Below are 264260 nucleotides of genomic sequence, written 5' to 3'. Positions count from 1 at the left end.
GCTGTCCCATGACACAGTAGTTTGCCTTTGTACAAATACTATGCATGTGCAATTCTTAAGGACTGTACAGTAATCTTATCATATAATTAAAATTAATGTATAATTTCAGAAAGATCATCTCATTTCATTTCAGTGTGAGTCACTGACCATAACCCGCTGTATTGTGCTTCCAGAGGCAGCAGAAAGGCCAAACGGAAATTAACGTTGGGCTATATATGAATCTTTGCACACACAGAGACAAAAGCCCAGCTTAAACCAGACTTTCACTGCACAGCTGTGAATGTAACTAATTTAGAGTTGTGACAAAGAGATAAACTGTAGGTTAAAGCACCATGCAGCCTTTTGCAGACTCAGTGCTGGACTTAGTGAACAAGTCAAAAGCACACAGACTATTTCTCCTTAAGTGCTGTTTCTATATTGTGCTTAGTTGCTGTTTTGTCCTGTCTGTGTTTTTAAATAATAATCAGTCTTCTGCTGAGGCACAGGAAATATAGGAGTTTGTCAGCTAAGGTCAATGTGTAGGCAATCACTCGAGGTATTCAGGTGTAAAGTTACAAGCTTTTAAATTTAATCAAATCAGATGGAGCAGCAGGATGCTGATTTACCGTAACAGAGGAAAGTGAAATAGAGCGGATGTCCTGCTTGAAACAATGATTTTATTACTTTGCTGGTACAGAGGAAACTTGTGCGGAAACTTGAATATTATGTGGGCATGAATCCAATGAAAGGTTCTGAAGACAAAAAAACAAAATGAAAGAACATTGCGTCCATGGCAAAAAAAAAAAAAAAACAGATCCGAAAAAGTGTTTTTGTTTAATTTTGAGTCAGAATGTGTCATTGCATGAATTTCAGTCACATGGAGCTGGCAGATACGGATTAGGTTTCATTGAAAGACCTCAAAACACATCTAAACTTTTCTGGGTGAGTTTCTGAAAACAAGATAAAACACTTGTTTTATAAAAATGTATCTCTTTGTTCCTGCTCATTGGCACATTTTTCAATCATAACAAAAATGCCAGCCTTGTTTTTTATGAATCACTAAAGGTCTGCAAGACGGCTGATAAAAAACAAAAACAGTTGCTATAGAAGTTCTACAAAACTAAACTTTTAATATATTTTCTTTTGATCAATACTTAGTGTCAGCTTGTTTCTATATTTAATCATGGCAATGAATGATGATGTATATTGAGCTGCCAATTTTGTCAAATATAATCCTGACAGGGTGAAATAAGTTAGCTCACAAGGAATTCATTTTGACCACTACTACCTTAGGCATTTTAAGTGATGTATCCATCCATGTATATGCTATTTCTCCAAATGTGCTTAATAATACTCTGTATTTAGGAAGCAGGTGTTCATAGGACCCACAGTAGGACAATAAATCAAACCCTTTGCATTCTGAAGCTTTTGTTTTGCACACTTCATTCCTCTCTCAGTGTAGCTGCACTTTATTGCACACAAAATCGATAAAAAAAAGAACAACAAAATGTAAAACTGTTGAGGTGAGACAAAGAAACCCAAGGATGCGTCCAAGTACATGTCACACCAGAGGAAAAGGACAAAAGAGGAATTTGAAATTCAAAACACAGGCATGGTTGTCTATCAAAAACAAAGGAATGAGACCTGAATACAAAGTCAAAAGTTACGAAAGAGCAGAAAGCAGACGTATACATTAAACTTAAGCAGATAAAAAGGAATTTTCTTGATTTATTGTAGTTGTGCAGAGAGGATTATTAAGTTTTACTTCAGGTTCATTCAGCTTAACCCCACATTAGTGTTTTACATTAGAGTCAAAATAACAGGATGTGTCATTGGATTAAACTGATCTTTAAACAGAGTCTCATTAACATGGATTAAAAACAACAAAAGTTTTCTGTGTGAGGGAGCAGGCTAACTATGATTTTTATGTCCTTATATACCTCTGTGTCCAACACTTAGAAACTCTGGTGCTTCTTTGCTCGTTGGCATCTCTATAGACGTGTTTGTCTTTTGTTTACCGAAGGAGATAAACATTCAGAAGACACTTCACTATCAGCCTGCAGCTCCCCTCACTATCTGTCAGTGCCAGAAACCTTTTCGTCTCGCGGTATAAAGCCATTACATTCCCATCAGATCAGGTTCTACACACGGTGTGAAAGTGCAGGGAGGAGGCTTCTGAATTCAACACACTCATAGAGACATCTGTAAAATAAATGTGGCATTTATTTATTCATAATTATTAAACTTTAAATATATATCCTAGAATTTATAGATATGGCCTTGAAATCATGCTTAAAAATGAAACTTTAGAAAAACAGACCATTCCTACTCTGTTCTTCTCACAAATCAAGCAATAGAAAAATCGAACCTCTACTTGCCTTTTTTGTGGTTTGGGGAAAGTAGAAGACTTTATAACCCACCTTGGTAACACTTAGGTGCTGTGGTATTCACAAACAGAATGTCTAACACTGTGTCCTAACAGCATGCCAGCATCTGATATATCTGCAGACACTCACTGTCCACACTGCATCAGTCATACATACATACTTCTGTTGCGCTGTGTAAAAAAACACAGTTAAGACACAGTGTAAAAATAATACTGAATATCTGAACAGTGTGTTTAATAACACTGGGGAGTTACCTACAAGCAGATATATGCAGAATGAATGAATACATAGTTATCTATTAAGTGTGAGCTTCATTTGGTTGTAGCTGAACAATGCTGCACAAAGAAAACAATATTTGTGGCATTGTCCAAAATGCAACCCCAGAATCCATCAGCTACCATCAGATTCCAGTTTAATTATTATTTATCAGCCTCGATGAACAGATGTCTGCAGTGAATACGCAGCACATTCCCATTCCTGAGTGGTAGAGATGCTCGAAATGACCTTCAGTGTCTTATATCTGTCCTACAAGGTGCCCTCTATCAGCCACGTGAGACACACTGGGGACAAACTTACTCATCTGCAGCAAAATTAGACATTTGGAACGACTGCTCCAACAAACCTAGTTGTGAGAGCCACAGACATAGAAAGACGTAATGATTCCTGTCAACATTACTGTGTAGTTCCCTGGACAAAACAAAAACAGACTATTTCACTGTGACAGTGTTTTAGAGAGGCAGAAAGCACCCTGTATCTTGTGCAGCCTAGAAACACACAAAGAAGTAACTTGTGCATCTTTATGAGGCGCTATAGGCAGTGTTTAAAAATTGGGATGGAAGATTTAGAGTGTAAATAAAAATATTTCCTTGCAGCTGCTGTTCAGTCCAAATCATCCTGCATGAATGATGTTGCTAGTCTACTCATTAATATGTATGATGTGTATTTTATGTGGAGCTGAGAAAAAATGTGACCATCAGAGCAAAGTTTAACCTGAGAACATGAAAACGTACTAACACTTTACTTTAGAGGTCTGCAAATTTCATCACACATAGGTAATAATTAGACAAAGTTTTTACTTATTTCTTTGAAATTACCCTGAAATTTCATGAGAATTTGGTGAAAATTAGCACATAACTTCTAGCCAGATTCTGTTTTGCAGTGCGCCTGTACTCACAGTGTCTATCACAATCAGGTAAGGCCAATTTACAACCCCACTCTTGGTGAATATCACATCTGAAGCCTTCAGTTGTATCATGTAAAACATTATAGACCTAATCATAAAGGTTTATCATTTTACATGTGATCTCAATTATGCATATCAACAAACTGGGTACTAAAGAACTTGGTGAAATTAAATAACAAATAGGTAACTATCAACTGTTTATTGGGAAATTGAATTATTCACTGAACATTTGAAAGGTAATTATCAGAGGAAACAATGAACCTAACTTCTGTTTTCAAGAACTAAGCAGCTATTTATCACCTGCTTCTCTGGAAATAGCAGAAACACTGGGATACTTCCGAAAACGTTTTATGGTGCGTTGTGATTTAATTTCAAATAAATTATTTGCTAATCATCACCTTCTTACCGTGCAATTTGGAGTTAATTTCTAAGAAACTGGAAAAAACAGTAACCTACCAATTGTGACTTGCGGCAATACATTTGGACATTATCTTAAAGAAGTTATGTGCTAATTTCAAAGAAATAAGAAAAAAATTTGTCTAATTATTGCCTAAGTGTGATGAAATTTGCGGACCTCTAAAGTAAAGTGTTACCAAAAACTTTTCCCCCAAAATTTGAGTGTGTTGATTTCTCAGAAACCAGTGCAGAGAAACATCAATGACCTAAGAACAGTTTGTAGGGTGTTACATCGTCAAGACACTATAAATGGAGCGAATCCAGTGAGCTAGTTCAGGATGATGACCAAACTTTTACCCCACCGCCTCCTGAGCATCCACCTGCAGGCTCAACCAGAGCCTGTTATCTCATGTTATCTCATCACAGTTCCTGTGAGTTTAAATAAAACCATGCAGAGTTATGAGGCTGGACACTGAACACAGTGTTCAAGCCATCAAAGCGCGAGCTTCCTGACTAAATTACACCATATGGATCCTATAAAAGGGAGGAATGGTAAGAAAATCTGAACCAGGTCTCTCTTTGAGTCTCCATGTCGTGTTCTGTGTTGTTATAAATGGGTAAAAATCCCACCCTCTGTGTTTCCATGAAGGTGACAGCCTGAGTTACACAGCTCAATGTCGAGATGGAGAGGTGCAGATGGATATTTTCTCTGTTGGCCTTTGACCTTATAAAGAATTTATATTCCCACTGGGATCAATGATAGATAATTAATCTCATTCCTTGGTGGGTAACCTTCTGATAACCTGGGGCAAGAGCACAGACTGTGACTTCTGTAGTTTCTTTGAAAAATAGGTAACAAGAGAAAAATGGTCAGACAGTCCTTTTTCTTCCTTCCTTTCTTTCTTTCTTGCTTTTTTTTTTTTTACAATATATGTCAGGAAGTCTTTGTGTCAGTGTTCTTTGTGTTAAAGAAAGAGTCTAGATCATTCCAGCCAGCCAAGGAGGAAGAAAGAGTCCCACAGATCCCAGTATACACACCAGTACAAACATCCAGAGGAATATCCTGTCAATGACCATGGCCACATACTTCCAGTCCTCCTTTACCTAGACGAGAGGAGACACAGCAGAGGGACATTGTAAATTTCTCACCACACCACCTTTCTTTTTACCAGCTGTCACTTTTTTACACTTGATTGATTTCTTTCGAATGGCTGATTTTTTCATTATGAGGCTGCTAGCCCTCTAAATGTCAGTCAATCCTCACTTGTCTCTCGTATAAAAAATTCAAGGTCAAATTACAGCAGTCCTGTTGTCTCAAGACCAAAAAGACCTTTTCTGACCGATGAGGGAAAGTGCATCGTGCTGCTGTAGTGAATGCAAAACTTTCACCAATTTTCTCATTCAGATCAATTTGGATAACATGCTCACGTCCTTGTTACCGGGCTGTGTTAAATACTCTATCCTGATTGGACAAAATGCCTTGATTAGATGGTGATTCAAGGGCTGTGTCCATCAGTGCCATTTTTTTCTGCTTGGGTAGTATTTGTTTTCTGTTTCAACAAAATGCAGCACAGCATCCTCTGCACAAAGGTATCCATAGCATCAGCTGATCTTAATCATTGATGCTTGATTACTAACCAATCAGAATCAAGACTGGTAGAGACCTCTGGTATCAGAAACAATGGCAGAGGTCTTTATAGAGGAGAAAAGAGCGCTGCAAATGCTTCAACACAATGTTTTTGCACTGTTAAATGGAATGAAAAAACTGAAAAAAAAATATGAGGCAGACAGAGCATTTTAAACAGATGTGAGAGTGGATACTACTGTAAGATGAAATACTGCGAGATAATTTTATAAGCTCAAAAACTACTGTTAAGAAATGCTCTAAAAAAGGTCACGTGTGCTGTCACACATGATGGATATTCAAAGTGATCCTGTTGACAATGTTGTACTTCTTTTCTGATTCTGACTCATTCAGTCTTTCTGCAACTGTTCTTTCCCTGATACAAGAACTTCTCACATCAGATCACATGAGATAACACGAGGTGTGTGCTGCTGACACACAATGTCTAACAGTTTGAAATCCCATGGTGATAAAGTTTAAGTGCAAGAGCGCATATGAATTTCCTCAATGTGTGCCTGTTGTCTGAGTCTGGCAAGATTAAAGTTACAAAAGTAAGTTTTACATTAATTTGTCAAACTGCCAGTTTGTTGCAGTTCATTAAACTTCTCCAGTTTTTAAGTTTGACTTAGAAAGGATGATTATGTATCAATAATTAAAAATGTCCCTGCATATAAACTATGCTCATTAGATGCAAAAACTCTGTCTCCTATGCTCATTGGTGACTCAACAGTAAATAATATTCAAAGTGTTCATGGTAACCCAAACAGATATGAGAATGATGAACTTACTGAGAAATCTGCATCCTCTGCCCTGAGATGATCGGCGATGTACTGAACTCCCTCTATGGCGCGTTGCATTGCTGGAGAAATGGTTGTGACCACAGAGTCCTGTTGGGTGCTTGCATCTTTCCTGGTCTCTGCTGTGAGAGTTTCTGCTAGCTGATCCAAAGGATCCTGTTTCTTCACCTGTCCTATGATCCCGATGACTCCTGACCCTTCGTCATGCAGGCAGCAGTACTGGAAGCTGCGGGAACGGCACCGATGCTCACCTCTCTGTGGAAACTCCCTCTGATGGTCACACATTTGCTCTGCACTGTGGGATCGACCATTTGGGGCAAGCAAACTGAGCTCTTCCCTGGAGAATCTGCGTATGGGACCCATTGGCAGCGTTGGTGGTAGGGACAATTGTGAAGTTGAAGATGCTGCAGAGTTGAGTCCATGTAGGGAAAGTTTCTCTGAGAGAACTGAATACTGACCAGACAGGGTGCGGCAGAACATGTTGGCCTTCACTGAGTTATCCTCCTTGTTGCAGTCTTCAGTTGGGGATGCAGCTGGGGAAGGTGAACAGACCAGGATGCTTGGACTGTCTGATGGAGTCTTCAGGAGAGTAGTCTCAACCTGGTTTATTTGCCTCAAACCTGTCTCTAGGCCAGACCAAAACGCCTGAGAGTTGCCCGTTGCAGATATGGTCGGGGGTCGGTGCATCAGCTCAATGAGCTTCTTGCAGTGCTGCTTGGCCGTGCCTGGAGGACGCTTCATGAACAGAACTCTTGGCACCATGTCCAAGAATACTCTCCGTACCCAGTGAGGCATGCCGTGGGTTTGTGGTGATCTGTGATGAACGTTCAGCACAAAGACGGTAATGATGATGGAGAGCGTAACAAAGACCATAGTAAACAGCAGGTACTCGCCAATTAGGGGAATCACCAGTGATGTTGACGGAATAATCTCTGTGATCAGCAGCAGGAATACAGTTAATGACAGTAACACTGAGATACACAAGGTGATCTTCTCTCCACACTGTGACGGCAAATAAAACACCAGCACTGTCAAACAGGAGATCAGGAGACAGGGGATAATGAGGTTGATGGTGTAGAACAACGGGAGCCTCCGGATGATGAAGTAGTACGTGATGTCTGAGTAGATCTCTACGCAGCACTCATACTTTTTTGTATTGTACTTCCCCACAGCATTAACAATGACCCACTCCCCGCTCTCCCAGTAGTCCATCTGGTCCACATTGCTGGCCATGGTGATCAGATCGATCTTGGCTCGGTCGTAAGTCCACGAGCCAAACTTCATCTTGCAGCTTTGCTGGTCGAAGGGGAAAAAGGTGACGTCTATGCTGCATGAAGACTTGTAAATAGCAGGCGGCATCCACTTTATCCGACCATCATAGAAGAGATGTGCCTTTGTGAGGTGAGTTACTGCAAAGTCACCATCAGCACTGCACAGAGAGAAGTGTAAGAGGACAGAAAGGGTCAGATTGTTTTCCAAGTTTTCTACTTTTTAGACAAAAAAAAAAGAAAGAAAAATAACATTTTATTTCTTCCATAAAGCTATACCGTCAAGATCACAAGAACGAAAACTGAATTCAAAAGGACTAAGATCTGTAACAGAAAAGCATTTTTTACTTTTCAAACAAGTCTGTTGTTGTTGGACTCTATTTAGTCATTGTCAAAAGCCCCAGAAAGAGGTGGTAAGTGAAGCCTCCTGAAGTAAGGTCTAGGTAAAAAGAGTTATTACTTTAACATAACACCATTAAAAAAGAACTTTTAGTTTCTCACTTATAGCTAAAAAGTGGAAGATAAGAGGGTTTTCTTCTACTTGGAGGTTAAGAAGTCAAAGATGCTTCAATCCACCGTGTTCTTAAAGACAATGATAACAGGTTTGAAAAAATTCAGAGTGCTTTCATCTCTTTTTGTCACAGACCTCTGAAGCAAGATAACATTACCACTGATTCTGTAGAGACATGCAATGATAGAATTGGTTAATATAATGGGGAAAATAAGTATTACACATGTCAACTTTTTTCTCATCACATTCATTTCCAAAGATGCAATTCAAACAAAATTTCTACCAGACATTGGTATTAACCCAAATAATCCACACATTAAAAGAAATCACAACATTCAGGTCCATAAATAATGATTATGTGAAATTAAGTACGATAACACAGGAAAAAGTATTGAACACGCTAACTGAGACTCATCTAATACTTAGTGGAGAAGCCTTTGTTTGCAATGACAGCTTCCAGACACTTCTTGTATGTTTTAACTAATGGCCCACACTGCTCAGGTGTGATTTTGGCCTGTTCCTCTGCACAGATTGTCTTTAAATCGTGAATATTCTTTGGTGCCCTCTGGTGAACCCTTTTCTTTACTTCTTTCCACAAATGTTCAACTGGATTTCAGTCAGGTGATTGACTAGACCATTCTAACAGATTGATTTTCTTTTTTTGAAACCGTTTGAGAGTCAACTTTGCTGTGTGCTTTGGATCGTTTTCCTGCTGGAAGGTCCAGCCACATCTCATCTTCATCATACTGGTGGATGGCAGCAGATTCACGTCAAGAATTCTCCCATACATGGCTCCATTCACTGCTCCGTCAATTATCTTAAGTTTGCTTAAACCATGAGATGAGAAACAACCCCATGCCATGATGCTTCCACCTCCAAACTTCACTGTTGGTTTAGTGTTTTTTGGGTAATGTGCAGTGCCATTTCTCCTCCAAACATGGTATGTAGTATGACAGCCCAAAAGTTCAGTTTTGGTCTCATCTGACCAGACAACATTCTCCCAGTATTCTACAGGCTTGTCAAGATGCTGTTAAGCAAACTTAAAACCAGCTTCAACATGCCTTTTCTTGAGGAATGGAGTCTTGCGGGCTGAGCATCCATAGAGGCCATGGCGGTGGAGTGCATTCCCATTGTTTTCTCTGTAACAACTGTACCTGCTGCCTCCAAGTCTTTCTGGAGCACTTTCAGGGTGGTCCTTGGCTTGTTGAGTAATCTTCTGACTATCTTTCTGACTCCCCAGTCAGAAATCTTGCAAGGAGCTCCTGTGCGTGGCCTGTTGATGGTAAGGTGGTGCTTCTTCCACTTGCCAATAATGGCCCCAATGGTGCTGCCTGGAATATTCAGGTGCTTTGATATAAGTCTGTAACCAGTTCCATTCTGATGTTGAGCAACAATCAGGTTGCAAATGTCTTCAGAGAGCTCTTTGCCTTTACCCATCATGAGGTGTGTCATATTTAACTGCTTGATGGAAAAAAACACCTTTTTTCATAGTACCATCAATTTGCTCTAGCCCAGCTGATGTTGGTTTGCACTAATTGGAAGTTAAAGTAATAATTACTGACAGATTTCAGGTGGTATGGTGCATTTCCTTGCCAAAGTATACAGCCTTTCCATGGTGTGTTCAATACTTTTTTCCTGTACTATCGTACTTAATTCCACATAATCATTATTCACGGACTTGAATGTCATGATTTCTTTTTATGTGTGGATTATTTGAGTTGATACCAATGTCTGGTAGAAATTTTGTTTGAATTGCAGCTTTGGAAATAAATGTAATGAGAAAAATGTTGACGCATTCAATACTTGTTTTCCCCACTGTATATGTACACTAATGACACACACATTTAATTGCTGAATGCTAGAGCTAAATGTTAAATGACTTCCAATAGTTAGATATACATAATGCAAATCACTGCTAAAATGAGTAAAATCATGTACAGAGCTGTACAAGAATCAATTACTTGTATCCAAAAAGTGTTTCATGAGAAAGAAAGTAAACACAATCTGAAAGGAATTTGTATGCCCATTAAAAATGTAAGCACTGATACAACTCTTGGCTGTATTTCAGTCACAGGAACTAATGAGAAAATGAAAACCTCCATAACAGTAAAACAAGCTGTAACCAGAGTTCAAAGATTTTATGGGATGTTTGACTGGGGAGAGGATGGAAGAGTCAAACTGGATTGTTTGAGTAGGACAGAGCTCCTGTGAGAACATTTCTATCCTCTCTATTTTGGAGCCCCTGATAAAGCCATACCTCTCACATCTTTGCTGATTTTGTCCTGTACGTGCATGAGTCATGTTTTTGCCAACAAAATAATTTCACTCTGTTATATAACCGGTCAATATTTGGTGAACATTTAGGCAGGAAGCTCCTTCAGCCTAAACTTTACTGAGAACGCATTAGATACTCAGCTTTGTTGTTGGTTCTGACTGTGTGTTATGTTTTCTGTTGCTTTTTATTTATCCTCATTTTGTTTTCCCTGCTTATAGCTAATTACACATGGTCTAAGCAAAATCAATCCAGGTCAGTGATCTAATCTGTCACTGAAGACTGCCGTGGCGACAGCTGTCCTGTCTTTCTCCTTTTCATCGCCCGTCTCTATAATCTGATTAGTCTTTGTTGTAATCCTCTCTTGTCTGTCCGGCCCTATTACACACCTGAGCTCTACTCACTTTGTGCTGCTTCAACCCATCTTCTGACTCTGTCATCTGTCAACCTCATTGCAATTAGCTAGAGTACACATTGAGATTACCCATCAGTCACTAAGTGTCCCATGTGCTCTTTGCCTTCATCGTGTGACTGCTTAAAGCAGCCTGTGTCACGTCAGCTGATGCTTGTTTCCCATTAGACTGACTGGGCATCTCAACTGAGAAAAAGCAAACCCAACCTTCATGAGTATTTATAGATTAAGATATTATTTAAATTGCTTAACCAAACAATATTAACCTCTCAACAACACATTTATTCAGAAAATCTTATTCAAATGGTAAATAATGTATTCAAAGCATATGTAAAGCATATGTACCCCCCGTGTCTCCAGTTGTCCTGTCAGTAACAGCACAAGCCAAAGTATCAAAATGTGACAAAGTGTCAAAAGCCCTGTTAACCACATGAAAATTATTAGTTGCCCCTCCTCCTTTTACACTCATAACACTTTACTTTTTTCATATTAAAGCTGATCTAAGCTGTGACAACTTATTTGATGGTTCATATTTCAGGACCATGGACAGCGAAAAGCGGTTAATTACAATAATTAAGGGTTTTCATAACACAGCCACACGAAGTAGCACTTTCAGAGCAAAACATATATATATATATATATATATATATATATATATATATATATATATATATATATATATATATATATATATATATATATATATATATATATATATATATATATATATATATATATATATATATATATATATATATATATATATATATATATATATATATATATATATATTTGTGGTTTTGAATAACCATACCATTTGATATGAGTCTCTATGAATGCAAACTACTGGTAGATATCCTGAAAGTTTGATTTCTCAAAAATCCAGTGTGCTTATTAACTTATTTACAGATAGATTTGTAGTATATCCAATTAATATAAAGATCTGCACAACAGGAAGCTCCTATTTAGCACAGAGGCAGACAGACACACATTGACAGATTTAGATGCGAGATGACTGAAGTGACTGATTTTTTTTAATGCAAAGTAGAAACAGTCTCAAAAAAGCAGTCGTCTCAAGACAAGAAAAAAGAGCCTTTTCCAATAAGTTGATTACTGTAGGAAATTTAGTCAAATTACTTTATCAAGTTTGGCAAACATTAGCAGATCCAGCACCGACAGACTTTGACTCCTTGCAGTTTATCATCCTGGTGTGGGGCTGGATGCGCAATGCTGGTGTGAACTGACACAGCCCACTCACAATTTTATCTTCATAATCTGGATCAAGATACTGACAAAACTCACCATGCTATGAGATACCATCTATCTGTGTTTGTTTACATCCAGGTAGTAGAACACAATAGCATGGTGGCATAAGCCACCAGCCAGAGTTGCAGTCCCTGCCAGTGGTTTTGCTACAGCTTAAGCCGCGTTTCCACCAAGCAGTCCGGTTCGGTTCAGTACGGTTTGGTACAGTTAAGCCTGATCCTGTTTGCGTTTCCACAGCAAACTGTGGATGCCGAAAGCCACAGCTGTTAAACAATAGCGTGACGCCGAAGCAGCGCGACACAGTTTACCCCACCAATGAATCCAACAAAGAAGAAAAACGTGACACAGTAAACAAAAAGCATAGATGGAAGACATCCAGCATTTCATCCTCTCTGTGATTGGCATATAGCTCTTTGATACAAAGTGCAATCAAGCTTTGTTTTAGAGAAGTCTGTGTGCTGACAGGAGAAATGCAGCCCCTGTCGGGGTAAGTGACCATTCTTTGACCAATCAACTGTCTGCAGTGTGTTGCTCCACCTTCCAAGAGCGGATCGCTTCAGTCTGGCACCCATACAAAAGGGTCCCAAAAAGTGGGACGGATCGTCTCGTTTTTTTTGGGATCTGTCCTGTGATAAGTCAGTGGAAACGCCGTAAAATGCGCGCCGTACCGAGATGAACCAAACTGGACTGCTTGGCGGAAACGTGGCTTTGGATACAAAATATTAACACCGCGCCAAGGCTACAGAGATAAAATTGAAACCATTTAACTAACAGGTAATCTGGTTCTGACGAGTAAGGGTGATATTTTTTTTTATTCTGAAGTTGATGAAAAATGCGTAACCTTACATTTAATATCTTTTTTAACACATAAGCATGTCAAAACTTAATGTTTTTACACAAGAAAAGAACTGTTTCTGAGTTTGCATCTCCAAGGAACGCAACAAATAGTTTTGGCTGTGAATCAGAAACTTACCACTCAGTTAACTCCGTCACAAGTCTTGGCAAAAATAAGAAAGAATTGAATGCTTCTGAATTATATTTAAAAAGATTATTAAATAAATAAAACTCCCACATCTTTCTTTGTCTCTTAAAGTTGTGATGTTTATTTGTTGTTTGACATAGTCAGCTCACTGTGAAAGGGACTTTGAAAAATTCCTGTGGCTGACACTTCTTTTGTAAACAAAGCAATCACCCCAAGCTTTTCCTTATTAGAGCTTTCAGATGACTGATAGAGCCTCTAATACTTCAACGCAGGGAAGCAAAGTGATGTTTGTTAAATTAAATGTGAATTTAACACTTGTATTAAACCAAATAAGTCATAGCTGTTTCTCTCTCCATTGATTCCTTCATTTAGTTAAATAAATACTTTGTCTAAGCGAGGTACTTCCACGCTTTCAAATTTCATCTTCAATTCTCAGTCTAATGTATCGCTCTGAACAATGTACCAAGCTTTGTTTGCAGCCACATCTATTAAGTCTGACCTTGTTCACATTTATTTTAGCTAAATTACTTTATGACATTGGCACAGGACAAGTTGTTTGGCTCTTCTTCATGTTTTCCCTCCAGTCATACCATCTGTTGGAATTAAATCTTCAAAACCGTGACATCAGATGCTACATGATGACTTCTGCCTCAAAGAGGGCCACTTTTGAGATCTGAAACTCAACTTCCTCAACTTCCTCACATGAAATCTTAAAGACTGCTGGTGCTGGTGCTTACTTGTTGTAGAGGACAATGTCAGGCCTCCAAATGATCTCTGAGGGGATACGGATGGAGGTGACGTTTTCATATTCCTCTGGGTTCCACCGGAGTTTGTAATCATTCCATTCCTGTAGGGAATCACAACAACACAGTCATTAAATGCAGTTTTTAACCGCGCTGTATCTCTATACATGCTGTATTTTGTCTCTTATCCTCACATACTTGCTTGACCCAGACGTTTGTTGTCATCATCTGGTTCTTTTCATCCTTGTTTAATGAGAAACAGAAGCAAAGGACATTTTTAATCCGTCAAATTCCTTCAGGGCTTTAAAATCACAAGGGAAAGATCTCTCGAAACATTTCCTTTTCTAGCACGTTATTTAAAACTGATACTTGCTCTCATGAAGAACAAATCAACACACAGAACCTCTATTTATAAGACAGATTAGTTGTGCAACACTGCAGGAGAGAAAAAGGCAGTGCTTCATGCAAACCACCCTCACTGTACTTTTTGCATTCCTGCCTCTGCTGGCAAGCTGCTTTCTCCTGCTCTTCCTCAGCTACATCTAAGACGCAGCAGTCAGGGAAAACAGGAGAAGACAACCTCACCCAGAGCTGACTCTCACTGTAGCAGGCATGTGGAGCAGGCACTGTCACCTAATTGTGTGTCCAAAGCCCTGGAGAATCATCCCTACAGTAAAACAGGCTGCCATATGCAATCTCAAAGCTGCCCCAAGTCTGCACACCTCTAAATGGCTTAGTTAGAGGTGTTTTAGAGCTATTTTCCCTTAAGTCAACAAAAACCCTGCTTTATAATTTGTCTGAAAATGAATAAGTATTTCAAAGTGTGGAATGTAGGTTTACCTCAGGGACAAGAGAGGATGGGAATAGATTTTGGGGGACAGTTAGCTGTGTCCTGTTTGCTGTTTTTGGAGACAGTTTTGAATATTTACTGCCTCTGTTAGCGTACCTGAAGAGGCATTTCAGTTAATTTGGGAAAACACTTCAATCTCTTCTGTTGTGGTTTCATTTCCGCTGATAAGTGATCTGAATATTAAAAATTGTCTCTCATGCCAAGCAAAGCTTTCAGTTAGTTGCAATTATGATCATTATGAACACAACACAGTAAATGGAAACACAATTGTGTATCAATGTAAAAAACATTATAGACAGTACATCTACCTGGGAACCAACTTTCACATCAAATTCATTCAAAAGAGCTTCACAAGATTCCTCTTTTTTAGCTTTGAGGACAAAAAAAATTAGCTTCCTGGCAGTCTGCTCATATTAAACGTGCTGTGGTAAAAACTAGCGCCAAAAGTAAAACAAGGCTTTTCAAAGAGGTTTGAGGTATCACAGGCTGCACACAAACAAAGCTGTTCCATCATTATGAACAGGTGGTCCGACAGCAAGGTCTGAATATTTTACATGATCACAGCTGCCCAGTAAACTTCAACTTACAGCTCCTCAACACAACATGTGGTGTACTTTGTATATGTCTTATAAATAAATAAATATATATATATATATATATATATATATATATATATATATATATATATATATACATACATACATACAAGGACATGGATAAACACACAACAAGACAACAGTACTGTTGTTACAGTCATTACAAAATACTGTGTTGTGCTTGTGCTGCTTAATCTACTCTTCCAGTGTTTTCGACCCTGAAGCCCCTGCTGCTTTAGGTAACCCTGCAGCTGTTGGCAGATGACACTTTCAACACTAACAGAACAGACACTAGAGAGAAGGTCCAAGCCATACTGATACTATAACAGTAGTAGTGCTTGTGCTTGTGCTGCTTAATCTGCTGACTGTCTTTCAACAAAATGTGCATCTGTTGCTCCACTTTTGCACTTAGTATTACCTGATACACCAGATGATCAGCTAAACTCTATCTCGGTTGAAGTCTACCAAAAGGGGCTTCCGGACAAGACAGTTATAGCGGACTACAGGCCTGCCATGCTCACTTTAGCATTTTCAGTACCTCAGCGTTTCTGTGTAAACCCAGATTGTTTTCCCCGTGTTTGAGCGTTTTCAGATGAAACATTATTGTGTAAACGGGGCCTAAATCTAAAAAATTAGATCTTGGCAAGTGCACTTAGTGCTGTTGACTACAAACTGAAAACTTTTTAACTAAATGGACCTTGGACAAACAGTACAAAGCAAACAACACAGCTGCTTGGCAATGCAGTCATTTTTCTGCCTTGACATGTAGTGTTGAAAGTTAAGAATTAGCTAGGATTAATTACTACAGAAAATATGACACCCATAACAAACTCTTCCAGTGTTATTGACCCCAAAGCCTCTGCTAATTTAGGTAACCCTGCAGCTGTTGGCAGATGACACTTACAACACTAACATAACAGACACTAGAGAGAAGGTCCAAGCCATACTGAACACTGTAACAGTAGTATAGTAAATTTGATCAAGAACTTAGAAGAGAGGAGATACTGGTGTGTGTGTCTGTCTCCTACTGTAACACATAACCTCTTATATGCATAACAGTTGCCATAAAATACCTCGACCAGTAATGTTCTCTAAAGCCAGCCTGCTTACTCTGCGCACAGCCCTTAAAACTGTTCCTTTAACAACCTGCTGCTCTCCTTTACTGTCTCTATACTGTGTCTCTTTTTATACACAACATGCTGTGTTTAAAGTGCAGTTATTGGTTTGTTTGGGAAACTTTGTGTCATTTCAACCTTGAAGTCTCATGTTTCATTTGCTCTGGCAGACACATCTGGTCTCCCTTCAGATGGATCAATAAATCAATCATCTCTCATTTATATTGCACCGTCATAACCAAAGTTGTCTGAAGTCACAAGTCGGGACTGAACTCTCTTTTTTTTTTAGATTCTTAGCACATATCAGACAGATATACACCCAGCCTGATTAAGACCAGTCCAATTACAACAGTTTGTTTGTGGAATGAGACAGATTTAATGTGATGCTTGACAGAAATGTGCAGCCTGGTTGAGAAATTTAGTAAACAACAAAGACGACTCCAGCTGATGTGGGCGAAATGCTTGTGGCATAGTCATTGATTTCATATTGAACAAACTACAGTTCACTACAGTTCAAAATCTCGTGTTTAAACTTAATGTGTTTATCAGTTTATTTCAAAAGTAGACCAAACATAATCCATATCCATGTGAAAAGTCCATAAAAAATACCTTATAAGGCAAAATATAGCGCCTGAATTACTTGTAATGCTTAAAATTCTGTGGCAGTGCAGTAAACAAAATATTCTTGCTGGGGTGTTTGAAATAATAAATTATTCTGTTTTCATGGAACTTATGCAAGTACACTTTACCTTCTGTGTAGACAGGCTACCTCACTTATTCACAGACATCCCTAGCCTCATATATATATCTTCAGTATTTTGAAATGAGATGTTACGTGTTGACTTGTCACATGAATTTAGTGTATGAGTCTAATGGAATACAAACAAGACTACAAAATTATTAGTTACATTAAAGTTAGCAAAGATACAGTATATCATTGATTTTTTAAATTATTATGAAGGATATCTATGTATTGAGTTAAACCAGAAGTCTCCTCAGTGGACAGAAATTGACCTATGCTAAGTCCCACCCACAAATGCCATGAGCCAATCACAGTGCGTGTACACTTGAACATTCCCTTCCCATATGTCCATTGAAATTTGTTGCAGACACTTGGTTTTCATTCAGTGTTATAAGGTTTTTCTGAGAAAATCCTAAGAGGCTGGGCGACAGGATGTACTTTTTACCCCTTTATAAGCCACATCAACAACAACAGAGAAAAGTGTGTTCTGTGGATAGAGTTGTGCTGTAGACCACATCAGCTCAACGTAAATGAAATGAACATGGACGTCTCCATCTGTTCTAAGGTAAGATGACATTGTATTTGAGGTAACATGTTATCACTTTACTGTAAAGAAATATAAAGTTATCTTAAAGGCTTAAACCTCCACTGCAGTCTGACAAACTGTTTGGGATTGTCTCTAGCGTTCAGCTAGCTAACGTTAGCCTACTGTTAGCATCTATCTGTGTTGTATCTGTGTCTCTTTGTTTGTTGGGAGGTCATCAGCCTATTTTCTTCTAGTTTTTGTTCATTGGTGATTGTACATCATTGTTAGCGGTTTTCCAACAGGCTCTAGTTAAACTAACGTTAGCCTCTGGAGCTTAGCTTCATAAACTTATCTGTAACAGCCAAGATAACAAAGGCTGGCAAACATTATGCTGAATCATTCACTGTAAATTCCACAGCACCAAACTGACAGAGACACATGAAGATCATAAAAAAAGCTGTTTTTTTTTCTCATGACCAATGCTGATCCTCTGTCTTGTTGCCTGAGATGGTGATGGCAACGAGATGCTGTTTATCACGTTTGGTAACATCGGGATGGAAATTTCTTTTTATTGACCCTCTGAACAATAAAATGATTAATACATACCACCATTGTCTAGTTTCCATGACTTCTAGATATTATGTGATCTTTCTGTCTCCAAAAATCATCAATACCATCCTGTGAAATGTCTCCCACCGTGTTGCCTGCCATAGCGCCTGTCACCGAATGTTCATTGTTTGTCTGAGTGAGTGGAGGGGGCGTGTCTTAGCCTCTGTGATACATTACATTACTCCAATTCTTCTGAGCATTTGTAGCAGTCAGAGCTGAATCTGGGTTAAATGAAATTGCCTTTTGTAAAAGTAACAAAAGTAACTGAAATACCCCCGGTGATTCCAGGCCAAAAAGTGTCATCATGCAACCAAACAAACTTCAAATTCACATTTTTAAGCCACCAGCATGTACAGAATGAGAAGAATGTGTAGTTTACAGAGCTGACATGGTGTTAAATACTGTTAAAATGACCGTTTGTGCTTGTTAAGGTTGTAAGGGGGTACTCACCACATCAATAAGCTGGGCAATGGAAAGTCCAAAGTGAACTAGCACGGTGTCCGTCGTGTTTTCAACAGGTCTGGAGAGCTTATTGTAATGTGCAAACAGATTCTGGAGCAGCCTCTCTTCAGCATGAGCCCGAGGTCCAACCTGACAATAAACTGAAGAGAGGAGAAGAGATTAGACACGCAAAGACAGCTGTGACTAATGACGTGACCTTTCAGAGCCCTGCTGTGTCCCCTGATGGTTTCTTTAGTTGTTAAAAACAATGTTCCAATCTTTTTTTGAAGCTTATTTTGATGCATAACCATCACATAAAAACCAACATCTGAGCAAGTGTTTATGTCTTATTGTGAGAAAATATTGTCTTATTAGCAGGGCTGGGACTTCAGTGTGATAATTTGGATTAATCAATAACAAAAGAAAAAAAGTGTTAACAAAAGTAGATGCAATTAAACACATTTTATAGTTTTCCTTCAGACAACTAGGAATGTTTACAGTGGATTGTTTCCTGGCATACCAGTTACAGTCATGCAAAAGTCCCACATACCGCCCTCAGACTAACAACAAACAATTTTCAAACATTCCAATGAGACAACATTTCTCGGCCAGTTGATGAAAAACTTGAGTTAGAAAAGCTGAAACAAGGTTCATGTACAAGCATTGCTTGCATCAGTATTGATTAATACTTGCTTAATAAGATCAGCAGTTAAGTTTCAGTTTCTCCTCTCTCCCTCACTCTATCCATATATATATATATATATATATATATATATATATATATATATATATATATATATATATATATATATATATATATATATATATATTGATATATATATTGATATATATATTGATATATATATATATATATATATATATATATATATATTGATATTTGCCATTATATAGACATTGCCATTAAAATGACATTAATTGAGATTAATTAATTTCAAAGCCTCTAATTTATTTGATTCATTTTTCAATGGAGTCCCACCACAACTTATAAGCCTTGATATGAGCTACAATTACTGGACAAGGCCAGAAAAATGTCTTATTTCAAGAAATTAAAAGACAAAAGTGAACACCTGAATTGCTTGCAAAAATGCCAGTGGGATCAGAAAAAAGAACCTGGAAAGCTTCTTGAAAAAAAAAAAATGTTGTGTTACAAAAATCTGATTTTTTTTTACAAGTAATTCAGGCTTCATTTTATTCTTCTTATGTCTAAAAGAAAAAGTTTTTGTCTGAACCTACTGGTGGAAATTGCTTGTATTAAGACTAATAAAACATTTTCTACAGGAAATAAGTCAGAAACACTGGTTTGGATTTCAGTTTTTGTCATTTGTTACTTCAAATTCAAACACATCTGGTCAGTGGCTTTCTCTATGGAGCTGGTTTGATTTTGTTGCACCTTTATTTATCAAATAGAAACCCAATCTTAGATGCATATCATTAATATAAAGTACATTTTCAAAAGCAAAGCATTCATTTATAATTGATTTAGTTGGGTCATGTCACCATAAAGAACCCAGTGCTGTAGATACAGAGTGTAATCTAAAAGGAGGGTGACCTCTATTATACAGGTGGCGTATGGTTACATGAGACTGTATCTGAGGGATGAGAGAAGCAGAGAGAGTGGAGGGGGGAGGAGGGAGGAGGAAGGGGAGGCAGCTGAGAGAAAGTAAAAAACGGGGAAGGATGAATCTGATTCTGAGGACATCCGCTGTGTCTCTGAACAGACGTGCTGATGGAGCGATCCGTCCAGACGTCTCCTCCCTCCCTCCTTTGCCCTCCCTCTTGCCCCCTTTGGCCTCAGTGTCTCCCTCTGCCATGGACGCTCTAATGGAAGAACTCAATCACACACACTCTCACACACACACACACACACACTCAGTTTACATTCAGCTCACACAGCATTGGGGATGACCCTAACAAGGTCTGGGAACAATTAAAAAGGGGGGTTGTCTTGAGGCTCGTACAGTACAATGTCCTTTGTATTCCAATCCTGATATTCAATTAGGCAGTCTTCCATTTTGGACCTTGTGCATCTGCACCGGTAGTTCAGTGGCACAGCAATACATCATCAGCTTTATATTTCACCAGCCTCCCTGATATTTCATTTTCCTGGCACTGCTATATATTTCACTGTCCGTCTTGTGCGTGGAGTATTGTATTGTATATTGTGTATAATGCAGGAAACATTAATTGTGCAGGAGCTACGGGGTGTTTTTTTATTGCCTTATTAGCACTTCAGACGTGTGATTGCAGAGGAAGGATATATATTACTCTCTTTTATCTGTCCTTCCTATCTTGTATTCTTAAAACGGGGACACAGGTGTTGTCATGCTGCTGGCCTTCCTCTCAGGTCCTCCTACCCACTCAATCAAAGCTGATGGGCTGTCCTTCAGTCGCCTGCAAACTGGCATCCTCGATTCTTAAAGGCATTGGATCAATACCTTATTAAATGGATATGCTCTCCTTTTTTTCTCAACTTTCTCTCCTTTTGATTTGCACTTGAATCTGTTTGACATGTCTTGATGCCCAACAACCTTGAAACGTCTTTCTGTGCTTCATGTTTTCTAACGGAGCGAAACAGACGGGTACCTTTGTTTGATCACATCAGCTCAGAGCGATATCTGTCCAATGCAGCTGATATTAAATAAAGAGGGAGGCTGCGGTAGATTCTGTAGCAGCATCTTGACTAATGGGTTTAGATGGGGGAGCTCGCAGGGTGTCCTGACTTTGAGGATGTGCAGGTCGGAGCAGTTATGTGTGCAGGTAACTGTTGGATGAGTTTACTTCTGTATGGTGTGCTTTACAGGACACTATGAATAGCTTCAGTACAGCTCATGATGTTCCCAGACACTTAGGTGAGGAGAAAAAAACACTTTTCAAGGCAAAACTTTTCAGTTCAGTTGACTTTCATATAATGTCATGTCTCATTTTCCTTTCCTTGTTGACAACACCCTTTTCTGCTTTATCCCTGCTGTTTTCCAGAATACTTTGCATTGCTGCTTATTTGTGTGCCTACTCTTTGTTTTTTTTGCAGACAATTAGTGTGATGCATGATTAATTATGTGAGTTTTTGAGACAATTGATTGCAAACAATGTTTCTCCTGCTGCTCCTCCTAACAGCCTGATGCTCATTAGATCTAGATGTGTCACTGTACTGGACTCATTCTGTCCTCATGTGATCTATGTATTCATGTAGACCAATAATGCATAAGCAGCAGATTTAAATACAAGTGAGTCTTGCTCCTGAAGAATGCAGATGTACAGTAGCTCTTACTAGGTCACTAAGCAACAGGGGGACTCTCTGTAATGCATTCATAAAGGAATGGAAAAAGGTGTTTTTCTATCCTGAAGGATGTGTCACTTATCAGTGATAGTGTAACTAATCCTCACAGACTGATTAGCCTTCAGAAAAGCTCCAAGACACCCTTATAAATAGCAGGACCTGAGCTGTATTAGTGACTGTAGGCCCATGTATCTGGTAAAGACGTGGGCCAAAGTGAACCCAGAGCTGTATTATATTTAAAAGGAGAGAAAAAACGCTCCATGTGTACAATTTTAAAATGTTTTACCTCACCTTAAACGAAACAACCACAGTAATCAACCTTCCAGCAACTCATAATAAAGCTTTTATAGCAGAGATACTCAGTTTTTTCCCCAATACTGAACAAATACCTGATCTTAAGTGTCTGCCACTCAGTGTTCCTCCAGTAAAATTTCTCCATCACACTAAAACACTGAGTGCTGACATTTTACTTGCGTCTTCTCACTTTCTACTCAATCCCAACCCCATAACTGTTACTGTGACATGAACATTTACCTGCTACCTGTTGATTTCCTCAGCGTCTGATCTGTGATGGGATTATTACATGCTTTCTTACTGATACCTGACACCATGTTTGGCAGTGTTAAAGGATTACTGTGAGATCTGAACAGCTGTGGCTCTATGGTGGTAAATATGTATATGGACTAGTAGCGTTTTACACTGTTGGTCTTATTCATCCACACTCACACACTGAGTGTTCAAGCTAACACATTCACATCCATCCACACACTGTTGACCAACAGCGAGAGTGTCAGTGTCTTGGTGTCAAGGACACTTCAGCAGTCTTGGAGATCTTCAGTTTATTGGCTACCTGTTTCTCACTCATGCCAATTTCCAGAAGTGCCAAGATGGCTGCCTTTGTGGCTTCACTTTTTTTTTTTTTTTTTTTTTTAGGCATTATGAAAGAGCTATCAACCTCAGGGATGTGCTACAGCTTGAATGTAAGGAGGAAACCACTCCTGGCCTTTGCCTTTGATGTTACCTGGATTGCTCAGTGGATGGAAACAGTGAAAACAGGACTCAGACCTGTGCTATTAAGTCTCTTAAGTTGCACCTTACAGTTAAAAATTGTATCTGAACATGAATTTGTGGTTTAAGCTCATATATATATATATATATATATATATATATATATATATATATATATATATATATATATATATATATATATATATATATATATATATATATATATATATAATTTCAGTCATTCACCAGTTTCAGTCATTCACCAAAATCCATTTGAATTGTTTTACCACTACCTCTCTCAAATATTAATATGCCATCAAAATGACATTAATTTGGATTAATTACAAAGCCCCTAATTAATTGGATTAGTTTTCTTAATTGAGTCTCACCACTACTTATTTGCCTTGATATGAGCTACAATTACTGGACAAGTCCAGAAAAATGTCTTATTTCAAGAAATTAAAGGACAAAAATGAAAACCTGAATTGCTTACAAAAATGCCAGTGGGGTCAGAAAAAAGTACTTGGCAAGCGTCTTCAAAAGAATAATGTCATGTTACAAAAATCTGATTTTCTTACAAGCACTTAAGGCTTCATTTTATTCTTCTAATTTCTGAAAAAAAAGAGTTTTTTCGTCAGTGGATGGCGACACTGACTTTGGAGCAGTAGACTGGAGTTCAGACCCCGGTTGAGGCAATAGGTGCAAAATCAAGGTGGGCCTCTGGAACAATATATGGTCAACAAGGTGTGTAGAACAACACTTCTACAGCAAGTGGGAGCCAGGGTGAGGGGTCCATTATCACCCCCACCCATCACCATGGGACAACCCAACACAAGAGAAAGAAGAACATATGTGTCCTCCATGGGACTACAGGAGCTGAGATCAAACCCCTGGCTTACTGATTGAAAAATAATTCTAACACTGAGCCACAATCATCCTTAGCACAATGTAGAGGTTTTTGGTTCAATCCCGGCTCCTGTGCTCACAGGTTGAAGTGACCTTGGGTAAGACACTTTAGCAATCCTCGCAGTGCTCCTGGTGGCTTCACCAGTGATGTGTGAATGTTTGTGAATGGGATTTATCAATACTCATGGCCACTAAGCATAGCTACCATATGAATGGGTGAATGTAGTGTGAAAGCACTTTGAGTGGGCAGAACACAAAGTACAAGTTCATTTCCATTTCCATTCAACATCTCTCTAGCATTTATAACTAACTACAGATTGAAGAAGCATACTGTGTTTTAAGTTCCTGCTCAACAAGCCTAACCCTTACTTTTTACAAACATGATAGAAGATGTCACCTTCTTTTTCTTAACATAATATTATAAATTAATAATTATAAAACAGGAAGTTAAACATTCATGTTGTTTAAGTGTAATTTAGCAAAAACAATCAGCGCAGGTTTGTGTCTGTCGCCTTCAAAATGACCAAAAAGATCCTTGACTGCCCATGATACCATGTGATACTTAGAATTAGCATCAATTAAGAATTCAGTTTACATTTCAAACAGTGATAAATTTAAACAAAATTATTAAGCAATGGGCCTTTAATTACTTGGATCCAAACAGCAGTAGCATAATTAAACTACAATTGCCTGACCAATGACAGAAAGTCTTTTTGGATCAAATTGGCTGCCAGATACAAATAAAACTGAATTAACAGAACGAAATACCTCAAAATAAAAATTCACTGTCTTAGTAAATGTGACCAAGAAGCATAAACTTTGAAAAAAGCCCTGAAATAAATGTTAAAATGATACAGATTTTTGCACTTCATCATCTATCCCAATACTTAAAGACCAGAGCTCCCCTTCCTTCATTTCCTGCTCCAGTATATCTGTCTATCTTTTTCATACAGGCTGTTATTTTTTTCAATGAAACAAGAGATGAAGCAGCTGCTACTGCAACAGAGTGTGATTATTTACCTTGTAGAGGAATTGTGAAGAAAACCCAGATGAAACACTTGTATAAATCCATAGTGTCCTTAGTTATGTCCAATTCCAAGACTGAACTTCTTTCAACTTCTGCTGCTTTAGTCCCAGTGCTGGTCATTCATCTGTCCACTGACTGTGAGTCCCCTGGAGTCAGACAGAGAGGTCATGTAGGTCCATGTCAGCCCAGGGCCCCGTCTACCTCCTGCTTCCATCTGTTCATCTCCTCAGCTGCCCTTCAGTCCAGTCCGAGTGTCAGTATGAAGAAGCACAGACCTGAGGTTTCCCTGATCCAACACTTGAAAGTCCCTCCTCGCTCCGCTGGAGTCCTCCATCCAAGTGTGGCTTATCCCTCTCTCTTCTCCTCCCTCCCTGTCTACATTACTCCCTCCCTCACCTCCCATCTCTCCGCCTCCTCATCTCATCACCCTCTCTCTCTTCCTCCCTCCCTCTCTCTCTCTCACACACACACACAACACACACAACTCATTCCTCTCTTTGCATTTCCCTCCCACTTGTTTTCTCTGCTCCATGCATGTTCCATTTTTTTCTCTCTTTACTGTGAGAGGTGAAGTTTTTATATGCATGAGATAGAAAATGTTGTTTTTTTTTACTAGTGCATGAGCAGAGAATGTGTGTGTAAAATCAGTTATCTATATGTGAGAGGTGCTACAGTGTGTGTAGATGCTTGTCAAGTGTCCAGTCTGGTCGAGGTGTCAGTGAGTCATAGCTCCTCTGGATAATCTTCAATCTCCTCACTGCCCAGTCTCCCAGGAGCATATCATCTAAACCCCCATCTTCCTTTATCTTACCACCCTCCTCTGTCTCTTAAACACCCCTGACCCTCACCTGCTGTCAATTTTTCTCCAGCGTAATGCCTCACACACAGACAGACACTTCTCCTTCTCTGCAGCTTCCCTGCCACTCTCCTTTTACTGTTGTTACACTTCGTCACCAATACTCCGTGCCAAGGCTGGCCATTTATTCAGCTGCTACATTTCCTGTGGTGTTTCACTGTTGTCCTTTATCCTTTCATTTTTCCCTTGCAAAGCCAAAATGTTGCGTTTTGTTGAGAAAAAGACAGAGAGAGTAACAAAAGACACTCAAAAGGCCTTGACTTCAGAGTCATGTTTACTTGAGTTTAGCTGTGAAGAATCCAGCCTTTGACTTCCCGGCGATTCTCTCTGACTCTGTTACATGATACGGCGCTACAAAGAAGTCCAGGTTGAGATATATTTTGCTGCTGTAGATGTCTCTGTCAGATATACTTCTTTTCAATACACTACGAGCCCACAGAGAAAAGCCTCCGCAGTGTACACATTGATTTTTTCTAATCAAAGACGCGCTCTCTTGATCCAGTGATGACTAACGGTGACTTGACAGATGAAGAGATTTCTCTCGCCGGTATGCCGCCACAGCACAGATGTACATTCCTAACATTAGAGATTTGATGGCTGATTATGTGGTTGGATTCTTGACAGGAGTCCAACAGGAGTTTCTAAGTGGGACAATGCAGCAACAGGGGGGGGCCGCTGGGAAAGGATATTTCCCTTTCAGTAAAGGGCAGAGTGCACAAACAGGCCAATTAGAGCATGGTGGCTGACACATGCATTAGTTTGTCTCACACCCACATATAGGCACATATAAGCTCCTCTGAGGCCACCTCAGCTGATGAGTACACCATCTGTGTGCTCCTGGAACAGTATGGCAGTAGAAAGAGTGACCGTTTTCACCTCTTCCAGATGCCATTTTAATAATTCAGCCGGCCGTGATACCAGAAAAGATTTGGTGATCCCAAAGCCAGCACTTTGACCCCTTATTCAGAAGGTCATAACTCAAATACACTCTGTGACCCCTGAGTCTATCTCTGAAAGTGGCTGAGGTGAGTGTCTGATATTAAAATGCTGCACACTACAACTTGTTTACAAAGAATAAAATTGTCATGCAGTTGAGTCGTACAATTCGTCTCTAAAAAAGAACAAGCTGCTCACTGTCGAGACATTTGCTAACCAAGTTAGATTGAGGTCAATCGAATAGGACACTTTATGACTCAGCAGAAAAGTTTTCAGTATCACTGACAAAAGTTAAATCTTCAAAGTGAAGAAGAATTTCCTGTAAAAGCAAAATGATGAATGGACAGAGAAGATAGATCTTACACACAATGAGTACAAATCTTTTAAAACATTATTTTTCTACCCTCTTGTAAAAGAGACAAACAAAAACAAATTTTCAATGAAAAACAAACAACAAAATATTTTCACCCTCAATTTTCAAGAGATGTCAAGTTTAGAAGGAATTCAAGTTTTTTTTATGACCAAGAGAAGCTGGATGAGGCATGACTGACAAAATATAAACATACAAAAAATACAAAACCTCAAATGCTGCTCAATCAGAAATGAATTGAAGCATGCAAATGGTCGAAAACCTTTGAATCTTGGTTTGTTATTGATCCTTAAACCTACAGGTTTAACCTGTCATAGATCATCTAATTAACCCACCAAAAAAGAGCCTGACACATTTCCAAAGCCTGCTGACTCTTTGGTGAAAAGGTTAGTGTTAATAATGACAATTATCAGGAGCTACTGGACCCTTTTACCAACTCTGATAGGGAAAATGAAGCAATGTCCTGTCCTGCAATCCAGACACCACTGGATAAAGTAACAAAACTGTAATTAGAAGTGATGACGATGCTGAAGAGATTTAAAGAACTTGCCAAGGACAGAAATGTCAGTATAAATGTTCCTGAAGAAATCTAGTCACCCTTTGCATTACCTTGGTAAAATTTTAGTTTCCTTTAGTGAAAGAAGAAAAACTGCAATTGAACATAAAGAACACATTTTACAGGACAAACTTAAAATTTGAACAATATGAAACATATGCTCAATAATATCTTTGAGTCTCTGTGTCTTACTTTGTTGTGTCTTACTTTTCTTCATCACAAGACAAACTGAAGCAGTGGAGAACGATATTTAGCTGCTCGCATACATTGTATAGTAAAAACAAGGTGTGGCACATTGTTCTACAAAGGCTACCACACAATACTTGCTTTAAATCATGCACACACCGTACAAAAAAAAAGACTTGGTACACTATTCTGAAATAGCACAAAAAAATGTATGTGTCATATTATGTGGTGCAAAAGGAAATGAAATACTCACATATTGTACAAATAAGACTTTGTGCACTGCTCTGAAAAAGTTCCAACACAATACAAGCACAAATTCACACAAACAGCTGCATTTTTTTTTCACGCACAAAGTCACTCCTTCATTCTCAAAATCATGTGAAAACCTTAGTGAAGGATAATATAATACAGCAGGATCTTCTCTTTTGTCATTTTTGGACAAACTTGGTTTCATTTTTCTGTGCACTTCATCCATCTGCTCTGTGTCTGTGTATTCACAGGCTTCCTTAAACGCCCGAGTGAAATTGCTGTGATAACTACATATTACATACACACATAAACAATATCTTAGCCTTCACAAACCACTGGGAGTTTTCTGTTTGTGCAAACTGTAAGGACTAACGATCATTCAGTGCGCTCACACAAATGTGTCAGCGCTGATACATCCTGGAGAAAAGTTAAATTTGATCTGATGTCAATACATCATATTGAGTTTTGAAACCCCGACTAGATGTTTTAATGTTACATCAGTGTCCAACTTCCTGCATTGGCTTTAGTTGAAACATATTAGGAATTGATGTTGTGGAAAGGAAGCAGATCTGGTGTGATTCAGCCATAGTTCATCCAACAAGAAGGCTGATAAGAATCTGCTGCCATCAAATCTTACATAGCAATTTTACTTAGCATAGAGCAGGTAAATACTTTAGGTTTAACACAGACATGGCCAGACCTAAATATGGACATAAAAGATTAGATCTGGGACAAACATGTAAAGAGTATACATGACTGTTCAGTTAATGAATGACACAATCTTATACAGTTTAATATACTTTTCAGACTTGATAACTTTTACGAAAAGCTGTACAGTATTTTACCTGTTGTCTCTCCTCTCTGTCATAGAGGCCAATCTTCAGCAGTCAATTTAACACACTCGTTCTGGTCATGTAATAAAGTATCAATGTAAACTATATCAGTGTAGCTGCAAGCCCCTTATCTTTTGCTGATAGGAAAGAAAGCTGTTTTGTTTGGGATGGTTTTTGAAAAAAAATAAATAAATAAAACAAAATAATCTGCTTTAATTCTAGTTTTCCCTTTATAAAAAAAAAAAAAAAAAATATATATATATATATATATATATATATATATATATATATATATATATATATATATATATATACATATATATATATATATATATATATATATATATATATATATATATATATATATATATATATATAAAATATCAATTTTATTTATATATTTATCTATATTTAATAGATTTTTTTTTATTTTTTAATAAAGAAAAACCTGCTTCCATGAAAGCATTACCTACAATGGAATTGGAGGGACTTTATTTGGCTGTTTGAAAAGAAAAAGATAAGAAAAAGATAAACTTATCTTTAACCAACATTGGGCATCCAGTTGTTCATGTTTACCCTGTTGGAAGCAGAGTAAAAAGTGGTGTGTGAATGATTACTTTCTCCTGTCTGTAAATGAGCTATGTCTGCAATTTAGTCATATGCAAGACTCAGGATTCCTCCAGCTGTGAGCTCCCAATTAATGTTTCTGAAGAACAAAAAATACAATTTGGTATCACAGAAACTTCAGATCCTATCTTTACTGTTTGGTTACCTTACTAATTAGGGTGAAGACCTCATTTAGGAAAGAAATATAGCATATTAACAGTCCTATAACAATGTATGTGTCCAGACTCTAGATAGGAAAAGTCTATCACAAACATCCAAACTGAATTAGCTTTGGTTCCTTTGAAGAATGAGCTGAGCTATTCAAACTTGTCTGTATAACCAAACACCTGTGATATATTATTCATTTATTGTACTTTCCTCTTCATAAGGATCCCTAAACAAGAAAAACCATTTAACACGAGAACTCCTGATGAATTTCAAAATAAAATGGACCATTCTGTAACATACACGTAGACTTAATCTTGAAGACTAAGTAATCCCTGTCACACTAGAATACATTCCAACCCTATTAGGTTATTTTGATACCAGGGAGGACCTGAGAGCAGTGATGCGTACGTGTGTATGACAACGTGCATGGTGGGAGGTAAAGTATAGATTTCATGTTAATCACACAACTGCTGGTGGTCTCGTGGGTTGGGGGTTTGAATCATACGTGAGAACAGTAGCATTATTGATGGGCTCCCAAAACCCTGGGAGGCGTCCGTCATATTGATCAGATCACAGAGCGTGTTCCCACTGAAGCCCGAGTGTAAGGAACAGCCCCGGGATCTGAGATCAACAGGTCAGCTCGCACTCACCAGCGCATGTTTTTGCCTTAGTGATTCACTGGTCTCTCTGTTACACTCACACTGACACACATCTACCTTCACAGGCAGAAACCCACACAGACACAGGGATTCATCCCATGCATGCATAAACACCCAGCATACTATGGCTGCCAAGAGCCCCTGTCAGTCATCGCTACTGCTTCTTTAAAAAAAGATAAAAATCCCATCAGCACTTTTCCTGGATTATCAGTGTAAGATGAAGACTTTTAACATTTACATCTGTCTACAGGAAAGGAATGAAAGGGTAGATCTTAATCGTTACTCTAACACTGCTGCTGTCACTGTCTTCTTCAAAGTTTCCTTTTAAATTAGAGTCAAATCTGGATGAAACTTGCGCCCTGAGGCAGTGGTTGGATGTTGAAGCCATCCTGAAACCTGTGGGCAAATGCAAATATTGACATACTTGTGTGCCAACTGTGAGCCACCTGCAGCCGCCCAGGGGTGAGCACAGATAGCCAGCAAACAGGTACCAACAGAGATGAGGCACCTGCGGCACCTGTGAGGGGAACACCATCTGTTAGCCACCTGCGCACAAAGCTGGAACAAAATCTTTTCATCGCTGATGATTTCAAGAGCTACACTGATGTAACTTTTGTTCTTCTCAGACACAAGAGAGAACCCTCCAGGCTTCAACATGAAGTCATCATGAAAGAGTAAAACAGCAGTTTCTGGAAATTGCTGTCCATATTCATTTGCTAATGCGTCCAGTCTGTAATGATAACATGCTGTTAGCAAGTGCAGAGATGATAATTCCATAATTCCACTCATTAAGAATATCATAATGTCATCTATGAATCATTTAGAAAGGCAGAATTCTAATATTTATAATGCGCTCAATCCTCCTACGAAGAATATCTCTGTCCTCTGTGTGGCCAGCGATTCTACGAGGAAACTCTTCATGACGTTAAAGTTTATGACCTGTTTCAGGAGGTAAGAGGAACTCCACAAGTACTTTGCATTGTTGTCAAAAATAATGTTATATATACAGAAATGGTTTAAATAAAAAAAGGGTTTGTTTTACTAAAAAGTGGATTCAAAGCTTGTTAACCCCCTGTAATTTGTTAGATTGGGCCTGACTTGTGGAAGCCAGGAGTGTTTTTGGCCTTTCCCCAGAAAGAAAACAGAAGTATAAGTAAGGAAAAAGCTTTCCTAAGGAACCCTGTGCATTTTTCCAATCTACCAGATCTTCATGAGATGAGGTCAATACATAAGGAACTTCTTACTTATTCCTAACCATAGACTATATATAGAGTGGACAGTGTGGCTCTTCCATTTATTATTGTACGGTTTTGAAGCTAAAACACCTCCTTCACAGGCGCTACCATTGTAGCAGTTGTGCAGCCAGAGTCTGCGCAGTAGACGATGAGGGTTTCTGGGGGAATCTAAGTGGAGCTGAGTGACAAAAATAATAATTATTTTTTTTCTTTCAAGAGTCTAAACTTTTTTTGACTCTACCTCCCGACATGTTTTACAAAACTTCAGCTGTCAATCATCGTTAAACGTTACATAGGACTTGATATCTTCAAATCACCACAACAATCGGATGTGAGAAACATCTCTACAAGGAGTATCAATTTTTTTTAAGTTTGACTACAGTCCATCTGGAATGACTGGAAAGCCAGATTTTTTTTTACCTATACTGCAGCCAGCCACCAGGGGGAGCAGTTTTTTGTGGAGACCTCACTTCGAGTTGAGCAAGCAGCTAGAATAAGGGCTGCCTTAAACTCCAGTGTGAGATAAACTGTTATTCTTTAACCTGTAAATCATGTAAAGCTACTACAAGGGTATCAGAGGTGAAAAAATAAAGCCAACAAAAATAAATAGATAAATCCTCTTTGAAATTTTCTTAAACTATGCCAGTTTTCCATCTGCCAAACCTCTCACCAATCTCCATTTCTACTTATTAATCATATAATGTATGCTCTCTGCTGAAATAGAAGCTCTGAACATTGGTCAACACACTAATGTGTGTATTCACAGTGTTCATGTCTGCCTCTCGTGTGCAGGTAACAGTAAAAAAAACAAAGATTTTATCCCCATTAGGCACAGTAATGACATGTCCATGCTATCCTTTCACACTTAATGGTATCAGTGATGTTTGAGGCTGATAGAATTTTGATTACACTGAAAATCAATAGGTGCAAACACAACACCATTACACCAGATGATGCCACATCCCGAAACAGGAGCTGTGATACCTGTCTGTGTGATATTCCACATATGGATTAATCACTTTATTACAGAGCCATCAGAACTGCTTTATACTGATCTCCATGGACATCTCGAGTTCGTAAAAGGAGTGATATCGATACAGCTATGACAGGATATTGCAATGTCAATGTTCAGGCACTCTCACATTACAAAGTATTACTCAGGGAAGAGCTTAATAAGTGTCTAGAGGCATAGACCGAAGTTCTGACGTGGAGAGAAAGTAAAAACAGAACTTCTTTATCATCTGCCAAGCGGGGAAGGATAAATAGAAAATTAACGAGACTCTGTAACCTTGAGAGGGAGCAAGTACTGCTTTTCTAACGCTGCTTTTACCTTTGTTACTTCACACAACACTGCACCTTTTGTGGCACTTAGACTACTTTACAGAGAAATACACCCAGGAAATTAAATATATTAAGGCATCACATTGCATTGGTGTTGGCCAAGGCTGACAAGAAAGATCTTCAGTGTTATTTTTTTTCTTTCAGTTCGCCTTGTACATCTGACATTCTTTGAAAAAACATTATTTTTCTATTCATTTACGGAGAGCTTCGTCTGGATGCTTTGCCTTTCAAACATGCTTTAAACTGAAATATTTCAAATATCTTGTTTAGATACTGTCGGTACTCTTTATCTCTGCTCGTAAAGGCAACTGTGCTTTAATCAGTATGCTTATTTATTCTAAAATATTGAATCACAAGACTACCATGGCAAGAACACAAAGATATCCTGATTCAAGACATTTTTATAAATCTAGTCCCACAAATTTAACTAGTTTACCCTTTTTCTACCTGATTAACTAACAACAACGTAACTTCTTCTGATAAACAGTTCCACTTGTCCTTTAACTCTGGATTTACATATTCATTTCCTACTTATTCAAACATGCCTCATGAAAACCAGGACATCTTGTTGTGCTCTATATTGTGCTGAGAGCAGAGGATCTCCTTCAGAATCTCGACTTAACCATCTCAAATGAACCCGGCGAAGGCTGAGAAGAACTCTTTTTCGACCTTGGAAATTGTTTGCTTTCGCTGTCACTGGAACAGTAGCGGTGAAAGCAAACGAACAGTGACGGTGGCCCTGAAAACTTCCCCACAGCAACTGTCCTCATCACACAGTGTTCAAACCTTATAGCAGCTACTTGGTAGACCCTGTTTATTGGTAGTAAGTGTGTGCATGGAATAATACACTTAAAGCTTTACTATTAGTACATTATATATCCCACAAAGAATCTCCAGGCTGGAATAATACGCAAACAGGAAATTAATTATCCATCCATTTTCTCCACTACTTAACCTGTTCAGGGTCGAAGAGGAGCTGGAGCCAATCCCCGCTGCCATTTGGGGAGAGGCCAAACATGGACAGGTCACCAGCCCATCATGGGGGTTGACACATAGAGACAAACAACCAGACACACTCACATTTACAGGCAATTTAGAGTCTCTAATTAACCTCCTGAGGTTGTCTTTGGACTGTGGGAGGAGGGGGGTGGAGGATTGAAGAGAACCCACGCATTCACAGGAACATCAGGAAGGTGTCACACAGGAAGCTGGGAATTGAACCAGAAAACTCGAAAGATAATTAAGCCTTTATGACGTTTTCTTTTTTTGGTTTCCAGGGAGTGCACAATGTCAAGGCACATACAACAGCAACCGCTCGCATGGCCAAAGACGGAAAAAAACACCTTTTGAATTGTCTGAGGTGTCAAGGACAGCCACAGAAAGTAGAGGCACGTTGTTTTCTACAGACACAGATTACTGGATATCCTGGAAGTGCTTCGCCATTAAACTCATATTTATTTCCATGATATAAAAATACTGGGATATATGAGCTGCCACCAAGTTTTAGGATAAATTAGTGCTTCCAGAGCTGTTTCAAATCATGGCTGACCCCCAAGACCCACCAGGACTACAATTACAGAGGCATACAGGCAGCTCTAATTACTCCACATCAGCATTTGTCTTTGAGATTTTATTGTAGTTCCCAGTAAATTGCTAATAAGCACTGGTGTACACGTTAGACAGCAGTGCTCTTGGTGAATTAATGTGGCAGGTTTTCACTGTCAGCAACCCAAGATTGTGGGAGTAAGAGATAAAAATAGGGAATACAGTGTGTTTAAAGTTTCTTTATGAAACATCCTTTGTATAAATGTGAGAAAAGCAAGATACTGAATCAGTGTTTATAGGAGACCTCAGTATAGTGTTTATTCAGTGAGATTTAAATGAAAACCATACAATCAACAAACATTACCTGAGTTGTGTTGTCTCGCATGGTCACAGTACACAGGCTTTTGTTAGTTTTGTTGAGATTGTACAACATACATGTAGTACTTGATTAACTTAACGGTCACCTGAGGTTTAAGTTGATAGAACCGCTGCAGTAAAATTCAATTACAGTTTAATTATTATACACAAAAGATTCAAGCTCTTTGCTGTCACTGCTGACTCAGGTCTTTTTAATGCAAAGGCATGCATGAGTTACCATCTTCTGTTGACTTCCACGCATAGAGACAGCACGTGTAAAAGACAAAGCTACGCCTTTGGTTTGATGTCGGACTAATTCAGCTTTCATCTCTCATCTGGTTCTTAATGAGTGTAATCTTCACAGCATAGACAGGTTTCCTCACACTCCTCTGTGGGCTTTAAATCAAGGTATAGGTGTGATATTGCTTCATATGATACACGATTGCATCACCGTGTATATGTGGCCCCTTGGGGCATGGCACATTTACAAATAGGGAATAAGGGGGCAGCTGTAAGTGTGACACTGTTGTTGGGATCCCAGTGGTATATGATCATCTGCCTGGGTGACATCCCCCCACTACAATGTTCATTTGACCTAAACTGTTTGACTAAAGGATCCATACTGCTTGTTCTCTCTGGAACTCTAAGAGTCATCTGTTACGGAGTAGACTCTGTCGTAAAAATTATGCTGGATATAGTGTACAGTATTTCTTACATCTTATGTTACAAAAGACAAAGTTTTTATTGGAAATATAACAGTAAATATGCAAACGTTAGCCAGATATGGCTAGTTAACTCGGTTATAGGCCTGTTTACATAACGTTTCATCTGAAAATTGAAAAGTTTGCGTTTAAGGTCGGCTGAAAAGCAGTTTCCGTGTAAACGCAGAGCAGAAATGACACAGCAACCAAACTTTTGCGTTTCCCCCTAAAACCATTTTTGTATAAACAGCCCCACAGATACATTTGAGTCTCAGGTAAAAAAAACTCTCTTTTGCCAGCAATAATGCAAAGGTATAATGAATGAATAAGCTGGAAAATCCCACACCAGGTCATTTCTGTTGTTTCAAAAACTTAATGAGATATTAATAAACTACGCAGAATATAATACGATTTTTATCCATTAATTGAGAAAGTAACTGTCAAATAATCCCACAGATAACATTTACTACCTGATTGCATCTTGTGGTATGTGAGACAATATCACAATTTCCATTGATAAGATGAACTAAACTCAACATAGTTTCATAAATACTAAATATGCGAGCATATTTTAATGAATTAAATTGGAAAACTTTGAATTCTGTGTTTTTTTTTTTTTTTTTTTTTGTAGCCAGCAACTGTATATAGAATGGGAAGCATGGCTCTGGCTTACCATCGAACGGTGTATGGTTTTGAAGCTAAAATACCTCCATCCGAGGCACTGCCATCCTGCAGCCAGAGTCAGTGCCATCTATCCAATTATTCCCGGAAAGAACTACCCAGCTTTCAATTTTTGTGAAATGTGAGGTAAAACAACATTTTCAACGTCAAATAGTAAAGGAAAAAGAAAATAGGGGAATTAGACACAATGCAGCGCAATAATATCCTCATACCACCGCAAAATACAGATGTGAGAAACATTTCTGTGTAGTGTATTTGTTTTTTTGTTTTTTTGTTTTTTTACCACAGCTCCATTAGAATGAACGGGGGAGACTAAGTTTCTGACCTATACTGCAACCAATCACCTAACCAGACTTCAAGCTATTTTTCATTTTTATTTATTTATTTATTTAATCTTATTTTATTTTATGTATTTATTTTATTTATTTATTTATTTACTTTGGGGGTGTTATTATATATTTATTATTTATTTATTTATATATTTATTTCGATTTTTAATAGTTTTACAGTTTCTGCTATGGCTAGCAGTTTGTTGTCCCCCATGGCGTAAGCCGCATGTGACATTTTCTGGGATGCTGGTGGTATCTGTTACAAACAAGCTTAAACGTTGCTGATGAGACAAAGCACGTGCAGGATGGGCAGTACTATATTAAGTTTTGATTGTATGCCCTAGATTTCGAGAGAAACTCTGAAATTAGACATGGTTCTAGCTCCAGTTTGTCACATCAATTCTTTTTCCCGTTCACCTGCAGCTCAGAGTGTTGTAAACAAACCAACCATCCAACAAATGTTTGAATTGTTTAGCAGATTATTCTGAGTATGTATGGCTGGATGTAAACAGAACTATCACTGTGAATTTTAAAATTTCAAATAAAACCCTATTTAGAAAAGATAGAGATAAGAAAGATCTTGAGCATTCAGCAGCTATTATTGTGCACAGGTCCATTCTATTCACAGTGATGGAGACATATTGGGACATGTGGGGGTAGCCTTTTGTACGGTTCCTCTGTGAAAGTAGAAAACATGAGCTGGAATAAAGACCATCTGCCATTTATCATTTCACATCTCATTCAAAGTCTCACAAAGAGAGCAGCATTATTATAAAACCCCAGCTCCACTTTAACACAAAGATGAGCCTAATCGAAGGGATTACAAAAGCAGCAGAAATAAAGAATACTCATATGTGGGTGAAGCTCATACATGTTTTGATGTGATGTGAGAACTTGTGCTCTCATATGTTTCTATATTGCCTTATAATGCAATAAAAGCCGACATTAGCCAACAGAATGGCAATAAATCAACTCCCAGTGACGTTTCCACTGGAAATATCTTCATGATAAATATTTGTTCCATGTATCATCCCTCAGTGATGTGGCTGCAGAATGTGATATATCTGGAGGACGTGTTTAGAGGATTGTGTTGTATGAGTGGGAGTATGCTGTGAAGTCCCAGCGTGTCAGCAACATATCAGTGAAACAGCTGAGAAGGCTCCTCTGGGAAACCAGAAAAATCACCTTTTTAAGGCAATTATTTCATCCTCTTTTTTATTTCTTTTCTCTGCAACCCTAAGGTATGATAGTGTGATAGTTTCAGAAACAAAGACACTGAAGCATTAAGTATGAAAATACGCAACATTTAGGCACAATAGAAACGAGTTAAGAGCATGAAACCAACAAACATGGGGAAATATTTAGAGATTTAAAAGATCACATCAACAAAAAACAATTTCAGATAACTAAAATAATTGATTTCACGCCCACAAACAAAAGTTCAAAGTCCAAAACGCACTTAGATTATAAAACAAAGACACAGGGGGAAATTTTGGGGTCAGCCCAATGTTTCCATGCCCTTATGTTCCCATATTTCTAATTCTCCATTTTTTCCATCAACAATTAGGCCTTAAGTTCCCATGAATCATTACAATTTGAACAATCCAAGAAAAAATAAGACAGGCTGATCAAAAAAGGTTTTGGAATGTGGGAACTTAGAGCTGTGGGAAACAGGCATGCCTCCCAAAATCTCAAGACCATAGACTGTGAAAAACATGGATGAAGTCTCCCTGACGTCACCCATCTGTTACTGAAACAGAAAATGAAGCACATTGGCTATAGCCGCCATACTGGTAGTGGCAAGGGCTACTATAGGGTGCCTGTCGGTCACATGACCCTGAGCTGTGCCTCTGAACTCGCGAGCTTGTTATCTTAATATCCTCTGAACTGCTGAGTTAGAAAAATATTTGCCCCCTGTACAGTGGGTGCCACTAGTAAAATTAGCGACTCAGGCAGGAGACATTTTTTGAACCAGGCTGTAAATAGGTTAATTTCTGCTTTAAAAAAGGCTTTTTTTTGGCTTGGTGTGTTTGTGATTTCCGGTACTTCCGGAGCCAGCCTCAAGTGAACACAGCAGCGGAGAAACAGAAGATTTGAGCACTTCAGCATTGTCTCATATTCTTGGACCGGAGGTTGCCACCTGCTTCAGACACATGGAGGAACATAACATAGAGGGAAAAGACTGAACTAACTAACAGACAGAAGAAAACACCAAGACTATTAACACACGAAAAGTAACAGTAGCAAGACACAATTGTAACAAGAACACAATGAAAAACTAACCCTGGTACACAGGGAGTAAGAAACAGGAAACGCTGAAGACTTAGGATGGAAACATACTCACACACAAGGAAGACAAGAACACAGAACATGAGACAAAAGATCATAACAAGACACCAAAAATATAGAAGCAGAAACAACATTTTCTTAACCTTTTAGTCACATGTCAGTAGAACGTTTTTGTGAATGTTTCTAGGTGGATCATTGTCTTGATTTAATTCATATTTGATGTTTTATTGTATTTCACACACCTTTGTGTCTGCTCCATGAAATAGAAAGCCTGTGAGTTTCAAAGAAAGGTTAGAACTCTCTGAAAATTGGCCGTATAATTAATTCAGATACTGATTCCAGGATAGGAATGGAAAACATTTCTCACAGTCATCTGCACAGTGAAGTCTCCTCTTTCTGACCTCTTCGATTTCTTAAAGAAAATGTCCTTCCTAATCAGCTGTAAGACATTTTGTACAACCAATCTGACAAATGGAAAGAATAAACCTGCAAAGACTTGACTTAGGCAGTTTTAAAGGAAACCATCTGTATTGAAACCAATGCATATATAAGAGAAGTGTTTAACATCTCATTTCAGGCGGGCCACAAAGTCAAATTTTTACCCACATTTCATGCTCTTATTAGCGGATCCTATCAGCTGACAGCTCAGCTGATAGGATCTGCCCACATCTATGTAGTTTTTTGGTAGATAGCCAAATGGGCCCTCTTGAACCAGCTTACACCTCTTGCTTCACCTGCAGACCACTCTGCAGCCCACCTCCACCAAAGCCCCTCTGTTTATGCTGTGTCTGGTTTTACCAGTATCATTTATGTTTTTCTCTCATGCTCCTTCTTTTCTGTACTGCGAGGAGTCTTTGCTGCTGCTCTCCCTGCCTTGGCTTTCCAAGTTAACTCTCCAAGAACAAGATATCAGTCTCTGTGTTCAACCATTTTTACTGAGTAATTTTCCCTCCACATTGTTTTCAGCAAACCTACAAAAAGACAGGTAGAACACAAAGCACGTTCCCATGGAAACAACCCTCTCAGACTTGTGGGATAGTTTGGATCATGAATCAGCTCCTCCTGCCAATATTTCCATCAATGTTGCATGCATTCTTTTAGATTTTCTATTTCTTCCAAACCTCGTCTGTTCACAAGCTGCATGCAAGATGTGGAAGAGGAACATCTAACAAACCTGACCAAAAGGTGAGGAACAGCGGTCATGTGATTCTACTCCAACGTCTCACTCTGAAGATCCAAGACCTCCAGCAAATATTTATAAGAGTCTGTGGAGGAAGTTTGGGGATTTCACTGTATTTTTGTTTCTTTTGCCATGGGCCTCCAAATTAAAGTTTAATGAGAAAGAATCAACCATATATTATTGACATTTGTCTTGTACTTTGCCTTATTTCTTGAAAAGACTTTTGATTTGAAAGACTTTCTCAATGCATCATACAACCAGAATGATAAGCAACCAAACAAACCTAGTTTGAAGTTACCTTGAGGGTCACAGTTGGTTCAACCAGGTTTGATTTGCTGTAGTATATTTGAAGAATAATTCCAGATGAATTTACCAGGAGATTGAAATGATATTTAAGCAGCTTAAGAAAGACAGAAGATGCTGCAGTTAAAGGATCATAATGTAGGGATATTGTAGTTGTACTGCTAAAATTATTACCCCTTTAACATTTTATTTGAATACATTTTGCACACTGACATATCCGTACTTTTAGCCTCACTGTATAAAACTCTCCCTCTGCAGTGTTTGTGCTGAACTTTCCTGCTGGGTGTAAATTGGTTCTGCAGGATTGCTGCATATGAATGTAATTCATGGGAGACCAGGTGGAATTAACAAGACGTCTCCAAAATGTCAAGCGAATTAGAGGAAATCTCCAATGCTTATTAGCAGTCATTTGTTTCGGCTGCAGCGAGCCGCCCACATGGTGACATCGGGATCCTGGAGATCCTAGCATGTTGTATTAGGCTTCGTCATCCATCACCAGTCAACCTGACAGCCACCGTGTGCCTGGATGACTTCTATGACTATTAGCCTCTGATCCCGGCTCGCCCATCCCGCTGTTTCCCAGCAGGCTGTCCACGCTCTCCTCTAAATGGTGATCCATCAATGACATCATTACTACAGGTAACATTTCACGATTCAGGCATTCATATTGGCTGCTGTCAGGTGTCCACAGTTGTGTTAACCCTTTGTGGTTTGTCATTTTATCAAATTTAGTTGTGCTGTTTGTTTTTCTGCTCATTCATGGGCATGAAATTATGTAACAGTTCTCAGAGACTGTAACCATCTCTCTGCCCTTCCCCCGAAACGGGAAATCAGCATGCAGTAGTTCAATCAGAGAAAACCAGATGTACAGTCAGAAAGTCTGGTAGGACATGTTTTATTTGTTTGATTCCTTTTGACAAATATTGATCCTGAAAGCACAACAATTTAACCAAGTTATCTGTCATTTTCCTGTCTTGGTTTTTATCCTTGTCTTTCTTAAATGGATGTCTGACAAATCATGATGTAATAACTGTTGGTGTCCAGAATTTGGGGTTTGATTGGTGGATAATTTTCAAGGTGTCAGCAGAGAAATACACAGATCTACCTTTTCACTTCCAGACTTTTTGGTTGGCATGGTCAGTGATTAAAAACTAATTGAAATACCAGGCAGGGTGACACAGTTGTCTTACACGCAGCAGAATGAACATGTCCACACTGACTGTACAGTTGCTGCTAATGGGTCAGACATGTGTTCATTCCCTGCTCAGAAGTTCACAGAGGTGTGCTCTGGTTGAAAGAAGGACAAAATGCTGCAGATGATGTTCCAACAGGAAGCCCATAAGGCCATGTGAAGTCAGACATCAGAGCTGTGTTACGTTTTACAGACCGATTGTGTTTCCTGTTAGCCTTAAATCCTCTGCAATGTCTGTGTGGTCTGCCCTTGTCCATGGTCCTGAGACCCACATCCCAGGTGTGGCTGTCACAGAAAATTAAACGCTACATGTCTTTTCAGTTTGCAGTCAAGATGAATGTTAAACTGTTTGAAAAGTAAAGGGCCAACTGTAAACCTTGAACATAAAAAAATCAATGATTTTAATAATAATACTAGGCCTGTTGAGCAGCTGTTTTTTTCTGATCATAATCTCCCTTCTGTTATTTTGAGAAATTAGGTCCTGGACACAGGGATGGTCATCGGGACTTTTGGTCTGCATGCTGTAACGGATTCATGTTGTCCTGAGAAAGTCCAACCAGACCACAGATACTGAGAAACAGCATTCAGAAATAACCATTATTGGCACTGATAATCTAATTTAAAATTGATTCATTATAAACAAACAAATGAAAATAAGACTTAAGCCCTGTTTTCACCAAGTGGTTCAGTTCGGTTCATCTTGGCACACATTTTATGGCATTTTAACTGACTAATCCTGGGATGGATCCCTAAATGACTGAAACAAGCCATCCCACTTTTTGGGACCCTTCTTTAGGGATACCAGACTAAACTGATCCTATCCTGGAAGGTGGAGCTTCAACACTGCAGACCATTGATTGGTCAAAAGAATCATAACTTACTGTGCAAAAGCAGTTGTATTTCTGCTCGCGGCACACAGCTTTCTCTGAAACAAAACGCTATGTAACAAAGAGCCACATGCCAATCGCAAATAAGATCAATTGCTGGATGTCTTACATAGTATTTCATATGACACTAATGCTACTATTGACATCTGGCTTACACACGGCCCACCTCAAGGGGCACGGTTGGCTGTGGAAAAACAAACCGTGGCCTGGCCAAGCCAAACCGTACCAAACCGTACGATATAAACCAGACAGCTTGGTGGAAACCAGGTTTAAGAGGCCCAATAAGCCTATCCATTTCAATCCATTTGGATGCAGTGATGCTACTCTGGGTAAATATACAATACTTTCCCCTCCATCTGTAAAAGCCAGTCATAATTCAGACAACTGGACAACGCGGCAAACAACACACAGGAGACTGAAAATCCTGTTAAATCTCACAGGGTCAAGAATGACTTTGGGTAACAAACAAACAAACATGACACCTGTGAGAAAAAACTCCCAATACATTTGGACCACCGACTTGAACAGCAGTGTGATACTGAGTCTTTATTGAATGATGACCATGACCTTACAACCATGGTATTACATCACTGTTACTCCATCCTAACCTCCTGCTTTACCACAACATGAAAATGACAATATTCAGCCCTGCTCTTATTACCAAACATGTAGCTCAAGACGGTGCCCAGCAGCTGCAGCAACAATAAACATAATTGAGCCCATCTCATTTTCTCTTCCTCCATAATGAGGGAGGAAGAGGAAGAAGTTGTCTGACTCCAGGCAGCAAGGATCGACAGAGTGACAAGGAAGTCATCAATGCTGCTCAGCTTTTCAGGGTGACTAGAGCCTGGAGGTGTGCTGTCTGCAATTTCCATATCCACTTTCTACAACACCTGAAGACAATGTTACGAGCTCAGCAGCCTCATTGGCTCCAGGCGGTGTGTGCTTCAGAAAAACTGCTCATCATAATGTAAGTGTATAAGCAAGTCTTCCCCCTTGTTCATTTCTTTAAGTGAACGGCGTGACTCTCCTCTGACTAACATGCCTCAAACACTCAGGCCTGGGACAGTAATTAAAGCTAGAAGTCACGTTCACTGTTACTTAAGCGATGGTAGGATTGTGTCCTACTGTTACCTTTTGTCTCCCACTTTTGTCTGAACTTTTTTCTTCGTTTGTCCTTCCCAGACTCTCACTGTCCCTCGGTGGGTCACTATCCGTCTCAATCTGTCTCCCTAAATCCACCGGCTGTCGTCTCTTCAGTGTAAGGACAGTCAGGGGAGTTTTTGTCCGTGTGTGCGTCTGCGTGTGACCTGTTTTTTAAAAGTGTAAGGATGTCCACCTCCTCACTGAGTTGTTGAACCAACTTTGGTCCAAGTTGCACCAAAGAAAAAGCCCTAAAAATATTTAATCTCATACCTTTAACATGTTTTTTCATGGGACATCTTAATTGCCAGATCTTTTGAAAATGGAGAAGAGCAAAGCATGACGCACACCTGAATTTAGAAAAATGACTCACTGTTTTTAAAAGTCTCTTTTAATAAATCCCCTTATGATTAATGACGCCTTGTTGTCTTCAGCTGGTTTGAAGCCCACCCTGAACAACAAGGGACCACAGGCTTTTATGAATCACTCACAGGAGGAGAAATCCGCTGCAGAAAAGCAAAGATAATCTGATCAGCCTCATGTGGCATTAATGAACGTGTTTTGCATATATAAATGTCTCAAAGCATTCTGGGAAATGTAGTCTGTCTCAGAGGAAAAATTTTCTTTGGATAAGGCGGGCCAGTTGAATTTCCTTGGCTTATTACCTTGAGAGTGGAGATTAACACAAAGTGCTATTTACGTGAGACTGTCTGGGATTGGATTAACGGTACAGCTCCTGTGAGGAGTCTGTGACAGGAAATGAAACAGACTTAAAATAACAGTAATGCCTCTTTACCACTTAAAAAGCAAATCAAGATGAGCTCCGAGAATATTGATTATTCCTGTAGGGTTAGTATTAGGGGTATAAATATCTTCTGCTCAATAAAAAACAAAGTTTGTTGACTTTAATTCTTTTTAGGGATAGTTTAACAAATAAAAAAGTATTTAATGTGACCAGATTCAGTTAAATGCTATTTGACTCAGTCTGATTTGATGAAAACTGAATCCCTTTTTTTGCCTATGCCAGAGCAAAATGTTAAAGACAATTTGTTGTTCAGTATAATATTCTTATATTTCTTTTTTTTTTCTTTCTAGAGTCTAGACTCTTCTTGGCTCTCCCTCACATATTTTACAGTCCCTGAAAAAATACACAAGAATGGCAGCTGTCAATCATCATTAAATGTGACGTAGAGCCTTGTTTTTAACCTTGTATAAACAATGAAAACTGAACTTTTTTCAGAAAAAAAAGAGGACTTGAATACAAGACAGCCAAATGATATCTTCAAATCACCACAGCAATCAGATGTGAGAAACATTTCTACAAGGTTTTTTAATGTTTTAAAGTTTAACCACAGCCCATCTGGAATGACTGGAGAGCCAGATTTTTTGACCTATACTGCAGCCAGTCACCAGGGAGGAACAGTTTTTGTGGAGACCTCACTTCAAGCTGAGCAAGATGACCTCCATTGTTTTTACAGTCTGTAGTTCAACCGAGCTTGGTAGGGTTGGAATTTGTTTATTAAATAAACAATGAGCAGTTTGTGAAATCCCAGCGTTTGTGTGGACCTGCCTGCCATATTTCTCTCTTCTCCACAGCCTCAACTGAGGTACACAGACCCAAAACCATTACAACCACAATCTCAGATAACAATAATTAAAAATCTCTGTTACAAAGCAATTCTCAGGTGTCTCACTATAACAGGGTGTTGGTCGGAGAAATATATTTATAATAATTTACAAAAATCTTGGCTTTGAGACATTGAGAGCTCTGCAAGCACTTCACATTGAGTATTTATTTCCCTAAGTGACATAAATGACTAATTAGTCAGTCAAATTCAATAAAAACAAACACTGTAAAACAATGACAGTTTTCCCCACTGCAATCCTCACGTGTGCATTAAACACAACATTAATGCATTTGGTCGTTATTTCTAGTTTTGCTTCATCTTGCTGTTTTTTTCTTTAATGGATTCTTGATTTGAGGGACTTTTTGTCCCTTTTGATTCAATTTTTTCTTCTTGAAATCTTTGGGATTAAATGTTTAAATCATGTCACAAAGCCTTCACTCATCTAACACAGACAGATCTGACTCCTTTATGAAAAAGCTTGGGATATCATTAGAGCTACAGATGTCACCAAGTTGTATTCGGGAAATGTTCAATATTGGAGGTTGCACATGCTGATAGCTAATGCAAGTGTTGTATGCTTCTTCATGGGGTGCAGCCAATGTGCATGAGTGCTTTCCAGCAAAGCAAACAGATGGGGAGCTTTCCTCCCTTCATATCAAGACCTCATGACTTGATTTCAAAGTGGAGGATTGTAAATTGCTTTGCTGATCATCATGATTGTTTTCCAACTACAAAACCTGACCAGCCGTCTTGGCTAATGTTGCAGTTGTGAAAGGAATAAGGTCAACACAAGTCTCAGTGTGCAGAAATAACAGCAAAACATCAGTCAACCGGATCTGAACTTTGAAACCAGGCCCCTGACCAGTTCAGATTACATTTCTACTGAATCAGGGTGCTCCGGACCAGTGCACTTGGATCTTTAATATCAAGATCAGTTACCAATTTGGATCAGTGAATCTTTACACCCCTTAGTTTCTGTAACAGTAGATGCATTTAAGTCCTGCCAGAAGTATCAAACAAGGTCGTTAGGCTGCCAGAACAATCCCATTTTAATTTTTTTAAGTAAGACACTATGAGAATTGCATTTGGCACTCAAATTAAAGGAGATGTAACTAATTCCCAGATCATGTCTGCAAACTCAATGTGACGCATCTCCTAAGCCATATCCAAAGACATGTGGTGAATCTAATCAAACAACTACACCAGGAACTTGTGTCACTTTTTGCCTGTCTGCATTAAACACCCCGTCCTTCATTGCATATGTATTAAAGACAGCGTCCCTTCTGTATAACGTGTATAGGGGAAACAAGTTAATAGAGGTTGATTGCATATTCATCTGGATTTACCGAGGTCATGCTATACGCAAAAGACTTGTCAGGAAAATTCTTCACCTGTGATGAGGAGGCGTGTGGGCAGAGCAGATTGGATTTAAATAAGAAAGATTGAGGTGGGAAAACATGCCTGGATTTAATGAAAAGGCTTATATAACCCAAGCCTGATTAATTAGACACAAGACTAAGCCAATAAAGGCATTATTCATGAGCACAGAACCTGATATCTGTGACAAAAACAGGTAGTGGGTGAATGTTGTAAGAGTTTATCTTGGATGTGAACATTTATAACCCTCTCACTCTTTCTTTCTGTTGAACATTTGCAGAATTTGGCTCCGTTTTCAATGTCATCCCAACAGCTGCTGCCTGCACTACACCACACGCTGACAGGCTGACCAGTCTGGAGTCTTGGGCATTTCTTCCAACAGCCACTGGCGTGAAATGTTAGGGGCTGTCTCTTCTTGCAAGGAAGACTTTTGTGCATCACAGTAATCTTTTATTTATAAGACTGAATCCCTCTGGATGACACTGCAGGTTTGGTCTGTGTGAAACAATTGGTCAGAGAGGAGATGAATAAATGGCACAGTGAGCTGCTTCAGAATAGGACCTCGATACTGTAAGTCCCCTGTGTGGTACCAAGCTGAGGTAAGTCATGGGAATGCAGCTGCTGTTATGTGATAGTCTTTTTGCTGCACTCAGCTCAACTGTGTACAGTAGATAACTGGACTCAAATTAAACTTGACAAGAACAAAGTTTGTTAAGGTCATTACAATAACAAGAGATTCTTCTTTTTTAAAGCATGCAAGAGCTAAAAAATAACTTGACTTACTTCAGTTGTCCTTAGAGACCAATCATTTTCTACAAGAGTAAACGAATATAAGAACTGATGAATGAAAGAAAAACATTACATGAACACTCATAATGCCACAGTATGACACAAACAAACACTTGCTCAGTTGTTTACAGACAGACATGCTGGAGGGGATATTTCTGTCTGGATGTCTCTCACACCAGCATGCTCCCCATCTCCTCATGCAACACACGTGTGTGGGCAGGTGTGGAGTGAATAGTGAACATGGGGAAGCCTCTGTCAAACAACAGGTACACTGAGCACAACTGCACTGGCTTTTTTCCCACAAATCAGGTCAGAACAACAGCAAATCAACATCATGTTGAACCAAAGGCTCCTGTGTGTTTACTCCAGCAATTAATTCAACAAAGTGTGTCTTAATGCTGGGAGATGTTGTACACACTGGTTTGGACAAGCCATCAGGGATAACACCCACTAATTCTCTTAAACTAGTCCTTCTGATTCCACGGGAGTCCTTTCAAGAGATTACAATCAATGGTAAAGCGTGACTGACCTCGACTACACTAGGGGAGAAAAGTAGATTGAAAACTGCCATCTGAATCTCACAATACCAGATTTCAGTGTACACGACAGACAGGAAGTATCACCTCTCCCAGAGCATAAAAATTAGAAATAAATGGTTTTTATAGCCTTGAAAATGGAAGAAATGTGATATATTTTTCTGCAGCACCAAATAGAAGTTTTGATGAACTTTCAACCGCAATCAAACTTTGTCTTGGTTCCCTGACTTTTTAATGCTTCGACTTTTATCTGCCTGTTGTTATGCATGTGTCTTTAATACCTACAGATTGCCTGGTTTAAAGAGCATCCCCTTTTGATAGCTTTAATTAAATTGTGAATACTTAAGTGCATCCTGGCTGACTAATGCTGTTTCCCTGACGTGAAGGTCACCATCTAATGTCCAGAGGGACTGAGCTCATCAATACCTCTACATATTCTCAATTGATAGATTTTTTTTCTTCGCTCTCTTGAGACACAGAAACATCATGTTAATGACTTCATGACACTTGCATTCAATAACTTCAACCCACTTACGCTTTGCCTGGAAAAGATAAGTGTTTAATGCTAATGAGAATTAGCTTTGGCTAATCGGTCTAGTCTTAGTCATGCAAGTTACTTTGCGATATGGTCACAGACTGCTGCTTAGCCAAAGCCTTTGGTATTTCTGTACTGCTTTTAATTTGTTTGATGAGTTTTGGCCACTCATGCCTTTAGGCTCTTATCCACAGGCACTTTTTAATTTAATGGAAGTTCTTTCAACAGTGTCCAAGTTGACGAGCCAGTACTTCTTCTCTCACGAGGCAGCGACTAACCAGATCTGACATTCTAGTTCAGACTCTCAGAACAAAGAATAACCTCTAAGTTGGAATTGATTTTAATGTATCAAGGTACGGTAAAATCAGTGAAATCTCCACAAATTATTTCAAATAACAGAGTGTTAGAAGTCTAAGACACATCACAAAAAGGAGGCAAACTGAAGTAAATCAAGGGTTCTCCATTTGCAGGGTCTTTGTTGCATCCAATAACAGTGACAGAGCTAACAGATGCAATGGTAATGAGTGTTCTCGTCCTTTTCTCTGCATTGGCAAAAAAGCCTCCTCATAAACTCAAGCAGAATTTATGCCTCTCCCTCAAGGTGTTCCAACCTGAGATTCATCCATTTTACGATCCAACTGACTGTCCAGCAGTCAGGGAAATTTATCGTCCTGCATAAGCTGTCGGCTGTTGATTGTTATATTGCGTCACAGCATTGCTGAATGTACTTTCACACGTTATCAGTCTGTGCCAAGTCTTCAGTATATGCTGAAATGATCTGTCAGTGAGAGTGACAGGTGCAGAGAGGACAAAGCTGACTTAGGAGATATTTCTATCACTTTGAAAATTGAAAATATTTTAGTCAGATAAAAATAAATAAGACTACTGTATTAACATTTTTTTAATGTAAGCTTGAAATGCTGGTGTGTAGCACAACCATCTGGCCACTATTCAAAGCTGTAGCTGCCTCACTGCTCTATGACCCAGATGTAAATGCACACAGATGACAGATAGCATCTTGTAGGACAGTGCACTCTGGTAGTATTTGGACCTAAAGAGAAAAGAAGAAGAAGTTTTATGGAGGTTGTGTCCAGTGAACTAACATGAACGCTTGAAAAAAAAAGAAAAAGAAGAAGTAAAAGCTGTTGGTGCTAGCTCTTCTGTCGTGCTTAATTTGTGATCCTGTGTCTAACTCTGTTTGAGGATGCTCAATTTTGGATGTTTTTTTTTTTTTTTAGTTTTGACCTACCTTGACACTAGCTAGCTAGTTAGTTGGTCTTAAGGTTATTTAATAACAAAATCTGGTATTTTGTAAGACCCCTTCTTGATGCATAGTGCAAGAAGCTCAGACATGTAGTTATAGCTCCTGTGGTACCAAAAAATGTGTAAAAACCAAACACAATTTCTTAGAATGCAGTAAGGAGGCGAACAAGCATGTAAGAAAGCAGCAAAATTGTTCAGGTATATGACTAGCAGTTTTCACAGTCAGGAGAGACACATTTTGAAAATTGCAGCTCAATGGTGCCAACAATATTTTTTCATTTGCTGGATTGTTACAAACATGAACAGGGCCTATCCAGCAATTTGCACTGAAAACAGTCTGTTTGCGCTCATTGTGAAAAAAAATGATAAGGGGTATCGTGAGCCCAACAGAGCAATAAATTTAATGGCTGTAAACCCCACCATTACAGGAGCTAATGGCAGGATTATCGCACCTGTTAGGCTTGAAAAAGTATGACAATGTTGAGATACATAGCAAACTCAGATTTAGGAGATACATTTTTTTTCAGTTAACAGATGACCAAACTTCCCCTCTCTCCTTGTTTATAATATTTGAGAATGACAAGCACCTGCCTTACTTTTATGGGGCAGGTAGGTAATATGCTAATCTTTGGCAGTTGTGCATTCAGCTAATGCTACAGCCTAATGGGTTGTTCCAGAACTGAATAGACCAATGGTCTCCCCTGTGTGATGACTGAACGTGCAGACCGGCCCTGGTCTGCCATCTTAAATGGTCTACGATTTGGAAGCTTGGTAATAATTAATAACACAGTTTATGAAGCCATTATGGTCCGATGGGCCAATCTACACAATAAAAAAGCAAAAAGAAAAAAAAATCGATTCAGTACATCAGCTGCAAAACGACATAATAATTGACCAATATGAACCGCTGTTCTCCTCATTTCAGGTTTGTGCGTGAGTCCATCCAATCTCCTGTCTCCCCTGCTCCGCACCGTCCCGCCCATGGTCCCACCTCATCCTTCCCCACTACCCCTCTCACGTCAGCTAGCTGCTCAGCTACTGGAGTGTCATGGAGCCGGAGAAGACCAAAATCAGGAAGCTGTTACTGTTTCCCCCCACAGTGAAGGGAAGAAAAACGAAAAAGTTTTGAGGAAAAGGCTGACGCAAAGAAAAATTATGAGTGACACAGATGCCAACAGAGACTTGATATTGGAGAAATGTACGACGGGTGGAAAAAGCTGCAGAGGGATTTGGGACTGAAGACTGACGCTGAGACAACCGAATTTCTGTTTTTCAAATGTGTCTCATCAGCCAAACTGGGTTTCAGATCATAGATCATAGCTTTAAAAACAAAATAGCCTAAAATCAACACAACTGCATTTTCAGTGCAGAGAACAACCAGAAAGGATAAGGATTAACGAGAGGTTTCTCTGTTAAATACAAACCTGCTTTGTCCTTTAGGGTCCTTGGCCAGCACTCACAAGCACTGTAAGCTGGCTACTAACAGTTCCAGAGAGAATTGGCCTTCCTTATTTGGAGAAATTAAGTTATCTGTCAAAACTCTTGGTGTGTGCTGAACTCGCCTGGCTTCAAATGAGACATCAGTGTATTATAAAAGTACAGTTTGAATTATTTCAACAGCTCATAAACCGTTTGGTATAATGACTAGATGTGGTAAGTTCATTATGTTTACACAGTGTAAACATGATTATTCATATTTTCTAAGTAGTTGCATTCTGGATAATTTAGGGAACCACTCAGAGAGGAACCTGACAGGTATCAAAAGTGAGTTGTTAGCACAGTGACTATAGTCACACACACACACACACACACACACACACACACACACATCACATGACTCACCTGACGCTCAATCAGGCTAATGCATATAATTCATGCAGTAACTCACGACTCATTCCAGCTTTCACCGAAGGAGTGGAAAAACAATCAAAATGCATTTTTCTGCTCTTTTCATGTTAAGTCCACATCGAGGGAGGACTGAAGATCTGATTTCTCTGTTTTGGATGCCAGCTGTGAAAATAATTGGACGGCGAGTGTCTCTCTGTCGGTGGAGATGGAGGAGACAGATAAGATATTAATGATGGATGAGCGATAATTGTGTTGCAGGGCTCGACAAGACGTCCTGGGGTTTCCCATCATGTTGTCCCTCACCACCTACTGTGGTTGGAGGCACGCATCACAGAGCTGCCAGCGTTTGCCTGGTGCAATGTGGTTTGGTTAATTAAGATATGTATTATTTATCTTGGATTAACTGATAGATTGCACGGTATGTGTCTGTTATTTTGATCGTTGAACATTTACAATTCAGCCTCATAGTTGGCTCTTCTTTCCCCTCAGAGAGTGGCTTGTATTGTGCTTATACTGACTGTGCAGTAAAATAAAAAGTGACATTTACTCTTGCGCTTCCTTGATTTCTACCTTTATGACCTGAGCTCAACTATCCATTTGGAAATGTGCCAATAAGAAGTGGTGAGATGCTCTTGCGACGCAGCAATTTCAGAGGACTCCCCAGAAGTGCTTTTTAAGTATTTAGCCTTTCCAGAGAAATGAACAGCCATAAATAAAGGCCCATCTCAAACCTTTTTACATTTTATGTTATAAAGTTACTCACAGCTTCCAAAAACTCTAATGCACCAGGGGTCAGAGTCCATCTACTCTGTTTTCCCTGAGAGGGAATCATAAATCATTGTTATTCCAAAAGCGATGACTTGTGTCTGGAAGTTGCAGAGGAGCCACAAAATTGCTGACTTAAATATTTCCATCTCTAATCGTTTCATAATTTAACCATGCTATATGATTACTTCTCAGTGCCAGCCTTGGTGTGTTGGATTGCTTTGACTGCCAACCAATAACTAGCCAAACCCAGCCAACTCTTTTCCTTGCTCTTTTTTTGATTGTGAGCCAAAACAGGAAGTCTGTTCACACCTTAAAAAAGATGTGGGACACTCTGTTGATGAGCCTACGTCAGCTCATGCTGCTGTGAAATAACAGTCAATATTTTGAATCATGGTTAATAGCTTAATTTCAATGGTGAATCAAATTTTGTTATCTGGTGTTTAAAGTGTTTCAGCGCTTTAAAGTGTTCTCTTTCTCTAGAAATACCATTCAGTAGTGCAATACTGCCCTTATTTTCCACCGTGGCAGCAGATGGAAGCAGGAAGTTGTTAACCAGTGAAGGGAGTAATGATGCCATGAAGACAGAGTATTCTCTTCCTGCTTTTGCTCTTCATACAGACTCTTATTCATTAAGAGTGCTCCAAGACTCTGGGATAGTTTGCCTAATGAAATCCGGTCTGCCGGGTCAGTAACCTCTTTTAAGTCACTTCTTAAACCATACTTTTATGGGTAGCCTCCCTGATTTACTTGTGTTTTTTTTAATTTATAGTATTTTAAGTTTTCTTCTACCTTACCATTTTACCTTGCCTTACCATGTCTTAATTAGCATTTCTTTCTTTTTATCTGGTCTTGTTTGATGATTGTTTTGCTGTTTTTTGCTGCCTGTAAAGCACTGTGTAACTCTGTTTTGAAAAGTGCTATGTAAATAAAGTTGATGGTTGCTGTTATTGGTGGCATTTTCTCCCAGAGGCCAAGGGAAGCCATGCTCCCTCTCTTTTTTCAGACTGTAGCTGTGATTTAATGAAAATACTCCTTTTCACTGTTTCGATAATTCGTTAATGTTTTGTCAGTGTCATTTCTTCCTTATTTGTCTCTACTTATTGAGCATTTTACAATGTGTAAAGCAGCGCCCTCCTAAATGTTATTTGGCAAATGAGTGGCAAAAATACGATATTGCACGCTGTTGTCCACAAGGAGGCCAAGCCGAGTTGGCATCCCTTGGTGAAAAAAACAAAACAAAACAAGAATGATTAATCAATCAGATGAGGCTGCTGTCATGATACTGCTCACCTGTGATTGGCCAAGACTGTGTCAAGGGAAGCCACCCCGTCTTTGGCCTTAAACCAGTCAAATCACAGTATCGTCATTATCAAGCCACTGAATGAAATCAGGGAGATTAGCACATTAGCAGTATGCATGAAGGGGCCGGTTGTGCATTTGAGTGGGCGGTTGAGTAAATTAATAAGGTGTTTAATGTACATGTGTAAATGAGTGATTGAGGGTGGGAGAGTGAAAGAGCATGTGTCGGTGTTCAAAATGTCGGTTACATAACAAGCCTGTGTAAGTAAAATGAGCGCTCTCTGTGCGCTCTTAACAGGTCATTCCTTTACATGAAATAGCGATATACAAGCTGCAACAAAGTCTTTTATGTACCCCACTCCCTAAAAAACATACAGATTAGAGGCTTTGTCTCACTTGGCTTCCTAAAACAATTCCCACGCCACGCCACGCCACGCCACGCCACGCCACGCCACGCCACGCCACGCCACTGATTGTTATTGTTATTTATTGAAACTCACCCATAAATGTTAGGTTAGGTGTTAACACAGTTCTGTTGAAAATCACAATCCACTTCACTGAAGCTTCAAAGATGTCTGAAATTGCAGTATAACTTTGCCTTTAGATCTTTCCCTTTAAAATTACTCGAATGACTCACAGCAGGTTAGAATTTACACGTAGACAGGTCACAGAGGTCACCCATGATTAAGAGATAATAGTGGTGACTTAATGATACCTTTGAGTCGGTCATTAGAAGAAAAGCACAATCAATGCTGTGACCGCCCTGATTGCACTGGGCACCGGAGCTCACTTGATGCCTCATCGCTGTAGCGGTTTCTTGACTCCAGCAGTTTGGTCTCAACAACAGCTTACTGCAGAATAGGTTATCTGACAGTCCAAATAAAGTTGTTAAGTCTACTAAATTGAAAAATCTACAGTTTGGTTTTGGCCAAACCAAGAAATGTGACAGAATGAGTGGGGATGTAGCATCCTCTGATGGGGCCTCGGTGGCTCAGTGCAGCTGGCTGCAAGGTCAAATACGCTCCAGTGAGATGAGACTTTAATCTAGCTTACTTTTATGTGTACAGTATAAGAAGATGTCATTGGAAACTTTTGATGCTCTCCTGCAGTGCTGTGAGGCTTTTTAATCTTGTTTTTTTACAACCAATGACAGGAACTTTTAGATTTGGTCACAGTGCGATACGGCCTTCTCCTCTCTGCTTTCTGCTCTCTGTGTGGAGAGTTTGATGGTGAGACAATAGACTTTGATTCAAGATGTGGTTTAACTCTAAAAGGCTTTCATACAAATTCAATATTTCCTCTCATTCTCTGACTTCTTAAATGTGCATACATACTACCAGAGTTTTGCATGAGTTTGAACACTTGGCATGCTTGATTCTCAGCTTTCACTCTTGTCCTCAATGAAAACATTACATTGACAAGCCTCTATTGACTACAAGCTTTAAAACCTATTGTGTTTATATGCTACAACTTGCTTTTCCTCCTTATCTTTATCTATATTTTCCTTTCTTAAACATAACCAGCATGACCATAACCATTTCAGTTCTTTAGCTCATCTTGTAACTCCATTCAAGAAGCAAACCCTATTGTCCTCCCAAAACACATTTTTACCGACTTGTTCCACTAATTTCAGCCATTCTGCTCAAAAAATTTTTGGACAGAAAATCAAATCTTATTTAACACTGGTGAGCAGCCATGACCACTGTAATCTTTGAGTTGTGTGTTTATTTACCAAAAACAGACCAAACTCACACTGCTAAGCTAGCTTAGCCCCCATCTGAACCCTAAACTCACCAGGAACTCCACTTGTGGTATTTTTGTCCCTCCTTTTCTCCTCTCATCAGCGTGTTTCTTAAATCCTCGGCATGAGCCCAGTTATTTATCACTAGTAAAAACATTTTGTACCCAGTTGCTGCAAATGGTTCCAACTCGTATCTTTCCTTTGACTTTGATTGTGGCTCTGCTGCATCTTAAATCAGCCACATAGCAAAGACCCCAAGAAGCAAACAAATCATGCTACATCTCTGCACCGGCGTCTTGTCACTGTAGGCGGAAATGTTTATGAGCTAGCGAGTGGCTCGCTCATTAGCAAACATCCGGCACATTCTCCAGCACTTTATGTGACTTCGTCCTCGTTGTTTGTATCTGTTGTTCTGGTGGTCAGGGACACAGAAAATAAGGATCCAGGCTGGTTCAGCGGTGACCTTCTCCTGCAAAAACATGTACTTATAGACCGGAAAGATCAGACCTTTTGGCCCAATGTTCTGCTGATCTTTTGTGGACGGTTTAATCACTGTGCTTTGTAAAAGTCAGGAGCAGTTTTCTCCACTGATATATAGTGGGATTTTTTCAGCTATAGACCTGACACTTTTCCCCCTGACCTCTTATTTTTAATCATTCTTGTCCAATTTAATACCTGTGTACAAGTACAGGAATTTATAAAATAATGTATCTCATTTGTCAAATGTGTGTAATCCCTGTAGAATGAATGCATGAACTACAGTTTGCATTGAGAGCAAAAGCAGAGAGAACACAATCTGCAAACTAAAATCTTAAAATCTGCCAGCAAGTAAGTGCAGTTAGCTGTATGTTTAATCAAAAACATAACTTGGATGTGTTGCAGAAGCTTTTCAGAGCTGACATTTCCTGACTTCTTTGAATGCATCACAAATGATCAATCTCCATTTAGCAAAAGATTTTCTTTCTATTGCTCATTAGGACAGACCAAAGACATACTTGTGAATCAGCACCATGGTGTTATCCCAACAAATCTGAGATCTGTTAATTGTGCAAGGAAGTCTATAATCATTTAATGGTTTATTCAGATGAAGTAAGCCTCTGCGTGTCTGATTATTTACCGTGGAAAAGGTGACCAGGGATTGCCAAAAAGATGTAATTGACAAAGGACTGACATATTTTGTTGTTAAAACATTTTTATTAGAAAGAAAATTACAAACCTTGATCTCCTTACCTGTTTCATACTTGTTCTATAAGTCAAGTTGTGCACCATATTTACACTGAAACTGAGACTCACCAAGACAAACGAAGAATGTCATGAAAGTAACTAAAATCGTTGCCTATTTTAGAGGAATGTATGGAGGGAAAGAAGTCACGAACAATGTATTATCATTATTTTCTTTTTAAATCTGGTTTAAATAATCAAGCGAGAGTGAAGCCAAGGTGTAACCAATTGTTTGCAGTAAAACTGAGACTCACCAGAAAGGTAGGTAAAAGGCTTTTTCCTTTGGATAAATATATCTAGGAGAAAGAGTTTATAGTATAATGAGTTTATAAATGCGGTTAATACTGCTGAAATGAACCAAACTTTGGCCACTGTGTAACTTATTGTTGACAGTGAAACTGAGACTCACTGAAAAACAATAAATGGGCGTCATTCTGGGGGATGTAATTAAGAACAGCAGCCTTTATTTAACAGATAAATCCAGAGGAAAGGACATTGTGACACACTCAGTTTCTTTTCTGGTTCATATCTTGCAAAATGACTGACTAAACCCTCTACAGAAGTCACAGTGAAACTGAGACTCATTAAAAAAAAATGATTTTTTTTCTAAGGGATGACACCAAAAAAATATATCTAGAGGGTGAATTTTGCCTCACTTTTGATCCGAACATTCACTTCTCAGGTTGTTAATTGTCCCAGCTGGAATATTCTCATTTCTACCTGCTGGCTGTACTAGAATAGCTGATAAGTTTGCTCTCATTTCCAAATCAAATATTGTCATCAGATGATAACCGAAGGGTTTGACCTTAGACGTCATAACTTACAAGGATTTCCAAGACCAAGAAAAAATGAATAAAAACTGTGTGGTTCCAAATCTGTGCTCAGTGGCTCTTCCTCTGAGTTTTTTTAATAACGAGGCCTTATTAACAGCCTCTGTGTAACCCTGTGAGGTTCAGCCATGCATAACAGCAATCCTCACGTACCTTCTTTGTGCCTGGAAGGAATGAACTGTTCCAAGCCCTTCAATTTGCCTTTTTCATGTCTCTAAATCATTTCTGTCATGAGCTCCATCCCGTATTCCCAGACCTTTTCCCCCTTTGAGCTTCAGTCATTATCTCACCGGGACAATTGTCTCAAAGTGCTGAGTGGCTCTGTCTGACCTTCACTTTCCCATTTTCAGACTCATGTGACTATCAAAGAAAGAATAAAACCTCATCTTCTACCAGAGAGCTTATAACATTCACTTCAGACCTCACTGGTTTCATTCAGCACTAACTCAAACTTTCTGCTTAACAGTCCACATTCTTTGGCTTTGTAAGCCCTGGGGTAGATTTTTAACCTCTTTAATATTACAAAATATTATTCTGAAGACTTGTCAATCAGGCTTCTCTGCAGGATCCTCTTCCAATCACCAGTTCACCACATGCACACTCTCATAACTTCTGACAAGTGAATTAAAAATGGCACAATATGGGTTCCTTTGTAAAAATTAATGCTTTAATAAATCATTGAGTCATTTCCTATCTGAAAGAAGAAAGGAACAGATCAAGCTTTGCCTGAAAGCCTTTCAAGTTTCAATCACACGTCTGCCCAGTTTATGTGTCATAATTTCCTGTCATTGTCCCTTTTTAATCCTGGTTTCTCTCCGTCCCATTGTCCTGTGATGAGCTCTGTCCCCCGAGGCGCGATGACTCAGCTTCCACACACTGAAACATCTTCACAATCTGCTTTTATAATTCAGGAATCAATCATTTTAATTGTTGGGCCATCTCCTGGGATATTTGATGGTTATCAATGTGCCAGAGCTTAACTATTATTTATGGAGAGATAAACCTCCAATGGTGTCCTTCAGTAATTAGCAGAACCAAGAAAAACACAGCACAGGTCTGGTTAAACCAACTGTACTGCTCCTTTGACCTCCAAGACCATCATTAGGATCCCCCAAAGGCTTCATGTGAGTTGTGTTGTGGTTTTAACCTACAGGCTTGCTCCCTTTTATATGTCTACATAAAAAATGGTGTTTATTCAGAGTCAGAGCTCACCTCAGTTTTCTTGAGCCTGGAAACCTTATTTGCTTCTCAGGAAAAAGATACATCTTAAACTATTATTTAAAAGTCTTGCCCTGCCAAAGATCATAAATGCAAACTCCCTGCAAACCCACATCACTCCTCCACTAAAAGCATGTCAGGTTGGTATTGAAAGAAAATCTTCTACAGGCAAGTCAAGGACTATCAGTATTTTTCAACTTCAGCCTCCCTTCTTTGTTTGCTTTACAAATCCCATTAATCCTGGGAAAGAAGCTTAACAAAGTGGTTTCAAAGAAAACTGAAGACAGCTTTACCCAAGGATAACCTCCCAAGTTTGATATAATGTCTAACCTGGCTTCTTCATTGATCCAAGAACTACCCTTTCGAGACATTTGAACTTAATATTTTTACTTTTTCGGATCTGGGATGGGAAAGTGTTCATAAATAGACAGGAAAGTGGAAAAGCATTGGCCATTTCACTGCAGTGTTGTTATGGAAATAGTCTTGGATAATACACATTTGTTTCTGGAAAGACTTTCTAAAAACCAAACGATGGTGGTCTCTATATCCAAAAAGTACAACTCAACCTAACATGTAAAAATTGGCTTTTTTACATGGGTGTAAATGGGAATTTCTAGCCTTTCGGAGCCAGCCCCAAGTGGGCATTCAAGGAACTACAGTTTTATTCTTGTTTTGTTTATTTTCCTTTTTTTACTCATTAGTGACTTTATTAACGCCAGAGGCTGCCACCTGAAAAGTTAATCTTATTGAATTATAAACAGACATACTGGCCGGAAAAAAACAAAAACAAAAAAAAAAAAGAACTCTTAGGGCGCAGGCTTGGCCATGTGGTTTAAGGCGGGTACACACTACAGGAATATTGGACTGATTTTTGTCCCGATCTCCCACGTATGATCAAAGCCAGCAAAGGCCCGATTGTCTGATGACATCATGTGTGATTTTCCTGTGGTGTGGGGTGGGTTAGAGTGATTTCTTCTGGCCGGAGCCGCTCGGAAGGCCCCCGATTCAGAGATTGTAGATAATGAACATGTTTAATATTTGGGACTAAAAATCCTGTAGTGTGTGGGGCACTCCGAGAGGAGCCAAGCAGGTACAGTGTGTAATGTCACATGTACCAAAGCAAAGCCAATCAAGACGCAAGCTGATTCAGCTGACTGACTGAAGAGGAAGTAAGAAATCTATCTGTAATACTTAAAACGACTTTACCCACCTCCAACTCGCATTGTTATTTAAACAGCCCATATCCCCACCGTCTCCACAACCTGTTCTATAATCCTTTTTCATTTGTGTTTTTTTTTACAATTCTAGAGTCCAAAAAAAACATCTTTGCTTTTTCCCGTAGGTCTGTCATGTTTGTTTACATCAAAGTCACGTTTTATTATGCAAGATTTGGAATATCGAGCGTGAAGAAGCTGAAGCTCTGCTGAAGAATCTGTAAGTGTGTTATGTCCTCAGAGTGCAGATCAAACTCTAAAAAAAAAGGAGAGAGAAATCTTGTGTAATCTGTTTTTTGTTATCAAGTGTGTGCTCTCTGAATGTGTGAAGTTTTGGAGAATCTGTAATGTGTACCAGCCCTAAGTAGCACACCCATATAGTGGGTGACCTGGGTTTCATTACCAGTAACAGACCACATGTTGTTCCCCCATGCTGTCTCCCACTTCACTGCCCTGTTTACCAGATATCTCCAAATAATGTTATAGTTACTCCCTTATTCATAGTGTTTTAGTTGTTTCCCTCCCTTGTGTGTTGTTTCTTTACTGTTCTGTCTTTGTCTGTTGGAGTGTGGCTCTTACTAACTCTTCAGCTGCCAATCAACCTCACACCTGAGATCCATCCACTATTTAAGCTCCTGCAGTGTATACACTGCCCTCTTTGCCAGAGTGTTCAGTGAGTCATACAGTGCTTTAATGTGGTCAAGAAATTTTGTCAAGAGAGAGCGTTGGATTTTTATGCTCTGAGCCTGTTGCTGTCAGTTTCATTCTGTGCCTCAGGATCACACCGTAACCTGGATTTCCTGTTGGTTCAGGCTCAACTTGTCCTACTTCACTATGGGCTTTAACTCTGTATCACATCTCTGAAACAGTTCTGTTCTTTTTCTAAATCACGGTCAAATTTTGGTGTCAAGAAACTACCAAACCTGACAAATAAAGGTGTTGAAAAAGCCCCAAAATATAAAAAGAAAGAAAGAAACATAAGTACCTTTGAGGAACTTCTGTTTCTTTTGATTTGGAGGTTAAAGCAGAATGGCAGATCTTTGTTAATCTTGTCTTTTACATTTGTAAGTATTGTTTTCTGATGAAAATCTTCCTCCTCCACCCCTTCAGCTGTCAAACCCATCATTCAATATCCATATTTGCTTTAGAAAACATAACCAGAGGCTCCCACTCTCACCCTGCATCAGATAAAGTTGACTAAAGCTTTAAGAAAGGGAGTCCCACAAACATTTTATTTCTCAGGATCTATGCGTCAGATGGTTATCTGGTGACCAGAATGAAATCTATTTTTATGTCAAAGTCAAACAGTGAAACTTTAGACCTCTCCTGAGAGCTTTACTGGTCCTGTTTGCTCTTGTATGCAGTGTTTGTCTGCAGCAGACTTCCTTCCTCAGGCTGCAGCATGACGATGTGTGCTCAAGATTTCAATTTAAGCTTCTCCCATGAAATTAGCAAAAAAAAAAAAACTTTTTTCTTATATTGTGCTTTGGTTGCATTGTTTCTCTGTTTGCTTGGTTTTCTATTATGGTTTGTTTGCTTGGAGTTCAATTATGCATTGTTCATTTCGCTGAGAGGGATTTATTGAACTGCACTGAGGAACTTTAATGAACTCAGCAACTCTCCACATTGTTAGGTTGATCTCTGTTGTGTCTCCATTTAGTTGAGCTGAGAAAAGTGAGCGTAGGTCTTTTACACACTTTGAGGGAGATGTAGTTTTTTGAGAAGCCATAATATTGGTTTTAGTTCATGTTAAATCCAAACACAGATTCAAATGTACTCACAGCTTCCTGTCTTTGTCCTGATAAGATGTTGGAAGTAAACAAGATGAAGCAGACAGCTTCACAGGAAAGAAGAAGTCCAGCTAATGAGACACAAGAAAACCCCCACGCAGTATTCTGTTTCAGCGTGTCATTCATTATCAGACTCAGCATGCTTGACCGATCTTTCATTTATGTGGAACGTTCTAGAAATTTGAGAGTAATCATGACTGGCATTAAACATCTGCTCCCTTAAACTATGAAATCAAGATCTGTCAACTTTGATTATTTGTTTCAGCGTCGAAGTTTCCTCTCATAAATGCTTCACTCCGTAATTCTTAGATTGACAGGAACTAAAGAGAAAATTAAATCGCAGCAAGTTCAAAAGCGTTGAACTTTGAGGCAACTTTGAACTTAACCAGTTAGAATCAGTTAACAACATGTAAGCATAAAAACTTTTAATGCCATATCCACACATAGCCAGGTATTTGGAAAACTGCATATATTTTTATTAGTTTACGCCTGTCATCCACATGAAACTGCAGCTTTACGTCACTAAAAGCAATGTCTTCTGGAAACTCCAGCCAAACTGAAGATTTTGGAAAACTCCAGGTTCATGGTTTCGTGTGGACAGGTAAACAGAGGCTGGCATGAGTTTTAGGTCTGAAAAACACTGACAAATATGGGTTTGGCAAGCCGCACTTTGCGGTGGATTTTCCCACTGTGTGTCGATGAATGTATTTTCAAAAACTAACAAGGGGGGACACTCGTTTTTGAAAATGCGCTGCTACATGTGGACTTGGCCTTAGAGAGCAGTTTTAAAGAAAGAGGAGCAGGATGCATACAGAGTTTTTGGATCTCAAATGTCACAGCTGAATGACAGGGGTACATTCTGATTGGCTGGCACTGGGTTTCATGTCTGAAAAACACTGCCAAATATGGGCTAGACATGCTTTGAGCCACACTTTTCTGCAGCTTTGCCTGGTGCATGCGTATGAAAGTATATGGGGGGGGGGTGAAAATACCCAGCTACATGTGGACAAGGCCTGCTTGAAACGTAAGTTCTGTTTTGATACTTATAATAATGAAGATCATTGTTACTTCTGAAACTATATGCACCTTTCCTGCTCATATGAAAAAATTGTGAAAATTTCACCAACCTCTTCCAAAAAAAAAAAAAGATAAAACAAAAAAAACTATAATATTCTGCGCTGATTTTAAACATCAATAAAACTTTAATATCATGAAGTCAGTGCTTAGGTGCTGGTTGTAGAAGTCTTTCTAGTACTTGTTAGATTTCTCATACTCTTTAAAATTGTTGTGTGTGTGTCGAGTTTTTTATTTTATTTTTTTTTTTAAGGGTTTTCATATTGTACTGAATCATTCCACACTTGAAAATGAACTCCTCTTCAAACAAAGTACCAAGCTTACCTGAGGTTCCCTTGAACTCAGTAGACTTCAGTCACTTACAGGTATCAGAAATATAAACTGTTACCTTGTCTTAACGTTACATAAATGGTCATGCTCCGGTTTAGATAAGAGATGAGGGATTTGCTAACTTCCTACAAACCCACGTCAATCCTCTACTGAAAAACTGTCAACTCTGAAAGGAAATCTTCTGTAGGCGAGTCAAGGACTATTTATTAACAGAGTCTGCAGTCTTTAACTTTCAGCCTCCCACCTTCCTCTGCTGTTTTTCTCTTTTCAGGCTGATACCACAGAAGCTGCCCTGGTGTTATGAATTCCATTCAAGGCTGGTAAATATCACATTTATACCACAACTACGGAAAAATATATAGGGGTGCCTTCTCACATGTCTTTTTAAAGCTGCTATGGTGAGTTTATCTTCAGAAAATGAAAGTCTACAGGTCACAAGAAGCTTTACTATTTACCCTTGTGGTCTGAATTAACTCTCATTACACCCCATTATGCCGGCATATCCCTGCCAAATCTCACAAGAACAAAGGAGGTTCATGCATAAGATCACATGACTCGTGCAAGAGTCCTGCATTCAAATCACACATAATCTTTGCCACCATTTATAGGAAACTTGCATACAAACCCTCCAACAAACAAATAAAACGTTTTCGATCAGCTATGTTTTAAAGGTGACGACCCTGTCTTATAACTCTGGTATGTATTTTTTTTACGTTGCTAATAGTTGATGTATCACTGATTAATTGCATGCATAGTTACATACAAGCTTCAAATTGCACTCAGAAAAGTGTTACATGTGAAAACTAAGACATGTGCAGGTTGTGTGGTTAGCATTTGAGGCTTTCCTGTGTTTAAGTCTTGCAAATTGAGCATGAATCTTATTTTGGCAGCATAATGCAACACTAGCCTTTAGCAATCCTGGGAAAGTGAGATTCCTGCAATGTTTTTCCTTCTTAAGGTCACTGCTCCAGGAGTACATCCTTGGACCTGACCTTTAACGGGCCAATAACACATTACTGTGATATTGTTTTCACAAACTATCTCCTCTTTCCAGCTCTACACAGAAAAACTGTGGCCTGAGTTTCATAACTGCAAACTGTCCTCTAAGTTTGATAACTTACAGAGGCTGCTGTGCACAGACGGTCACAACTTGAGTGCGAAAGGATTGTCAGCAAGTTGCGTCATAGATAAATGGAGGACAGATGGTTGTTTATCCTCTTGATGCTGTGTTTGATCCCTTCATCATAATGAAGGGTGCTTCATTAAGGTATGGTGTCAGAGTTCACACAGAGTGGAAGTGGAAGAGGGGAGGGACCAGTTTGAGATGTGGCTGAAGAGTACAGGTTAGAGGGAGGCAAACACAGAGCTACAACATCTTTAAACCTACGTTTCATGGATGAGTATAAGAAGATATATATAACCACACTTACCACCATGAAGATTTTTCTTGATTTTAATTTCATATTATTATTTCTAAAATGCTCTGTCCAAAACATTTATTTATTTATTTATTTATTTTTGTTCATTAATTTTAAACAAAGGCAAAAATGCAATTGGGTTGGCAGAGCTACACAAAATTCTGAAATGAAAATTTAAATTAAATCATTTTTTTCCTTTTACATTGTTTTCTGTTCTTTGTTTAACTTCTCTTAATGTTGTAATATGCAAACAGACCATTGTATTTGTAGCCGCCTGTCTGATAACTAGCATATCAAGCTAATTGTCTTGTCAGGTCAAATACATAAATAAAACTGCAGCAGCCTTCCTTCGATCTGATAAATGGTTGACTAGACTTCCTCCCGGCAGAAGCCCTGGGGGAATTAAGATCAATCCAATTCAGTAATTGTCAGATGATAAATGATAAGCTGTGTGCACTCCATTAGGATTAGTCCAACTGACCAATATTATTTAGTAGAAACCTTCAGATAAATATACCAAGGTTTGCTTTGTATCTTTTTGACCAAGAATTGCAATTTGGGGAGAGAAAAAACACATTTTTTTTCCTCTCCTGTCTCTTCACACAAAGTGTACACTTGCTTGCTTTGATTTTCATATCTTTAATCCTCTCCCTATACCTTTTATTGTTTTATCCTGCAGAAAACAATAGTTTGTGTTGTGAACTCAGATATAGACAAGAATAGTGTATAAACATAATAAATTAAGCTAAATCAGGATAAATGTCGAGTGATCTGTTAAAGAAATGGCATGTAATGCTACAAATAAGAGTTCAATGATCAGAGGAGAAAGCTTTAGAAAACTTCAAAAGAGAAAAATAATCAACCGTTTTCAATCTTGTACACTTTGAGACTGCAATCTCTTGGCTTGGTCAAAAGCAAGGTCGCTGTTTTTATAAAAATGTTTCTGTAGACTCTTGTAGTGTGTTAAATCGAATTAACAAAATGAAGAAAATCTTTTATCCAGCCCTCATGGGATGAAAGTCACAGCTGTCTCGCCAGCAGGTTTGAGAACGGCCGCAATGATTGCTTCAGTTTTTGTGAAAGTAGGACCACTGTCTCTTGTATGAACTGAGAGAGTGCTTTCAATACAGCAGCTGCACATTTCTAAAGCCTCTGGACAATTCACCTGAAATAGAGAAAATCCACAAATCTTTAAAGAAAGATACCCTTCAAAAACCTGCTTGCTGTCTTCATTGCCCATGTGCAGATATAACTTCATCTGCACAGTAATGGAGGAGCGTTATACCAGCGTATGCTGTATTGGACAGTTTCACCACTTGATGTCCCTGTTGTTATTTTACATTAGTTGGGGACTTAGTGTAGGCTTCAGTTATCACCTTGTTAAAATGCATTGTCAGATCCCAAACCCCTAAATGTTGCTGTTTGTCAACTATTAGAAGTTAAGAGAAGTTATTTCTAGCCCACAGCCTGTAAAAAGACGCACGTTCAATAGAAAACACAGTAACATCACCCCGTTAAGAAAGATGCTTTTTACTGATTGGCCATATTAAGTAGAGATGTTTTTAAGTGTAAACCCTACTCTTGTTGAGATTAACCTTGTGTTTCTATTGTGCAACCAAATGACATAGCTTGGCACCCCAATTTGAGAAAATGTACACGAATGCTTGCAAGACTAGACACAGTTTTCAAGATGGTAAGAGTATTGCAAAACTTAAGCTGAGGTATCTCTGGTTGCACAAGCGTTAAGTTCTGTTTATTATAGCACAAAAAAAAAGTATTCCTGAAACAGAATCAGAGAAAGAAACACAAGCTTTGATGTCTTTAAGCCAATACAGAATTATGAGACACAAAATATGTCATAATCAGAGTGGAAATTAGGCGTATGATGCCTTGTTAGCCAACATGGCTGTTCTCAAAGCTATAAATGCAATGCTTAAAGATATGTGTGTCGTACTTGCCAGTTCAATATAACTACAATTACTATTTATTACTGATATAAGAAAGGAGGAGAGGATGATAAAGGAGAAGAAATTAGGTTAAGCTAAGCTAGATTCAGCCAAGATAAGATGGGATGAAGGTATGATTGGAAATGACAGACTTGGATAAGGAAGGGTGGTTAGGCTACAATAACAGGATGAGCTAAAGTAGGAAAGTTTTAGTAGGGTGTTGTGTTTTCCCATACTTTGAACATGTAGATAAAGTAACAATACAAATGTTCAAACCATAGACTTGCTCAACTCAAAGTAAAGTTGCTACAAAAACTGCTCCCCCTGGTGGCTGGCTGCAGTATATGGCAAAAAATCTGACTCCCCAGTCATTCAAGATGGGCTGTGGTCAAACTTTAAAAAATTAACACACCTTGTAAAAATGTTTCTCATGTCTGATTGCTGTGGTGATTTGAAGATACCATTTGGCTGCCTTGTATTCAAGTCATCTTTTTTTCTGAAGTTTTGTTTTCATTAGTTATAAAAGGTTAAAATTGAAGTTTTCACATTTAGTGATGATTGACAGCTGCTGTTCTTGTTTATTTTTGAGGAGGATTGAAAAACATGTCAGGAGGTAGAGTCAGGAAGTGATTAGACTCTCGAAAGAAAAAAAAAAAGGTCATTTTCGTCACCCAGCTCCACTCTTATCATCCCAGAGTCCCTCTCAGTCTCCATTGCGCAGACTCTGGCTGCACAACCACTTCAATGGCTGCGCCTGTGACTGGGGAATTTTGGCTTCAATACCGTACAATGGTAAATGGCGGAGCCACACTGTCCACTCTATATACAGTCTACGGTTCAAACTCGCGCAGATTTTCAAACTGCTTTGAAAACATGTTGTTTAAATCACTGAATCTGTCTGTAAATTGATCAAAATAGTCTCTTCCAAAAAAGAAAGAAAGAAAGAAAGAAAGAAAGAAAGAAAGAAAGAAAGAAAGAAAGAAAGAAAGAAAAAAAAGAAAGAAAGAAAGAAAGACAGAAAGGTAAAAAGAAAATAAGAAAAAAATTGAGATCTTCAAGAGACTTGCTGAAAAGATGGGGTAATCACATAAGAATCTCCCAACTGGTTCATGACAATTTGTAAGGGTGGGCCTCAAACACCACTTCTCGACATGCCTCCAGAGAGCTGGCCAGTCAGAAGAACTGGGGTTTGTGTAGCCAGTCTCAAAGAGACAGCAGCTAAAACAAAGTGTTTAAACAAAGGCTGGAAAAGGATTTTTTAGAACCACAGTGTGAAATTTTTTTTTTTATTTATATTTTATTTTTTATACTATTTTTTTAAGCTGTAAATAATTTAGAGCTACTACTCAGGTACCAAAGGGACAGAATAAAGACAAAAACAAAACAATAACAACAACAAAAAAAACCACCCCACTTTCAAGTAGGCTAGTCCCATTTCAGATTCGCATCTTAAAAGAGCAAAAGTTTTCCAGTGGTTTATCAGACTGGTGACCATCTGCACTCATGGAGCATACAAACATTTCTGTTTGCTCGTTTCGTTCAATGAAACACTCACATGCAGCCAGCGTGTGTTTAATTAATCTAAATGGTGATATATGTTCTCCAATATTATGCACGCAACCATTTATTCACACCCCAACATTTACATAAACCTACCTGCTGTATGTGCAGGTAGTGTTACGGACAGAGAAAGGAAGGTCACCTGCGTCTGCCCTTGTGGACATCGACAGCATTTTGCCAATGTGAACTGACACCATATATAAATAAAATGTTTACATGCAGAACACAGGAGCAGACCTATACACAAACACAGCTGCTGCCAAGGACACAGAGTCATTTCATCCTTTAAAGAGTAATGGAGAGAGGCATTCAGCGCAAATGAAGGCTTTACATTTGATCTCATCTCATCTAAAGAAACAGCATGAGGAAACATATACATTCAGAGTTCAATCCATTCAGAGGGCATCAGAGTCATTCATTCTCATAAAGAGATGGAAAGAAACTGCGCAGTGAGGCCGCAACGTGAGCGGCAGTGTATTGCATTCCTGTCAGAGCAATCATTGGTGAAACATGTTAGCACACATACCATTACCAAATGCATAGAGTCCATCTGTTTTTGTCCTCTCTTCTGACAGGTCCCTCGTAACAATCAGATCACTAATGGTTTCATTGATTGTTGGGGTCTTATCATTCATCACCAAAGGGTCAATGTCCTACCTCTTTCTAATGATGCTGCTGTTTAAACACAAATCTTTCTCCCTTGAATGAATGTCAGGGGCAGAAATGCTCTAAAAAGCCCAATGATGCAGAGAAATGATATTACCAAGGACGTCTTTAAATTAAACTTGTTATTTTAGTTATTTTTCTGCACAGTGAAACGAGAATCCAAGCAAAATTGTGAGTCAGGAGCCTTTATGTTTTACTTCAGCTGTTTAATTGCATGCACGTCTTCTCTGGCCCTTAGATTCAAATTCTAAAGCTTGTCTCTGTGGTTGTTTGTCCTGCTGGCTGAGCTTAAGGTGGTAAAGACATCTGCAATTCCCCAGGTGTTAGGGAGAGTAAATAAGCCTTATGTGCTGTGTCGCCATCATCTGACTTTTATTAATGAGCCAATCAATTCCTATTTGTATCACCCCTTCAACTGAAGTCCGGGCCTCCCAACACTTAACAAATTGGCTGACCGTGAGCTAAGCATGTGATATGAAAACGCTCCTTTACTATTTTATTAGCGTTAAGCTCCGGTGGTTTAATAGGTTGTTAAATAAAACGTGTCAGGAAATGGTAATGAATAAATCAGCTGTTTTGCTGACGTTAAGAAATGGTAAACATGACCACGGGTTACCTCATACTTGAAGGATAAATGCACAGGCACATCTCAATACATTAAAATATGGTGGAAAAGTTCATTTATTTCATTACTTCTATTCAAAAAATACAACTCATTGAAGTGCAAATTGAATTATTTCATGCATTTATTTCTTTAAATTGGGATGATTATGGCTCACAGTTCATGAATTCATGAATTCTATCTTACGGCTTTGATATGTCTCATCTTTCTCTCATAGATTCTCTCTGGGGTTCAGGTCCAGTGAGTTTTCTGGTCAATCGAGCACAGTAATGTCATGGTCATTCAACAAGCTTTGACTATACTGACTGTGGAAACTCTGCTCTCAACTTTAAGATGCTTGGATTCTGTGCCTCTCCTCTCTTCCTCTAAACTCTGGGTCTTTGATTCACAAATGAAATGTAAAAATGATTTGATCTGAATGAAAAGAGGACTTCAAGCCACTGAGCTATAGTCCAGTTTTTATCTCCTTAGCTCAGGTAAGACTCCTCTGATATTTGCCTCCAGTTTAGAAGGGGTTGGACACTAGGAATGTGAACATGGTAGTTAAATTATTTGACCTGGCCGTCTGTGTGTGGTGGCTCTTGATGCTCTGACTCCAGCCTGAGTCCGTCCTTTTATGGTTCCTACAAAGCCTTGAATGGATTTTTCTTGACTGCCTTCTCAAGGCTGTGGTACTTCCTCTCAGACGTGAAACTTGTGTCATCCAATCAGAGTGAACCCTTGTCATTCAGCTGTGACATTTGAGAACCAAAGACTCCTGATTTGTTTTGTCAGTACACTGACATGAATTGCACTATGTATACTCTGCACTTACCAGAACACATAACATCCAGGGTAGCGCTGTCCCAAATCAAACACTGCGGCTTTGCACTTACCAGAAACTACAATCACATTTCACAAACGTTCACAGCTGTCCTTCTCATTTACATTGGACGTTTTCTAAACCACCTACTACATACTACATGTCAATACAGTATGTAGTAGGCACTGCATACTACCTACTGCTTTTGCATGTAGTATGACTTTTCTATTGGGTCCGTTTTGTATACTACTCTGGTTTCCAGTCTTGAAAGGCGGAGCTACAGATGACGTGTTTTTTTTTGCCTTAAATATAAATATACAAAACAAGCTATGGGCAGATCTCTGCATTTGGTAATTTTGTTAATCATATTGTAGCAGAATCATCATTCTTCTCTTACACCAAAAGTTATATCATTGACTGAAAATAAATCTGGATTTATTTTTTTTTTACATCTGATGAAAAAAGCACTTCCATATAATCCACATATTGTTAAAAAGGGGTAATTTGTGTTTTATATGGACTTTAATGAATTTGTCGACGTAAACGCCTCTTTTACAACCAGAAGTGACAAGAATTACTGGTGTTTCATTCGCATAACTTCACTTCTATCTCACGGACTATATAACGTTAATGTTGTTGTGTTGTGGTTATAGTGCCGACTCATTCCACTAGATGGCGGTAATTCACCAAAACCTGCCACCTGCGTTGACAAACAGCGTCGGTGCTGTGCATTGTGGGAAACAGTATGCCAGATAGATTGGTCCCTGGCATACTGAGAGATTTTCCTCATTCATCAACCATTGTTTGAGCCGTTCCCGCTTCTTCCTCCACGTAGCCAATATGGTGACCATTGAGTGTGAGAATTGTTCACCATTCACACTCAACCTTTTGACCATTTCGATTGCCCCAGCTGAGACATCAAAGTGCACTGTGTTTTTCCATACTGTCAGTGTGAACGCGCTTACGCACTCGTATGTGCGGTTTGATGGGCACATAGCCCAGATGATGGGCTATGTGTGGACATTGCCTAAGATCCCATTTAAAGGCTCAGGAAATCTTTGCAAGTGTTTTCGCTTAATAATTAGCTGTTTTGTTGATACAATTCTGCTAAAAAAATGATTTAAATATTTTCACCCTGTTCCTACTGAATGTACATAATGTAGAAGTTTCCCCTTTTGAGAATGAATGGCATTTTCTACAGTGCTGTAATTTTTTGAGATGAGCCTGTTTATAAGAAAGTAACATTCTACGTTGATCAGTGATGTTAAAAAAAATGCAGTTCTTCCAGTGTCCACTTGAGGCTGGCTACAAAAAGTGATTGACCCTATTAGAGCTCATATTACAAAACTTTACAGCAGAATTCAACATGTCTGCAGCCTGGCAAACTTGTGTGTGTGTGTGTGTGTGTGTGTGTGTGTGTGTGTGTGTGTGTGTGTGTGTGTGTGTGTGTGTGTGTGTGTGTGTGTGTGTGTGTGTGTGTGTGTGTGTGTGTTATATTTTGGGGCATCCATGCCTTCATTCTAAGATGATAAAACAAACAGTACAACAAGAAAAGCTGGGAGATTCACATCAGTGTTTCTATGGGCATCTATCTCTGTTATATCCAAAGCTTGTTATTGCCATCTAGTGCCACAAGGCTACCATTACACTTCACAGCTAAATAACTTGAGGCTTGTTTCGAAATGGACACGTTTTTTTTGTTTGTTTGTTTGTTTGTTTGTTTTTTAAAGACCACCAGAGAGAGGCTGTTTGTTTTTCAGTGATGTACAAAGTTTTATTATTGAAGAAGAAGAAGAAGAAGAAGAAGAAGAAGAGGGTGCAGTTACATGATGGTGTTGAACTAAGAGCTACTGTGTCATGTAAAACCTTACGGGTCCTTACCTCAGGTTGTAGAAAACATGCCAGCAGGTTTGTCCATTGATTTATGAAAATATGACTCATGTATCTTTAGAGAACAGTCTACTATTTGATGGTTTTTAATCCAGCAACTTTGTTCAAATGTTGTTTTTCTATGACTCAGGGTTAGTTTCAACAACAACTGTTCATGCTTCAGATGCCCCTATGAATCCCATGCTTTTAGTATAACCTGTGGCTAAATTTGAACCCAGACTGCTCTAAGGCCACAGACCAGCCTACACAACACTTGGAAATGTTCTTGCTCTACATTTATGAGACATTTCTAATGTTTTTTATTATTCATTTCACTTTGAAAACAAAATAATTTGGAGTGGGGAAAAAAACAAGGCCATATAATGTTCCTAAAGGATAGTCTTGATTGCCTCGCTTGCTTTTTATTGCATTTCTTCATTTAGTGCAGGACTGACACAACAGCAGGGAGTCTAGATGACTGAACTATGCGTTGCAGGCCAAATACCTTTGTTTCTGATTAACAAGCCTTGTGTGAGTCATCCAATCCAACCTGGACACATATGTTTTATTGAAGTCTGTTTCCTTTTCTGTCTTTGTATTGAAAAGTGTGCATAATCTGTAAACAGAATAAAAACTGACCGTAAAATGAGAAAGCTTCAGCTGCATCAACATGATTGGAATTCAAGCAAAGCCCCATAAATAAACAAACATATTTTAGCTTGAAACCATTCATGCATGCACATTTTCATGTTTTATTCATCGCCTTGTATATCTGTATAGAAGGAAAACACTTGTGGGATTTTTCTGCTGACTTATTTGCAGTTTTTGTTGTTGTCTGGTTTTGCAGCCTGCATCCACACTCCTTAAATCAATGATTTATCATGCCATGCTGCAGGGCCACTGGTTTGTTGACTTGTAGGTATTTGCAAACCTCTGACAGGAGTTATTCTGTAGTATTCAGTGAAGAAAAAGCTATTTTTTTTTAATGCTGGACAGCAAGCATGTCTTTTTTTATCTGCAAGAATTTAATTATTAAAGCTACGGTTTTGGCATCATAAAACCTCATGTCATTCAAAGGTAAAGAAGTTAGCAAGACACTATGCTATCCATGTGACAAGACTTTAACAATTTGGCGCTGCTAACCCCGTCTATATTTTTAAACTTAAAGTGATCAGTGTTAAAGAAGATGTGTCAAAAATGCAGAAGTTATTTCGCCTAGTAGAAATTAACGTCAAGTCAAATGCAAATTTAAGTGTTACAGTTACCTTTCTTTGACAAATTTCACCAAAGATATTTCTTAATAATCAAAAAATTTCCCCCTTCCCAAAGCTTTTTTACTACTAAACAAAGAAACTGATGGATAAAGTGCAAATAAACAGCATGAAAAGCATCTTCTGTGAAGTGTCTCTAACAAAACAAAACAGGTGACAAAGGACGACCCCTTTGTTTTTGAAGGACATTTTTGTACCATCTTGAGTTATAAACAGCTGAGTGTAACCATCCATTTAACCCTAAATGGTCCGTTATACCACTGTGAGCAAAAACAGTCAATTGGCTACGAGGTCTTGTGACAGATCCTTCCTGAACTGAGGTCTTGGCCCCTCTGTAAGGCTCTCCCCCACGCAGAGCAGCTCTCTCCGACCTACTTCAGTCCCGGCCACGCCCTCTCTCCACCTGACAGCTCCCCAGTAAAGGACAGAGGAGAAGGAGCGTACAGGTCAGAGTCTGTGTCTGATTCTCCCTCGGCTATGAAGGGTCTGACCCTGGCACAAAGTGAATGTCCAGCTGCAGCCTCAGTCCCTGCTCCAGCTCCCCCTCCTGAGCCTGCAAAGAAAGAAGGCCCGAAGAAGTCCTCCTTGGCCTGGGAGATGCTGAAGCCACTGAAGGAGCGCTCCAGCTCTTCATGGTCGACAGAAGGGATTGATAGAGATGTGTCGCTCTCCACAGCGGTGGCGTCCTGCTGACATCTCTGCCTCCTGTGTCGCCTCCGGCTCTGGGAGCTATCTCTGCCGCTGCCCTGAGCGGAGGAGGATCGGTCGTGAAGTGGAGCAGGTGGAGGCGGGAGGCGGAACAGAGTCGGTGAATGATCGCCGCTGCCACCGACTGGTGAAGGGGTGTTGGCCACGCTGCTGTTCCAGGCAGGCTGGCTGAGGGGGTGCTGCAGCTGGTGCTGCCAGGAGGTAGAGGGCCGGCTGTGGCTACCAGAAGGCGTACCCACTGATATCACCACAGCCTGACCCAGCAGAGGATCTCTCTTTTCCAAAGACCCATCTGAGCACGGGACATCTGCAGGTGAGCAGCTCTTCACCTCCTTTTCCTCCTTCACCTCCTCTTTATCCTCCTTCTCCACTTTGCTCTCCTCTGGGCTGTGGTAAGGCGGGGCTGGGTACGGCTCTTTGGAGTTGAAAAAGGCCTCTGTTTCTGATCGAGGGATGCCCATACGCTGCACGTACACATTGACTAGGAAGTCAAGTTTCCTGTCCATACAGAGAACCTGGAGGAAGAGAACTACAATAACCATCCTGACTTTGACTTTTTGATTCTACAATATAATCACTTCATCCCTAGATACAGCTAGATGATAAATTAGAAGACATTTCCCCATCAGAGTTCAAAGATAGTGATTGTCAGATTTGTGACACAGACCAAGGAGAACCTTCCTTACCTGTTTCTCGACTTTGACCAGGCGTCCCATCATGCTCGGGTCCTCTGCAGCCTCTCCGTCAGGCTTAGGACCTTTACCAACTATCTGGTCAACTCTGGCATTTGGAAAAATTAATAACTGGGATTAAAAAACATTCCTGGATTTCACAGATTTGTTCAAACTTAGGAAGTCCATGATGCGATAAAATGAACCACTACGAGTTAGGTGAAGAAAGCCTTGGTGTTGATTCTGCAGATATGTTTCGAAGGAATGAATGATGGTGCGGCACTTTCTTCGGTGAGAATTGATTTGAGGTGGACGGTGTGAACACATGCGTTATGAGATCAGGCCGAGTTTAGTTCAACCACAGAGAGGACATCTTATCTGGGGCCAAAATGCATCACTTGGCATGCATTTGAGTGCTTCATGCTTCATTTCCATTGCATCCTACGGGGGGAACTCTCCCTCTGTCTCTCCAGTATGAGAGCAAGCAAATAGCACTTTTAACCCCTGTTGAGTCAGACCACAGGACGAGGCTCATTACCATTCAGTGAGAAAGTCACAGCATGTCTCACTTTCTTTCTTTGTTTCTTTCTTTTGTCTTTTCTTGATTTGTTAGATAAGATGTGATGTAAGACTATCAAAACCCGTGCAACATTTTCAGCAATGTTTCGCATAAAACAGTCATTTGAACTTTTCTTGTCTTGATTTTGTCTCATATAAATTTTTTAACCCTTTCATGCAAAAAAAAAAAAAAGTAGATCTATGTTTGGATTGAAGTCTTGACCTGCTCTTTATTCGAAGTGTACTGAGACAAAATAAGTTATGAATTAGCAAACAACAAAATATAATAGTGAATTTATTGATTGTCAAATCACTAAGTTTTTACTCTTACACATGAAGAAACTGTATCCCTTTAAACAATATTCAAAAAGCTGTCAACATGTCTACTGTAATAGAACTGCCATTAACAGGACAGGTAAGACCCCTTAACAATCTTGTTCTGTGAGACTTTTTAATTCTTTATCTAAGTTGAAGAAACAAAGTAAGGGATGATTTTCAGACACACAGAAAAAAAACAGGTTTGAAAATGATCAAAAGCTGAATTAAAGTATTGGAAACATCCCCTTTATTTTTCTTTCATTTTTATTTCCAAGAGACACAAGACTATTGTAAATACTTCTCTCCACCTTGTGGTTGGGGTGTGGTACTACACCATCAGTAGTTCATAATGGCTTCTCGCAGTGTTTTAAGTGGAAGATAATAAGCGCCAGTGCCCCCTTCATTCACTTTGACAGAGTACTTGTTTCATCAGCCAGCTCTGCTTTAGTTCCTGTCCTTTTTGCACTTTGGTAGCCAGCAAGGACGTGTCCAGACATGTTTTGACTGGGGCACCGACTTTGTGCAGAGGTGCCATTAAGTATGTGCACAGAATCCAAATTAATACTGCTTATTATCCTCTTTCATTTTGCCCTACAAATATACTTTAACACAGAGATTTCAAACCTCTTCTGCTTTACTAAACCAAGTGGCAAAAATTCCAACTTATAAAATTGATCATTGAGGGACTTAATGAGAGGATATCAGCCTATGTCCAAAGTTATGTATTTAAGCACTAACAAAAGTAAATGTCCCACACTGACACTACTGTCAGTGAGTCACATCACTGCCAAATACTCAAGGTCCTGCGTCTAAAAAGGCAAATAATTGTGCTCAACTATACAAACTGAAAGTTAAGATGGCACCATGAGTAGCCAATTAGAATTCATAGGGAGTCCGGACCACCTCTGGCAATCAGTCTGGACACACCCTGAGGAATTTGGCTGCATTGCTGTTGCCCTCCTTTCACTCAGACTTTTAGGATTATCCATCCTTGTGGAGCCTCGAGAAGCCAGGTATATTTGATGTTACTGTCTGTCCAGCATCTCATAATGTGCCACGGGTAATGTTTCTTGGTGCTATGTGAATCACCAAGAAAAGCTGTGCTGTGAACATGACAAGGTAGGGCAGCTGGTAAAAAAAAAACCAAGAATGCAAAAAAAAATCCCACTATACCAAGTGATTGAATGTAGAAGTGGCAGTACCACTTACATCTCTGCTTCTATGTATCTGCCGTGCATGATGTGCATGAAAGGGTTAAGGTGGCTGTTTTTTAGCACTAAATGAGACCGGTCAAGTGGCTTGAGCTCAAAAGGGGTTCCTTCAATCAAAATAATAAGGTAGCATGTTACTACTGTAATACTTCTACTATGGTGTAAGGAGCATAATGCTGATAAAATGACATTCTAGAGGTGCAGTCTATTAACCTAACCTAGGACCTTCAGTGGACTTCTTATGGCGAGGTGTTGAGGGGGGAGGGGGCCCCACAATCATATCTATCCTGGCAAGGCACACAGAGACGATATGAGCGCAATGCAAAATGAAGCAGAGTGGGAGAAACATCAGCTATGGAGAACAAGTTTCAATATATTCCACACACACAAGACATACAGAGTGTCTGACTTGCTTGGCAGATGAAAAGTGCATGTATTTCACAGTTGGAATATATTTATTCTATATGTTAGACCTATGGGGATAAAATGTGGGGGGGCTAGTTTGTGAAAGGTTAAACTTGTTTAAAAGACAAGGTGAGGTTTATATCAGTGTTATATGTGTAATGAATAGTTCAAAGAAATGAATCACAATTGATTTAAAGGAAAAGATCTACAGCTAGACCTTGAATACAACACATGTTAGTGGTACAAATGAAACAGGCAGATCAATGGCTTGTGTGTCACAACATGTGTGTATCCACCTACATTTCCAGCTATAAACACTGTTAAACCCTAAATTCAAACGTATAAAATACTCTATGAATACTAAATCCTGATATTTGGGCTCAAAGTCCAAGTTAGAGTAACACACTCAGCTGGCCTGAAAATGAGTGTGAGTCCAGTGTAAAACTGTGCAGATAAACTTCATAGAGAGCGTGCACTTGCCTGGACTGCAGGTTTTTGATGCGGGACAACATGTCCAGATGACCTGCTGAGTATTGCTCTATCACATCCATGACGTCGTAAGGCCGCAGGCTCTCCTTGAACCTCCTCTTTGACACCAGAAACCTCATGATGCTGAGAGGGGAGAAGTTATTTCTTTACATGTGGGACAAAGACAACATGACACACGAACACAATCCTCTGTTAACAACCGGACAGTGTTTATAAAGTGACAATGGTCAGCTGTGTTTAAAAAAGACGTCAAACTAATGGTCAAAACCATAAACCCAACTTGTAATGCAGCAGTAAGTCCAGCAAGAAGTAAAGCTGTTCTTGCAAGATCTTTGTCTGTTTTAGCATTCATTAGAGCTGCTCTTCCTCAGGGTTAAGGCACTTGAAAATTGGCTATACCTTTGAAACTAACAGTCTGTGACTGATTCTTTCTCACTGTCTCCTGTTTGACCCATTTTAAGCCAATCACAGCACAGTAGAGCCAGACTGGCGAGACAGAATGACTAGAAATAAAAGGTAATGCAGCCATTAAAGAGTGACCTCACATTAACAATGACCTGAGATGAGGTGGCTCAATGGAGCCTGTGCTTTTCTTTCTCTTTGATGTCAAATTTCTGTCTCATTTAAAAGGCCTGTTGTTGCACTTTGCCCCCTTTGATTGTTATTATTTTCACAGCAACTTTATTTATCTGCAAGAGAACAACTTGATAGATATTTACTCCTGATTACAGTCTCTTCAGAAAACGCAGTTGACTTGCTTTTTCTCATAAGTGACCAAACTTTGTCTCTTCATGACAGAGATAAAAGTGAGTGACATAAAAGCTACTTCAAGAGGATTTAGAAAACTTCACCTCAGATTGTTGTATATATTGTGGTGAATCTGTTTAATCTGACAAAGACTGACCTTCCTCTGGTACCAGTTTGTCTTGTGAGACCCTGGTAGTGTCCCTTAAACCAAGTTTACAGCACAGCCTCTTACAGTGTATTTTTCTCATTACAGCTCACTACTATCTGGTTTTCTAATTATGAGCAACAGTCTGACTGTCAAACTTATTTCAAGATTCTTCACCCTGAAAATGAGGACTTAATTGAAAATGGTGGCCAGTGCAGGGAAGCAAAATTTTTTGGTACATTTCTTAGAAAACATATTACTAGTAGGGGTGAGAATTGGCAAGAACCTCACAATACGACACGCATCATGATACTTGGGTGACGATACGATAATACCACGATAACACAATATTGTGATGTATTGCAATATTCTACACAGTTAACTATTTGACTGAAAACAGCTGTTCTATTTTATTGTGTTTGAAATAATAAAAGTCAGATGCAGTTTTTCATACATACACTTAACTTGAAAACATAAAGTGTGTCAAGTTTTTCACTTGAACTACTGTGACATTAAACTAATGTTGCAAAAAAAAATGATTGGGTGAAAGACATAGTCAGCTGGTGAAACTGATATATGTCACTTAGTGTAACCGATGTTTCTCATAAAAAATCTAATATTGCGCAAAACATGACTATGATAATATTTTATCAGTCTACTACACTGTAAAAAATTAACTTAAAATGACTATAAACTAACCTACCAAGAATAGAGAGTAAACACTGATGTTTACAGCATCAAAACCCACATCATCAAGTTTAGAAAAAAACATTTTAAATATACTTAGAGATTCTATTTACTCAAAAGTTTATGGGCAACATACAGCAGAGTAGCTCTTCAGCGCCATCTACTGCAGTGGAGGTGCAGAAGATGTATTGTACTTCCAACTCAGCTAAAATATAAATTTTTATTTGAACAAAAATATCGATATTAGGAGTTGAGATACTGATATTTTATCACGGGTCAAAGATTGCGATGTTATACCTTGGAATTAGATCTACATCAGTCAGTGTCTCTTTTATAATAAGATATAATAGGATATAGATATATAAAGAGTAATGAGACATTCTGACTTGTCATGAAACAAATTCACTCAGTAAGATTTGGGATTCTTCAGTGCACCACATTCATTTCTTTATCTTGTTTACATGTTGAATGAACATCTTCCTGTGTGATCACATCATTGGGAGACAGAATGAACTATAGATGTGAACACTTCAGGACACGGCTCACAATAAATCAGGTCACTTTAACCAGAAGTGCCTGTTAGCAGTGAATTGTTTTACAAAATTTTAAATAAGTCTAGAGTTTACTTTTCTCTAATAAATTTAGATTTGTCAGACTGGCTGACCACCAAAACCTCCTACGTCTAAGTGGTTGTTGCCCCGAGTTCCTTGGTCTCAGCTATCAAAATGGGCAGATTGAGGAGTTAGGAGAGGAAATAAAAACATTGCTCGCACAGTCTGAAGCTGTAGTTTTCAAAAAGTCACAAACAAATCAAAACCGTCTATTTCTCTCCGTAGGAGGAGAATTCACAGCAGAGTCATAAAATAACAGATTTTGAAATAAATCCTTACCAGATCGCCCTTATTGTAACCTTCAAGCCTGGTGGTAATTCTTGAGTGACAAACTCACAGTGGCAGCTCTTATCATCACCAATTTCCTCTCCTGGGAGGCTCGCCTCTACGGATCAAAGACAAGGACACTCTCAAACAATATTTCATCTGTACCACATGACCGGGGTCTACAGCAGAAGCAAAGCAGAGCTCTTGCTTTTAGCTTTAAAAGGTGCAAAGATCAATTACCAGGTTGGTTTCAAGCCAGTTAGCCAGTTTGTGAGCGTAGTGAGCGGGCTTTGTGGAAAAACATGAGAAAAAGGACTTGGTGCAGAATTGAAGGATAGTGTTGATGGGCTACAGCTGTACTTGAACTTTTTATGACAAGTACTCTCTTCCCACCACCAATTACACTCTCAGCTCATGTTGTAACTTGTATGTTTAAATTAGCCAGAAGGCTGCTTTATGGACTTTAATATAAACCCTACAAGAAAGGGTGTCGAGGTGATACCACTGTCAGAATCTGGTAGGGAAAGTGAGGTCTCTTCATGCAACCTAAAGCAGGTCTTTGGTGCATCTCATTTCTCTGGGTCAGTTTTGGATTTTCGTGGCACCACTTGACTTGAACCCCTTATTAACTCATCCTACCCTTTCTGTCAATAAATACTTTGGCATCTTTTAAATCCAAATAGGTAGTTGAACCATTACATGCTCAGCTAGTGTCATGCTTCAGTCCTCAGTCATCGCCAGAGAGGGGAGAACTCAGAGGAGGAGAAATCAAATAAAAAGGGTTCATGTCAAGTGAACAAATCTCAGCAGATTTCAGCATGCAGGTTTCTCAGACCAGGGACTTCTTTTTTGATTTTCCCCCCAAAAAAGTCAACCAACAAAATATCCCAATGTCTTACTTATTAAACCTTCAATTGCTGCAAAAAGAGAGAGAGGAGAGACATGGGAAAAGGTTTGTTATGGATCCTAGCAGGATGGCTATGGCAGACAAATCAATTCCAAACATGGGAAAAGTGGAATCCACTGAATGGTGTCTGGCCTGGTGTCTTTTCTCTTATATCTACACTTAACACACTCTATATATTCTACAAAGCTTTAAATGAGGTGTGTGATAAAATACATAGAACATTACTGTGGCAGAGTCTAAATTGAGTCTAAATTGAGGACATGTCGTGAGGACTCGTCTAACCTGGAGAACTCTTCAGTCCAAAGTCTTCATCCTGCATTTCAATCAGCACTTTAACATGCCATGAAGCGGAGGAAGGAAAACAACTAATGAGAACTGGTTCAAACTGTTGAACGAAAATGCAAAGAGATGGTGAAGGAGAAGAAGTATAGTCGTTGGTAGTGATACAGTGGCCTGGATGACATATGGATGCAGTTGGGCTGTCTAGCAATAAATGAAGGCTGAACACTAACATACAAACCAGCCATCGCCTCCACAGCAGCAGAGTGACACTTTGACTTTAGTGTGTAAGATAATGTCCCTCTTTTCCTTGTATGCTAGTCACTCATTTTGGCTCTATCTATCTGCTAAAACTGAAGTCTAAGTTTTTACGTCTTATTTTTAGTAGAAAAAGTCTTATTAGTCTTTATATGAGCCACATTCACTGACAAGTCCAGGAAAATGTCTTATTTCAATACATTAAAAGACAAAAAAGATTTCTGAACTACTTGTAAAGAGTAAAAAAAAATCTACCAATGGGGCTAAAGAAAAATGGATTTCAAGTTTATTGGACTAAGATGTTATTCTTATTTTGAAGAAACTTGACTTTTTCCTGGGCTTGTCAGGTAAATGTGGCTCATATTAACTCTAATAATACTATTATTCATTGAAAATGAACAAAAACATTTGCTTGAATTTCAGTTTTTGCTGTGTGACCTTAATGCCAAAAGACCATATCAAAGCTCCAGTAAGGAACTTTCAGTTTTTGTTGTTTTTGGTGCACCCTGTAAACAAATTGCATTTTCTGATGGAATATAAACTCATCCTTCTTTATTTGATAATAAATAACTATGTGTTACTGTAGATTCTGCAGTAAAAACTGAAAACTGTTTCAGGACTGTGCTATCTGACTTAGCCTCGTATCTATCTCCAGTAGTGGCTACAAGAACCAGTAACCACAATAGAGAAATAATCACTTGTGTGCCTGCGAGCCTCATTTAGTTCTGTAGGTCATAATAGAGTCATTTACATACCCAGCTATTTACTTTTCACTAAAGAAAATACAATGAGTTAAGAAACCTGCTGATGCTAGCGTAAGAGTAATTTCTATTTGTGTGCAAAAAAAAAAAAAACAGAAGAAAATGCTTCTTTTCAGCGGCTAACCAAAGCTATACTTGGTTCATAGCAAAATGTCTTACATACACACCTGTTCAAAATTTTAAGACCAGTTGATAATTCCCCAATTTTACATTTTGAACCATTGGATCTTCAAACGGTTCCAAGGAGAGTTTCAAAATGCAAAAAGAAGAAATGGGAGTGAGACAAAAAAAAAAGTTGGTAAGCAATGTTTTGGAAACAACAACTAAATTAAAACAGGCTGGTCATCAGCAATCAAAAGTTCAAGACCACAGCTTTTAAATGTAGAAATCTGTGCAACAATGTGGATTCTATGTCATTGTCTGTCAGACGGAGGATCTGATTGGCTGTCTTGAAAATTAAGACCATTACAGGAGCCAACTGCCCAATAACCATCAGATGGTATCTTTTCAAAGGCCTCGTCTCCTACAGCGCCACAAAATTGCTTGTTTTTGACTTTTTTTAGAGTACCAAAGTGAAAGGTGGAAGAAAATTTTATTCTCTGATAAGATAAAATTGAACCTTGGCGGTCCTCATAGCTCCCAGCCTTGCTGGCATGATGAAGAGATCCCACTGAAGATGTTTTCTAAGCGGCACAGTGGAGGAGGCGCCATCATGATCTTGGGACTTTTTTCTTTCAGTGGAACAATGGAGCTTCAGGTTGGTCAGGGGTGTCAAATAGCAGCTTCCTTCATGACTGAGGGCCTTGGTCTGTGTGGTAATGACTGGGTTTTTCAACAGGACAACAGTGCAGCTCACAATGACTGCCTGACAAAGGACTTCTTCCAGAAGAAGAAGAAATAACCTCACTCTTTTTGGGACCATCCTGCATATTCCCCTCATCTAAATCACATTGAGAACATTTGGGAATGGATGGAGAGGGAAGTCTACAAAAATAGACACCAGGTCCAGACAGTGGATGCCCTTCATGAAGCCACCTTCATCACTTGGAGCAACTTTCCCACTAACCTCCTGGAAACACTCACATCAAACATGGGGAAATGAATCTTTGATATGATCAAAAAGAACACTTCTATTCTGTTTTGGGGGTTTAGGTTTTCTTTAGCTATGGTCTCAAACTTCAGATCAACTGATGAACAGCCTTTTGCAGTTCAATTGTTGATTGCATTAAATTGCTCACTCATTTTTTTCTTGTCTCACTCCCATTTCTTCTTTTTGCACTTTGAAACTCTACTTAAGACTTTTTTTAAGATCCAACAGCGCAAAATGTAAATTCTTGCTATTTTTCAGCTGGTCTTGAAACTATGAGGAGGTGTGCATATAAAGCTGGAAAGTGAAGTTTTAATTTTCTCTAATATGCTGAAAACCTACAGAGTGGCTAAAGTTCTATGAGGTGATCATTTTCTGTGCAAATGCAGCAGTTGAAATTAGTCCACTTGTCTTTAATGGCTTTTAGTTGTTATAGAGAGTCATTCATTTTATACAGAATATAAATTACTTTTCGCTTATAAAACATTAACATACAGCAGTTCATGTAAATTCAATTTAAAGCTGAGCTATGCTGTTTCTAGCTGTGCACTAATATTTATCACTAGGAATAAAAACCTTGTGCAGCTCATGGCACGACTTCAAATTATCCTATTGTTTAAAAGTTTTTTCCTAAGGTAAGTGCTTTGTAGTTGTGTTTTTTTAGACACTTTCTACCAGAACAAAGACGCAGTTATAGAAAACCAGATCATTTACAATAGTATGATCAATTAGCAAGTTAGCCCCAAAACAAAAGAATCAGCAGTGGGTGCTCTCCTTCACAAGCCTTCGTACTGTGTGGAGTTCCTCACCCTCTGAGTTTTGGCGAGACGTGCTGCCTCGGACCCTGAAAGCGTGTTTTGGGGTTCTGTTCTTCTCAGTGAAGCTCCAGCTCTTGGTGACCTTGCTGGGACTCTTCTCGGCCCCGTCCTCCGGCCCCGGAGACTGGACCTTCCCCTTCACCACAGGAGCTTTGGAAGGACTGGGGAACACCTTGTCCTTCAGGCTAGCTTTGCGGCTACAGATAGCAAGCAAGGAGATTGAAAATTCAGAAATCAAACTGGTTTGTTGTACGAGCATTCAAGTGACAAATAACTGTATGCAACTTTATCTCCTCTTCCTACTGCTCTGCTGTTTTAAGTCTATACTCATGGGAATTTTTTGAAAGAAAACAGCACCGATATGATGTTGAATCTTACCTCAGCAGCAACGCAAAAAGGGCAATGTCCTACAGCAGAAGGAGCCATGTCCACATACGAACATAGTGGATCATTCAGTGGGTCAGGCAAGCAGCAGGAAGCTACAAGCAAGCATGCACGGGAAGCAAAGTGACACTGCAAATCTCAAAAGGAGGAGCCGTGGTCTCACTCTATGCAAAAAGTGAACACAAATCATGCAAAATAATTCACCATCATACTGTTTGCTCCGCCTGATACACGAGAACCAGTCAAAGGAAACGAATAATTAGGTACTCAGCAATATGCACCTGGCCTGCTGAACAGAAGTCTTTAAGGGCTGAAGAGGCAAAAAAGGCAGCAAGCAAATTAACCGCATAAAGACATTACGACACAGAAACCATAAATCAACTCTGACAGGGTGGAAAACACCAATATATATTTGCATTTCATCAGAGAGACAGGTGAAAGCTGTGGGCAGATGAGCTCCTGTGTTTACATTTAAACTTTTCATTTAGACATCAGAGACAAAGCTGCTTGGAGAGATTTGATGCTGTCTTAAAAAAAGCCCCTTTCCTTTGTGTTTGAAGAGGGAGCAGAGACAGGATAGTAAGGAAACACACAGACTTGCAGTGCATGTTGTTAGTTTCTGTGCGGCAACTATACCTAATAGTTCTCGGACAGCACCCGCAAAGTCTGTCTTTGTGTGCATTTTCATTACTGGAGTGGTGGGCAGGAGAGGAGACACAAAAAGATAAAATAGCAGTGGGTACAGTCACAAAAACAGCAGAGTGTGCCAAACTGTGATGCCAGAAACACTTTAATGCAACTACTTTTAACGTCCTTTGGAGCCAGAATGTTGATCTCATGTTTATCCGTTTTTGTTTGGGTGTATAAACCGCAAATTATGGAAACGTCCTTTAAAGGACGAGGTCACAGTAAAGTGTTACTACATTATCAAACATTTCACTTGTTTCTTGAGTCAAAAACAGTGTGATAAATTTCAAGCAAGGCTTCAAAGTGGTGAGAGTCACTTCTTCAGATGGTGGTGCTGAAAGCTAGAGTATCAAAGAACAGCTAATGAGTGAATATTTAATAAAGCTGTGAGTCGGGAGTGAGGCCAAAGTGAGCTGATCTTTGAGCACCACAAGAGCAAATGCAGCAAGACTGTTCTTGAAGGAGGCACTTAACACACAACCACATCCATATCTAACATACAGGACACACAGGAACCCTTACACACACACACACACACACACACACACACACACACACACACACACACACACACACACACACACACACACACACACACACACACACACACACACACACACACACACAGATATGTTGTGCCACACACTCCCTCAAGAAGAGTGCCTCAGCAGCGGCTAAGAGCAGAATTGAAGAGAAGCCAAAGGGAGGTGACGATGGATAAAAGAGACATTCAGATCACAGACCTGGGGGACGTCTCTGTTTGAGATTCCTTTCTGTGAAGAAAGACAAGAAACAATGAAAGAAAATAAATACCACAGTGAGAAAAAGAAAATTAGATTTTTGATTTATTTATTTATTTTTATAAGGATAACGCAATTTAATAAATAAAGCAGGTTTCACATCAAAATTTTACAGCTCTCCCTCATGTTCAACTCGTGTCCAGTCAATTTTAATGAAGTCAAATCTTAAAAATACTCTGAGTATCTGTTTTTATCGGACTGCCACTTTCTGGCTCAAAGTCTCACCAACACTGTCATAAAGATGTGACTTTTAACCAGGCGTGTGTTTGTTTTGGAACAAATTTTCTTTGTTCAAGTCAATGTTTTACCGGATACAACACGACATGGTCAGGTATTTGTCACCACAGTTACATAGCGCTGTTGTTTGTAATGTGACAAGCAAACTTTGTAAGTTTGTACAGCACGGCAGTAGACGGCTATATGAAGCACTAATAGCAGCCCAGTGCTACAACGTATCCATGGGCTAATGTAGCAACAAGCGAACTGTCAGTCCGCACAGAAGTTAAGTTGCTGTCAATATGTAGCGCGGTGATGTGTAATGTTAGTGAATCCTCCTGCTAGCGCTCGTCTACCAACATAACCTCACTCTTTATTTTATTGATAGAGTCCTAAGTTTGAACAGACCACTGCAGAATAACTGCTGACTGGAATCGACATTACCACAAACGGTTCAACTCCTGTGTTAGCCTTCAGCTCGGGCTGCATCACTCCCTCGTTTATCTTTCTTCTGCTTTTCTGTCCTTTTTCTGTCTGACAGTTAGGCTCCAGTGTCCACAATCACTACAAAATTAATCACAGAAACTGTTTTCAAGTAGAGGAAAACAAAGATGTGGCTTCTCACTTTCTAACTTTGTCAGCCGGCGTGATGTTGTCATAGAGACTTGGATGTGCCGTGAATCAATCCAGTCGGGAGGCTATGTCTGTGCAGTGACATACCTGCAGGTCCTTGTGTTTTTTTGTTTGTTGTTCATGTTATATGCCATGGTGTGTTTTTTCCATAATCTCAAACTTTTCCCTGGTTTTTAAGAGCATTGCTCTCTCTGGGATAGGCTCTTTTTTCCTCCTCTACTGGCCTCTTGTATTGCCTTTTCTCACCTGAGTGGGGGCGCTGCGCACACTGCTGCCCAACAGTTCTCTTGCTTAATATGTTACAAAGTCAACATGGGGGATATGAAGAATGCAGAAAAAGCAATGAATGACAGACTGTTTTGTATTAATTCAAACAAACTACAGACTCACAACCTGGGTGAGATAAACACTACCTATATTGTCAGAGATAATAAATACATTTCTTGAAAGCAATAAGGATCACAGAAAATAAACCTTAAATTAATCTGATATGTCATTTTTAATATCATCTCATTAAAACAAGAATGACCTAAAGGGCATTTGGCCTTAAACAAAAACTTCTTACAAATGAGAAATAAAATGTATGAGGTAGTTTCCCCTTATGACTTTGAATAAAAACAATCACTGGACATTGCTTTGTTAAGATTGTTTTCATTTAAATTTAAAATTCCAACATGTGCTCTGGACCCTGTGATTTCACAGTACATTGTGATGTCATAGAGGGCCTTGGCTGAGGGAGTATAAGTGTATCAGAACCAGAAGCTCAGTATCTTCAGTCAAGCCAGCAGAGCAAGACGCAGAAACGCACTTGGTGAATCCTAGCAAACTTATTACTTTCACAATGGAAGGAAAAGCTCAAGGAACACGGAAGTCTGCCAGAAAAGGCAGAAACAAGACCTTCAAAAGTGTTCCCATGTACCCCCAGGCTCAGGCACCTCAATACGAGGCAAGGCCCATTGAGGTTGTTGAGGAGGAGCTGGACAAATTCTACTTAGAGAGAAGTTACTGCAAGAAAAAGAAGAACAAGAGGCAAGCCCAGGTCAACCTGGCATCGTCTTTTCCTTTCCTGATTAATGATTACACACAGGAGGAACTCGATGCAGAGGGGTGCAGAAAACCAAGAGAGTACTCTGCAGTGCTTCAAACACCACAGCCTGCAGAGTTACAAAAACCTCTGCCCCAAGATGAGCCTGATCCTCAGCCTGATCCACAGCCTGAACCTCAGCCTGATCCTCAGCCTGAACTTCAGCCTGAACCTCAGCCTGAACCTCAGCCTGAACCTCAGCCTGAACCTCAGCCTGGACCTCAACCTGAACCTCAGCCAGCCCAAATGGAAGAAAAAGCTCTGGGACCATGGAAGTCTGCCAGAAAAGGCAGATATCAGACCTCCCAAAAGTTTCCCATGTACCCCCAGGCTCAGGCACCTCGGTTTGAGGCAAGACCCATCGAGGTTGTTGAGGAGGAGCTGGACAACTTCTACTTTGAGAGAAGTTACTGCAAAAAAAGGAAGAACAAGAGGCAAGGCCAGGTGAACTTGGCATCGTCTTTTCCTTTCCTGATTAATGATTACACACAGGAGGAACTCGATGCAGAGGGGTGCAGAAAACCAAGAGAGTACTCTGCAGTGCTTCAAACACCAAAGCCTGCAGAGTTACAAAAACCTCTGCCCCAAGATGAGCCTGAACCTCAGCCTGAACCTCAGCCTGAACCTCAGCCTGAACCTCAGCCTGAACCTCAGCCTGAACCTCAGCCTGAACCTCAGCCTGAACCTCAGCCTGAACCTCAGCCTGAGGGGGGACCTATCGAGCTTGTTGACCAGGAGGTTGTCAACTATTACCTTGGGAAAAAAAAGAAGAAGAGAAAGAACAAAATTCAAGCAGAGGACAACTCTGCATCATCCTCTCCTGTCCTGACATCAGAATTTACTCAGGAGGAGCTGAGTGCAGAGGGCTGCCAAAAAGGGGAAGAGGACTCTGCAGCACCTCCAACACCACAGCCTGCAGAGTGGAAGAAAGAGGAACAAGTCTCAAGACTTGAGGAAGAAAAAAGGGCTTTACTTCATGAGGTAGAGCAGCTAAAGGGTCAGATTAAAACTCATGAGGCCAAAGCCAGGGAAGCAGTCTGTGAGCAGGAGAAAGTGAAAGCCAGCCTTCAGACTGAGAAGCAGAGGCATGAAGAAACAGAAGAAACAAGAAAAGAAACAGAAAAGAGCCTGGCCCTGAGAACAGAAGAGACCTCAAAGCTCAGAGCTTCTCTGTCCCAGGCCCAGGAGGATCTGAAGACCCAGAGGCAGCAGCTGGAGCAGGAAAGATCTAATCATCAATCAGTGATAGAGAAATCCAGCAGATTGAAGGCTGCCCTGAGCCAGGCCCAAGAGGACCTGAAGAGCTATCAACAGAAACTGGAGGAGGAAAGGTCTCTTCGTCTGTCAGAACAAGAAGAGACCTCCAGCCTCAGTGCTTCTCTGTCCCAGGCCAAGGAGGACCTGAAGACCCAGAGGCAGCAGCTGGAGCAGGAAAGATCAAATCATCATTCAGAAAAAGAGACATCCATCAGATTGAAGGCTGCCCTAAACCAGGCCCAGGAGGACCTGAGGAGCTATAGAGAGAAACTGGAGGAGGAAAGATCTCTTCGTCTGTCAGGGCAAGAGGAGACCTCCAGCCTTAAAGCCTCTCTGTCCCAGGCCCGAGAGGAGCTGAGGACTCAGAGGCAGCAAAGGGAGGAGGAAAGGTCCTGTCTCCTGGAACAGCAGAGGGAGACCACCCTGATGATGGAGGCTGTTCAAAATCAAGCCCAAGAAGCCACAAACAACATTAAGGCTGAGTGGCAGAAAGAGAGGTTTCTTCTCCTGGAAAAACAGACACAGGAGAGAAACATCATGCAGGCAGCCCAGAAGCAGGTCCAAGACAACATGGAGAAGCTCCAACACATGTGGGATCAGGAAAGGTCCCACATCCTGGCCCTTCAAGAGAGGGACGCTCACAGGATGGAGGCTGCTTTCTGCCAGGCCAGAGAAGACCTGGAGAACTCCAGACTCCAGTGGGAGGAGGAAAGAGCTCAACTCTTGGAAAAACAGAGACAAGACACCAGCAGGATGGCAGATGACCTGCAACAAGCCAAAATGGAGCTGATGGTCCTCAAATGTCAGCAGGAGGTCAACAGGTCACAGCTCCTCGCAGAGCAGAGAGAAACCTCCAAGGTGAAGGCCTCTCTGAAACTCGCACAGGAAGATCTTGACAAACAACAGGCCCAATGGCAGCAGGAGAGGGCCTCTCTCCTGGAGACCATCAGTAACATCCAGCAGGCTGCTGTGAAAGAGGAGGAGGAAGAGGAGTTGATAATAACCACCTCCGAGGAGGACACTGTGGAGACCCTTGATGGTCCGACAGCTGAGGAGGCAGCAGCAGCAGATGAAACACCAAAAAGACCAAAGGTGTCACTGAGAAAAAGGTTCCTGGGTCTTTTCAGGAGGAACAGAAGAACACCGAGTGATCAGCAGTGACCTCCTCTCTTCAGCCCCTCAGCCCCTCCTCTATTACCCATGAACCTCCAGACTGCTTCAAACCTTTCCCACTCTGACCCTGAAAACATGAAACCCCCCTCTCTTCCCCCTTTAACTGGCCCCTATGTCTGTTGATGTGTCGTCTGTGACTCCTTAAATGTAAACATTTGACGAGACCGACAACACAACACTTCCCATATTTCCATGTCCTTAAAATGTTGTTTAAATTGTGTTCAGCAAATAAAAAAAAACAATACTTGTGCTTTTAAAATATCTTCTTTTTTCACATTACAGGGTGCATAAAGTTAAAAATACTTTTGAACTTGTTGATATTTGAACTGTTTCTATTGTATTTTCTATTTTCCCTGATCTTTGTGGATTGTTTTGTATAAAGATGTGTGTGTATTGTGTATGTGGTTTAGGATGCTTTGCCCACATAAATCTAACTTTGAATCAGGATTACAACATTGAAATAGGATTTCTTGTTTTTAGGAATGCATGGATGAAGAAACTAAATGTAGCTTTTTCATAACCAAGTTCATTATGGAAATTACTAACAGCAAACAAAAATCCACACAAAAATGCAGCAAGTTTTACAAATGACAAACCTTTTTTTTTTTACATTTGTGAATCCTTACAAGTGCATTTGTGGATTTGTTCAAACATTTATAAATATTTTACATGTTTGCAAATCTTTTTAAACATTTGTGGATCAGTTTATGCATTTGCAAATCTGTTTTCACATTAGTATATTGACTCTTTCAGCTAATGTATTTGTGGATACATTTACTCACACATAGGGATGGGAATCAAAAATCAGTTCCTGAGAATCGATAAGAAATGTTGGAGATTTACGTCTCACTTTAAGCCATATTATACCCTCACAGTATATGACCTGCGATAGCCCTGCTGAAAAGTTAATTTACTAAGTGTACTAAAATTTAGCATACGTTTACATACTTAAAGCTACACTTATCATCAATATACTTCAAGTTTGTTTATGATTAGTACACTTAGAGCATGCTATTTTGGAACAACTAATTTTGTACTTAGTATATTTTAAGTGTCATTAAATTGTGATAAAGCTCATCTTAAAGTTTATTTAGTGTACTTTTATGTGCTAAAGTGGAAAAACTTAAAGTATATTTTGTATACTTTAAGTATTCAACTCAAGGCTAATCTGAAGCCAGGTTTTGCATTGGTGATCACTGATAAATAAACGCACACACGTGTGTCTTTGTTCCTGGATGTTTTAAAGAGTTAGTTTAAACAGCTGCATTAGATGAAAGGTTGTCATGGTGACGTGCTTGTTAGGCAACAGCTGCAGAACTTCTCTCTGTTAATCTCAGGACATTTTGTGGCAAAGCAAGAGTCTGAATCCCCTGTCACCAAGGTTATAATAGTTAAGTAAAACAAAACTAAAAAGGAAAACTAAAATTTAAAATACATTGCAGTTAACTCAAACTAATAAAAACTAGAAAACAAAACAAAAACGATAAGTAAACTAAAACTGCATCTTGTGTTCACAAAACTAACTGAAACTAACCAAAATTAAAGACAAAATGTCCTTAGTTATAGTTTTTGACAATATTAATAGCCTTTAGGATTTAAATTCATCGGACACATTTTCCCAACCAATTTTACGACAGTTTTCGGCAGTTGTCAGCGCCGTACGGCACCATCACAGCAACGTACAGGGACGTGCTTGTTTACTGCACTAACTGGCTGTGCTCTGTGCTGCAACAAAACGTAGGGGAGCAGAATCAGAGCATCTGTAATAGTTTAATTTCATGTGAGTCTGACTTTATTGTTACAGAGTCCAAGTTTCTAATTATTAAAGCTCATATTATTTTGTTTTATATAATTTATGTTTTAATTATTTTTATTTAATTCATGTTAACATTATTTTATATAATTTATGTTTATATTTTTATATTAAGTTTATATTATTTTCTTGTGTTTAAGGTAGCAGCCAACAGTTCAGTATCAGCATTGACTGAGCAGTGAGCACTATGTTGAACTGGAAAATAAACTGTATTACAAAATATTTACTCTGACCTTTTTGAATCCTGCACCTGGTTAATAAGGTTTGAAAAAACTAAAACTAAACTAAAACTAAGCCTCGTTGCAAAAATTAAAATTAAATAAAAACTAGAATGCCTGCTCCAAAACTAATTAAAACTAAACTATAATGACAAATCCAAAACTTTTTTAACCTTGCCTGTCATCTTGCCAAAACCGTACGAGCTAGAACAATAAAAGAATACACCTTAAGAACCACAAAACCCGGAGGAAGCTGCTGGTGCTAGTTTCATGTATGAAGACCAAGAAATTAGGTTGTAATGGCAAGAGACAAATGAGTGAAATTTCACTGGTCTCTGAAAAAAATCCATCAGGATTTAACATTGGAGTAAGTGGGTTGCTGGTGCTGACTTTACCTGACAGCTGGCCATTTTGTAATTAAGTGCTCCGTGTTTTTGCTTTAAAAAGCACTTTGTCTGAACCAGGACAAGATTACGTGCATTTTGACATATAATTTGCCTATATGGGGCAAAAATTGTGACCAAGAACGCAGTTTGTCTTGAAAATTTCCAGGTTTTGTTTCCCCCTCTCCCCACTCTGTCGTTCGAATCTCGCACTCTAAGCTGAAACATTCCATGCAATACACACCAATGTTAAAGAGCTGAAAACCACCATGACCTTTAAAGAGTCATTGTGAAGAAATTATAAATGCTAGAAAAAATCTGAAACCCACTGAATGAAGCTAAAAGATAGCTGAATATTTTAAAGTTGGAATGAAGTTTCTAGCTGAATGTATGACTGAATGAGAAGGGTTTGAAGCAGGCTGAAAAATATGCTGAAAGGAGCAAATTTTGAAAATTCTGCATTCATTGTCTATGGGACCAAAATTGCAAAAAAAAAAAAAAAACTAAATATCTCAGAAAGTATTTGTGAAAAGTTTCTGAAAAGTCCTAGCCCCCCTTGTCTTAAATGAGATGCACATTTTGAAGTTTTAACGGTGTAAATCAGTTGAAGTTTGTAGGAGCAGTAGCGGTCGAAAAAACGGGCTGAAGAAGAAGAAAAAGATAAAGAAAGTACCAGAACATATACTGTGAATGCATTACTGCATTCACAGCAACTATCATCATCATCATCAGATTAGAAGTAGCTACAAAGTAATAACCTACATTGGCCTACACTGATCAACTCATTTTAAAGTGTGAATTACAATCAGGCATTTATCTAGAAAGGATACTTTTTCTAGATCACTTTCAAACTCCTCACAACTGCTTTGACATCATTATCAGTGTCCTGACGTCCTTGTCATCATAAAACTGTCAGCAGCAGCATCACCCTGCCTGTCTTGTTTATACCCTGACCACAAACATTCATCAGTGTGTAAATAACACACTCTGAGACTGATACCTGAACGTCCTTCCCTTCAGATTCCTCAGCAGGTCCATCTGGTTCAGTGGTGGGATGAATCTGAGAAAAGACAGAGAGCATCTTGTCATTCTGTCGAGTCACTGAAAGGTTACAGCTCACCGCCGGGTGCTTTCCAGCTGATTCCATTTAATTTGGCAGTTATCTATTCTGCTGGTCATCACCTTTTCACCTCAAATTACCACCGAAGAGACACAGAACATTCTTTACTGCCACTTCCAAACGGACGGACAGTGATCTTCATCCTCCTGACGTGTAATAGAAATCTTTGTTGTGAAAGTCAGCAGCTTTTTCTGCTGATTCATTCAGCTGGACGGCGACGTAGGTGGTTAATTCTACAAAGTAGCTACTGGCATGGATTGTATTTTGAAGAGCATTTCAGAGAGGTTGTGGTGTCATTGCCAAAGTGAGTCCTCATTCACTGTGAAATTAACAGAGTGTGACTGTTTACAACAGTGTGTGATGTTTTATTCAGAGAGGGAGTACAAAGACCAGGACAATCAGTGGGCTCAGTTTTCTAAGCATGATGTTAAAGTTAGTTAAGGTGGATTTTAATAAGGGAGAGAAGCAAGATCATTTCATTAGTCTGACCTTCTGATTAGAGACTTACATGACCACCACATTCTCTTAAACAAAAATGAAAAACCTTGTGTTTCCTTGTTGGTGGGAATGAGACAAAAAAAGTGAGAATAAGTAGGATGATCCACCACAGCTTAAATCTTTTCCACAAATGACAAAGGGAGAAAAATATAAAAGGCTTTAGGATGATTATGCTGTCAGAAACCTTTCTCTGCTAGTTCAGGAGTCATAGAGCAGAGGAGAATATAAATGAGATGAGCCTTTGAAATGAATCAACTCTTCAAGCTTTCACAGAAAATAAAAATGAAGGCACAAAGCATCCAGACCCTCAGCTCACCTGTACATGGGGATGGCAACAGTCTGCTCGTAAAAATCCCAGGTACACACCAGATCCGTACGGGCCAGGTTTGTAGCATAAAACCTCCAAGCAGCCTGAAATAAATAAATAAATAAGCTAAACATTTTTTCAGAAAACAGAGATTAAGTCATCTTTGTTTTTGTTTTTATCCAGCAGTGTTACATGCACGTGTACCTGGATGAGACCTGCCGCAGGGTTACGTCTCTTCTCAAAATGTTTCTGTCTGTGCTGCTCCTGTACTTTGAGAGCAAAGCCAGAACCCAGGATCCCCTAAACAGACACAGAAAGTCCACAGTGATCAGTGCTATTTACTGACCCCTACAGGTGTGGAGGAATAGCCACAGGAGCTGCAGGATGTTTCTCCAAACATGTTGTTGAACCTGTTAACAACAGCGATTAGTGACCTATGTTTACAAAGTAGTCTTATAAATACATAATACCACAGATTTGTGCCTCTCCAAAGCCCAGAGGTAAAGGTGAGAGGAAACGCAGGTTTTCTCCTCATAAATCAGACGTCAGCTGAGCGCTGACGCAGCATCTTCACTGAGCAGGTGTTCGCTGCTTACTCAAAACTTACTGCTGAGTCTCAAATCCCAGAGGACACCAAACATTTAACACAGAAAGATAAATACAACAGTGACTAGAATGACAACAGCATAAAATGAGAGCTTTCTGAATATAAAGTGAGTGAAAAGCAGCATTTTTGTGGATTCACAGAAGCTTACGTCTGTTGTCTGACGATTCAGCTGACTTTCACTAAGCAGTTTTTGTGAAACTAAAGCAGTATCAAAAACGTCCAAGGTGCTTAATACCACATTAAATAAAGCACAGTTTCTACAGGTAAAAAAGCTGTTTACTGAGGTAATTCCAGATCAATAAAAACAATACAATGAGACATTTTGGGTCACTCTAGTGTCCAGATCACTAGCAAGTTTTCTAACACTGCAAAAAACAAAATCCAGGCAAGTGTTTAAGTATTATTTTAATCAAAATTGTCTTATTAGACCTGATTTGAGCCACATTCACCTGACAAGCCCAGGAAATGTCTTGTTTCAAGATATTAAAAGACAAAAATGACGAGCTAAATTCCCTGTTAAAAAAAAAAAAAAAAAAAAAAAAAAAAAAAGATGACAAAACAGGAAAGGCAATTAACTTGTTTAGTTCCATATGTTTAGATACAATTTATCAAAAAACTTGACAAGTACAGTTTTCCTTATCCACTGGCAGAGTTTTTACACTTAACATGAAACTCAGGCGTTATTTGTGTCTTTAAACCTTTAACTTTCATTTTTTAAATGCCAGATATATGTCTATTCAACTTTTAATATCTTGATTTCAGACATTTTTCTGGACTTGTCAGGTGAATGTTGCTCATTTAGATTTTTTTAGTATGTATGTCTGGCTTCTTAAGTATATGCTTTTGCTCATGATACTTCATGACAGGAAATTAATTTCAGAGCCTGTAATAGTAATTATGCAGATCTTAGATTAGACAATTTGCGTAACATTTGAAACAGCATGAATATGATTGCAGACAGGGGCGTTACTTGATATTCTGAACTCCATAAAAAGATCTCACATCAGGCTCACAGTCTAAGTCGGCCTTTCACACTCACTATAACATTTACCTTCTGTCAAAAGCCTAAGTAATTGTTGGTGCTGAAAATTTGTGACTAACTCTCAAAAAACTAGATGTTCCTCAGCAACGTCTGCGGTTATTAATCTTAGAAAGACACGACAATCCACAAATCCTGATGAGAACAGAAAGGTAAAAAGTTGTACACAGATTTATTCCATTCCAAAAGACTGCTGTTGGATGTCTGTTCATATGTCTTGTAAAAAAAAAAAAAGCTCTGAAAAAAAAACAAAAAACTCTGTGAAGTTTTAGAAGTGACTTAAGATGGTCCCTTGACCCATAAAGGGTTTAAAGTGTGGTGAGAGAATATTAACCCTACTGGCGCTTAATTCATACAACTAAGACTAAAGGTAACCGCGTATTACATGCACTGTTTTGCACATTTTAGCAGGGTCAGAGTGGGAGATAGACTCCATTTTTTCTCCAGATAAGAGGTGAAGGACCATGAAGGTATTCATCCAGATTAATTTTTCTTTAAGCCATGTATTAAGAAAAAAATGAAAAAAAAAAAAAAAATAGACAAAAAATTGATTTCAGGCTCATTGAGGGCCCCTTCTGTCATTACTGTCAGTCCCCTCTGTTCCTATTTAAGACAACCGTGTTTGCAGAAACCAGTGAGAAGAACTAGAGCATTAAACTCTATAAAATTTTCCAGCTATGAATTCTTTTATTTAAAGTTTTTTTAGTCTTTTCTGGTAAAATGTGATTTGTTTTGGTGCATGAAAGAAAAACTGGGTGTCATGAGAGGTAATAAAAGAACTAAAACTTCCAACCTGAGGGTGATCACAGGTTGTTTCTTAGAGAGCTGCAGAGCTGTATAACTAAATTAATGAGCTCTTTACACCATGATGGATGGATACAAATTAACACAAACACTACACTTAAAAGTCAGCACTTTGAGCACGCTCTTTTGCTTACAACACCGACTTTAAAGCCCCCCTGATGATCCCTCATACTTACAGCAGGAAGGGCAAAGAAGGCCACTCCGATCATGCTGAACGTGGCTGCTAGCAAGCGCCCATTCCACGTCTTTGGCACCTTATCGCCATAACCAATGGTGGTGAGAGTGATCTAGTGAAGATGAAACACATGTTTTTCATGGCACAAGTTCAGAACAGTTTAACCTGGTGATAACTTTGTAAAGTTATCATCACAGAAATCTATTTTACAAGTTAACTGTGGATTCCTACTGCAGCTGTGTCTTACCAGTCCCCACCACAGAGCATCCGCATAGGTCTCGAACTCATCATTGGACTCCTTCTCCACAGAATAGACCAGAAATGAAGCCAGGATGAGACAGAGGAAACCAATGTACCACGCTGTGATGAGCTCCTGCAGAGAAAACCAATACAATCAGCACTGGGGAATGCAAAGTAATAAAGTGTCATCCAGGATTGTGCAGGAAGCGGTGATATCACCTCTGTACATTTGTAAAGAAAGCCGTTCTGTTATAATATTGGACATGATTGTGTGAGACGAATGGCCTCTGCGGCAAACCGAGTATTTCATAAACATCTTTATTTCCCCTGACTCTACCACTGCTGCACACACCCAACCTCCCCACATCACACACACACACACACACAGACACACACACAGACGCACATTCCCCTGGCTTATTAATGCAATTCTATTTGAAAGAAATATGTTTCCTCCCTATGACCCAGTCGCTTGGAAAGGACATGACTGGAAAGTAGCACAGTGAAAAGAGAGGCCTGGATTGTATCTACATGGGTGAAGTTTTCAACTTTGAGACTTTCATTTAAGCTACTTATATCACTGACTTGAATTTGGTTTAGTTTCCAAGAGTTTAGGGATCTAGGAATTAAAAACTTGACCCTCCTGCCCCCAAATCTGTTAATCTGTTAATACCCAAATCAAATCTGTTGGCAGCTCGGATAGTTATGAAAAAAAGGCTTCAAACAAAGACAATAGATTAGGGTAAACTTTTTAAAGATCCTATGAAGAGAATCTGTTTTAATTGCACTCCCTCGCCACCTCTAGGCCCAGAGTCTCTGCACACTGTCGTAAATTACTTTTAGTGAGGCGTTTGTTTGTTTTGGAATTAAATGGGGATCAGATCAAAACAAATTTTGTTTGTTTAAGACAACTTTTTACTGGATACAATGCACTGAGGTAAGGTATTTATCAGTACAGTTAGGTAGCGCTACGGTTGTGTATGTATGATGTATCTGTAGGCTAATGTGACAACAAGTAAACACTGTCAGTTTGTAAGTAGTTTAGTAGCTGTTTATATTTACCGCAGCTAGCCCCCTGGTGCTCTGAGACATGTCCGTAATGTGTAATGTCAGTAAATCCTGGTTATGTCCTGCCAGTCATCTACCAAGCAGAGCTAACGTAACCTCACTCTTTATTTTATTGATAGACTCTCAAGTTTGAACAGACCACTGCAGAATAACTGCTGACTGTGGGTTGGTATGAACATTATCAAAAACAGTTTAGCTCCTGTGTAGAGTGCGCCATGGTAGACAGCCCCTTTCAGTTTTTGTTCATGTTATTGTCTTTATTGTCTATGTTTACCCTGCATTTCGTCTTCCAGGCTACATGTCAACCATTTTACATAGATTTCTTCCACTGTGGATACCCTTAAAGAAGAAAAGCTAAATATTTTAAGCCTGAAAACGCATTTTCACATCTTCTGAATCTTTGTGAGTGGAAAAGTGATTATATTTGATGGGGTTTTTCAAACTCAGAGTTATTTATTGCTTTTGGAAGATTCCATGAGAAGGCACTTTGTTCATCTGGGATAAGGATGCAGACAGAAGACCTTTTGCGGAGTCTAGCAGATACTAAGTTATATATTTATCAGACTGAGTCTTTGTTGCAATGATGCTTGATGAAAGATTTCTTTAACTTTCTGAATAAAAACTCTGCCTTGATTGGCTGGGGAATTATAGACTTGTTAATTTAACTGCTGTATTTCAGCTATATTTCAAACACATTCATTGCTGGATCATAACACCTGACAACTCATAAAAGAAGCTTCATAAAAAGAGCACTGAGTCAACTTCTACAAATAAAAAAAGAAGGAAACGACTTCAGGATCACCTTGCTGTGGGCATAGACGACAGATCCCAGCAGCTTCCAGGTCCCTCCACGGCGGTCCATACGCAGCATGCGCAGGATCTGCAGGAACCTCAGACTCCTGATGGCTGAGGTGGCAAAAACATTGCCCTGAGATCCAGCAGCCAGAACAGATACTGAGGCAATCAGCACCATGATGTCTGCAGAGAGAGAATCACAATAATAAAATCTACACTTATGCTGCCAGGAAAGCATGAGATAGTGTATCACTGATCTAGTCAGACTGAATCAGCGGCACTTTACAGTGTAAGGTGAGAATCAGTTTTCTTATGATTAAAAAGTTGCCTCAATTACTCAGAGAATGACGTCAGAGGTTATCATGTCCAGATTCAAACCCTGTTGCCTTAAAAAGAGCCAAAAAAAGGAGTAACACTGGATAACACCTAGGTTATAAAGACAACATGCAGCACAGCACAACCATCACTGTTTTTCTCACCTATGACACAAAAAGGCTTTCTGGCGAATTTTAGCCTCCCCCTCCATCCTCTGTAGCGACAGCAGCAGCCGGCGGCCCATATCCTCACAATGTACTCCACTCCAAACACCACGATGGTCACAATTTCCTGTAGAACAAGTCAGAACAGTGGAGTTAAGCCTATGATGAGAATATACACAGCAGGAGGGGTTAACGGTGCACGAAATGATACGTACCAGTATGTACAAGGCACTCTCTGAGCTGTTTTTGAACTCTTTGATGGTGGCAAAGACAGAAAGGATGAGACAGGAGAAAACCAAGAGGAAACTGGAAGAGAAAAAACAGTTAAAGGTTTTTTAAATTTTAAGATATTTCAAAGTTTTTGGTTACGATGATAAAGTTTATCAAATCAGGATACCACGGCTTCACTCCACCAGACTTTATTTTTGAAATATTTTTATACCATATATCATGGCATAGAGTGTTGGACATCAGAGAAATACAGTGAAATTTAAAAAAAAAAAACAAAAAAAAAACAGAACGACCCCATGAGATTTAAAAGAAACGTCTGAAATAAAAGACTTAATTAAAAAAAAAAAAAAAAAAAAAAAAACAGCTGGGCTGAAGAAATGCTATGTTGAGGTTTAAATCGAAACTGGTCTAATGAAATGTAGAAAGAAAAACTAAAAGCGGTAATTAAGGAAAACAAAATGGAGATGTAAAATAAAAATTAAACATCATGAATAATCTAGAAAAACTTGCATTTTGTATGTAAAAAGACAAATGATTAGATAAATAAATTACAATTTATAAAATAGTCCATATAAGGACATTAAATACGACCATAATTGGGTTGTTGAAACATATTACAATTAAAACTTAACAGTTTAATCATTAAATACAGTCAGGTATGATAAGATACAAAAATGTTTGAAAAGGTTCCTATCCTGTGCAGCCCTTAGATCTTTGGGAGGTCTGTTAGTGTACCAAACAGGTTGTGTGTAAAAAAAATAAAGTCTAGGAAGGTCCCAAAGATCTTGAAATTAAATTCTTATTAACCAGCTCATCTGAAGTTCAGAAAACACACTGAAAACAGTCCAAATATAACATAATTTGTTGAAAAAGATAAACAGTGTGAATGAAGATGTTCCACTGATTTGATGAGTGTCAAGGATCAGCAGAGCTAGCAACACCTGTCTTTGGTCGCCTATGTAGGATGACATCATTTACTGGTTACACACAGACTCAGAGGAATGATTACATGTCAGTTTAATCAGAAACAGCAAGCAATCAACTTTATCTCCACTGCGCCATGTTACGAGATGCCGTCAGTCAGCTGTGCCTGTTTACATTCAGGTAGTAGAACCACAGTGCAAAGCATTGTAGCAGTAACAGCTGACACTACTCACAGCTTCAGCTAGTGGTGGGTGGCTGCGCTGCAACTTAACACAACAAATAACAAGCATTTCAGGTCTGCAGTGTTAAAAATATTAATAACTCAACTGATTTATCATTCTGGTGCCGACTTGCTGGAGAGTCATTTCATCATTTTGCCAACTAAACATGCACAGCACTTCTCTGTCAAACCCAAGACAGACTTTTGTCTGAACATTAAATGAAAGAGAGCCAGCTCTTTAAGAGATTTCCATATGAAGATTAATATTCAGCTGCTGTGATGGCTGGGATAGAATAATGAACCATCTGCTGATCTGTATCTAAAGCTTAAGTGGGTACAGTTGGGGACAGAATGGATAATTAGAGCTGCAGATTCAGGGTGTGCCTTTATTAGCAGAAACAAGCCAAACTGCAGCAGTTTAGATGGAACGAGTAAATAAGTGAAGTACTTCATTTGGGACAAAGTGACATTAGAGGAAGGATTACAGATTCACAGATTCAGCCAAGGAAAGTGGAAGTTCATCTGATCACTGATTCTACCTGAGTGAGTACAAAAGACCCTGAATGACTCTAAGTGAAGTCTGGAAATCCAATAACCTGTGAGTGTAGAACATGAGCTAACATCAGCAGACACCTCACATCACTGAATAGAGTGTGTTCACCGTCTTTCTCAGCAGGCTTCACCAATGTAACACCAAAACTCATGAGCCAGCGTCTTTTTCTCACTAGATAATCTGCCTTTTGTAGAAGTGATGAGAAATTTCAGCAGCGCAATACCTCAAAATATCACAGACAAACCACAATCCAGCCGAGAAGAATACCCACACCAGGGCAGCTGCTTCTTTTGAAAAAGGTAAAAAAAAAAAAAAAAAAAAAAGTGACAAGAACTTTTATGATGTTGCAGAAATTATCTGGCCTGCAAAGTTTTTAACTTCAAGTTTTTAACTAAAAACAATTGTTTTTAAACAATCTATGCTACTTATTCTGAGTGGTGATGGGTTTAGACTGTCCCAGCTGCCATTGCAGGAGAGGCAAAATGAGGCCTGATACAGCTGGATGAGGCAGGATGAGGTCAGTTGCCAGCCTCACAGGCATATATATGGACAGACAGACACCTGGTGAAGACATGCAATCTCCACAAGGAGAGGCCCCACTAGGGATTCTAAACAGGAGCTTTCTTTTTAGATGAAACATTGCTAATTATTGGATCCCTTGGCAGGTAATAAAATGAGACTGAAAACACAACATCATAACATCAACAAAAATCAGTATCTTACTTTAATTGTTAACAAAACGGTAAAAGAGTTATGTTTGATCACTGAATTGTGCCATATAATGAAAGTAAATGTCGGGGGTTATTTAACACTCTGGAAACTCTGACAGCTTGGCAACAAAAGCTTTCCGAAATAAGATATATAACATTTTGTCCACTATTGTAGAAATATACATAAATATAAATGTTAAATTTAAAAAAACATTCAAACAGAAAATGTTTGATCTGTTTTACACATTTCTTTGTTGCTACAAGACCCCCGAGGCCAGGACTAAGCCAGGATAACAACGGTATCAGTGGCAGCAGATTAATTTAGGAAACACAGCAATACGTGCCCAGAGGTAGTCTGATTTTACACCCATCAGCTCCATTAAGTATCTTTGGCTATTTTTGCTGGGAGTTGTGTATTCCCACAGCAGGGGTTGTCAGTCTCTGGCTGAAAAGTTTTAGAACTCCTAATCTAACAAGACATTGTCAAAACTGAGTGATGCTGTTGACCAAACTTGTCAAACATGTATATTGATGCTGTCACTGTGCTTCCTCCAGCACTTCTAAACTCAAACCTCTCCCCTCCTACTGTTTGGTTGACATCCCACACTCCTTTCTCTAACAATTTTCCCCTTTATGTTTTCATTCCTCTCATATCTTATGTATGTCATATGTATTTGGTGATATTTTTACTACTTTTTCTCCTGTGTTTGTCCAGAGATCCTACATGTAACCATGGCTGCATTGTTTACATGTGAAATTAGCTGTTAGCGGCCTGTAGCATGTCAATGCTAACTGGTGTAAGGCCTGATGTTTTCCCACAAGGTGAGGAGAAGGAGGTGAGGATGACATGCTGGTTCTCAGGTGCGAGCTAAAAAGTGACGACATCAACCTGTCCTTCCATCCATCATTATTGGGAACGTAAGATCTATCTCCAATAAGATAGACGAGCTAGCTGTGCTAACCCAGCAACAGAGGGAATACCAGAGGGCAGAGTAGCATCATGCTATTCACAGACATGGCTAATGGAGCTAACACCAGACACTAACGCCACATTGGAAGAACTTCACTTGCTGTGAGCAGACAGGATCTAGGAGACAGAGATGGAGCATGACTGAAGAAGCTCAGTCCTGGACCCTGTGGAGGTGGTGGCTGGCTGAACTGGAGAATGATGGACAAGCTGTCATCATCTATTTTCTTATGGACCTTTTTGCACTTTCTATACACTTTCTTACTTTGTTTTCTTGTTTACTGCTGTGACTCCTGAATTCCCGGTGGGGGATAATAAGAGTATTTTCTATTCTATTCTATTCTATTCTATTCTATTCTATTCTATTCTATATGTAGGGCCCTAAAAGATGGTTTGTCATTCCAGGGAGCTTTATATGTCTGCTCTGTTAAGCTTCCCGAATCCAACAATGGAAATACCAAACTCATCATCACTACTCCATTATATTAGTGATTGAATAACATCCTGTTGATGGTAGTAATGTAATGTTAGAGTAAAGTTTGCTTGTGAAAAGACTTTTTAAGAAAATATAAAAGACACTAGATTCAGGTAGACTTGTGAACTTGTGATTTTACAAATCATGTTAAAAAATAGATAAACAGTAAAATATCTGCAGCCACACCCAGAAAAGACTGACTGACACCAAGGGCGTCATTGAAAAAAAGATGGCGTGATGTGATGAGGAAGAGGCACAGCTTGGTCTGACCTCAGAGACTTCCTTAGAAAGATCCACTGGACGGACTCCAATGAAAAGCTAATGGAGAGGCTGGTGAAATCCAATACTGAGGCATGCAGGGTTTCAAAAGACGCAACCAACATTAATCATAAAGAGAGACGGAGAACAGATGGAAATGACTCCTCTGCACAACATAAGGTGTTTCATTACACGGTTTTGCAGTTAAACAAGAATTTGTCTGCAGTTGGTGAATTCATTTAAGCTGATGAGTGAGGAAATCAGATTCAGAGAAGCTCCAGATTTTCTTCACTGAACTAGTCTTAAACCTCTCAGTCTGGACTGAAGCACAACTCAGAGCAACAACAGTATGAGATGTAGTGGTAGCAAGTGAAGCTATGTAGGTGGTTTTAAAATAAAGTCACATTGAAGCAGCAGTGCAGCAGCTGAGTCAAAACAATCCATGTCAGTGGCAGCCATATTTGTTGTTTACAAAACCAGCTCAACATAAAAGCCGAGGTCAGAGCTGATGATCTGTCTCAATGAGAAGCAGAGGAAACAAATCTGATCAACACGAGCAAAACAAGCATGAGGTTGTTAATTCTTCTCCGTAATGCTATTTCCTCTCTGACTGGATAGAGTTGGTCTATAATGCTGTTTACACCCAGCACTCATGTACAGATCATGTGATCCGCACTTAAGTGTTCACACTTGACATTGAATGAATTCCTCCCTTGTGACCACTTGTAATCAGAACTTATTTCCCTGCTTCAGAAACAAACAAACAGCTGTACATCATCTCAGTATCACCTGCGGGAGATGTGAAGTAGTATACGATTTTTTTTTACAATCTGTAAAAGTTCTTACAAGCATTTACTTCCCATTCTGCTTCCCCTAATCAATTCTCATTAAAGCGCCTCATCCATCCTCCTCAGACTCCCTGAATAATGATAACTTGACTTTATTTGAGCTCACTGCAGCTCACCTGATTTCCTTCTTCTGCTGCTGCAGTTTCTGTTTGGCCACATCAAACTCCTGGCAGAGGCTGCTGGACGCCAGCCAATCAGGATAAAGCTGCAGAGATCCAGTTATGCAGCAATGATAGATCCATGGTTAAGGCAATTCTTTATATTTTTAACATTCTACACTACAGGAATAAAGACAGGCTGACAAAAAACAAAAGGAGCCTTTATTATGTTAAATCTGAAGTAAGTCTGTTCATGTGATATTTAAAACTGTAAGATTGGTTTTAGTTCTTAAGTGCAGTATATGTGTTTTCTTGCATCTCATACATCATTGATGGCTACAACACTCAAAGCTTGCATGGTTATAGAAAATTCAGTCTGTACTGAAAAAGCTTTGTCACATTTTCCCAAGTAGTTTAATGAAAACAGTAAAATGTTAAAAGGTTTTCTTCCTACTTTGGAATTAAAGTCACTCTAGATTTTGTCAAATTACAAAAACCCTGCTCATAATGTAAAGCTTTGTTTAAATTAGATTGCTGTTGTCTTGTTTTTCAGCTCCACTCTGAACCTCCATAATTGCCTCCTCCTGTGACAGCGAGATGCACAAACTCTGTCCTTCTGTTGAATTTCATGAATCAAATGGAAAATTGTTGAACAGATTTTGAGCTCTGAGAGAATCAAATGCTTCCAGAGCTTCTCTCATGTCCAGGGAAACATTTTATTATTGGTTTTCTGAGATGTCTGATGTTTCTGTCACTCCCACTGTAGCACTGAGGTCTACTTAGGTCATTCAAGCTGTCAGTTGCTTCACATCCTGTCATTTATAGCACTTATACTTGTCACATTGACTTGGCACTCAGCCATCACAACTAAGACGTACATGTAGACCTCTTCTCCAGAGCCTACAGGTAAAAACTGGAACAAAATAAGTAAGTGGATTTTGTCTTCCAGTAATGAGCCCCATGTAGTTGGAAAATGAAAAAGAGCTCCATTTATTCTTAAAGCTCCCATACTCTGCTCCTTTTCTGCAGTTTAATATGGATCATTGATGTCTTCATGAAATGGTAGTAACATGTTTTGGTCCAAAAAGCCAATAAATCAAGCACAGCAGCATTGTTTCCAGGCTCTCATAGCCCCTCTGTTCAGAACGCTCTGATTTAGTGGGCGTGACCTTCATATGTAAATGAGCCACCGCTGATACCGCCCTGCTCTTCCACATCACTGAGAGCAGTGCCACGAGCTCTGAGTGCACAATGTTTAGAAAACAGCAAAGCTCGTTTACTGTAACATTACAGGCTAAAACAACAGGCTAACTGCAGCTAAAGTTAGCATCTTGAAGCTAACACGGAGACAGGGGGGACTCCGAGGAAAAGCTCTTACATCTGCTCCACAGCACACAGCATTTAAAATACTCACATTTCCAGGGTCCGAGGTTTGTTGGCGAATGGCTGGTAATGCGCCTGGATTCAGGACCAGTCTATTCGCTAGCCCTCTGTTGTACTGACCAAAGTTGGAAAAGCAGTCGGCCGTGAAGTGACCAGCACACACATGCACAGTTTTACTGAGTGTAGCTGGCACATTTCCTTGATAAATGAACTCTAGCCACTTAGTCTTGTCTTCTTCTGAGATGGGAAGCTTGTGCATGGATTTACGTGGCTGTTAACAGCCAAAAACAGAGCAGTGATGGCCCTTCAACTCTCTCCAGCAGCAGGAAGGGGAGTGGGCGGGGAGTGGGTTCGGGGGTATCTGCCCCGGTGGACCAATCCGGTCAGACTTGCTCCTGATTGGCCAAAAAACGGAAGCTGACATCGGCAAATCCCCAGAATCCAAACAGGATTTTACATTCATAAGCACTACTAAGTACAGGTTTTGTCATTAAATATCACATTTTGTGGGCTGGGAGGAAAACCAAAGACCCACAAATTTCACTAAAAGACTTAATAAAGTGATTTTTGCATAATATGGGGCCTTTAAATTACAGCACAGAAGATCTCTTTAATTCTGTAATCTGTAATTACATGTAACCAGTGAAATGAAGTGTGATAGACAAAGAAGCCGGCTGGCTGCAAGTCTAATCAGCATGTGCAACTTCCCTGACTCGACCTCGCCAAGCTCATCAGTACCTACTAATGAGGACACTTGCTGATAAAGGAGAGGGACAGACCCTGCCTCCTAGAGCAGTCAAACAATTAGCTTTTACAGCTACTCGCCTATCCTCTCTGCTTCACCATCAGTAAAGTGAAGCTTTCAGAGATTCATTTATACCCCCCCATCACGCTGTCTGTGGATACACGGAGCAGCTCACTGTTGCGACAGAGTCTGGCTGGGAGGAACGGTCAAATATGCATGAGGTGTTTTTTAATGATAGCACAAAGAAAAGAGGGAAGTGACCGCGCATATTCCTCAAAAATGGATGAATTCAATCCTGTTTGGACACAAGAGCATGTCTCAGTGTTATACAAGGTGTCTGCAATGACTCTGCAACTATACATAACCGTGGAGTTGTGCTAAGGTGCTGGTTTTCTGTGACAGGGCATGTTCAGCATTTTAGAAAACAAGCTTGTTGCCTTTGGATATGGTCGTATTTGTCAGTGGACGCTGCCTCAGGGCCTGAGTCGATGGTTTAAACGGCTAAATTTAATCCTTTTTAAGGAGGTCATGCACAAGTCTCAACCACAGACTCCTGAAAAAATGTTCAGCATCCAATACTGCAAACGACAAAAATAAGTGGCCTAAAAAAATCCTTAACGATCACCAGCCTGAGCTGATAACTTATCACTCTAATGATCTCTGTGATCATAAACACAGGACAGAGCTCCCTTTAATGACATCTCATCTGTGTCATCATCTTTGTTCTCAATAAAAACCCCTCCTACAGTGAAAATCAGATCCACTCCTGCAGTCAACAAACAGCCACTTACAGCAGCACATAAAACATCCACTTGTTGCTCAGACGACACGAGTAGAAACGTGACTGTTGATCAATCAAGTTGAGAGGGGCTGTTGTTGGAAGCAGAGAAGCCTGCATTTCCTCCTGAGCTGCAGATAAAGAAACATTGATTTGTCCGCTCAGCACAACACCGGCTACCCAGACGTACTCATCCCGCTAAATTTAGACTGCTACCAACTCAAGGAGAGCAAAGGAGGATTTTTCTCTAAGCAAATAGTGCCGGAGAAGACCATGTGCCAGCACTGCAGCGGCCCCTCTGAGAACATCCTCAGGGGACGTTTGAGAGTGATGATGACTTTCTGGGGCACTCATCTTGTGTAAATACATACAGGAGTGACCCTGCTACTGTAGTTACCTGCTTTCACTGTGTTCCCTGTGAGCCACAGAGGCACAGTGTGGTGCAGGAAGGATTCACAGCCTACGATTCTGGAGAATACAAAGAGGAAATCTGTTTCTGCAGACAAAATCATATCTAATCCTGATGTGGAAGTCAACAACAAAATTTCATAATAAAAAGAAATGAAGCTGGGAAACAGCAATACACACAGCCTTATAGCTTTAAATCACTCTGCAAAGTCAAACTCTGTCAGCAATCAATTCTATAATCTGATATACATTGGTACAATCTACTGTGCAAGTCAAGTACAGCCCGTTTGAAATAAGATCCTGCTGAATTTTGTGTTAAAAAGATGATAAATAACATAAAGAGGCTGAAGTTAAGGCAAATAAAAAAAAACTAAAGATGGCAGCACAACCTCCCTGTATTAGACTAAAAGTTGATAGTTCTGTCCTCTCTCCAAAATCAGTGTAAGAAGATTATGTCTAAAGACTAAAAGTGACATTTCAAGAATAAAAACAAATGAAGCAGTATAATCCTTTTTAAAATTATTGTGTAGAAAGTCATTGTGTAGAAAGTCATACATTAATTTGTCCAAGCAAAAATGATACGCTGAAGTTTCACTTTCTGCATTTTAAAATAAAAGTCAAGAAGACTCTAAAATTCAGCAAGAACAGGAGATACACATCAAAGTGATGTCCACAAAGTCTCAGTTTCTGATTTGGGAACAAAAAAAAACAGAGCCAAGATCATCATGTTCTTTGATAAAAGAAAGAATTACAGATCATCTAATGGCACCCAGACCAAGAAACCTAACTTGTTTCCACAAATAGGAGCTACATCACTTATTTCTTATCATGCTGCTTACTCTAGATTTTTTTTTCATAACTTTATTTTATTGAATGTTGAAAGTTTCATCTATATGTTCAGAATAAACATAATGTGGGCATTTAAATAAAACTAAAAGAAGATCATCAGTGAAGGCAGGAAATGATAGTGGCTCTAAACAGCTGCCTTGAGGTACTCCATAAGTAACTTGCCTGAGTGCAAACTGCCTTAAAGACTTCTGTAAGCCTCCCCTGTCATTTAACTGCATCCATTTTAGTTTCATAAATGTAGAGTCACACTTTGCACTGATCCACCAACACAGAATAGAAAAAAAAAACATCTTCTCACTATCTTTCAGTCCAGCCCATCCATTGAAAAACAAGTCCTTCTCAAGCTAGTTGAAAATGTCACATTACCACCACTGTAACATCTCAGCTGCAGCATGAGCGCACAGAGTTGTTATGATGGGAAAAGGTCACGTGTCTGAGCCAACATCAGAGGCAGCAACAGAAGCATTGATGTAGAGTAAGCAGGGTGGGACAGCAGTGTATGAGTGTGTACATGTGTACATGTGTACATGTGTACATGTGTACATGTGTACATGTGTGTATGTGGAGCTCCCTCTAAGTGTTTACTTCTTTTACTTTTGCAACACAACCTAGAATTGCACACTGGGACAAAAATATTACAGAGCAGCAGGATCAATGCAAAGCACAACGGCAGAGGAGCTTTGGTACAGAGCTGTTGCAGACTTGCAGTATGAAAAGGGCTGAGGTGAATTTACAACATACAAAGACCTCGTTTTAAGGCAATGTTTTCCTGAAGATCATTCATATAAGCTGATATTTGGCCATCTGAATTACCACCTACTTCTCACATTTTAACGTAGTGCAAAAACATTTTAGCACAGTTTTTAATACACACTTTTCATTATCTCTCACACTAAGTTCATATTCAGTCTGTTAGTCATGTTTGGTACCTACTTTCCAACCTCTACCAATTTTCACCACTTTCTTACTCTAATATCACTATTTCAGCTATAGTTTTTTTTTTTTTTTTTTTTTTTTTTTTTTTTTTTTTTTTTAGGTTATTAGGTTACTTACTCTGGTATCCCAATCACAAAAAAGAGTTCTGCAGGGTTCTGTACTTGAATCTCTCTCTTAAATGATAATATTTTGTCACTGTGCTGTTTTTCATGAGCAAATTCTGTTCATGCCTTCAGTCCTCAGCCATAAATCCTTAATAATGTGATCCTCCTTCAGGCATATATTTTTGAGGGTTTAAACAAATAAATGGTGATGAATATATGTGCAGTATTTGCATTTCATGGAAACTCTTTTGCTACCGTAACATACTCTGACAGCCTTGGTGTTCTTGTCTTTACAAAAATCAGTGGGATGTAATTATTTTCCACAGCCCAGCTAAAGGACCCACTTTCAGACTGGTACTCTACTCTCATCTCTTCTCCTAAAGCAGACCTCTCCATCACGTCTCAACAGCTTGGCAGCCAGCATCTGTCTGCTTCTTTCTCTCCTCATTTTCTCCCCAGTTTGTCTTCAGCCAGCCTGCTCAGCAGAATCCTGAATAACTGGACCATGTCCTCGGTCTGTCTCTGGGAATCACTTTGTGAAATTTAACAGAACATTTATTTTGATTTGACTGACTGATTGATCACTTCGTCAATGCTGTCTTTGCTCTCCTCCCTTTGCTGTCTTTCTCACTCCCAGTTTTTGGTGCAGAACTGGCATATTTCTTCATCTGACATCTGCAGAGGCTTTTCAATTTACTCACACAGCTGGAGCTTCCTGCAAGAGGACACACAGTAATGAGGCTCACGTTGGTGCCAAATGAGGGAAGATTTTAGAGCCTTGATCTGTGTTTTTGTGAGAGAACATCCCATCACTGAGAGGAAATGCTCAGTAGTAATTCAACTCAAGACACAGACATAATAAAACTGCCCTGTTTCAAAGAGAGACTTCACAGCTGCTTAAAGAAGGCTGTCCTCTTAAAGGCTTTCCCTGTCACCACCATGATTTCAGAATGCTCTTCTCCAGTTATGGCATGCTACCTTTCACAAGATGGTGAAGATTTACATGCACATGATGGGGTTAGCCTTGACTCTGGATCAGTGTGTATCTCTTTTTACTGACGTTGGACCTCTGACAGAACAGCAGATGAAGGTGAAGGTTGGCCTGCTTTTTGTAAGACAGACTGAGAGAGAAAGGAGAAAGCTAGAAAGATGGAGCGTACTCTGGATACACAGGATGGACTCATGTTCCACGTATTGATCCTCCGCACATGCATTACAAACAAGACAGAGGAACCAGACACCTGCCAAACATTTCAGGAGCACACAGCCTCCGTGTTGTCTGAGCACGAGCACATTTAGCACCGCTGCGTGTGTCACTTCAAGGCAGCGGTGTCATTTTGTTTGCCAAACTGTGTGTCATCTGGAGCAGAGATAAGTTTAAGAATGAAGGATGAGGGAGGAGATCTGACCAAAGTCAGCACATGATAGTTTTATAAATCTGCTGGCTGGCTGGGAGTGGGGAGAGTTGGGAGATTAAATGAAGTGTGGTGACTATGAATAATGTATAGAGCCGACAAATGGAAGCGAGGCCGAGTTGTGGTTACTCTATGCAGATGTTCTCTTGCAGGATAGAGGCCATGGCTTCAACTCTGTAGGAATTTGCGGTATCTGTAGGTTTCTCTTAACAAATCCTTTACATCACTCAGTTGACCGAGTGCTTTCTTGATTTTTTTTTATTGTTTTAAGCTGCACACATGCTTTGGCCTTGTCCTAAGAAGGCATCTTGGTCTACTTTTGCTCTAGATGCTGTCTGGTCCTTCAGAAACATCACTGATTCCTGCTTGATTCAGCCCTAAGAGCAGCACCACATACAAGGAGCAGCCCTATGAGTGAAGATCTTCTAAAAAGCCAAAGAAATGGTGAAGAAGGAGTTTGAGCTAGCTGCTATAGTATTCAGTTAATGGTTTGAAAACCCACCCAGGGTGTGTGTGTGTGTGTGTGTGTGTTTTAACATTAAAGCAGAGGCATACTTCTGGGCATTCAGCCGTCTCAGGGGAGTCGATATGCTGTGCACAGTGGATTCCTTAATGATGAGGCTGTTTCTGCCCCTAACTACAGAAACATGCATCAATGAATCAGAGGGATTAAGGCGTGATAAGAGGTCAAATTACCCACAATTACCCCGGCTTTTCCTGTGTGTGTGTGTTTTCATACTAATTTACATTTATAGGATGCACAAAACTATATAAATGTATTGTAAAGAAAACCTGCAATGGTTTAACCCTTGCAATTTAGAAAACACACATCAGCCAGGTGGTCCAATCAGTATGACTGTTTTTTTCATGTTGCTCCAATCTAAGAAAATCATGATGTCAACAAAAAGTTAGCATTCCAGACATTTAGTTGTAAATCTTTTGGATGAATGGTTTCATTTAATCCACTAATTTGATTGCATAATTTGAAATAAAGGAACTATAGGTCTAAAAATCTTGGCCTCAGCTCAACAGATTTTTAAATCTCTCTGTTGTAGTGTCCTGCTATATGTGAGCTTTTCTCAAACATGCAAGATTGGCATTGTAAAAAGATTGAAGATGTCTTTCTTAAAAGATTGCTATCATAGGTGGGGTTCCTTTCAGCAAAGGTCACACAATATTTATTATTTATGATGGAATCACTGGAGTCTTTGGAGGAAAACTGTTTTGGCAGACAGTGTTTTGTACTTTTGCACCCAGACAAAGCAAAGCACCATTCCCTCTAATCAAAAAGCTGTAATAGCAGGATACTCCCTTTGCTTGCACATTTACTGAAAGTAGTAGAGTCCACATGACTGTGCGGAGCTGGACTGCAACGTCAATTAGTGAAAGTAGTGATGCGGCGCAGAGCTGTCCACACACCGCGGTGCTGAAACGCAATGCTGTCGCAACACATGGCAAGTCCAGAAACTGTAATGTGTCATATTTTCACATCCCTCACATCAGTGTGAACAGTTAGAACAGATACCTGTCAAATGTCAGTGCATGAGGATGAGTTGCAGAGTTGTAGCAGGACTTCTGCAGGTGAAGTGATACCCCTCCTTTAGCTAAAGCAGCTTGGCAGCATGACAAGGCTGAACTCTACAATGCAGCATCTGATCGTGATCGTTTCTCCTGACAAATAACTCCACAGAATCCCGATTCAGAATCACGACCCAGTAAAAGCAAAGTGAAAAAGGCCAAGATGACAGAATCAACATGCATCACTTACACATAAGCGTGGTAGATGAACGCCCATCCCCGCGGTCTCTCCAGCGCATTGTAGAGGAAATTCTGTAGTTTCCTATAGCTGGCATTTTTCTTCGATGGTCTGGGTCTGCCTCCGGAGATGCTGGACCTCGGTCTGCAGAGGATGCTGCTCCGCTTGGTGCTTTCCGAACCCGCAATGAGCAGCGCCCCATCCCTGCTGGATTCCGGAGCTCCCGGGTCCAATCCAACAAAGCCGACTTTGTGCTTCTTCTCTCCGGCTTGAGTTGGGTAAACCCCGCCGTTGAGAGATTTCTTCACCATTCTAAAGTCGAGACGACTCGGACGAGGAGTTGTCCGTGTCCTTGCCGCGGGGATGCATCACCGGTGCTGAGGGGTGTGTGCTGCTGCTCCTGCTGCTGCTCCTGCTGCTGCTGCTGGAGGATGCAGTCGGTGTCGGTCCCACTAGAAAACCAATTGCAATAGCCACGAGAAACTGCTCACTGTATGCTTTTACCTTAGCCCCTTCCGCCTGTGTGACGGACACAGCAAGGAGAGAAATGCTTCAGATTTTCACTCCACAGTCCAATCACGTTTACCATCAGCAATTTGTCTGCAATCCAGATAATGGCCCAGAAATGACTTCACTGCGAAGTTCATTAAAACATGCAACCAGTCGTTCACCTAAAGCAGTAACATCTGAGCAGAGATGATCACTTTGAAGCAAGCTCTCAAAGCAAGTTATTACTAATTTTTTAAAAAAAGGATGCCCCCTCCTAAAAATCTATCCTGAGATAACCTCCACCCTCTCCTCTCAGGTCCCACCAACTGAGAAGCTGCAGAAATGTCTTCCAGTTGATGCTTCATGCAATATTCACACATGCTGCTTTCTTCAGTCAGGGTAATGGGAACCTAACACTTTGTCAGACTGTGTCTTTAAGGTTTGCAGTCCCTGATGGGGTAGTTGACATATTTCCCTCACATTACATCTCTGCCCTGGGCCAGGCGAAAGTGTTCATTGTTATGCAGCAAACTAAAGATGAGGATGAATACAGATTAATGTGTTCTGATTGAATTTCTCCATGATAAGCATCATGTTAGCTAAGTGCAGGATATGAGCCCATGTACAAGTGATGGATCGATATGTTTGAGAGTGTAACTGATACTGACTCTCCAGGGGAAATATTGACAGATTACCAATGAAGGGGTCGATTCAAAGTGAATTTTCAAGCCGGAACGAAGTGACCTTTTACCGCTCTGGATCGTGCACTAATGTGAGCAGCTGTAAATGGACAGAAAATGGATCCTATGTTTGTTTTGGTCTGCAAAATATTCTGCAGAGAAGACTATGAGTTACAGTAACTAGATTTAAATCATGTGTATTGAAAGGTTCTTATCATCCAATAGATGAGATGCTTTTACTTAATTTTGAAACATCAAAAAGCAAAATTAATGCAGAAAGAATACACCTCTACAGGGCATTTTTTTTCCAAATGCAGCTGCACCTAGTCACAATTGAGTGTTATGGTGCATGCAGGCAGTTGTTGTCTGTCAAATTTTTTGAAGTAGTCAGAAAGCAGCACAAGTCCAGAAAGGACAACTTACAAAGCAAGGAAATCACAAGGTTAGCACTCGAGGAAAGTAGTCCTGACAAAAGACAATCCCCCACAACTGTGTGTCTTTGTGTGTGTGTGTGTGTTCTCATTTCTACACCGGACAACATGTCCTCTGTTAGCTCCCAGCTTGCCAACGCGTCTGTTTCAGTGAAAAACATCATCATACTGTGAACATTTTATTTACTATCTTGTTAAGATTGCATTTACAATGATAATTTTAGAAAGATTCAACAAAGATCCTTTGTACAGTTATTTTCAAGCAACATAAAATTGCAAATAAAGTATATACAGAAACATTAGAATAATGTAAATAATGTGTAATCAGTGACAAGTTTTGTTTGTCCAGCTACACCAACATGCTGCAGTCATTAGCTAATTTAAACCGGTCACAAATATTCAACCAGACGTTTTCAACTAATGCTGCATCCTAGTTTTACACACAGCTCAGATTAAGACTGGGGAAATGAAAATAATCCTCTACCATTGGGCATGCTTGTGCACAGGGATGCATATTTGAGGATGCTTTTCTGGAACCAGACGGCTTTTAAATAAATAAAAAGGTCTAAGTGATCTGCTTAATGAATGCAGCATGTCAAGACTGGCTCTTGAGATACATGTCCGTCCTTATAACAGTCAAAAAAAACAATAAGATGTCAGTGAGGTTACACCAAGCAAAGAAAAACAGCTTCTGCGCAAATGAATAAAAATGCTTTGTTTGCTATATTACGTAAAAATAACCAGATTTAATTTATAGCATTACAACGCAGCTGTGAGACACATCCTATTGTTTCCTCTGATACTGTTACAGTTGTATGTACAAGAAATTAAAATGAGAAAGTAAAGTTGCCGTGTTTCAGTCCCAAAACGATCCCTTTGTTTATGTCATCCACAAACGTTTTACAGTACTTTTTGCTAACACTGTAACTTGAATAGACCAATCATTGTGCTTGTTTTAATAACTACAGTAAATAGACCCATGACGATTTAAAGACAAATTTAAAAATCAAATAACGTCTCCGTTAACAGAAGGCAATCCTTCAACTAGTACATTTGAATTAATATATTAATAATTTAACAATGATTCAATTCACCAACCTGCTGCTGATGGACAAGCAGCCTCGTATAGTTTGCGTCAGCTACCTTTGTCTAGATTCTGATTAGCTAGCTCCTGCCCCTCCCTTGCTCTCCCTGAAGATCAATGTAACACTTCCTGACGTGATAAAAGTCCATACATAAATAAAACACACAAGCAGGTATGTCTAAAAAAACGGCATGCCTTGGTCCTTTAAATACTGTTCAATACTTAGGCTGGAATGCTTTTAGATTCTTTAATACCTGATATAGAATAAGTGAGGGATAAAAACGCTCCTTCCAGACACAATAAATAACTATCCTTCATATAGTGCAGTAATACAGTACTCACACTAAACCTACAGTAATTGCACAGAAACCACATGCAACAGGCTAAAAAAGGGAAACCCCCCGCTTGTATTGTCCATCTTTTCACTCATCCCCCAATCCCTACTTCCATCTCTCTGTCTAAACTTTGACTTTCAGCATCTATTCAGCCGGGTAACTACTTCACTCGGGGACCAAGCATTGAGCCTTGGGGAACTCCCAGAGCCCAAACACAGAATGAGGCAGCTCTCTGGAGTTGCAGTCCAAGGCAGCATGGATAGTATCGGCATTCAGGATGACAGTTTGCTACAGGTAGTTTGGTTAATCCAGTTAATAGTAAGAGCATAGTCACTGTGGATGTCTCCTTTCTGGGGCCTTCCCCGGCACCTCTTTTTTTTTAATGATGATGAGAATATCTTTCACCTCCTTTCAAGTCATTCATGTCAGCTTTGTGTAGACAGACAGCCAAAGCAGTAATACTTCTACCCGGGTTTAATCCCAGTTTAACAGTTCACAAATAGTCTTGAGCCTCGAGCTGCTTCAGTCTCACTGTTGGTCTGTGATGGCTAATATTTGCAGTCTTGTTTAGCTTGCACTGAGGACTCTACTGGCCTCCCTGGTGGAATGATCCCTGTGTGTAACTGGGGCAGTGGGACAAAAGCAGTTCCATTGGCAGTGTCTTTTGTTGCTGTCATCTCTCATCACGTCGTCCTTTTGAACATTTCTCTGACAAGCTCTCTGTCTGATGAAGCGACAGCTTTCTTACAGGTCACCATCAGAGGGTGGCAAACACAGCTTGAAGAGCCTGTCGACAGAGAGCAAGTTTTAATGAGGGGATTCTGCCTTGTCTATAAAGTAATAATGACTGTGTGGGAAGAGATGTCTGGAAGTGGTTTTCAACTCTACCTTGGGAATGATGGAGGCATCTGGTCCATTACCTGGCGGTTTTTGGCAGAGAGGACATCTCTTGCCCCCTGATGGAAGAGAAAACAGACTTTGAGCTTTACAGTAATGGTTGTACTTACATAGATTTATTGCTTTACATAGCCAGATATCCAAACTTTCACAGCTGCTTTCTGATGAGTCATGAACATAATTTCACAAAATTCTAAGAGATATTTCAAATTGTTGCTGCTGCGAAGCAGGGCGCATACTTTATCCCTTTAGCCTAGGGGGTTTGCAATTTTCACTTTCATAGGAGCCATGTAGCCTCAGCTCACCTGGATTAAAGTCATTCAGGAGTCACAAATTCTACTTTATCTTCACAATAAAGACAAATAAAATTCCAATCATAGTTAAAATCTAGTGAATAAGTATTTAAACCAGTATTTTGTGTTTATAAATATGTATGTGTGATTTATTTTTAATAAATTTGCAAATATTTTTTTAAATTGAAAAATGTAATTCAATAAATTCAATAAATTTATTAAATTGTAAAATTTTCAAAAAATTAAATTTGAATAACCTGCAAAATTTGCAGAAATTACAAAAATTTTGAATTTTCAAAAATTGAATAACTTTTTTAAAATAAATTTGCAAAAGAAATACAAAATACTAATTTCAAAAATTTGCAACATTTTCAAATATATTGTATTACATTTAGTTAAAATTGCAGAAATTCCTCAAATTTAGCACATCTTCAAAAATTTTGGATTTTTTTTTCTAAATTTTATAAAATATCAAAAAAAAAAAATTAAAATATTTCGCAAAAAGTAAAACAAATACAGCAAAAAAATTAAATGAAGGGTTTGTTGCCAGAGGTAATGCATATTAAGTTTAAAAAATGTTAATGCATGTTTTTATTTAGTGTCAGTTTCTTTATTCATCAATACCCTTTGTAAGAAAAATAAAAAATCTTTATTTCAGGAATATATTTTCAAAGCTACAAGGAGCCACTGCAAAGGAGTCAAAGAGCCACATGAGGCTCCAGAGTTGCAGGTTAAGGACCCTTGCTTTAGCCTGACTGGGCCACCAAATATCAAACTTTTGAGAATGATTTGTAATGTAGTGATTGACTGATCTGTACTCAGTTGTAATTCTTTCTCATATAGAATAATTCAGATTCTGGGGTCTGCCTGATGGCCTCCTGCAGCATAATTTGTCAACCTTTGCTGATATAGTCCTGACACTGCATAATAACTAAAAACCCTCTGGGTGCAGAATTTCCTTATCATGGTACTGTACTGTGTTATTAATATTCTGAAACAATTCACAAAAGCAAACAAGCAAATACTGTGAAGACATGAAGCAAACTCCTGGAGGAGCAGCAGGCTTATGTATGCATGAACTAGATGTGTTTAATGAGGCTAAAAAGATCTGCATGGATACTTCGCATCCACTTTAAATCAGAACCAACAGAGCAAAAACTAATTTATTACAGTGGCAGTAAATTAATAACTAAACAAGATGCAAAGCCATGGGGAGTCTGGGGAAATACACAGACTAAAGGATGTGGAGGATACACAGGGGACGTGGAGTTTACTCACTAGCTTCTGTCACAAGTAGACAGGATATGCAAAGTTGGTGTACAGCTGTTGACATGCAACTTATGTTTAGGTTTAAACTTTTTATGTTAAACTGCATACACCAAATCTGTCTAGACCAGGGGTCTGCAATGTGTGGCTCTTTGACTCCTTTTCAGTAGTTCCCTGTAGCTTTAAAACAATAGATAGATAGATAGATAGATAGATAGATAGATAGATAGATAGATAGATAGATAGATAGATAGATAGATAGATAGATAGATAGATAGATAGATAGATATGTTTTCATTTTTCTTACTGAATATTGATTATTAACAACATTGACAGTAAATAAAACTATGATTTAATGTTTTTTTTTCTTCAACCAAATATGCATCACATCGTGCAATAAAGCCTGCCATCTCTCTACTCCACTTCCCACAACATCAACAGCCCACCAACTTTCCTTGCACCTGTGGCTAACTTAAGGTTTACCCCCTTGGTAAGATAACTAAATCAACAAAAAGACTAATCTGGAAGAAAATACAGATTTTAATTAAGTGTGGATCAAGTCATTAAATACCAACGTGTTGACTTAGTATATGCTTCTTATGTGGCAAGAAATTAGCAAATAACAAAAAATGAGTGACATTATCAATTATCAAATTCAAGTTTGTATTTTGTAGTTCTATAATTTCATAAATTAGAAAAACTTTTTGTTTGGATAGTTATGTAATATACTTCAACTATAGAATTGTGTACACTGTATTGCCTTTATTGTGAAGGTAAAGTAGATTTTGTGGCTTCAGAATGACTTTCACCCAGGTCAGATGAGGCAAAACGGCTCCCTTGATTGTACAGGTTGCAGACCCTGGTCTAGACAGTGATTTCAAACATACAACTGCTACCACAGAGGATTCTCATCGTACTGATTTTCTTTAAATGTGTCTTTATGTTTTGTGCTGTACCACAAATTGCCTCCCTGAGGACAAAGAAGTTTCTAGGTCCAATAAAATGTTCTCTGAAAAAACTTTGCAGAAATTCAAGTTTTGAAAGGAGGCCACAGAACCCTCTGAGGGATTTTCTCTGAGCCTCAGTCTGAGATCAGCTCAGCTTTACCTGTTTGCGCATTATATCCATAGTTTGCATGATGCAGCGAGGCATGAGGCCGTGGTTTCTCGCTAAGATCATCGCCTGCTCCAGTGTCACGCTGTGGGTACATCTGCAAAGAACAAACAAGGCAAAAGGTGAGGCCTGTGTAGCTTTTGTAACCAACACGCTGACGGGACAGCCCACTTTAACACCCGCTGGACACCTCAAGGTAGGAATTAGTTCTGACAATGAGACACGGCAGCACTTTGGAGGTCCAGTGGAGCATGTCATCCACTCTGTCTGCACTGTGTTAGTCTTAATCCAGCTGACACTCTGATGATATCACACAAGCAGTATAATGCAGTTGGCTCTGCGCCAGGCTGACCTTTGCATGCCTGTAGCACACATGGTGATGTGGCAGGCTCCCAGACGGTTACACAGCTCAGAGGACACGCACAGCACGCTGACACCTGACGGGTGACCCTGGGCGCTCGGGCGCACGTTGACGTAAGATTGCATCAGTCGGCAAAGGTCGTCTAGGGTGTTGAGAGGCCGCAACAGCTGTGACAGGGAGACAGTGAAAGTCAGAGAGGGTCAGGGGTCAATAAGACTGCTGATGTGATAATGCAAAGAGAGGCCGTCTCATCAAGTCAGTTTAGCAGCTATTCCTGGAAAATAGCAACTTTTCTCCCATTATTTTTTTTTAATTTCTGGAAGTTTTGTTTGGACAGCTGCCAGAATAAAAGCAGTAGAAAAGTTTGACATGTTCCCAAAAAAGTCTTTGAATTAAAGCAATAAGATACAAACAAAGCAAAACTAGTCTGACTTGATAAGATGGGCTAACAGAAGGAAATCAACACAACACAAAGAGGTTGAGCTCTTTGCAGCCATTTTTCTTAAAGGGAGTAAAAACTCCAAGACAAACTCTACAAATTAAAGTTACAATGTTTTCTACAATGTTAAATCACCTCAGTCTATTTCAGCTACAGTCATCTCTGGATTCTAGTATTTTCTATCTATTCTATTCATCACAGGGGCTCAAATGGAGGAAGTGCATAATGATTAAATAAGTACACTACAAAATAAATTAAACGTGAGATTAGTCAGAGTTAATACGGGAGTCTTAGTGAGCTAGAGGGAGCGGGGTGGGAGCTTCCAGTGGAGGAACAGGACTCCAGTTTATCTTACTTTTGAAATGCTTGGTCGAAGGTCTCTAACTTCAAGGCCCAGTATCTGTGCTTGCATTTATATTTAGTCACAACATTATATAAAAAATGGACTTATGTCACAAGAACAGGTTACAGGTTACAAATCAAAGACCACATAGGCAGTGCATGGAGAATATATCAGAGTAAATGTATATCTACCTGGTCTATCTTCATTGCTGTGGTGCTGGAGTCTGTAGGGAGATTGGACTTCTCCAAATAGAAAGCTCTGTCAGGACGAGAACATATCTATTTCAGTTTGAAAAACTCTCCATCTTGTTTGGAAATGTAGAGATTTTTCTCCTCTGACTCAGACTGGGTGAGAGCTGAGTCATCCAGAGTACTTCACTTTATGGAATATGCATCTGCTACAGTACATACTGTATTCCATCATTTATTGATGCTGCATGAGTCACGAGATTAAGCAGACCCATATCAGTAATCATGAACAGAATGATGGGCTATCAAAGTCACATAAATAACATTATGACACAATGAAAAAGCAATAAGGTGACATGCTTAAGTAGACACACAAGGATTATTAAAAACACTACCCTATAAGCATTAGGGGTGCACCAATCACAATTTTCCGTCATCTATCTTAAAAAAGCCTGACCTGCCGATACTGATCCTTATTTTTTATTTTTTATTACTGACAGCATATACCTTAAATGTTCCAATCATATCTTTTTGAAAATCACACAAACAATACCTGTGACACAATAAAATCTTAACGTTTAAACTTCAACAACCATTAAAGTGTCTTGAGTTTTAGGCAAAAAGCAACAAAGGCTGACTGTCAGACCTTATATAAGGTATATAAGATCAGTTTCATATGTAAGGATGGGCCGATCACCAATCACCAATACCCCAAAATTAAGGAAAGCTGCACAGATTGGTGCATGTCTAATAAGCATCTTATCTTACAAATTATATCTAAGACAATGATGATATGAACACTCCATAAACTTTCACTGCTATGCAGATGACACTCAGCTTTACTTGTCAATGAAGCCTGAAGAAACCAACCGCTTATCTAAACTTGAAGCATGCCTCAAAGACGTAAGGTCCTGGATGAGCAGAAACTTCTTACTGCTGAACTCAGAGAAGACTGAAGTCATTGTTCTTGGACCTAAACATCTCAGAGAAGCTTTCTTGAACAACATCGCCACCTCTGATGACATCAGCTTGGCTTCCAGCACCACTGTCAGGAACCTGGGAGTTCTTTTGGATCAGGACCTGTCCTTTAACTCTCACATCCAACAGGTCTCAAGGACGGCATTTTTTCATCTTCGCAATATCAAGAGAATTAGACACATCTTGTCTCGGAGCGACGCTGAGAAACTGGTCCATGCTTTCGTTTCTTCTAGGCTGGACTACTGTAACTCTCTTTTATCCGGCTGTCCTAATAAGTCTATTAGGACTCTTCAGCTGGTTCAGAATGCTGCCGCTCGGGTACTGACTTGGACTGGGAGGAGAGAGCACATCTCTCCAGTGTTAGCGTCTCTACACTGGTTACCTATAAAATCTAGGATAGAGTTTAAAATTCTTCTTTTGACTTACAAAGCGCTTAATGGCATCGGGCCATCATTGTTCCGTATAATCCGTCTAGGTCTTTGCGTTCTCAACATGCTGGTCTGCTCGTCGTACCTAGGGTCTCTAAAAGTAGTATGGGAGGTCGAGCCTTTAGTTATCAGGCTCCTCTTCTTTGGAATAACTTACCGGTTGAGGTCCGGGGAGCAGACACGGTCTCAACCTTTAAGAGTAGACTTAAAACTTTCCTTTTTGATAAAGCTCACAGTTAGAGCTGGATCAGATCTGAACCAGCTCTTAGTTATGCTGCTATAGGTTTAGACTGCTGGGGGGAACTGACACACAGGGCTCCTGTTTCCCTCTTTTTCTGTCAGTCTAACTTCTAGTCTTACTGTCCTGTTATAGTTACTGACCATACACCTCTCTGGGAGGGTCTGAGTTTGTCTTGTAGGTTCCTGGGGATCGGTGAAGAAGACGGCCTGCTGCTGTGCTCCTGTCCGACACCAGCTACTACAGCTTTGGATTTGGCCTGCTGGTTTCACCATAACTGTCGCCACAGCGCCAAACTTCAGACTGCGTCTGTTTCTCTCTCTCTCCCTTTCTGTGTGTGTGTGTGTGTGTGTATGTGTGTCTGTGTGTGTGTCTGTGTGCGTGTGTGTGTATCCCTACCCCCCCCCCTCCTTTTTTCTCCCCCCCCCCCCCCCCCTCTCTCTCCCACTCTCTCTCCTCTATCTGTCTCTCTCTAACCCCAACACAGTCGAGACAGATGTCTGTCTAACATGAGTCTGGTTCTGTCCGAGGTTTCTGCCCGTTAAAGGGAAGTTTTTCCTTGCCATTGTAACTTGCTAAATGCTGCAAAGTCCTGTACTCATGGTGGATTAAGATAAGATAAGACTCCTTATCTTGTCTTGATGTTGGGTTTCTGCTAATAAAATTTTATTAACATTTACGGGTCTAGACCTGTAAATGTTTTTGTAAAGTGTCTTGAAATAACATTTGTTATGATTTGGCGCTATATAAATAAAGATTGATTGATTGATTGATTGATTGATTGATTGATTGATTGATTGATTGATTTGATTTGAAACTCAGATCCAACAAAAAATAAAAAAAACTTTCCCTGTATCTTGAAAGCAACTTAATGAATCTGTCCAATATTTCTCAGACCAACAGAATCTTTCAGTGTAACCAAACATGCTCATTTCTTATTCCAAAGAAACCACAAGTTCTCACTGTATCGGCTCCTCTGGGTCAACTACTCCCTGTTGGTAGATTTTGAACTGTTTTAGAGCTCTTCTTGATTAATGACCCACTTTTCACCTTGAAAAGCTCTAAACCTTGAAAATTTCTGAAGTAAAAGTAAAACAGCAGTCGCAGCGTACTTTCTGCTGGCTTATGCAACACCAGAGGGTGAACTCTCCCTTTAAGGTGAAATCTATCCTGAGTGCTCGTGAGTAAGCCGCTGGAGGGCTGTGATGCAGTGTAGCATAGCGGACCTGAGTCTGCGGTAGTAGGCCTTGACCCTCTCCAGTGAGACAGCGTTGGTGCGCTGCTGGAACTCCTCCATGTCGACGTAGTCCTGCGGGGACACTCCCTCTGGACGCTCCAGAGCTGGATGAAACACACGAGAGGCATTAGGATGGACACACACAGGCATACTGTTACACGATCACTTCACACTTTCACCTCCTACCTTTTAAAACATCATTATTTTCCCCTTAATGAATCACATAAATATCTCTAATGTTAAAGCCTTTCTAATCCAGCCCCATCCTTTAATCTAATCCTGACTTTGAGAATTAAATTATATCTTAACGACCTCAGGACTCTCCTGAAATTCAACACTCAAAAGAGTTTTGGTTGATTGTATGAGGACACATATGGTGCACACAGACTTGGCCACCCACTCTCCCACACACAAAAACATGTCCCTCAGTCCTGCAATGAAGACAAATTTTCAGTAGGTGGCACTGTTTCTCCACACATATCCACCGCTGCACATTTCTGAGCCTTTGTTGCAGCACTTTGCTCTAAATGTAAGTCAATGAGAGCAATATAAGCTCTCTTATTGGGTTAGTGTTCCAACTGGCACTTGTCTGTGGAAAATTAGAGGCTATTTGGCAGACAGACACGATGCATAATGCTGTTCATTCATCCCGGGCCAGCTGAGACTGATGGTGGATTAAAGAAGCATGGAAGCATGGGATAGTGTGAAGCAGGGGTGGTTCAAATGGACAATAAAAGGCGTCAGTCTTACTAAGGAAGAGCATTAAAGCTGTCAGCAAATGTGTGTGCATTACAGATATGGGGGCTGAAAGTTTTCGTTTTAAAGATATATCATATAAGGAAGTATGTGAGTTTCCATGTTCTTAGTGATCCATATAACCACCTGCAACACCCCTCACAAAACAAAACCATGTGTCCCCCTTTGTCCAGTCTCACCCCTGGTGAAGAGGACGGTGTGGAGCTTCAGACTGCCTCCATTCTGTAGTCGACTGGGCAGCTCGCTGAAGTGACAGCTGTCCAGGTACAGGGTGACCCTCAGGGCCTGCCGGCTGCCCTCCACCTGGTAGCACACTGGTGTGTCTGCAACACACACAATCACAGAGAATGGAGACTTTAACCTGACTGTGCTTTTGCTCTGTTAGTTGTTTGAGCTGCTGAACAAACGAACATGTCCGAGTAAAAAGAGGAGAAAGAAAGCTTTGAAAGCACCAGCATTTGCTTTGTTTTCTTTGTGCACAGAATGAGCTGGAAAGGATTTTGTTTTTCGAACCTCTGACAAAAAATAAATTACTAAAAGCAGCACATCAGGCAGCTGGAATAGATAAGGGGAACCTATTTGTCTCTGTCTATCACTGTGAATGCTTATTATTAAAATCTCCACTGATAAAATTAAGCTGTTTAACAGCAGGCTTCCCAGAGGTATTAAAAAAGCAGAGTGAGTGAGTAATGAAATGATGTTACATGGCTAAATCACAAAGTAAAGTTTCTGTGATGCATTAAGTTGACAGTGATAATGAAACAGTCGTTCTGAATATAAATTATTGTTGGAAAGCTATAACACTGAATCTTGCTCTGTTGCTTTGCATCTTTTCACTCTGCAGGAATGACTCCGTTGGTATGTTTCCACTGAATGTGGGTCAGCAAAGCCATTGGGACACATTTGAGTAATGTCCCATTAAGGGAAGATTTGCTTACAAGCTGTTTATTAGATCAGTAATTTTGAACTTCTTTGAAGAAGCCCCATCTTTTATCCAAAAATCAGATCAATGCATGTTACAGTAGGCAGCCTGAGCCTGCCATGCCTGAAATCAGCCAATCAGAGAGCCGGCTGATGCCAAACTGTCACGCTATAACATATTTCATATTTTGTAAATTCAAGATTTTGGCTGTATGGCCCAGTTTAGACATTTTTTTTTAGCAAAGAAATAAATATGAAGTCATTACCTCTGTTTAGCTAGCACAGTAATGGAGAAATGACTCAGCTCTTAGATTTGTGAAAATCCTAATTCCATGATACAGGATCATTAAGACTTTTGCATGATGTCAGTGACCACCAAATGTTTTTAATCTGTCCTGAATAAAAAAATGATTAAATAATAAAAAAAAGTTATTACAGCATCAGCTGTGAGCAGTGATGTCACATTTCTGACCCTTCAAACAGGACTAGTAATTATTTATAAGTCTTGTGGCTCATGAGTAGCTCTCAGAAAATGGAAAAGATGACCTTTAATGTGCAACCTGTGGGGTCAGCGCTCTTTTCCAGAAAATCCATCAAACCATAATCTTGTGGAATTGCCTGTGACGCTTCAGGCTGAACTCAGGGGCCTATGGCTCCATGGTGCTTGCGAGACTCTTACCTAACCTTATCTAGTTCAGCTCCCATCACGCTTAAGATGCTATAAGTAAATCAATACAGCTCAGTGGATGCTGCCGCCACAAAGCGTCCACCTGCACTGCAGCTGTCTGAGTTTAAAATGCAACTTCAGCAAATGTGTTTGGTTAAAAACTCATTTCTTAGCATCAAAGGTTTTTGATGTGCACAATATAAGCATGTGTTACACTAAATACTTCTGCTGCAGAGTGTGAACCCATAAACTAAGATCCCCGTTTCATGCAGCGCTTTGCCTCCTAAGATGAGAAGTGCGTGATGTGCTTTTTCTTTGAGCTGCAATCTCTGCCGCCCATATTGAGACGGCTGAAAAGAGAACTGATTCAGGATGCAGTCATCCTTTTGTATCTACCGGCTTTGAGGCTTTAGGTGGCCTGCAGCACTTTCACTGAATACAGATACTGATGTGATTAAAAAGCACCAAAACTTCAGGTCCTAAACTTCATGCACTCAGTCATGTCAGGATTTACACAATGCCCACTGTGGATAACCTGTGTGCATCCTCAGCCCTGCTCACTCTGAAATGAAATGCTTCAACCCTGAGCATCTTCTCCATAATCTGAAAGACATTTATCCACAACAGCACATGCTGCATTTATTCCAAGGAGATTATAAACAAGTATTGAAGAGAGTATTATACAAGTTTGAATGTATGGTGCATGCTTGTGTCGTCCCACACACGGGGATTATGGAAGAGTGGGAGGACAGCAGTTAGAGGGAAAGCATGGTGGTCTAGAAAAGAAAGAATATGATGAATGAGTGAAAGGAAATTCTAAAATTATATAAAAACATCAAGAATAAAGACGCCTCTGTTGCCACTACATATGTGCCAGCATGTTATCTTTTTTAGAGAATCGCAAAGGTTTAGATGGACCCCCCACATCTTGTCAGGAAGCACTCATCACATCTTTAATACTGCAATATTTAACGCTGTAATAAAACGTCATGCTCTGCTCTTGTTTAAGGTGATTTATGGAGCTGGAGTTGTTTCAGCTCCTCTTTCTGTCACTCTGCGCTGAAAAGAAAATCAAATCTGTAACGGTAAAAATGTCAATTTCACCCTCAATAGCAACCACACATGCTCATAATGGAACTTTATTCAGAGTTAGTGAAACCATCCAGCTGCTCATTAGCAGCAGCCTGCTTTGAATGGCTAAAGTCAGTCTTTGTTAAAAGAGTCTCTTACTTGCGACCAGACACTCGTCCTCTAGCTGCCTGAAGAACACAGTGACTTTGTCCAAATCCAACAGGGCTGCCTTGGTGTCCTCCAGCATGGTGCGCTCCTCTTTCTGCAGGAGGAGAAAAAAGACAGCTCAGAGGTTAGATCAGGAAGAGGGGTTAGCTCAGTGTGAGACAGCTGCAGGAAAACAATTAAGTCCCTGAACATGTCGGGACAAAAGGACAGCAAGTATGATTTAGTGAGAGGTTAAAACTGCATCAGGTTAAAACTACCAAATCATTTGGTTGATCTTCTGACTACAAAACATGAGGATGTCTAGATAACCCAGTCTTTGGTGGTAGTCAGCATATCAAAAAAAAAAGCTGACTTAACTGTCTGTTAACCTGGAAACAGGAAAAGAGGAGGAACCATGGGTGGAACACAGAGCTTCATCACACTTCCTGTTGGTCAACTCAGCCACAACCCTAATTTTGCAAATCTATGCATAACTCTCAGCCTTAATACTGTCAACAAAGATGAGTTGTAATAAAATATACTAGGGTGAAAGACATGGTTTACTGGAGAAACTGATAAATGCCAATTGATGTAACCAATGTTTCTCATAAAAAAAATCTGATTTTGCACAAAAAGTTAGTGTGTAAAGTGAGTGTGATTTTATCAGTCTACTACACTGTAAAAAATAACATTTTAAATGATTTTAGACCAACTGACCCCAAAATAGAGCAAAAACAATGACGTCTATGGTAAACTGACTTGCTCAGTAAAACAAAAACCCATATCATCAAGTTGCAATATTTTAAATGTACTTTGGGGCGCAGATGGCCTAGTGGTTAAGGTCGTGCTCCTCAGGTTCGGCTACAGCCTGTGGCCTCTTTCCTGCATGTTATTCCCCACTCTTGCCCTGTTTCCTGCTCTGTCCACTGCTCTCTCTACTATCTAATTAAAGGCGTAAAAGCCCCAAAAATTAACTTAATAAAAAATATCTATATAATATTTTCACACTTTGTATATCAGTACACTTGCATAACTTCTAGGAAGGTGAACTATTTGATACTTCATGTGTTTTATGATTGACTGATTCTTTAAGTGGTTAAAAATGGTGGAAAAGTCATAACAAACACAATAACAACAAAAATGCAAACTACACATTTTAGCAAACATCAAACATGTTGTTTAAACAAGTTCAAAGCATATCTTTGATACCAACCTTTATCTATCACTTTCCCACATACTATGCAGTAAGTACCAAGGAAGTAAATGAGCCTGACTGTAAACACATTTAATTTAGCTTTAGAAAAGCATTTAAACTTAAGTTATAATGGGGCTCTCTGGGATTTTGTAACCTTGCCCCAAGTAGGCACTTGATTAAAGAGTTTTTCATCAGCAATATGAGTCTGAAACTCTTTTTTAAAGAGCAGTTATTAGCTGCTTTTCAGTAGCAACTGATGCTATAGATGCATTAAAAGCTGCGATAATTAATTAAAAGAAAATAAAGAGCAAAGTTTTTAGATAATTAAACATTATTTGGTGATTTTAAAAGCAAAAGTGTCAAACATTCAGCTCTTAATGGATGTGTTTTTTGCAGATGTATACTCTGCAGGTCAGAGGTGCTTGACTGAAAAGCAGTTTGAATCGAGTCCATTACTGGTAGAGGTTTGATTAAAACAAAACCCATCCTCACCAGATGTGGAGCCAGCGTTGACTGAAAATGCAGCAGGACCCCGATGACAGATATCTGCTCCAGCCACTTCCTGCTGGTCTCTTTGCCGTCTTCCTGATACTCGCCGGCGTTGTTGAACCGGGACCGAAGTGCCGCCAACAGCTGTTCCGCCAGCGTGCACAGGGCGCCTGTCGCTGCCTGGCAGAAGATCACATCTCGCCGCAACTGCAGAGAAGTATCTGATGTTGGGGAGAGGTGGGGATGGATGTTAATGTCATAGAGGGATGGCAGCAGCCTAACCTCTCGCTGTAACCTCTCTGCTTACATGTGTATCCACTGGAGTCGCTCCAGAACATGGACTTTATTCCATTAGCTTCACCCTCCTGGGAGGATATCTCCCATTAACCAGCACCATCTGCCACTGTGTTCACTTCAAAGTGACTCAGAGCATCATGTGCTTTGACACCGGCCCTCATTCCTGTACAAACATACAGGACGACCGACCCCAGCCTGAATCTGATCCTGATCTGGTTAATGAAAACCATGCTCAGGACTTTTCAGGGCTTTTAAACTCTATTAGTAACTAAATACAGTGAGACATACGCTCTATCTCTGTGTGATAAATGTTTGGTATGGGCTGTGATATCTTTTATAAAAGTGCATGGACATGGTTTCAACTGTGTTGTGACAAAAACAGAAAGCATGACCTCATAAATGTTGAAAAAAGCCAAACAAACCGTATCAATGACATTTCTTCAGAAATATTTGAGTTTCCATTGAATGGTCTTTGAAGCTGTTTTAAGCTTCAGCAGATGTCCTGGTGAGGATTTTCATGTGATGGATGATCTCATTAGTAAAGAGCTCAGAGACGTTGGAATCATTTAAAATACTCCAGTGTTGAAGATTTTCCTGCCGCTTAAAACTGAATCGTGCAGCTTAATGCGCGTCCTGTCTCATCAATTCCTCTGATAACTCTACGGAAAATTAAAACCCAGACTCACCCCACTTACTACTTTGATTTTGAACTGTTTTACTGTTTTATACTGAGCACAGACACGTCACTCTACCTGTGCACTTCAGCAGAGCCAGGAGCAGCTGGTTCTTCCCATCTGTAGACGAAGAAAGTGAAACAAGATGAGAGGACTGATCTAAACCTCACAGGGCACATGTTCACGACAGCACATGTGCCTCACTAACCGTCCACAAATCTCTGCAGGCTCTCCACCAGGGTTTTGATGGAGGTGGGAAGGTTCCAGGGGTCCTCCTGGATGTTCTTGTGGATGATGTAACGGCATCGAGCGGTCCAATCTTCTGTTTGGCGGAACTCTGTGCACATAAAACCAGGAAAGAGTGAGTGTGCATGTGTGAGTGTTGCGTAACTTTTGTGATTGTGTTAGTAGTTACTGGACAACCCATCACCTTTTGGACAGAACACATACATGCAGCCCAGAATCAGAATCAGAACTTTATTGAACCCAGAAGAGTAATTAAGCTTTCAGCCTACCAACATTCAACATGTCAGTGACAACAGAGCAGTAGAGGGGATAAAAAAAAATAAAAAGAGCTCTCATGATTTATCAGTCTGATATCAGAGGGGAAAAAAGAAATGGTGGATCTGTAAGATCTCCTCAGAGGGGCATGACTGTGCTGTCCAGAGGGCATGAGAGAAGAATCTTCAGTCATAATCTGTCCAGATTGACCCAAAATCCCTTTAGCCTTTTTGACAACCTGCTTCTTCCAGAAATAGCTTAGATCTTCCTGCTGTATTCTGATCATTATGTTGATGTTAATGTTCACACAAGATGCAGCACACTGTTTTACATTTTACTTTGCGCAAACAACCCAGTCTGGACCCCATTTTCTGGATTCTGCAGCAGTCTAACTAATGAACATTATGACCTTTGCCAAGGAGGTTGTGTTTTTGGGTGTTTTGTCTGTGAACAACATAACTCAAAAAGCAACAAACCGATCTCGATGAATTTATCAGGAAATGTCCAAAATGGGATAAGGAATTTTGGAGGTGATCTGGATCATCATCTGGATACAGGATTTTATTAAAGGATTCTGTATCATTGTGAGATTGGGCTGTTTTCACCATATGTGCATAACTCCAAGATAAATGCTCTGAGTGCTTGTCTTGCTATTTTATTATTTTATCTTATTTTTGTGGTACTTTTAGCTAATTTGTGACACTCATATGTTTATATCTTTTCATGTGTGTATTTTTAGTCTAAGTTTTCCAATTTTCAATTTCATTACACCAATTTTTGGCCATTTAATTTGATTACATTTCACTCTTGGCTTGTTTTTCTACATTTTAACTTCCTCCAGTGTAAATAAACTTTCAGTATGGGTGTTGATTCAATCTTACCAATGAAAACTAAAAAGAATAATCCAGTACATATACTTTTATATGACTCCTTGGGCATTCTCACAATGACAAATGGTATATGACTTGTTATCTTTATCCTTCAAGAATTTAAATTGAAATATATACTGAGTGTTTATTGAAAAACTCTATAAAATAGCAAATGTGGTGTTATTGTGGTGATCAAATAAATTACAAACTATGTGCAAACTTCAATGCAGCTTTGCTAAAGTTGGAAATAAACATGTACCTGGTTGGTTGTGGTCAGAGTAAAAGTGCTTTGTCTCCTCACAGGCCTTCAGCATGACAGACCCTTTGAGGAGGCTGTTGATGGAGTCAACCTGTGAGCAGGAAAATACAAAAACACACACAGAAACACACACACACAGATATGCTTTCAGTTAATGAATCAGGATTTTTTTGTGCTTTATCTTTCAAACGCTCCACAATTATTTATTTGTCTTCTTTCAGCTTCTCAGTGAAATTATAACAAACACACACACAAACAAACCACTGCAGCAGCTCCTGGAGGACTTTCAGCGTGAAAAACAACACAGCTTGTTTTTGAGCAAACCTCCTGAGCTGCTGTTTACACGTGGAGATCACTCAAGAAGCCAAAAGAGTGAGTGCCCCCAATGTGAGTCAAAGGTAAGAGGAGACTAAGAGATGGATGGGGTACCAGTGTAACCCAGTGTGTACACACATGTGAGAAAGGGAGGGGGGGGGGCTGAAAGGAGAGAAAGCAAGGACGTCAGAGAAAGATGAGAGAGAAACAAGGACCAGAGGACACAGAGCTCCAAGAGGTAACACAGCCCAGATGTTGACTGATTACTATCAAAATCATCTGCTCCAAAGGGTCTGGCAGCGTGACGTGTGTTTGTGTGTGTGTTCTTGTTTCAGTGTTTGTCAAACCTTTTGGCTGAGCCTAACATTGGGAAATCTTTGTAATTACTCAATTCTTCCAAGGTTTAGTTTCTGAATAAAAATAACTGCAGTGGTTTGTTTTTGGTGAACAAACATCCTGAAACAAATTTAGCAGTAACTTCAAACCGAACCGCAGAACTAACCTGGTTAAAAAGGTGCTCGAGGCAGCCGTGCAGCTTGTCCTGTTTGTCAGAGGGGATCCTCATGTCACATGGCAGCTCGTCCCCTAGCAGCCGAGAAACACCAAACAGAGAAACAGCACGTGTTTTTCAATCTTTATCCTTTCTGTCTGTTTTCATTCAAACTGTAATGCCTGAAAATAAAACAGGTTGATGCTAATGAGTCTTCTTAATTAAACACACTGTTAGCTCTTAAAGACTGGATGTTCAAAACCGCAGTGGACACACACTCTACTTAGAGTGAATGAAACTGTCGGTTGAGTTTATGAAATGTTAATACCTGCTCACAAAATGCTGAATGCATTTCTTACTGACGCTTTTTGTCTTATTTGCATGCATACATGTGGTGTATAACCAATTTCCTATCATGCTTTACCTGATCCCATCTCATCACTCCCGAGGTACGAGCTGTTACTCCTCACACTGGTATAGGACAGGACTGAATCTCTGTTGCTGTTGCATTCACTGTAATGAAACACACACACACACACACACACACACACACACACACACACACACACACGAATGTTGGCTGTTAAAATGCGTTATAGCGCAAAGGGTTCATTCCACTCTTTAACCACAGAGAATTTGGAAATCTGCGTCTTGTAATTATGCTGCCAAATAATCCTTCTGATTGTAAAAGCTGCTCTGATTTACAGTATGTGAGACCAAAGGTAATTAAATGTTTCTCACTGCAACAGAGAGGCATTTAACCAAGAGTCCCAAGCTTCTGACTGATCGTAGATGCATATACTGTGCTGAAACAGCGACCTGAAGCTGTCTTATTTACATAAACACATGTTCTCCTCAGCGCTGCCAGTGTTTTGCAGCTCAGTCGACAATGTTTTCCTCTAATCTTGGGTTTTCAGTGAAGTACAAGTTTGTAAAATTACACAGTCTGGTATTTATAGTCATACGTCTGTGTGATTCAACATGATTACCAGGAGCATGTGGAAGATTTATGTGGCTCAAATTATACATCCCTTCCAGTGAGTACGCTCGCTATCCCCTCAGAGCAACTCTGAATGATTCACGGCTGAATTTCCATGACAAATGGCCTGTGAGCGACGACCAGCTTCAAAACGACAACACTGGCATTGTCCTCTCTTTGCCATTACCCGGCTTGGATGGAGGACAGAGTGGGGGAGAGTAGGGGGAGGATATCACCTGCTGGGTTATTTTGTGGTCTCTAGAGTGTGTGAGTGTGTGAGTGTGTATGTGTGTGTGTGTGTGTGTGTAGGTTTGCGGTGGAAAGGGGGGTTTGGCGAAGTCAGAGCTGCTACAATTATGGCGGGAGACTTAATAGAAGCATCTTTTAGTCGTTTGGCTTGAATCCTCAGCTGGCTCGGATTCACACAAACTCGTGTAACACCAACACTAATGTGTGTGTATACAGCAGTAAACACAGACAGGTTTGTATTTCTGTACCCTTTCCCTTCAGCCGCTCTTTCTAATCATACCTCAGGCCTCCCGTTGCTTCTCTCTGTATGTGCTGCCTGATATAAATACAACCCCCTCTCCAAATGTGGCCTGGATTGTTCCCATTTTGGCTCCTTCTGGAGGAGGGGTTGTGTTTCCAGATTTCAGACCCTCACACACAAACACACACACAAGAGAGGTGATATCCAAATTTAACCACACACCTTCTGCCAAAAGTGTGAATACCACTGTGACAATTATCCTGCCCGTAGTGGAGGAGCTGGCCTAAATCTTTACCACACACACAAATGTGCGCCCACACACACACACACACACAATTGTTTCACGGTTCATGCTCTCTGCCTGGTTGATGTACAGGTGCACAGGTAACACCTACACTGAGCAGACATCCTGTGTGTGTTCACTGAAAACTCATTAACAGCCTCTTCTTGGGTTTCTTTTTAACTTACACTCCTGTCTGATTTGTATACTTTAGCATGCTTAAATAGTTTTCACCAGAGAAAAAAAACACACAAATTAGTGATGCTTAGAATGACCGCATACAGGGTGACATTACTTGAATATTCAGAGCGGTGTCAGTGGTTGAATTAGCTGCACTAAGCATGTAAAACTGGGGAGCTATTATGCCGTTAAAGAAGTTTGAATAGAATAGAATAGAATAGAATAGAATAGAATAGAATAGAATAGAATAGAATAGAATAGAATAGAATATTTCTTTATTGTCCACCAAAGTGGAAAATTGACTTTGGCTCACCAGCAAGAGACAGACCGCACTACAATACAAAAAATGTCATACATAAACCATATATAAGACACAATATAAAAGTAGAGGAAAAACAAAACCTACTTAAATAAGTAAAATAGTATTAAAACAGTTCAGGCCATTTTGGTGGATTTGCCACTTAATCACATTTTAAATGGTGGTAGTGTTTGGTATAGAAGATTTTTTTTTAAACTTCTGGTCAGAGGAACTCTTTAGCGCCTCCCAGACCTCAGAGGCTCAAACTGACAGGACAGAGGATGGGAGCTGTCTGCCAGGATTCTCTGGGCTTTCCTCCTTGTCCTGTCAGTGTAAGTGTACACATTTGTAGTTTATGCAAAAGCTGCAAAAAACATCTCAGACATTAAAAACCAAGAGTTTGATTTGCATTTTGCATTTCCTTTAACTGTATTAGCCTAAAATCCACTGGCTGTGAGTAAAGAATTGATTACATCATGTACAGCTCTGAATTCAGGCGAGTCGCTCTATAATTGGATCACAAGTGAACAGCCTTAGCTACACATGTAAAATTATCTCAGTGCATCCGGATGACGATTTGAGAACCCACAATCGTATCCAAAACGGGGATTACTAAACTTTCTAGTCTGTGACCCCCAAAATGACAACACCAGAAATGGGCACACACACATGATGTATCCTGTGCTGCTGTTAAACAATAGGGACCGATCCAGTTCTGGTAACAGGTCTCAGTCTGATACAGACCCAAAAGTCTGATTAGATATCTGTGAAAAATGGCTGTTCTATAGGACAGATCTGCCCTTCTGTGTTCCTCAACACCAGCAGGTCTTTGCTGAAATACCACAAAAGAAGATGAGTACAGTGTTTCAGCAGTTTGGAGGTATTTCACACTTGTTTTGCCAACAACTCTGACAAAAAAAACTTTAACATTTGCAAGTTTAATTCCTCACTAATCCACTGCTGAGGTTAACAGCTAATCTGTAATTTCCTGTTAGTGTTGAAGATTCAGTCAACCACACAATACACAGTTATAATCCCATAAAGTAATAATACAGTCAGTGAGAAACATTAGAGAAACCTGAAGCTGCAAAGATGTAATTGTCAGTCATATTCTTCTTGAGTGCAACAAGTGTAAAACAGATAAAACAATTTTTATTCTTGTTTTCTAAATTAAAATACTATTTCTGTGTTTCATTTTACAACAAATGCTACAAATGCAATTTTAAATACTTTATATTTTTTGTATGAGCCTCAAAGGAGTCTTGATCCAAACTTTGGAAACCACTGCCTCACACATTTCTCAGTGCAGCCTGTTCAATCACATTTATCCAAATGATCCATGTGTAAATCATAAAGATTATTTAGTCTGATTCTTTAAAGTTTAAAGAGACTCCAGTCTCCAGAGAAGTAGTTGGAAGAATACCAGGCTTCATTATCAATAATTGTTTTTTTTACATCATCTCCTGTATGTGTGATCACCTGCTCCTCCTGGTCTACATATGCGTGTAGCATCTCCTCTTAAAGCCTGCTGAAGGGGAGCATTAACTGAGAGAATTTGCATACAGAGAGAGTTGTGAGTTTAAGTGGTCACTGGAGACACATTTAGGGATGTGTCATAGTCAAAATGTTAACAGCTGTCCACTTGTGATCGACTCACCTATGACACTTAATACCAGGTAGCTCTACACATTTGTCAGTAAATTCACACTACATGGGACACGTGTAATAATTCTTTCAACAGGGTGTGAACACATGTGCCTCAGGCCACAAAGAAGGACGGTCTCATCTCTATAACCAGAGCAGTAAGTGCCAGAATACCTGCTTGATTTATTACATCCCTTCATCTGGGGAAAGTCTCTGAGTTCAGTCTTCACTGTACACGAGGGTAGAAAAATGCAGAGCATTTGTGGAATGTATAAAAGTATGTTTGTGGGTATAAAACTGCAAACAGCTCATATGAAGTAGGACATATGAAAGGTCATACACCTTTCAAAACAGCTGTTAAATCAGCGCTCACATACGAATCAGGACAGATTTTATACCATATCTCAAACATGAGGATGAGCTGTGATGGAAAATACCGGATAAATCACTTTGAAATGTTGCTATGGATTTTCAAAACTGGACTCTTCTGTGTGATTTTAAAGATCTTAAGCAGGATTGTTGAATAAAAGAAGGAACTGGATCTGTGGTGGATCGCTGTTCACATTTTCCAAACAAAAATAAATCAGGATCACTTCAGGAGCTTTTGGGGAGCTGTAATCTGTTCCTGAATCTGGACACACTCTACCTGTATGTAGATTAACGACTTACAAGATGTACCAAGGTTTAGAACAAACACTACTCGACTTGGATTTCCTCACACACTCCTCTCTCCTGAGTTTGTCTTTGACCCCCTCAGTGTGTGTGAGTGTGTAAGTGTGTGTCCGGCTCTTGTTTTTACATCATGTTCCTCACATGCTGTACTCTGCAGTGACCTCCGACTGCTGAGCTCTGCAGAGGTCTGTCACCACCTCCAGCTTAAATGTCTGATTCTCTTTTTCTGTCACCGCCCGCCTCGGCAGCACAGTAGCACTTTTTCTGTTTTGATCCAAAATTTCACTGAGGGATGATTCATCCTCATTCATGGTGCAGCCTTGAAAGGAGAGTTTGTTTTTGTGCAGCGAGCTTTAATACTCTGGGTAAACACCTCTTTGTGTGGGAGTGTGTGTGTGTTTGAGTACAGCACATATATTACAGCCCCCATTTTCCCTTTACATTTTACTGCAGTGAGGTATTAGTCTTTCGCATGGCGTGGCTGAGGCCGTAATGACAGAGTGTGTGAGGAGGCCGCACCCCAAACATTTGGCTCTATTATACACCAGCCCACCACACCAACAACCAATAACTACATCTTAGTGGGTGGTGAAGGGTGGGGATCAGTGGAGAACTGCCCAGTGAACTGTGCTCACACACACACACTCTCCCTCTGACACACACACACAGAAACGTCTGAATGAACTCACAACAAGTAAATGACATAACCAGATCTGACCAAAGCATTTTGAAGTCAATTTTAGAGCTCGATCTCGGGTAAAATACCGACATCTGGAAGGAATTGTAGCCTCCGATGGGGGGAAATGAGCACATTATGGGTTTGTAGAGTAAAGTTTGAGGGTTATTTAGGTTTTACAGATCCAGAGTTACACATCCAGGTGGAAGAAAGAAGGTTTCCATTATGTTTTATGAAGATGCTGTGATACTGGAGGCCTTTATTATGGAGCAAGTTCAATAAACCCAGGATATGTTTATGTTTTCTAAGTTTACTCATACTCACAATTACATAACGCTTGTAACAGGACAAGTCAACACAGGGATTCTTATCAGGCCATGGAGGCCAAAAATAGGCCAGTGTTTGCATCATGTGACCCACTGTTAACAAGGACAAATCTACTGTAAGCAAAGAGGCTTAATAAATAAAAGAAGAGTAAACTATCAAACTAAACAAGTATAAAGAAGTTGAACATATAATCCAAACTTAACAAAACATGACTGTAGCTGCAAACCACAGGACAGACAGACTGTGACGGTGAAGGGTTATAATATTACTGCCCATTCAGAGTTATACTTGTTTACTCTATTAATTACTTTGGTTCCCAGTTGTATTTTTTTTAGAGTCTATGGAAATTTAAGCCTGAGTCTATTTCACCTGCAAACCTGATGGTATCAGTAACAGATTAATAGAGTGATGTATAAAGTGAAAATAATAACAAAGCAATAAGTAAGCATACTTTGCTTGGTTGCTAGGCGCCGCCCTGTTGGCTATGGCTGCCTTTTGCAGCAGCTCTCTCTTCTTTGTCTGTTTCCTGTAATTTTTTCGTCTCTTTTTCGTCATCTTTGTATTTGGAGTGGATCATTATTTTGTATGGTTCATTGTTGGTCATGGACACCAAACTTTTAGTGGCTTCAGTGATATTTTTACTACTTTTGCTCCTGTGTTTGTCTGGAGATCCTACATGTAACCATGGCTGCATTGTTTACATGTGAAATCAGCTGGTAGCAGCCTGTAGCATGTCAATGCTAACTGGTGTAAGGCCTGATGTTTCCCACAAGGTGAGGAGAAGGAGGTGAGGATGATGTGCTGGTTCTCAGGTGTGAGCTAAGAAGTGACGACATAGACCTGTCCTTTCATCGATCATTATTGGGAACGTAAGATCTATCTCCAATAAGATGGATGAGCTAGCCGTGCTAACCCAGCAACAGAGGGAATACCAGAGGACAGAGTAGCATCATGCTATTCACAGACGTGGCTAACGGAGCTGACATCAGACACCAACGGCACATTGGAAGAACTTCACCTGCTGTGAGCAGACAGGATCCAGGAGACAGAGACTGAACAGACTGCTGAAGAAGCTCAGTCCTGGACTGAACTGGAGAATGATAGACAAGCTGTCATCATCTATTTTCTTATGGACCTTTTTGCACTTTCTATACACTTAATTACTTTTGTTTTCTTGATTGCTGCTGTGACTTCAATTTCATTGTACTTGTAACAGTAAATTCTAATAAAATTCTATTCTGTACTATTCTTCAATAAATACAACAAGTATAAAAAGTACACTGCTGTCATCTAATTGAAGACAATGAGTTATCCCTTCACTGCAAAAACTGAAATCTAGTTAACTGTTTATGTCTTAGTTTTAATAAAAATTATCTTATTAGATTTGGTATGAGCCACGTTCAAGGGTCAAGTCCAGAAAAATGTCTTATTTTAAGACAAGGACAAAACAAAAATCATGCCTGGATTGCTTTTAAACAGTATAAAGAACTGCTACTGGGTTAAAAAAAAAAAAAAAAAACTTGTCAAATCTCTAAAAATAAGATTTTTTTTTAAAAAAGAAACCCAGCATGCAAGTTTAGATGACCGCTAGGCCATCTGCCCCCTTTGTCTTTCATGATTTTGAAATCAGACATTTTTCTGAACCTGTCCCTTTAGTATGGCTCACTATCAAAATAACTGAAGTTTAGGTTTTGTAGTCTCCATAAACAAATGATGTTTGATACCACCTTCATACAAAAAGCTCCAACACTAAGAGACCTGATTGGTCAGTAAATAGTTCTTTTAGTCAAGCTGACCCGTCATCTCAAACATAAACTGCCTTGGAGCAGATTGGGTGTGCAGCAGAGGTTATTTGGATCTCTATGAAAGTCAAACACTTCTGTAGTCCCCTCAGTATAAAACATCAAGGCAGAGTGTAGAGATTGTAAAAGGTTTTCAAGTAGTGCCACTCTCGCACTGAAGCCCCAACGATACATTGTAAATTATTAACAAGATTTATTTCTTGACACTGAGTATTGGTGGATCTGTTCAACTCCTAAAATAATCACTCTGTCTCCTGTTCTTAAACAAAGTAACATCAAGAAGATCTGTTTACTTCAACAACTAATGCATGATTTGGCTCCAGCCTCTTTCCAGCAGTGGGTGATAGTATTCAAGTTGTCATTATCAGAACAATGACATCAGTTTCATCTTAAGGGGGTAACTACAGTCAACAAAACTTGAAAAGCCTGCATGCTAAAAGTATCAATCCTCACCTGTAGGAGTCTCTGTAGCTCATCGTGTCATGGCCCGAGTCCTCCTGGTCCTCCTCGTTCACCTTGAAGCAGACACGTTTGATGCCGCCTTGCTCCACTTTGTCCTGGTCACAGCCATCCTCACAGGGGGCCAGAGAGGGGGGCTGGCTGGGCTCATACACCGGAGGCTCCCCGCCTTCACCTTGGAGCTGTGTGGGCTCAGTGATGGACGACAAGAGGCTAAAATTCAAGACAAGGGGATACAAGAGATAAGACTCCATTAATCAAACTTGATAACACAATTAACCATTTTTTATCCATTAATTTCAGTTTGAACTGTTGGAAAAATAAAAAACTTACTTTAGAGCACAGAATATTTTGTGTTGCTTTTCAAGTAGATTATTGGAGGACAAATTAGTAGCCAAATACTTTCATATCAAAGAAAATTTTTGGGGCATTTTTATTCAATTTTAGCTTCTTCATGTAACGTTTTACTGCTTTCAGGGAAGCAGAAAAAGCCGTACCAGACATTTTTAGGGCTCTGCAAAATGTGCGATATAAAAAATGTCAGAAATAAATCCATAAAATAATTTCAGACTGCTATTATGATTGTGTTTATATCATTATACACTCTCACACAATCAAACACACTCATCTATTCATCCACATGTCACACCCTTTGCTCGGTGCAGACACACAATACGCTTCTCTTTCTCCTGATGTTATCCTGGCCTCACTCCCTGTTCCTAAACTGGGCCTGGCCCATAAATATTTTGGGCCTGAAGAATGTTCCTTTTGTAAACCTTCAGCCTTAAACAAGGCAAAGGGCAGACAGACAAAGAGCGGCTGACGAACAGCCTCAGGAGGCAGCTCTCGGCTTTTTATACACAGATTTCTAAATGTCAATGTGAAGGCTATGAAAATAGTCCACTCATATATAAACACTGAAGAAACGCTGATATCTGATAAGATCAGCAGCTGTTAGAGCTGAAAATATTTCCTGAATGGGTTTGTGTAAACACTAATTTCTGTTTGACACATGAGCCACAGGAGGAGATCAGAGGATCCAAAGGTAAAAGATCAAACTGCTCAATTTCCCAGAATCTATCCGTTACACTTACACGTCTATCTGTGCAACATACTGCTTCATCTCCCTCACAGCCACATCCAGGCGGCTGTACAGGTGAATGTAGTTGTCCTGGGTCTCTGTGTCTTCCTGTTTGAGCAGGAAGCTCAGCCCGCCTTCCTCGTGGCCGCTTCGCAGGCTGTCGTTCAGAGCTTCACCTCCGTCCACGGTCACCTCCCCGTCATCGGCCAACTCCTCCCCCTCCAGACCCGAGCACTTCCAGGAGGGCGCTCCCATGCTTGTGACACAGTGCTGCGTGTGGGACATGGGGTTCAGTTGGGCTGTGGGTGGAGAGGAGAGGAGGAGAAAAATATGTTTGCAGTTGTGAATGAAACAGACATCACTCTTTTATATATTCTCCAGATGTTAAAAACCATATGAAGTAATGCTCGTCTGCTCTCTATTTAGACTTGATGGAAAACAACTTCTCAAAAAAAAAAAAACCCTGGAAGCTTTTCTGCAACTGATACGCTCAGTGGGAGCAGGATGCAAAAACTGTTTGCTTGGGATGAATGCCAAACTAAGCTGCAATAACCTGAGACATCCAAAAACTGCAGAGGCAGATTAAGTTATAGCAAAGAACTCAGAGTGTTTGCAACACTCAGCGACAAACATGCTACGGTTAAATAAAGGGGACTTTTTACACTTTATACACATTCCCTGCATACCTCACAAAACCCAGGATGTTGTGCTGAAAATGAGGTTTTTGATCACCTAATTTAAATAATTCCTAATAACGTGTCACCAGAGGCTGGTACTAAAAAACTTCACCCTCAGTTTTATTGACCTTTGGGGCAGATTTGGTTTGTTGCCAAGGAAAACAAAGAGAAAACACAGGCCCACAGACTCAGGTGGAGAAACAGTAAAAATTATTAACAGTATGAGTCTTACAGTCGCTGCAACAGTTATCAACCATCACTAGTATAATTCTAACTAATCTGAAGCTGAATCTTATGAAGAGTTTTACATCTTTATGGCCTGAGAAATAAATCCTCCATGTTTGAGCTTGAAATCTCCATAAAAGGATGAAGAAGACAGCAGAAACTGTTCTCAGTTGTAAAGTTGCTGCTTTGAAGCGAAGGTCAGACAGATCAGGTGGTTTAACACCAACGATGTGACCTGTGAGAAAATCATGGGGGAGCAGCGAGCTGACCTGAAGCAGCTGGCTGTGAAGGCAAAAAGACACTGCATGGAAACATTTAATCCACTGTGAGGGGAGTTTCAGCCTCTCTGTTTTAGTCAGAAGTTTACAAACCACAAAATCAGAGGAAAGGACAAAATAGTTCATCCATTCCCTTGGCAGTGACTCAATTAACAAGATGCAGGAGTGACAAGGACTCAGGGGGAAGACTTAAACTTGGGCACAAGGGTATGTGCAGTATGCTCAATAGTTCTTGGTTTATTCACAGGAACAGCTGCTTGGTATGATTTTGGATATTTGTGTTTTTAATATGTTTCCATTTGAGGACATTTACATTTTAGTCCAAAGGGATCCTGGCAACTTTAACTTGAAGTATTGAAAACATTTACTTCCATTCTAATGGAGAAATCTGCCCTACAGCCAAGTACATATTGTGCACAAAGACACAGGACCCAGGTATAAAAAAAAAGCACACAGCATGGAAACAGGAAACCCAGAGTAGGTTTAACGTTTTCTTAAAGCATCATCAGCCTCTTTTAATTTAAAACTAATCATAAGGTGTACCATCATGGGTATTTAATGGTAGGGTGGCTCGTTTCTGAGAGGAAAAAGTTTCTGGACTCATCTTGATCTCCTTCATGGGGTTAAAAGATTCAGCTCTCCATACAAGAATAAAATGGACACCACTTGATATTTCCAATCCTAAAAGTTGACTTCTAAAGGGGGGATTTTTGAAATGTCAGACAGGTAAATAACTAAGATCTCTCAGGTCACATATTCTTTGCTGCAGCCCTTCACTGATGCCTCTTTAGGGCTTATGAGATCAAGTGCTAATGGCTGCTTGCTGGTTGAGCGGAGAGCACGCTGAGAAGCAGCAGGCTGAGAACCAGCACAGCTGAGCGCCCCGTCAGTACAACTGTTCGGCAGATGTGTGACTTGCAGCTGGTGCTGGAAGGAAAGATAAAAACGCCGCATCCTGGAACAATGCAGGCTAAAAGTCTGCTGTCTAGACAGCTGTATTGCATTTTCATCTCTGGGAGTTCAGCGCTGAAGCTGAGACTTTAATAATGAGGCGGGCCATATAGAGAAAGAAAGCAGCATGCTCTGTTTTTTATCTCTAGCTTTTAAATCTTCTACCCTCTCATTTCTAGGCTCCACTAACTCTCTCCTCTTCTCCTCTTTGACCTCTTTAAGTGAGCGGCACACATTCCTGCGCTGTGGTGGAGCCTGCATCTTTGCTGACATCATTCATCTGCTTCTCATGTCAATAACATGAGAATGGTCTGCAGCTAATGGAGTCTTAATGGCAAACCACTCGTCTAATTTACTATGGGAATCCTTGTTGAGACCTTGTGGCTGCTGTGGGAGGCTGAGGATGACATTCCCTTCCCTGTGCTGCGGGATTTAAATGGTCATAGAGAATAATTAGTCAAAATCATCACTGAGCTCGTGTTGAGAGGGTTAATCTTTATGATCAAGAAGAGGGCTGGATCTCAGAGAAGCTTGGATTAATTGGAGCTCAGTATATGTGAAAGAGACTGTACCAATGTTCTCATCTTTATGAATGTGTGTCAGGTCTACCTTGGTCTGGATCCAGGCCAAACAGGGAGTTTTTACGCCCAAAGCGGATGCTGAAAGTCCTGCCAGCAGAGGTGATGCTCTTAGGGTACGAGACCTGCATGAAGTTGACGTGACAGTTGGTGGGAACAAAGTCCATGCAGCCCAAGGGGTGAGGTTGACCACCAGCCTGCCTGAAGGACGGCCACGCCTTGTTTCGCAGCTCCTGGGCAAACTGGGTGAAAATGAGAAAGACATCAGAGGAAGCAAACAGAAGGCTGCTCGCTCAGTCATGGCTCGACCGGACATGTCCAGACATGACAGAGATGGACTGACCAAAAATATCTGTCAGCTGAGCATGATGTTAATCAGACTTCAAACAAAGTCTGTGTTTCACCTGATCCGATGGTAAAATGAAGACAGCTGAGACGTGGAGAAAAGTTATTATGATGGATTTGAGTTTCGTTGGTTCATGTCTCCAACTGGCCAGATTATTAAATGTGGTTGATATGAACAATTTCCTTCTGTCTAATGCTTTTAAAAAAGGAAAAACCATGTGATATCCAGATTTCACATGGGAAACTGGACAGATTTTTACATTCATAGGATTTTTTTTACTAAATTACAATAACTGATGGGGCTTAAGCTCTTCTCCCAATACTCAAAATCACTTGACATATCTATATAATAGGACGGGTAAAAGTATAAGATACAGAAATATAAGTATTTTGAAGGTAAAATATTGTTGCCCAACAATAAATACTGGATCTAATCATTATCATGTTTATGACCTTCCTGTTATAGCGGGTCTACAGCAATAAAAGAAAACAAGTTTAGGGAATGAATCAAAGGCTTGGGTTGGTCTATTGTAATTAGGGGTGGGAGAAAAAAAATGGAAAAAAGGTATATTGGGATTTTTGTTTGACAATATCAAAATCAGGGTTCTTCGTCAAAAATTGTATTTTATTTTATTTTTTTTACAATTAAAATTCTTCATTCCAGTCTTTGTTTATAAACTGAATTGGAGAAAGTTACCACTTTTCTCCAGCAGAGGGTGAAATGTTTTTCTCTGACTCACATGATGTGCATTTTATCGGAAAATATGGCTCTCGATAGAATCTGTAGACACTATTATTATCATTTAACTTTTTCATAAGGTCTGGTGTTAATAAGCAAACTAAAAGCCGCAAAAATCGTAAATATCGAAGAATTGTAATTGAAATGAAATCTGCACCCCAAAAATCATAATAGAATCGAATCATGAGAATAGCATATCGTCACAGCCCTAACTGTTATCATATTACTACCAAGCTGTCATGTTTAAAACGTTTTCAGAAACCATCAGTGATAACCATAAGTAAGCTTTTAAGTGTTTTGTTTAAAGACACCAAGTAAAACTTTGCACCACAAAAAGTAGAAAGCATGACATCGAGAAGAATAACAGCCAGTGCATATTTAAGACAACAGACTCATTTGATTTGACTCATAAGATGAATTTAAATTTATCTGATTTTGGTAGTTACATTTTGTGAAGCACCTCACACTGAATCTGACAGTCGACTCTCCCTCCCTCTCTGTCTAATGAGAGCGCAGACGTGTGACTTAGTACCTGTTGATAGCTGCTGATTCGCCGTTGGATGCTCTCCAGCTTGGTGTCACAGATCTGTCTGAACTCGAACTGAGGCATGGTAACCACTCGGTCGCTCTGGGAGATGAGCTGGCTGCAGTTATGAACAAAGAGGCTGTCATCGCTGGAAAACGCCTCCAGGATCTGCAGAGACAAACATTTGTAGGGATCAAATAATCACGTTTGGTAACTTGATTTGGTGAAAATCTGCTCCTGGGTAACAGCTGGTGTGTTTTCCCTCAAAGCTAAATGTTCAGCTTTCTACAACAACCGAAAACCAACACTGAGCTAACAACATATCCTGTCATAACTGGAGGAGCTAAAAAATATCAGCCAACAGTAAACTGGTCGACTGCCAAGTTTGAGCAGTCGGTGAAACATGTGAGCTACATTAACAGCTGTTTTACAAACCATTAGTAACATTATACAACGTAAAGGTAATGAATGAGTGGAAGTGATCCTCAGTGGGTTCATCTTGTCTCAGAGTTTATCTACCTTAGCTGTGAGGCTGAAGCAGCCTTTGGGCTCCACCATCTTCTCCAGGACGTGGCTCTTGATACCGGCGGTGCTGACGTATTCGTAGACGACACCGTGCTCCAGGTGGACGTTGTCTACCGTCATGCTGACGTGAGGAAGATCATCAGAGAGGGAGAGTCTGCCCAGGCGGAGGTCTGTGGAGGCACAGACGATTCAAAGATGGTTTGTTATGTCAGAGCATGTAAGATTATGAAAGGAAACAAAGTTACCTGGCCAGGTCAAAGAAAGCAATGTGGAGAAAAAACTCAGTGGTTTAAGCGTGTGCTCTAAAACACCCTCACCCTCTACTCCCCACAAATCTTTTCTCTCTTCAGGTGTCCCATCAAAGAAAAGCAAAAGTCTTATGAAAGCTTTCTACTCTAAATAAAAAGCGGTAGCAAAATAAAACAAGAGTAAAAGGAGAAGTTGCAGATGAAGACAGGCTGGTTGCAACACTGACCTTGATACTCATTCATGAGTATCATCATTCACCTGTTCCATTGGTGCCGTTCTCCTCATCGTGGTCCGACCCGTTCTCAACTGGATAAGGAGCAAATGCGCTCTCCTCCTTTTCACCTTCATCTCGCTCTTTCTGGAGCTCTTCCACATCTTCAAATGCACGATACACCCACTGACACTGAGAGGAGGGAAGGAGATGAGAGCTGAGCAGTCATATCACCATGATTCTCAAAAAGTCATTAACAGAAAGAAAAAAAAAACAGAAAGGGAGAACAAAGAAATAAAGAGAAGGAAGAGTGAATTGTAAAATACAGACATGTTAATGCATCTTTAAAAAAACACAACAGCAGAAATCAGCAGAGACGGGATCTGAAGGTACTTCCCCAAAAACACTTTCACCGACAAAGCAATCAGGCCTGACTCCTCTGCCTCTTTTTTGGCTGTGCAGTCAGCCACATCAACAACATCCTGGTTGTACAGTATATCCTGTTGTTAAATGAACCATCAAACATTTACTGGAACGAGTCCAAAATAAGGCTGCCCAGCTGACACACTGTGAGGAGATTTGCAAAAAGAGCAGAACAGGCAGTGGAAACAAAACCAAACTGTGTTTCATACAGAGTCCTCTGACGGCTTAAAGCATGTCTGAACAACCAGGCACGAGCCCCACACCTTCATCACTCTCTGTTACAGAGTGTAAATACTCCAGATATGACTCTATTAGAAACATAAACTCAGCCATTGTTAATCCAAAACAGAATTCCCTTTGAACACAGTGGTGTTTCGTGGTGCTCTGGGCTACTTTCCCTCTCTGTGAAGGATTGAGAAATGTCAAACTCTCACTACATGTGGCCCGCGGCAGCAAAGTGACAGCCAGAAATTTATGTCAGAGATCACTGGGCCACCCACTGCTGGAGCCAAGAGCGCCGCTGGTGTGAGGAAACCTGTCGTTTGATATGTCTGTGGCATGTCAGACGAGTGGAGAAAGAGAAGTTGTGCTGCCTGATTGGTGAAATAGCTGTTTTTCTCCTTTAGTTTCTAGGTCTAGCTTGTCTAGCTAACTCTTACTGCTTATTACTGTCTCAGAGCAGGAATGTGTGAGTCATCGAGGGTCAGCCGGCTCTTCAAATGTGAATTTAGTGAGTGGTCTCATATCGTTAAATGATCCGATAAATTAGCTACAAAACAGCTGATGATAATCAGCTTACTTGTTGCTTTACATTGATGCTCAGAGATTAGAGCTTTTATAGACATGGCAACATATACAACGACTGTATAAACTCTAAGGACACAGAGCTGGAGGATTCAGGGGCCTTTACCAGGAAAACTAGAGGGAGCACTGATCTAAAGATGGGCTGAAACACTGTTCAACCACTTTAAAAGTTCCTTTTTAGACTGAGCAGAATGAAAGAGGAAGAATTTAATCAGCATCAGCTCAAAAAGTGAAACATCTTTATCAGCAGACACGAAACCTTTTATCAATATGTGTGGCCTATAAGAAGATGTATTAAATATGCACACAGGATAACGGCTTACATGGGGTAAAAGCTTTAACATGTCGGCTGTATGGGAGTGTTCCTAAGTGCTGTCAACAGAAAGCAAAAAGGCTGACACAGGAGAACAACACTTCTTTAACACTTCCAATTTAACTGCATATCTCAAAAACAAAGCAGAGAGAGTTTCTGAGAAGTAGGAACGATAAAGTGTCGGTGCCAGCAAAAAAAACCTGCTGGCAGCCTCGACTAAATGACCTGAATATTTAAATTTGATCATTTGTGGTTTGTGTTGTCTAATGTCTGTTTCCAAAACAAAGAGACTGTCACAATGAAAGGAACTGGTGAGTTAAACTACAACAGCGGCACTGTGTGGATGTGTGGTATCTGGCAAAATATCCACCAGACATCCTGCATCTCTTTCTTAAAGTCATAAGTTGTTCTGTTTTCATGTTTTTCCTCTCAGGCTTTAAATCGTTGCAGCGTGCAGGGGTAAATAATCTGAATAATTCAGGCTAATGTCACTGAGGAAGGTCTTTGAGAGAGCAGGCTGGATCCGATACATAAGGCTCAGAGCAATTATTTCTCCAAGCTTGAATAAAGCACTTCTGCTGCTTATGAAACAGATTTAAATCAACACTGATGCCTTGATATGACCTACAAGGCCACCAAAGAGAAGACTGAATATTTCTAGTTATTTTAAATGTCTGTCACCCTGCTGCAGCCAAGACAAACACCAGACCACTTCAGAATCATCATTTTTTAAGTCTCTTTGTGTCAAAAGACTGAGTGTTTTCAGGGACAGGAATTACAAATGTGCAGAACAAGGATCAGCCAAGAGATAAATCATCCTTCTCCGTCCAAAAGAGTTGCCAAACTGACACAAGTGAAAGTTCTTGACGGGAGCTTTGAGATTTTTGATACACTTATCCTGAAATGCAATCATATAAGGGTAATTGAGACTCGGTAAGACCTGAAACTTCCCCCATAAACACTCTTTGCTCAATTAAACCTCCGCTGTTTGTGTCTCAGTTTTTCATGCGTCCCCTCACCACTTTGGGAGGCTCCTGGTGTGTTTGCTGCGCGCTGAAATGCTCCAGGACCTCCTGGTAGTCGCTGTGGTTGACGTTGTTGCCGTTGACCTTAAGGATGACCTGGCCCGGTTGAAGCCCCGCTGCCGCCGCCTCCCAGCCTGCAATGTGTCAACAAAAGATCAGAGGTCAAAGGTCACAGGGTGGTAGGATTACACTTTATACAACATGGTGGGCCACGATACAAAAAAAAATGTTTGGTTCATGTCATCATTCTGAGGGGAAATCATCTCCAAGTCAGAGAACATTTGATCAGTTTCAACGGAAACTTTTTTAAATTGTTTGATTCAATTCCCGTATCTGCGCTGTCTCGTCCCTTTTGTTCCTCCAGCTAAACAGAAAATTATTGCCTCAATGGCGTAACATGATGTCCCAAGCCACTAATGGCTTTACAGCCTGGAAGTCCAATCAACACCTCCATCATCTTCCTCTCCCAAACCTAAAAATACCAGCGCTGGCATCACTTCCACCCTGGGGTGCCAGCAATTACCTAACTCTGAGGCTACTTGACCCGTGCATGGATGACACACAGGGGAGCTGATTTATGAAGAGAAAAAAACAACGACAGACTGTGAAAAAATACCACTCCTCCAAACAGCAGGAGAGAAGGAGAAGGGTGTGGAAAAATAAGTGAAATGTGGAGAGAAAAGTGAAACCCTGAGATCACATTCCTCACTGCTGCTTCCAGCGTCTCCTCTGCGTGTTGTTTTCGTGTGTGTGTCCTCTCCTCCTCCTGTCTGCTTTACACATCCAGATCTATCCCTCAATGACATAACTCTCTCATTTTTCTATTTTGAGTCAAATGAGGCCGTACAAACATCTGGTTTGGAGGACAGGGCAGGCAGAAAGAGAAGGAAAATGTGTGTCTATGAATGTAGAGCTGTGTGTAAGTGTGTGTGCGCGCATATGTGTGTGTGTGTTTTAAAGGCAGTTTGGTCTATTAAGGGTTTGAACCCTGACCGCGGGCTGTCTGGCTGACAGGTGGCCATAAAAACCTTATAGAGGTTCACTAAAAGCAGAAAGTAACAGGTGGTTAGAGGCTAGAGTTACATCATCTTTCCCTTGAATTCAGCCAGAATGATTCGTCTTTCTGACACTGTAAACACTCTGAAAGGATTTACTGGCACTAATTCTGCAACAACACATCACACTGTAACAAATCCACATAGCTCCTGGGTGTCACTTTCAAAAGAATCCAAGATATATTGGTTTTGTTACATCACTGTATCAGCTGTGAGCTGTTAAAATAGTGTCTTTCCCAATATATATTTAAACAGAGGGTTTTTCTTTTACCTTTTTAAAATCATTTACGCACTCACCTTTCCTGACAGCATGGACATGAGGAGGGGCAGAGCCACAGAGTCTGAAAGAGAGGCTGTCCGGGTTGTCAGGGATCCTCACAATCCTGGAGAAGAAAACACAGATCAGTGCATAGTGTGAATATGAAATAAAATTACTGTAGCCTTGTCAAAAAAAAGATAGTTTAGTGCCAATTCCCTTAATTTTGGAGGAATTAGTGATTGGTGATTGGCCCATCCTTACATATGAAACTGATCTAATATACCTCGAGGAAGGTCTGACAGCCAGCCATTGTCACCTTTTGCTCTGAGACCTAAACCTCAGGACACTTAATTGGTTGTTTAAGTTAAAACATGAAGATTTTATTGTTTCACAGGTATTGTTAAATGATTTATAATAAATCAAGATTGGAGCATTGAAGGTATATGCTGTCAGTTATAAAAAATAAAAAATAAAAATCGGTATCAGCAGGTCAGGCGTTTAAAGATCAGTGATAGGTGATTGGCCAGAAAATTGTGATTGGTGCACCCCTACTGGGCAGTTAAAAAAAAAAAAAAAAAAACAGCAACCGACAATTAGAGCTTCTAACTGATGAAAAAATGCTGTGATGATGATTTCACTAATTCCCCCCTTAAAAAAAAAAATATATATATATATATATATATATATATATATATATATATATATATATATATATATATATATATATACTTTTTTTTCACAAAAAATTCTACTCTAGCTGATGTGTGTTTTCTGTCCTATTTCTTCAGTTAATAACCCTTAGAAGTTTATCTGTGCATGTTCATTTCAATGACTTATATCAAAATTACAGAATAAAATGATTTGAGAGTAGCACAATCGTGAATTTACCAAAACCTTGACGGAAGGTTCAATTAATTGTGATTTCGATGTCTGCCATAATTGCCCAGCTCTGATTGAGATGCTGCTTAATATGGTCATGAAAACAGATTTTGAGGGGACTTGAAAATCAGGTGGCTGCAATTTTTGGAGCCTAAGACGGCACTGATATTAAAACAGACTTGACTCTGCAGTAGAAATCAACGCATGGGAGTTTCAAACCACTTACAACCACAAAAAACCAGGTAGATCAAAATGATAAAAAGATGGGTCGTGGTATAGCTGTGATTTAACTCTGCAGAAATTTAATGTCCAATAGTCTACTAAAGCAAGTGGTGCAGTCACACTTAGACTATTGCTCTATAATTTGGTCGAGTACAACAGAGAGTAATATGAATAGGTTACAGGCGGGTCAAATTAAAGCAGCTCATTCAATCCTTCAATGCCCATTCCAAACAAATGTTAGATTAATAAATGATGGATTAGCCTGGTTGAGTGTTAAATGCAGGGTGCAATATTCACTAATATGTCTTATCAAAACTATCATATCAACAAAAACACCAGAAATACAACATGGGGCCTTAGAATTTTTTTTCAGACACTCATTATCATTTTACCCAGCGTCGGAACATCGGTTGGTGTTGCCCTGATGTAGAACCAACTTTAAACAGAGGACAATGTGTTGCAGAGCAATGGTGGCATGAAATGCCTCAACCTTTTTTCTGGTCTGAGAGAGTAATGTTAAGTGCTTTAAGAAAAAGTTAAAACTGTTTCTATTTACCCAACATGTATAACTGAGAAAATGCATTGTCAAGTGAGCATTATTTATTCTGTTTGAGTGTTGAGCTGCAGTCTGAGTTGTGTGTATCTGTGAGTATAAATGTGATATAATGTAAAAATGTTTGATGTTTGCTGCTTTTTTTGGTTGATGAGGTTTGTGAGACCCCAGGAAGAGAAGCTGCTGTTAATTTTAGCAGCTAATACGGATCTCATAAATAGAAATAAATAAATACAAGATCTACTGTCAGTGAGTAGAGTTTGTTGCTGCATCCAGATAGGGAGGTTAAATTTTTCAACTTCTAGGTAGAGTAAGGAAGGGAGTAAATCCATCCTGTGGTACGAGGAATAGCAAACTGATATTCTTTTTGGATATCATTGATCCCACCATGCTTGTCATCAGCACACAGATTGAGCATGTAGATGCATATTTTCAGATTGCATGTGTAGGTTACACATCTGTAAAGGATCCATTAATGCTGAACAATAAACACAGGTTTGAACAACAAAGACTTCTACGAGTAAGACGTACATTTCAGAAATATGATTCTAAACCACATTCAACACTTATTGTGACAACATGGCTCTGTAGTAGATGAGGTGTTGCAACAAATTGTTAAACATGCCCCCATTTGAACTATTTTCAGACATGTTGCTGGCATTCAAAGTGGGGTTATTTTTCATAAAATGTCAGAACTTTTTCAGTTTTAGTATTTAATTACTTAAATTGCTCTATTATCTATTTTACAAAGGGTTTCAATAATTTTCAATATATCAAATTTTGTTTGATGTCTTTAAGCCTTGGGTTCAGCATTTTTGCCATCACTAACTTTATAATGACAGCTCTAAGAGGAAACATGTAGAGGAGAGAGTTGATACTGATGGCCAAGTAGCTATCCTCAAAGTAGTCTTTTGATTTTACTTTGCATTCTTTGCAAACAGAGAGGACCCTGTTGGCTGTTACTTGTCGACCTCATTGGCACTGCTCAGAGAAGAGGCCACACCTTGCTCCAGTATTCAGCACTAAGTGTGAATAATAATTGTGTGTGTTCTCTCACTCTTTGGCCTTTGTGGCGACCAGCAGCCGCAGGGAGCGTCGTATGCAGAAGGCTTGGCTGATCATGGTTTCCACCTCAGAGAAGGGCCGGAGGAACAGCAGGTCCTCGTTGATGGTGTAGATCTTCCTGCCCACCTGCAGGCCGGCCATCTGGAAGGACAGACGGACAGAGAGGAGACAGAATGCTGGTTTTTAGCTTTTTGCAGCTTTTTGCAGCCCCCTCTAAAGACCCCACTTGCTCAGTTTCAAGTAGAGACCACAATTCAATTGATGAATCCTCTCCCAATGTGCTGCAGTGAGACCAAACTGTCTGTGGCATTTGGCTCAGATAGGGATTCAAGTGCTTATTACCCAGAATCCAGCCTTCAGAGTGCCTCTAAGGAGTGTGGCCCAAAACAAACCAAAACACAACAGAGGAAATCAGTGAGAGCTGCTCAGTGTGTTCACAGCTTGTTCAGTCTTGTCATGTTTTCACTCGCATAAAAAAGCTGTTTTAATAGACGGAGAGCGGATCCAGATTGGGTTCTAGATATGATTAAGCTGCACAATATTCACACCTGAGGTTCCTGTCGGCTGCATCACAATGTTTCTTGATTGAGAGGCTGTGCATAACATCAACTGCAAATGTAAACATTCATCCTAACAAAGCATGAAACTTTTTTCATCTCAGCTCAGTCGGACATCATCTTTAGGCGCCTCTTTTACAATAACAGCCGCAGCTCCACAGTCTGCTGCGCGTCACTAAATGCAGTCGTCTTGCACATCTTCAGTCACGTTGTGAGAATAAAGCTGCCTCTGTGTGTTAGCTGTGTGAGTCCAGTGTCCTGGGCTCAGATCCGGTGGGGTGGCCTTGGCTGAGCTTGGCCCGACTCTGGATACCGGCCTAGGACGGGTGTAGGGGGACGACTGGGAGGAGCTCCCGCCATCTGAATGTGGAGGGATGTATATGCATGTGTCTGCACGTGACCGGCTATAATAGTATCATATAGTGAAAGAGCTCTCTGTATGTGTGTGTGTGTATGAGTGTGTGTCTCTCGGCCCCTTTCAGAGCCCCATGGGAATCAGCTGAGCCTCATTCACTGTGCTGGCACACGAGCTGTGTCACAACCAGCAATCCTGTTATTGTGGGGCATCGGGGACAAGGGGTATGAATAACAGAGTGAGAGGGAGGGAGAGAAATGGAGAAAAAAGCTCTAGTGGGAGCAGAAGGTTGAGAGGAGAGAGGAGAAAAAGGAAGATTATTCACAGGGTGAGCCAGGAGAAGAGCAATGTGGGGAAAAAATGCAATGAGTCAAATAACAGAAAGTGAAGGAGGCTTTCGAAGCAGAGGGGAGAGAGAGAAATGAGAATACGATGAGAGAGTGCAGGGGCAAAACAGTGAGACTGAAGATGCTGAGGAATAGTTTTCATCCTGATAATATAGGATTTCAAACATTGACAACAGCTGGTAAAATAAGCATGAGGGATGTTTACCTTTAAACTAGCTATTTGATATGAGGCTATGGTAAAACCACAGAAAAAAGATGTTCTTTGATTTCGTAAACTTTTCTTTTGCAGTAGCTTTACAAAAGCAGACAGGTTTACAAAGCCATGCCTGGCTGCGTGTAGTCGTCTAAAAGCTCAGGGGATGCTCATAAAGACACAAAAAGCGGCTGTAAGATGCCGTGTCTCTGACACTAAAGGGGATTGGTCATGGTATATCTACAAGGTCAACAGTAAACTGATCAGTCTTTTATAAAATTAATGGAAAACCAATGCACAGAAGCCCAAATCGGATTAGTATGATCCTGTTTCTTCAAACCGCTACAGGCAGCAATCTGAGTTGAAGACTTTTTCAAAAATCAGGGGCAACAAAGGGGAGCTGAAAAAACACATCCCTGAAAAACAATACAAAAATCTACGCTGAGAAATTAAAAAATTGACAATCTTGTCGTATAATTCACCTAGCTCTGTTGGCATTTCATACTCCTTTCCACACTTTACTCCACCCTACTTGCACTCAGTTGTTAATAGATAGGTCAGATGTGTCCAAGCTGATGCAGCCACTTGCCACTAACAAACGCTGATCATGGCTAATACTATAATGCTACAACACTATGCTACCTGGATAAAAACAAGCACAGATTACAGATGGCATTTTGTACTCAAGCAAGGTTTGTCAATGTTATAATCTAGAAAATGAAAATAAAGTAGTAAGTATATGGGCGGTCAATCTGCAAGGACAAATAAAGGCTGGCGGTGCTAGCTCTGCTAATGTTAGCCATAGTCAGATCAACAAGTTATCATAGTTTACCCACAGATGCTGAATCCCCTGAGTGTTCAGCTATTGTAATTCAATTGTGACTATTTTCTAAGTGATATCCAACCCTCAAAAGAGTCGGTCTGAGTTTGAGCTTCTGTTTAAATGACAAGGAAATAAGTCGCCTGAGAATATCCCAGTGACTTGTTTATTAAAGTAGCAAGCACAATGAATTATGACTTGACTTGACATGATGTAGCACAGAAGATAAGTCCTTTTTAGTCATTGATTATTTTATGGCAGTCCGCAGTTGATAGCAGAAAACAGGCAGTACAAAGTTTTTAGCTCTCTGACATAAACGCTGATGAATGCTGCGTCAGCTGGTGGCTCGCAGCAGAACAATAATGCTGCGACATGCTTCAGTCAACAGTCTGCAAGCCGTAGTGTTTTTTCTAAATGGCTCAGCATTGGTAGATGGGTGTGTGTGGTTGTGTGTGTGCATGTGTGTCTACTTTGTGGACGTGATGTGAGCAATCATGTCTGATGGTTCTGGAGCCAATCAGGGTGAAGCCTGACCGACAGGAAAAAAAGCAGACTGACAGCAGCCGTCCAAACAGTCGACAGCCATTACCTACTGGAACCAATGCCCCGAGGCAGGAAGGAGATACAGCGTCTGTGTGTGTGTGTGTGTGTGTGTGTGTGTGTGTGTGTGTGTGTGTGTGTGTGTGTGTGTGTGTGTGTGTGTGTGTGTGTGTGTGTGTGTGTGTGTGTGTGTTCTGTGCTTGTGCTTGTGTGTGTTCTGTGCTTGTGCTTGTGTGTGTGTTGACCATTACCTCAGCGTGTGAGCCCCTGGTGACAGATTTCACCACAATGGCCTTGTTTTTCTCCTCGATCTCAAAGCCATAGTCCTCCTCCTCTGGGTGAATCTAAAACAGAGACACTGGTTTCATTAGTCCCACATTTAAATGTTTAACAAGTAAAAAAAATAGTTATTTGGATATATTGATCGTTTTTTACTATGCTCCGCTGATGTTTTGCAAACTCTCTGATGTTTTTGAACATCTAGCACATCTGGAGTCAACAGCATGTGTTTCCTTTGAAATTTTATTTGCCTGTATTTTCTGCCATGATCCTTTTTTCCCCCTTCAGCATGACTTCAGTGTCATCATGAACATTAAATATAGCTCTCGTACTGGGTGGTCAAATATATAAACTATCAACACATCGTAAATGGTTTGAATCCTGCAGCAATTTGTGATTTCATTATGTGTCAGGTGTCTTTTGAGGATGCTTTTCGCCTCTCATTTTCCATTCCCCAGTGGGGGTGGTGCTTCACTAAACGCTGTCATCACCAAACACTTAAGCCTGCTTCCATTAGGTGAGCTGCTGGGGCTACATCTTCCTCCTGCTTGGCTCTGATAAGATGCAGATCTCTGCTGTTAGTTCAGAGGAGATGGCTGCGGTAAATAAAGAGTTCCTGCACTTTACTTCAGTAACAGCCATGAGGAAGGATTAGTTCTGCTAATCAAGGAGGGAAAAACGCTTTTTCTACTTCTTGTGAGAGCCAAGATAGTAAGTCTACTTCCCTCTTTGATCTGAAAAAAAAAAAACAAAAACCGATGCTTTTTTTTCTGGAGATAATGTCGTAACTGAAAAGCCCAATTTCTGTTTCAGCCAATTAGAATAAAAGAGAAATTCTGTGCTGTCAATGCACAATGAACAATCAAACTGTGTGCAACTCAACTTTCATGGATCAACAAAGACTTCAATCCAGCACAAATTCAGAAAAACAGAAAGAAATAAAACAGTAGACATAAAAATTGCAGCAGGTGTAGTTTGGTGTGACATAGCAATAATCCCCCTGTGTTGAAAAATAAAGTCAATGTAGAAGTGCAAAAAAGTGTAGTTCCTCAAGTGTCCACTTGGAGCTTGCTCCAAAAAACCAAGGAGACTCTAAACTAATGACGAACACTAATGTTAAAATGTCTAATTTTAGACCAAACAAACCACCAACACATCTTATCTTTATTCATACACACTTTTGGGGGGACATTTTGCAAAAATGACCCATTTAAAAAAAATGAAGATTACTGGTTTTACATATCTTAAAGTGAGGCTGAGTTAGACAAAAGTAGGTTAGTACACATATCTGGGTGGTGGAGGGCCCTGTTAAAGCCCGAAATGTAACAACAACCTAAAATGTAATCAAAAGATGTAATAACACACCAAATGTAAGAACTGGTCAATAATGTAACAAAAATGCTGAGCCTGAAATGAAATTTAAAAAAAAAATGTAATAAAACCCAAAATGTAAAAACTGACCCAATCACAATTTTCTGGCCGATCACCAAATCTATAAAAAGCCTGACCTTCCAATACCGATTTGGGCCAATACCATTTTTTTTTCTTATAACTGACAGCGTATACCTTCAATCTCATCTCATTGAAAATCATTGAACAATATCTTTGAAACAATAAAATTTTCATGTTTTAACTTAAACAACCAATAAAGTGTCCTGAGTTTTAGGTCTCAGAGCAAAAAGCAACAATGGCTGGCTGTCAGACCTTCCCAGAGATATATAAGATCAGTTTCATATGCAAGGATGGAACCATCACCGATCCCTGATCACCAATCACCGATCCCCCAAAATTAAGACAATGGGTCAGCGGATCGATGGTGCATGTCTATATTTTTTGTCTTTCTGTCTGATTCTAGGTTAACCAAGGTTAGGTTGAGCCATTACTTAAACTATGACTGCCACTGTTTGACTTTAATACATGCCCTCAGAGGTTATTGGGAAACATCACTGAATCTACATCCTTGTTAAACAGTCTAATGTCTGACAGTGAATAATTCAAAGGCAGGATAGGCAGTTTTTTGAGCATTTATGTGATTCTAAACTCTGTAACTATACCAGGACAATGAACACTGGTAATATGAATGCCTGATAATACAAGTTGAATCACTTTCAAAAGAACAGCCTGTACATTTAAAGGCTTATTGCATAAATTAGAATAACAAAAGGCAGTCGGACCATTTTTCTGCTATAGATGAATTTCAATAGAAGTCTATTCAAGCCATTAACCATGCATGCTGCATGGTTAATGATGATAGTGTGAGTTGAAATTTTGCCCTTTTTTCACTGCACTTGCATACTCCCTTTCTCTTTTTTTCATAACTGAATGTATGACTATTTTGTACCTGGCCTGACTAGAGAGCAGGATGTCCATAAAGGTACCTTTTTTATGCATTTTAGATGTTTCTTCATGTATATGATATACACTTTAAGAATCAAGGTGTGTGAAATGTTTCCTTTTTGCATGTTCTGTTTCCTGTCCAAGATCAAACCAACTTTTGAAATGAAGAGTTTGTGGATATCAGGTTTGCCAACATTTATTTAGAAGGGGTCAAATCATTTTCTTGAATTCTTTCAGTCCTGGTTTTTGACCTCGCTGGAGGCTTCCTTATCATCCTACTCTCTCTTTACCTGTTGTCTCCTGTCATGAAGGATTTTTTAATGTTAATACCTCAAAAGGATGATTAGGTAGAAGCAATATTTGTGGTAAGACAAAGTAATGAAACTTTGTTCCTTTGTTCCAAGAGGAAAATCACACTAAGAGTGTAAATTAGAGAAATCCATAACTGGAATAAAATTAAAGGTCAAAGCCCTCAGCCACAAATGAGTCAAATTACGGTAAAAATTACAACCTTAAAATCACCAATTCTTCAAACTACTACATTCTACTTCTCTGCTTCAAGTCTGTGAACTGAAATGAAGCATCTCTAACTCTCTTCAGATGAGGATGAGTGTGTTTGTGTTTGACAACAAACTGCCACCCCTCTCTGTTCAATATCCTGCCTCAGAGATTACACCCCATGAGGTACAGCTGATTACATTTCCAAAAGACAACAGTCATTAAGATTCATACAGATCAGAGGGAATCTAAAGGTGTTTGTTGTCATCAAAGCAGCTCCTGCTCCCATGAGGAAGAGGAGTGTTTTTTCCTGCTGGTGTACTGATGATAATTGAATCTAGCTGAATAGAGTAACACACTCCAGGCTGTACAAACTGCAGTGAGGGATATAGGAGATGCCTGCATGTCAGTTCAATTAGCCTTAGAATGTACAGTAGTCTTGCTTCTCATTACTTGTGATACAGAAAATGAGGACAGATCTGAGCCCTCTGCTTTTTTCTTCATCCACATTGATCTGTTCATAACTGCCATGGTTTTATTTTGGGATAAGACTTTCTAAATAGATGTAAGTAAAGAAAAGTCAGTAATTAAAAGATCTTTGTGGCAGAATCAGCACTCTTGCCTCAGGGAAACCCTCCAACATTTTCTTCATCATATTTTTCTGTTGACAAAGAAATCAAGACTTTCGATGTGTGTTTGGCACTGTGACAGTAAGTATCTGTGTAACCATGTTAATGCGTGAGAGAATGTGCAAATGCGTGTGTGTTCATGTGTTTGTTTGTGCTCCAGCTCACCACCAAAGACTTGGCCAAGATGTTTTCAATGAGTTTGAAGTCATTGCGCTGGAGCTGCTTGCTCTTGGTGCCGGTTCCTTCCATTTCCTCGTCGGCGTAGAAACGGAAGAACTGCGATTCGTCTTTGAACTCGCTCTTCTCCAGCACTGAGGGAGGAAACACACACAGAGCTTGTAATCAGAAAACCACTACAGAAAGTAGCAAAGAGACAAACAGCATGAGACCACATTTCAGGCCATTCAGATGAAAACTGTGGAGAAAAGAGGAAGGTTAAGTGGAGCCCATGTCAAAGGCAAACACAAGCATCCAGCACCAGCTTTGAACACACTTTGTTGCTAGTTTAATAACAACTTGTGCTTATTCTTAATGAACTGATGGGCTTGGTGAAAAGTCTGACCTTAAAAATGCAACATGAGACATGTTTGCAGCTCTTTGTAACTTTAAGTCCAATTCAGCAGCTCAAGTGTTTGTCTGAGCATAATCCAAAGAAGCATAAAGTGACATGTGTGGGGACAATGGTTAATTAGCTCATTAGCTAATGATGCTAGTAAAAACATCTGGAGCCAAACCACATCTGGGTCAAAGTCAGGGCTTTGGAAGATTCTCCAGAGGGCAGAAGAAACTGCCTGTCCCATGTGCGGCAGCGTGTGTTATAATCCCTCTGTTTAACACATGGGGCACCTCAAACAGGTGAGATGCTCTTTACTACAAACTGTCCCAAAATGAAAACTAGATGAACCCTACTTTTAATTTAATCTTCTTTTATTATTTTATTTTTCCTGGTCAAAACATCCAATAAATTAATCTCTGACTTCATTTTCTGGTAAAAAAATGAATCATTTCCTCAGATCCTCGACAGCTTCTGCTTCTTCTAAGATTTTATCTAAAAGTGCATCAGGAAGTTAGATTTTATCAGCTTCAAGCTTAAGTTTTTGGACAGTGTGAGAGCTCAGCTCGGTTGCATCTAAAAAACATTTTGCCTTTGTTTCTTGAGATATTTTAGAAGTTTTCTAAATTTGAATCCTAAACCATCTCAAAATGCACTTTTTGCACTTTTTATTTGAATATTTACCTTGTGATTTTTCTTTTTTTTATATATATATATATATATTTCTCCATCTAGCACCCTGGGCAGTGTTTCATTAAATAAGAGATTTACAAACAAAGTTAAGCCAAATCAAAGAACAGGGTCAACAAACTGTTCCTTTACAATGATTTTCCACCCCAGGGTGGCTGTCAGTTTTAAACACAGAGGATGAAAATGCCAGAAATGATGACATAATAACCCTTATTACTGGATGAAGTCATGAGCTTGCACTGACAGCTTTGCACTCCTCAAATTTTGGATTCGATACAAGACTTGGACCAAGGATGTTGTGGCAGGGTGTTAATGTTATAACACATTAAAAACCAGTACATTATCTGCAATTTGTGTGGATTTTTCTGACATCAGACCTAAATCCCAAGCTTGTTCACAGCCGTAAGTCATCCCTGGGAAGGTTTCCGAATCGTGTAGCTGAATGAATCTGTTAAGTCACTGTAAAATGAGTTTCATGAAGGCTCCGCTGAGACTGAAAGGTGCCCAGCTGTTCAGAGATTTCGAGAGCATCTGGCACCCTCAGGTGAACAAAAACCTTCACAAACTGATTACACACGTGTCAAATCCACACTGGCCTCACGCCAACACAAATTGAGCCAGAACGTGAAGCACTTCCTCTGAATCACGGGGGCTGTGGCCACACAATGGAGGGAGTGCTGCACAGGAAGCTGTCGTACTTCTCATAAAACACACATGGTTGCACAAGAACTCTGCAAAATCATCGTTTAGATGATTACAGCAGGTGACTTAATCCAAAGGTCGAGTAAATAGTGCTGAGAAGTAAAAAGAGAAGTAAAAAGCATTAAGTCTTTATTTTTAATCCTTACTTTACATAATTAAACTAAGTCTGCATAACATTAAAAATAAGACCCTGGAGCAAATATGCAGAAGATCATTAAATAAGTGTTTTGCAAACTTTCATACAAACCACGGATCAGCAAATATTGAAGCAATGACCACCAAATAAAAATGAGGTTATTCATTTTTGATTGTTTTCTGTTGACTTAAAGGCTCATATTTTCCAAGATGAGACAAAGGTAGTGACAAGGACTTCTGTGGTTAATTGGATCATTAAAACTTTTTGCTGGTCCCATTATTGGCACTCAATATCTAATTAAATGCATAATGATATTTTGGTTCTGCTCTGTTGAAAGAAATGTATCGCTGTATGGTAAAATGTGCAGGAAGCAGACAGAAGGACAAACAGGCTTAGAGTCTTTGCAGACAAGGACACAAAAATATTTTAAGAGGACCAGGTGAAGAGGAGCAGATGTGCTGAGTAAGGAGAGTAAAAAAGAGACTTAGTGAGAGGTGAGGGGTGCAGACAGGCTGAGAGGAGAGGTCAGGACCCTGAGGAAGGACAGACGACAGGGAGAGGTAAAAAGGAACAGGTGACTCCTTTCAACAGATGGTTGGAAGGTGTGTTTGTGTGCCAATAAGGAGGGCAGAAGAGAAGTGAAGGGACAGACACTGTGGGGCTCACTGAGAATGTGTCTGTGTTTAAATCAAAGACAAACACAAGAGCTTTGATATCCTAAGTACACAGAGATTAATAATTTGTATATTTCATGACTCCTACCGACCGCCTCAAGCTCTGCGAACAGAAAAATTAGATTTAGGTCACTTCTGTCGACAGTGTGTACAAACATGCGCAGTCTCCTCATTTTTTGTTTTGGCAAACTTCCCTTTATGCATCATTCAAGTCCTATAATTAAGTTCCTTTTTCAGCATCTCAACACTAAAAACTTCTTTAAAACTGTTTGACCACGACACATAATACACTTTGCCAATGTAGATTCAATTTTAGGCTTTAACCAGCCATCACGGTTCAGCGGGCTGACCCAGACAGACATGTAGCTAAGCCAAACAGCTCTGGTTAGGGTACACTGCTAATGCTGTTTACATTCAACATATCTGGGTGAAAACCAAAGCCGCTCCGCTACAATGTGGTCAGTGAGGTTACAGAGGCTTGGCTTGAGCAGGTATGCAAATTTAGGAAACTGTTTTAAGCTATGACAGCATCGTAGAGGAGAGGATCGTATTAAACGTTGGCTGGTAGAGAGATGGACTGTGAGTGGGGTAAACACAGAGAGAAATGTGGGATGAGGACATCAGTCTGGAGGAACAGAGTCAAACAACAGAGAGCATCCAACTTAAAGAAGTGTTGCAAAAATGAGACACTACAGATTATATGAGATGAAAATAACAAAGCACAATGCGTGTGTCACGTATGTGTCATTCTGCTGGAACTGAACTGACCGTGATGCATGAAGCCGCTGTTGCAGAGCCCCACACCCAGCGTCACAGCATCCTCTCGGGTCGAGCAGTCGCCCTGGGAAACCAAAGCAGTGACGCACACAGACAGTCAGTCACAATGCCTGTTTACACCTTTTCATAGACAGCAGAGTGAAGCACAGCTGGCCTGAGTTATCTGAGCGAGGACGATGAGCGGTGAGCCAGCACAAGTTAATAAATATGTGCATAATAAGCACAATGAGCGACGGGGAGACTGATGTCATTGTCTGTGCTCTTCAAAGTCATTGAACGGTGATGAAAGTCTGAAACATGTTTTTCTAATTAACATAAAAAACATGCAATGTGTTTCTTATCTCATGCACTTAGCTGGTGCAGATATGGCTGTTGTAACCTCAGTATTATGTAAAGTATTATACGTGTTTGGATTAAATGAAAGTATGATAGACATGGAGTTTACCTGCAGGAGAAGCCAGTCTACCAGTTTGCTTGCAGGTATCACAGATTTAAAGGTCTTCAGATGGTGGTCTCTGTCCCTGAAGAGGAAAAAAGGATTCAGACTCTATTCTGTGCGCAAAATCTCTTCATTCACATATTGTAAGCATTCAGATAAACTTTTTCACAGTTTTTGTCGATTAAATTCAGCGTAAAAGTCAAACAAATCTTTCATTTGATGCAATGAATTCCAATGAGGCTTCTCACTGATATAAATCTAATTTATGACTCTTTGTTTTTTTGTGAGACCACATGTGACACAAACTGCTCATCATGTTCACACTTACAGAGGACGTGTGGTTTATTGTGCAACTCCAAGGGTGTATCAGAGCTCAATGAATGAACAGTGTCTTTTATTTGCTCAAGTGAGTAACACACAGATTCAGCTCGAACCACCCCTTATGTGAATCCAGAATGAAAACCAAATACAAACTGTGCTGCTGACAAAACGTCATCTGATTAACAGAGCTAGCTATGATCCAGAACGAAATGTCAGCTGCTTTCACACATGACTGACCGCTCCTTGAACTTCTACTTTATTTTACAGAGTATGACATCTGAGGTGGGTTTTTATGCTCTATTCTGGCCCTCTGGTGATTCAGAAAACCATCATATCAGCCTCTGTCTGAAACACTTTGTTTTAGCTGCTGTCTCTTTAAGGCTCACTGCTCAACAGAGCCCCTTCCCTCTGATTGGCCAGCCCTCTGAAGGCCTTTCTGGGGCAGAGCTGTGGGCAAAGTGTTTGAGGCCCGCCCCTACATGAAGCAGTCAGAAAGTCCTTGTACGATGACCTCATCATTTTGTAACAGTTTACAGACAGATTCGGGGATTTCTACAATAAAATTCATACATACTGTTTGAAAATCTGCACACGCTCAGTGCAAACATCCAGTCTTGTTACTGTTAAAATATTACAAAGCTCAGTAACCCTTCCTTAACATTATTAAGTTTAGATTTATTTCATCATCTGTTATTGTTCTGGATTGTGTTTTACAGTATGACACCAGTGGTCGTTTGTCACTCAAGCTCGATAAAACAGAGGCAGGGTTTGTAATATTTATGATTCATAAAATGCATCACATCCATCACCAGCATAAAATAATTGATGGCTGCTCCATACAATGCCAATTTAGAGATGGATTAGAAAGGCCAGGGCTGTATTACATAATATCTGGCAGGCAGACAGAGGGCTTTGCTTTGTATGTTAATAGGATTTGTCCCCGGACCAAAAGCTCTTTGTTTGCACCGATGGCAACCCCGGCACTTCAATCAGCGGGTGACTGATGGAGGGAGAGATAGAGGCATAAAAGGAGGGGCCGCGATGGATGGAGAGTGTTTGTGTGTCTGAGTGTGTGAAGGGGTGTAAAGGGAGGATGTTGTGTTTTTCCTGTGACGCTGCACAAAGTTCTGCTTCTACTCTGACACCTGGAACCTTAAATGGAAAACATTCATAAAGTGAAGTCACTGTTTTACTTCACAGGACTAATTTCAGTTCCAGACTTACAGTTGGGGGTTTCTTTTTGAGAGACTGAGGCCGAAATAATGTTTGTTTGACTTAGAAACCTTGAACAAAGAGTAAAACAACATAACAGCATCTGAGACTTTCACTGAGCATGGTCATTAAGGTGAAAATGGTAACGGTGAAAAAATCCATCAAATATCCAATGAGCATTTAAGATTTAACAGAGTGTGTGTTTGTGTGAATCCCCTGAACACAGGAGTGTTTATATTGCAGAGCAAGTGCAGTTCATATATTAACGCATTAAAGTTATGCAGCATTTGTGTGTGTTTATGTATTTAAAATGCTTTGGATAAAGAATTAAAACTGACTGATGAGGGTCCAAATACTGCTGTCATCATCTCAGCTACCCCATCACTCTTGTATATCTAAGAACTCACTAAAATAAATTAATCTTTCCACATCACTGCAAAGAAGAAGAAACAAATCCCTGTAATATGTGGATCTCCTTAATCCTTTAAAAGCTACCTCCTATAAACCTCTATTAATGAAAACCTGGCAGACTCTGCCTGAACTGAATCTTGAGCACACAAACCCACAGCAGCTCGAGACTGGCTGTGAGTCCAACTTGGAGGGGAAAGGTTGTCCTTCCTGGAAGTGTTACTGTTACCGCACATTGATTACAGAACGGGTGATGCTGGCCAAAGTGAACCCCTCATGAATATTCATACATGCACCTGGGGAGCAGAAACATTAGCATAGCCAAGTTAGGAGAGCAGAGGAGAGAGGGGCAGGTACTCACTTGATGACGGGCGTGTGGAGGCTGTGGAGGCGGCAGTACAGCCTGACGCCCTAAAGAAGAAGAAAAGCAGAGCGGCTGAGTCATTGAAGGTACACACCTTAAGTAAACGAGTACAAGCATGGCTTCAGGGTCGGATTTTTAACTGCTGACTGTGAAATGAGCTTCCCCGAGCTACCCTTTTAGGAGACACATTTTAAAGCTATTATCTCTGAATGAGGCCTGAGAACAGATGGAAACCAAAACAATATTTATGCCTTTGGTTTTTTTTTTAAATAAAGTTTCTGACTGAGTTTGTTACTGGAAAAATTATTTCCTTATAAGACAGTTTTCCAACATTACAACTGTTAAACCCCAGTTACCAGGGCTCCCTTCTTCATTACTTAACCAAAATCCAAAATGTGACATGAATCATAAAGCAGTTTAAATGATGATGAAAAGGCTTTTCAAAGTTAACAACATGAGGTAATATTTTTGACATGCTGCTGATAAGAAACTGTAGAAATTAGATGTGAAGAAGGAAAAAAAAAAATCATTTTTTTTCCTGTGATCAGGAAATTTTAATCGTCTGGTTTTCTCACTATTTACCGAGCCGTTTTAAAACCTTGACTAAACTATTCCCACACTTTTCACCAGTGCCTGTTGACACCGAGGCAAACTTTATGACAGCATGCTACACCAGGAGGATAAACAATATGGAAGAGGTTTGAAAACTGGATCTTGCCCTGCAATCCAGGCACAGCTGGAGACGACATTTCTTTGCTGTATAAAAATTAACTGAGACAAAATGTGGTCTCGACAATATTTAAAGCTAAGACATTTGTGTCATTCATATTCAAAGGTGTGTCAGCAATAAAGCTCGAAGATGAAGCAGCGCTTAATGAGGACTGAAGTCAACATATACATCTGCAAGAGTCCCTTTCGCCTTATCTGATATTATCTTTAATGGAAATGTTTACTTTTCTGTGAATTCTTAAAGATAAGAGAAAATGATGTTATGGACATTTATGCTAACGTGCATTCAACCACAAACCAGCTGAAAAAACATCAGACATGAAACCAAAAAAACTTTCTTTTCAATAAAATTATCTTCAAATCACTCATTTGTGGTAACTCTGAGGTATCTGGGTGATAGGGGGTATAATGTATAGTGAATAGGTGGTCATCCAAGAAAGAATCACGTTAGGGTGACTTGTTTTGATTCCAATTTATATCACCACCTGCTCAAAAAACAATATGTCTTACTTATCATTTTATAAGTGAGCTTACTGAGCATTGTTCTGACTCAGTGTGACATGCAAACATGAATATTTTAAACACTGTGCACAAGTTTTATGTAAATATGCCGCCAAGCCTACTTAATTTTGTGTCTTTGTAAATTTCTCCTACCAAAGTGCAGAGAGGATGTGTAGAGAAGTACAATTACAGTTACCTTAGACATGATGTCCTCCATCTCACTGCGGGCCTTGTAGGTGCCATCATCGTAGCGGAATCGGTATAAAACCTGCTCGTTCTTGAACTGGTGCTTGTCCGACACTGAAATGACAACGGGAGTAGAAAATGTTACTTGAGATGAACTCCTGATTGAAAATTAAGTTATCTTACTTTAGGTATTAGGCCCTTATAGAATAAATGTTCCACGGAGTCAGACTTTAACCGCTTTTTGCCGTTCATTTCTGTCTTTCTGGCACGCAAAGGACGCTTCTTTTGGGATAAATCCTAAGCTAAGGATAGAGCATGATTCAGTCGGTTAAAATGATCTCGTAAGGTTTCCTAACAGTTGGACAACACTGTTTTTGTTTTGAGTGTTTTTGTAACATTGTGTGTGTTAAAGGGGCTGATGTTTTTTTAATAAGTACACAAAAGGAGGCAAAAATCAGAAGCAAGTTTTCGGGGAAACCCTGAGGTTGTAAATCGTTGTGTGTGTGTTTTGAGTGAGTCATGAGATTCAAATACTCAACATAGCAGACAGTTGCCAATTCCCATAAAATCTCTCAACTTCTCAGCTCACATTAATAAACATTCAAAAACACGTCTTCATTTATAATGAATCCAAAAAACACACACAACTGACTTAAAACATACACACACAGATGTCTGTTGGGGACGCTCTGCCAAACGGAGGCAGTTTGGTTCCACCACAACAAGCTGGCACGGGCTCAAACAAGCTGCTGCTTTCTCTCAGTCTAGACTTAAAATGCTCTCATAAAATCAAACGGCTCCACACAATCCGCCATTGTAAAGTGAGAAAAGTGGAATTTAAAGTACGTGGAGTGATAGCTGGATTATTATGGGAGGGGAGGAGAGGAGAAAGTGCAAACAGCGAGTATAAACTGGTGTGATTTAGAGGCTCAAACATTTACAGCTGACTGAATAAAGTTTGTATTGTGTTCCATAAAACTGTGCGGTCGACTGTCTCTCTTTTTATGTGTCTCAACAAAAGCCAGGAGGGAAAGATGGACAGCTGTAATCGCCTGTTGTGTCATATTTGTTTCACATGTCTGATTCCTCGTCCAACTGGTGTCACCTACACTTTTTCCCTCCAGGGCCCAGAGTCTCCCTCGTTAACCCACAATGCCTCACTGCCATCCCACAGCCCTGCATGTCATCGTTGAATCTCTCTGTGGTCATAGGCTTCAGTGATGAAGGATTTCAGGGGATTTTCCACAGGTTTTAAAGAATGTGAAAGCTGCTTTTCTGCAAATTGTTCCTGACAGGTTGGTGTCTATAAATCACAGCAGCGGTTAGCGCTTACTTTGTGCACGAGCCCCTTCAGCAACACTCTGGATAACTGAGCAGATGCATTATTTATAGCTGTTTGTTTATGTGTGCAGGTCATTTCTTTATGCATTATTCAGGCTGGTGAACCTGTGAATGTCACACTAAGGACAGAATCAGGGAAAAGGGAAATGATGTGAGACAGGATCATCATAACCAGACAACAGATCATGGTGGTTTCTACCCGAAATTGTGTTCCCTGATTGGAAGTCTGGGTCAATTCCTGAAAAAATGAGTCATAAAATTATAGCAGGAAAAAATGAATCAGAGAAAAAGAGGGGCAGAAAAACACAATCAGGAGGATGAGATGACTAAACAAAGTGACAAACAGACCTGAAAACACAACAACAGGAGCTGCAAAGAGCATTAAGATGTCAGCAAACACACAAAGGATTAGAAGGATTCACAAAACGAGAAAATCAGAGACTGAATAAGGGACTTAGATCCAGAGAGGTTTCAGGATTTTGTGGTGTCGTACCGTGGTGAATGATGCCGTTTTCCAGCAGGGCTTGTCCCAGGTTGACTCCTTCGTCAGGTTTGCTGATCTCTCCGCTCTCTATCAGCCATGACACAAACTCACTGAAAACACAAGACAAAGATGGGAAAGGTGAGGGCCAGTTTCTTCAAGTATGATCTTAACTCAAAGTGTCATCAACTCTGCTCTGGGAGTCTAACTGCAACAAAAACACACACCACCGAATGCCAAGATTTCAAGGTGTTACACTTCACTGTGTCACAGTCATTATCAGTTAGAATGAGCCCTGTTGGAATAGAAACAGAGGAATCTTTAATAACTACACACAGAAAAGATGTCTTTCAAATAGTGAGAGTCTTTGCTGTATAAGCAAATATATATACAGTGGTAGGATAATTATTAGTTTCAGTTCCAAAACAAATCTTCAAAACTCTATCTCCTTTATTTCAGTGTCTTTTCTGCAAGAAATAAAAAAAACTTGCAGCAGTGTGGGCATATTTTTGCCACAATATTTATTCTTGGATTTTTGACATTAACTTGCTATTCCTGTAGAAGCAAAATTTTCTTTTACAATCACTCATGAAGCTTCCTTTGCAATCATTCCCATTGGCTGTAAAGAACAAGGGTGTAGCCCGCGAGTCTTCACCCACTGGTTTCTGAGGGTGTTGTGATGCCAGATGATGGCGGTCATCATATTGAAAATGCTGACTCAAGTTGATCTCTGGTCAACCTCATGAGAAGTAAAAAGAGGAGCTGAGGTAAGCTTACAGCCTCTTGGCGAACAGCTTAAACCTCCACCTGTCAGTCAGCTCTGCCATGCTTGGCAGGATGCAAATTTATGCACAACTCATATCTTAATATAGTCAAACAGATGTGATGTAAAAATACATGTGATATTCATTAAAACAGAATTTTGAATGAGGGTATGAACATGTTAGCTAAATATGAGCATTTTTAGCATGGGTTTTCAGGAGAACTCCTTGGCTTTTGCAGTCAGCCTCAATTGAAAACTCATGGTACTGCTGTGTTTTGTACACATCGGTAAGATGAACCACTCTGATCAGTCTAAATGATGACCCCTAGACACCATGCTGAACATCTTTTTTCCTTTTTTTTGTATTTTGATAAGCATCTTCTCTGCACTTTCTAATCTTTAACACCTATGTTCATGCACGACAGCTAGAGGAGCAGGGGATTTCACATTTCAGCTCAGCTTGTTTCCAAGTCTTGAATGAGGTCAAACTTTTCAAATTTGCGTGAAAAGTTCAGAAAAAATCTTCCACAGAGCAGAAAAATAAAGACCAGGTTGTGGCTTCAGCACCGCAGCCACGAGGCCAATAACTACATAATAATTTACCACAGCAATGCTACGTACATTTTTTCTACCTCTTAAGCTAAAAAAAACTCTGAGTAGAGATCCAAACAGGAGGTTTGCGCTGACACTAAATAAGGTGATTCATTTACGATGCATGGAGAAAAAAAGACGTTTTGACAAGTGTGTAATTGTTCCACTGTGCTGAAAATAGCCAAGCCATTAATTCTGCTTGTTGCTATGGTTAACCAACACGCCAATTAACACACATACAGAGTTTGAATAAATCTTAAACATCATTGCCTAGACATACTACATCTCACCCTCTGCTCCCTTGCTGTAAATCAGAGATTTTACCCTTCTCTTCTGGTGATTCTTTGACTTTGCGAAGTCTGTATACTATTTATATATCCATCTATTTATTTTTCCATCAAGACTTTGAACAATCCTGAGTCACTTTAAGTCTCATGCAAAAGAAATGATGTTGTCTAGGTCTGGTTAGTTACCACATTGTCTCTATCCATGATGCCTCCATGTGGGGCAGACAGGCTCAGTATGACTAACTTTACCCCAGCTCAGGTATTCACATCCACATTGATCTAAATGGCATACAGCATACAGCATCCTTCTCAGTGGGATTAAAATATCTTTGCTACAAGGACAAAACACACTAAGATCTTATAGTCAATAGGGAATTTTACCTCATAAAGCTGTAGCTTTATCTATCAGATTATTAACTGTCCATTCATTAGAGCTTGGGCGATATGTTTTTCTCCTTATTCAATTCTTTTATTACGTTTTTTGGGGTGACAATTGGATTTAACGATGCTATGAGGAGGGTCTGTTTTAATTGGACCGCCTCGCGACCTTCTGACACGGAGTCTCACGCACACTATCGTACAGATGTGAGGCGTGTGTTTGTTCTGGAACTTTTTTTTTTTTTTTTTTTTTTTGTACAAGACAACTTTTGACCAGATATAACGCAACGAGGTAAGGTGTTTATCAACACTGTCAGCGCTGTTGCTTGAAACATGACAACAAGCAAATGTTGTGAGTTTGTACCGTAGGTCAGTCGCCGAATATAGCGCTACTAGCAGTCCCGATGCTACAACGTATCCGTAGGCTAACGTGACAACAAGCAAACTGTCAGTTCATACGGTAATTTAGTAGCCGGCGCCCATATTTAGCGCGGCTGGCAGCCTGATGCAGTGAAACATGTCCGTAATGTGTAACGTTAGTGAATCCTGGTTCTGTCCTGCCAGTCATTTACCAAGCAGAGCTAACGTAACCTCACTCTTCATTTTATTGATAGACTCTCAAGTTTGAACAGACCACTGCAGAATAACTGCTGACTGTGGGTTGGAATGAACATTATCACAAACAGTTTAGCCCCTGTGTTAGCCTTTAGCTCGGGCTGTATCACTCTCCCGTTTAGCTTTCTTCTGCTCTTCTGTCCTTTTCTGTCTGACAGTTAGGCTCCAGTGTCCACCATCACTACGAAATTAATCACAGAAATCGTTTTCATCTGAGAAAAACATGGGTCTCTCTTCTCACTTCTAAACTTTGTCAGTCGGCGTGACTGGAGACTTTGACGTTTCGTAAATCAATCAAGTCCTGCTCCAGAAATTCTTCAATATTTCTAATGTTTTGCGATTTTTAATTTGCTTCTTTAACACCAGACCATATGCAGAAGTTGAATGATGATGATGACGTCTATATACTATATCACGAGCCATAAATTCCCCAAAAAATGAGAATTAGGGGATCTGACATGATGTTAATCAATAGTTGAAGTTGCTAGAGAAAAGAGGTAACTTTTTTTCTGACCCAGCTCATAAACAAAGACTAAAATTAAGAATTTTAATTTGAAAAAAAAAAAAAGGTTGCGAACAAAAACAAAGAATCCTGATACTTATGTGAATCGATTTTTTCTCCCACCCCTACTATTCATGCATGTTAACTTATCTATTATCTAGTTGTTTGCTGATACCAACACTTGTGCAATAACTTGCATGGAAACTGGGAGTACATGTTGGTAATACTAATTCAAGTTAGCAGAACTGCTTTGAGGATGCTTAATCAAATGCAGTGTGGAAGATCTATTTGTGTCTTGGGGGAAAAAAAAAAGGGTTATACTGTTGTATTGTAACTTTGTCCTGCATGTGATGTTAATGGGTAAACACATATCTGTCAACCTGTGCACCTCACTTTCATGACTCTGACATAACCAGAGAAATACATTGGCTCTGAAGCTGAGCTGGCCAACACACTCACTGCTGACATCCCTGTGTAATACAACATGTTGACAAGGCTCTAAGTGCAAATCAGTCAGCCAGAGAGACGTTTAAAGTGGTTACAGAGGTTTAATGAACTGTTTTAACCACAGGCCCAGAGGAGAGGAGAAGTTTCTGAGAGTTTCTGCTTTCAGTTAATCCTTTTCTCTGAGCTCTGAACAAATGTTTGAGGCAGAAAATTACATTCTCCTCTTCTTCATCATTATCTGGAGAGGCGATTCCACTCTGCAGCATGTAATACAAACAGTGAGTTGGAGGGAGTTGGTGTGTGTAAGCACGGGTGTGTGTGTGTGCGTCAGAGAATTTTGCAATTTATCATTCCAGCATGGGGATAATTTGAAGCTCTTGAGTGAGATATCTGTGGATTTGCTTTCAGGCAGTAGGGCAACGGATATGAATGAGAGTATGTGTGATCGCTCAGCATGTGTAAATGTCAAGCATGTGTGTGAGAGTGTGTTTGTACATAAAGTCAAGCCACAAGCATGTGATTTATCATGCAGAGCTGCTGACATCTTTGGCCACAAGCACCAAGTCCATTTTGCTTTCATTCAGAGAAAAAAAAAGCAGATTTTTAAAATTCAAAGCTCCTTTTTTTGTTGGTGACATGCAGAGTGAACATCTTGAATCTTCTCCAGGTGTGTGTGAATGTGTGTGTAAGTGTGTGCTTGCTAATTGACACTGACAGGGGACTTAAGTGAACGTAAGGGGAGGCTCATGGAAACGTAAGTGCGTCTGTGAGTGCGTGAGTGAATGTTACATAAGAGTCGGTTTAATTTTGGACATGGATCTGTGATGGAAATTAATACGATGTGCAGCGATGGCGTGTGTGATGTGTGTGTCAGTGAGTGGAGGTGAGAGGGAGAAACTGATACGGGGTGAGAAAGATGATTAGATGGCCTTCAACCACACACACGCACACTCATACAGTGTGTGTGGAAGACGAGAGTTGGGAGAATACGCACTGATGAAATGTATCTGAGTAACTGGGTTGCTTTCACAGAGTATTATTTAAGCTGACAGTAAGAAACAAACTTTAAAGATAGACTTTAGAGTTCTGTACAGCATCAAAATGTTGTAAATCAATAACAAAGCAAGGCCTGGAATAAAAATGAAAGTAGAAAGACTTGAAGTAAAATATTGGATTGATACTCCTACATACTCTAACTTTTTCAATGTTTCTCTGCTCCACTTCTTGTGCCAATTGTTGTTTTCCAAAATCTCTCAGATTCAGTCTCCACAAACTACCAGAATGTCTTCCAGCTACATTTCGTTTGTGCTGTGCATTTCCAGACAAAAGTGTGCCTCACAGCATTAATTCTGACTTTTCTTTCACGTGCATTTACACAGTGAGACGACTGCATGCTTCAAACCTGCACAGATTGTATGAAATTGGGACACAGCTGAAGTTTTTCCTCCCTCAGAGGATCAGAGGAAATCATAAAAACTGAAAAGCTAGAGGAACTGAGTCCAAACCAGAAATGGAGCAGGAGGATTTGTCTTCAGACTCAACAGTTAAGAGTATACATTAAACTCACAGATGACGCTGGGCAAGCATAAAAGTTGCAATAACAAAATCTAAAGCATGTTACCACCGACCATCTTCCAGTGCAGATAGCAGAGTGGTGATGGAATAAGATGGTGTAATGCTATCAAGACAACATTGCACTATCAAACCGGGAGTCTGCGTCTCTGTTTAATGCAATAAGCACTCAAACTGTGCCTGCTGCTAATTTCATCAGAGAGACAGTGCAGGGCTAATGCAGGTTGCGCTCATCGGCAGGAAATGACTGAGTGATAAAGTGAGGAAAAGTGGGAGATGCTGGAAAGTGAAAACAGAGGGAGAGAAAGAGGCTGATGAACAGGACTTAAAAACCACATGGATAATTGCAAAGAGAGAGGGAGTGACTGAAGATTCATTATCAGAGGAGAGAAGCTCATTCAACAGCTATGGTACTGGCTCTGACACTGAACCTTACAACTAGTACATCATGCAAAGCAGATCCTCTCATCTAACGACTGAGAAAACAATCAACATCCTCTTCTCTTCACGGCTCTTGATTACTCCAACACCCCTGTCCGGTCTGTCACTGGTCCAGAATCATAGAGCCAAGCCTCTGACTGGGACAATGGCCTCACACTAGCCTCTTGTCACTGGTTTCAAGATCTGTTTTTGGATTCATTTGCTATCTGTTAATCGCTGACAGCCTGTCCCTCCTGTAAAACTGACTCCTACATCCCTCAGACCTCCAGGATCACCTGATGCAGGTTTCCAGGAAGCACACTGCTCAAATCTTTAACATGGACTGTGAAAAAGGACCACGTTTCTGTTTTCTGTTTTTCATTTTCTCTGTCGTGTTGTGCTTTCTCTTCTCTCTTGTTCCTCGTAAGTGCTTTGGCTCGTGTGTCTTGTTCTTTTGTGCATTGTGCAGCACTTTGGAAAGCGGCTGTTGTTTTCTAAACAAGTTGAACTTGACTCGACTCTCTTATCCTTCCTCAGCCATATTTCAAGCTTCCCTCCATACTGACACGGATTAATCCTTGGATAGTTCACAGATAGTGTTATCTGATCAGACATGTGATCTGGGTGCATGCCCACAGAACAGATCAACGGTTTGCTTACAAATTCATGGCACTTATCCATGTTTTTCCCAGTCGCTGCATTGAAAACGATTTATCCTGCAGCTCTGAATGAGTATAGAATGCTCTAAGAGGGACAAGGAGTGCTGAAATACATTTTCAGTGTTACTGATTGTTTCTAGAAGGTCTCAGAATCCAGACAGCTAATGACCGAGAACGAAAAACACCCAGACCCGGACTTCAAACGATGCCACCAAAGTAGAACTTGTCTGCAGAAACACCATTACATTTAAAGCAACTCATTAAAGCTGCTTCTTGGCATCGACTTTATGCGGTGTTATCATGCACTGCATATACCTCTGAAAACTCCTTCAGATCCAGATGAGGGATGGATTTAATGATTCCTCATGTATCGGCAGAACACGTTGGTGCTGCATACATTACCTGTCACTCCCAGGTTTCTCTTTGAAGTACCCATCATCATTCACCTTTAAAGTCTTCCCTCTTTTCACTTTTTGTCTCCCCAAGAAGGTGCTAGAAAGAATTTTAATTGCAGCCAGGACCTCTGGTGTGAATGTAGAGGAACTGAGGGAAACTTTCTCTTAAGACTCTCATTGTCTATTCATCACATTGAAACTTCAAGGAGCTGGAGAGGGGACTGGCTTGTTGCAGAGGTTCAGTTAAAGGTCCTTTGCTAATGAAAGTCTGGGTGTGAGAGCACGGCTCCATGATATGAGTGTGTGAGGAGAAACTTGGTCCTTTCTGTGACCCGTCAGAGGAGGCTAAGAGGGGGACTCATTACCCAGCCAGAGTATGCATGGATAAAACAGTTAGGCACTCTGCCAGGACTTGAGTGGACTGGAAAGCAGCTCTTTGAAAACCTGCTGATCTTACGTAATGACTGTTTGAAAAGCTCGCCTTGTGAACGGCAAAGAGTTCCAGTCACATTCTTGGAAGCTGAAGAATTTAGAGACTGGGGGGAAAACACTCACTTTCCCATGAAGCACTTGGGTACGATGCTGAGCTTCCGGCGTCTATCCTTAATGAGGTGTCGGTTCTTGGTCATCATCATGTGGTAGAGCTTTTCGCCTTTCTCTGCGATCATCATGTAGGCATCCCGCTCCATTCCCAGTTTGAGACCTGGGACAGAAAAAGAAGAAGAAGAGTCTCAGAGGGTTTGTCACTGTTATCATCAATGCACGGATTGATTTGCCAAGTAGGACATGTTCCTGGATCAGCATCCCACACTGCCATCCTGGTCCACAGCCATCTGAACTCCTCATTAGCCTGCTGCCGGACTTTTTCCAACATGTTTCTCAGCTTTGGTGTAGCTTTAAAAATATATACACAATGAAAGTTTGTGAAACTGAATGAAATTCTTTCTTAGTTTGCTCACATGGTAGATCGAGAAATGTAACTTATAACTGTAGTACTGTTTGCTTTAATGGGGAAAGACACCACTTGGATAAGGAAGATTAGGAACCAGAGCTTAACTCAAGGTAAGGTTTGATCCAAAAGGGTGTGATACAAACAACGACAAGACACAACAGGATACAGCACAATTCCATTTGTTAGGATACAAATATTCTTGCTTGTTGACCATTTGCATATATTGAGAAATCTAATGGCAAACTTGACAAAACATTGACTTTTGATGACATATTGATATGCAAAAATGAGTTTTCCTGGCTCCACTAATCTAGCTTTGGTCTTAAATTTGAACAGAAAAGTAAATAAAAGGGAAAAAAGCAGAACAATGCTGGTGTTAGACTGCTGTGATTGGTTGATCTTTATGTTGGTCAAAGACTGTGAAGTATCAAACTGATCCAGGAACTTGTCCTACTTTTAAAGAATCATGCAAGCACTTTGCTGTCCAACAATAGTCACAAGACTCTGACTTAAAAAGACATTTTTTTGTTTCTGTAGAGGATGTGAGAGTGAAACAAATGAGCAAACGACATCTTAAAGCCCAGACGGAGTGGCTGTATCACTCTGTGCCAAGAGGAGGAAAATTAAAGCATTTTATGGTGATGTTGGAGGAGACAAACGGCTCTTTGCCTGAACAGCCTGGTTGTTTTCTGGTATTGTGCAGAGGGAATGAAGCAAGACCAGCGCATGGAGACTCAGGTCTGCTGAAACCTCCAGAAACAAACCCAGATTTTAATCTCTGGTAGACGAGTTGTTTTCAGGAGTTCAGGGGGGCAGAGTGATCTCGATCTAGTTTCTGCGTTGGTTTGTTAACTTTTATTTCTGTGATGTAAAGCATGCATGTGAGGGTCCATTGTAAAACCTCTGTGTGAGTACACTGTTTGAGCTGCTTAACCTCATCAAGGGGTTTTGATGAACTTCTGAACCGTACTGTGAGACTTTCTGACTCGGGCAGCTCAACTCTGCTGCACAGTGACTCCCTAAGCTGCTTAAGTCCTCTGAGAGGCACAACAAACCGCTGCACTCAGCTATAAAAGTATTCTTCTATAAACATCCCAATGGACTTGAAAAATCACCTGGGAACATGTCCAACCAAAGATCTTCTTCACTTGTCAAACACTTTGCTTCTTCTGAAGGCAAAGATACAAAGAGGCTGAAAACTGTCGGCTGTTTACTGCTGTGCCACTGACTCTGACTGACTGCTGCATAATGCTCTCATTTAGTGCCACTTCTCTTATTTTTGGCATGATGATGGTAAGTGTTTTAAATTTTGGACGGTAAATGAAGACTATTGACGTGTCATTTCCTCTCCAACTGGTGCAGAAATGCATGAATGCTTGCATTCAGCTGGTACTGTTTGCAGTCAGTCTGTGCAGTGACTTTATCAGTAAACTCTAACCGCATGTGTAGCACAGGGCCACGTTTCTGGTTGTTTTTCACATTTTTTCTTTCTGAGGTCTACTCAAACTACAAGTGACCTGTTGATAGTTTCACTGTTTTCATACAGATATCAAATCAGGTTTGATGGTAAAAGTAGTCAACTGAAATAATCATTGACAGTTGTTTTAAACATTGTTCTGCTGCCCTGAAGAACCTTGCTGTTAGTTTTTATTTAAAAATAACTTTACAAATATTTGCTCTACCTCGTTTAATGACAATTAAGCTTGATTCAGTTGCAGTAAACTTTAAGTGAATCCTAACCTGACTGAGAAAGCTGAGTCATTTTAAGTTATGGAGCTATGCTAACAGTACCATCATGTGGAAGGAGGCATTAGAGACAGCAGATGCAGCTTCTGCCTCTCTCTACTGTTGTATTAACTGGACAGCATGGTTTGAGTGTAAAAAAGGCAAATGACCAAATTTCGCACCCCAAAATTTTTTGGTTTTTTTTAAGAGATACACCGACATGGATTTTTCGGGGCTGATACCGATATAGATTAATTGTAGCCAAGAAGGCCGATAACCGATATTAGAGCCCGATATTACTTTGTAGTCAAAGTGCAAATATTGGTGTCGAAATTTTGAACAATACAAACTCCAACACTTAACATCATTCAAATACCTTTAAGCATGAGTTTATCAAACAGCTCCCAGGCTTAGCAGCATGTTTTTTCAAAAGTTAAATTGAAACTTAAAAAAATTAATTGCTAAAGTTTTCTACAGTAAATAAAGTTTTCACTGTAACTGCAACAACTGTAATAACGGCACTGCTGATTGGCTGTTTCCCGAGCCACAGCTCTGCTTGTAACCAATCAGATGATACTGTGGGTGGGACAGTGCTGAGGACTGAGTAGTGACTGCAGACAGTGGAGCTGCTGCATCAGAGCCGCAACAACGCAGTTTTAAATTTGTTTATTATCCGCCGTTGGATTAAAAAAAGGGCAGATGCTGATATGCTTCAAAATGCCAAATATTGCTCCGATAATCAGCCTGGCCGATAATCAGTCTATCCCTATTTTTTTCATCCACAATACTCTGCATTAAGAGTGAACCAGGTTAAACTAAAAGTGTATAAGCATTTGCTGTCAAATATCACAAAAGTTTGAACAAATATTGTGTAAATTTTAGCAAGCAATGCTTCCTCTCTTAATATGTATACATTTTACACTTTGTATTACTGTTAAAGCTGAAAGTGTTTCTGTCTTATTTCTTGGATCATAGAATTGTATAAATCATTTCAGGCTTCATACATGCCATAACGCCTGATGAGACCAGAAAAATGTCTTTTACAAGATATTAAAAGACAAAAACAATGCTTTAAAATGATTAAAAACATTTAAAACAAACTTCCAGACGGGTAAGAAAATTTACCATTTATGTTTTTTTTGTACTAAGACATTATTTCTATTTTCAAGAAACTTGCTAAGAAATTTTTTCTCAGCCCATTGGCATTTTTTGTACTCAGTCGGAGCAATTCAGACGTCATTTACGTTTTTTCATATCTTGAACTAAGACATGTTTCTGGACCTGTCAGGTAAATGTGACTCATATTAAGGCCATGTCCACACGTATCTGGGACATGGCCTTATCTGGGAAATCTCATATATTTTTATACGTTTGCACCTGTCATCCGCACGAAACCACAGCTTTTCAGGGTTTTGGGTTCTCAAACATCACAGCTGAATAACGGGGCCTCATTCTGATTGGCTGGCACAGGTATTTGTTTGAAAAACACTGCAAAATCTGGGTTTGGCATGCTTCGAGTTGCACTTATTGGCAGATTTGCCCACTGCATGTGGACGAAAGTATTTTTAAAAATGGTTAAGGGGGAATAATTGTATTTTGAAAATGCCCGGCTACATGTGTACAAGGCCTAAGTCTGATAAGATGTTTTTACAAGAAATAAAACATATTTCTTTGACAGTTGCCAGGATTTCTTTTTTTTTTCAGTGTTGAAGGTCTAATGTCAATTTAATAGTGAAATTTAGAAAAAGCTCTTTGATTCTGTTTAAAATGTCAGACTGATCTTCTGTGATCACAAGTATATGAAAAATGAAGAGCAGCAGGTAACAGAAACTATGTTATCATTAATATGCACTCTTTGATCTTAGTTTGTATATCACTCTTCATACCATTAATTAACCATTGCTTTTGGCTTTTAGTGCATATGTCATCTGTCAAACTGTCAAAGTTTTTCAAGCCACAGGATGCAGTTTTTAGCGTTTAAAGGTAAAGGCTGGGTGGAAAGTCTGGGGCCGGAAGTCTCCCAAACTAACAGGGGCTGATGGGATGAGACAAACAATGTATAGCGTTACAGTTAACTCTTAAATCCACTTTTCCCACCCATTGGGTCTTCCTGGGTTTCTGCACTGGCAGCCTGTGACGGAGGTGGGGTTAAATTACATTTGACAGCAGCTGGAGTCGACTTAAACAATGAGTGTCATTGAACAACAGACGAGGGGCCCGTCCAGAGCAGAGGCCCCCCTCAGCTTCTGCTCCAGCTGTCAGAGTTTGTCTTGTGCTGCTCCTCGTCTTAGTACCCTATCGTATTATCTGACCCACGCTTTTTCCTACACTTCCGTTAAAACGGTGATAAGAGTGAACACCTCCAGCTGGCAGTTGTTGAACAAAGAAAGTTTTCAGGAGGGTTGAGGAGACAGCAGCATGTCCACCTCATGGGAGGACCACGGCGATACATGGAAAAGGTCACATCTCAGGAGGCGTGTCAGGGGAAGCAGCATGCAATGCATGAAGGAGCAAGTAAACAAAATGTTGCTTTATTCGATTATCGTGGTAAAACTTTATCATTTAGATGTCTAGACTGTAGGAGAGTCCGAGAGAGCAGAGAGGACTGCAGAGCGGGTAACAGAGGGAGAAAGTGTGGGGAAATTGGGCAGTGTGACTGATCTGGCATCTGTTAGCCTCAGGTCGATTTCCGCTGGGCTGAAACTTTACACCACAAGCTGCAGCACGCTCCTCTGTACTTATTTGTAGTCTGAAACCCTTTCATCACTAGATCAGATGACATTAAACTCTGTTGTGGATGCTTATAAGTTAAATGAGAATTTATAATAAAGTAAATGTTGTGTTTTTGTGTGTTTTGCTTGCAGCTTAAACCTTTCAGCATAATGTTATCTCCAGCAAAGCTATGCTAATGAGCCGATAGCTTTAGGGGCTCTGTTTGATTCTTTAGCCATCAGTGCTATCAGGTGACCTGCTGTGTGCCACCTTAAATCTGTTTAAGGCCTTTAACACTGTCCAAAGCACACAACATAACTGAGACAGATGGCTAGAGCTGAACAGGTGGGAACACCTTTGAAAACAAAAGAGGGAAGTGGAGGGAAAATAATTTAAAGGAGCAACAAGACTATCAGGTTACATTACTGATATCATATTAGGGAAAGAGATCCTGTGAGAGGGAGCGTGATTTAACGGATATATTCAAATAGTTGTTTGATTTCTTGAGCTTTTCCACGTGTTAAATTCATTATTATGGGTAAAACTCTCAGTCAGTGCAAGAAATAAACATTTTTATAGAGTTTTAAATAGAAGCAGAGTATTTCAAGACGTGTCTGCAGCACAGAGCTGTACTTTTTCATCTCCTATTTTAAGCCGCTGACCAAGATGCTGTTTTTAGCACATCTGTTGTTTGAAAATGAGTCACATCGCACCAAAGTCTTTGATCAGAAAAACATCACAGCTGCATTGATTCCTTTTAACACGAGGAACAGATTGTTGCAGCAGTATGAGTTCAGCAAACACAGACAGAAAACGTCACAACACCTAAGCCTGTTTTTGCAAAACAAAGGCAGGCAGCACGTTCAAGGTGGGACATGACCACCGGACACAAACGATGAATCCAGGTCAGAGGCATATCCACAGTCAGTGAGGAGACCTTGAGAGAAAGTAAAGTGAAACTGGCACCAACATGTAGCAGACTAGAAAAACTGCTACACTGCTGACCAGGAATGTTGAGACCAAACTGGAACACATTAAAACGTGAGTCCAAGGACAAGAACTTCCAGGTCTGTCACTCAAAGTGGTTCTTTATGCTTTCCTCTAAACTCCTTTAAGTCCTTGTTTTTCCGGCGTTTACCAAATTCTTATGTTAGCTTAAGCAAGTTCAATTTGTATACATTGCATCTTTGCATTTCCAGCCACTTAACAGTAGTTTTTAATAGACTCGTTCAAAGAGGGGGTCCTCTGGTACCCTAAAGTACAAGTTACAGCCAAAAATTTTTTTAAAAAATCCCCATTTTTTATCATTCTCTGCTCCCAAAACCCCCTACTCTCTGAATGGTGAGCCCTCTGAAGGTCTGTCAGGGGCAGAGCTGGGGTGCTATAGGCAGACCTTGGTGTTTGAGGCCCGTATCTAAATCCTGGTTAGCTATGTCCTGCCAGTCATCTACCAAGCAGAGCTAAGATAACCTCACTCTTCATTTTATTGATAGACTCTCAAGTTTGAACAGACCACTGCCGAATAACTGCTGACTGTGAGTTGGAATGGACATTATCACAAACTGATTAGCCCCTGTGTGATACAGCCCAAGCTGAAGGCTAATTAGCCTTCAGCTCGGGCTGTATCCCTCTCCTGTTTATCTTTCTTCTGCTCTTCTGTCCTTTTTCTGTCTGACAGTTAGGCTCCAGTGTCCACCATCACTACAAAATTAATCACAGAAATTGTTTTCAGCAGAGAAAAACACAGATCTCCTTGATTTATATTTTCTCACTACTAAACTTCATCAGTGGTGTTGTCATAGAAACCTAGATGTGCTGTAAATTGATTAGGTCCTGGATGAACTACACTGGAAGCTAAGAAGGAGTGATTTAAAATAACCTGTAACCAACAATAGTGGCGCTGATAATCTCATTTTAAAGTGTGGATTATGATCAGGTAAATATCTAGAAGGGAGACTTTGGGTCTTAACGAGATACTGGTAGTGATTACTTCATTCAGCCACCTTATCGTGATAGAAAAAGAGGTGAATAAAATGATAAAAGGGTCACTCTAACTCTTAAACAGAAATGTTGACATGATAGGCAGTACAGTGCCTTTCTGATAAAGATCAAACCACTTTCCCAGGGAGAGACTGAATGAAGATCGTATGTGTTTATGCAGAATCACTCCAATGACAAATCACCACAAAACTACCTTTAAATAAGGAGTACTTACTCTCCCTCTGCTCCCGCTCTCTGATGATGGCGTCCAGCCATTTCTGCTTGTCCTCTGCATTTTTGGCCATACAGACAAACCACTTGTTCTTAGCAGTGTTATGGATCTTCCAGCCGTTGGTCACCGTGTAGTTGTTGCTGTGATAGTCCGCTGCAAGGAAGAGGACATGTGTTGAGAAACTTAACTTTAGAGTTTGAACACAGAGGGATCATGTTTCCACACTATAGACCCAGACTCATGTTAGGCTTTAGGGTTGAAGGAGACACTTTGAACAAAGTCATCACTTTTTTTTTCAAGCTTGTTTCTCTGTCCTCTTTTGTTCTTGTGAAATGAGATGAAAACCACAGACACACACACACACCCACACACTTTACGGTAAGGCTGACCCTTGTGGTGAGTAAGGGAAGTAATGAACATAATCAAATTAGTCTTGAACAAGTTAACATCAAAGTTCTCTTAAGAGGATTCACCGCTCCAGTGATGATGCACGAGCCAATTAAAAAGATAAACCTGAGAGCAGCAAGACACCGTCTTTCCACTGACTCAACAAAACCTCCCCTCGCACCCGCGCTCTAATTTTATCATCCATTTAGCTGCAGGTGAGCCGCTCCTGAATAATGAATGGCCACTGGTAATGGGGTGCATTAGTCTCACACTCAAAGGTCATATAAATAGATCTGATACTTCAGAGCCCCACAGGGAGCAGCTCCTGTGGATCTGAGGGAGTCTGGACACACACACACCCACACACACGACTGTGACGAGTCTCCTTTTAGCCACTGGGAGGGAAAAGATGGATTCTTGGAGCCCTTATGTAAGCACATGCTGAGATCTGGTAAGGTTGTATTTATCAAGACAGAGAGGTGGATGATTTAGTCGAGGGAGGATTGCTTTCACTGTGCTCACAATAAGATACTAAAACAGTTTGAAGTTGAGTGTTTCCACGGATGATTATTTTTTCCAATCAGAGCTGATAACCTTTAACACTCCCACATTTCCTTTCTGTTAGGCCTCGTTATCAGGCAGGGTGTATTTGTGGAGCTCATACATGTACATGTTTTCAGTATGGACCCCTCAGTTCTGCGAATAAGGCATGTTTTTCTTTGTGGTTTCCCCTTCAGCAGCTGAAATGTGACAGCCAGCAGCCAGCATGCAGAAAAAAGGGTCATGTGAGCTTGCAAAATACTCTGCCGGCACAGAGAGGTGAAAAAAAAAGAGGAAACGTGAGCGAGAGAAAGACCAAGTGTTTCTAACACAAGCATACAGCTCATACCATGCCCAGCGAGGTGCCTCACAAATAAACCACAACAGCAGAATGAGCTGACTGGAGTCTGTACCGCAGAGGGATCGCAGATGAGACGTTGATCTTTGATCCAGTCAGAGGGCACCTTAACGTTATCACCCATCTCAGGTTTGCTTTCGCACTTCAGATTTAAATCAACATCTTCAGAGTATTACTGAGAAGCTGACGTGAAAAGGTGGTGCGAGAGGTTGCGAGTTACATCCTGTTTGAAACTAGGTGCGAGTTCGATACTCCACCCAAACTGTCAACACGTATCTGATTCATATCCAACCACTGGCAAGGTTTGAAAACAAAGCTGTGAATTTAAAAAATTAACAACTTAAGCTGCAGTCTTACATCAAAGTGAAGAAATGGAGACAGTGGGTAACAACACTTATAGAGAGCTCTGTGGGTTAAAAACTCAGGAGGATTCACTCAAACTCTCAGGTTTATGAACGCTCATACAGACTCTCTCCAAACATAACGCTGCTGGGCAAACACAAACCTGTTCCATCCTCTACGTTTTCCACCTCCATCACCTCCGTGTTGATTCTGCCTCTGAACACATAGAGGGGCCCGTTGATAGACTTGGTCCTCTTGGTGGACTTCTTTCCAGAGACCCTGAGAAATGGGACAACACTGCGGTTACTCACAGCAGGAAAAAACATCCGCTGGTGCCAGTGAAAAGACAGACAAGAACTTTTTCTGTTGCACAGTCATTAAGTTACTGCCATGGGAGCAGCTGTTTTGGTTCTGCTTGCATAACATAAACCTACAGGAATGTGTGATCTACATTGTGATTTAGTGCAGAAGCCAGCTGAAAATATCCTTGAATCAATATAGCATGCATTTAATATAGCTTAAAATGTGGGATCCTTTTTCAGCTGATTTCCAGCTCTTGTCTATGTGACCTGCTGGTATGGGGGGCACTTCTGTTTTTGTTGCCTTTTTGGCTCAAATGGGTCGTTCTGTGTTCTCTCTATGCATGTTTAGAGAGCAATTCTTCCTCATGTATTCTTTTGATAATGTTCAAGAGAAATTAAAGGTCACATATTATGCAAAAATCACTTTATTAAGTCTTTTAGTGAAATTTGTGTATCTTTGGCTTTCCTTCCAGCCCACAAAATGTGATATTTAATGACAAAACCTGTACTTAGTAGTGCTTGTGAATGTAAAATCCTAAAACGAGCTGTTAGGATTTGGGGGATTTGCCGACGTCAGCTATTCCCTTTTTTGACCAATCAGGAGCAGGTCTGACCTCATTGGTCCACTGGAGCAGATACCCCAAACCCCCTCCCCGCTGCTGCTCCAGCAGCCATCACTGCTCTGTTTTTGGCTTTAAACAGCCACATAGTTCCATGCACAAGCTTCCCATCTCGGAAGAAGACAAGACTAAGTGGCTAGAGTTCATTTATTCATTTATCAAGGAATTGTTCAGTAAAACTGTGCATGTGTGTTCTGGTCACTTCACGGCCGACTGCTTTTCCAACTTTGGACAGTACAACAGAGGGCTAGCGAATAGACTGGTCCTAAATCCAGGCGCATTCCCAACCATCTGCCAACAAACCTCGGACCCTGGAAATGTGAGTATTTTAAATGCTGTGTGCTGTGGGGCAGATGTAAGAGCTTTTCCTCAGTGTCCCCCCTGTCTCTGTGTTAGCTTCAGGATGCTAACTTTAGCTGTGGTTAGACTGTTGTTTTAGCCTGTAATGTTACGGTTAACGAGCTTCACTGTTTTCTAAACATTGTGCACTCAGAGCTTGTAGCATGACTCTCAGTGACATGGAAGAGCGGGGCGGTATCAGCTGTGGGTTATTTACATATGAAGGTCACGCCCACTAAATCAGAGCGTTCTGAACAGAAGGGCCATGAGAGCCTGAAAAGATTCCTGCTGTGCTTGATTTATTGGCTTTTTGGACCAAAACATGTTACTACCATTTCATGAAGACATCAATGATCCATATTAAACTGCAGAAATGGAGCATAATATGGGACCTTTAAGGCAAACTTTGATTCAAACTCTTTGTTACTGCTCCAAAACTGAAGTTACTTTGGCATCCAAAAAAGATGCAGAAGGTTCAAAATCAACTTGCAACATGCTGCTTTGACTTGGCGTCCTGTTTCTAGTTTCATTCCTGCCTCTTAAACTGAATGAAATGAGGTGTTACCTGTATGAAACCTTCTCATTTCCCCACAAAAACTGAAAGTGGCAGCTGACTGAAGGGGTTGCCACAGCGTTCAGAGTGTCCAGTATGGAAATGTTTACTGATTGAGTGATGTGACTTATCGTATGCTCCCTGCAGACAGTTGAGTTTTCTGTTTGGAAAGTGCAGAGTAAGTCTCCTGAGTAAAGCTGGTAATTGTGGTTTGTTAACATGATGTAGCAGAGGTGAATATTTGATGCAGTATGGACAGCAAGCATCCATTGCTTCCAGTGTAATGTGATGCAACGTGATGCAATGTGATATGTGAAGCGTGCATTCTGTTGCACAGGTGACTTCACTGCAGAAATCCTGTGTTTTTATGTATGATGGTACAATCTGGAGCTGAGTTATACTTTAAAAATAAAGTAGTATTTCAAAAATAGAAGAGGCACTAAATATAGTGATTAATTTTAAATGTTGACGCAAAAGAAAAATGTTTTTTAGTGTTTAAAACCACACAATTAAAATAAAGCTCTGTCAGCATTTGTTTGTGTTTCAAAGATTTGGGATTTATTCAGGTCAAACAGCAGGGATGTCCATTAATAGAATTCATGTGGAAATGCGAAACCGTCTCACCTAGACTTCCTCTTGCAGTAAACCAGAAGGTTGTCAAACAAGAAGAAGACGCGTTCCTGGATGTTCCCAGCTGAGATTTTAAGGAGATGTCCGTGGAGGAGCAGCTCTGTGCAGATATCTGTCAGGTTTGTTCCCTGAAGAAACACAAAGATAGAGGAGACATTGGAAACATTATCACTGTTACAACATAAAAGAGTTATAAAACTCCAGGCGTCAGTTTTATCCTCTGTGTACTTCAGGCCCATGCTGCAGAAATAGTTTGTTTAACCTGAGCAGAACGCGGCCGCTCTGATAACAGGCTAAATTTGGGAGAAGTGGAAAGAAACATTGTCGTCTGTATCCAAACTTGAAGAGTTCATAACCTCAGAGGAACAATATGAAATTCCACTTTGACGTTTTCAACAATTTGTTTTCATTTATCCTCAATGATAGGAAGGAGTAAACACAGCTGCTCCCCACCCAGCTTTAATTCACAGTCAATGCAGAAGTGTGTAAATATAGCAGGAGAGCTCTGGTGTTTTTAAACTTTGGTTCTACTTTGACATATCTCAAGGGCTAAGAGACTTATGGAGGCCAAAAGTTTTTAAATCAGCCCAGGAGGTTGATTTGAGCCATGGGATAGAAATAAAAGGAATAAAAAAAAAACATTGTTTCGCTGCAAACTCTTCCCTCAAATGGGTTTATTTTCAGAAGAAGTCAGGATGGAGTTCTCTATGAAGTTATCAGACTACTTTGATACAGATTAGCCTCTTACTTGCAGGAGAAAGGTGTTGCTGGCCTTGGTGTGTAACAATAATGTTTAACAGGCAACCATGGATCCAGAAAAAACACAATCACTAAGCCACAAGTCGATTCTTTAACTTCAGAGACTTGACACCAATCTGATGTGTCCTACACTGATTGTTATCAACACAAAGTAGCCTTAAAACATCACCGCTCACTTTTAGTGAACTGGCCCTTTAACCCCCCAACTCTAGATGTGTCAGTGCACTTTGAATGACCTCTATTCCTAAACAGTTTGCACAATCAGATGAATTCCAAAGTTTGTGAAAGCTGAGATGTTGCTCTTTCAGTCAGTATGCAGTTATTAGGGAAATTTCACTCAGGCATTTAAAGAAGCAAATACACAAATGCAGACAGAACACAGCACAAATTAAAAATATTGTCTAGTTCTTGCCTTGTAAAGGCAGTTGTGTGTATAGAATGACCCTTGTGGTGACTTTTTTGGAATAGTGTACCAAGTAATATTTGTACAATAAATGTGTATAATTCAATGTCTATACTTTGTAGTAAAAACTCGTAATTGTGTGGTAACTTTTGTAAAACAATGCTCCGTGCCTTGTTTGTACTCAAGCAGCAACCTCCACTCTCAAGAATATGAGACAATGCAGAAGTGCTAAAATCTGCTGTTTTTCATGTGTTCGCTTGAGGCTGGCTCCAGAAGTACCAGAAGTCGCATACACACCAAGCCAAAAAAAGCTGTTTTCACAGCAGAAATTAACCTATTTACAGCCTGGTTCAAAAAAAGTCTTCTGTCTCAGTCCCTAATTTCACTGAAACACTGAACAAGGGGTGATTTTTTTTCTAACTCAGCTGTTCAGAGGATATTAAGATCCCAAGCTCGCCCAATCAGAGGCACAGCTCAGGGTCACGTGACTGACAGACATCCTATAGCTGTAGGCAAAGTCCTTGCCACTACCAATATGGCCGCTATAGCCGATCTGCTTCATTTTCCGTTTCAGAAACAGACAGGTGATTTCGGGGGGACTACGTCCATGTTTTATACAGTCTATGTTTGTACTATACAGTGTGAACTTCAAATTGTTTTACACTCATGTAACATGCTGTAAATTTGAAATAACTCCCAGATATTGAAAGTTCCAAGTTATTAAAAAAAAAATGACCAAGGCATTTACTCACTGGACATTTCCTGGTATCTTTACAGTCAATATAAGTAAAAACAGTCCAGGCAGACATTTTGAGGCTCAGGTGTTAAAGGGTTAAGCAAATTTTTGATATTAGTTGGAAGAGCTGAACACTGAGAGGACTAGTGCAGTCCTGCAGAGCTGATACCTTTGGGACTCCTGTAATAGGGACAAACAAAGCCTTTGTATCTTCCTCTCAGAGTGTAAAAATCACACAGATTACACATTGCTGATATTATGACCCTTTATTATAAGAGACTTGGTCCATGATCCTCTCAGATTTCACTGAAGTCAATCTGGAGCTTTCAGAATGATGTCAAGTTGACTTAACCCAGCATTAATTAACGCTACCACAGCTACTGACAGTACTCTGGTGTCAATAATTTCAGTAAATCATTGTGGTTTTTTTTTATTTCACTGCAGCGAACAAAAAAATGCTTTCATAGATAAAGATTAAAACATGAGCATCCATGCAATAAGTTGCCTCTGTCTGAGATGTCAATAACAGATTAAACTCATTAAAAAATGTAAACAAGCAGAGAGAAAACCAAAAGCTTTGATTTAATAACTCTTTAGAGTGGAGGAGCAGCAGTAGGTAAACACTCTGCCCACTAAAGCTGTCAAAACACTGCAGCTCCAACCCTGAATAAGAGCCGTCTCATTACTCATTGTTAGACGGATCATTCCCCGCCAAATCAGCTGGAACTAAACACACCCATGTGTGGACTTCGGCTGAAACCCTCCCAGCCACTCCTCAGACCGCCACCCTCCCCACAGGCGCACACGTATCCATCAGAACTGGACTCTACCATTGTCTTTGATGTCTCAAACACAGGTCCACCAGAGACCCCTGTGGAAACCCCCTGTCGGCCACGCCCACGCTCGAGCGACCATAATTGATTCTCGTGAGAGAACATTTATGATGGATGTTCCTCGCTCCAGAGTTCACGGAGAAAAAAAAACAGATTCTCTGAGCTTTTCTAAAAAGGTGCATACCAACAGAGTCTGAGGGGGGGATTGAGTTTCAGACGATCGATTCAACCTCATGTAAACTGCACTGAGCTGAGACGAAGAGCGGAGGGGTAGATCTGAGCCTGTGTGTGTGCATGTGTGTGTCAGAGGCCATGCTTGTTTCATGTCCTGCAATGTGTCTTGAAGTGCACTTGCCCTCTTTCATGCATTTATAATGTTTAAAGAATATACAGTGGTGGTGGTGTGTACTGTTTGTGTGTCTGGACAGAGGTAATGTGTCTGGGCCTGATTCTGCACTGCTGGCGTCCCCTTCCATTAGGCCTGGAGGTGATTATCCAGGAGAGTGGCTGCAGGGAGGAAAGAGGAGCAGAACTAATGCTGTAAGGTTGGAGGCTCGGTGAGGTGGGGGTGAAGTGCCTTTCCCAGCTTTTGCTGAGTAGTTCTGAGGAAGAGAGCGCAGAAAACGACGGCGTTTGCCAGAAGAAATAATAATCTGTTTGAGCCTTTTTCTTTTACAGGAAGCCAAAGTTAGATTTGGCTTTAACCTGAATGAAAAGCTGCATGCTGAGCAACAACAGGATCATAAACACTTTGTTATCATTCATGTTGAAGGAAAAACAAAAGGATGTACTTAATGTCAGTCTGAAAGGGCCTCACAGCAACACTTCTTACATTAGTGCTACATCATCATCATCTTTCATCTGTTGTTTCCGACCGAGCACTCAATCATCTGGAGTCAGGAAGAAGTGCAAAATTCACTCACATTTTCCCAGAGTTCAGACTGATGACTTCAAATGCATTTTTCAACCAACATTATGGAACCTCAAATCTTTGCATGAAAATGCACACTGGTTTCCAAAACATCATCCGTTCTACGCTCCCTGCTGATTCTTTTGAGATAATAAATCAGGGTGGAGGCGGTATGTGAATTAATCTAACAACCAAAAAGAAAAAAAAGACCAGAGAACATCCTGTATGTATTTACTGTCAGTATTTCCAAACCATTTTAATAGTAGTTCACCATGAGATTTAGGAGTTTCACCTTCAGTCGTAATTTTAATCTTTCTGCACAGTTAAATTTCACAGTACGCCTTTCTCTCGATCATCTTAAACTTTCTATCTTTTCTTCTGTCTGCTTTTTGTGTTCTCTTGATGTTTCCTTTCTTTTTTTTTGCATTTGATCATCTTCTTCCTTTCAATGTTTTTTTAAATCATTTGATGAAGTGAGGAGTTAGTGTGATCATTAAAATTATTTAGAAACTATTTTTTCAAGGTCTTTTTTAACGTTTATATGTGTCAGATTATGACTTTTTTCAAAGGCAAAGAGGGAAAACTGAGTCGTTTTTTGGCAAACTGATGATGGGATGTCCCAGTGGGGCCCTCTCTCTGGTTTCATCCTTCAGTGTTCTTCCTTTCCCCTCCAAAGGTCCCCTCACATAACCCTCCCAGTGCATGTGAGTCTCCAGCTCAGCTTCCTAGCTCTCTTCTGATTGGGCCATGTGCCCGTTGGCATCTCTATTGGCACCCTGAGAGGTTGGATTGTCCCATTGGTGCCGGCTGAGACAAGGCCTCTGTTGTGGTGGGTGAGGGAGGCGTGAAAAATGCACTGGACCCTCCACTCGGCTCCCAAGCCCTGACTGTGGCCCCTGAGCTCAGAGCGGTGATTTGGCTTCGGTGGAGGTTAACTCTTAACACAGATGGAAAGTTTTGGTATTTCGAGTTTTTTAAGTTTTCTCCTTTGGTTTTTATGTCACAGGATTTTTCGTTATGTCTTTTGCAGAAATCCAGAGTTTGCTGTTAACAAAGTGTGTCCATCTTTCTTCCGTTTATCCTCTAAATGTCACAGCACTGCCCTGAACCCTTATGTCACTATCGTTCAGCTTTCAAGGTTTCAGTTCTCCAGCACGTACTGGCCTTTTTTCCTTTTTTGTCAACCTCCATCTCGCCTCTTTGCCTCCTGAAGACGGCTGTGCTGCTCTCCCTCTCTGTCAGTCAAACTCTTACCTCCCAGCCTTCAATGTGAGACTGCAGCTGCTCCAGAGCCTCCAGTTTCTCCATCTGCCTCTTGGTCTCATTGATGTTGGAGCAGACAGCTTTCATGGCCTGCAGAGCCTCCTCCACTGCTGGGTAGTCAGCGTGCTTCTTAGGGGTCCGTTTCAGCAGCTCCTAGATTGTGAGAAAAAGAGAAGGAAAGAGAAATTGAAAATTTTATGGCGGCAGTCACATAGAAATATTTCTTTTATAGGTAAGCCTAAAGTATTCTGTGACCTTTCCTGAAAACTGTTTTTTTCTAGGAAACTCAGAAAACCTCCTGCCTGTAATCTAACATCCAAGGTGGGGAAGATTTGGCCTTAAAATGTCAGCAGGTAAAAGGTTTTCGCAGAAAAATCATCCAAATGGGTCACTGTTGCAGCCAACACGCTTAGTGTATGATGTGGATTACATATATGTATGAATATGACTCATGGGAGTTTTGATTTGAGCTATGCACAGGCTGAGTTTTTATTTGACAACAGCATCGTGACATGAGCGCAGCAGCTGGACCGTACCTTGAGCAGCAGAGGGTATTTGCAGATCCTCTGAATGGGGGTGAGAAGGTAGCCCTCCAGGGGAATATCTGTGCTTTTCTTCCCTCCAAGAAGCATGCAGTGCTGAAAGGAGGAACACAATAAGCAAACTTACTCATAAGGTAAGTAATACTAAGTAATAATACATGTGTTTGGATGTGAAAACCAGGAGTCAGTCTCTGTCTGGACATAGAGCATCCCTTTATCAGAGCCTATTTGACTTTCAATACTAGCTCATTATGGAGGAGAGCATCTGTGCAAAAAAAAAACAGAAAACAATTGGCATCTTTTTGCATTTCTGTCTGTCTCCAGTTGTATTTTTCTGCAATAAATTACTTTAATTGACTCTTGTTGTCGTTTCTTTTCAGTCACAGTCTGTTGCTCCGGCAGTGTATCTCTAACAGGACCAGGTGCAGATGAATAATCGTCTCAGTTTGTCAGGGGAAATGATTGAGATGTGGAGCATTTCCATATGTCTACTGCTTTTAGAAACAAGTAATTTCCCATGTATGCGCACCAAAATATGCTCCATGTATTAGTAAATTGAAGTGATGAGTGGAGAAAATGTTTTTTTTCTGGAACTGGAAGAACAGTGGTGCATTTTTTTCTTCATCCGAATAAGATTAAGTGTGTGATTTCTTTGATTTTGAGAACTCTGATTTATCAGCACACAGAACATAAAATATCAACGTAACATTAAACATACTGATTCATTTAAGTGCTTCCTGATTTCAGTGCACAGTACAACTATCGTCATTGTTCATTAAAAATAAGTTTCATTATTGATGTGGTGAGCAATAATGAAACTTATTTTCACTGAAGTCAATATTTTTTAAATGTGATTCACTTTCAGGTTTGTTAAGAAGCTCAAAGATGCTTTCATCATATTTGAAATGCCAACTCCAGCTTGTCTTTGGCTCAGCTAGAAATCAGCAAAAAGGTGGATGTGTCAGTCAAATCAGTCATGCAGCCAATTGTGTCTGATTATATAAACTTTTGTCCTAAATAACATCAAAATAAACAAGTTATAAGAAAAATTCTACCTCCTGTATCGATGTCACAAGTAAATAGATTAGAAAACAAAACTATATCCATTATTTGTTGGCCATAAAAAGTTTTAATCATGCTGTATAAATGAGCCCTTTTTAAATTTTCAACACAAGGTTTTACTGCTTGTTTTTACCACAAATAAAGATTTAGTTCGAACTGTAGTGCTTACAAAAAAAGTATAATGTTATTTCTGTCTTACATGTTTTTATTTTTCAATAATTTAAATCTGGATCCAAATATATCCTCCTCCAAACACTAAAGTCCAGACATGAAGCTACAGTGTTGAGTCACAAAACTCCATGTCTGTGCTACACTACATTTTTCTACTGTGCAACGGAAAAGAAACGCTCCATAATATCCTCTCTCTTTCAACCAAAGGATCAGTGAGAAACCTCTAAAAAGGGCTTTCATTCCCCAGAAGATTTGGGCTTTACCAAACTGTCCCACAGAACCAGCTGAAAGGATGAGTTTTCTTCAGAAGAGAGGGGGGGGAGGGGCGCTCACAGTTACAGTCATGGTTTCTCTGTAGTGTTTTGTAGCAGCACAGTCTGTCAGTGTGCTGGGAGCTCATGGGATGGGATGAAAGATCAAAAGCAGCCATGCAGATAAACCACTTGAGTGTTCTCCAGTGGGAAGGGAAGCAGGAGATCACTTTGGAGCATTACAATCATTCGGCAATTCCTTTCAACTCCACGCACAACATGAGAGGCTGGAGGGGGAAGTGAAGTGCTTCTGATGGAAAAATGAGCAACAACTGGGCTGAACTTTGGGGTACCATGGTTTCCTGATGTATTAAAACTCCCTATGAGTTCCTCTCCCACACACCCATTTCCATCTAAATCCTCCCTGACTTCTTTTCTTCTTCTCTCCTCATGTTCTGCTTATTTGTAATCTGCCAGCCTAAAGCCAGAACTCCCTCTGCTCCTCACTCTGACCTCTTTTTGCTTTCACTCCACTTCTCGCCTCTCTTCCATTGTAATTAAGAGGACTCCATTTCTCCAATTTCAGAAGCTCTCCTCATTGTGTGAATCAATTACCATGAAAATAGTTTCATCCAGAATTATATTCCAGTGGAATTAAAGACGCTGAGAGAGAGCCAATGATGGAGAAACATAAAAACCATGATATTAGTTTCCATAAAAAACGATTAGTGATGGTTACTGGTCTAATAATTAGGAAACCTTCATTCTCTGTCTCCTGTCTTATTACTTCTACAAAAGAATCATTTTTCTTTCTGAGTCAACATGTCCTAAATTTTAGGAGTGGACCAGACTCCTATCAGACTTTGGCAGTCATTTCAGATTTGGCTGTTCCAAAAAAGCTATTTCTGCAACTGTTCATAGCTTCAATTTCCAGTTGCACCACATGAAACCTCTCTATCAGCCTCCACGAGTCCCATATTCCACCAGCACATTTATCCCAGTTCCCAGAATGCCAGCTCGACTGGAGGCTGAAACCTTATCAGCAACAAATTTCTTTGAATTATTTCAAAACAAACTAATTTTCACAATGCGTTAAAAAAGACTGAGCCCTGATACAATAAGTAAGGATGCAGTTTGTATGGATATGTAGTAGTACAGTATTACACGGTAAGATACGATTCAGAATGATACACTATGAATACAATTCAAAACAAACAATATGATATGTTACATCTCGTAACAATATAATAGGATTCAACTCAATATGACACTAAATGGTGCAGCATGGCACAGCAGCAGAAGATACGGTACAATGCGGTACCATACAGTAAGATCTGATGCAATATGAAACGAGACAATATCATACAATAAGAAACAATATAATACAATATTTTGTGATATGAAACAATGTGGCGCAAAACAATATTACACAATATGATACAATGTTGAAAATGCACTATTTTGAAGTCCTAACCTAAGGGCTAGGATTAATATTACTATAGTTTCTTTTTGTATGCAATGGTATAATACCATATCATGAGCAGCAATTCCTTAACACATCTAGGGATGAGAATCGAAAACTGGTTCCTGTTGAGAATCAGTAAGAAATGTTTCAATCCATCAACATCGTTAGCCTTTGTGCTTAACGACTCCTTTATCAATTCTTTACATTGTGCCGGAGCTGCCGAGCCTTTTGTCAACTAGTCTGCTGCAGCTATCTTAGCTTAGCCGTTAGATAACGTTTCCCAAGAAAACTCTGATTCAGGATTTCCAGCTTGAAGTTTTACTGAAGAACTGACTTCATAAAGAAATATAATATGGTGTGGTATAAATGGTATAAATCACCTTATTTACCAAGATAACAAAATAGCGCAAGCTTGATGCTAACGCATATGGGAAACTGCATTGATGCTAGCAGTTAGCATACATCAGTATAACTTCAGCTTCAGAATAGAATTTCAACTTTCATCACAGAAACATATCACATCAACTCTTTGTAAAGAATATGGAGAATTTCAAATGTCTAAAGCTAACAGGCAGTTGAAAGGCTCATGGCTGACTTCATAACTACGGAAAGCTTCCAAACAACTTAAACCATTGCTATAACCACTGTGAGACACTAGATGGCCTATTTGAATTATTAATATATTACGACACAGTACATCAACGTCACATTGTGTGCAATTTTTACTTGTTTCTGTATAATTATGCCCAGAAATATCCAGACTCAGGGACCAACTACATTTTATTTTCTTACAGCATAAACTCAATTAAATGTTGTTGACACAGAAAACCTGTAAAGCTACTTTTTGTACCAAGAAAATTCACAACAGGAATTGATAAGGGAATCGATAAAGAATTAGATCGATAAGCAGAATTAATGAGGGCATCGGTATTGACAAAATCTTATCAATTCCCATCCCTTAACACATCTCTAACAGAATAAACTTTATTGTCTCCTTCGGTTAAAATCTTTGGTTTTAGTGCTACACATGCTCAGGTTATGGGCTACAAAACTGAACCAGATGTCAGGGCATCGGCTCAGCTTGCAGCACTCAGAATGATATTTAAGACTTCTAAAGTCAAACTGTTTTGTTCCATTTTCTACCTGTTTTCTAAGAGAAGTAGTTTAGACCAATAATTTGTATCTTAGTGATTTTATCACTTTCAATCTCAATGTCTGATCATTTCTGAAAGAGTCAACCTTTGCATTAAACGTGGCTTTACATGAACCATTACCACTGAAAGGTCATACCGAGGTCATAAAGTTCAGCCAGAAACAGAACTGACGAAGCAGAAAACGTGAGGGAAGAGATTAACCCGACGATATGAGAGTCAACTCTCGGTCACCTCCGCAGATAATTCAAATCTTAAACTTTTAAACCAATGAAAAAGACGATGCTTTGTGTTTTTTAAGAGCTATTAAATCAGTCTTGTTTCTATTGAGCTTGTGGTTGCTACACAAAACACCAATCTGGTCCAGTCTCTGAGATAACACTGAGCGGGTCCGACAGCAGCTTAACACATAACCAGATGTTGTGCTGAGATTTTATTTTGGAAGCATCAGTGTCTCACAACACCAAACCAATTTACCGCTGCATGAGTGAGCCAGGAAGAGCGAAAAGCCAAAGCACACAGCAGCACTGTGATCCCCATGTTTCCTCTGCTGTGGGTCAGAATAATGCCAGGGAAGTAAACCATCAGGCAGCGATAAACGCAGTGCCTCTGATCTCTGGGCCAATCCCATAAACGCTGCCAACGCCTCACAGCTGGCTGGCTCAGAATCTGTGGATGATTGCGTTGGTTGGACCCCCACTCAAAGGCCCATTCTGAGTTCACTCATTGTCCACGACGCAAAGGTTTGGGCGTCGAAACACAGCTGGTAGCGGAAACACTACAAGAGCGACCTTGATGGTGGCTGCATCCTGTACAGGCAGGAAGAACCCTCCGGCCTTGTTATGGTTACTGCCCTTATTCAAGTGCTAACAAGGAAATGGAGGTGATATAATGGAGGGAACAATGAGGAAGAGGATGGATACTTGATGGAAAAAAGAAACAAGCAAGAAGAGGGTCACAGGAGAAAAGAAATGTAGGTCAAAGGAAGAAAGTCAATAAGAGACCTGGAATGAAAGCAGGGTTATCAGGAAAAAACACAACTAGAGCAACAGGATAAACTCATGTGACATGAAATAATGGAAAACACAGAGATTTTTACGCATAATTAACAGCAGAGAGGTCAGAGTCAAAGAAGAGGAAGAGGGAAGAAGCTCAAAAGAAATGCAGAAGAAAGATGGATTCGATGACTCAGGTTTGGAGAAATGCGCTGAAAAAAAGCAAGATAAGCAGAGGATGGGAGCTGTGGTGGCTTACCAGCAGGAAGGTCCTGATGTTGGGGATCTTGTTGAGCTCCATGAGAAGCCGAAGAGCCTTCTCATGGTTACTGCAGTACTCGCCGTACACTGAGAAACTCTCCCTCTGCAAAACAGGAAGAAAAACACACGTCAGGATTTAAGACCTGGCACCAGATACAGTTACTATAGACCAGGGGTCTGCAACCTGCTGCTCTGGAGCCTCATGTGGCTCTTTGACTCCTTTGCAGTGGCTCCTTGTAGCTTTAAAAAAATATAATTGATAGAGAATTTTTTTTGTAATTTTTCTTACAAAGGGGATAAATAAACGACACAGACACTAAACATAATCAAAGTCTAACATTTTGTTGTACTAGATATGTATAACCTCTTACAATAAAGCTTTAAGATTTTTTTTGGGGGGGGGGATTTTTTTATTTCAATTTTTTACATTTTTTCAAATTTAGAAAAAGGGGAGATTATGCAAATTTTTGAAGTTTTTAACTCATATTTTTAAACTTATTTTGTATTTTTAGAATTATTTCTTTATAATTTTTTTGCAATTTTTTTACAACTTTTTTTTGAAAGTTAAGCAAAATTTTGAAATTGCATAATTTAGGTTCAGCAATTTCTTTGAAATTTCAACATTTTGGCATGTTTTTTGTACATTTTTTAACAATTTTTCAAATGTTTGGATAATTATTTACTAGACTTTTACTTTGTTTAGAATTTTATACACTTTTTTATCTTTATTGTGAAGATGAAGTATGTTTTGCGGCTCTCAAATGTTTTTAATCTAGGTGTGCTGTGGCAAAATGGCTCTTTTGAAAGTAAAGGTTGCAGACCCCTGCTATAGACTCTTAGACACAGCATTTTCAAGCCAGGGATTCACAGTATAAGTATTAAGTAGAGATGGGAGTAAGGGACAGTGATACCTGAGGATTTATATTGGACAGATGTGACAGGTACATGAATCTGATTGGTCATGTTCATCTGCTATTTTTCAACTGCAGACCGCTGCAATGAAAAACAAACCAGGGCTGTGGCTCCAGTCACAGGCTCTGGAGGACAGATTGTCCTAATGCTCATCCCTGTTTGAGGAGTAATGTCACTGCCTCACATGCTTCAGAAAACATGCTGTTCAAAGCCTCTCACCTGAGCAGAAGTAATTTGGTTCAGATAAAATAAAAAATAAAATGAAACACCACCTGCTTTATCACTATCCCTTTATGCAGCATTAATGAGGATCTCTGCATAAACAGGGCTCATATTTCAGTGCCCAGTCTGCAGCCATGAGGGATCCATTCAGACAACTGACAGGAGGAGGATTGATGAGACAGAGCAGAAAGTGAGGAGGCAGCAGTTACTACAGACTGATGAGTCTCTGCCGTACTACAACTAGGAAAGTCTGGATAACTGCACTCCCACGGCTGTCATTGTTTATTATTATGAGTATTAATCGTAGGATCGTTAGCATTTACAGTGCCCAGCTGTCATGGACGAGTGTAATTGTGACGATGACTAAGCAAAACTACGGAAAGATTATCAACTGTCGTGATGTTTTTTGGAGAGTTGTGTGGTGATGTACAGAAAAATCATTCGCACACTTCTCTTTTCCAGGGTACTCAACATCATACAGCAAAAGCATGCCACCGTTCAGTATTTCCTCTTTTTCCGAGGTGATAGCATCACACTGTACAAACAGTCCAAACAACTCTTCCACCAGTAAAGAGCTTTTGTTGAGCTGTCATTTACTTTTCTTTACATTGTGAAATGTGACACCAGAGCCTGATGATATACCGCCGTTTTAAATGCATTATTCATGCACCATGCCATAGATAACAATGTATACACAGTATCACAGCTGCAGGTGAATTTCCACCCTGAGGCGTATTGAAGTCCATTGTTCATTCTTAACTATGGGCAGTAATTGGGATGTGAAACCGTGAGGTACAGGCTTCAGGTCTAGAAACTGAAACTGTCATTTGAAACAGCCAAGTAAGTGAAACCCAAAACTGCAGGTGCTCTGACACGTGCTTTCATCCTTCGCTGAAATGTTGCACCCTCCAGGAGTGTATTTAAAGCTAGACCCGTCACAATACCAAGAGGAATATTTATCATTAAGTGAAGCTACAGAGCTTTGCTGAAGTAGAAACATCTTTATAGTACAAACAGCTCCTGGGCCAGCATCCTGTAGAGGCACGGATGTGTGGTTTCACTCCCACACACACACTTAACTCCATACAGCATGTCTCTGCAGAGTGTAAAGAGTGTTTTACATGGTAACCCAGCAGTGGTGACAGCAGCAGCCAAAACAAAGCGATCAACCCTTTTTATAGAAGTCAGAGTCTTTGCTCGATTGTTCTTGGAGCAGAAGGAGCTTGAATCGTTTGTACATGTGTAAAACAAGTGAGCAGCGCAGTGTAAACACTGGGCAGTGTTAACCACACACACAGGCAGGACCCCAATCACACCCAGAACCACATTAGGGAGGGGACTCTGGTCCAAAGGACTACTGGGAGCAACAGCTGGGCCGGCATATGGTGTGAAACCCCAGATACTGTCAAAGTGAGTTAGTGCACGGTACAGAAAGAGGAGATCAGAGGCGGGTCAGGACTTGTCAATGTGTGTGTATCACTTTAGTCAATTTACTCAGACAAGGGTTAACTGTCTGTATTTATTATAGTTTGACAACTGCAGAATGTTTTAAATGCAGCGGCTTATGTAAACCTATTTTATGAGTTCTCACTAGGGCTGGGCGAATATGGCAAAAATCAATTCATGATTAATTGAACCCTGTACCTTGATTTCTGTTAACTCCTGATTGTCCCACTGCAAACTCAGTTTATTCTGTAATTTTGAAACAACTAAAATGAACATGCGCAGATGAACAATTGTGATTTATTTAGTGAAGCAATGGAATCGAAAACTCACATCAGTTAGAATGGAAGTGTTATGGAAAAAAAAGAAATCAAATTTAGAAGTTTTAGTTTTAGGTAGCTCGCCTGAGTTCTCATACACTATTTTTTTTTTTTTTTTTTGCCATTAATAAAGCCACCAAGTTGCGGATTTTGCAGCTCTCTGCAATGCTGGTTTGCTCAAAATATAAGTCATTGCCTTAAAAAAATCGAGACAGCTGATGTCATGGAAATGCACATGATGGTAAGGTTTGAAACCAAAGACCGTGAAAGAAGTGGATGTGGGCTGTTACCAAGCCATGACTACTGAAATTTGGCTGAACCACTGTGGTTCCTTAACCTGACTATATTTGGAAGAGGCTGCTGCTCAGGAGGGGTGAGGGGTTACCAAAAGCTGACATTATAAGCCTACTCTCGGGCTATTTTGGCAAACATAAACTGTCAAGCTACAAGCAGAAAACTGAATAATTTATTGCATCAAAACAACTGGCAGAACGAGCATTTCTCTCACAACTCCAGGAGGTGTCTTTGACCTGAAAGAGGGTGTATTAGTGCGTATAAAAAGAGTATTAATTGCATGCCTTATAAGCTTTAGCCCTTGAAGCAACCAGCCTAAGTTCAAATCTGACTCTCACATCATTCTTACTCTACCCACTGTCTGATCCTCTCAATAAAAAGTATGAAAAGGCTCAAAACAGTCTTGAAAAATCATGAACAGTTGGTCCTGGGCCCCCTCACAGACTGAAGCAGGCATATGGGAGCACTTCAGCAGCCAAACCTAAAACAGCATGCCTGTTTCCAACTCTGTTTACAACCCAAGCCCACTCTGAGGTATTTCCTTCTCTCAAGTGACAACAACTGCATAGTCAATTCAAGCTCACCTAAAGGTCTCCACAGGGCCAAAGAGTGAACCACAAAGTCAATTATAAACACCAGGAGTACTCTGAGAGGCTGAAAGACATCAGTTGTGCCTAGAATAGCTCAAAGAGTCAGGTTGTCCTTTGATAAACACAAGTCTTTATGTGAATTTATCGTGATTGGAATGTTATTCCGGAGGCTCAATGAGAAGTGAGTATCACACGCTGAGGAATCACAGAAAGTCAAAGCATAATGGGTGTAGTTCAGAGGGAGCATAATGACATGACTGTTGCTTCTCACACTGAGCTCATGTACACACTCCCAGAAATAGAGCAAATATTGATGTCTCTGATTTCTCCACCAACATGAGTCACATTTTCACCTTTGGAGTCTGATTAATCTCACGCATGCTATGATAAACATGGGCGTGTGATGATTTCTTCTCATGAGCTCTACAAATGCAGAACATCCTGTATTCTTAAAACGTGGTAAAAAAACAACTTCATGCTGCTTCTGAAGAGAAAAAATGACAAGTGCTGCATTTATTTTGGCTCTTAATCAAAGACTGAATCCTCTTTTCTTTACATCTGCAGCCTCCCGAGCCATCTTGGCAACATCTGACTCTGAATAGCAATGAATCTTCCCATTTATCTTCCCTAAACGTGAGTGGCAGACAGTCTTGTGGAACAATGCGGGGGGTTAATCAAATCCCAGTCATGGTGTTGACCTCTGGTCAGGGTCAAGGGCTATGGCTGGGGGCACCAGACAGGCCTGACGATTGGCTGAGAGGAGTCAATGTTAAGACAGACAAAGGTCTCAATCTATAGGGTAAAACTCTATATCTGAAACCCCTATGAAACATTTATAGACCTCTACGTACAAACATTGATTAAATGTCTTATAACACACTATATTTGAGTTTTAAGCACTTACTGTTTATGGATTTGTTTAAGTACTTGTATATTTATTATTGTTTGTCTTTGTGAATGAAGATTTATTGTTTTAGTTTTCAACATGTTGCCAGATATGACAACAAAAATGTTTGTTATTGAAAGTGGAACATATTCAGTTAAAAAAAAAAAAATTGTTAATATGATGTGAGAACTCAACATTTAAGCATAAAACATGTTAGTGGTGGGGGAAAAAAATCCCTCATATATGTAAATTTGTGATTTAAAGTTAGTTATTTTTCAGAGGAATGCTTTAACATTTTTTTTAAATTGTTAGATGAGATAATCTATATACTATCCAAACAATTAAGGTATGCTTATCATAAACAGTCTGTTGTGTTAGCTCAGAAATTAAACTGCAAGAAAAAATCGGCAAATTAACCTTTAGTAAACATTTTTCATGTTGATTTAATCAGTAAGAAAATCAAAGACTTATAATGCAAATAATTTTTTGGTAAAGTGCAATTATTTCCAGAAATTTTCACATTAAAATGAGGCAATCGACAAAGACTTATCAAAGGACTTTGTTGTTCTTTCAGTCAAAACTGAAAAAAAAAAAAATATGTTTTAGGGATGCACTGATACCAATCCTGGTATCGAGTATCAGTGTATCGGTGCCCCTCAAAGCTGGATCGGTATCGATGGGAAAGGGGCCGATCCATAGTGCTGATCCAGGCAAACAGCTCTATGCCTTTTTTCACTGGCGCTCTTGGCTACTTGATTTAAAATGTTACCTTTGGTCCACTTTTTTTGCTGCATTATCAGTCTACAGGGTATAAAAGTTTACATTTGAATAGATTTCTGTACATTCTGAAGCATTGCTTTTACCAAAATATTGCTTAATATTTGAATATTCTATAGTTTAAATAAATATTTACTTCAGTTTTTCCATCTACTCATTTTTTGCCTTTTACCCAAAACATTTCCAGTCTTATCCCACAGTAGGGCATGCAGGTTATTATTTAACACCGGTAGCAGATCAGTATCGTATGGACTGATACCCAAAGCCCAGGCATCAGTATCGGTAATGAAACCAGAAAAGTTGGATCGGTGCATCCCAACACACCATGACATTACATATTGTACTCAGGCTGTTGAAATGCAAAAATGACTTGAAACTGAGGGCGTTTTCTTTGTTTTATGTTTTACTATGTTGCCTACTGTATCGGATCAGGTATCAGCACAATTAGATTTTCATAGATCAGATCAGAATGTAAAAAAGTGTGTCCGCCCATTTCTACTATGTTTATGAATAAAGTTTTTTTTTAAGTTTTTTCATGTGAAACACTTGCTTTCATTTTCATATTGTAGCACACTGAACCACACTGTATTGTGCCTTACTGTATTTTATCATACAGTATCACAAGCTGTCATTTTTTACAGCAAACCAGCGAAGAAAATGTTGAATAACATAGATTGAGATCAGTCTTTAGTTGTAGACTTTTATCATATTGTTTCATTTCATTTTCCTTTATTTGTTTCGGAGGGACACTGCACATTAATAAACATTTCATTAAAAAAAAAAAAAAAAAAAAAAAAATGTAAATGCACCCGAGTTAGCCAAAAGGCTAGTTTACATCGGCTGTCCCCCCTGCCAGAGCAGTATAGGCTCAGTTCAGTTTATCCTGCATCTCTGATTCATATCACATTTCCTTTTATACACTGTTTCCTCAGATATGAAATATATGATAGCTGCAATGATGTTTGTATCGCACTCCATCACTCTGACTCATCATTATATTGAATAATGATATCAAACCCTGCTCTGACTCACAGGTAGTTTTCCTCCCTGTAATGGTCTGGAGACAAACCTTGGAGTAAATTGAAATCCAAGTACCTGCAGCCTGCCATTACCCGTCCAGCCTGACCTTTACATCTCCCAGTCTGACCACAGAGGGATGGAAAGAAAACAGGCTGGGCTCCCTTAATCGATTCTCCACCGTGACACTTGGCCTGTCAGATTAAATGACCATAACCACCATATGTGTGGAGGTAAGACGTGATGGGCTAATTCTACGGCTACCCAGAGATGTGATTAGATTTAAATAATGCAGCCTGGAGGGAGCGGAGGAGGGATGGGCTGAGAGAGGGGAGGTGTAGTTCAGAAGATAATGTCTCACAGGTTAGATGTTTAGAGGCTAAACCAGCTGTGGAGGCAGAGATGATGTCACTTAAATTCATGATGAGGGGGAGCTGTTTTAGCTGTTTACATTCACACATGCAGCCGGGTGAAATCGAAAGTTTGAGGAATGCAGAGCATGTATGAAAGGATTTATGAGACCCTGGACACCAAACTTCTTGGTACCCTACAACTCTGACCTGCAGGGTCATGGAGCAAACTGATTTTAGGACACCTGTTTGAGGTGTATGCTTTAGTGAAAGTGATTTAGAGATCAGAGCCACACAAACAGAAAGAAAAGGAGAAAAAGAGGGAGGGAGAAGGAGAAAGAGATTGAGTGCTACCAGCAGAAGCATTGTCCCATCCACTGAGTGACACACCATCTCTTCCTACCCGGACACAGACCCTTCTTTGTTTGTTCCCTGAGGCCAAACAGAGGGAAAGGGAGGGGGGAGGAGAGGAGGGGGGGTCACAGAGCGGAGAGAGGAATCTTTGGATGGAAGGATGGAGGGCTAAAAAGACGGAGATGGCAGAGACAGGGACTTGCACAGACTGGTGAAGAGAGATGGAGGGAAGAGGGACCCTTAGCCTGACAGGATGTAAGCCTGTTTAGAAAAGGAGGAGAAGCAGGGGGGTGGTTCAGGGAGGTAGCGTATGTGTGTTTGAGTGTGTGTGAGTGTGTGTTTGTGAGGGAAAGGGTGTTTCATGTGAGAAAGAGAGAATTAAGGGGTATTTTCCCTGCAAGCTTTGCACGCTTTCCCTGAATCTGTGGTTACGAGGAGCCCATGAAAAGAGTCTGTGAGAGCTCTTTTTCATGGAGGTGGAATTCATGCATGCATGCTCTCCCACATGCGTGTCCATGTGCTCGTATCTGTGTGGGACCGTCTACTTCTTTATGTGTGTGTGTCATGCACTTACAAACTGCAGAAACACGTGTCCCAGTGCATGATGAGGATGGGGTTCAGGCTGCAGACTGGACTCCACGGCGGACAACACCTCTTTGTGTAGCTCCAGGATGTCCTCAATATTTGAAAACAGAATCTATAAACAGGGAGATGATGTAAGGGGAGAGGATACAGAGGAAGGAAGAGATAAAGAGCAGAGAGGAGGAAGGAGAGGAAAAAGGGCGAGGAAGGGCCCGACAGATGGACGGGGACGAGGGGAAAAGGAGGCAAATCTGTCGTTACACACGGCTCAAAAGCATGGGAACATGAAAAATCAACAAGAGCCGAGTCTTACCTTGACATGTTCAGGCGAGAGACACTGCTGGTCATCTGCAGTTTGTCGGATTCTGTGCAGAAAGGCCTGAAAAGGAAACAGAAACAAACACACTTAAAAAGAGACTCTTATCACTGACGAGGCAGACGCTGACAGCTCATGTCATGAAAATATTTGACACTTTTTAAACCCTTTGGGTTTTTCCACTATTTCACTTTCTGTAATCACAGGAATGAAAAAGTATCGAGCTTTGTGAAAACAACAAGTCTACATTGTTTCTGACCGAAAGTTGCCAAAGCAAGACAGAAAGCAGAGTGAAATCCTTCATCGTCTGATGGAGATTCACAGCTTTCTTGTATTTCTGTCGCAGTCAGAAAGAGAATGTCACCTGGCTCCCATTTATACAAGTTTCCCTGATTCGCAGTGAGCTTCATACCACCGAACAGTGATTGACACCCATAATGTATTTAAAACAGAAAGAAACCTTTAAAAGCTCAGACACTGGGCCCACTCCCTCTTCTTAATCTTGAGTGATAACAAAAGGGAATCTCTGGGAAGAATCTGAGATCATTTTCACCTCATGGTCCCAAAAACCCGTTTAAAGACCCGTGATCGAGCCTTTTCGGTGGTGGCTCCCAAATAATGGAATGATCTGCTACTCAAAATAAAAACAACCTCCACCCTAACAACTTTTAAATCGCATTTTAAAACTCACTATTATTCTTTGGCTTTTAATTTAGCATTAGAGATGTGTGATCAGTGTCCTTTTATGTCTTTCATGGTCTTAACTCCTTTATTTTTTTTGTTTTTTGTTTTTTTTTCCGACTCTTATTTGTTTTAATGTGTTATTTTAATTAATTTTATTTCTTTTATTGATGTTCTTATATTTTATTTTAACTGTGCAGCACTTTGGTAAACTTAAATGTTTTTTAAAATGTACTATATCAATAAAGTGGATTGGATTGCATTAATTTTGAGGACAGTCCAACATATGCTGCCCCTCATTTCTACAAACAGTGAGCCAATGATGGTATAAATTCTGTGACTGATATTACATTTCAGCACTGTTTCCAAGCTGAATCAAAAAAAGGAAAATTGAGAGTTTGTTTTTAGGTTGTTTTGTTGTTGTAATGAAACTAGCGATGACCTGGTTTGGTTTTCATCAGTATCATATCAAAGTTTAAAATCACTGTATCGTGTAAGAATCTGATTGCCTAATGAAAACTGAGGCATCAGGTTTTCAGTGTCACTGCTTCAGTCAGTACAACCTGTGAGCAGAAAGCCTCTTGTTTTCATCAACAACTCCAGGGGGAAGAATAGAAATTCAAAAGTTTCACATGAAAAGTTTTGTGAGACCCACTTCAGCCTGCTTATTGGCTGAACGTCAAGCGCACTTTAAAGATATCATTTACAACAGTTTAACCCTTAAGCTGATTAATAAAACAAGATAAAAATCTTAAGAGATATGCAATACTGGGTCATAAACACAGCTATGAGCACAAAGATCATGTGTCCTGTTATGAAGTGCCTTTAGGGCAGCACAGCGTTTAGTCACCAGGCTGCTTGGAGCTGGAGCAAACTGTCTCCAGAGATAAGATGTGTAACATATTTCTATGTTTATGTGCTTCTGAATGGACCCTACTGAATGCACTTTATTTATAATGCACGGAGGGGTTGATGTGAGGCGTCTTAATGAGTGAAATGTCCCATAATCATACATTTCCCTGTCCTCGTTCTCGCCTAATGTGTGTATTTCAGTCTGTCTGTGGTGCCAGCTTGGTTTAAATATGTTCAATCTGCAGCGTATGAGAAATTAAATGTAACAAAATATGTAACAAAGAGTCATTTCCTCTTTATTTGCTGCCCATTCTGTCACATTGAACAGTGGGATGTATGGTCCAATACATTTCTCGTTTCATTTCACTCCTAAAAGACCAGTAACAGATCAGGACTGACTGGTTGATGAGTTTTTGTGCGCATCATTTGGGTTTGTACAAGAGCTGGCTGGAAGTAGAAGTCTACTTCCCTTTACACATCGTCCTAAAATAAGTGTACAGTAAGAGCGCTTTGCTTTGAGGAAACAAACATGTAGATGTGCATGAACAAATAAGGCTTTGAGCTTTCTATGGTCACATGTGCACACACATTAAACTGCTCGACATGGTGGTACATCGGTTTGTCACAGTAGTTCTGCGACCCTTTAGCCAACGCGAACTTTTCACTACAAATATGAAAAGCATGTTGTTATCACTGTCTTGTGACACTTGGAGCTCACAGTGTGGATGCTGTGACGTGGAAGCCAATGCACCTGAGCATCCATCTGTAAGACATCTGCAAAAATAGCTGCTTCATTGTTGCAGCGTCGACACACACCACTTCACCCAAGACGACCATAATAGGCTCATGTCAAGGAGAGAGCTGTGTGTACAGACGTGTCGTTCTGTGAGTGTGTGTGTGTATGTGTACTGTCTGCCAATCAGAACATCTTAGAAAAAAAAGAGTGGTGAAGAGATGGGAAGTGAATCTGTTTCTTTTATTCTCTCTTCCCCATTTCTGCGTCTACCAGCTCGAGTCTGAAAGGCCCAACCTGCGTCTGTCTGACTGTCTGCCTCATCTCCAGGCGCCAATGCTGTCTTTAAAAGAAAAGGATTGAGGAGATATGAATCCCCCAAACCACTGAATAAAAACTCCACTCCTGTATTCTTTTTTATCTGGCAGGCTCATGTTGTTGTGTCTGCCAACATCTCAGTCTGAAAATTGACTGTGAGCCATGTGGATGAAGGGTTTAAAAAGGGGACATGTTCAAAGATGGAGGCACAAAATGATGGTGAAAATATCCTGGGGAAACTGCTCTGGTTAAAGCTCTATGTGACCAAGCAGTAACAACATGCACACATGAAATCTGGTTGCTCATGTCAAATGGTGGATGGTTCTTGCACCACTTGTGACAGTTTGGGATCATTTAAGTCCATCAATGAGTCCACCCATACCTCAAAACAAATTTGAACCTCGCTACAGCCGTACAACATTCAATGAGCAATGACCAAGCCTTGTTAATCCTCAGTTGTCCTAGTTTTTCATACGCCACTAGCCAATCCCCTTCCATACCTCTACACCTGAGTTTTGGTCAAACTTCTTCATTTTCATTCAAGAAAAAACACCATATTATTCAGTTTATTTGTCTGGGATTTTAACGAATGAATTGCAGCCACAAAAAGAATTTTGTTTCTGATTTTCATCAGAAATGGTCAAAAAGAGTAAAAATAAAGGAAGATTAAAGAAGTGAAATGTGCAAAAGAATCTGGCCAAGCAATCAAGGCTGTCAGATGGTATTTGACGTTCCCTTTTTTCATTTTGATGCTCTTCTTTCATGTGTAGTTTGTCCATTTCAAAACATGTAGACAGGTGTGCAAGGCAGCTGATGGGTTCAGGTTTTGCCCTCAGTACTTAAGCACAATACTTCAAAGAGAAATTACTGGAGTCAAAAACACCCAGAGATAATCTCTAGAGCAAGTTTGACATTAGCTGCAAAATTGGGAGTTTATTCAGGGAAGTAAAGCCAGAGACATCAGAAAAGCCTACAGAAAAGATGGAAAAACTTAGAAGTTCCTCACATTTCTACACTACATTGTTAGGAAATCAGTCGTTCCCTTGTGGGAATTTGACCCATTTACTAAACTGCAGTTCATCAAGCTTCCTCTTAAATACTCTAGAAGCCACTTTATACCCACTCAAAAAAGTTGATCTTTACAGCTAAGATAAAAATATTCACAGCCTGGTTTAGAAATCAGTTTTGGTCTGAATGGCTCATTTTTATTTCTTAACACACTGTACGGGAGTTGGTTATTTTCTATAACTTATTGGTTTTTAAGATATTACAAGATTTGAGAACCAGAGAAGTGACAAAGTATTCCGGGTAAGGAAAGGTAGGCTGTGGACTAGAGAGCGCCAGAGATAAAAGTGCGACAAAAATCAAATGTTATGCTTGACATCTTTGCATTAAGAGCTGGCTCTGAAAACATCACACGGGCAGGTTAACAATCAAATAATTTCTGTCTATTCTGGCGTACTGTTTAGGTCCTAATATTGACTAATCTTTGAATCTATCGGAAACTAATGGCCAACCATACCGTTCAGTTTCAGTCAGTCAGAAAGAGAAAGAGCTTTAAATGCTCTCAACAGTAACTCACACACAAACACACACACACACACACACACACACACTTACACACATGCAGCCCCTTACGGTAAGTCGCTTGCCTTTTAATGACAGACTGACACTTATAATCACACATTGGCTCTAAAGATAGAAGCCCAGCCCAGCAGGGAGTGAGGCAGCAATCATATCATTTCCTCAGAGGCCCGGACACTTTGTGACGATTGTCTCCTGTTTGCTTCTTCTTTCCGTCGGCCATACCGAAGAAAAAAAGCAAAGTTCCTCAGCGTTGGAGTGCAACCTTGCTAATTAAGAGCAGTATTAAAGGGGAGAAGTGGTCGAGGCGTTCTTGACTGGTTACAGGATGGAGGAAGCTGATGGGGCTTGAGGCGTCTGCTAATTAAAACTCCCATATGGCAACTTGTACTGAGTCCACGCTGGAGGAGTCACTCATGTGAGAGATTGCTCCCTGGCAGAGAAGACAAGAGGAGACAGGAAACAGGGCTTTTCCTCACCCATTTTCAGATGGAGGAGGCTGGTCTGAGGAGAAAGAGAAGTATAAAACTCGAGCACTTTGAAATCAGTCTGTTTTGACAGCTACTGTCCAGACAGGATTCACTCCTCAAATAAAATGTGCCACACAGATGTGGTGACAGCGTCAGGATGGAGTGAAGGAGCAACAAAGAGCTCCTTTCAGTCCAGGTCCTGCTCCAACACAGCCACTCTCACCCAGGCTTGTATTGGCTGTCTTCATTGTTCCATCACAAAGCACACGGGTTTGTTTGGAGAGAAAATTTGAAGCTTTGTCCATCCATCATCGCGACTGAGGCCGAGGCTTTAGCAGGCTCAGAGTGGACAACAGAACGGACCATAAACTGAGCACGCACACCGAGCATGTCTGAGTTTACTCCAACTCACAGTCTGGACTGCTATTCAGAGCGTGATCAGGATCCAAAATAGCCCCAAAAGAAGGTGTGATGGGGATTAATTGGAAGAATGCTGACAAATGATGGACAGCAGTTTGTTGTGCTTGGAAAGCTAAGCATCATAATTGGGCAAACTGCTGTCTGGAAACATTTCATATTCAGCTTTTCTTCAGCACTTAGCTCTAATGACCACAAGTGTAAAGTAACTTCCTGCTGAGCGAGCAGACGTCAGTCAGATTAACGAAGAGCATCAGAGACTGGAATATGATCGTGTTTCCTCCACGCCTGGAGGCTAGAGCTGGGCATTGTGTCTGTAATCAGTGATCTATTGTTTTTAACTCTGTTTTTAGAACATCATAGGGGTATGCTCTGATGAAACAGAGAGAAGTGTGCTGCTAAAAATGCCTCGACTGACATGTAGAGGTGGTTTAGTGCTGCAGTGACAAACCTGCAAGAGAAATATGTGAAACTCCAATTTGCACAAGTCAACTGCAACCTGACAGCAGCAGAAAAACCCAGACATTATTAAGACCATTTATGAGAATATGGGATACATTTCTGACAAGGTAGCATCTCATATTGCACTTTGAATTTTTATCTTTACATCAAAGGATCTCAACATCAAGCTTGGAGCTGGGTATTAAATTACAAAATCATATCTGTTGCAATTTGTGCATTCCCAACACACCTGAAAGGTCTGAATTCACCTTTTCGCTTGAAAAGAAAACTTATGTAAGCAATCAGTTATCCACACTTTACATGCACCAACCTTACATGAACTGGGTGTATATGCCCTGCTTTGCAACACTCTGATGCAGTCTGATGAAGCTATCTTTCTGCTACACTTACATTACTTGGTGCCAATTTATGGTGGAAACTGTCTTTTGGATTGATCCAAACATGATATCCATGTTTTTTTAAATATTGTATCAAAAATGAAGAAAAAAGCAAAAAGATAAACAAAAATTGACTTTTTGCCAAGCACAACCTTTAATTCCTGTGAATTTATTACACTTTAAGTACATCATTACTGCAGCATCAAATAAAACCTTTCCTGCCCCCTGGGGGAACATTAAAAACACTTAATGACGAAGACATAAACAGCATCACTAAACACTTCATAACAAACATTAAACAGAGTCATTATATAGCAGATCATTAAGTCACTGCATGATTACTTACGAGGGACATTAAGTGCCAAGTTCAATAAAGTTCAGCATGCAAAGTTCAGACTGTGTATCAGACAGCTGATTGCTGTGTGAGACTGATGCATGTTTAAGCCCTCATCCTGAGTAACCTGTACCAGTGGCCTGAAGTTCAAGGTGTATATTCATTTCAAAGAGGGCACAGAGAGCTGATCACGATGCAATATTTAAAAGCTTATAGCATTTTAAATGCGCACACAGTATGGAAGCCACTTTTCCAATAAGTTACTACTACACAAGCTTGAAATGTAGACGTAGTAAGTAGGTCAGATCCAGAGGAAATCTGACGTTTTGAAGGAGGAAAAGTTAGCCTTAGAGGTGAAAAACTTCATAATTATATATGACTCAACACATTCTTTCTATAAGGACACCAACAGAAAGGAGAAGGCATAGACTGAAGGAGCTGAAGTTTTGGGAGGACCAGGTGAGCTTGACATACTAATCACCAGGAAAGTACATTGTCATGGCTGGGATTCCTGGAGGAACATGTGGTTGTCTTGTGTACTTGTGATCTCGGGTATCCAGTAGTGCTGCACGATTTGGGGAAAAGGTGCGATTTGCGATTAGGTGGACAATATTGCGATTGCGATTGTGCTTGCGAATTAATAAAAAAAGTTGTGTCATGATGAGTCTACAGACTTGCTTGGTTATCATGGAGAAAAATCTGAATTGCATGTGCTGACATTGCGATTGCGATTGCGATTGCGATTGCGATAATCGTGCAGCCCTAGTATCCAGCTGCTATGGGCACTGCCCTGCGCTGTGTGAGGCGCTCCAGAGACACATCCATTTTGAATTGGTACGCGCCCAAAATCCACTGAACTGCACTGCCTGGGATTCACGCTTTATTTGCGAATTAGGGATAATATTGATATTGGGTTCAGACGTTCGGCTCGACCACACGTCCATCATAGAGGCAAAAAATTCCACTGATAATGACATAACTTTCACATCCTCCTCTAGTATCTTCATAGCCTGGCTGTATTCAGCCGTGTGTTTCAGCTTTTGGTGGTGGAACATGTTTGTGGTGTTGCCACCCCTCGTGATTATAGTTCTCCTGCACATTTTTTGCTGCATTTCTGATCTTTGGTCAGCCAAACCACCTCCGCATCACTGAGGTAGCTCCTCTTTTAGGCATTAAATCCTCATGTGAAGACTAAGTTGATGCTGCCGTGCTGCTTTCGCTCTCGGCCATTGTTGTTTTGTACACAGCAGGGAGCGTTGTAGGTCTGTACTGTAAATATTGCAAAATGACAAATTTATTTCGTCAAAAAGATTATACCAGTATTATCGTAGACGGTATGATATGGCCCACCCCTAGTGTGCAGGTCATCTCCAGGATACCAAATGCACATTCAGGCAGTCTGATACACAAATAACTAAGCACAAATATTCAGCTTTTTTGCACAATGTTATCAATGCAACCCCTATATAAGAACCTAATTAAGCTACCACAGAAATATTTTACTGAACCAGAACAACTATTTTGACTTGATCTTGAATCTGCTAAGTCGCTGTGAAAGTTTGAACAAAGTCAATATTTCCAACACTTGACTGGATAACACAAAGTAAGCAGATGTGTCTACACCCTCGTATGACCCTCAGCACATCACAACTCGTGCATCATTAACATGGAGGGGACAATACCTCAGAGCATTGCCTACACACACACACACACACACACACACACACACACACACACACACACACACACACACACACACACACACACAAATACAAACAACAACACTTGCACAGTGACATAAAGAGATGCGCTGAATACAACAGAGGCTCCTTTCCCAGCTAAGCCAGTTGTTATTGGAAAAGGATCAATCGTGAAGAACAAACACAGTCGCCATGACAAACAGTGTAACTCTAGTCTGACTGGACGCCATCGTGGAGCTCATTACTTCTTAATCAACATGCAGAGCGGCAGCAGGATGCGCCCGATGGTCCTTGTTTACTTTCATATCTCCATCTCAGGTGACCTCTAAGCCTCTTGCGTGACATCAGCACGCAGTCGCCAGTGAGCCGCGAGTGTGAAATCGTGTTAAGCGAAAGATCAGACGCTGATGAATAACAATAACCCAGCCTGTGTGGGTAAAGACAGACAGATCTCTCTTCTCGGTCTTTCTCTTATTGTCTGAAACTGACACAGCCACAGGGCACAGGGCTGTCTGTGAATCTGATTGAGATGAATGAGGAGATGATAATCTTCTGAAAGCTCACACCCTGAAACAAATTGAGGTTCTAACAAAGACACTGGTCTGTCCTGCCCTGCACCGTTTGGCTGAAGCAGCTCCAACAGATCGAGTGCAAGAGACAGAGAGTGACTTTCTCCTCCCTAAAATAGCACACATCAGCCAATATGTTAACAATGAAAATGGTCAAATGGGACAAAAATATTCCTTTTCCTCACTTTGAGTCACAATAATGAGTCAGAGCGGTTGACAGAGGGGCTCAGCTGCTGCACAGAGCATTGCAGAGACATTGCACATGAAGGTCTCTTGCCACGGGGGTGACTGTTGGCTGTTTGGGGAAAATGCTCATGACAAAATCCCACAGGAGATGAGTGACAAAACTGTGAGGCTTTTTAGCAAACTGCTCCTCTAGAGATGGTGTAACTGGAGAAAACACAATGTTTTTAGCCATTAAATACAAAACAATATCTTTAAAGGCACGACGACCAATAACAGGTAGATCATTAACGGAGAGAAACATCATACAAAATGTTAGGTATTATTCATATTTTTATACAATTTGTGTTATTGTAGATCCAAAACTGCTCTCATAGACCTGTATGTTTTCCTCGTTTTACAGTTGAGTTGGCAGTTGCACAGAAAGAGAGGTGAGACAGTAAATCAGTCTGACTAATCAGATTTGAACCGTAAAGGGCGAGTCTAACTGACCTGAGGTAACGGCCACAAATCGCTTGTTTTCTGTATCACGCTCGCTTTGACTTATCGTTCTCTCAACCAGACAGGCCAACACCCATTTAACCAGTTTCAAACACAAGCAGTGGTTGTTTTCACACTCAATCTAAAAGGAGGTCTTCAGGGCTCAAAGCCGTCCGGCCGTGGATTTCAGTAGTTGACTGAAGTGTGAGAAATCTTGGTGGAGTTCATGAAAGCACAGAGGTGAAAGCAGACCTTTCCACAAATGAGTTATAACTGAACCTCAGTAGAGTGAAGTCTGCACTTCTGTGAGCAGCTAAAAACAAAGTGACAAGGTGCATTTTTAGAGGATACGACCCTGATTTACAAATACATTGACACTAGAAATGTATCATATTGAAAAATACTTTCCTCGACAGTCACTTTCCAAAAAGTCAAAGTAATAGAAGACAGGATCTGTGTTTAAGTCGATGGACTTAGTAACTGCATTTGCATCAGTTGTTAAACCGGCACGTGAGCCTGATGAAGTCTGGTCAGGAGAGCCCACAAAGCTGAGTCACCTTATCTCCTTTGTTGCAACAATTCATGTGCGAGAGAAACTGAAGAAGGTAATCTTAAAAACCCAAACTGTGAAGAACTGTGCACGCATGCCTCTGTCTGTGTTTGTGTGTGTGTGTGTGTGTGTGTGCGGCTGTGGCATGCAAACAGGAAGTGAAAACAGAGCAATCACTCTGAACAAAAGCCAACAGTTTTTTTCCGACAACCAAATCAGTGAGAAGAGTTTAGCTTCTTCTCGGGCAGATAGCAGCGGCTCAGCTCTGCAGGGGGAGGAAAATAAACAGAGTGCAGAATGAAGCCAGGCGATGTTTCTGGACAGGAAGTGTGGCTTTTGTACTGAGGAAGTATGTGACAAGTTTGACTGACCGCTAACTCAACTGTGTTCATGGTCTTATGGTTTAGTGCTCGCACCAGACCTGCAACTCTTACATGTTCTCCCAGGCCTCATCTTTTCTCACAACAAAACTCTTGTTTCTTGGAATACTTGTTCTTTTTTCACATTGCAGGTTATATTTATGCGAAAACCTTCACAACTGTAGATTACTAAAGACTGTTATTGTCATTTCCTAAAAAGCTATTCCTGTAATATTAACAGAATCTAAATCTGATTTTAAATTGTGACTTGTCCACTTTAAACAATTTTATCTGAGAACTCTGACAGCAGCAGGAGTTGACTGGGGAAAGATAAAGCCAAACTAAAGGTTCCCTCCTGTCTGAGCTGCTCTAATACAAATTAACCTGGTAATTAACACAAGACAATGAAAACACAATATCAACAGGAGGCTGTGAGCTGAGCTGCAGCCATCTTGTTTGTATATTTTAAAAAGATATTTACCAATAAACATTAACAAACAAAGGTTACCTTCACTGTTATCCTGCTGTAAAACAAATCAACACAGAGATTAACACATGGGGGGCTGTGAGCTGAGCTGCCACTTTTTTCAGCTATTCAGTCTGTATTGTCTGCTATTCAGCTACATCTGTATTGTAAAAAGGGTTATCTACTAAAAGAAACAATGAAATTTGGCTTCTTTCTCCCAAATCAACTCCAAGTCAGATAGACTCAGTGATTAACACAGGGCGATCAAAAAGCAGGATATCTACAGGGGGCTGTGAGCTGAGCTGTGCTAAGCTGCCGCTCACTTCTTTGCTGGTGCCTATCTTGATTTAATGTTAGGATAATGAAGTTTTTGGTATTTACAAAGTTTTTAAAGGAAGCCAACTCATTCTCAAAGGTCTCCTCCTTTTCAAAACAACTGAATTAATTATTTAATTTGGTAAAAAGAAAATAGATACAGGCATTCCACATCAAATAATCTTGTCTTGGTCGTTACAAGCTGAGATGCAGATGTCAACTGGACACCGCTCAAGTATTAAGAAAAAAAAGGAACTTAAAAAAGACCAGTATGACTTCAAACACCAGGAAAGTAATCAGCCTGGAGTGATGAGTTAGCACCGAGCTAATGTAAAATTCCGCTGAGCTTGCATCTTTTTAATAAAACATGAGACCGATGTCTTCACTGATGTAGAGAGCTGATGTTGCTCTGATGACACAATTAAAGGTCAGGTCAGTCCGGATCAGCTCCCACCCTCAACGGCTGGCCATGGGTCGGACGTGGGTTGGAGGGTTTCTTAACTCTGACAATTATCAGACTGAAGAGGAGTCAGACAGGAAGGTGTGAAGCTACAGACAGACCATATGCTGGTGTGGGTTAAATGTTCGCTCCAGTGGACAGTGAGTGGGATGCATGCTGCTGCCACGTCTGCCCTGTCTGCTTCTGAAATGATCCAGCAGTCTCTTTAACTCTCGTAGGCCGGAGCCTCCTCTTTGATCTAAAACAAACCTTTGAGCATGCTCTACCCTAATACCTGACTGTCGAAGAAAAACACTGCACAACACCCAAGTTTCAATGCTGGCTACTTTGAATGTTGTCTTAAAACAAGAAATTCTGCATAGTTAAAATTAAAAAACAAAAAGGCAGAAGGGAAATATCAAGGGAGAAGTGACAAAAGGCCCTGATTGTTCAACATCCACAGGTTGCATCATGGCAGCAAACCCCATGTAAAAGCTGACTCCGAAGATGTTGGAGCGGCTGTCACACCGCAGCCAGGGGATGTTGTCTCAGGGGTCACACAGTCAGGCCATTTTAATTTGCTTTTTGTTTTGCCTTTACCTTTAGAAAAGGTTAGCCAATTAAACATGGATTAATAGCACAGCGGATGTCTGTGAGGACATGCTCTCATGGCGGCCTGACTGACATTTTGAAAGCGGTCTCAGTGTTTTACTTGATTGCATTATACCAGAGGGTATTTCTGATATTTTTACGGAAACACTCCAGGAGAGAAGTGCCAAAGATTTGTCTGTTTTAGTCTGCTGGAGTATTTGAGAAATATGAAGTAGGAGGTTAAAAACATGTTGTGTGTCACAAATTGGCATCAAGATTGTACTAAATGTTTTAATCTGCAAGGCGCTGATAAAAACCAGGAAGCATCTCACTAAATACACTCTCAACACCTCAACTTTGCAACACAGAGCTATCAAAGGTAACCACTAAAAAACAGCAGAAGTGAAACACCTAAGTGACGTCACTCAGCTGCTGGTGGTGGTTTTGTCAGCGGTAAATAACGTCATCAGTGAAAACGGAAGTCATGCATGAAGACACTAAGGATTTGTAGCTGTGGTGTATTTGTGGTAGATAAATGATGAAGGTAGGGTTGCCACCATCCTGTAAAGTATGGAATCATCCCACACTTAAATATCGCATTCCATTTTGAACCAATACAGGACGCGGTTTGTCCTGCATTTCCAGTTTGCACCATTCTGCCCAAATTCAACATGAGCTCTCTTCCACCCACTAATAGCAACAGTTGGTTTAGTTGATTTTAAGCGAGGAGTAAGTGCTCATCAATAATTAGGGGAAACAAGGTCATAGGAAATCAGAAGTAAACATGTCTGTGTGCATCTGGTGCTCCGCCCCGTGCCCCATTGATAAGCAGAAGGATGCAAAAATATAAATGTGAGCGGAAAGTTCAAATGACTGGCTTGATGGTGTCAGTGAAATGAATTCAAAGAACACTGAAAAATCTGTCACCAAGTGATTTCTGTGGTACATGATGGCCTGTTGGACCTGCAACAGCATGCTGCTGGAAAACAATATTACCACTACATCATGTCAAACAGATACCAAATGGCAGTCTCATTGGTCTTTTTACCAGAAGCATCTACAGAAATCTTATTAATGACTAATAATATATGATTAATTTGGAAAAGTTAATCCTACTTCTAATAAATCAACAATATAAGGTTTTAGAAAACACATAAATTATGTTTAAGCTACCACAGTGTTTTGCCAAATACCTAATAACAACTAGGACCATTTATGATTTAGAGAAAACAGCAACAGGACAGACAGGAAGGAATAAATTTTAAAATATATTTTAAAATCCTTAATGACATGAAGAGTCATGCTAGCGCAAATTGCTACGCAAAACTTTAACTAATGCATTACCTCAACTGGTGCCCCACTCTATTATTAAACCATTGGTGGTTGGGCCACTAACACCCCCGCCCCGCTGCTGGGGGTGTCCTCTATTTTTCTGCCTCAGAGGTGGCACCTAGGGATGCATCGATCACAATTTTCTGGCCGATCACCAACCACCGATCTGTAAAGTACCTAACCTGCCGATACCGATTTGGGCCGACACCGATTTTTACTTTTTTTTTTTTTTTATAACTGACAGCATATAACTTCAAAGTTCAAATTTCTTTTATTGAAAATCACTGAACAATACCTGTGAAACAATAAAATCTTTATGTTTGAACTTAAAAGACCACCAAAGTGTCCTGTGTTTTAGGTCTTCTGAGCAAAAAGCAACAACGGCTGGCTGTCAGACCTTCCTGGAGGTACACAAGATCAGTTTCATATGTAAGGATGGGCCAATCAACCATCCTTGATCCCCCACAATTAAGGAAATCGGCACTGATTGATCGGCTAGTGGCACCCCTAGATAAAGGTAGCAGTGCACCCCTCACCTCACTCAGCTTGTTACACAATGGTACTGATTGTATCATGACGAACAGATAAGATGCATGTTGAGAAAAATATCACATTTTCTGGATTTCTTAAATAATGTAATTTTGATGAAAAGTTGGCATTTATGGCAAAGTCAAACTGCAGTATCATTTTCGTTCACTTGTACTTGGTAAGCACATTTTTGAGTAAGCAAAAAGAGGATGTATTAGTGACATACAGATTTTTACTTCTTGTTTGTGAGCGGAAATGAACATGAAATTCAAGAGAATTCAAGAAAATGGTGAAATGACCTTTTACAAGAGTCGGGTAGTTTCTCAGTAAGCCAATCAGATTGTGCCATCTAGGCAAAAACTTGCTTCAGTTTGGAAATGTGGGTTATCTTCAAAGTGGGGAGACTTTGTGGATTTTTGGCAGCTTTGTCATGAAGCATTTAAAGACAGCGTTCCCTGGACTCCATCAGCATTCAGCGACAAGGTTGGGCCATCTCACTGAATTCAGATATCTCACAACAGACCCAGTAGATCAAGCACAAGCTCAAACACTTGTCATGGTTTTTCCCGCAGGCCATGGGAGCAGCTTTTCAATTTGCTGTGGTTCCCACACCGACTGAATCCTCAATCCCAGATCCAAAGATTCAGGACGTTTCTATGTGAGCTCGCAGGTCAGCAGCCTCTCTACCCCTCCTTACCCGAGAGAAAAGAACAACAAGCTAAAAACAATGCGCCCATTAAGGGTCTCTCTTTCTGAGGAGAGGATTGGGATGGCCACTGCAGTTTTGGAGAGGGAACGGGGGCCATTTAAGGGTCGACATGGCATGAAATTGAATAAATAAATGAAGAAATCCCTTCTTTGTGGTCTGAGTGCAGCAGAGCCAGAGAATGGCCCGTGGAGCTGCCACAATGAGGGACCCCAGCAAACTGAAGCAGACTTCTTTCTCTCTGACGCAGTAATTCACATCTCTCCGTCCCTCCAAAACACTCCCTCAGCTCCCCTTCACCCTCTGAGCAGCCCCTCACTGTCTTCCAAGAGAAACCCTTTTTGGCAGAGCCAGTCACCAAAACACAAAGTCTCCTTTGAGTCTGCTCCAGTTTTTTTCCTCCCACTTTCTCTCACTTCCGCTTTGAAGGATTTTAAACTTGAGTTCTCTTTGAGACGCTCACATGGGCGGAAACTAAACCCTACAGGAGGATGAGACAGTGTCTCAACCACAGTGGACGGACGGACAGACAGACAGCAGTGGACCAGAAAACTTCCTGTTTAAGATGCCTACTCATCAAACCCACATCGGCTCTGTTGCATCAATGAATGCATGCAGTGAAACATCTCTGTCTGGAAGTCTTTTCAGTCCATCATAAACCTGCTTACAGGCGGTTTCATGGCTTCAAACTTCTCACTCGTTTGTGCATCATTTGGTTTTAATAGGCTGAGTTGGCATGACGTACGCAGAGGGACATTTTTACTGTCCCGTTTACTTCAGCTGTTCCCACAGTGTGGTATAAATACCCTTAATGATATCTCCTCTTCTTCAGCTTGTTAGGCAGCTCTTGTCTCACAATTACAGACTCATGCACCGTCCTGCCGCTCATTATGAATCCAAACAACAGTGGAGCAGATGACTCTTGTTTGCACATGCTCCCTTTGTGATCATGGAAATGGAAATTACTTGTGATGCAGAAAAGTACGCAAGAACATTTGTTTGTAGCATTGTTCTCATTCCTTTAAGCATGCACACACACATCCACATCAACCAATGGTCTGTCTTTGTCTGCTTTTGTTGCCACGATTCAGATTCAAGTCCATACCAAAACATCATCTTCTTGGCTAAACCATCACCTAATTCATCTTTGCCACCGCTGACATGTTTGTCTGTGATTTTCCTTTGAGTCCTTTTCTGAATGACTTTCGTGTTGAAGGGTGACATGTGGCGATCGTGAGATAACATCATGGACCAGATTGTCGAGACCATCTGGGCTTTTGGATCTGAGTTTCTTGCTGCTGACACACGGCAGCTTCAGAGTGGTGAGCGTGGAGCTGAGTGAGCCATCAGAGCCATGTGAAGCCTCTGACAGAATAAAAACAATTATGATAGCTATATTAACCCAGCTACTCCCCATACATAACACAGTACATACATACATACATACAGTATGCATCCTGTCCTAAAAAAAAAAAGCTGTTTTATTTTGAAATCAGGACAAAATCATGTAAAAATTTTGTCCACTGTGTCCACTGTACTGGACATGCATCTACGAAAACATGAACAACATAACAATAAATAACAGATATGAAGGCTGTTGCACTATTAAGGTGTTGTGTGAAATATCATCCAATTGGATAGAAAATAAATTGAACCCAATCTAAGTTAAGACTTTTTTTGGAAGTTACTGATCACTACGGTTTTCAAGCATTTAATCTGAAAACTAGAAAAGCACTCAGAGAGCGCAGACCTCCGCCAAGCATATCATGATAGTGAGGCAACACTTTAGTCCTACTTTAATGTTATACTCCCTTTCAGCAGACTGTCTGCAACAATTCGGTGTAAGTTGCAGGTTTGTACAATAATTTGTTACCTGACAGTGTTGAAAATGATGATGACCCAGTACATATTTCCTATTCCAGATCTTCGTATCCAGGATATTTCCAGGATCTGGATTGTACTTTTACATCTGTCAGAAATGATGGTGACCTTGTCTTGTATTGTTTTTCAAAGCAATCCAACCATTTATGGTGGAGTTATATACACATATGGTGAAAACAGCCCTATCTCACACTGATAAAGAATCCTTCAAAAAAAGTCCTGGATCCAGACGGTGATCCAGATCACCCCCAAAATGTAATCCCTTCTTCCTTATCCCATTTTGAACATTTCCTGGAAATTTCATCAAGATCTGTTTGTTACTTTTTGAGTTATGTTGTTCACAGACAAACAGACAAACTCCCAAAAACAAAACCTCCTTGGTGGAGGTAACAAATCCTAATATAATAATCATATGTTTTATTAAATAGACCCTTAATCTACAAACCTCCAACTGTTTCAAAGTGCTGCAATTAAAATGGTTCAAAATATCTTCCAAATATCTGTCTGATGGCGTGAATGAAAGGGTTAAACTGTGGGGCATAAAACCAACAAAACCAGACAGAGACACCACACCTGGCAGTCAGCTGGGCAGACATAAACTGTGTCACGGGCACAGACTGATTTGGTAAAGAACCAATTTAGTGTCCCACACGGCACCATGACGGTGATTTGGCAAAGCAGAGTGGGAAGATCACAGAGAACACCCACTGGTTACGACCAAAACAGCAATTTACCAACCTGAAAGAGAACAGTATGAAGTGAACATACAGACCGACAGCAGCTAGTTAAAGCTCCTTTAGTCCATAAAAGTGTTGTTGTAGCTGATGCAACTGACCTACATTCAGTCTTAACTTCTCTTTTTGGCAGCCACTCACGTGTACAACACTTCTGTTAGTTTCCATTTCTGAAAGTGACGCTTCCAGGATCATTTTGATTCACAATATTCCAACTGAGAGCGGCATCAAAGTGTGGAGAGAGATGGCAGAGAGTGAAACTTTTCATTGTGAAACTGGAACACATTTAATCGTACCATGAAGAGAAATGGCCTGAGTTTCACAATTAAGTGTTGGAGCGCTACAAAAATGGTCCACCAGTGCCTGCAGTGTTTTTTCAAATGAATCATATCCCGACAGTCGGTTAAACCTCATTCAAAAAGCACAAATTGTAACTTCCTTTCATCTAAATGATCTTAATGAATACAAAAAGCAGGTTGGATCAAAATACTGTGAATGAATTGACATAAATTATCTTATTAACATGGGGTGTGACACCATCTTCCTACTACTCTAGTAAGGAAAAATAAACTGAATAAATTAGCTATAAAAGATGTGTTGCTGATGGCTTTTATTGCTGATCATTAGTTGATGACCCAGTGTATTTTTCACAACTGTTAGAAGACAAAAAAACATTTTCTTCGGCTAAGTTGCCAAAGAGTGAGACATCTCACATCCTTACTATCTCTTCTTGAAGTTGTGTATGCAAAACAGTGACCAAAGACTTCCTGCAAATATTGTAAAGCAGACAAAGCTTATTATCAGAAATGCACAGACTGTGTGATATTGTTTCTAATCCATCACGTTTATCCTTATTTACTCTCTCCCACCGCGACACAGTGCAGCAAACTCTTGCTGCATTGCTGTAGTGAGCTCTTCACACTGGAACTAAATCATCTCCTTATATTATTACTATTGATTTGTATCGACATGTTTTGAGCTTGGAAGAGTAATGTTTGATTTAGTAGCTATTAGCTAAATTACAGCTGTCAACTAACAAGGCAATTCCTCACAAGCCGATTAATTGATCCAATTCAAAAACATCTTTATGAGCCGACTGCAACAGACACTGAAATCCCCCCTCTGCAACACACACAAACTCACTCCTACAGTGGCAGTGAATTTCATATATATGGAGAATCTTGAAAAACTTACTCCTGCAAAAATATGTGCCAGTAAAAGGTATATATGATTAGGGATGGGTACCTCTCACATTTGGAATGATACGATACTGATACCAGGGTACCTGGCAAGTACTCAACGGTAACAATTTTCTGTACTTTTTTGTGTTTTTATAGTAAAAAAAATATCAATTTGTTCAATAATAAAATATACATATTTTTAATTTAAAATATTTATTCTTCAATATATAACCCAGTAATGCTGTATTCATGTCCAGCATGGAAAATCATCTACTCTTCCAGTCCCTCACAGTCACAAGGATGCATTTAGGTATCTAAACATGGTACTTTTTGATTTTACATGAATCAGTACCTGGTACTTTTGACAGAATTCAGTCGGTACCGATAAAAGTACCCAATTCGGTACCCAGCCCCACATAATGTTATTTAATACACAGATCCATTTTGGACAAGAAAGTTAACAACAGTCCGTGTATGCTCACACCAACAATCCGGTCAGCACAAACATGCAACATGGTGACCTGGGAGATGGATGTTCTAGCTGTCATCTGCAAAAAGATTAACGCCTCCGACTATTAATCTTTAGTTTTATTTCAATTTGAGCAGGATTATGCAAAAAATGTTCTCTTGCTCTTGCCAGCAGAGCATGTGTACACTAACAGTTGAGACAAGTATTCTCTGTCACATATTTATCCCGTAAAGCTTCATGTAAATCACAGCTGGAGGCTACATAAAAAAAATCCCCTCAGAGGGGGCTGTTGTGGTCCATCGAGTTAAAACTTGGTACGATTTCCTAAAAGGTTTCCTGTCAGCACAAGAGAACAAAATGATCACATTAGCAGCTCAAGCATGTATGACTCAAACCTTTAATCATGCCATGTTCGCCGGGGAAAATGTCAACACATTGAAACCTGGTCCAAGAGTTTGTCAGCAGGTGTTCTGAACATTTACAAAAACAAAGTCAGCCTGATGTTAACTCACAGCCGTAGATTACACAGAGTTAAACATTTTCTGCTCACACTTGTGGAAATAAAAAAAAGTTAATTCAACATCATTGTCACCACAAGCCACCTGTAGAGTGGTTTGGAGCCGTGGTCTAGCGGTGGATTTGTTCCTCTCTTGATTGAAAGGCACCGGTTGATACTGATGGGCACTTTGCGTAGCAGCCTCTGCCATCAGTGATTGAATGTCATGTGAATAAATGAATGTGACAGGCAATGTAAAACCACTTTGAGTGCCCAACAATTTCCATTCAGCCGCACAGTAGGCGCTACCAGTATGACATTCTGAAACCTCATCTGACACATTTCTAATCGAGGTTTCTTACAACAGTTGACATCAGATGCCTTTCAGGGGAATTGAGACTTATGGCTGACATTAGCAGCAGATCTGATCTTTCGTAAACGTGGGTGATTGCAATGAGAATAAACAGGGGAAGAAAGAACAAGTCAGGGGGTGGCATCTTACACCCACACTCTTATCTATCAGTTTTATCTGGAAGTGAGGTGGCAGAGAATGACTTCAGGGCTCGGTGACGACTTGATCCTGAAATACTCTCAATTCTAAAATAAAGTTATCAGTATTAAAATCAGTTATTTCTAAATGCTATTTATTGGTATCCAGGACAACCAGACCAGTCTGTTGACAGCAGACTGAAAGTCCCTTTGATGACACTACATCGACTGGCAAAGTTTAGCAGTGAGAAGCAAGATCTGTCCATGAGGAAAAGGATTATGATGATTATTAATGGTGGACACTGGAGCTGGACTGTCAAAAAGAAAAGGATGAATAAGCAGAATACAGCTAAATGGGAAAGTGACAGAGCACGGGCTAAAACACTGTTTGGTTAGAAGATCTGCTCTACATTCATCTGCTTTCAAAAGAAACAAGCAACTTGACAAGAGTCAAATCTTTATTGCAGCAGGTGATAGTACTCAGAGGAAACAGAGTCTCCATTAACTTCAGTGACATTCACTTTTCAGGTAGTCATGATGCAAAATTCAAGGCTAAAAAGAAAAACAGAACAATACTTTAGTGCCAAAAACCACAGTTTCTTAAGCTGCCACAGGAGTGTTGGGGCGCGGTCACACTGGCCAACCATACTGTGCCGTACTCAAGCACAATTGGCCCCCACTGGCCAGTACAGCCTACAGTCACCCTACTCTAATATAGACCAGACTTAAGCCGTGGGCACAGCCAGCTTATGTCATTATTAAATGGCTGTTTGCACAGTCTCATCAGAGTCAGCACAATGGAAAACACAGAGAACATCGGTACAACTTGACTGACTTTTCACATATGCAAAGTCGTTTTTTTGAAAGTTGAATCTTTCTCATCTCTGTTGTCCGAAACAGCCCTTTGTTTGAAATGAATGTCAAGAGGAGCTGTCACAGCAATTATACATCATGTGGGTCATGCAGGGATGGGTACCAAATGAGGTACTTTCATAGGTACCGACGAAATTCTTTCAAAAGCACCAGATATCGATTCAGGTAAAATTGAAAGGTAGCATATTTAGGTACCTGAACACATCCTTGTGATTGTAAGGGAGTGGAAGAGTAGGTGGTTTTCCATGCTGGACATGAACACAGCATTGGAAGGTTATATATCGAAGAACAAAAATGTTACATGGAAGACATTTGAGATTTTATTATTAAACAAGTTGATATTTATTACCACATAAACACAAAAAGTACCAAAAATTGGAACCATTGATTACCGATACCAATTGCAAGGTACCGAGCGTTGGTACCATATCGTTTTAAATGTGAAAGGTACCCATCCCTAGTCAGGTACTTGTTGCGTATGCATGCTTGTGCTTGTGCATGAAGTGTACCACACCAAAGCTAAGGAAGTGTACAGTGCCTGAGGACGGTACACTTGCGGTCACACTAACTGTTACTGGACATCATTGAAACATGCTCTGGTACGGTACAGATGGCAAGTGTGACCACACCGTGAAACACAGTCTCAAGAGACAAATGGCAAAGCCAATAGTTCTAATCAATATGGCCTAAAACCAAAGTCTGAAAAGCAAAGGAAAACACCACAGTGGCATAGTTCACAGCTCACATGCTGTTAATTTTACAGAATTTCATAATCTCTTCTAAGAATACACAAGTGAAACTGCTGCTGTACCAAGGAACTGGACTTAGATAAAAAGAAGAGTCACAGGCAGGAGTCACAATTTTGGAAACAATAAATTCAACCAGCTTCCAGCTCATCTAGGCCTTGTTTACATGAGAACAGCGCCATGTAAAAACAAAAACTCTTTAACTCTGGGCAGTCCTATATGGACTTTAGTGGGGTTTCCTGAACTTTAAAGCCAGCCTCAAGTGGACACTCGAGAGCCTATATGACACTTCTTTGTCCCATTGTACTGTTGCCTGTGTGCTGTCCAGCTTCCTGGCTAGCCAGCATCCGATCATGGAATTTACCCCAACCCACCCTATAAGGGCAACACCTAGACCATCCTGTAATCCCACCCAAAACAGATCAAACATCAGCGCCACATTCTCCACCATAAGAAGCTTTGTGTTAAGTCGTTCTACGGTTGTTTTGTTGTTCTGCATTTCTCAAGGAGGAAAATGACCTTTGACCTCTGGGAGAAGCCCCACATCTGGTTGTGTTTGGAAACGCAAACAAACATTGTAAGCCTGCTCCCTCAGCTCGTAAACCAAATACAGGGTGTTAATGGGAGAGTTCGTGTCAAGTCATCCTTCGGGCTTCCCTCCATCCTTCATTCATCCTTCATTCATCCGACAGACAGCGTCCATCCTGAGGAAGAACTCGTCCAAACACTGTCAGGTCACGATATCAAAGTGTACACTAGAGATCTCATGTTTCTGTAGTTTTACGAGTCAGGTCAGGTCATTCACTGGATCCTCTAACAGCCTGTCGGAAAGCATGTAACAGAGCTTTTACAGAAACTATTAAATTGTCTCTCACCTTGATATTTTTCATTAACTCCACTCAGGAAACGTCTGTTAAACTGAGAAGGTTGTCTTGTCTGCATTTTTAGTGTTGCCTGAGCTCCTGTGACACAGAAATCTGTAACCTGATTTGACATTAATGACTTCTGGTTCATTTCTTCATTACTCCCACACCTTAAATCCAAAAGCACCACCTTCTCACTACATCCACTTTGACATCAAAAACCCTCCAAGACAAACCTCTAATCCATCAAATAGCTATGACGGCAAAGTCTACAAAGACTTCCAGTTACACTAATCATGCAAAATGACTCTTTTCCTACAGTAATACGAGGTGGAGCAATGTGCAGACATCCCTGGTGGGGTGGGGCCGTGGTGATGGGGGATGTTGACATCATGCCTCCGGGTCTTATAGTGGTTTAGACTTGTTAACTTGAATTCTTAAAATTCCTGCCGCAGTCTAATGCCTCAAAGAAATGGCTTATCAACACACATGACTTTAAAAAAAGCACAAAGATTAAGTTAGAAACTGGTATGAACCTTCTTTATGCAACATTGTGATGAATTGGTCGGGTATAATCTGCTCTGGAAAGTACCAGTTGTCCGAAGTCAGCTGGGAGGGTGAACAGTGGCAAACATTCACGTCATATCCCGGCTTCAAAGGCATGTCAGGAGTTCATGCTTTGACCTCAGGTTAAGGTTTTCAAGTCAAGTCAAGTCACTCTATTTGTGCAGCAAATTGAAAGTCAACAGGAGCTGATCCAAAGTGCTTTACGGCTAAAACGCAGACGGGTCAGGAGCTGCATCAGGAATTGTTTGAAAGATGACACAAGTGTCAGAGAAGCTTCATTTGAACACCAGAATATCTGCCTCGACTCATCGCCTTGAACATTAATGGTTTCATTAACCTGGAGGTCTGCATCCTATTTTCCACAGCAGAGAGTTTAAAGGCCAGTAATGATGATAAAACCCTCACAAACCCCAGCAGTCTGTCACAGTAACTCCTCTACCTGCTGTTAGGTCTCCACAGGCTGTTTTCCCCTTTGCTTTCTCTCTATATGTATATGTGTGTGTGATGCCTGCTTGTGTTTGTATGACTTCAGCTGGGCTGAGGTTGCAGCGAACTGAAACCACCAGCATTGTGGCCAAGATGAGAGCTAGAATCTGCAGCTATTTATACCCCCTCAGCCCAGAGAAACTTCACCCTGGTCTTTCCCACCAAGAGGGGAGGGCAGACGAGATGGAGCAGAGGGAGGGGAGAAGAAAGGAAAGAGGTAAACATGGGCTCACACTAAAGGAGGAAGCTCAGGTCTCATGGCTTCCTGCATGTGTGTCTTCCTGGGCACCAGCCGGATAACGTGTTTGTATGCATGTACACACGTCATCCTGTTTGCTTAGCGAGCGTATAGAAGAGGCAACAACTGAAGAAGAGGAGAAAGAAGTGTGAAAAGCTGCAAAGTGTACGTGCATTCAGAGACAAAGACACACCGCCATTTATACAGAGAGGGAAACCTCAGCATAAAACATGTGTGATCTCACTTGTGTGTGGGCCAAAGCAAGGGTCACAGAGGGCAGGTTTCCCAGATGTTTCCTATTATCCTGCAGCCCGGACGAGACCTTCCTGGTCACCCAATGCTCTGTCTCTCACTTCTCTGAATGAAGAAGGAAGGTTAAAAGCTGACTAAGTTTTCAGCCACCGTTCCTCTGTTGTCCTGGCTGGAGAGGATTCAGAAAGGCATGGGTCAGCGTGGTGGGAAAAAATATGGCAAACCCATATTTTCATGGTTTCGCAGGAAAATCCCTCACCTCTACCAGGTATGACGTCAATGCCCCTTTTCCTGACACAGATAGCCTGCATTTTGGTGGATCACGACAGGGAAAATCCAGTTGCTTGGTATCAAATCAACAAAGAAAGAAAATCCCCTCTAATCTATGGCTTAAAGAAATGATCGATTCACACACAAACCAGGGATTTTTCTGTGCAACAAAAGCTGGAGGAGAGCAGTTACCACCAGCGAATCAGGTTGTTTGAAGGGGACTGCTTCCATTTGGCTTTGAAGAGAATAGATCTGCAGATTTGCAATGATAACGTTGAGCTAAATAATTCCTCTGATCCCGCCTTCCTCTGCCCCCTTCCCCCTTCTCACCTCTCTCCCCTGCACGCTCCCCCTGTGGCGTGTTGGGAGAGCTCGTTGGCGCTGGTTATTTCCAGGGGATGAGTGACATGCAGAATGACTGAGGTGCCAAAGCTGGATAAGCATCTCTTTTGTGTGTCATTGCAATCATTGCGATTGAGGAGCGATGCTACACAGAGGCTAAAGATCCATCAGGCCCAGGAGGACTACAAAGGAAGGTTGAGAATAAATCAGTGATAAGGCAATCCAGACTGATGTGGGCGGTCATCACGGAGCCTCCATTCATTCAGCAGCTGTTCAATTTCTTCCATTGACAGAAAGAGAAAAGTCCAATGAGAGGGGAAACTAAACCATCAGGTGCAGATAGATAAGGATGACACTGGGGGGCTCTACGTGAAACAATCAATACCATGAAAGTCTCCAACTTAAATAGCTAGATATACATGATGTCATGTGCTTATTACTGGAGTGTGGCTACAATGGGTTTTGGAAGCAGAAAGTGTTTATTGATCTAGACACGAGCAGCACGACACATAGTTCATGAAAGACGTTAAAGAAAAGGACAAATGAATAAGAATTCCCTGAATATCCTTGAATATGTGCTCCAACCTTCCCTTTGACATGAGTCTCACTGAATAAAAACTTCACTATTATTACATTTTAAAGCTTAAAACTAAAAATTTGAAAACTACAAAGCCCTGCAACCTCAAACCATGATGCACTTTCAGTTATTAATGAAGTTTCCTAGCCTTTACACAGGAAACATCTCTTGCTAGCACAGTGAAAAACAAGGGTTAGTATGATGCCCAAATAAAAAATATACTTTTAACTTTTTAAAACAACATGTAGGATGTTGCATTTCTGTCAGTGTCATAGTATTTTATACGACAATTTTACCACTTCTAACCAATTAGTGAATCAGTCCCATTGAAGTGTCAAATGTTGTTACTACAAAAACATGTCAAGTATTAAATAAATCATCTTCCTTTCCAATTAATGAAAGTGTACTGATGGAATAAGTTATTTCTTATGAGATATCATCACAAAGTGTATTCTAAATATTTCATTTCTGCATTTGATAATATGGCTTTAGATGTACTGAGCAATTCAGTCTGCTGTAGGCACCAATGTTTTCTCTTTGTTTTTGGGTCAGTTGGTTTAAAATCATTCTGAATTTCATTTTTACAGTGTAGTAGACTGATAAAGTCATATTTAAGGTAATTTTTCTTTTCTCAAAACATCAGATTTTTATGGAAAACATTGGTTACACCAAGGGATGGGTATCGAATTAGGTACTTTTATTGGTACTGATTGAATTCTGTCAAAAGTACTAGGTACCGATTCACATAAAATCAAAAGGTAACATGTTTAGGTACCTAAATGCATTCTTCTGACTGTGAGGCAGTGGGAGGGTAGGTGATTTTCCATGCTGGACATGAACACAACAATAAAAGGTTATATATTGAAGAATAAATATGTTAAATGGAAAAGAATGTACATTTTATTATTTAACACACTGATATTTTTTACCACATCAACACACAAGAGTACGGAAAATTGGTACCGTCGAGTACTGATACCGATTGCCAGGTACTGGGAATCTGTACCGTATCATTTCATATGTGAAAGGTACTCATCCCTAGTTACACCAATTGACATTTATCTGCATTTACCTTTTTTATCTTCCTTCCCTGTGGGCAATCATTCACAACTCAAAGAAGATGCTAGCATATAGAAAAGAATCAAAGTGAGCTGTCAGATGGCATTATGGGAAATGGTGTCACCTATTTGAATTGGATGGTGCAGATTGGGACAGGAAAAAAAGGGAAATAAGACTTATCACATTACATCTCCACTACCTCAGCCTCTTTAAACTTAAGGGTACGCATCTCCTAACCCCCCCAGATTGAACAGCGTGGTCTGTATCTTTACAGAAACCATATGCCGTGAGCTCCCACAGCCAGACTTCCCTTATCAACACCACAGTGAGCTGCATGACGACAAAGGGAGAGCTTGCTCAGCTGGAGCCTGGCCGGAGAGCTTGGGAGAAACTTGTAGAGGATTGGTGTTGTGGTTGTTGGAGGGATGTGCTCCTTCATTTTTTGTTTTGACTTTCAACATGCTCTCTAAGCAGAGTAAGCTCATGAGCCTCCAGACATTTCAGGAGGTGGATCTTGGAGTGGAGTCAAATGTTCACACATTTACAGCCACATATAGAAAACATGAGTGCAGAGCCACATGCTTCGACATCAACACTCCTTCACACAGTTTGAGTAATAATGTGAAGATGACTGATTTTAAAGGCAACAAATTCCTGTAATCTTTCCCCCTAGGTTTTTTAAGAGTGTAGTCTACTCCACTCAACCATAATGTCGACTTTAAAGCCAACAATAAGAATGATCTCTAATGTCAAAACACGCAGCTTTGTACTCATCTTTTCAAACCGAGGCCGTAAATATGTGAGCATGTGACTCCACTCAGAGGCCGAGGATCTTGGAGGGTTTTTCGTTTTGGCAGGCACATGCGCGTACTCTGCTTAAAGAGCATGTTGAAAGTCAAAACAAAAAAAATTAAAGAGCACATCCCACCAACAACCAACACCAATCCTCTACAAGTTTCTCCAAAGCTAACTGTGCAGCTCAAGATGCAGCTCACTTTGGTATTCATTAGAGAGGCAGGTACAGAGCGCAAAGGGTTGCAAATTTTCTTCTGTGTAGTGAGCATAATAGTAGGTAAAGTAAAAGCATTTAAATGCAACATGTAGCTCAATACCAGCTGGTGATTGATACTGGATTATAGCATGAATGGACATCCAACCTCAGTTAACCAAGCCAGAGAATGTCTGAGACGTTGCAGACTGCAGGACATGAAGGAACACAACTCTCTGGTCAGGCATGCACTGTGGAATTGAAAACCTCAGCTGACAACATTAACTGTGACCACTGAAGGAAATCCATGCATAATGCGATAAAACATCCACCACCAAGATGACACAAAGCAAGAAACACTGCAGTCTGTCATTTTTCACATCACTTAATATCAAACTGCAAATATGACAGCGTTAAATGACGGTATGAGTCACCAATCCTTCCCCAGGACAGACTGTAAAGAGGAGAAGTAGTGACTTCATCTTAAAACTTCATTAACTACAGCCTTTGCTTTATAATTGGAAGACAAAGACACATTGATAACACCCCCCTCTGGTGAGACCGTTCACTCCCCTCTGGCTATTCACCGTATGGCTCAAATCAAGACATGCCAATTGATGTAGTGTCGGGGAGGAGCTCGATGGAGGACACCAGCTCTGACAGCTTTCAGATGTTCACAGGAAAGAGAAGCTACAAGACTTCAATGATAAAGAACCGAGGGTTTTGTCTTTATCAGTTTGCTGGAACTGGGTTTTTGAGGTGGGGGGAGAAGGTCAGAGCTTGTCTCTTTCTGTGGCCTGGTCTGTCTTGCAGGAGGAGATAAGCCTTGGCTGCCTCTTGTAGCTTACGTAACTTTCAAAGAAAACCGCTTCACACCCAGACTTTTGTATTCACTTTCTTTTTTTTTTTTTTTCATGAAAGGGGTCATATTGAAATCAGCTCAGTTAACTCTTTCAACATACAGCTGTATTAATCATCAGGAAACTTCATAACGTGGTTATCGTTTTGAGGAGACTCTGTGAGATTACTCAGATTGGTGGCACTCAAACTGAACTAACTTTGGGGAAGTGTTTAAACACATGACACCACGAGAGGAAGAGGAAACCGTGACTATGTTTGACAAATGCATGACAGATGTTCAAATACGTCTAATTTACACAATTTTAAACGGGATTTCACCAGCAATTTCAGGACAGAACAATAAACAGTTTCCCTATAAAACCTCAAAGCCAGCAGGGTGGCAAAGCAAGTAAAAGATACCCTGAAACCTCCACCACCAGCAGCTCCAGGGGTTGTGTTTGGTAGCTATCGCTGACCTTTGACCTTCTTGTGGAGGGGCAACAAAAGCGGGGATTTCCCTGCTGCTGGCTATAAAGCTTTATAATAAAGTCAAATTATGGACATCATATTAAATGCACTCATTTTGGAGTGAACGGCACAAATGTATTCATCTCAGCTGGAAGCAGGCACCACCTGCACAGTTCAAGTACAACAGCTGACAAGGCAAGGATAAAAGGAGGAGACGGACAAGGCCAAGGGACATGGAGGAGTGACACACTGAATGGTGTCCTGGCTGCAGGTGGGAGCCATGTCTGTCTGGCTGAAAGTAGCATGTAAAATCACCAGGACAAGCATTCATCAAAGGCAGCTGATGCAGCCAACAATGAGGGAATAAGTAGGCTAACTGTGCTGGAAGTGCTTCTTATCTCAGTCTGGAAAAGGGAGGCGTGGTGGTGGTGTTGAATGCTCATGAATAGGCTATCCAATTATTTGCTAAGCCGGTGTGAATTGAGCTCTCCTTTGATTGTTTTGAACCTGGGCTTTAGCACACAATGGAGAGGTGTCAATGATGCCCGTGTGGATGAAAACCTGCTCCTAAACTGCATCAAATCACAAGAGGTCATGTCTCTTGCAATATTAAAAATTTTCAACGTTCATATTAAATAAAAGACGATTAAAATTAGCAACCAATGCGTAAAACATCTCCAACATGCTGCCCTCTCATAAGGAGCTGTCAGTGTAAGTCTGAGTGCATGTTGAGCAACAAACAGGAGCTTTAAACCAAAGCTTAGTGGTGTGCCTTTCTACTTTCACATAATATTATACAAGGGGATTTCAAAGTTAAACAGAATTAGGAGTTATTTTATGCGTACAGCACGTCAAGCCAGATCCAGTATGAATTTTCTATAATTTCTTGTCGCATCTGTTCCGTCACACAACACTGGCTATTGATTTAAATTAGCCTGTAGTGACAAAATGAGCGCTTCATTGCGAAATTTTTATAAGCCGAATGAGATTTTAAAATCTGTCATATCTTAAAATTTCAATAACTGTCTTACTTTTAAGTTTATTTTGTCAGTAAGGACGAAAAGGTGTAATCTAGTGATATGTCAAGGGGGTTTGGCGAACAGCTCCTCGCGTAGAGGAGAGTGTAACGCGACCAGAAGCAGCGTGAAAGGTAATGTGTCAAACTTACCGACTGAAGGAAAAGCAACGTCCGCACATAATCCCTCTCTGTGTTCAGCATTTCATTTAAAACACAGAGCCTGAGCCGCTGCTGCCGGTCCGAGTCCTTGGTGGCGTGGATCCCGTTCTCCTGATGCCCGTCGTCCTCTTCCATGGTGGTAACTCAACCCCGCAGAAAGGTCGCTCTACACACAAATACACGCGTCTTTTCCTAAGTATCCACACTTTACTGAGCAGTTGCTTCAGTCCATCCTTGCAGCGGTAAATTTTCCAAATTCCTCACTCAGAGAGTGATGCACAGAGCTCCAAACACTGCTGACAAAGTTCAGTGAAAGTAGCAAACAACAAGCGGAGAGCCTGGCTGTGTGGTCGGTTCACCAGCTGAGAGAGCGGGCATTGAAGGCAACAGTAGATCAGTCCAGAGCACAGAGCGAGAAGAGGAGGAGGGACCCAGTGCCTGAGACATGCACACACACTTACAAAACACACACACACACACGCTTACAAACACACAGGGGCCACAGCTCACTTCTGTTTTGAGCTCTGAATTCACAAACAAACATTTACACAAACACATCTGGACATGAAATATGCGAACCAGGGGCGTGTTCAGCGCTTTTGAATGGAGAGGTCTGCTGGTGTGGCATGAAGTATGCACACACACACACACACACACACACAGTACAAAAACATTTTCTCTTGATTTCTCTATCTCAAATGAAACAAATGAGATTATTATTATTATTATTATTATTATTATTATTATTATTATTATTATTATTATTATTATTATTATTTTGGAAACAATGTTGGCATGATCAAAGGAGAAAATGCATTTAAAAGTCAATGAAACTATGAAACTTTTTTTTTTTTCAACTTAGCAGCAAACTTCACTAAATCATCCATTTGAAGATGTCTCTCTAAGTACCATAAACATGGAATAGGAAAAGCAATTGCAGTCAGATTGACTTAATATCTCTTCATACTGAGACTGCACCCATGTTACATGTAGTCTGTGGTTTCAGTGAAGTCAGTGTTAATCACTTTGATTCAGATTTTACCAAAACAAAGCATCAAGCTATCAATAGTTTAAATTGTTAGAGGGTCCATTTAGAGGTCAACAGAAGGGGCAGTCCACCTCAGTAAACCGCCTGATCACGCCCCTGTCCTCAGCACTTAGGTTTATTTAAATGATTCTAGGATGGTATCAAATATTAAAACATAAAAGATAAAATGCTTCTGACAAGAAATTACGATTCTGGTCTGGTGTTGCCAAGGTATAAACGTGACGCCCATGTAACAAAAACCATGCGCTAAAGCCATTATGTCTCACTTATTTCTTAATAAATCTGTACATTTTGGTGCGGTACATGAAGTTTAGGAGCTGGATAGTGAAAGAAGGCTCATTTCAGACAACATAAGGTACAAACATAACTACAAATACAATAATTCAAATACAATAAAGAAATAAAAATGTGAATAAATAAGCTATGGAAAAAGGATTTTGAAGCAAAATGCACATCTCATGAGAACAGTTTTTTTCATTTTGAGATTTTCTTCATCTTTTATTATAAATGCCAGTTTGATTTCATACTTTGAATGCTATACTTTTTCCTTTTTCTTTCTTTTTTTAACCAAAGTAGCCCATGGGTTATCAGGTGAAATTGTTCCCTATACTTCAGATTGGCTAGATTGACAGAAGTAACAAGACTTTCTGGTTTGAAGTTAGTTATCGGTACATTAGTTGGTATGGTCATGGTATATAAACCTGTCAGCGTGGAAATCAATCCACTTCACATTAAGAGTGTATTTTAGCGCCTACCTTCCATTATACCTGTATATTATAATATAAACTAAACTTGTGATGAAGGCGCCCTCTGGTGGACATAGGCACAGGTGCAATTTCACCTGCAGAACAAACCTACCAAATTGTTTTAACTGTTCAAGAGCTCTGTTAAACTTTTAGTAAAGTCTTAAGTAGTCGAATTTGAGGTGTGGAAAATCTAAGAATTGTTGTGTTACGTTATTTGTTGTTGGGTGTCTTCCCTCCTTTATTTTTGAGTAAAGTGAGTTTAAATGAATACTTCCTACTTCTCAGCTACTTGAGCACAACACCTGCGTGTAGGTGTGTAATTGTTAGTACTCATAAAAAAAAAGCTTAAGCTTAAAATTATGCAACATACCATGGATTATATCTAAATATATTTAGCTTTACTTCGTTCATTTTTAATCAAAGCCTCAGGTTATGGAAAGACACTTACTTTCAGGTCACACCCCGGATGTGTTGGTTGTTTTCTCACCAAGCAATATCCGTTTTCATCAAACACCAGACCACTGTTCATGCCACAGGCCACAAAAATGCAGTTAGTGGCCTGAAATATTCATGGTAATGTAAATGAAACTCAAGCAGTATATACGGAAATAATTTCTGATCAAGCTGCTTCTCCAGAGGAAAAAAAAAAAAACAGAGAAAGCCAAACTTCTTTTAGTTTGTCATGAACACCCTGCAAACAGATGCCAATTATTGGGAGTGAGAGAAATTAAAATGTCAATAATAGTTTAATTGATGCATGTTACATTCAATACCCATTGTGATCCTCACACACATAATTGCATACATACATTTCTTTTCTGGCCATCTCAGATGAGGAATGCAACAGACAACGTGTAAATGCCTTACACTATCATATATTTACATATCATCCTCTGCTTCTGTACATGGCAAGTCCTTAAATATGACCAAACATCAGAGGAGTAACATAGGATACAATGTATGACTGATTGTATGTTGAAGCATATTTAATGTAATTTTTTCCTTCCAAAAAGGCATGTGCATAAAGCACCCTCGTAAAAAGTGAGTCACACAGTTAGACATGATAGGTTAAAAACTCCACGTCTCTTCTTCATTCTTATTTCACAAGATAAAACTCTTCCTTCAGCAGGGTTTTTCTTTCAAAATGCACAAAAAGTACAAAAAGACATGTCAGGTAACCAAAGGGGATAGAAAACAAACGTAAAATGTGCTCAGTGCATTAAGACTTTGCGATATATCAAAGAAACTAGAGAGGTGTTGCCCTGTTCCATCTCTGTGATAAATAAATTCACATTTTTACAGGCAGACAGTGAGAGGGTTAAATCAAAAGTACAGTAAGTAAACAAGAGTGAAACCAATTTGATGTGGCTTAAAAAAAAATACATTAAACGACACGTGAAGGCAAAAACTGAAAAATAAAAATCAATTTAATTGTCTCTTTTTGGGGGTTTCAATAAAAAGTCAAAACTCTCATCAGCCAAAATGCAAGTTTTACAATGTGATAAGCCACAAAAAGTGTTTTGGCCCTGTAATTCTTCACTGACACTTTACCTGTGCCGTACTTCTGCTTGCAAACATGACATCTGCAAAGTGCAAACCCAATGAGCTCTGAACCTCCTCTCATTATCAGTAAACTCAAACTTTACGTAGCTTAAAGAGTAAACAAATGCTAAGATTACTTTCCAGGTATTTGTTTTGAAGTGACAGAATCTATCTTTAAATGCCATTAACGGGGGTTTTAAGGATCTCTCTGACTCCTTGTAGTGTTTCTGACTGGCAGAGAAAGCCATACACTTAAACACAAACACACGATGTGCAGCGGCCCATGTGAGATGGGATGACTCTCAGACTGGCACAGAGACGATGCAGATGCCAGAAAAATAGCATCCAAACAAATAACAACGCAAAGTCTTATAAACCATGTTCAAAGTAAAAGAGAAACTCATACAAATATTTGTGCGCTCAGTCTGATGCTGTAATGGTTTGCACTAGGAAGACTTCAGCAGGTGTCTGCATGGAGATGACAGTTTGTTGTAAAATGACACAATGGATCAACGCTTCAATCGTTTCTGTGTCCTCTTAGAGCCACCTGCCTCAAAGCAGCAGCTGCAGTGAATATTAGAAAACATTTTTCTGGCATGTTTATCTCCTTGGCAAAAATCCAACGTAAATCTGTTTGACCGAAACAAAAACAGATAAGCAGATCAGAGTTTATGACACAGCTCTGTATTACCAAACCTTTATGAAATCGACTCATTTCACAGGGTTTAAAGGACAAACATTTTTACAATTTCAGAAAGGCCAACAGTGTTACTATTGTATTGCAGTTAATGACAAGCAGAAAGTCTTTTGCCACAAAGCGTGAAGCTAAATGCAGAGACAGTCACTGTTGAGCAGCAGCCATTCACACCTTTGATGAGCGGCTGCGACATAGAAATGTAGCTTCTTCCACCTTGGCATGGGTTTTTGACACTTTGCTCTCGGAGTCAAAGGCAGACAGTGTTGATATTTGTATAAATAACAAAAAAGTACAGTATAAATATAAAGATTCTGTGTATATGTGTGTATGTGTGTATGTGTGTGTGTGTGTGTGCGTGTGTGTGTGCACAGTTGTAAATGGTGTAAGAGTGTAAGATAAGAGCATATGTTTGTTACTGTGTGCGTTTGTGAGCCAGTGTTGGGACAGGACAGGCGGGTTAGAGGTGAGGCTTCCCCTCCCCCACCTCGTGGAAGAGCGAGGTGTAAAACTCAGGCTCCAGTTGCTTGTTGCGGTAACGCTGGACAATCTCAGTTATTTTCTGCTTCCGCCTCACGTGAGGAGGGTTGTACAAGTCACTTTCCAGACGCTTCCGCCGGCACACGTTGATGACTGTTTGGCGAACAAGAAACCCTGAGAGAGGGAGGAAAATACAAATATATGTCAACAAGAAGACATCCAAATATATTAACCTTTAATTTCCTGAATATGACAACAAGAGTGTAGTTCTGGCTTTATTTATCAGAGAGAGCATATTCCATGTTTATAATTTATGATATGTAATAATAGGCTTATACAGAGCATGTAAACAACATATTTCATATGCAAGATCAGGCCTAATAAACTAAATATTTTCAGTTCAGTAAATTCATTTGCATCTACATGTGAATTTGAGTTAGGGTTTCAGACACAGATTCCAATTCTCTGTCTGTTTCTTCTACAACATTCAGCTTTGAGTGTTTTAAACAAATCAACCAACTCATAGCATGCATGTCTGGGGTTTTTCCAGCGTATTTACAGTCAAATACCACACCAGTGACATCAAAAAAGCAGGAGGATTTTCCAGTTCTGTTGAACTTGTTTATGTTTTTCTCATCTTCATGCCTCTGATGTCTCCAAAAGTAAACCTGAAGGTTACAAACATGCTGTGTTGTTTCGTCATTTCAGTGTTTTCCTTTCATTCAGTCACGATAAATAGGAGCAGGTGGCTCTTAAAAAAATGAAAGAGGGAACTGATCCTGTTTTTGATTCAGGAAATCAAAGTGGAAGCATATTACCTTAGTTTTTTGGGTGTAAAACTATACCCATACCACCTAAAAGCCTCACCACCCACTCAGTGAGTACAAAAACTGAAGGTTGTTTAAAGAAAAAGTAAGGAAATTTTAACATTTCACAAACTATTTTTTGTACTTAAGGAAAAAAGTCTATATCTAAGCTGTGTTGAAGCGTAGTACTTCTCTATATTTATGTTCTGAGGAAGTCTAAGCTGCTAACATAGACCCCAGCTCTGCCATCTAGTGGAAACAAGTTTGATTACATGCTCTGAAGCAAAACTAGGTTTACTTCATTTTTCAAGATATCAAATGACTTCCTTGTATAATAAACAATTCATTCTCCTTTAAAAACAATCTGGAACAATCAAATGGATTTTGAGGTTTTTGCTTCTGAACAGAAATGAAAAACACAAAACATTAGCGTTTGAATAAAACAACTTTACATAACATCTTAATGCATCCTGTGAGAACCACAGGATGCATTAAGATGTGCCACCCTCGTCTTCCTAAGAAGGAAAAAAGAATAACTGCTGGTTTGGAGTCATAAAAAGAGGCAGAGAGGCCCGTGTGAGTCATTACCTAGAGCTCTGCGGCTGACCACCATGCCGTCCACCAGGGGAATCACCATGCCAAATTTACCCACAGCTCCATGCAGCCGGATCCTGAAGAGTCCCGTCTTCAGAGGGTGGATGAAGATTAAAGGAACATCCTTCTCTAGTAACCCTGACCTGCAGCAGCGACAAGAAGACACAGAGAGGAAGATAATGCAGGTGATCTGTAAGAAAATATGACTGACAAATAAAACAAAACCATGTCAAAAATATGATCTATAATTTTTTTTTTCCTTCCCTGTTTTTATTAGTGGTAGAACTCGACTAAAGACAAATGTAACTGAAACACATGAAAACAAGTCCATGCTTGACTGGCAACCTCCTCTGGTCAGTTGTATTAGGTGCGTGTTAAGAATATGACCCCCAGTCAAGTCAATGACACAAGTCAATTAAATAAAAAGTGACGGCATTTTGATTACAAACCTTTGTGGAAAAAATATATTTGATGCTGAGACCACAGACTGTACATGTTAATGTAGAATCTGTTAGTTCAGACTGTAAGCTAATTAGGAGCTTCAAAATGAAGATTCCGATTAAAAAATCTTTAAATTAATCAAACCACTGCACATGCAGTCCATGTCAAGACAAAAACATCATTTTGTTTTTTTGCTGCTTCACACGTAAGTGTCATCACGGCTCTGCCACAGTTCCTATTCTCTGTCTGTGTCTGCACACAATGCATGCTGTAGTTCCTGTTTTTATTCCATGTTTGCCATTCTGCTCATAAGAACGCATGCTGTTTTGCAAAAGTGTGTTACTTCTTTTTCCTAATGTTAACAGCTGACAACAAAAACAACACTTCAATCACACGGGCGGCATACTTTCAAGAGGAAGTGTTTTGAGTGTAAACTTCTGAGTACCTGCAGGAAGTGCTGTTGCTCATGCTGGCTTCTAAACCCGTGCTGGTTTCCGCCAAGAGATCAGTCAACGGGAAGTTCTCTAAAAAACACAAGAACAACAACAGTCACTCAGTGCATCGCATTAGTCGTTTGGTGTTAAGATGTAAGACCGAAAACAAAGTCAACTTCTTCACTAAAGTCCTGTTTTTTTGTTGTTGTTTTTTTTCTTAATAATACAAGAAATCACTGTACATAGAAAAGTATAAACATGTTAAAAATCTAAGTGAAAAAATTGTGAACATAGCCTGAAAAAGTGTGTACCAATGTCATCAAAGCGCTCCACCCAGACCACAAACACCTTCGTCTCAGGACCCAGAGGAGGGAAAGATTTTCCAGTCGATGATCTTTTTGTTTTTACCAAAGGACTCAGCTGTTGAAAAAGTAAAATACACAGTGAGTTTAACTGCACATGATAATTTGAAATCATAATTGGTGCAGTTTGGATAAACACACTGAGGAAAACTTTACCTTTTTGGCAGACTCCAGGTTTTCTGAGTGGTTGGGGAAGAGCTCCAGTGTGAGATTGGGTTGTTTGTGTAAACCGGGCATGTGGTCTGAGTTTGTGTCTGCCTCCACTGTGGAGTCACTGTGCACTGATGACTCCTCTGAGAAACAAAACCAGAGGAAACAGCAACCCTGTGAAACCTGAAAACCTCTCACCAGGTTTCCATCTCAATAGAAAGAATCAATTTAAATGAGTGAATCCTGACCAGAGTTTTCTGTCAAGGATGGGACCACAAAGGCAATCTCCGTCAGAGCATCAGCATAGTACAAAACTTTCTTCTCTCCGTTGAACACTGAACCCCCAGTGTCCTCAGGAGTAGCTGCTTCTTCTGTGGAATAAATCAGAATAATGTTACCCTTGATTAAAGGGAGAGCCAACATGAAGCTTAGCAACAGCTGTTAAAAAAAGGCATTAGTCTAAAGTCTTCACCAGGTGTAACAGTCAGCTTCCTACCTGTTTGGTTTATTTCATTGCTGTCTGAGCAGGAGTTTAAGGACCAGCTGGTATCTAGGTGACCCGTCCACCCAGGGTGGCGTCCAACATCCACAGGCCAGCCCAAGGACATCAGGAACTCTAAGAAATGAGGCTGGACACTGGATGATGACTCCACATTCCTCAAGATCTGTGCATTTTTAAGAAGAATAACAATATGATTCAACACAAGATAATCTTGAGTACTTAACACTGTTTTTGTGTGTTCCCTCACCTCAGGGCTGCTCTTCTGTCCCGCTCTGACATAGAAAATAAAGACAGTGTCAAATGGTCGGCAGGGAAGTAGGTCCAGGTAGCTGATGTCATCAAAAAACCCAGGCAGGGATGACTCAAGACCAATCAGATGAGGAGGTAGACGACTGTTGTTGGGCTCCTGTCAAAATTAAACAAATATAATCATTAATCAACTCAAATGTGTATAACATTTATACATTGCTCAGTGCAGCATAAACCTATCACTTCTTTTTCCTAGGCTTTGAAAGATTAAATCAGTGAAACAATGTTTTTCACCTTGAGCGCCTCCAGCGACAGGAAGCCGAAGTGGGACAGAAAGAGTCGTGCTGTCTGGAACTCCTGTGAGGGTGGAGGAGGTTTACAGTCCGTCTGTGGGTCGGGGAATTGCTTTGACTTCCATATCTCATCGCTGTGACGCTCCAAAGCATTCTCATATTCAATCTGCTTGGTCATCAGAATACGAAGCTTGTCGTGCTGAAGTTCAAGCTGAAGGAAAAAGAAGGGTAAGGGGAGAAATATGAAGAGCGTGTCGATGAAGAGTACAAATGTTGATCTATTACAGAGTCATTAGTGGGGACTTAAGGAAAGGACGATACAAGTACATCCCAAGTAGTTAGAGTTAAACTGCACCGTGAAATACTTTTATCTAACTCCAATCTAATCCAGCACCACTCTTCAATATATCCGTCTTGTGAAACTTGAATGTTCTTTTCCTTTTACACTGTGTCAGAGAATTCATGAGTAATTTTTCATACAGTTAGTTTGTTAATAAAATGCAATTGATTGAAAAGTTGCACATAATCATTATTTTTTTCCACCCAACCAGATGATTTGACCCTTTTTTCCCCTACAAGAGACACCCGAGTGAAATCTCATCTTTCCAACGACTCACATGTGGATAATTACTCATCAGTGAATTTGTAGCTCTGGGATCATCCTGCCAGCCCATACAACACACCTGAGTTTATGTATTAACAAACAGCATCAGGTTTTCTCCTTTTTAGCACATGCCTGTTGTAGCATAATTTGTAATTCAATGTGTTTGAACTTGTGGATCGATGACAGAGTTCAATGAGAAGCTGATCTTACCTCCTTACTGACGATGTCGTCCAGGTCTGGGATGCTGACATCAGCTTTGACAAGAGGAATCTTATCCACCTCTTCAGGGAAGGGCCTCTGTTTGACATTATACCTGATCCCCACATCGTTGTTTGGTGTTGGACGGCCTTCCGGGACAAACACCTGCTGTGGGAGGAGAGGAATAAGCAGATATGGAACAGAGCTGTGTTATCAGCATATCAGAAGTAAAGCCTCGAGTTTAACAAAGCTCTGATTTGTTTTGCATTGTGGTGCTGTAATTTACTGTGTGATCTCACCCTCTGATTGGCCCGAGCCCCTCTGGGTTGGTGAAAGAGCTGCATGGTCCAGGCATGTCTTCCAGCGGTCCCTCGAATTAAGACGGTCACTGAAGGACTGGGGTCTGTGAAAATAAAAGCACCATGACTTCAAGAGAAACCAGATTTTTTTCTAAATTTCAATTAACAAGTGCTATGTACTTGTTAATTAAAATCAAATTCCTACCCTTACATCATGCGTTTTTGCCATAGACTTTATAAAACATGGACGTAGTCTCCATGACGTCGCCTGTCTGTTCCTGATACCATGAAATGAGGCCAATCCACGGATGCAGCTACATTTGATATGACGCTGGCTGTGAGTTTCCCTTCAAACAGCTACAGGGTGCCTGTCAGTCACATGACCTGAGCTGTGTCTCTGATTGGACAATGAAACGATCCCAATAATTTCTAAACCACAGAGTTGCAAAAATGGTGGAAACAGCGTTTTAGACCAAAGCCATTTTTTGAACCAGGCTGTAAATAAGCTTTTTGGTGCTGTAAAAGTTTGAGGGTTTCTTTTGGCTGGGTGTGTACGTGACTTTGGGTCTTTCTGCAGCCAGCCTCAAGCAGATTCTCAATGAAAAGCAACTTTTAGCACTTCCACTTAGGCTACATTTTTACTAACTGAATGTTACCCCTAGGTTCTTGATTACTTTTTACGAAGCTTTTGTTTTTATTTTGGTTTCATCTCCACAAGTTAATTAAACCTACTTACCTTTAAGTTTAGGTTCACCTAAATTTATCTTGTGAATATCAATAACAGTTTATTTGACTTTAACCAAAGTTAACTCTCCCCTAATTAGTAAGGTATGAAATCAATCTACTAACTCTGCTCATTGCCGAGAGGCTGCTCCAGCATGGCCAGGATCACCGAGTTGTCCAGGACAAAGTAGCGGAAGTTGCTCGCTCCTGTGGCACTGAGTCTGGCATAGCGAATCAGGGTGTCTTCATTCAGCAGGCTGCAGGTGGAAGCAGGACCACTAGGGGAGGGGAAAGCCCCCAGCACCTGCATGATACTGAGAAACACCCCAGCAAAACAAGGCAGAACATTAATACACAGAAAGTGGGTCAGTCGGTGCAGCACTTTTGACTGTCTAACAGCCATCTGTGTGCCGTGTGGAGATGAAGAGAAATTGGGGGTAGTGGGTCAGTGGGGCAAAGAAGTATCTGGAAAGACATAGTCAGAAAAAACTGCAAAGCAATCAAAGCTATCAAGTGGTCTTGTAGCTAACCTCTAGTTTGAGTCTTTGTAAACCACAACAGTTTGAAAAAGGATGCAGTGCTGCTGCAGAAAAGTCCGTACCAGGATAAAGTGGCCTCAGCTGCATCCTTCACCCTCATTGAAGCTGGGTTGTGCTCCTTTTCCCCTTTATGTCGAACTTCTTGTTCCTGTCGAGATTTGCTACCAGAGATCCCCAGCTCCACTATCTCCAACACCTCAACCAAACAATCCTGATGGCAAGATGAAAAGAAATAATGGACACAATTCCAGAGGAGAGTGAGTCTTTCTCAACATACAAAGAAATCTGAAACTAGACTTTAAGTTCTTTTGTTTCACTTTACCTTTTCATCCAGCATGTCAGGGTGTTCTGTGAGCCACACACACAGAAACTGGAAGGCAGCTACGATCATAGAGTGGAGGTCTCTGGATTGTAAAGGGGCTGGACGGCTGCACTGGTAGACTATGTACCCACATATGGAGCTGACGGCACGTTTACGGTCTGCAGAGTCTACTCCCACCTTTACCTGAACGCAAAACATTCAGAAACATTTTGTTTTGTCACAAGAAGTATTTGGTTGAATCTCATTCGTTAAAGATATTATCAACTCTCTGAGCTGTTTGGACAGTGCAGATTGGCGAGCTGGCCTACCTTGGCGAGCCCCGCCAGCAGCTCCAGTGCAGCCAGTGAAATGCTCATGTCCTGCCTCCACTGGGAGTTGAGTCTCTGAGTGACGAGGTGGATGCTGCGCACCAAGAGGCCTGCCGCTGTATCTGTAAGAGCTAGACCATATAACACCCCGAAAATACCAAACACCGCAAAGAATAGAGCAAAGCAAGATTCAGGCAACACAGATACACAGGACAACAGAGAAAATGCCTTGAATGCCAAGTTAGTAGACAGGTTAATGCATTAATACATGCCTTAGAATAGAGTTAAAGCACACAGATAGACTGTAGAAAGGTAATAGAGACACTGCCCAAGGACAAGACTGAGCAATCAAGTTTTGATTTCAATCAAAAAAACTTTGATTTATCCATCCATTTATCATTTATCATCATTTATCCATCAAGGCTGATTTGATAGAACTATAGACAGTTCAGAGTGTGGTCTTATCAAGTTGTGTTGATTTTGCACATCTGTACAAAAAGAAAACAGTATGCTTCACAATTTCATGAACACATGAAATTACGAGCAGCTTAATCTGAGTTTACTGTTTGATTTGTTTGACATTGTTTCAGAAGGGTCAGAGTCAATCAAAATTAAGCTAAGCATGAGTTTTTAGTAAACAAGACTGTAAAGTTTGGTCTGCTGTTAGTCATGTCTCAGGTGTCTGCTTTGTTTATTTGGGTCAATTCAGAGCAATTTTTCAAGCTAATTTTGGATTCCAGATGCATAAAAGATTATACAAACTGGCTAATGCTCTGAAATATAAGTAAAAGCACTCATGTTGAGGTTTATGCATCTAAGCTGGTTTATGACTCAAATACTTGTGATTAGTAGAAAACCATGAATCATGCCATAATGGCAGCATCCAGATCTGTTTCCAGACTGCTTCCTCCTCTAATGTGTTTCCTGTCCAGCACCTCACAGCACAATGCCATGTTTCCTCTGTTAGAAAGAAACTGCAACGCCCATTTCCTGCCTACAAGCTGCCCTGAGTTAAGTGACAATGGGAAGAGCCTTGTGGAGGAAAGCGGGTAGTTTTGAAATATATTTTAATCCAAATAAACCTCGCTGTCCCAATTTATTAATTAGTCAAACACTGCTCAGCCTGATTGGGGGGAAAACAAAATCTTTGAAGTGCTTCTGATCAGTGAACACTGTGTCAACTAGTCAGTGAGAGAAAGGAGTCCAAACAGTTTGAGCACTTCTTCAGTTTGAAAGCCAGAAACACAGCATCACAGCAAAAAATGTTGAATCCACCTACAGAGACATTTTACCCAACGCTTCTTTACCCTGAACATCACTTTAACCACGTTAGCTACAAAGAACACATGTGTTAATTTGCCGAGTCTATCACAAAGCAGTTGAATTGCCCTTGACTTGCAAGAACTTCTTCAGCAACGCTAGGTCCACTGTGTTAAGTCACCAAGCACAAGGATGTTAGTTTATGCAGAGTGGGCATGTGTATTACCGTAGTCTCGTAGAAGAGCCTGGGCAGGACGCTCAGAGTCTGGGCTGGTGGCCTCAGTGCTGCCCCCGCTGTTGAAACTGATGCCGCTGTTGGTGCGACTGTGACTCTGGCTCCTTACTGTTATATGGCTCCCATCTATACTTCCCTACAGCAACAAAAAACAGAAATATTTCCAGTCCAGTCAAAAACATTGCCAAAGAATCCATTCAATGTTTATTAACAGAGAACTGAGGCCTTACTGTTTCAGTCTGTGCACCTATGGACTCCAATAGTGCTGAGTCTTGAACAATGTTGAGCATTGCACCTTAAGGGAGTGAAAGACGGGGTTAACATAAAAAATACAAAACTATCTCAGCAAAATGCTTAGTTTGAAAAGAATACGGCAAAAATGAGATGTACAGATAAAAATGGAGAGATACCTAGGATGAGCTGTGTGTTAGTGGGGTCGGTCTCAGTCTGGAGTGCTCCTATGAGGACATTGACCAGGCGTAACCTCAGTGACAGGAAAGACACAGGCTGGTCATGAGGCCATCCATCCTCCTCATTAAACTTTCCTTCCAAAAGGACCTGCAGGAAGCAGCAACATTGTTAGGAACCAGGCATACTGAATAACTAATGACTTGATGGTGTGCCGGTGGTGTGGCAGAGGATATATTCTGTCAACATTAACACTAATGCAGTGGAAATGCCCTGAAAGGCAAGTAAGAGAAAAATATTCAGGATGCACTGATGTTTTGTATTAAGATCTCTATATTAATCAAAAAAGTGTTTCCAACCATTCTTAAGGTATAACTCTAAGAGATCAGTTTGATTAACGGTACACATGGATTATCAGCTTTTTTTAACTTGCATCATATCAATTTTACTGCAAAGCGACAGATTTCAAATTAACAAAATGGACAGATTCCAAAGGTTTTACCTCTGATTTGATGTTGCCAAAGTGATGCGGTAGAGGCAGCATAGCAAGCAGGATGTTGATGGAGGCCCTCCTCAGGTCGGTAGGATTTACATACATTTTGAATTTTGACAGCTCCCTGTTAAAAGTGAAGAAAAAAACACTCACTAACTTCAATTAACTTAGGACAATATCCTCAAGACCTCTAAAGAGGAGTTTCACTGCAACATCTTTATACCAAAAACTCTTAAACTTCTCAAAGTAAAAGTTGTTACATGTCATGGATTCAGAGTTTGTGCAGTTTACGACCAGTCTGACCTGTCTGGTACAATAGTCTCCAGGGCAGCAATGAAGTAAGGCACAACAACATTGATGCCTTTAAGGTCCGTGCAGAACAGAGAGGAAGAGTTGAGAATAATTGACGCCAGAACCGGTCTACAAATGAAATCAGAAATCTGGAGACCTTGAATCAGGACCATGTAAAATCTGTACAAAAGAAAGAAAAGGAATCAGAGTTTTGCTAATATGAAATCAAAATCTGCATGCACACAATTCTGGTACTGTTTGTTAGACCTGATCATGTTACCTTGACAGGTAAACAGGCAGAATCTCTTCTCCAGTTTTTTTGCTACAGAAGATGCGGCAGAGAGTCCCACATGCCTCGGCTCGTCCTGCCTCATAGCTCTCTGGGAACTCGTTGGCATCAAACATGGGGTTGGAAACCATGGAGTCAGTGGACATCTGTGAACCCTTCCGTCTTAGCTCCAGACCAACTTGAGTGGCTATCGCTGTAGAGAGGGGGAGAGAGGAGAGAATGAAAGGACTCTGAATTGTAATGTAGTTATCACTTAACATGCATGTATGCAACAACAGGCAAACATTGACATTTAGCTATCATACACACAATACAATAAAAAGTCAACAAAAGCACCATTCAGCAAACTTTTAAATGCTATCACAACAAGAGGGGACAAATACTCAACGACTGCAAACACACTCACATCTTTTAGAAGCATTCAGAAAGGAGCTCTGACACAAAGACTTTGCCATAGAAGTGGACAAAGTGTTACAAGCTGGTAGTAAAACATTTTACACAGCAAAAGCTCTGTGTCAGCTCCCTCGCTGTTGCAATTACATCACTGTCACTCGAGGTACAAAACATTCACTTCATGCATTGAGGCACCAAACCAATAAAATCCAAACTCAAGTGAACTGACAGTACAAAAGGAAATTACAAGAAACAGAACATTAATGCTGAACTCAAGGGGTCTGAAACAAAACAATAAGGATTAGTGTGACCCAATGGAAGAGAAATGAGAACTTAAAACAGGGTGGCGTTGTCACAAACTGGCAACGTTATGGTCGAGACAAGTGGTCAGTTGGTGAAACCCATTCCATCACCTTTGGAGAAACGCTGAGAAAACGCTGGTGAAACTTTTGTATATGACAAGCAGTGGGAACAGAAAAACAATGGCAATAATGACGATGGTCATGATGAACTCAACTATAAAAAAAAGCAGGAAGATTTTTCAAGGAACGCAAATCAAGTGAGGAAAGAAAAGCTGCTGATCCTACTTACAAGATTTATAAGAAAGGAGAATTTGGATAAAAGAGGCTGCAAGATAACAGAAATAGTGGAGAGACACAAAATCAAAGCAGATCCAATATTTGGGGATCAATTCATTAAAGGCATGAATTGTGTTGTATTTTTGTTCTCCTCAATACATGAACTTAACAACTTTTTTAACAGTAATTAGACATGGTAGACACGTGCAGGACACTTCACCAAAAATAGGAAAATAAATGTAAAGCCAATGATGAGCCAAATTTCTTTGAAAATAACATCTGTTTATGCTTTAGATGACTTCTCTGGCAATGATTTTACATTAAATCACTGTATGATGTCCTCATTTGGCATGTGATCAAAGTGTATATGGAGTTTTAGCCAGGTTTCAATTGTCGGTAGATGTAAATGAATTAGAATCGGATGGAAATCTCATACCAGGCCACTTCTAACCAAGCCCTCCACACACAGAACCAACAGGACAAAGAAGTTTCAGAGAATGGTGAAAAAAGGAAAGGATATCCCAACGACGAACAGTTAAAAAAACAGACGCCAAAAACACAGAGAACTCCACAGAAAACACAATCTAATGAACAGAAACAAAACACCCACCTGCTCATGCATATATGGAAACACTAGAAGCCGTTGTCGCTCTGCTTACCGGTCATGCTAGGGTCTCGGCTGAGCCCGCTGTGGAGCTTACAGTGGACTAGAGCAGCATCGAAAAGCCACTGGCCAAACAGGTTGAGGATGCTGTTGACCTTTGGCCGTGCCGGAGCCGGCAGGGGCCGGGACTCCCAGCTGCTCTGATTGGGACTGGAAAGAAGGGTCGGGGAGGACGAAGTTTGTTGTTGCTGCTGTTGCTGCTGGGATGCTTTGGTTGGTTGACTCCCACTGCTCTGTAGGGTGGAGAGGAACAGGTGATGATTTTTTCAGGGATGTCAAAAACTAATTCTTGTGTCATGAAGGTGGGAGTATGAACCAACAGATGTTACACATACTTGGAAATATATTTCTGAGTCCTTGCACCTTAGCTTCTGTTACTCTACTCTGGTTATTAAATGTTGTGCTCCACTTACAGTTGAACTCTTGCTTGTGGTTTTGGTCACCACTGCGTGTCGCTGCTTGCGGCTGTGAGGGGGTGTGGTGTTGGTGATGGAGGGGGGCGGGGACATGCTCATTCTGTTGACTGGCGTGGGCGGGGCACTGTCCGCTCTGGGCCGTGATATACCTGTAAAGATGAAGATTAACTCACTTTTATATTTACTAACCAACACAGGAGGGAGAAAAGAAAAGTGTTCTGATTAGCCTCAGCAAACAAAAAAGAATCATTTGCATCCCGCAACGTTCCAACGGACAGATCCTTTGATGGGTAAGTACAATCAGTTGAAGCCAATTTCCCGTATGTGATGTTAACAGAGAAAGAAGAAATGAGTTGATCATAGACAATATTCATTCGGAGACATGCAAAACATGGTTAGACACAAATCAACAATAATTGATATCCATCTATCTGGATTGATGTTTTGTGCTTGCATGATACCACGGGTTTATGATCTTGTTGCTTAGTCTAAATGCCTGGCACATAAGAATAAGCCCAGTTGTTAATATTATCACCACCAGCCAAATGAAAAAAAAACTCCATCATATCCCCGTATCATTTCATGATGTATCAGCTGATGTCTGTACCATGAGAGAGCAGCACTGGAGAGAAAGAGAACACCCTTTCCCGTACGTCTCTCTTTTCAACAGAGACACCTACAGTGTAGAGAGAAAAATACACACTGACATGTTTCTATTCAGAAATTTAAAACAGGTTTAACTGACTAACACCCCTCTTCTTGATTTTCTTTTGCTCATTTACTCATAATTGCTGGAAAAGCCCTTTGTGTTTTTGCACATTTCATTTACCTCACTATTAACCCTGAACAATTCTTTTTTTTTTGTATCATTTCTATAACAAAATATAAGGGCTTTGGATTTTTGAAAGGAAAGCTCTGAAACACATCTTTCAGCAGATAACAATGAGCATTGTCCTTATTAAGTTTCACAACTTTTATATGAAAGTCAGTCCATGTCTCAGTCAGAGTTTAAAGAAGGATGGATGATCATCTAATCATATTTAAAGAAAGATCAATAAGTATGCATTGTCCTGTTAAAAATAGATATAAGGTAAATATTTTCTGGAAAAAAAAACTGAGAAAGCATCTTGAAAGCAGTAGACCCAACAAAGCAGAGAGCTTCCTAGAAGATAAACAGCATTAAAAAACATTCAGTATGAAACGTATGATACTGTGAGTTCTGTTGCGCTTTTGCTTTTGCTGATTTCTGAAATGTGACAAAACATTTGTGATCTTATTGCTACACTTATGCATCCTGATCTGAAATGTATCAAATTGTTTGCTTTAAAAGTTTATAACACTAACGTGCCCTGGCTCTCACAGTACTTCTCTTACCTAAGAAGGCATCCACCAGACAGCTGACGCCTCTCATGGCCCTGAAAAAGATCTGGGGTAGCTGCTTCAAACACGGATGCAGCACCACGTCATGGGGGATGCCACTGGAGTTTAGAAACTGTTCCTGGAACTTTGGAGTGGTGCTAACTATCGCAGGGTTGCTCAGGTCCACTGGGTTGCTAGAAACAAACGGAAAGAAAATATTGAATAACTATGCGGAAACTCCTGAAAACTGTTTTTATACACAAGAAATCTGATCCTGACAAGACTTCAATCTTTTTTTTGACATTTAGACTTGGACTTTGAAATGATATTAAAGAGGTGATTTCATTATGGCACAAAAAAAAGGATATTCATTTCTGGCAGTCATTACAGTAAGGGTTAGGTCATATGATCATATGCAGCCAGTAGGTAAGTAGAGTTCACAAAAAAACAGGAACTATTTGATGAACAACAAAGTACTTGTTTTGCTTCCACTCATTGCTAACATATTTAGTTTGATGGTTAAGAGCCATATCTTTCAGTTACGAGTTAGTTTCCGGTAAAATGATGGTTTATGCACCTGAGCATGTGAAGAAAGCGGTACCATGTTTGTGCAACACAGTCATTGTCCATCTCTATGGGAATCAAGTTCGCGTCCTCTTCAGGAACTTTAAACGGTGGGAAGGACGGCCCATGGGTGAAACGCAGAAGCCTGAATTGAAAAAATGAGACAGAAATGTTCAAGTGATCACATTAAGGGAAGGAAGAAGGCCTTTCTCTTACAGTCACCACTTTATTATAAGCATTACCTGCTTAGTTTAAATTGGAGTTTTTCTTCCTCTTACCTTTATGAAAACTGGAATTTAACAGGTTAGGCAAGTTGAGTGAGTAACTGCCTCAACTTATTATCAAATAAGGAAAAGTTTTAGCCACTTCCTCTTTTTCAGCTCTTGATCTAAACTGGAACTCAGTTGCTCGCTTTCTAACCTTGAGGTCAGGGCACAGGCCACTCTGCTCCACTGCTCAACAACAGGTGGGTGATGTCTCCAGTTTGCCAGCATCTCTCTCGCCGTCTTCCAGTAAGGCGGCGTGGGAAAGCAGCGGGCGCATGCAAGCAGCCACACCTCAAACAGCACTGCCATCAGTTTCTCTGCCAGCTTTTCTGCCACTCCAACTGAAAAAAAAGGGAAATATCAGGAGACTACTGGTACAGGCAATATCATTTAATTAGTTAGTACAAAAGGCAGTAGGGTGGGGCGTACCTCCAACTGTGGGTGGTGCAAGTAATGTGTCATTGACACGAAGCAGGAAGAGAAGCAGCACTTCCCAGGTTTCCCTCACCATAGATGCAGACTCTTTTGCCAATTTCTGGACTGCAGTCAGGACCTGCTGGCAAAGCCTGATGTGGTTCAGACTGTGCTGTTCAGGTCTGCAGGGAGAGATGAAGAGATCAAAGGATGGGAAATCAAAACATAATGAGGAAAACAGACTGCCTTTGACTAACAATGGTATTCAGACTTTTACCGAACATGACTTAACAAGCACAGACGTGAAGCCAAAAGATCTACATTTGAACTTAAAGCCAACAGCTCGGGGGAAGTTAAGGCTTGTCTGTGAATGTTTTGGCGTACCTTGGTACAAAGACGTTGTAGAGATGTTTGAGGATGGTCTGGACGTACATATTGGGTTCTTTGACCACAGGCTGAGGCATTGAGTCTCTGGGTGACACCAGAGCCATCATCCAGTCTGTGTACACATCCACACATAGCTTGACTGTGTCCCCCTCTAGGGGAAGAGTGAGACCGTAACAGAGCACCTCCATGGTCCACTTCACCTGCAAATGAAGCCGTTGTTACTCATTAATCAGAATGCACTAGTTATGAGTTCTTGATTTGTTTAGTAACATTTTTCTACAAAGTCATGTTGTTCATACTAGATGGGGTTCAAATCTCTTCTTAACAGTTTCATATTCTGCAAGTACTGCTGATCTTGTGACATAATGCTATACCAACATACAATCCCGTAGTATGAAGTGACCTCAAGAAGCTTAGCACATGATTGAGTGTCTCATAGCAAAGAGGCCAAAGGTTTATGTTGACTTGATGGTGGCAATAACAATGCACTGCAAGAACAAGATTCTATTTCACAAACCATGTTTCATATTTCTACAGCCACTATATGTTTATGGGTAACACTCTTGATACAAACAAGGATTATCTCAATCATGTTTTCTTCCTGCCTTACATTTTCAGAATCTAGAAAGTATTTCCATTTATCTTTCTTACATTACACAGCCACACAGACCTCCTTCAGCCTGCAATAAAAGGCTGTGTACCAGCTCCTCTTTGCCAGCTCTAAGTTTTTCTGCTTATGTTAAGCTTCCCAGAATGTTTGTTGTATTTGTAAAGAAGAAGGAGTCTGTGTTGATCAGCACTGGAATGAATGATTATCCAGGCTTTGTCCTCAGCATGAAGAGACGTTCAAAGCAACAGCAGCATTTCAGATGCATGGCACACCTGAGAGATACTGCCGAAGTATTTTTAAACCCAGCACATCCTCTTACATCCCTCCCTGACACATGCTGTCATATCATTAATTGAAACCCCTGGACTGCAGTAAGCACAGTGTTTCTTAGTTACCAGATACAGAGCAGGCAATACAGCTTGAAACAAAGTCAGTGACACATAATAACATTATCAGTTGATTTACTCTCTCCTTTGGAGATTAACAAAGTACTCTGTCTTACTTTACATCTGAATACAGAATGTGCCTCAGAGGCCTTGAGATAAACAAACAGCCATAAACAATTTCAACACAAAGCATGCACAGAAAGTATACAACAGTCACCCAAACTGAGTCTATCAGGACTTGAGAAGCAGCAAAGGCAGATCTGTATGGACAGAACTAAATGTCTGCTGTATTTTAGGTCTTAGTCACAAAATACTCCTGACAAACAAACATGTGACAGCCAAAACAGGTTTGGGGAAATTCCATTTTTTTCCTTGTGTATCTCTCAATTATTCTGCATTTAAAACTTTCAAAAGATAGTTGATACCATCCACCTGAACCAAGTCTGTGAAAGAAAACAACACTGTGTACCTCTCAGAGTGCAGCTATTTTTAACCATATCTATATTGGTTGTTACAGTAATGACACAGTAAATAAGTTACGTGCCCTCTGTATGGTGCTCTCATATGACACTTGTATCAACACTGGCAAGAGAGGAGTTAGGAAGCTGTTTATGAAGCTGACTAACTCATCAAAAAACAGCTTATCATGTTAAACAGTTAACTTGCAGAGTAAAAGGAACTGAGCTTCACCACAGTGGTCGCATGAAGAAAAGACGTTGCACAACAATTAAACATATTCAAATGAAAGAGATCAGCTCTATTGACGTGTCATCAAGTGAAAGTTTGTTGTTGATGTGACTATGAAGATTCTCAGATATTCAGCACATGGTAATACAAACCCTTATTTAAAAAGCAACTGGACTCAGTTGAATGAATATTTCCCTCTTCCCAAAAAGGCTTCAGGTCTGCACTTCAATCAAGAACTTCTTGTAGATCCTATACTATGTGGAGCAGTTAGTTTTACCTCATAAAAGATTTTTTTTGCTTTCTTAAGTTTTGATAACAGAGAAAGAAGTATAACTCACTACAAAGTCATTTAAACACCTTGTGAAATAATGCTTAGCACACCGGAAACAACAGTTAGCAGAGCTCTCTCACCTCCTTGTCTGTCTTGAGGATGTTCTCTGTGGCAACAGGGCTAACAGCTGTGCCCAGAGGCTTGACCACAGCATTTGCCACCTCAGTACCCACAGTGGTGGGGTAGGTGTGCAGAACACTGAGGTGGCCCTGGTCACTCTGCACCACTAGCTGCAGCGAGCGCCACTCGGAGTACATGCTGCCGATGTTCAATGCAGTCTACTCACACCTACTGCCTCCACCTGCAGGCACAGGAAGAGGGGGGCAAACTCAGTACGGCAAGTTGTGGAAATTTTACACAGGTTGCTTGGGTGGGAGGAGCACTGAAATAACCCACTCAAAGGAAAGTGCAGTTAGTGTGATAACATTTTACTCAAGAAAACAACCACAACCAAACAGTGATCTACAGAAATAAAATTGAAAAGTAGTTTATCTGAAATTTGAAGCATGAGTATTTAAGCCCTGTTTCCAACAAGCAGGCACAGTTAGGTACAGATTGACTTGGTTAAGCCTGGTCCTGTTTGCAATCCCCTGGCCAAAGGTGCCAGGTAAGATATGGACCCAAAGTTACGCAAAGCATTTCCTTTTCGGTTAATTGTTGAAACATAATTAGTTGGAGATGTATTTTACATCCTACTTTACTTGAAATCTTTTTTGTAAAACAAATGTTTCACTGGGAAGTTATTGACTTGAAAAGATGTTATTCCCCTCCACTTCATGTTAGTTCCCCTGACTATTACTACACACAAATAAAACCGCACTAAAAGCACTGACTCAGTACAGTAAATGAAATAATGTTCTGGAGTACAAAATTAAGTACTAAGTTGAGAAACTCGAAAACAATTGAAAAAGTTGGTTACTTTCCATCCATGTCAAGTACAAATACAATTGTTCAAGTCAGAAGGGGCAATTCTTCTGCCAAACTGTCAATCTGCAACACTGAAAACACACAAGACTGTTATAACACACGATTTCTTAAGATAATAGTATCACAACAACAATTTATCATCCATCATGTAACTTTAATGTGTTTGACTGCATTACTCCTCAGGAAAAAAACAACAACTGTTTAGTGATGGAAGGAGTGTGCGGCATTAAGACTTCTCACTTCAACGAGACAACCGATGCATTAACATAATGAATAAGTAAAATGCATCAATATGACATCGTTGCCCAATAATAGCGTTGATGTCACATGAAACATGGACTCATTACAATCTGTTTTTTTTTTATCTATGTGACATCCTCCTGTTTTAGATTGAACGAAAAAGTATGAATGCCAAATGTGCACAGAGGATTATTTTGTTTCTTTGATTTTATCTTTGAAAGTCAGGGGATTGAACATACCAGCCGCTGGTAGCCTGAACCTCTGATCGTTAACAGACCGAGGAACCAGGAAACGCTTCTGAGATGATTAGCATGCTAACGCTAACTAGCTTTGATATCAAAACACCATCTCGTCATAATGAAGACATGAGCGAAAGTAAGGTTGCGGCTGGCCTTGTGATACAATGTTATCTCTGTGAGTGAAATGATAAAACATCTAGATAAAACCTAGCTCTTCTGTGGACCAACCCATCTCAAACTACGTTGTAGTTGATCCGACGTTTCTAGCTTGCTGAGCTAACGTTCGCCCATCCGTTGACATTAGCTCTTCTAGCTCCCATTACTGTTAGCTGCATAACTTTACAGAGACGTTTACGTCTGCCCGCTCAACACGTAACGAAAGGGTTTCACGTTTACCTGAACAAACTGGACGTGTTGTCATAACAGATCTCCGAAACCTGCAGTTAGAGCTTTCTAGATTTCCTGCTCTACACCATAACAGCCTCCATCTTCGCAATGTCAGGGCTGAAGCTTGACGGGCTAACGGGAAACAGGAGTCGTAGATTAACGCCCCCTAACGGGCTGCTACCGCAACTGCATTGAATATGACGTCGCCTTCATATACCACTGTTCTCATGTTGACATACCTTCTTCTTCTTTCAGTTTTACGGCGGGTGTCATCCAACGTTAGAGGTGTATTACCGCCACCTACCATACAGGAGTGTGAGCCAGAGGTCCCTATTCCCCAAAAATACACTAAATTCTGATTATTAATTCTGTTTGTTTTGAAAAATCAAAAACTGCTTTATACTCTCCATTTCCCAAGCTAAATCGATTCTTAAGGTTCAACACCCTGATTCCACTTTGCTGTAGTTTTCTTAAAACAATTTCTCTTTGTTTAATGTACTTTTGACACTTACATATTACATGTTCCACTGTTTCATCCTCAACTCCACAGTCATATCTCCCTGTTGGATGTTTTCCAATAAAATGCATTCGTGTAAAAGCGGGTGTGACCTAGTCTTAATCTTGACATAACTATTTGTTCCCTAGTTGTTTTACCTATGATTTCCATTCTACCCACTTCTTGTTTAATTTCACAAAGATGTGGACCTTTGTTGCCTACATCCCAGCACTTTTGCCATTCTTTCATGATTCAGTTCTTTATTACTGTATTTGCTTTGGATTTACTAAATGTTATTTCCATAATACTATTTTGTTTCAGTGCTTGTTTTGCGGGAAAATCTGCAATTTCATTCCCCTCAATACCTCCATGTGCTGGCACCCACATGAATCTGACTGTGGCCTCTTGCTGGTGTAGTCTGAATAAAGTTTCATGAATTTCATAGAGAATATCTGGTCTGCAGTGAGATGACATGAACTGAAGTGATTCAAGGGCAGATGATGAGTCTGAGCATATAATTATCTTGTAAGTGTAGTATGTTCTCCCCACTGCAGAGCCATTGCAATAGCCAGCATCTCAACTGTATTTACTGATAAATTATCAGATGTTCGCTTCTTAACATTTACATTAAGCCCCGGTATAACAAAGGCAAATCCAGTACTACCATTCTTTTTCAGGGCCGTAACTCCACAAAACATAGCCCGAGGGCTGTGAAACATCTGGGGTGTGTCTGTGAGGTCCCGAGGAGCGTCCCCAGTGGGTTTTTCTCAGAACTGAGTTTCGGGTAGGAATTTTCCGAAAAACGCTTTTTAATGCAGGCTGGTTTTCAGGGCAAATTAGGCCTGTTTTGAGCCTTTGAGTAAATTGGCTGTAACACCACAAAACGTAGCCCAAGGGCTCCGAAACTTCTAGGGTGAATCCCTGAGGTCCCTAGGAGCATCCCCAGTGGCTTTTCTCAGTACTGTGTTTTTTGTTTAACTTTTGAAAAAACACAGTTTTTAGCGGCTTTTTTTTTCGGAGCAAATAAGGCCTGTTTTGAGCTTTCAGCAAATGGGCCGTGACTCCACATAACTTAGCCCAATGGCTCCGAAACTGCAAGGCTGTGTCTGTAAGGTCCCTAGGAGAGACCCCAGTGGGTTTTCTCAGAACCAGGTTCCGAGTCCAACTTTCAGAAAAAACACAGTTTTATGTGGGCTTTTTTTCAGGGTAAATTACGCCTGTTTTAGCCTCTCAGTAAATGGGCTGTAACTCCACAAAACGTAGCCCGAGGGCTCCTAAACTTCTAGGGTGCGTCCGTGAGGTCCCTAGGAGCATCCCCAGTGGCTTTTCTTAAAACCGGGTTTCAGGTCCAATTTTTGGAAAACACAGTTTTATGTGGGCTTTTTTTCAGGGTAAATTAGGCCTGTTTAATGCCTCTCAGCAAATGGGCCGTAACTCCACAAAACGTAGCCTGAGGGCTCCCAAACTTCTAGGGTGCGTCCGTGAGGTCCCTAGGAGCATCCCCAGTGGCTTTTCTTAAAACCGGGTTTCAGGTCCAATTTTTGGAAAACACAGTTTTATGTGGGCTTTTTTTCAGGGTAAATTAGGCCTGTTTAATGCCTCTCAGCAAATGGGCCGTAACTCCACAAAACGTAGCCTGAGGGCTCCCAAACTTCTAGGGTGCGTCTGTGAGGTCCCTAGGAGCGTCCCCAGTGGGTTTTCTCAGAACCGGGTTTTGGGTCGGATTTTTGGAAAAATGCAGTTTTATACAGGCTTTTTTTTAGGGCAAATTAGGCCTGTTTTGAGCCTTTGAGTAAATTGGCTGTAACCCCACAAAACGTAACCTGAGGGCTCCGAAACGTCTAGGGTGCTAAATAGGCCTTTTTTTTTTAGCCTTGCAGGTATAATGTTCATCAATGACAACAATTAGAAAAAATGATAGAAGGTCAGATTTTGTTGAAGAGATTTTCTTTATGAAACTTTTCATTGACAACATGTCCCAGAACTCAGAGAACTATGAGATTGAAGAGGGCCAAGTGCTGGAGAGCGGCACCAACCGCTACCTCATGAACCAGTTCATCAGTAGTGGATCCTTTGGCAGAGTCGCCAAAACAACTGAGTTAAACTCAGAGGAGGACATGGCTCTAAAGATTCTCAAAGCCAAGGAGAGCAGTGCCACCAGGAAGGAGATTGAAATGCTTCTTACTGTGCAGGTCCTTGGCCCAGTCAAGATCAACCTGGTGCAGTGCTTTAAGATGTTTGAGCATGCAGGATTCACCTGTCTAGGTATTTAGGTGTTATTAATTCTAGTTATTTTGTTTATTAGGATCAATATTCCTTATTGATATCAGGAATAAGTGAGATCTTACTGATGCATTCAATACTGGACACAAATTTAACACCACCTATGAGCACTGCAAAAAACTGAAATCTTATCAAGTGTTTTTGTCTTATTTGCTGTAAAAACTTGTCTTGTTATGCTTGATATGAGCCACGTTCAGCTGGTCAGTTCAGAAAAACGTCTTGTTTTAAATTATTGAAAGAAAAAAAGGAGGTCTGAGTTGTTTGTAAAGAGTTGCAAGAAATCTCTCAATGAACACAAAAAATTTCCCCCAAAATTTGCTTAAAAGTAACTTTCCTCTTGTTCCTTTGCCAGATTTGTTTTAATTGTTAAAAGCAATTTAGGTCTCATTTCTATCTTTCAATAACTTGAAATAAGACATTTTTCTGGACTGGCCAGATAATTGTAGCTCATATTAAGTCTAAAAAGGCATTTTCTACTGAAAATAACTCAACTAAATTTTATCTATAAAGCACTTTAAAACAACCATAGCTGAAACAAAGTGCTGTACATGATAGGTAATGCAGGAATAAATAAGTAAATAAAAAAAATGTACAGGTAGTACTAATTTTTTTGTACAATGTAGATCCATTAAGGGAGGACACAGAGGCCTCTGCTTCTGACAAGGATGATGGTGAGCCAGGCCTAAAGCTAGTTTTCTCCAGCACTGTTTTTATTTTCTCCCAAGAGGACCCAGTGGTAGGTCTACTTACCTGAAAGCTGCTGGGTAAACACAGTTTTTATCCAGTGAAATCCCAACTTCTCAAACCTCTGCTGAACATAACTTAGACTCTCTAACATTAAACTCTCATTCAATTCACATCATTTTTCTTGCACACATCTTTTTTTGTTTGTTTGTTTGTTTCCATAAAGCTGGTTCTCTTTGTTGTTACTCCTGGGACGATCAGGATTTCCTCTGAGATACTAAAGTCCTGTCCTGTCTTACAGCCTTTGAAATGCTGGACCGGAGTCTGTGGCAGTTCCTGGAGGACAAAGAATGGGAGCCTCTTTTCCTGGCAGAGATCCCATCACCCAGCAGCTCCTGACAGCCTCTGAGGCCCTGAAGAGCATTGGTGTGATTCATGCCAACCTGAAACCAGACAACATCATGCTGGTTAACCACCGAGACCAGCCCTTCAGGTGAAGCTCATAGACTTTTGGTTTTCACTGAGGACAGCTGAGGTGACGAATGGGATGAAGATCCAGAATTATGCTTTCAGAGCTCCTGAGGTGTTCCTGGGCCTCCCTCTCACTGAAGCAGCAGACATGTGGTCCCTTGGGTGTGTACTGTCCATGCTCTACACCTCCAGCCCCCTGTTTGGGGACAGCTGTATGTATGAGGTGGTTAAGAACATTGTGGAGATCATTGGACAGCCATCTGTTTGCCCCCTGAGTGCAGGGATCTTCACTAAACACTACTCGAAAGAGGACCCATACTGTGACAGCCCTAAATGGTGGCTGAAAGAGCAAACAGTAAGTTCATCAACATTTAACAGAGAGGACACTGCAGAGAAACAGCTCAGCTGAGCACAGAGAAAGAAAAGTGATGAAATATGTGTTGTTGGTGCTTTCAGCATGCAACATCAAAATGTTTCAGGAGAAACCACACAGAAAGAGTTTGGACAGGTAATTAAACCAGAGGTGGGCTCAGTTAATTAATCAGAGGCTTTTCATACATCTTCATCTGTTTGGCTGACACAAGTGTCTGCCTGACACTTGTATCCAACCAAATCTTCACCCTGAGTCAGCAGTTATGTTACCAGGATCCTTATATCTGAACAACTTCCCATCCACACACCATACTATCTCCACAGTTAATCTGTGTTCTTTGGAGTTAGTTCTTCACAC

At 40.2% G+C, this 264260-nt stretch overlaps 4 protein-coding genes across 21 annotated transcripts; all 4 read right to left on the bottom strand.

Moving 5' to 3' along the window:
• Positions 1 to 717: 717 nt before the first annotated feature.
• On the bottom strand, positions 718 to 25263 carry LOC141799497 (neuronal acetylcholine receptor subunit alpha-4-like). The gene is made up of 6 exons (XM_074681747.1): positions 24932 to 25263; positions 18709 to 18860; positions 14019 to 14063; positions 13815 to 13924; positions 6358 to 7795; positions 718 to 5049 (listed from the first exon to the last, which is right to left on the bottom strand). The coding sequence occupies exons 1-6, from the start codon at positions 25056 to 25058 to the stop codon at positions 4924 to 4926; spliced, it is 1998 nt and encodes a 665-aa protein (XP_074537848.1). The 5' UTR covers positions 25059 to 25263; the 3' UTR covers positions 718 to 4923.
• Positions 25264 to 71772: 46509 nt separating this feature from the next.
• Positions 71773 to 114340, bottom strand: kcnq2a (potassium voltage-gated channel, KQT-like subfamily, member 2a). Of its 9 annotated transcripts, XM_074681265.1 has the most exons (19): positions 113533 to 114340; positions 100078 to 100168; positions 99863 to 99989; positions 99391 to 99566; positions 97528 to 97653; positions 97282 to 97392; positions 94860 to 94955; positions 94665 to 94759; positions 93731 to 93790; positions 85897 to 85926; positions 85103 to 85156; positions 84074 to 84279; positions 81162 to 81209; positions 80872 to 80889; positions 79985 to 80090; positions 77507 to 77638; positions 76840 to 76908; positions 74550 to 74643; positions 71773 to 74378 (listed from the first exon to the last, which is right to left on the bottom strand). In XM_074681265.1, the coding sequence occupies exons 1-19, from the start codon at positions 113829 to 113831 to the stop codon at positions 73527 to 73529; spliced, it is 2790 nt and encodes a 929-aa protein (XP_074537366.1). In that variant the 5' UTR covers positions 113832 to 114340; the 3' UTR covers positions 71773 to 73526. The 9 variants fall into 9 exon arrangements, with proteins under 9 accessions (XP_074537366.1, XP_074537367.1, XP_074537368.1 ...); XM_074681266.1 differs by lacking the exon at positions 81162 to 81209; XM_074681267.1 differs by lacking the exon at positions 85103 to 85156.
• A 971-nt stretch (positions 114341 to 115311) lies between these two features.
• Positions 115312 to 236880, bottom strand: prex1 (phosphatidylinositol-3,4,5-trisphosphate-dependent Rac exchange factor 1). 2 transcript variants are annotated; one of them, XM_074681263.1, is made up of 41 exons: positions 236430 to 236880; positions 206994 to 207059; positions 206673 to 206795; positions 198932 to 199036; positions 193572 to 193673; positions 193027 to 193188; positions 188126 to 188259; positions 185851 to 185966; positions 184064 to 184213; positions 177015 to 177162; positions 169843 to 169943; positions 168019 to 168122; positions 166590 to 166639; positions 164294 to 164369; positions 163840 to 163912; positions 160482 to 160627; positions 156825 to 156917; positions 153754 to 153902; positions 151081 to 151166; positions 149723 to 149862; positions 147211 to 147355; positions 146698 to 146873; positions 146185 to 146346; positions 144600 to 144810; positions 141873 to 142158; positions 140773 to 140991; positions 133396 to 133484; positions 132984 to 133066; positions 132167 to 132257; positions 130746 to 130874; positions 130616 to 130657; positions 129570 to 129787; positions 127895 to 127997; positions 125256 to 125399; positions 124310 to 124424; positions 121443 to 121509; positions 121264 to 121308; positions 120461 to 120636; positions 120103 to 120205; positions 117428 to 117495; positions 115312 to 117326 (listed from the first exon to the last, which is right to left on the bottom strand). In XM_074681263.1, the coding sequence occupies exons 1-41, from the start codon at positions 236571 to 236573 to the stop codon at positions 117284 to 117286; spliced, it is 4983 nt and encodes a 1660-aa protein (XP_074537364.1). In that variant the 5' UTR covers positions 236574 to 236880; the 3' UTR covers positions 115312 to 117283. The 2 variants fall into 2 exon arrangements, with proteins under 2 accessions (XP_074537364.1, XP_074537365.1); XM_074681264.1 differs by lacking the exon at positions 121264 to 121308.
• A 2079-nt stretch (positions 236881 to 238959) lies between these two features.
• On the bottom strand, positions 238960 to 259780 carry LOC141799095 (ral GTPase-activating protein subunit beta-like). 9 transcript variants are annotated; one of them, XM_074681187.1, is made up of 32 exons: positions 259606 to 259780; positions 257884 to 258104; positions 255787 to 255989; positions 255418 to 255584; positions 255143 to 255329; positions 254736 to 254867; positions 254174 to 254352; positions 252797 to 252948; positions 252379 to 252616; positions 251733 to 251768; positions 250740 to 250941; positions 250472 to 250639; positions 250178 to 250292; positions 249678 to 249825; positions 249498 to 249562; positions 249259 to 249403; positions 247773 to 247903; positions 247465 to 247647; positions 247205 to 247353; positions 246730 to 246917; positions 245881 to 245984; positions 245594 to 245749; positions 245397 to 245462; positions 244781 to 244990; positions 244485 to 244643; positions 244232 to 244400; positions 243984 to 244106; positions 243742 to 243878; positions 243535 to 243643; positions 243235 to 243313; positions 242343 to 242491; positions 238960 to 241122 (listed from the first exon to the last, which is right to left on the bottom strand). In XM_074681187.1, the coding sequence occupies exons 2-32, from the start codon at positions 258058 to 258060 to the stop codon at positions 240929 to 240931; spliced, it is 4620 nt and encodes a 1539-aa protein (XP_074537288.1). In that variant the 5' UTR covers positions 258061 to 258104; positions 259606 to 259780; the 3' UTR covers positions 238960 to 240928. The 9 variants fall into 9 exon arrangements, with proteins under 9 accessions (XP_074537288.1, XP_074537291.1, XP_074537292.1 ...); XM_074681190.1 differs by lacking the exon at positions 245397 to 245462; XM_074681191.1 differs by lacking the exon at positions 245397 to 245462 and having other exon boundaries at positions 245594 to 245746.
• Positions 259781 to 264260: the final 4480 nt, after the last annotated feature.

The sequence above is a fragment of the Halichoeres trimaculatus genome, unplaced genomic scaffold (assembly GCF_033239565.1).
Source record: "Halichoeres trimaculatus isolate MK-OKI-2021-1 unplaced genomic scaffold, fHalTri1.1 fHalTri1_scaffold_11, whole genome shotgun sequence".
In the NCBI taxonomy this organism is placed as follows: Eukaryota; Metazoa; Chordata; class Actinopteri; order Labriformes; family Labridae; genus Halichoeres; species Halichoeres trimaculatus.
This window is presented reverse-complemented; position numbering and strand designations above follow the sequence as displayed.

Coding starts and splice junctions, on each gene's coding strand:
- LOC141799497 (XM_074681747.1), bottom strand. CDS start 25,058: ATGACCAGCACTGGGACTAAAGCAGCAGAAGTTGAAAGAAGTTCAGTC. Junction 14,064..18,708: donor TTGCCCAGCTTATTGATGTG/GTGAGTACCCCC, acceptor TCATTAAACAAG/GATGAAAAGAACCAGATGAT. Junction 5,050..6,357: donor CAGAGGATGCAGATTTCTCA/GTAAGTTCATCA, acceptor CCTCTCGTCTAG/GTAAAGGAGGACTGGAAGTA.
- kcnq2a (XM_074681265.1), bottom strand. CDS start 113,831: ATGGTGAAGAAATCTCTCAACGGCGGGGTTTACCCAACTCAAGCCGGA. Junction 94,956..97,281: donor CCTTCTTTGCCCTTCCTGCT/GTAAGTATGAGG, acceptor GTGTCTGTTTAG/GGGATCCTGGGTTCTGGCTT. Junction 74,644..76,839: donor AAGTCCACTGAAGGTCCTAG/GTTAGGTTAATA, acceptor TCCAAATGCCAG/AGTTGACCAGATAGTTGGTA.
- prex1 (XM_074681263.1), bottom strand. CDS start 236,573: ATGGAAGAGGACGACGGGCATCAGGAGAACGGGATCCACGCCACCAAG. Junction 164,370..166,589: donor CTCCACACGCCCGTCATCAA/GTGAGTACCTGC, acceptor TTTCCTCTTCAG/GGACAGAGACCACCATCTGA. Junction 130,658..130,745: donor CCTGCAGAGATTTGTGGACG/GTTAGTGAGGCA, acceptor CTTCGTCTACAG/ATGGGAAGAACCAGCTGCTC.
- LOC141799095 (XM_074681187.1), bottom strand. CDS start 258,060: ATGTACTCCGAGTGGCGCTCGCTGCAGCTAGTGGTGCAGAGTGACCAG. Junction 244,644..244,780: donor TGTCGCTGGAGGCGCTCAAG/GTGAAAAACATT, acceptor TAATTTTGACAG/GAGCCCAACAACAGTCGTCT. Junction 243,644..243,741: donor ACCTGGAGTCTGCCAAAAAG/GTAAAGTTTTCC, acceptor CTTTTTCAACAG/CTGAGTCCTTTGGTAAAAAC.